The 276,075-nt window shown below is 53.6% G+C and overlaps 15 protein-coding genes and 1 long non-coding RNA gene across 32 annotated transcripts in view; 8 read left to right on the top strand and 8 right to left on the bottom strand.

The window, feature by feature from the left end:
• Positions 1 to 355: 355 nt before the first annotated feature.
• IER2 (immediate early response 2) lies at positions 356 to 2,338 on the bottom strand. Its single transcript, XM_012436304.2, has one exon. The coding sequence runs from the start codon at positions 1,025 to 1,027 to the stop codon at positions 356 to 358; it is 672 nt and encodes a 223-aa protein (XP_012291727.2). The 5' UTR covers positions 1,028 to 2,338.
• Positions 2,339 to 3,754: 1,416 nt separating this feature from the next.
• Positions 3,755 to 8,018, top strand: STX10 (syntaxin 10). Of its 2 annotated transcripts, none has more exons than XM_012436305.2 (8): positions 3,755 to 3,991; positions 4,233 to 4,402; positions 4,548 to 4,642; positions 5,017 to 5,079; positions 5,939 to 6,046; positions 7,213 to 7,319; positions 7,412 to 7,506; positions 7,596 to 8,018. In XM_012436305.2, exons 1-8 carry the CDS (start codon positions 3,957 to 3,959, stop codon positions 7,670 to 7,672), a joined length of 750 nt encoding a protein of 249 aa, XP_012291728.1. In that variant the 5' UTR covers positions 3,755 to 3,956; the 3' UTR covers positions 7,673 to 8,018. The 2 variants fall into 2 exon arrangements, with proteins under 2 accessions (XP_012291728.1, XP_012291729.1); XM_012436306.2 differs by having other exon boundaries at positions 7,213 to 7,315.
• Positions 8,019 to 9,713: 1,695 nt separating this feature from the next.
• NACC1 (nucleus accumbens associated 1) lies at positions 9,714 to 36,465 on the bottom strand. Of its 4 annotated transcripts, none has more exons than XM_012436038.2 (7): positions 36,322 to 36,465; positions 34,730 to 34,863; positions 14,695 to 15,648; positions 14,445 to 14,618; positions 13,503 to 13,608; positions 13,304 to 13,401; positions 9,714 to 12,730 (listed from the first exon to the last, which is right to left on the bottom strand). In XM_012436038.2, the coding sequence occupies exons 3-7, from the start codon at positions 15,638 to 15,640 to the stop codon at positions 12,471 to 12,473; spliced, it is 1,584 nt and encodes a 527-aa protein (XP_012291461.2). In that variant the 5' UTR covers positions 15,641 to 15,648; positions 34,730 to 34,863; positions 36,322 to 36,465; the 3' UTR covers positions 9,714 to 12,470. The 4 variants fall into 4 exon arrangements, with proteins under 4 accessions (XP_012291461.2, XP_012291460.2, XP_021532390.2 ...); XM_012436037.3 differs by lacking the exon at positions 36,322 to 36,465 and adding an exon at positions 35,899 to 36,031; XM_021676715.2 differs by lacking the exons at positions 34,730 to 34,863; positions 36,322 to 36,465 and adding an exon at positions 34,403 to 34,593.
• Positions 36,094 to 50,022, top strand: TRMT1 (tRNA methyltransferase 1). Of its 3 annotated transcripts, none has more exons than XM_012436034.3 (17): positions 36,094 to 36,181; positions 36,405 to 36,690; positions 36,784 to 36,839; positions 37,051 to 37,193; positions 37,352 to 37,539; positions 39,683 to 39,798; positions 39,879 to 39,991; positions 42,310 to 42,458; positions 42,919 to 43,005; positions 43,093 to 43,162; positions 43,247 to 43,381; positions 43,465 to 43,550; positions 47,480 to 47,588; positions 47,688 to 47,764; positions 49,314 to 49,433; positions 49,524 to 49,653; positions 49,840 to 50,022. In XM_012436034.3, exons 2-17 carry the CDS (start codon positions 36,545 to 36,547, stop codon positions 49,984 to 49,986), a joined length of 1,872 nt encoding a protein of 623 aa, XP_012291457.2. In that variant the 5' UTR covers positions 36,094 to 36,181; positions 36,405 to 36,544; the 3' UTR covers positions 49,987 to 50,022. The 3 variants fall into 3 exon arrangements, with proteins under 3 accessions (XP_012291457.2, XP_012291458.2, XP_021532388.2); XM_012436035.2 differs by having other exon boundaries at positions 36,103 to 36,181; positions 36,487 to 36,690; XM_021676713.2 differs by lacking the exons at positions 36,094 to 36,181; positions 36,405 to 36,690; positions 36,784 to 36,839; positions 37,352 to 37,539 and having other exon boundaries at positions 37,107 to 37,193.
• Positions 50,023 to 52,376: 2,354 nt separating this feature from the next.
• On the top strand, positions 52,377 to 56,455 carry LYL1 (LYL1 basic helix-loop-helix family member). 2 transcript variants are annotated; one of them, XM_012436048.2, is made up of 4 exons: positions 52,377 to 52,703; positions 54,348 to 54,706; positions 54,796 to 54,887; positions 55,755 to 56,455. In XM_012436048.2, exons 2-4 carry the CDS (start codon positions 54,372 to 54,374, stop codon positions 56,168 to 56,170), a joined length of 843 nt encoding a protein of 280 aa, XP_012291471.1. In that variant the 5' UTR covers positions 52,377 to 52,703; positions 54,348 to 54,371; the 3' UTR covers positions 56,171 to 56,455. The 2 variants fall into 2 exon arrangements, with proteins under 2 accessions (XP_012291471.1, XP_012291472.1); XM_012436049.3 differs by having other exon boundaries at positions 52,610 to 54,120.
• A 241-nt stretch (positions 56,456 to 56,696) lies between these two features.
• Positions 56,697 to 160,201, bottom strand: NFIX (nuclear factor I X). Of its 9 annotated transcripts, none has more exons than XM_021676705.2 (11): positions 159,815 to 160,201; positions 129,837 to 130,368; positions 82,396 to 82,458; positions 81,939 to 82,013; positions 81,409 to 81,529; positions 80,092 to 80,228; positions 77,047 to 77,169; positions 73,647 to 73,822; positions 67,789 to 67,936; positions 65,568 to 65,659; positions 56,697 to 60,852 (listed from the first exon to the last, which is right to left on the bottom strand). In XM_021676705.2, the coding sequence occupies exons 1-11, from the start codon at positions 159,839 to 159,841 to the stop codon at positions 60,838 to 60,840; spliced, it is 1,509 nt and encodes a 502-aa protein (XP_021532380.1). In that variant the 5' UTR covers positions 159,842 to 160,201; the 3' UTR covers positions 56,697 to 60,837. The 9 variants fall into 9 exon arrangements, with proteins under 9 accessions (XP_021532380.1, XP_012291465.1, XP_012291462.1 ...); XM_012436042.3 differs by lacking the exon at positions 159,815 to 160,201 and adding an exon at positions 131,352 to 131,829; XM_012436039.3 differs by lacking the exon at positions 159,815 to 160,201 and adding an exon at positions 130,670 to 130,810.
• Positions 160,202 to 181,593: 21,392 nt separating this feature from the next.
• Positions 181,594 to 186,716, bottom strand: DAND5 (DAN domain BMP antagonist family member 5). Its single transcript, XM_012435863.2, has 2 exons — positions 186,393 to 186,716; positions 181,594 to 182,866 (listed from the first exon to the last, which is right to left on the bottom strand). Exons 1-2 carry the CDS (start codon positions 186,714 to 186,716, stop codon positions 182,621 to 182,623), a joined length of 570 nt encoding a protein of 189 aa, XP_012291286.2. The 3' UTR covers positions 181,594 to 182,620.
• Positions 186,717 to 198,452: 11,736 nt separating this feature from the next.
• Positions 198,453 to 201,513, top strand: GADD45GIP1 (GADD45G interacting protein 1). The gene is made up of 2 exons (XM_012435866.2): positions 198,453 to 198,813; positions 201,150 to 201,513. Exons 1-2 carry the CDS (start codon positions 198,464 to 198,466, stop codon positions 201,466 to 201,468), a joined length of 669 nt encoding a protein of 222 aa, XP_012291289.1. The 5' UTR covers positions 198,453 to 198,463; the 3' UTR covers positions 201,469 to 201,513.
• A 522-nt stretch (positions 201,514 to 202,035) lies between these two features.
• RAD23A (RAD23 homolog A, nucleotide excision repair protein) lies at positions 202,036 to 209,609 on the bottom strand. Of its 2 annotated transcripts, none has more exons than XM_012435865.2 (9): positions 209,440 to 209,609; positions 207,492 to 207,653; positions 207,143 to 207,324; positions 206,949 to 207,004; positions 206,688 to 206,815; positions 206,343 to 206,421; positions 206,094 to 206,224; positions 202,847 to 203,011; positions 202,036 to 202,765 (listed from the first exon to the last, which is right to left on the bottom strand). In XM_012435865.2, exons 1-9 carry the CDS (start codon positions 209,509 to 209,511, stop codon positions 202,652 to 202,654), a joined length of 1,089 nt encoding a protein of 362 aa, XP_012291288.1. In that variant the 5' UTR covers positions 209,512 to 209,609; the 3' UTR covers positions 202,036 to 202,651. The 2 variants fall into 2 exon arrangements, with proteins under 2 accessions (XP_012291288.1, XP_012291287.1); XM_012435864.2 differs by having other exon boundaries at positions 206,094 to 206,227.
• A 1,410-nt stretch (positions 209,610 to 211,019) lies between these two features.
• Positions 211,020 to 215,518, bottom strand: CALR (calreticulin). Its single transcript, XM_012435867.2, has 9 exons — positions 215,357 to 215,518; positions 214,902 to 215,003; positions 214,512 to 214,715; positions 213,961 to 214,055; positions 213,654 to 213,863; positions 213,455 to 213,568; positions 213,215 to 213,358; positions 211,900 to 211,992; positions 211,020 to 211,816 (listed from the first exon to the last, which is right to left on the bottom strand). Exons 1-9 carry the CDS (start codon positions 215,445 to 215,447, stop codon positions 211,616 to 211,618), a joined length of 1,254 nt encoding a protein of 417 aa, XP_012291290.1. The 5' UTR covers positions 215,448 to 215,518; the 3' UTR covers positions 211,020 to 211,615.
• Positions 215,519 to 220,256: 4,738 nt separating this feature from the next.
• Positions 220,257 to 231,714, top strand: FARSA (phenylalanyl-tRNA synthetase subunit alpha). Its single transcript, XM_012435869.2, has 13 exons — positions 220,257 to 220,418; positions 223,235 to 223,372; positions 223,457 to 223,555; positions 223,632 to 223,750; positions 225,393 to 225,485; positions 225,573 to 225,701; positions 225,779 to 225,894; positions 228,348 to 228,432; positions 228,519 to 228,618; positions 228,715 to 228,883; positions 228,995 to 229,072; positions 229,257 to 229,371; positions 231,302 to 231,714. Exons 1-13 carry the CDS (start codon positions 220,272 to 220,274, stop codon positions 231,438 to 231,440), a joined length of 1,527 nt encoding a protein of 508 aa, XP_012291292.1. The 5' UTR covers positions 220,257 to 220,271; the 3' UTR covers positions 231,441 to 231,714.
• Positions 222,692 to 239,240, bottom strand: LOC105705929 (uncharacterized). Its single transcript, XR_002479574.2, has 4 exons — positions 239,088 to 239,240; positions 238,606 to 238,703; positions 238,165 to 238,413; positions 222,692 to 223,697 (listed from the first exon to the last, which is right to left on the bottom strand). It is a non-coding gene; the product is annotated as an uncharacterized LOC105705929 (long non-coding RNA).
• SYCE2 (synaptonemal complex central element protein 2) lies at positions 234,708 to 248,917 on the top strand. The gene is made up of 5 exons (XM_012435874.3): positions 234,708 to 234,758; positions 236,234 to 236,349; positions 245,032 to 245,206; positions 248,051 to 248,239; positions 248,592 to 248,917. The coding sequence occupies exons 1-5, from the start codon at positions 234,744 to 234,746 to the stop codon at positions 248,727 to 248,729; spliced, it is 633 nt and encodes a 210-aa protein (XP_012291297.2). The 5' UTR covers positions 234,708 to 234,743; the 3' UTR covers positions 248,730 to 248,917.
• On the bottom strand, positions 248,740 to 271,764 carry GCDH (glutaryl-CoA dehydrogenase). Its single transcript, XM_012435870.3, has 12 exons — positions 271,750 to 271,764; positions 257,497 to 257,625; positions 257,369 to 257,404; positions 256,902 to 257,045; positions 256,695 to 256,757; positions 255,495 to 255,665; positions 253,534 to 253,663; positions 253,241 to 253,457; positions 252,652 to 252,755; positions 252,239 to 252,364; positions 251,805 to 251,965; positions 248,740 to 249,242 (listed from the first exon to the last, which is right to left on the bottom strand). The coding sequence occupies exons 2-12, from the start codon at positions 257,585 to 257,587 to the stop codon at positions 249,169 to 249,171; spliced, it is 1,317 nt and encodes a 438-aa protein (XP_012291293.1). The 5' UTR covers positions 257,588 to 257,625; positions 271,750 to 271,764; the 3' UTR covers positions 248,740 to 249,168.
• KLF1 (KLF transcription factor 1) lies at positions 265,577 to 270,393 on the top strand. The gene is made up of 3 exons (XM_012435872.3): positions 265,577 to 265,746; positions 266,649 to 267,474; positions 269,790 to 270,393. Exons 1-3 carry the CDS (start codon positions 265,660 to 265,662, stop codon positions 269,963 to 269,965), a joined length of 1,089 nt encoding a protein of 362 aa, XP_012291295.2. The 5' UTR covers positions 265,577 to 265,659; the 3' UTR covers positions 269,966 to 270,393.
• Positions 271,459 to 276,075, top strand: part of DNASE2 (deoxyribonuclease 2, lysosomal) — a 5,279-nt gene continuing 662 nt past the window's right edge. The window contains exons 1-6 of the mRNA XM_012435873.3: positions 271,459 to 271,725; positions 271,862 to 272,042; positions 272,135 to 272,213; positions 274,068 to 274,223; positions 274,314 to 274,511; positions 275,900 to 276,075. The exon at positions 275,900 to 276,075 is cut by the window's right edge and continues 662 nt beyond it. Of these exons, the coding sequence (XP_012291296.1) occupies positions 271,637 to 271,725; positions 271,862 to 272,042; positions 272,135 to 272,213; positions 274,068 to 274,223; positions 274,314 to 274,511; positions 275,900 to 276,075 (879 nt within the window). The 5' untranslated portion in view covers positions 271,459 to 271,636. The remainder of the gene's footprint in view (positions 271,726 to 271,861; positions 272,043 to 272,134; positions 272,214 to 274,067; positions 274,224 to 274,313; positions 274,512 to 275,899) is intronic.

Below are 276,075 nucleotides of genomic sequence, written 5' to 3' on the forward strand. Positions count from 1 at the left end.
ACCCTGAGATCTTAAAAAACAAAAAAAACCCAAGCCTCCCTTCTCCCAGTCCAGGAGAGTGAAAGGTCCACGTCCCAGTCCACTAAGACAGCACCTGTGGGCGCAGCAGGTCTCTGCGGAAGGCGCCCGCGCCCCCGGCTCAGACTCCTCGTTGCCGTCGCTGCACACTGAAGGCGACGGCTCCCTGGGGACAGAGTCCCTCTCCGGGCCTCTCAGCAGCCCGGGCGGCGGCTTCTCTCCACGGTTTTCGCAGGCGCTCCCCCCGGGAAGGAGGAAGTGACCTCGCCTCGGGTCTGCGCCCTGGGGCCGACGGTTCGACGCGCGCTCTGGGCTCCGGCAGCGCTGCTCAGGGTCCTCAAAAGGCCACCACCGCCCGCACCAGCACGTTGAGCATGCTGTCCGGGGGGCGGCAGGCGGGCTTTGCCTCGCACGTGGGCGGCGCCGTCGGAGGGGCTACGGGGCTGCAGTTCAGGAGGCCCGAGAAGCGCTTCTGCAGGACGCGGGCCAGGTTGGGAAAGGCGCCCTCCGCTTGCGCCGGAGGGGGCTGCAGGCGATCAGCGACCTCAGATGACACCCCCTCCTCTTCCTCCTTTTCTTCCAGACGGGCTTTCTTGCTCGGGACCAGTCCGGCGTCCCCGCCGTCGCTCAGGCTGCTGCTGCGTCGTTTGCGGCTGACTTTGGCGGGGCGCGGGGCACAGCAGGCGGGGATCTCCTCGGCCGTCGGCGCCTCCTGCGTGTCCATGGGCTCCGGAGACGGCTGCTCGCCGTCGGCGGTCGCTGTCTCGACCGTGGACTCGAATTCCCGCGGCGGGTGCAGGCGAGGGTCAGAGGGGCGGGCGGGCGGCAAGGACACCTCGGGTTCGAGGGCCTCCACCTTAGCCGAGAGGTAGAGTTCCCGGGCGCTGCGCATGACCAGCGACAGCTGCAGACTCCGGTGCAGCCGCAGGCCACCGCGCTGCATGCGGGAGTGATACATCTTCCACACCGACAGGGTCATGATGCGCTGTGCCTCCTTCTGCACTTCCATGGCGACTCGACGGCGACGGCAGCGGGGGCTCCCGGGACAGATAGGACAGGCGGCAGGTGCACTCCGGACAAGGGGTTCGCTAACGCCTCTCCCCACGAACCAACCCACGCAGTGACACTGCTAGGACGCTCTGCCCGGGCGCCCGCCACCCGGGCCTTTTTATACCCCCAGTGACGTCACTGAGACGCCCCGCCCAATCCGAGGGACGCATCCGGGCTTTCCAACTCAACGCAGCCAAACATTCCTTAAAGCGACAGAATGCGATTTACCCAGCAGGGAAAGGGAACTGGAACCTTGGCGAGGAGGAGCGTCCCCCTACTCCACTCTGAGCTCTCCGGTGAGCTCCTTTTTTTGAGCCCCGCCTGGGCGCGTTGGCCCAGAGGAGGGGGTCCGGGGATGGGGCTCAGGGCCCACCCATATGCTCGCCGTCTGGAGGTCCTAGTGGCTCTTGGGCGGCAAGTTTCCCTTCACACAGGGGAAGACCCGGCTTCCAGCCTGAACATCCCCTGTAGGCACTGTTCCTAGCATTTACCAGATGTGTCTAATGAGTGTTTTCTGCACCAATAATCATGCTAACAGCTCTTACTACTTACCAGGCGCGGTTAAGAGCGCTCCTTTTATCAGTAACTCACCGATCCCTCACCTCCACTCCGCGGAGGACACTGTCCTATCTGCTTCCTTCCAGTGGGGAAACCAAGGCAGAGTCACTGGGCCAGTATATGCTAAACAAACAATATTTGCTACCGCAGTGAAAGGAGACCACTGGGGCCTCCAGCTCTTCCGTCTCTAGCGTACGCCAGCTCTTGTTTGTAAGCGGTGAGCCGCCCCGGGCTGCGGGTTTCCGTGATTCCTACCGAACCATCCCCCCGCAGTTTCCTGCGACAGGAGCTCCACGGGTGGGTTTGGAGGAACCCGGCGCGCAGGACAGCCCCCGTCAACACGTGGCTGCAGCCCCCCCCAGACAAGGGGACCGAGTTCCGCCTCTGCGCCCCGGGAGGCGGGGTTCGGTTGGGAGCTGGAAACCTAGCAATGCAGAGACAAAGCAGGTACAAAACCTCCCCCTACCCTCCGCTACGCGCCGTCTCTCCAAGAAATCCTAATTCCAATTCCTCCAAAAAAGGATGAAAAATTGTTCGAATGGCTCCATTCATTCCCGATACGGGCCCTTTAAGGAGTGGCGCGGCCCCCACTTTCCGCCCGCACTGGCTCGCAGCGCCTTCCCGCCACCGGCGCCCGCTTACTTCCACAACTAAATTTGGACGGAGTGACGTAGGACAGTCGCGCGGTCCGCTTCCGGTTGCCCATATTAGTACAGGGCCTGTGATCGCCGTAGCCGGCGGCAGCGGGGCTTCCGGGCGGGCGGGAGGGGCGGGGCTTTGCACTCCGGCCACGCCCCTCCCCTCCCTCGCCCGGGCAGCGCGAGCAGGCTGGAGCCCCAGGCTTCCTGACCCGCATCCAGTCGGGTGGGTGGGAAGGAGAGTTTCACTTCCTTCCCTCCGGGGGCCAGGAAGGCGTGACGCCAGGGGGCGACCTCAAGGGCTTCCACGGAAGCCATCTCACAGAGGCACTACAGAACGACCCTGCATACACAAGAGACTATCCGCTGAGGCCCCCTCATCCCTTCTTTCCCCTTCCCAATTATTTCCCCCATACAAAGCCCCTTCCCAGTTATCCCTGTCCCCCGCCCCACAGTGATCTGTCTTGGGACACTCTCCCGTCTCGCCCTCCCCCCGCAGGTGGGGACTCGAATTATTCCCCCCTAAAAGACCCTTCCCAAACTTGTCCCCATTCAACGAAGCTGCCACACTGCAGCCACCTGCGGAAGATGCCCCCGTCCCTGCCCCCCTAACCTTACCACGGAGACCCCCACAATGACTTCCTCAGCCCAGGCACTATCTCTGAGAACCCACGCAGCAACTCTGACGAGCAAGGGGGCGACCGTCCGAGGACTCCCTCAGACAACCTGCCCACCCTCCAGGGGAGACCAGGCCCCCCACTACTCAAAACGTGCTTTCCCGAGACTCCCCTCACCACCCAACACAAAGAGCTCCACTGTCACACATAGGGTGACACTATGAGTCCCTTCGCTGATACTCTTGGCCCCTACCCAGAGGAAGACCATCCTCCAAGCCACCATCACACCTCCCGCGACCCCCAGGCTCGAACCCAGAAAGATTCCGCGCTTCCACCACGCACGCTCTTGAGGATGACCTTCCCCCGCCCCTGGCATCTCTGAGACCCCCACTCAAGACCACCTCGCCCCAAGGCGCCCTCGAAGTGCCCTCAACTCCCTCACTTCTCAGGAACGAGAGACTGGGAGAATGCAGCAGAACTCCCCGCAGAAGCAGGCCCGCTCCTCACTCCGCCCCCGCGGGGAGAGTACCACCTCTCCCCTACACCATGCCCAAACCTGAAACTCGGGACCCTGGAATGGGACGATCTCCGAAGTGCCAGCTCAGGGAGTCCATGAAAAGATTCAACGAATCGAATGAACCCCTTCCCCAGCCATAATCCCCAGCCGTCAGAAATAAGGGAGGCTATCATTATTTACATTGCCCGTGCCCGGAAGGGAAACTGAGGTTGCGCAGCAACAATCCGAGGAGCTGGGTCCTGAACCGAGATTCCGAACTCGGACCCAAACTGGCCCAACCAGAACTCGGACACCGCCCCCTACGGGGCGGCACAAGAGGGCCAAGGGGCGGAGCATGTGGACCGGAAGCTGCCTCTGCCCACAACCAAGATGGCTGCGGAGAGGGCGGAAGTGTCCGCACGTCGGGCCTCCGAGGCCTCTCTTTCTCCCCTGGCGGCCCCGCTCTCGATGGTGAAGTGACGGGGGCGGGGGTGGCGGCGCGATCTCCTCAGCTGCGAGGGAACCAGCCCGCGAACCCAGGCTGGGAGGGGGTTCGGCCTGGGGACGAGGGGGACTGACATGTCTCTCGAAGACCCCTTTTTTGTAGTCCGAGGGTGAGTGACAGCGACGGGGGAGGGCGGAGGGTGCTCCGTCCCCAAGCCAGCCAGTGCCCGGGTGCTGGCCCCAGCATGCCAGGCGGGCTGGGCAGGGCAGTCGGGGTGCAGAGTGGGAGGCACACGCAGGGGAATATTGGGGTCTCCGGAGTCCCCCATGCGTTTGGGTTTGCAGTCGGGAGCAGAGGTGGGCGGGAGGACCGCCTGCCCCCAGCCGCGCCCGCCGTGCCCCTGCCCGCAGCGAGGTGCAGAAGGCGGTGAATACGGCCCGCGGGCTGTACCAGCGCTGGTGCGAGCTCCTGCAGGAGAGCGCGGCGGTCGGACGCGAGGAGCTGGACTGGACGACCAACGAGCTGCGGAATGGCCTGCGCAGCATCGAGTGGGACCTCGAGGACCTGGAAGAGACCATTGATATCCTGGGGCTTTGGGACGGGGGGTGACTTGGGGGAGCCCCCTGCGGTGGTAGGGGCCTGGGAGCTCGCCCTCGGGGAGGGCTGGACCCCTAGGGAGGGAGATGATGTCTGGCTCTGGCCTTGACCCTTGACTCTCAGCCCACGCATAGTGGAAGCCAACCCAGGCAAGTTCAAGCTCCCGGCCGGGGACCTGCAGGAGAGAAAGGTGTTCGTGGAGCGGATGCGAGAGGCCGTACAGGTGAGTAGAGGGCCTGCAGGCGTGGAGGTGTATGTCTTTTCTTTCTTTTTTTTTTTGAGATTGAGTCTCACTCTGTCGCCCAGGCTGGAGTCCAGTGGTGCAATCTCAGCTCACTGCAACTTCCACCTACCGGATTCAAGAGATTCTTGTGTCTCAGTCTCCTGAGTAGCTGAGACTACAGGTGCCCGCCACCATATCCAGCTATTTTTTGTGTTTTTAGTTAGAGACGGGGTTTCACCGTGTTGGCCAGGCTGGTCTTGAACTCTCGACCTCAGGTGATCCACCCAACTTGGCCCCTCAAAGTGCCGGGATTACAGGCCTGAGCCATGCCCAGCATGAGTGTCTTTCCTCCCTAATGCTGTCTTCACCTCCAGGAAATGAAGGACCATATGGTCAGCCCAACAGCCGTAGCCTTTCTGGAGAGGAATAGCAGAGAGGTAAGCCTTCCTGACCCACCCTTCCCACCTGAGCACCTGGGGGTGACCACACTGTTGAGTACAAGCCAGATCCCTCTGCGTGTGTTCACCTGTCCCTTCTGTGACAGTGCCCATCCTGTGTGCAGTTGTCCTCTTGCTGTCTACCTGCCTGCACTTTCTGGGTGTGTGCACCTGAACCTCTCTGTGTGTATGTGTCCGTGGGTTCCTCTCTACTGTCTCTATACTCTGGCTCTATGCTGGTTTCCTATTGCAAAGGAGGGTTGGAGGCCTGTGTACCTATCTCCTTTATGCTTCCATGCTATTTGTCCTGTATGCAGCTGTTTCCAGGACGCATGCCTGCCTTTCTCTCTCTCTCTTTTTTTTTTTTTGAGATGGAGTCTTGCTCTGTTGCCCAGGCTGTAGTACAGTGGCTCGATCTTGGCTCACTACAACCACCGCCTCCCGGGTGCAAGTGATTCTCCTGCCTCAGCCTCCTGAGTAGCTGGGATTATAGGCGTGCACCACCACACCCGGCTAAGTTTTTGTATTTTTAGTAGAGACAGGGTTTCACGTTGGCCAGGCTGGTCTTGGACTCCTGACCTCAGGTGATCCGCCCAATTTCACCTGTCAAAATTCTGGGATTACAAGCATGAGCCACCATACTTGGCCTACTTTCTGCATTTTACAAATGAAGAAACTGAGGCACAGAGAGGTCAAATGATGGGGTCCCTAGGTCACCTTGTTAGTAAGTGGTGAGTGAGGATTGCAGGCTGTCCCACGCCAGAGTCTGCCTCCCTGACTCACCACCATGGGGACTTGCCTCACATGCCCCACTATGAGTTGGTGTCCCTCCCCGAGTCTATATTCTGTGCTCCTGCAGATGCTGGCGGGCAAACCAGCTGCCCAGAAGTCACCCAGCGACCTGCTGGATGCCAGCGCCGTCTCGGCCACATCTCGCTACATCGAGGAACAGCAGGCCACACAGCAGGTTTCAGGGCAGGATGGGTAGATCCTGAGAGGGAGGAGCCTTGCAGACCCATCTGAGGTCTGAGGTCCCTTTCTTTCTTCTTCTTCCTTCTTTTTCTTCTTCTCCCCTCCCCCCATCTTTCTCCCCATTTTCCTTCTCCTTTCTCTCCCCTCCTCCTTCTCCTCCTCCTACTCCCTTCCTCCTCCTCCTCTCCATCTAACTCCTGCTCCTTCCCCTCCCCACTCCTTTCCTTTATTTTTTTGAGATGGAGTCTTGCTCTGTGGCCCACCCAGAAGTGCAGTGGTGTGATCTCAGTTCACTGCAACCTCTGCCTCCCAGGTTCAAGTGATTCTCCTGCCTCAGCCTCCCGAGTAGCTGGGGTTACAGGCACCCACCACAATGCCTGGCTAATTTTTTTTTTTTTTTCTGAGACGGAGTCTTGCTGTGTTGCCCAGGCTGGAGTGCAGTGGCACGATCTCAGCTCACTGCGATTCTCCTGCCTCAGCCTCCCAAGTCGCTGCGACTACAGGTGTGCTCCACCATGCCCAGCTATTTTTTATATTTTTAATAGAGACAGGGTTTCACCACTTTGGCCAGGAAGGTCTCAATCTCTTGACCTCGTGATCTACCTGCCTTGATACTCGGATTACAGGGATGAGTGACCCGACCGTGCCCAGCCACTTTTTGTTTTTGTTGTTGTTTTTATGTTTTCTGTTGTTTTTTTTGAGACGGAGTCTCACTCTGTTGCTCTGGCTGGAGTGCAATGGTGCGCTCTCGGCTCACTGCAACCTCCACCTCCCGGGTTCAAGCAATTCTCCTGCTTCAGCCTCCCAAGTAGCTGGGATTACAGGTGCACACCACCACACCTGGCTAATTTTTGTATTTTTAAGTAGAGACGGGATTTCACCATGTTGGTCAGGCTAGTCTCGAACCCCTGACTCATGATCCACCTGCCTCAGCCTCCCAAAGTGCTGGGAATACAGGCGTGAGCCACTGCACCCAGCTCAATTTTTGTATTTTTAATAGAGATGGGGTTTCACCATGTTGTCCAGGCTGGTCTCAAACTCCTGACCTCAAGCGATCTACATGCCTCCACCTCTCAAAGTGCTGGGATTATAGGCATGAGCCACCGCGCCCGGCTTTCTGGGGTCCCTTTCAGCAGCACCTCCCACCCCTTCGCTCTGCAGCTAATCATGGATCAACAGGATCAACAGCTGGAGATGGTGTCTGGGAGCATCCGGGTCCTGAAGCACATGTCCGGCCGTGTTGGGGAAGAGCTGGACGAGCAGGGCATGTGAGGCCAGGACCCCGGGGGTGGGCCAGGGGCTCTCGGCCACCCTGATGTGTCTGGGCCATCTGGGGGCTGACGCCATCTGGTCTTGGCAGCATGCTGGATGCCTTTGCCCAAGAAATGGACCACACTCAGTCCCGCATGGACAGAGTCCTCAGGAAGATGGCCAAAGTATCCCACATGACGAGTGGTGAGTCCCCTTGGGAGAGGGGTCAGTCCTGGTGGGGCAGGTTATAGGTGGTACCCTCTCCCCATGACCTCTGACCTTCTCATCCCCAGACCGCCGACAGTGGTGTGCCATCGCCGTGTTGGTGGGGGTGCTTCTCCTCGTTCTCATCCTGCTTTTCTCTCTCTGACCCTAGCCCTCCCTGGCGGGCTGGTTCCTTAAGCCTGAGGAGCCACCCAATACTTTGGAGCTTGCCTAGCCTCCTAGGAGAGGGTCCCTTCTGGGTAGCTGAAGAGTAGAGGGTCCCACCTGGGGAGCTGTCCCCACGGCTCTCCCCGAGAGCCAGTAGGATCCTTCAGGGCCTTGAGCCGAAGCCACCACCACTGGTTCTGTTCAAGTGCACTTAGAGGGTGGTGGAAGCAGGGAGGCCTCAAACACACCCCTCTCCATTTCCAGTTACGGGACCCCAAAGCCACTCACCCCTGTGCCTTACACAAGTGCCAACCTGGAAATAAAATCCCAGACTTTTTTATACATATTTGTGTCATGCGGTGTGTTGACTGCAAACAAGTGCCTGAGCCCTGACTGGGACTCCCATTCTAAGCCACTGCCTGAACAAGTGCCCCAGTGTGTGTGTGCACGTGTGTGTGTTCTGAACTTTTTTAAAGAGTTTTGCTCTTGTTACCCAGGCTGGAGTGTAATGTCGCAGTCTCTGCTCACTGCAACATCTGCCTCCCAGGTTCCAGTGGTTCTCCTGCCTTCGTCTCCTGAGTAGCTGGGACTACAGGTGTGCACCACCACACCTGGCTAATTTTTGTATTTTTAGTAGAAATGGGGTTTCACCATGTTGGCCAGGCTGGTCTCAAAACTCCTGACCTCAAGTGATTTGCCTGCCTCGGCCTCCCAAAGTCCTGGAATCACAGGCATGAGCCACTGGGCCTGGGCCAGTCTTTTTTATTTTATTTTTTTTAATGGTTTAGGTTCTCTTAGTCCTTTTTTTTTGAGACAGAGTTTCGCTCTTCTCACCCAGGCTAGAGTGCAATGGCGCATCTCGGCTCACTGCAACCTCCGCCTTCTGGGTTCAGGCAATTCTCCTGCCTCAGCCTCCTGAGTAGCTGGGATTACAGGCAAGCACCACCATGCCCAGCTAATTTTTGTATTTTTAGTAGAGATGGGGTTTCACCTTATTGACCAAGATGGTCTCGATCTCTGGACCTTGTGATCCGCCTGCCTCGGCCTTCCAAAGTGCTGGGATTATAGCCGTGAGCCACCGCGCCCGGCTGCCTTAGACCTTTTTTAAAAATTTTTATTTATTTTTTTCTGGAGACAGAGTCTCACTCTGTTGCCCAGGCTGGAGTGCAATGGCATGCAACCTCCGCCTCCCAGGTTCAAGCAATTCTCCTGCCTCAGCCTCCCGAGTAGCTGGGATTACAGGCATAAGCCACCATGCCTGGCTAATTTTTGTATTTAGTAGATGGGGTTTCACCATCTTGGCCAGGCTGGTTTGAAACTCCTGATGTTGTGATCCACCTACCTTGGCCTCCCAAAGTGCTGGGATTACAGGTGTGAGCCACTGCACCTGGCCTTTTTTTTTTTTTTTGAGACAAAGTCTAGCTCTGTCACCCAGGCTGGAGTGCAATGGTGTGATCTCTGCTCACTGCAACAACTTCCACCTCCCAGGTTCAAGTGATTCTCCTGCCTCAGCCTCCCAAGTAGCTGGGATTACAGGCACTCGCCACCATGCCCAGCTAAATTAAAAAAACAAACAAACGGGGTTTCACCATGTTGGTCAGGCTGGTCTTGAACTCCCGACCTCAGGTGATCCACCTGCCTTGGCCTCCAAAGTGCTTGGATTACAGGTGTGAGCCACCACGCACGGCCAATTTTTTTGTATTTTTAGTAGAGACGGGGCTTCACTGTGTTGGCCAGGCTGGTCTTGAACTCCTGACCTCGTGATCTGCCCGCCTCAGCCTCCTAAAGTGCCAGGATTACAAGCGTGAGCCACCAAACCCGGCCTCTCCAAGGTTTTAAGGAGCTCACTGAAGCAGGACTGGGGGCTCACGTCTGCAAGCCCAGCTCATGTGTTGCATTATCTGTATCTGTTGTGGTAACTTGCATGCATGTTGCCATTGGAGGCTGTCAATTTGCAGTCAGAGTGATCTGGGTTGGCTGGGCACAACTCGGGTCTGTGTTCCTCCCCGGGCCCCCGAGTAACAAGCATGCGGCAAGGCTGTTACAAAGGCGTTTAGTTTATTCTCATCAGTATCACTGATATTCTCATGGTTCACATTTGCCAACGCGGCTCCTCTCCTTACAGTAGTTAAATGTGCAATCTCACTTGGGGGCCCAGGGAGGGGTGGGGACTCGGCCCAGGGTGGGGAAGGCGTTGGCACTTCACGTGGACAGGGTGGGCAGCCTGTCCAGCGTGAAAGAGTGGGTGAGTGGGCGGCCAGGGAAGGGAGTTGGCAAGGGAGGGCCCCACAGTCTTTTTTTCTCTGGTGGTCGGTGATTCTCCATTCAGATTCCTTCCTGGCTGCCCAGGGTGGGGGAACCATGCAGCTCAGGGCAGGGCAGGGGAGGAAGAGAAGGAAAAAGCAGCAGGCCGCCCAGGGGGAGGGGTGGGATGAAAGGCAGGGCAAGGCGGGCACAGGGGTGGCTCCTGGGGTAAGGCACAACCCTGTCTTTGGCTCTCCTGGTGAGGAGTTTCCTCCCCTGCACCCCCTGCCCGGCCCTTCTTCCCCTCCCAACCCCCCAGACCCACACATACAGTCCTGGGAGCCAGGGGGCACCTCCTGGGGTCCCTGAAACAAGTGGGTTCTGCCACCCACGCCAGTGCCACAGGGGCTCAAGGAGGGACACCCGAGGAGAAGGCAGACGGGCAGGCAGGGGTCTACCCAGGATAAGGGGGTGGGGGTGGGAAGACCCCAGGCCCAGGAGCTGGCCCCCTCACCCCAACTAAGGCCTGGAAGTTGGGGAGCACTGCTTCCTTTTGGGCTCTGGCTGGATCCCCAGCCCACCCCTCAGCCTCCATTGGGCCCAGCCGCTTGCCAAGTGACCAGGGCATTGTGCTTTGGGGTCAACGCTGGGGTGGGGTGGCAGGCTAGGAGGCAGGGGGAGAGGAGGGGCGACTAAGGTGCTTGTGCTTTAGTTGGGGGTGTCAACATCCCCCACTCAGGCTGGCTGGGGACTACGGTGCCAGGTCCCGGCCAGGAAGGCAGTGCCAAGACCCCAGCCAGACCCTGACACTCATGACTGACCCCCGCAACAAGCAGATGTTAAGAGGGACCCCCAGCAGGCCGGCAGAGCTGCTGGTCCCATCAGAGGGATGATCTCCAAATCAGATTACAAGGGTCCAGTCGGAGCTGGCCCCCACCTCATCTCCTGAAATCCCCCTGCCCCTGGAGAGACCCCAGGGAGCAGTGGGTAGGCGGGGGTTAGGGAGGCAGAGGAGAGGCAGGGAGGACGAGGGCCAGAAGCAAACAAGGATGTGGATGGTGAAAGGACATCCATGGAGGGGGATGGGGAGTTAAAAAAGAAAAAAAAAGCTCTGCGTTCACATGAAAATCTGAAACAACAACAAAAAAAACCCACCCGCTCTGGGTGAGAACAAAAAGAGGAATGGTAAAAGAGAAAATTCTGCAAACAACTGCTAACAATGGAAGTGGGCCCGGCCCAGCCCCGCGCTGCGCTGCCCAGCCCAGCCCCCAGGAGCTGGGCCCAGCCAACAAACCAAGCCTGGGACACTCTTCAACTGTAGCCCTGTTGGGGAAGGTAGACAGGGGAGGGGGAACCCAGGAGGACCCACAGGAGCCCAGGCAGCAGCTGGGACTGGAGTCCTACCATGGAAACACACCCACACTCCACACCCCCACACCCACACACACACACACACACTCACTCTCAGCCTGCCCCCCAGACACCCCCACCATCCAAGCTTCCATGGCCCCCCTACCCCTGGGGACCGAGGGGGACAACAGACACAGCCCCATTGGTTTGAAAAATAAAAGGAATCTTATACTTCAATATTTCATTCGCTAAAAAAATGTTTTAAAAATTATGTACAGGGGGTGGGGGCCAGGAGCCCTGCCTTGGGGCGGGGTGGGGGTGGGGAGATGGAGGGAGGGGCAGCAGCCCCCCAGCCTGTTCCCCTGGGTTCCAACCCAGGTCCTACTGCCTCTTGTATCTTCATTTGTTTGAAAGCAAAACTTCCGCACACGCACACGCACACACTCTGCCAGCCCTGGAAACCTCTCATTCCTCCGAGACCCTCGGTCTGCCCCCAAGAGCCCCCATTCCTTTAGGACCTGCCTCTCTCAGGCCCTAGAGGACCAATGGGGGCAGCAGAGGCGGAAAAGAGAAAGGGCACCAGGCACGCCACCACCGGCCACCTTAGGTCGGTTGTGCAATTTCTCGGAGCCTCAGTTTCCCCAGCTGTAAAATGGGCAGTCCCCACGGCCTCGCCTACCCCAGCCCCCAGGTGCAGGGACAGACGAGGGTGACAGGAAGGCGCTTTTGGAGACGTGGAAGCACTGGGAGGTGGTGGGAGGGGTCCTGAGAACCCCTGGGGCCCCCCTCGAGTCCCAAGGGGCTGCAGTGAGAGGCGGAGGCTGAGGAACGCTTCCGCGAGGTGGCCCAGGACTTGGGGAGGGGGCCTTCCCAAGCTCCCCAGGCCAGCCCCCTCCCCTGGCGGGCCTGGTGAGTGGGGAGATGACAGCTAGGGGTTAGGATGGGGAGCCAGAACTCCCCCGATGCACAAGTGTGTGTTAAAGAAGGCAACACAGACCTCGTGCCACCTACCCTGTGGTCCTCTCCTGGCCCGGCTCTCGGTGGGGGAAGGGGGTGGGACAGGAGGGGCAGAGGGCGAGGAACATGCAGCACCCACCGAGGGTCCTGGGGAGGGACAGACAGTAGCTCGTGACCAAGATGTCGGGGGTGTGTGTCGGGAGGGGGAGTGTGCGGCCCCACAGGGAGCCTCCCAGGCGGGCGGGTTACTGCAGGGCCTCAGCCGAGGGGCCCGCCTCGCCCTCATGGCTGGCGGTCTCGAAGCCATGCTCCACGCCCATCATGTCCGGCTCGATCTTGCCCGTTTCACTGATGAAGGTGGTGTAGGCATCATCCTCAGCCTTGAGCACCTTGACCTTGGGCATCCAGCTCTTGCGCACGACACGGCGGGCATTGGTGCACATGTCAGCCGCAATGGCATTCATCTCGCTCTCCTTGAAGTTGGGGGCGAAGTTCTGGCAGTAGTCTGTGGAGCAGGGGGGTGCGGCCTTAGCATGGGGGCCAGGTGACTCCCACAAGGCCTACTCACCAGTCCCCCAACAGCATCTGTGACTGATTCTCTCTCAAAGGGGAGATGAGTGAGGCCGCACAGCCAGGATGCCACACCACATGCATCCGCCCCTACACCAGACTGAGTTCAACCATGTGTGGAAATGTGTGGGTTTTGATGGAATGGCCTCGTGTTCTTGAAAAATTCAGATCATTTGCCAGAATTTAGTAACTGGGAGAGGCCACCTGAAAATCTAGACGCCCCCACATGACAAGTGGCTAGTACCATCTGGCTGCCTTATCCCTCCCAGACTGCCCTGAGTTCAAGAGCCTCCTGCCTGACAGGCTCCCTGGCTTCCCTTCAGCACCTGCGTCCACCAGTCATGAAGAAATCTCGAAGCAATCACAGCGGCTTCCCAGCAAGGCTAGACTGAGCCCCAGAATGCTTCTCAACATTGAACTCTAGCCCTCTGTCAGCACCAAGGCTTCAGAGGAAACGTCAACCTCTGTGCCCTGGGCCCATGCCCCATCCAGCCAGGCGGACACTCACACTTGACGGCGTGGAGCACACGGCTGTCCAGGGGCTTCCGGCGGGGATCGTTGGTAGAAGAGCGGATGCCAGTGCCGCAGCTGTTGGCCAGCGTGTTCCTGGGGGCAGGGAGCATGGAGGGAGTCAGTGCTCAGGGTGGTGGTGGCGAGGCCTGGGGCAACCCAGCTCCCCCTCCCCGGGGCTCTGGTCAGGGCCTCACCGGTCAAAGAAGGAGGCCAGGAGCCGCCGCAGCAGGACCTTGTGCCGCGTGCCTGCGCTGACATGGCAGTTCATCAGCTGCGCCCTCGTGATGTACACGTTGGTGCCTGGTGAGGGGAAGCTGGAGGATGGCCTGGTGCACCCCCACACCGCACAGCCCACATGATGCCAGGCCTCATTTCAGAACACCCCAGGCGTTCCCTGCTGGGCTCTAGCTCCCGAGAACTCACCCAGGAACCTTCTACCCCCACCTCTACCCCAAGGGCAGTCAGGGGAGGCTCCTTGGGACTCCCCTCCTCATCAGTGCTCAGGAAAGGACAGAAAGGGTGGCTTCACCATCCTCAGGGTGCCTGCTGTATGGTCGTGCCGCAAGCCTGTGAGGTAGGCACGCTGGCTGTCACCAGATACAGAAGGGCCCAGGCTCAGCAGGACCAACAGGAAGAGGAGGCTCACACCTGGGCACTCTGACCCGAGGGCCAAAGACATTCTTCTTGTTATTTTAGAGATGAAGTCTCACTCTATCATCCAGGCTGGAGTGCAGTGGCCACCACGGCTCACTGCAGCCTTGACCTCGTGGGCTCAAGGGATCCTCCCACCTTGGCCTCCTGAGATAGGCATTTGCACCCATGCGTGCCCAAATTCTTAACCTAGGTGGTAGCTGGCCCTCACATGAACCCAGGAAGTAGCTAATCTACCCATGTGGCCAAACAGTAACAGCCAACGCTCATACCAACCCCTTAAGCCAGAAACCTACAGACCAGGCCTTGCTCTATCAGCAACTCGAATCTCACCAACACCCCTGCCCTGAGGGTGGCTGTTATCAACACTGCAGCACAGATGGGGAAACTGAGGTCTGGGGGCGCCTAACCAGCTGCCCAGCCCGGCCCAGCCCAGCTGGCTCCGAGGCTGTGGAGGAGAGAGATCTGGGGCAAGGCCGGCCCACCTGTCACCAGCTCCAGCTTCTCGGAGGGGTCGCCCTCATCATAGAGCTTGGGGTGGCAGCGGTTCCCAATCTGGTTGATGAGCTCAGCCGGGAGAGATGCCAGGTCTTGCCGAACCCGGATGCGATTCCGGGACTCGGGGGCCACCTGCTCCGGGAGGGCCTCCACCTTCTCGGCTGCAGGGAGAGAGCAGCACGTGAGTGGCGGGAGGGGCCAGGGCAGCCCTCGGGGCAGGGCCAGGCGGCGCCTCACCTGTCTGGCCGACGTTCATCATGCTATACATGGTGTACATGTTGCAGATCTGCCGGTACTGCTCATCCATGCCCTCCTCGCCGCCATCCTCCTCCTCATCCTCTTCATTGTGGTAGGAGCCAGGGCTGTCGCTGGTGTAGGCGCTGGAGGTGCCGGGGCTGGTCCGCTCCGACGTGCTGGGCCCACTCACCACACCCCCTGCTGCCGCCACCCCACCGGCCGGCTGCCCTGCTCCCGTGGCCACAGCAGGCTGGGCTGCTGCCACCACTGGGGCCTGCTGGGGCGGTGGGGGCTGGTGAGGCCGGTTGGCAGCCAGGTCTGGCGTGGAGAACTTGGCCATCTTGCGGCTGCCGTTGCCACCGCCCCCGGCCTCCTTCTGGCCACTGTCCCACAGCCGCTTGGCCACGGGCATGCACTGCACGGAGTCCGACTCCTGCTGCTCCGTCTTGACCCGAGACACGAGGGGCAGCGGGGTGCCACAGGCCGGCCAGCTCGATGTCTGCGCCACGGGGCTCTGGGGCTCTGATGACGGGGCCTCCTCTGCGTGCAGGCCCTGGGAGTCGCAGCTCGGGGAGCTCACCTTGAGGAAGAACTCTGTGCCCTTCTCCATGATCTCCTGGATCTGCAGGAAGCCAGCCGTGTACATGAGCAGGAACTGGTCGCCCACGTTCATGCTCAGCCGGCCCGTGTAGCAGAAGCTGAGGATCTGCTGGAAAGACTGGGGCTGCACGGCCGCCGGCAGCTCCACCACGGCGCTGCGGCTGCTGTTGAACAGGTCCCGGAAGTAGGAGCTGCTGGCAGCCAGCACGGCGCGGTGGGCCTTGAAGGCATGGCCCTTGACCACCACCGACACGTCACAGTACAGACCCTGCAGCCGCTGCTCGTTGAGGCACTCCAGGATGCTGTTGCCGAAGTTTGGGATCTCCATCTGCAGTGTCTGGGCCATGGCGGCGGCTGCATGGGGGACAGGGAGGAATGGAGAGAAAGAGACAGAGGGACGGGGTCAGGCGGCATATGTGGGTGCTGGCCTGGTCCCGAAGACCTCCGCTGCTGGGGGAACATCCACTCGATGGAATATGACATGGCGCTAAGTCGCACAGAACCCTCCTATCTGTCCCAGTACAGACTCGTTTTTACAAAATGTGGTCAAATCTGCTAAGCCAGCTGCAGACTGGGGTGGCACATGCTGTCCCTTGCAAAGAGGAGGGGGCACAGGCATACTTGAAGAGTATGTACTTGAAGAGTAACTGAATTTGTTTAAGTGCTCGGAAGAGTGGCTAGGACACAGTGAGCCACCTCTGAGTGCCAGCTATTGCTAGCACCAGGTACCTATGTGGTATCTCTGCAGGGCACTGGCATGGAAATGCCAGAAAGGCAGGGTCATCTGATTGTGCACCAGACTCTGGAGTGCTGGGCACAGGCCCCTCAATCACTGTTTGTTGAATGACTAAATGACCACTCGAGAAGTTACATGAGGTCAGGCAAGGTGGGTCACTTGGGTAATCCCAGCACGTTGGGAGGCTGAGGCAGGTGGATCACTTGAGGCCAGGAGTTCAGGACCAGCCTGGCCAACATGGCAAAACCCTGTCTCTACCAAAAATAGAAAACTTAGCCAAGTGAGGTAGCGTGGGTCTGTAGTCCCACAGACTGAGGAGGCTAGGCTGGAGAACTGCTTGAACCCAGGAGGCAGAGGCTGCAGTAGCTGAGATCATGGCACTGCACTCCAGCCTGGGAGATAGAGTAAGACTGTCTCAAAAACAAAACAAAAAAAAAGGGAAAAAGAAATTACATGAGGCTGGGTACAGTGGTTCACGCCTATAATCCCAGCACTTTGGGAGGGTGAGGCAGGTGGATCACTTGAGCCTAGGAGATAGAGACCAGCCTGGGCAACATGGCGAAACCCTGCCTCTTACAAAAAACACAAAAATTGGGCCGGGCACGGTGGCTCATGCCTATAATCCCAGCACTTTGGGAGGCCGAGGCGGGTGGATCACGAGGTCAAGAGATCAAGACCATCCTGGTCAACATGGTGAAACCCCATCCCTAGTAAAAACACAAAAAATTTAGCTGGGCATGGTGGTATGCGCCTGTAGTCCCAGCTACTTGGGAGGCTGAGGCAGGAGAATTGCTTGAACCCAGGAGGCAGAGGTTGCGGTGAGCCGAGATCGTGCCATTGCACTCCAGCCTGGGTAACGAGAGTGAAACTCCGACTCAAAAAAAACAAAAAACAAAAAAAACAAAAATTAGCCCAGCGTGGTGGAGCACGCCTGTGGTCCCAGCTACTAGGGAGGCTGTGGGGGTGGATCTGTTGAGCCCAGAAGGTCAAGGCTGCGCTGAGCTGTGATTGCACTGCTAGACTCCAGCCTGGGCGACAGAGACCCTGTCTCAAAAAAAAAAAAAAAAAGAGTTACATGAAAACATCTCTAGTCATCAGGGAAATTACAAGAAAACATCAGTAGTCACCAGGGAAATGCAAATCCTAACCACAACGAGACACCATCTCACACCCACTAGGCTGGCTAGAATAAAAAAAGTTGGCGAGGAGGAGAAATCCGGAACCCTCTTCCACTGCTGTGGGAATGTAAAATGGCACAGCCACCGCAGAAAACAGTCTGACAGTTCCTCAAACAGTTAAAGAGAGTTACCATATGACCCAGCGATTCCACTCCTGGAATTCATGCCCAGGAAAAAACGAAAAAGTTTGCCCGCATTGAAAACCTGTACACAAATGTTCACAGCAGCATTGTTCACAATAGCCCAAAGGTGGAAACGATCCAAACGTCCATCTGCCGATGGATGGGCCAACAAAACACGGTCAATCCATACAATAGGATATTATTCAGCTAGAAAAAGGAAGGAAATTCTGACACACGCTACAACATGGATGTCCCTAGAAAATATTATTCCAAGTGAAAGAAGCCAAACAAAAGGACCACAGATTGTATGATCCCATTTATAGGAAATGTCCAGAATAGGCAAATCCACGCAGACCGGAGGCAGATTAGTGGTTGCCAGGGGCTGGGAGGCAGGGAGAATAGGGGTGTGGTGAGGGAAAGCAAAGGTGTGTGGGGTTTATTCTTTGTGTGTGTGAGATGGAGTTTTGCTCTGTTGCCCAGGCTGGAGTGCAGTGGCGTGATCTCAGCTTACTGCAACCTCCACCTCCCAGGATTCTCCTCTGAGCCTCCCGGAGTAGCTGGGCTTACAGGTATACACCACCACGCCCAGCTAATTTTTTTTTGTATTTTTGGTAGAGACGGGGTTTCACCATGTTGGCCAGGATGGTCTCAAACTCCTGACCTCAGGTGATCCATCTGCCTCAGCCACCCAGAGTGCTGGGATTACAGGCGTGAGCCATTACGCCCAGCAGGGGTTTATTCTTGATGTAATGAAAAATCTAAAACTGACTGTGGTGATGGTTGCATAACTCTGTGAACATACTAAAGATTGACTGTATACTTAAATGGGGGAATTGCATGGTGTGTGCATCTCAAAAAAGTTGTTTAAAAAAGAAAGAGGTTGGCGAAGTGGCTCTTGCCTATAACCCCAGCACTTTGTGAGGCCGAGGCAGGTGGATCATAAGGTCAGGAGATCAAGACCATCCTGGTCATGGAAACCCCATCTCTACTAAAATACAAAACATCAGCTGGGCATGGTGGCACGTGCCTGTGGTCCCAGCTACTGAGGAGGCTGAGGCAGGGGAATTGCTTGAACCCAGGAGACAGAGGTTGCAGTGAGCTGAGATCACACCACTGGCATTCCAGCCTGGCGACAGAGCGAGACTCTCTCTCTCTCTCTCTCTCTCTCTCTCTCTCTCTCTCTCTCACACACACACACACACACACACACACACACACCCCGACAAAAACTAAGAAAGAAAGGAGGAAACAGTGAGACTGATTTCCTCTGGGCAGAAGTGAGGAGGAGACTTGCAAAGTATACTTTCAGGTCTTTTGAATTTTAAACTTGGTGAATTAAATGCCTATTTGCAAAAGTCAATAATATTTTAAAACAAATAAAATCTGTGAAATCATGCCATACATATTTAATTTAAGCAAATTAACTCAAAAGTGCTTGAGGGCAGGGAGGGGAGGAAGAAATGGGAATTTTTTTTTTTTTTTTTTTAAAGAGATAGGGTCGCATTCTGCCATCCAGGCTGGAATGTTGTGGCAAGATCATAGCTCACTACGACAGGGCAAGGTGGCTCTTGCGTCTAATCTCAGCACTTTGGGAGGCCAAGGTGGGTGGATCATTTGAGTTCAAGACCAGCCTGACCAACATGGTGAAACCCTATTTCTACTAAAAATACAAAAAAAAAAAAAATCAGCTGGGTGTGATGGTGCATGCCTGTAATCCCAGCTACTTGGGAGGCTGAGGCAGGAGAATTGCTTGAACCCAGGAGGCGGAGGTTGCAGTAAGCCGAGATGGTGTCACTACACTCCAGGCTAGGTGACAGAACGAGACTCTGTCTCAAAAAAAAAAAAGATCATAGCTCACTACAGGTCTTGAAGTCTTGGGCTCACGGGATCCTCTTGCCTCAGCCTCCTGAGTAGTTCAGACTACAGGTGTGCACCACCATGCCCAGCTAATTTTTAAACTTTTTTAAGAGACAGGGTCTTGCCATGTTGCCCAGGTTGGTGCATGAACTCCTGGCCTCAAGTGATCCTCCCACTTCAGCCTCCAGAAATGGGAATTGATACTGGTCAGGTAGCCCACCCCCTGCACTGACCTGTGAGAGGAACAGCTTGGGGAGGTGGCGGAAGTGGGGATCTCAATGTGTGAACTTCTGCATCAGACCCTGTACTGCCTCTTCCAGGAAGAACTGGCTGCGTGGGAAGATGAGAAGGCTGTGTCCCACACTCTGGGGCAGTCATCAAAAGGCTTCGGGCCGGGCGCAGTGGCTCACGCCTGTAATCCCAGCACTTTGGGAGGCCGAGGCGGGTGGATCACAAGGTCAAGACATCAAGACCATCCTGGTCAACATGGTGAAACCCCGTCTCTACTAAAAATACAAAAAATTAGCCGGGCACGGTGGTGCGTGCCTGTAATCCCAGCTACTCAGGAGGCTGAGGCAGGAGAATTGCCTGAACCCAGGAGGCGGAGGTTGCGGTGAGCCGAGATCGCGCCATTGCACTCCAGCCTGGGTAACAAGAGCGAAACTCTGTCTCAAAAAAAAAAAAAAAAAAAAAAAAAAGCTTCAAAGGAAGGTGGTGCCTTTCTACCTGACTCTACTGGTAAAAGTGAGAATTTTTTTTGAGATGGAGTCTCGCTCTGTTGCCAAGCTGGAGTGCAGTGGCACGATCTCAGCTCACTGCCACCTCCGTCTCCTGGGTTCAAGCGATCCTCCTGCCTCAGCCTCCCAAGTAGCTGGGACAGGCGTGTGCCACCATGGCCAGCTAATTTTTTTTTTTCGTATTTTTAGTAGTGACGGGGTTTCACCATGTTGACCGGGATGGTCTCCATCTCTTGACCTTGTGATCCTCCTGCCTCAGCCTCCCAAAGTGCTGGGATTACAGGCTTTTTTTTTTTTTTCTCAACTGCAACGGAGTCTCACTCTGTTGCCCAGGCTGAAGTGCTGGGATTCCAGGCGTGAGCCATTGCGTCTGGCCTCCTCTGTAATTCTACAGGGTCTCTAGAGGGCAATGGGTGCTAACTGGGCATGGTGAGGGTGAGAAGCCTTCCCTAAGTAAGACAGGCCTTCACAGAGACTCCAGCTGGCCAGTAGGAGAAAGTACCAAGTACGCACAAAGGCCCTGACGCAGGAATGCACATCTCCCCTCACCCCCAGTTAGCTCCCACGCGCCTTTCATGTTTCCTCATCCATTAGCTCAGATCTGCCTCCCTGGGCTGGGAACTGAGAATACAGTGGCTACTCTGCTTCCATCTGGTAACACCAGTTCAGTCTGAAAGGGCTGCTGTGAAGAACAGAAGGCTTGGAGGTGCAACCTAAGTTGAATCCTGGCTCCAGCACCTGCTCCTCTGACCAGGAGCTCCAAATCTCTGCTCTCTCCATTTGGCAATCAAGGCTGATGAGGCCAACCAGATTCTGCAAACTCAACCTACACTTATTGTTATTGAATGACCATTCAAGAAATTACATGGAAACATCACTAGTCATCAGGGAAATGACACAAAAACATCACTCATCACCAGGGAAATGTGAATTCTAACCACAGTGAGATACCATCTCACTTACTGAGCTGCTACCCTGGCAGGCCACAAGCAAGATGCGGGCCCTGCCCCTTGCAACACCCAGGCGAATGGAGGAACTGACACACAACTTTGGTGAGCTCCCCGAATCCTCTTAGCAAGACTTCAGGGGTGGTTTCATACTCCCCTTGCACAGTTGGGAAAACTGAGGTCATGTGAAAATTAAGGACTCTCCTGAAGTCATTTAAAGTCATTCACCAGGTTCAAAATTCAAAAGATATGTCCCGAAGGTGTGGTAGTTCACACCTGTAATCTCAGCACTTTTTGGAGACAGAGTCTTGCTCTGTTGCCCAGGCTGGAGTGCAGTGGCATGATCTCGACTCATAGCAACCTATACCTCCCCGGTTTAAGTGATTCTCAGGCTCCTGAGTAGCTGGGATTACAGATGTGTGCCACCACGACCAGCTAATTTTTGTATTTTTAGTAGAAATAGGGTTTCACCATATAGGCCAGGCTGGTTTTGAACTCCTGACCTCAAATGGTTCACCTGCCTCAGCCTCCCAAAGTACTAGGATTACAGGCATGAGCCTCCTCGCCCAGCCAATCCCAGCACTTTGGAAGGCTACGTCAGGCGGATCACCTCAGGTTGAGAGACCAGCCTGGCAAACACCGTGAAACCCCATCTCTATTAAAAATACAAAAATTAGCTGGGCATGGTGGTGGGTGCCTGTAATCCCAGCTACTCCAGAGGCTGAGGTTGCAGTGAGCCAAGATCACTCCAGCCTGGGCAACAGGGCGAGATTATGTCTCAAAACAAAAACAAACAAAACAAAAAGACAAAAGATATGTTCTGAGGTCATCTGCTGCCCCTATCACTTACATGCCAGAAAGTGGTAAGGCTGAGATTCAAACAGGGTCTGTCTAGGTACCACAGCCTGCAACACTTGCCCGTATCCTCCTCCCTCTTCCCCTCCTCAACATCACTGCCACCATCCTAATAAAAACACAAACAAAAGAAAACCCCAAAACACCCTGAGGGCAATCAGAGGGTAGAGCCTGCATCTAGGAATCCCAGTTATAAGGCAGCAAAAATATCCACCCACGAGCTCAGACTCAGAGCTGAGTGGGCCAGAAGCTGGCTCCTCTGCATGAAGACGCAGGAGAAGCAGGCATCACGTCAGGGAGCCCAAAGAGCCCACTTCGGGGGTCCTGGCAGCCCTGAACCACCTCCCTGGGCGGCCAAATTAAAGCCACTCCTAGTACTGGGGCCCAAATGACAAGGACCAAGATGGTCTAGGGAAGAGGCTGGCCCTCCAGTTCCTAGCAGGGTGCTCCAGGCTCACTCCCCAGGGATGAGGAGGATAGGACAGGTATGCAGTGCAGCCAAAGCCCCTCACCTCCCTGTGCCTCAGTTTGTTCATCTATAAAATGGGCTGTTCATCCAACCCATCCTGATGAACTGCATCTTCCTCTGTGGGAGGTGCCAGGGACACAGCCCTAAAAGGACTAGCTGTGCTCATCCGGACCTGTATACTGAGGAGACATGGGGGATGATTTAATTACAGTTGGGGTGGGTATGTCAACCGAGCACATGGCCTTGGTGGTAGGGACCATCAAAAAGGTTGAGCAAGCCAGGACGGAGATAACACTCATGTGTGGGAAGGTATCGCGTGTGGTCCAGGGACCCAAAGAAAGCTGGTGTAGCTGGAGGGCGATGCAGCAGGAACAGGGCTGCCAGGAAGAGTGTGGGACAGGTGGGGTCCTGGCCTAGGGAACGTGGACATCTTTGAAAGTGAGTCCCAGGGTCAGGGCAGCATTTTAAGAGTTATATGTACAGGCTGGTTGCAGTGGCTCACGCCTGTAATCTCAGCACTTTGGGAGGCCAAGGTGGGTGGATCATGAGGTCAGGAGTTCGAGACCAGCCTAGCTAATATAGTGAAACCCCGATTCTACTAAAAAAAATACAAAAATTAGCCGGGTGGTGGCACACACCTGTAGTCCCAGATACTCAGGAAGCTGAGGAAGGAGAATCTCTTGAAACCAAAAGGCGGAGGTTGCAGTGAGCCAAGATCGCGCCACTGCACTCCAACCTGGGTGACAGAGTGACTTCATCTCAAAAAATAATAATAATAAAAAGTTATATGTACAGGAACGGTGGCTCACGCCTGTCATCACAGCAATTTGGAAGGCTGAGGCAGGCAGATCACCTGAGGTCAGGAGTTCAAGAGCAGCCTGGCCAACATGGTGAAACCCCCGTCTCTACTAAAAATATAAATATTAGCCGGGTGTGGTAGTGTACATCTGTAGTTCCAGCTATTCAGGAGGCTGAGGCACAAGAATCACCTGAACCTGGGAGGTGGAGGTTGTAGTGAGCCAAGATGGAGCCACTGCACTCCAGCTCTGGGCAACAAATGGGTTGATGGAGCAAGACTCCATCTCAAAAAAAAAAAAAAAAAGCTGCGTGCAGTGGCTCACACCTGTAATCCCAGCACTTTAGGAGGCTGAGGTGGGCAGGTCACCTGAGATCGGGAGCTCGAGACCAACCTGACCAACATGGAAAAACCCCATCTCTACTAAAAATGCAAAATTAGCTGGGCATGGTGGCATGCCTATAATCCCAGCTACTCTGAAGCAGGAGAATCACTTGAACCCAGGAGACAGAGGTTGCGGTTGCCATGAGCCAAGATCACACCACTGCACTCCGTCTTAAAAAAGAAAAAAAAAAGGAGTTGTATGTACAGTTAATCCCTCCAAGGGGACTGTTACTCAATGAAGGCAGGCATCCTTGGCTAGTGTTATTCAAGATTACTTCTTCAGAATGAAGTAGATACTCAGTAAATACTTGTAAATGTGTTAAAGAGCAGCGCAGAGAGGCTGGGCACGGTGGCTCACACCTGTAATCCCAACACTCTGGGAGACAGAGGTGGGAGGATCCCTTGAAGCCAGGGGTTCAAGACCAGCCTGGGCAACATAGTGAGACCCCTATCCCTGCAAAAAAATTAAAAATTAGTGGGGCTTTGTGGCTTGCACCTGTAGGCCCAGCTACTTGGGAGGATCACTTGAGTCAAAGAGAGGCTGCAGTGAGTGATGACTGCACCACTATATTTCAGCCTGGGTCACAGAGTGAAAGCCTGTCTCTAAAAAACAAAAAAACAAAAAAAGCAGGGCCAGGCGCAGTGGCTCACATCTATAATCCCAGCACTTTGGGAGGCCGAGGCAGACAAATCACAATGTCAGGAGGTCAAGATCAGCCTGACCAACATGGTGAAACCCCATCTCTATTAAAAATACAAAAACTAGCTGGGCATGGTGGCACGTGCCTGTAATCCCAGCTACTCAGGAGGCTAAGGCAGGACAATCACTTGAACTCGGGAGGCAAGGTGGCAGCGAGCCAATATCGCGCCACTGCACTCCAGCCTGGGCGACAGAGGGAGACTCCATCTCAAAAGAAATAAAAGAAAAATAAAATAGAAAAAAAAAAAAAAAAAAAAACACACACCTCTCCCACCACCCCACCAAAACAAAACAAAATTTAAAAAAGTAGTGCAGATCAGGCATAGGACTGCTTCAAAGTGACCTCACCACGCGCCAGGCATCGGCCACATCTAATTTTTTTTTTAAAGACAGGGTCTCACTATGTTGTCCAGGCTGGTCTTGAACTCCCCCATTCAGCAACAGAGACTGTACGGTTTCAGGGATAACAAGAGGCGACAGAGATGTGGGGGCTGGGGGTGGCCCAGGTCCCCGCCTGAAAATGAGAGCCAACCTGACGCTCAGGCTGGGGTCCCCCATACCTTGTGAACCCCAGCTTCAGAGCCCAGCGCCCCAGCACCCAGGGTTTTGGAGCCTTTGATTAGCAATTGGTCCAAACACTCAGCCAATTAGCACACAGGAACCCTCCCTCCATGCTGCTGGGGACTAGGGGAGTGGGGCGGCGGGACTGTGAGCCGCAGTGACCTCAATGCTGTTCCGTCCAGTTCCCCAGAGGCCCCTGCACAGAGTGGACAGGGGTGAGCTGCAGTGCCAGAGCAGACCCATCCCTGGGAACCCCTCCATCCCTCTGTGATTGGCCCAATCCTGCCCAATAGACTCAGAAGGAAAACTACCTGGGCCCCTGCAAGAAGCCCCTCATCCACACTAGCCCCAGGAAGGGAGCAGCCATGATTGGACTCTCAGAGGAAACGGGTCTCTCACTAGCAGGTCCCTGGCAGGGTCACCTGCTGGCTGAGCAGGAATGGGATCGAGTCAGGGGTTGAGGCCTCTAAACCAACCTAATAGTTCTGGTCCCCACCAAACCCCCACCTACCTCAGGCTCGAACACACTGCCCAGTCCCCTCTACTGCGGCGAGGCCTTTGCCCAAGCTGTGCACCCTGCCCAGAATACTCTCTTCCTCCACCCTCAGCTACCCACTCCTCCGGGCTAGAGAAGATGCCCCTCTCCTGCCCCACCCAGCCACAGTGCCCTGAAGCTTACCTCTGAGGAAACTAAATCCCATTTGACTATAAACTCCCCAAGGGCAGAAAACCGTATCCGAATCATCTCTTGTTAAAACTCAGCAGAGCAGCACCCCTGAGAGTGTGGGGGACAAGGACAAGAGCCATGGGGCAGCTGGGACCTTCCCGGGCGTGAGCAGATCTTCTGCTGAGATCCAAGGGCACAGCATGCGGTTTCCATGACTTCCCAACAACTACTCAACAAATATTTGCCAGGTCCCTGCCTGGGTAGGCCACAATGGTGACAAAGTAGCCCTGCCTCTGGAGCTCACGGTCCGGTAGGAGACAGAGCCATTCATCCTTAGTCACATGGATCAATGTGCTGCACACAGGGGTGCGTGACCTTGCCTGGAAAGGGTGACACTGGAGCTGAGATCTAGGAAGGGCAGTAATTGACTGGGAGTGTGGCCCTTCCAGAAAGCGTTTTCACCTCCAGGGGACTGGGCTCAGTCTCAGGGCTCTGCTATGGACTGAGTATGTCCCTCCAAATTCATAGGTTGAAATCAGAAGCCCCCAATGTGCCTGTATCTGTAGATAAGACCTCTGGGATCTAATTAAGGTTGACTGAGGTCGTAGGAGTGGTATCAACAAGGAGGCTGTCTGCAAGCCACGCAGAGAGCCCTCTCCAGAACCTGACCACATTGACACTCATCTCAGACTGCCAGCCGCCAGCACTCTGAAATATAAGTGTCTGTTGTTTAAGCCACCCAGTCTGTGATATTTTGTTGTGTAGCAGCTTGAGCTAAGACAGGCCTGAAGCACTATCTATTCACTGATGCCTCCCCCTCCGGAGTCTTTGGCCTGGACCTCCCTGTGAATGCCAGACTCACACACACCCCAGACACCTCCACTCAACACTTCCAGGACCCAGCTCCAGTCCTTTCCCAAACCTGTAAATGCCGTAGCTTCGCCAGCTCCGGCCCTCCATGCTCAGATCCTTGGACTCATCTTCAACTCCTTCAAAACCACTTTGCACCACCTTGGCCCCAAGTGACACAGCTTGGGCCCCCTGGCAGGCTGGCCCTGCTTGCTCTCAGACCTCCTAGAATGGGAATGCTGTCCCCAGGACAACCATGGCTCTTCATTTTCTCTCTGGTCATACAAAGCCCTTTCTCTACCTTTTTTTTTTTTTTTTTGAGACAGGGTCTTGCTGTTACCCAGGTTGGAGTACAGGGGGACCATCATAGCTCACTACAGCCTCAAACTCCTGGGCTCAAGCAATCCTCCTGCCTTGGCCTCCCAAAGTGCTAGGATTATAGGTGCGAGCCACTGCCCCCCGCAAACTAGGCATTGTTTTGGCTTCACGTCAGCTGGGGCAGGGAGTTTGCCTGTGTAGTCCTCTGTTGTGTCCACGACTCCTAGGACCAGGCCAGGTACCCAGTGGGTGCTCAGAGTTCTTTGTGGAAACAATGAACAAAAAATTATTTCCATTCCTCCCAATCTAACTCCCTTTTTTGTTCCACATTAACGCAGCTAAAACAGGAATAGGGCTCAGAGGCACTCTCTGTGGCTAGGCAGACAGAGGACCTCCTCTGACAGTCACCAAGGTGGGTGGCTAGCAGTCAGAGGCCTGCTGAGAGCTCAATGTTACCTGAGGAACTGCTCACACTGCTGGCAGATTCTGCCATCTGTGGGAAGGGGGCTGGCGGCATGATTCCTGGGAGTAGTAACTGCCAGCTCTTGGGGAAAGAGAGAAGCAGAATTCCCCAGCCAGCAGGGGCCTGGGAGAGACCGTCAAAAGCACAGTCCTTTCCTGATGACTTCCAGGGAAGCTGTGACATGGCCGTTGACAGACGCTATGGTCTGAATGTTTGCATCTCCCCGGAATTCACAAGCTGAGGCCTATCTCCAAAGCAGTGGCATTAAGTGGGGCCTTCAGCTGGGCGCAATGGCTGACGCCTGTAATACCAGCACTTTGGGAGGCTGAAGCAGGAGAATTGTTTGAACCTAAGAGGCGGAAGTTGCAGTAAGCTGAGATCTTGTCACTGCACTCTAGCCTGGGCCAACAGAGCAAGACTCCATCTCAAAAAAAAAAAAAAAAGTTGTTGATCAAAAACTTAAAAAGAAAAAAAGTGGAGCCTTTGGGAGGTGATTCAGTCAGGAGGGCTCTGTCCTCATGAATAGGAACTGTGCCTGTGTAAAAGAGGGGAGCTTGTTTGTCCTTGCCACCCTGTGCAGACACCTAAAAGGTGCTACCAACGAGGAACAGGCCCTCATCAGATACGGAATCTGCTGGCTCCGGGATCTGGGACTTCCCACCCTCCACAACTATGAGCAACTCATCTCTGTTGTTTATCGATGGCCCAGTCTGTTTTGTTTTGTTTTTGAGACGGGGTCTTGCTCTGTCACCCAGGCTGAAGTGCAGTGGTGCAATCTCGGCTCACTATAGACTCAACCTCCTGGACTCAAGTTAGCCTCTCGCCTCAGCCTCCTGAGTAGCTGGGACTAGAGAGTCATGCCACCATGCCCAGCTAATTGGCTCTCCTGAGGGCTGTGTCACGGGTGAAAAAGAAATTAAAATTAGGAGAGGGGAGGAGAAAAAAAATAAAAGAATTAAAATTAAAATTAATTTTTTGAAAGATGAGGTCTCACTATGTTGCCCAGGCTGGTCTTGAACTCCTGGGCTCAGGCAATCCTGCCATCTCAGCTTCCTAAATGCTGAGGTTAGAGGCATGAGCAATGCGCCTGGCTTCCAGTCTAAGGTATTTTATTACAGCAGCCCAGATGGGCTAAGACCTATAAGCCAGTTAAAGGAGACCAGCAACTCCAAGTGTAACAAGAAAGAAAGGCCCTAGAGAGTCCTACACTCCTTCATGCAGCTCAGCAGGATATGGCCGAATCCTGGCAGCTATTCAGGTTGCCTGCCTGACCCAGAACCATACACACATACCTCTGTAGGGGCTGAATGTGAAGGCAGTCCAGGAAAACGGTTAGTGAAGGACAAAGTGTTCAGCTGGGGGCAGCGACTCACACCTGTAATCCCAGAACTTTGGGAGGCTGAGGCAGGAAGACACTTGAAGCCAGGAATTTGAGAACAGCCTGGGCAACAAGACCCCATCTTAAAAAAATATATATGTATATAAATGCTATCTGATTGTATGGATCCTACTATTGGCATCAGTATTTTTTTTCTTTTTTTTTTTTTCTTTTTTGAGACAGTCTTCCTCTGCCACCAAGGCTGGAATGCAATGGTACCATCTTGGCTCACTGTAAACTCAGCCTCCTGGGTTCCAGCAATTCTCCTGTCTCTGCCTCCTGAGTAGCTGGGATTACAGGCGCTCACCACCAAGCCTGACTAATTTTTGTATTTTTAGTAGAGATGGGGTTTTGCCATGTTGGCCAAGCTGGTCTCGAACTCCTGGCCTCAAGTGATCCGCCCGCCTCAGCCTCCATGAGCCACTGCGCCCGGCCTGTATTTTTTTTCTTATACACACATAGATGTGATTCATTTTCTTTTCCCCCCAAAGACTGTCATTAAATCCATAGTGGCAATAGGATTAACCACAGTGTCCTCTACTTAAGTCTCATTGACTGTGTGCCCATAGTTGTCCAGGGCTCAGTCGAGGCTCATTTCACTTACTCCTCTTCACGGTTTCTGAGGAAGAAATGAGCCTTCCTGCCATTTCATGGATAGAAACGAGGTCCAGAGAGGCAAAGCCAGAGGCCGGGACCATGTAGCAGGTAGGTACAGGTTCATACCCAGGCCATCTGGCTCCCTAATCAGGCAAAGATGTGAGGCAGCTGTGACTAAACCCCTTTCACAGACGGGAAAACTGGCGTTCAGAGAAACAAGGCAGAGACCAGACCGGAGGACAGGCCAAGTCCAGAGCTGGGGATCTTTACCTGCGCTACTGGATGTGTCCCCTCCAGAAACAGGGTCTTCTGCCTAAGAACCCCCACCTCAGGGTCTGGGGCGCCCTCTCTCTAATCCCCAAGGAAGGCCTTCTTCATTCCTCCTTTCCCAATCCTCCCATCTGCAGCTATTCTTCAGCCCTTCCTCCCTGCAACCACCATCTCCGGGAATGAGCAGTCTCTGCGTGCTGCCTCTCCCTTCTCCCTCCTCCCACTCGCTCCTCCTCGCAGCCCTCAGCAATCTGGCCTCCCTTTGCAGGCAGCAGCTCCAGCTCCTTGGAGAGCCTGGCAGAAGAGCTCCCTCCATCCTCATGGAGTTCGCAGTCTGCCTGCTCCCTCCCCCCCTCAACTCCAACCATAAGCCCACCCTTCGGAGTTACATCTCAGTCCCTGTGAGCAATCAGATCACACCCAAGACAGAGCAGCAGCAGCAATGAAGGGTGGGGGGAACAACAGTAAGTGCAAAGGCCCTGAGGTGACACCGTTGCAGCTAACACAAAGGAGGCTGGTGGGGCTGGAGGGGTGGGGATCATCCTGGGAGTGGGGCCTGCTGGGCTCGGGTAGAGAACCACGCAGGGCCTGAGATTCTGAATCCTACTATAGTCCTAGGCTCAAACCCCTTATAGAGCCTGTCACTCAGCATTACCCTCAACAGTGCTCGCCCTCAATATCAGTCTCCCATCTAGAAAACGGGCTGACAGCAGCAGCCATCTCATAAGGTTGTTTCAAGGATTAAACAACCAAAGAACACAGGCCAATTGGCGCTCACCCCGTAGCTGGTGCCCATGAATGCCAGCTGCGGTTAGTTGTATCCCCTGGCCCTTGCTGGGCCGCAAACTCCCTGAGAGTAGGAGACATTTCATGCATCTCACCATCTCCCAAAACCTTGCACATTTCATGAGACTACCAGGCAGTACCCGCTGGGGGTTTCCCCAGAGCCTTCACAGCATTGTCCAATCACACCCCAGATGCTAACCTCTCCCATAAACCTCACGACAACCAGACAGTTGAGATTGTCCACCTGGCCACTGCATTTGCATCAATCATTCTTTGTGGTGGGGGCTGCCCCATTCTCTGATGTTGAGCCACATCCCTGGCCTGTAGCCCGGCTAGATGCCAGCAGCAACCCCACCCTCGGCAGGGATAGCCAGAAATGTCCCCAGACATTCCCCAAGTGTCCCCAGAGGAGGCAGGCTTGCCCCAGTTGCTAAACACAGCAGTATAGGGTGCCTGCTTGTCACCACTTATCAGAGGAGGAGACTGAAGCTCAGAGGTCAAGACCTATGCCCAGAGTCTCAATGGCTGAGACAGGGGTAGTGCTAAGTGTGAAATTTCACTCTCCACTATACTGTGTCTGTCACCCTTACCTACCCTCTCCCTTTGCTCGATTTAGAAAACACGACCTGGACACAGTCAAAGCCCTCAGAGAAGACGCACAGGTCTCTACAGAGTGAGACCTTCGCCAAGGAGGCAGTAGTGAGAGGCTGGAAGGACAATACCATGACTACACACGGATCACAACCTCAGACACACCACCTCTGCTGGGTCGCCTGGTCCTTACCACTACCTAATGTGCAGGCAGGCCCAGTGCCACCTCCCAGCCTCTGTGGCCCAGAGAGTTCTCTAGGGGAAGGGATTAGCGGCCGAGGGGACTGAGGAACAAATGCAGGGAGCTGAGGGACATGAAAGTGGCTGGAAGGTGGCACAGGGGTGGTAGCCAGACCATATCAGAGCTTGTTTGAAGGAAAGACTCAGGTGCCTCAGTTTCCTTGTGTGTCAAATGATGACAAAGGCAGGACCCACTAGTCATGGGCTTAAATGAGTTCAAGTGCATACAAGTGCGGAGGGCAACCCAGGAGAAATGAGAGGGAGGGAGGACCTGAGGGAGGACGCAGACTGGCATGAATACTGCCTCGTGTTTTCCAGCCCCGGCAGCTCACCACCATCCCAAAAGCAGTGTGTCCCACTAAGCCTGGTGGGATCCCTCTCCACACAGGCTCTGGCAATGACACTGATGAAATCTAGGGTCAGACAATGTTGGGCCAACCACCAACTCTCTCCAAACCCCTCATCCTCCAGGCAGACTCCTTCAGTAGATCCTGTAAGGCTGACCAAAACTCACATCTCAAAGCCCAGCTCAAGAACCTGCTGGGGCTCCCTGCTGCCCGGCCAGGAGGCCAGATTTTTAAATACCCCGGATGCAGGCCAAAGGGTTCTGAACTTCCATCTGGGGGTGATGGGCAGATCCAGGAGACCCAGAGACAGGGCTTCTCTTTCTTGTGAGTGGCACTAAGAGTCTCTGTCTCCACGGCAGGATCATCCCCCTACTCCTTCCCTCATGAAGACAAAATGTTTAGAGCACTTAGGAGACTGGAACAGACTCAATAAAAGCTGCAAATGTGCTGTCCCCTGAGCCCGGAACACCGACCCCTCCCGCACCCCAGAGCCACCCACCCTCTAGCTATTATTATTCAAATCCTAGCTTTCTGGGAGGACTTCTGGCCACCCAGGGAAGCCTCTCCATCCCCCCATCGCGCAATTACAACTTCACTTTGCTACACCATCTTTGTAAACACAGAGGTATATGAAATTATCTTGATGCTTTGCTTGTGGAAGTTTGGTCACTTTCACTGGAATGTAAGTCGATTGAGAGCTAGCTGCTCCCGGATCTGTTACTCCGGGATACTTCCCCAGCCCCCAGCGGGGAGTCAGCGCCCAGCAGTGAAATCAAACTGTCTCAATGGCTGCCTACTTGTTGCACTTGCCCCCACAGAGTCTGTGCATGTTAAGTTCTCACTGAAAAGCAGTTATTGCTGGTGCCTTCTCCTCCAGCTCCAGGCACAAACCTGAGCTGCCTGAGGTGCCGCCGGTCCCCCACTCACCAGGGCCAACTCCCATTTCAGCTGAGTGACTGGATGGTACCCCCAAACCCCCATCCCTGGTATCTGACCCAGCTTAGGTCCAGAGGATCCAGTCTGTGCTGAAGCAGACCCTGCAGCAGATCCTGGGATCCTGGCCCAATCAGGCAGGGAGGATTGTTCGTGCTCTTTATGCGCAGCTGCCGGCCCAATTCCTGCTCATCCCAGAACCAAGTGGCTAGCCAGACAGGGAAGAAGGGCAAGGCCCAGTTGGAGGGTGTCCTGGGAACTATAGGGAGACTGGGGAGAATTAGGGTGACAACCTATCATTAAACCCAGAAGAACTAGCTGACACCACTTGACCCAGCAGTTTGTGGCTCCTGCCTCAGGTGCTGAGGATCCCAAATGAAAGTCCTGAGGACACCTGGTAACAGCCTTGCAATCAGCCCAGAAAGGAACAAAAGCTGCTGCCATCCAACTGGGGGCCAAGTGGGGCAAAAACAGTCCAGGCAAGCAAAGTCCAGCCGCGGTGGTGCCAGGCCTCCTCAGCTTCCCACGGCCAGCCCACAGCTCCATGACCCCTGACCTCTTGTCTCCCAGGAGGGGAATAGGGAAGAAGGGGTGACCAGGACTCTGAGAAAGACACCTCCACTGTTCCAGTCCCCAGGGACACCATGGAAACTCAGTCTGTCCCAAAGGGGATTGACCCATCCCTCAGGGTGGGCAGGAGGAAAGGCCTGGGCCGAGGAGAATGCCCCCCAGGAAATCCAGAACAAGGAGCTCCTCCAGTCACCCTCCTGGAAGGCCACTTGAGTGACTATGGGTTTGGGCTGAGGGTCAGACAATCCCAGTTCAGCCACTGTCTGCTCATATGACCAGAGACAAACCACACCACCCTGAGCCTCAGCTTCCTCGTCTGGACCACAGAGAAGGCCTAAGCTGACCCGGTGGTGGTGAGCCATCAATGAGCTCATCTGACCAGCAAGCTCGGCACAGGGCCTGGCCCAGGACCAGCGTCCCAGAGGTCGATCCCTGGGCCAGGGTGTGAGTGCCGGATTTGATCCCCTTCACCTTTTCTCTGTGCCCTGCTTTCACCCATCACCATCAACAGTCTTACATGCTCACTCCCTCTAATTCTTCACCCCCAGGGAGTCTGCACACACAACTCAGCCGCAAGGAGCTGGTGCCTGGGAGACCATGGTACTAATATATACGATGGTGGCTGAGTTCCCATCCACTAGGCTTGAACGGCCAGCCTCTGGCCACAAAAAGTAGCGAAAGCAAGCAGGATCCTAAAATATTCAGGTAATGTCTGCTGGGCTGCCTCCCTGTAGATATATAAGGTGGGGGTGGGCGCGGGCCACCTTGTGATAAACAAGATGCCTAAGCTAGGTGTTCCAGACTGTCTCCAGCGGCCCACACAAAAACACCCACTGGCCAGCGCCTTTAAACAGTTGGCAGAGGCTTGCCCAAGGGTAGGGTCGGGACTCTAGAGGCTTCAGGGATGAGGTGTGGGAAAGAGGGAACCCCTTAGATGTGACCCTGAACTAACACTGGAGTTGGGGGCGGTGGGGGACGCATCTCGATATATACCTTCTGGTCACACTAGTTCTTCCTGACCTGCCCCCACATCCCCTCTAGCCTAGCCCAAAGGCTTCGCTCTCCGCACTCCCAAAGCTCAGACAGCAGTCCCTCACCTTACCTGATCGACCCCTGATCTAGCCTCCCCGTCCCCACTACTCTTCCAGTCCCGACCTCAAGTGACCCCCGGCAAACACCTCTGGGATCGCCTATCCGCCCCCACCCGAACTAACTCCGCCCACACCCACCGTGCCCCACTTCCTGGGCTTCTCCTCAGCCGCCCCCAGGCCTGTAACTTGACCCACCCACCTCCTCCAGCGCCCAGGCGGTACCTGCAGGCCCGGCCCCTCCCCGCCCCCCTCCGGCCGCGCCGCTCTCCTCTCCTCCCCCACTCGGCCGGCCCAGAGCCCGACTCTTCCTCCCCCTCCCCCTCCCCCTCTGGCATCCCCGGGAGCTTCCCCACTTTTCTGCCTCGGACCCTCCAACTTCCCCGGACCCCCCGGTACCTGTCCCGGTCCGACCTGGCCCCCTCCCTCGCTGGGAGCTCGGGGAGCGGTTTGGGTACGATCCTGACGCCCCCAAGCCCCGAGGCCCGGGCTGGACGCTCAGGCCGCCCGCGGTAGCCGGGCCTCCACACACTCGCCCGCCCGGGCACAGTGCAGGCTGCGGGCCCGGATCCTCTTCGGTCAGAGAAAGCACCCAGGCCCTCCCCCCTCAGTCCTCCGGCCGCCCCGCGGGGAGGAGGCCGGAACCAGGCCTGGGGCGGGCCGCCTCACCTGCGCCGTGGCCGCGCTCCGGGGGCTCCCGGCGAGCTCCGCAGCGGCGGCTGGGGCCGGGCCTGGGCCCGGGGCGCGCCCCCCTGCGCCGGGGCCTCGGCCTCCGCCTCCGCGGCCTCCGCGGCCTCCGCCTCAGCTGCAGCGGCAGCCGCGGCGGCCATTCATTGTGGGCCAGGCCGCCCCAGCCGAGCGCCGAGCGAGCGCAAGCCGCGCCGCCGCCGCAGCCGGGCCAAGGAGAAGCGGCCCCGGCCCCGCCCGCGCACCGCCCTCAGGCCCCGCCCCCTAGGCCAGGCCAGCCGAGCTCCGAGCGCGCCCCTTCTAACCGACCTCGTCTCCTCTCTATGCCCCTGGGGGATCTTCGCCAGTACGTCAGTTTAGCTCAGTGGTTCGATTCCCGATCCCACCACCTTCTGGTTTCGCGACGTTGGGCAAGTCGCTCTACCTTTCCGAACTTTAGTTTCCTGTAAAACAAAACAATAATGACAGCTGTTTATTGTGGCAGCCACTGTGTTAGGCTCTTTACGGGAATTAGCTCGTTTAAACTTCACAGTAACATTTTTAGTGGGAACTGTCACAGACACACTATAGAAAATAAAGGCGGCCGGGCGCGGTGGCTCACGCCTGTAATCCCAGCACTTTGGGAGACCGAGGTGGGTGGATCGCCTGAGGTCAGTAGTTCGAAACTAGCCTGGCCAACCTGGTGAAACCCCGTCTCTACTAAAAATACAAAAATTAGCCTGGCGTGGTGGTGGACGCCTATAATCCCAGCTACTCAGGAGCGTGAAGCAAGAGAATCGCTCGCACCCGGGAGGTGGAGGTTGCAGTGAGCCGAGATTGTGCCACTGCACTCCAGCCTGGGCAAGACTCCGTCTCAAAAGAAAAAAAAAAAAAAAGGCAGAGAAATGAAGAAAGCTGGTCAAGATTATCACACAGTAAAGAAGTGATGGCGAGTGCCAGGATTTAAACCCAAGCTCAAAAGCGACAATAAGAGCTAAGACTTTTATGATGCATACCTGATGCTAGGTTCTGTTAGCATTTTACCTGCACTAACTCGTTTACTTCTCACTACAACCCAGTAACAAACGTTAAAAACTTCTGCCCACTTTGCAAAAGCGGTAACTTAAGTTCAGAATTAAGAACAAGTCGCAGGGTGAGCTGAGACTGGAACCCAGGCAGTGGGAACATTTCGCTGTCTTGCCTTTATACACTGGGTTAGAACGTTACCGAGCCCTTACAATGTTAGAGTAGCTCTTTGCATACTTTCCAGGTATCATTTACTCTTTGTTCTACCTTAGAAACTACGATTCTTATGTAATAGGTAAGAAAAGTGGAGCCCCGAGAGTAACCTGCCTAGAGCATGTGGTGGAACTGAGATTCAAACCCAGTAAATCCAACTCCAAGAGCCTGGGTTATCCCTGCAGGGTGCTCTGAAATAATGTGTATATGGCACCCAGAAAACAGATTAGGACCACTAGGTGCTGGGTTTCTCCGCTTACCGCCCCTTTTCTGAGCCACAACTTCCTCATCTGTGAAATGGGACTAGTGACGTGTCCTTTCCCAGGGGATCCGCTGTGATTAAAACCCCCGGAACAGCACGATCAGCGCGCTTCCTTTATGTCTTACATTTTGATCCCGGCCGTCCACCGTATGTGGCATAATTGATTGGCTAACCACTATCATGTGATTCGCCCACCCACAGTGCCAACATGGCGGCGCCCAGGTCCTAATTCGGGAAACGTGCACCTTGACTTATTCGATTTTCTGTGGCTACAAGAGAAGGTGAAGAGGGGCTGGGTAGCACGGGGAGGGATCCGAACTCGGGTCAGGCCTGCACAAGGGCATCGGCTCCGCAGGGACCAGTCATCCCCGAAACGAGGGGTATCAGCTTACCGAGGCCGCAGGGTCTTCCTCGTTCCTACCTTTTATGTACATGTAGGACACCCCCGGGCCAAGAATGCAGCTCTCTGACCCTCTCTATGCCCTTCCCCGCCCCCCGAACCAGGCTTAGCGGGCAGAGGCTCCAGCGGATGTCTCATGCGACGATCGTTCTGTGGTTAAGGCTCACACTGCGCTCACACCCGCAGTGTCTGCAGAGCCCGGTTTATCAAGGGGCAGTCCCCAGGGTTGCCGAATCCAACAGCAATGGAGAACGCCACAGGACCCTGTGGAGAAGAGCGCCCACGTGAAGTCCAGGAGACGACAGTCACGGAGGGGGCTGCCAAAATCGCCTTTCCCAGCGCCAACGAGGTCTTTTATAACCCGGTGCAGGAATTCAATCGGGACCTGACGTGAGCAGGGGTCAGAGGTCAGCCTGGCAGCGGCGAGTGGGTCAATGTGGATGGCAGGGGCGGGGTATGAGTTGATCCTCTGTCTCCCACCAGATGTGCTGTGATCACCGAGTTTGCTCGCATTCAGCTTGGGGCCAAAGGAATCCAGAGTGAGTGGAGGTCCAGGCTCCTGATGGGTGGGGGTCACAAAAGGCTATCTCCCCTGCCTGGGCCCTTCTGTCCTCCAAATCCAGAGAGGCTTCATAGCAGGCCCAGAGTTCTACTTCAGTCTTTCCCCAGGGACTTCAGGGAAGATATTTTGGGGAGGTTTCTCAGAGGGGACCTTTTTACCCTCTGACTTGTGCCTCTGGGTGGCTGCAGTCAAGGTGCCAGGAGAGAAGGACACGCAAAAGGTGATCGTGGACTTGTCAGACCAAGAGGAGGAGAAGGTTGAACTGAAAGAGAGTGAAAACCTGGCCTCGGGAGACCAACATCGCACAGCCGCCGTAGGGGAGATCTGTGAGGTAGGGCCTGAGCATAGGATCTAGCAGCCCTGGAATTTAGTGGCAGACAGAGGGATCCTGGATGGGGAGAGCTATAGAAGGTGGGTGGTAGGGGCTCCTTAGGTCAGAAGAGGATGGAGATGGAGATGTGAGGGAGGTTCCCTGCTTACTCCCAACAGGAAGGCTTGCATGTGCTGGAAGGCCTGGCGGCTTCCGGCCTACGTTCCATTCGATTTGCCCTAGAGGTGCCTGGGCTCAGATCTGTGGTTGCAAACGATGCCTCTGCCCCGGCTGTGGATCTCATACGCCAGAATGTGCAGCTCAATGGCGTGGCCCACTTGGTACAGCCCAGCCAAGCAGATGCCCGGTAGGTTCTGGGCTCTGGAACAAGCCTGCCTGGGGTTAAATTCTGGCTCTGTCTTGTTCTCACTCTATGACCTTGAGTGAGTGACTTAGCCTCTTTGAGCTCCAGTTTACTTGTCTGGCAACTGCGAAAACTAGTTTTACAGGGGTTGCTGTGACGAGTAAGTAATAGATAATTATTGTATGATCCATACTCTGTGACAGAAATAGATAGCATTCTGGTCTCTGTTTTAACTTCTTCTTTTATTTTATTTTATTTTTTTGAGATGGAGTCTTGCTCTGTTGCCCAGGCTGAAGTGCAGTGGCATGATCACAGCTCACTGCAACCTCCGCCTCCAGGGTTCAAGCTATTCTCCTGCCTCAGCCTCCCAAGTAGCTGGGATTACAGGCACCTGCCACCATCCCCAGCTAATGTTTTAATTTCTTATACTCCTTTTATTCATTTAGATGAACCATAGTATATCCAGTGTCTGCTATGTGCCAGGCACCATTTTCAGAGTGGGAATGCATCAGGAAACAGCCAAAATTGGTGACCTTTGCAAGAGTTGGCAAACTATAGTCTGTGGGACTCACAGCCTATTTTTAATTTTTTTTTTTTTTTTTTTTTTTGAGATAGAGTCTTGCTCTTGTTGCCCACGCTGGAGTGCAGTAGCGCGATCTCAGGTCACTGCAACCTCCACCTCCTGGGTTTAAGCGATTCCCCTTCCTTAGCCTTCCAAGTAGCTGGGATTACAGGTGTGCACCACCATGCTCAGCTAATTTTATGTATCTTTAGTAGATACAAGGTTTCACCATGTTGCTGAGACTGGTCTCAAACTCCTGATCTTAGGTGATTCACCCGCCTTGGCCTCCCAAAGTGCTGGGATTACAGGTGTGAGCTGCTGTGCCCAGCCTAGCCTAGCCTGGTTTTTTAATGGCCTACAAGCCAAGAATTTTTTAAGTTTTTTTTTTTTTAAGTGATGGGGTTTCACCATGTTGGCCAAGATGGTCTCGATATCTTGACCCTGTGATCCACCCACCTCAGCCTTGCAAAGTGCTGGGATTACAGGCGTGAGCCCCCGTGCCTGGCGAGAAAAAAGTTTTTACTTTTCTGACCCTACTAGAATCCAAATAGTAATCATAGACAATGAAAAGTAATTAGTTGGGCATGGTGACTCGTGCCTGTAATCTGAGCATTTTGAGAGGCCAAGGCAGGAGGATTGCTTGAGAGGAGTTCAAGACCAACCTAGGCAACCTAGTGAAACTCCTGTTTCTAGAAAAATTTTAAAATGAGGCCAGACGCAGTGGCTCACGCCTATAATCCCAGCACTTTGGGAGGCTGAGGCCAGTGGATCACCTGCAGTCAGAAGTTTGAGACCAGCTTGGCCAACATGGTGAGACCCTGTCTGTACTAAAAATAGAAACATTAGCTGGGAGTGGTGGCACGAGCCTGTAATCCCAGCTACTTGGGAGGCTGAGGTAGGAGAAGTGCTTGAACCCAGGAGGTAGAAGTTGCAGTGAGCCGAGATTGTGCCATTGCACTCCAGCCTGGGTGACAGAGCAATACTCTGTCTCCAAAAAAAAAAAAAAAAAAGTGTTAATGCGTCTATAAACTGCTTGAAATGGTGTTAGGCAGACACATCTTGTATTGTTTTAGATGTGTAGACTGAGGTCCACGAGGCGCTTTTCCTAAGGAGGAAAATTGTGCAGTTTAATAAATGACCAAGGCTGGGCGCAGTGGTTCACAGCTGTAATCCCAGCACTTTGGAAGGCCGAGGCGGATGGGTCACTTGAGGGCAGGAGTTTGAGACCAGCCTGGCCAACATGGTGAATCCCCGTCTCTACTACAAATACAAAAATTAGTCTGGCGTGGTGGCTCACGCCTGGAGTCCCAGCTACTTGGGAGGCTGAGGCACGAGAATTACTTGAACTGGGGAGGTGGAGGTTGCAGAGAGCGAGATCACACCACTGCACTCCAGCCTGGGCGACAGAGCAGGACTCCAACTCAAAAATAAAATAAATAAATAAACAACCAAGGCAGGATTTGAACTTGAGAATCTGGCCCCGGGGTTCAGCCCCAAACCACTGCACCGTAGGGGTTAATATGTGCAGGGGACAGAGAAGGTACCTGGTGCAGGAGGCTGACGACCTGGCTCTCTTGCGCCCAGGATGCTGATGTACCAACACCAGAAGGTGTCGGAGAGGTTCGATGTCATCGATCTGGACCCCTACGGCAGCCCTGCCCGCTTCCTGGATGCAGCTGTGCAGGCTGTGAGTGAAGGAGGTGAGGCCCGGATGGTGCTGGGGTCCGGAGAAGGGCTTGGGGTGTTTGGAGGGTTCTCACTGCCCAGCCCCTCTCCACAGGGTTGCTGTGCGTGACCTGCACGGACATGGCGGTGCTGGCGGGGAAGAGCAGAGAGACGTGCTATAGCAAGTACGGGGCCATAGCCCTCAAGAGCCGGGCCTGCCACGAGATGGTGAGGGGCTGTCTGCCAGCCGACCAGGGAGATCTGGGGGACCAGGGAGATCCAGGGACAGGTGGTTGTCTGAGTGCCTTCCCAGTACACTCAGCATCCTCCAGGCAGCCAGGGCCAGATGAATCCCAGGCCGATAATGACAGGCATGTCTGCAACGCACGTAGTTCCTAAGAGCTTGGGCCAATACCAGAGTCATTGGGGACAGTGGCTTTGGCCAGGATAGGAGTGCGTGGTTACATTATTTTAATTTTCTGTATTAAAACAACTTTTTGGCCAGGCAAGATGGTTCACGGCTATAATCCTAGCACTTTGGGAGACCGAGATGGGTGAATCATGAGGTCGGGAGTTTGAGACCACCCTGAACCAACATGGTGAAACCCTGTCTCTACTAAAAGTACAAAAATTAGCTGAGTGTGGTGGCACACGCCTGTAATTCCAGCTACTCAGAAGGCTGAGGCAGGAGAATCACTTGAACCCAGGAGGCGGAGGCGGCAGTGTGCAAGATCGCACCACTGCACTCCGGCCTGGGATATAGAGCGAGACTCTGTCTCCAAATAAATAAAAAAATAAAACTTTTCCAAAAAAATTTTTTTTATTTTTTTTTGAGACAGAGATTCACTCTTGTTGCCCAGGCTGGAGTGCAGTGGCACAATCTTGGCTCACCACAACCTCTGCCTCCCGGGTTCAAGTGATTCTCCTGCCTCAGCCTCCTGAGTAGCTGGAATTACAGGCATGCACCACCACGCCCAGCTAATTTTATATTTTTAGTAGAGACGGGATTTCTCCATGTTGGTCAGACTGGTCTCAAATTCCCAACCTCAGGTGATCTGTCTGCCTCAGCCTCCCAAAGTGCTGGGATTACAGGCGTGAGCTACGACCTCTGGCCAAAAAAAAGTAAAATTTTTTAAAGGTGGTTTTTCCAGGACTGGATTCAAATGTTAGCTTCGCTGGTGGCTCTGGGCAAGTGACTTCACCTTTCCGGTCCTCGGTTTTTTCATCTGTAAAATGGGCACAATGATGGTCTGAAGGTTGGGCGTGGTGGCTCACACCTGTAATCCCAGCACTTTGGGAGGCCAAAGCAGTCAGATCACCTGAGGTCAGGAGTTTGAGACCAGCCTGGCCAACATGGCGAAACCCCGTCTCTACTAAAAATACAAAAATTAGCTGGGCATGGTTGTAGGCACCTGTAATCCTGGCTACTCAGGAGGCTGAGGCAGGAGAATCACTTGGACCCAGGAGGCGGAGGTTGCAATGAGCTGAGATCACACCACTGTACTCCAGCCTGAGCAACAGAAGGAAACCCTGTCTCAAAAAATAAATAATGGTCTGACCCTGTTGAGTGGTCTGATCAGGATTCAAGAAGGCTAGAGGCCAGGTGCAGAAGCTCATGCCTGTAATCCTAGCGCTTTAGGAGGCCAAGATGGGAGGCTCACTGGAGGTTAGGAGCCTGGGCAATGCAGTGAGGATCTCATCTCTACAAAAAAAATCCCTAAAAATTAGCTAGGTGTGGTGGTGCATGCCTGTGGTCCCAGCTACTCAGGAGGCTGAGGCAGGAGAATCACTTGAGCCCAGGCGTTCAAGGTTATCGTGAGCTTTGATAGTGCTACTGCACTCCAGCCTGGGCCACAGAGGGCTCTTGTCCTCGTTTCTAAAGGGTCCTGTCATCAGGTCAGCCTGGGAAATGCTGTCTCCTTTCCCATATCAGAGTCTCACACTAGCAGGAAGGCCCTGGCGGGATTTTTTTTTTTTTTTTTTTTTTTTTAGACAGAGTTTTGCTCTTGTTGCCCAGGCTGTAGCACAATGGCGTGATCTTTGTATTTTTAGTAGAGACAGGTTTCTCCATGTTGGTCAGGCTGGTTGCGAACTCCTGACCTCAGGTGATCCATCCACCTCAGCCTCCCAAAGTGCTGGGATTACAGGCGTGAGCCACCACGCCAGCCCAGGCCCCAGCAGTTCTACAGCACCCAGTATCCCCACTTCCTGCCCACAGAGCCCTGGGGGGCAGGAACGTGGGTCCTTAGCCCACAGTACGTGCCACAGGGCACACCGATGATGCCGATCAGAACAGGTTGGCTCTGTGCTTTCCTCAGTGCCCCCAGCAGTGCCACAGAGAGACAGTGATTGTTGTGATTTTGCAGAGGAAACTGAGGCACAGGGGGGTGGTACTTACGTGTTGAGAGTCCCACAGCCAGGACTTTCGGGGGTAGGCTTGGAGCCCAGGGAGCTGACCTTGACCCTGTACTTTTGAGTACCACACAGGGCTCCTGGTGGGGTGGGTGAACAGTGAGGGGAGGCTGACACCCACCCCCTGCCCCCAGGCCCTGAGAATCGTCCTGCACAGCCTGGATCTCCATGCCAACTGCTACCAGCGCTTCGTGGTGCCACTGCTCAGCGTCAGTGCTGACTTCTATGTGCGTGTTTTTGTCCGTGTCTTCACCAGCCCAGCCAAGGTCAAGGCCTCAGCCAGGTCAGCTGGGGGTGGGAAGGGGTGGTGGATTGAGAGAGGAGACAGGCCAGGCGCGTTGGCTTACTCCTGTAATTCCAGCACTTTGGGAGGCTGAGGTGGGCAGATCATGAGATCAAGTGATCAAGACCATCCTGGCCAACATGGTGAAACCCCGTCTCTACTGAAAAAAAAAAAATACAAAAAATTAGCTGGGCATGGTGGTGTGCGCCTGTAGTCCCAGCTACTCGGGAGGCTGAGGCAGGAGAATCATTTGAACCTGGAAAGTGCAGGTTGCCAAGATCGTGCCACTGCACTCCAGCCTGGCAACAGACCTAGACTCTGTCTCAAAAAAAACAAAAAGAGGAGGTGGGACCTTGGCCTGGAGGATCTGGGGCTTCTAAAGGGGACAGAGCCAGTCTGAGGGAGGAGTTTGGGTGCGGTGGTCATACTGGGAACTCGTGGTCACTGGTACCCCCCACAGCAAGCAGGCGCTGGTGTTTCAGTGTGTGGGCTGCGGGGCCTTTCACCTTCAGCACCTCGGCAAAGCGTCAGGAGTCCCCGGCGACCGGTGAGCAGGGCATTGCTGGGGAGGAAGGAGGAAAAGGGGAGTCCCAGGGTTTTCTTCCTTCCCCACCAGCCACCCCTCTCTGTTCAGGGTCAAGTTCTCTGCAGCCTGTGGTCCCCCCGTGACTCCTGAGTGTGAACACTGTGGGCAGCAACACCAGGTAGGGCTAGGCCGGGGGAGGCCGAGGAGCGAGAGGGCCTCAGAAGTCGTGGTCCCTGCTCACCTGTCCCTGGTGCATCCCCAGCTTGGTGGCCCCATGTGGGCAGAGCCCATCCATGACCTGGATTTCGTGGGCCGGGTCCTGGAGGCTGTGAGCACTAACCCCGGCCGCTTCTACACCTCTGAGCGGATCCGAGGGGTTCTGAGCGTCATCACTGAGGTGAGGGACGGGCTGTGACGAGGGAGGGGGCTCCGCCTCTGCCCACCCATCTCCACTCATGCCCATCCTGTCCCCCATCGCAGGAGCTCCCAGACGTGCCTCTGTACTACACACTGGACCAGCTGAGCAGCACCATCCACTGCAACACGCCCAGCCTCCTGCAGTTTCGGTACGGGCCTCTGGGACCCGGGAGGAGCCTGTCCCTGACCACAGGGTGGCTTGGGGCAAGTCCAAGGATTCTCATGCATAGAACTTGTGGTGGGGTGGGGAGCACCCCACGGTGGCTCATGCCTGTAATTCCAGTACTTTGGGAGGCTGAGGCAGAAAGATCCCTTGAGGCCAGGTGTTCAAGACCAACTTGGGCATGATAGTAAGGCCCTATCTCTAAAAAATAAAATAAATAAATACACAGTCACATATACATATATATACATACATACACACACAAACACACACACACACACACACACACACACACACATATATTAGCCTGGCATGGTGGTACATGCCTATAGTCCTAGCTACTCAGGAGGCTGAGGTGGGAGGATCATTTGGGCCAGGAGTTTGATGCTAAAGTGAGCTATGATCTTGCCACTCCAGCTTGCTGGGTGAGAGAATGAGAACCTGTCTCTAAAAAAAAAGGCCAAGTGTGGTGGCTCACACCTGTAATTGCAGCACTTTGGGAGGATGAGGTGGGTAGATCACAAAGTCAAGAGATCGAGACCATCCTGGCCAACATGGTGAAACTCCGTTCTCTACTAAAAATACAAAAATTAGCTGGGTGTGGTGGCATGCACCTGTGGTCCCAGCTACTTGGGAGGCTGAGACAGAAGAATCACTTGAACCCAGGAGGCAGAGGTTGCAGCAAGCCGAGACTGTGCCACTGCACTCCAGCCTGGCAACAGAGCAAGACTCCGTCTCCAAAAAAAAAAAAAAAAAAAAAAATTAGGCCAGGCTTAGTGGCTCATGCCTATAATCCCAGCATTTAGGAGGCTGAGGTGGACAGATCACTTAAGGTCAGGAGTTCAAGACCAGCCTGGCTAACATGGTGAAACTCTGTCTCTACTAAAAATACAAAAATTAGCTGGGTGTCATAGCACTTGCCTGTAGTCCCAACTACTTGGGAGGCTGAGGCACAAGAATCTCTTGAACCCAGGAGGAGGTGGCTGCGGTGAGTCAAGATTGTGCCACTGCACACCAGCCTGGGTGACAGAGCGAGACTCCATTTAAAAAATAATAATAGAGAGAGATCCAAGATGGCTGATCACTAGCAGATCGGGATTGTAGCTCTCAGTGAAAGTGCAGAGAACGAGGACGCCACACTTTGAAATGAATTTTTGTTGCTCACGGACCAGGAGATTCCCAGCGGAGGAGCCCCACGGGTCGCCAGCACGACTCTTGTGGCCGGCGCCTCGGCGCAGCAGTTCTTGGTGCAGAGTGAGCAGGACTGGGTCCCCTTTTGGCCGACGTTTGGAGCTCCGGGAAGACAGAGTCACCTATTCAGCTGATTGAAGGACGGACTCAAGAAGGGAGCTAGACTGGAGATTCCTGGGCAGAAAAGCACCATCAATCTTAACACCACTGTTTTGGCCGGCGCAGTGGATTGCTCAGATTTCGGTGATGGGAATCAACAAGTTGGACGTCCACTCAGAGACCTAATTTGAAAGTCGGTAATCACAAAGACGACAGGTGGATAAACTTACAACGATGGGAAGAAAGCAGCATAAAAGGCTGAGAATACCCAAAATCAGAATGCCTCTCCCTCTACAGGGGATCACAGTTTCTCATCAGCAATGGAACAAGGCCTGATGGAGAACGAGTGCGTTCCATTAACAGAAGTAGGCTTCAGAAGGTGGATGATAAGAAACTTCTGTGAATTAAAAGAAATTGTTCTAACCCAATGCAAAGAAACTAAGAACTTTGAAAAAAGGTTTGACGAAATGCTAATGAGAATTGACAATTTAGAGAGGAATATAAGTGAATTAATGGAACTGAAAAACACAACATGAGAACTTCGCAAAGTATGCACAGGTTTTAACAGTCGAAGTGATCAAGCAGAGGAAAGGATATCAGAGGTCGAAGACCAACTTAATGAAATAAAACGAGAAGTCAAGATTGGAGAAAAAAGGATAAAAAGGAATGAGCAAAGTCTCCAAGAAATATCGGACTATGTGAAAAGACCTAATTTACGTTTGATAGGTGTACCTGAATGTGACGAAGAGAATGAATCCAAGTTGGAAAATACTCTTCAGGATATTATTCAGGAAAACTTTCCCAACCTAGTAAGACAGGACAATATTCAACTCCAGGTAATACAGAGAACACCACAAAGATATTCAAGAAGACCAACCCCAAGGCACATAATTGCCAGATTTATTAGGGTTGAAATGAAGGAGAAAATAGAGCAGCCAGAGAGAAAGGTCAGGTTACCCACAAACAGAAACCTATCAGACTTACAGCAGCAGATCTCTCAGCAGAAACCCTACAAGCCAGAAAAGAGTGAGGGCCAATATTCAACATCCTTAAAGAAAAGAACTTTCAATCCAGAATCTCATATCCAGCCAAACTAAGCTTCACAAGCGAAGGAAAAATAAAATCTTTTGCGAACAAGCAAGTACTTAGAGAGTTCACCACCACCAGGCCTGCTTTACAAGAGCTTCTGAAAGAAGCACTGCACATATAAAGGAACAACCAGTATCAGCCTTTCCAAAAATATACCAAAAAGTAAGCAGCATTAACATAATGAAGAACTTACATCAACTAATGGGCAAAACAGCCAGTTAGCATCAAATGGCAGTATTAAACTCATATATATTATTAACTGGATAAAAAGCCAAAACCCATCGGTGTGCTGTATCCAGACCCATCTCACATGCAACGATACACAAAGACTCAAAACAAAGGGACGGAGGAAGATTCACCAACCAAACGGAGAGCAAAAATAAATAAATAAATAAAAAGCAGGAGTTGCAATTCTCACCTCTGATAAAATAGACTTTAAAGCAACAAAGATCAAAAGAGGCAAAGAAGGACATTACATAATGGTAAAGGATCAATGCAACAAGAAGAGCTAACGATCCTAAATATACATGCACCCAATACAGGAGCACCCAGATACATAAGACAAGTTCTTAATGACTTATAAAGAGACTTAGCCTCCCACACAATAATAGTGGGAGACTGTAACATCACATTGTCAATATTAGACTGATCAACAAGATAGAAAATTAATAAGGATATCCAGGACTTGAACTCAGACCCAGAACAAGTAAACTTAATGAACATTCATAGAACTCTCCACTTCAAATACACAAAACACACATTCTCATCAGTACCATATCACATCTATTCCAAAAGTGACTACATAATTGGAAGTAAGTCACTCCTCAGTAATTGCATAGCATTTCACAGGTTTAAATGAAATATTGGTTGGCTGCTTGTTTGTTATTTTCTTCCTTATTCCTTCCTGTCTCCATTGTTAAGCACAATTATTGGCATAAAAGAAGTTTTCAATTCCCATTTTTAGACTGCATTCTAGCCTGGGCAATAAAGCAGTACTCCTGTTCTCTCTCCCTCTTTCTCTTCCTTTTTCTTCCTCTTCATTCTTTTTTTTTTTTCTTCCTTTTTTTTTTTATTCTTTAAAATAATAATAATAATAATAATTAGAAAAAGGAAAAGAGGTCAGGCGTGGTGGCTCACGCCTGTAATCCCGGCACTTTGGGAGGCTGTGGCGTGTGAATCACTTGAGGCCAGAAGTTCAAGACCAGCCTGACCAACTGAAACCCCATCTCTACTAAAAATACAAAATATTATCTGGGTGTGGTGGCAGGTACCTGTAATCTCAGCTACTCGGGAGGCTGAGGCAGGAGAATTGCTTGAACCTGGGAGGTGGAGGCTGCAGTGAGCCAAGACTGCACCACTGCACTCCAGCCTGGGGAACGGAGCAAGGCTTCATCTCAAAAAGAAAAAAAAGAAAGAAAAAAAGAAAAACTCTGTAGCCACGAGCCCTTGCTAAAGGTAGCCTGACCTACTCTGGGCATCTCGGGCTTTGAGGTCCAGGGTTCCAGCTTCTCCCTCACGATCCCTGCCATTCCCCAGGTCAGCCCTCCTCCACGCTGACTTTCGGGTCTCGCTCTCCCACACCTGTAAGAACGCTGTGAAGACAGATGCCCCTGCTTCTGCCCTGTGGGACATCATGCGCTGCTGGGTAAGGGCAGGGCTGACCGCATCCAGGTGGGAGGGCAGGTGGTGGTCACCTGGAGTCCCTCGGGCCCAGTATTCCCTAACCTCTGGCATGTGCCCCAAGGAGAAGGAACATCCAGTGAAACGGGAGCGACTATCAGAGACCAGCCCAGCGTTCCGTATTCTCAGTGTGGAGCCCAGGTAGGGACAAGCGCATGCGTGAGGGGATGGGGCTGCCCACAGGCACAGGAAGCACACATGCTTGCAGACAGCATAAACGCTGCCCCACACAGACTAGTGCCCATTCTGCAAGTGAGATTCAAAATCTGCTGACTGAGGCCGGGCGCGGTGACTCACGCCTGTAATCACAGCACTTTGGGAGGCTGAGGTGGGTGAATCACCTGAGGTCAGGAGTTCGAGACCAGCCAGCCAACATGGTGAAGCCCCATCTCTATTAAAAATACAAAAATTAGCCAGGCATGGTGGCGCGTGCCTGTAATCCCAGCTACTCAGGAAGCTGAAACAGGAGAATCCCTCGAACCCTGGAGGTGGAGGTTTCAGGGAGTCGAGATCATGCCACTGCACTCCAGCCTGGGCAACAGAGCGAGACTCCCTCTCAGAAATAATAAAAAAAAAAAAAAAATAAAATTAACAAAATCTGCTGACTGGGTTGGGTGCAGTGGCTAACGCCTGTAATACCAGCACTTTGGGAGGCCGAGGTGGGCAGGTCACCTGAGGCCAGGAGTTCAAGACCAACCTGGCCAACATGGCGAAACCCTATCTCTACTAAAAATACACACACAAAAAAAATTACCCAGGCAAGGTGGCATGTGCCTGTAGTTCCAGCTACTTGGTAGGCTGAGACAGGTGAATCACTTGAACTGGAAGGCGGAGTTTGCAGTGAGGCAAGATCGCACCATTGCACTCCAACCTGGGCAACAGAGTGAGACCTTCGTTATTATTATTTTAGATGGAGGCTCACGCCAGGCGCGGTGGCGCGAGCCTATAGTCCCAGATACTCGGGAGGCTGAGGTGGGAAGATCCCTTGAGCCCAGGAGTTCTGGGCTGTAGTGCGCTATGCCGATCGGGTGTTCGCACTAAGTTTGGCATCAATATGGTGACCTCCTGGGAGCAGGGGACCACCAGGTTGTCTAAGGAGGGGTGAACCGGCCCAGGTCGGAAACGGAGCAGGTCAAAACTCCCGTGCTGATCAGTAGTGGGATCGCGCCTGTGAATAGCCAAATGTAACATAGCAAGACCCCGTCTCTGAAAAAAATTATTTAAAAATATTAAAAAAAAAAATGGAGGCTCACTCTCTTGCCCAAGCTGGAGTGTAGGGGTGCAGTTTCAGCTCACTGCAACCTCTGTCTCCTGGGTTCAAGCAAGTCTCGTCCCTCAGCCTCCGGAGTAGCTGGCACTACAGGCTCCCACCACCATGCCAACCTAATTTTTGTATTTTTATTGGAGATAGGGTTTCACCATGTTGGCCAGGCTGGTCTTGAACTCCTGAACTCAGGTGATCTGCCTGTCTCGACCTCCCAAAGTGCTGGGATTATAGGCATAAGCCACTGAGCCCAGTCAAGACCCTACCTCTTTAAAAAGATCAAAATGTTTGTTAGATGAATGAGAGTCCTGATGTGAGCAGACACCTCAGTGCTGTGTGGTGGAGGTGGACAGGCCCCGTGGGCATTCGGTACACACTCGTGTGGCAGCTGCCTCCAGCCCCAACCCTCTACCCCTGCTTCCCCAGGCTGCAGGCCAACTTCACCATCCGGGAAGATGCCAACCCCAGTTCCCGCCAGCGAAGGCTCAAGCGCTTTCAGGCCAACCCAGAGGCCAACTGGGGTCCCCGGCGTCGTGCCCGGCCTGGGTGAGTGGTGGTAGGGTGGGGGTGGATCTTAGCCAGGGAAAAGGAAGGGCAAAGGACAGATGGGGTCCCATCTACTCACCACTGGCACAGGGGCAAGGCAGCCAATGAAGCTATGGAGGAGAGACACATGGTGCTTCGGAACAAGAGGAAGGTGCCACCCGAAAACGCGGCCCAGCGGGCTGCCCGGCTCAAGACATTTCCTTGCAAGAGGTTTAAGGAGGTGAGATCCCTCCTCCCTTTTCCCGCTGCAGGACACATGAGTCTCTCCTCTTTGGGCAACTGTGAGAGAACTGGGGGAACTGGGACCAGGCAGGTGCTTGGGAGTGGTTTTTCGATTCCAGGAAAGGAACCCATCAGGGGTCACTGAGCTCCGGGGTGGGGTTCACACCCACCATCTTCCCACCAGGGTACCTGTCAACGCGGGGACCAGTGTTGCTATTCCCATAGCCCCCTGGCACCCGGGGTCTCTGCTGATGCTGATGCTGTCCCTGACTGTCCAGAGACTTCTAACCAGAGCCCCCTGGGCCTCGGGCTGCCACTGAGCCAGGCATAGACTGAACCAATAAAGAGATGTCACATCACCTCCGGATTGTCTGTGGTTTGTGTATCGGTCCATACAGCTGCGTGACTGGGGGCTGTTCCTCTGGGGTCGTTCGCCCCTGCCTGACTGGAGCGTTGAGTCTGTATGGGAGGTAGGAGCTGACCATCTGCACAGTGGTCGGCCCAGCCCCTCTCCATCAAAGGTCACTGAGCCACCCCAGAGCCGGCGCCTGCGGTTCCCAAGGCGGCCACGGGGCGGCAGCCGTGTGCTCGCTCCCGCGGGGGTGCTGCCCCTCTTCCCCCTCCTACCTTCAGTGTGCTCTCGGCGACCGCGGGCACGCACGCAGGCCAGCGCTCCTGCCCGGGAGCCCCCACTTACCCTCGCGCCGCTGCCTCCTCGCCGCCTGGTTTCTTCGGCCCAGCTCTCCAGGGGCCGCAGTGGCGGAAGCTGGACCGGAACCAGGCGCCCTGTGCATCCGCTCCAGACCAGGTGCTTCCTGCCCTGAGGCCCCAGGGGGGCGTGCACACAGTGAGGGCCCTCGCCTGCTGCTGCCCAGACACCCAGTGAGGGGGAGCTGCACCCCTCCCTGTCCCCCAGAGCGGGGTTTAGTAAAGTTAACGAAGAGGCCTGGGGCAGGGGTCCTGCCCAGGATCCTCTCTGGCTTCTGCTCCCTTCATCCCCATCTGTAATGAGGCTAATCTTAGGACCCTCCTTGTAGGGATATTGGAATTAGTTTCAGTGTTTAAACTTTTTTTTTTTTTTTTTTTTTTGGAGACAAGATCTAGGCGTATGGCCCAGACTGGTGTGCAGTGGCACCATCTTGGTTCACTGCAATCACCACCTCCCAGGCTCAGGCCATCCTTCTACCTCAGCCTCCAGAGTAGCCGGGACTACAGGCATGCACCACCACAACCAGCTACTTTTTGTATTTTTTGTAAAGAAGGGGTTTCACCATGTTGCCCAGGCTGGTCTCAAACTCATGAGCCCGCATTGATCTGCCAACCTCAGCCTCCCAAAGTGCTGGGATGACAGGTATGAGCCATCACACCCAGCCTTTATTGCATAAAACTTTAGTTTTTGCTTTTTTTTTTTTTAAGACTCAGTCTTACTCTTGTCTGCAATGCTGGAGTGCAGTGGCGCAATCTTGGCTCACTGCAGCCTCCGCCTCCCAGGTTCAAGTGATTCTCCTGCCTTAGCCTCCTGAGTAGCTGTGATTACAGGCACCTGCCACCACGCCCAGCCAATTTTTGTATTTTTAGTAGAGACAGGGTTTCACCATGTTGGCCAGGCTGGTCTTGAACTCCTGACCTCAGGTGATCCGCCCACCTCGACCTCCCAAAGTGCTGGGATTACAGGCATGAGCCACCGCGCCCGGCCAGTTCCTGCTTCTTTGGAGGGAGGCAATGGAAGTGTCGATTGTGGGGTCCTGGGCTCCCCCCCATTCCTGGGAGGGTGGTGGTAGCCCTGGTGCTGGGTGCCTGTCTGGGGGCTTCTCCAGTCACCCAGATACACACACGGGCCAAAGCATGAGTGACAAGTGTGTGGCGGCAGTCCCGTGGCTGCTGCAGCCTGGCTGTGCCCAGAGCCTCTCCCTTTCGAAGGCTCCAGCAGGATCTTGAGGTTTACACCAAGTCAGGATACCTGCCCCCTATGAAGTGGCCAGGTGCTGTGGGGTGAGGGTCAGGGACTACCAAGTTAGAGTTACATGATTCTGTGGCCAAGAGGCCTAGAATTGTGGGGACCTGTCTGGTATCTACTGGGTCACACTAGCCCTGGCATCCCAGGAAATCCAACTTCCCCATCCCAGCCCTGACAGTGTGGCACTTCCTCTTACCCTTCTGGGGTTGGAAATGTGTGGATACTGTGCTGAGGGCTGAGAACACCTGCCCGGGCTGGACACCCAAGGCCAGACTGTTAGAACTGTCTCCCTTTGGGTGCCTCACTCCTGGGTAGGGGTGGTGGAGAGGCAGGAAGGGCCTCTGTAAAAAGAGGAACCAGGCTGGGTGAGGAGAGGAGAAGGTGGGGCCCCAGGGTCACGCGGCCCCAACGGGCGGAAAGGGCTCTCCCTCACCCCCATCAGCACAGACACCCAGGCAGGGGGTGTTCCAAACCAGAGAGCAGACTCAGACGACATAAGAGGCAGCTTACCTGCCTCAGTTTACCCCCCTGCGTGCATCCAGGCACCTTCCTCCCCGGCTGCCTTCGGGCCGGGGTCCCCAGAGGCTCAGGGTCCCTCCAGTGCCTGGGGGAGTGCAAAGCAAGGGGTCTTGAGGGGTGGCGGGCCGAGTCCTGACAGCGCCAGCTGGGGGCGGGGCCGGGAGGCCCGAGCTTCGAGGTCCCCGCCTGCTGGTTTCCTCCGGGGTCAGCCCGGCTCCTTATCAGGCGCGGCCAGGCAGCCAGGCCCTTATCTGCACTGGGCCAGCATCCTCCGGCCGCTGCGCCGCCAGGGGTGAGAGGGAGGAAACCGGGCCGCCAGGGGGCGGGGAGAGGGCGGTCCGGCCGGGAGCTGCTCACTTTCCCTGGGGGGACCTACGCGGAGACCTCAGCCATCCTGGCCCTCCGAGGCCCACGAGGAGGCGCGGCCCAACGCCCGGGCCTGGAGCGTTGAGGCCGGACCCGAGCAGGACAGCAGAGACTGGCCTCACGCTGGAAACCACATCCTGGCCCAGACTGCCAGCCCTGACGGGACAGAGCCAGGGTGCTCACCAGGCTGCGGAAACAGTGCTGGGGTAAGAGGGGAGCGGGCCTGAAGGTGGAGGATCCTGGGCCTGGGACCCAGCCTGCATTCCTTTGTTCATTCATTCATTCATCAGCAGGGACCCACTAGTGAGGGGCCAGGCCTGCTTCTGCAGGGCCTAGCTCAGGAAGACAGGGCAGAGGGGCCAAGAGTCTCACACCTTGCTGGGACATCCTGGACTCTGGAACCAAGAGCCAACAGGGATGTCAAAACAGCATGCAAAAGTGAATGGTAGGGCATGGTGGTGCATGCCTGTAATCTCAGCACTTTCGGAGGCTGAGGTGGGAGGATCACTTGAGTCCAAGAGTTCCAGACCACCCTGGACAAGAATGAGAACTTGTCTCTACAAAAAAATAAAATAACAATTTTTTTTTTAATTAGCTGGGCATGGTGGCACATGCCTGTACTCTCAGCACTCAGAAGGCTGAGACAGGAGGATAGCTTGAGCCCAGGAATTTGAGGCTGCAGTGAACTATGATTGCACCACTGAACTCCAGCCTGGGCAACAGAGGGAGATCCTGTCTCTAAAAAATAAACAAAAGGCCAGGTGCAGTGCCTCATGCCTGTAATTCCAGCACTTTGGGAGGCTGAAGCAGACAAATCACCTGAGGTTGGGAGTTCAGGACCAGCTTGGCCAACATGGAGAAACCCCATCTGTACTAAAAATACAAAATTAGCTGGATCTGATGGCGCATGTCTGTAATCGCAGCTACTTGGGAGGCTGAGGCAGGAGAATCGCTTGAACCCGGGAGGTGTAGTTTGCGGTGAGCCAAGATCGCGCCATTGCACTCCAGCCTGGGCAATAAGAGTGAAACTCCGTCTCAAAAAAACAAAAAAACAACAAAAAAAGTGTGGATGCTGATGGGGGTGGGGGCTTCCAAGCCAGAGAGAGGGTTGGGGTGTGACTGAACTGGACTGGGCAGTGGAGTCAGTGTTTGGGGGTCTAGGGTCAGCATTTGAGGTCGTAGTGTCAGTAGTGAGGTCACAGGGCTGCTATGAGGGACATTTGTGGTGGAAGTGGGGGGTCACTAGAGCAATTATTGAGTACTTTTAGGAACAGCAATGGGAAGAACCGCATGGTCATTCCTGAGGTGCAGAAGTCAGCCTGGGTGGGGGCTAGGGGGGTATCTGTGAAGGGTCAGAGCCCATCTTGGAGAGATTCCAAGGTCACATGGCATCAATGAGTCAATGAGGAGTCTCTGGATCAGATCTTTAAATCTGAGGGTAACAGGGTTAATCTTGGGGTTTCTGGGGATCCCAGGATCAGTTAGAGGCTCCCTGTCTTGTTCCCTCTCTAGGCTGCAGAGGTGAGGGAACTGTGGAAGAAGGAATATTTGCTCAGAAGCTGGGCAACAGCACCCCTCCTGGGTCACAAAGAGCCCAGGGACAGTGCCCTGCCTACTACCTCGGTGGGCACCTCCTACTCTAACGCAGGACTCCTTCCCACGTCCTGGAAGTTTCCGGGCCTGCCCCCCACCCCCCACCCCCACCACCATCTGCCTTTGCCTACTGAAACTCCTCTCATCCTCCTTTCACCCTCCCCCTCCCCCCTTCCCATTTGAGGGCTTTCTTGGGCTAAGCAGGTGGGAGCGGGGCACCTGGTCCTCCTCCCCACTGGCTGCCTTCTTTCCTACAGGCAAGTACCCCCACGTCGGGGTCCATGTGCCCGCCTCAGGCACAGGCAGAGGTGGGCCCCACCATGACTGAGAAGGCAGAGATGGTGTGTGCCCCCAGCCCAGCGCCCGCCCCACCCCCTAAGCCTGCCTCACCTGGGTCCCCGCAGGCAGAGGAGGTGGGCCACCGAGGAAGCTCCTCCCCACCCAGGCTGCCACCTGGTGTGCCAGTGATCAGCCTGGGTCACAGCAGGCCCCTGGGGGCAGCCATGCCCACCACAGAGCTGGGCACCCTGCGGCCCCCGCTGCTGCAACTCTCCACCCTGGGACCTGCCCCCCCCACTTTGGCCCTGCACTACCACCCTCACCCCTTCCTCAACAGGTCAGTGGGGAGCTGGGGCGGGGGTGGGGTGAGAACTGGGGACGAGGGTCCTTGCCCACAAGGCATTAGTGACCCACGACCCCTTACAGTGTCTACATTGGGCCAGCAGGACCTTTTAGCATCTTCCCTAGCAGCCGGCTGAAGCGAAGACCAAGCCACTGTGAGCTGGACCTGGCTGAGGGTGAGTGTGGGTTTGTGTGCATGTGTGCACTTCTGGGTGCACAGAAGGCTGGCCGTCTCTCTGTGGGGCTCATGTCTGTCCTCTACTCCACCTCAGGGAGAGATGCTTTCAGCACACACAGAGAACAGCCCACACAGGTTCTACCCATGTGCAAAACCGCAGTCCAATAGCCAGCCCCACACAACTACCGCCACCCAACAGGCCAAGCCTCGTAGCTGCAGTCATGGTAAAACAGCATGCCACACCAGGGCATGGGAGCCACAAAATGACAGCTCCACTGGAATGCACAGCCACGCAAAAGACAGCCACAAGACCATAGCCATGCAAGACCCAGCCTCAGGACCACAACCACTTAGGATCATGGCCACACAAGAGTCAGCCACACAACCACAGCCACTCATGAAACAGCCACCTGGCAACATCACACATAACCTCAGCCATAACAAGAGTTGCACACAAGCCACATGAGACACAGGACAGAGACAGTCACAATGAGAGAACCTCTCAGACCCATGAGTACACCCAGCCAGCCACATGTGGCCACACTCAGAATGAGGGCCACAGGGACAGCGTCCCAGAACAAACAGCCACAAGGAAATCTTTCCTTAGGGAATCTCAGCCATTGACATAAAGTTGCCCACAGTCACAGATGGAGCAGGCCCCTGTTGTCCGTAGCCTGGGTCTGTCATGATCCTTGTCTAGGTTGCGCTTGGGAGAGCTACCCGTGGACTCCTTGGGTGGAGAAAGCCCAGCCCATGGCCCCATGGCCCGGGTTTAAGTTCCCACGAGGGTGCTAATTGCCTGGCGGGAGGGCAGGAGGGGCCGCCCTTTGGGCCTTGGCGCCAACCCGGCCCTCCTTGTCCACAGGGCACCAGCCCCAGAAGGTGGCCCGACGCGTGTTCACCAATAGCCGGGAGCGCTGGCGGCAGCAGAACGTTAACGGCGCCTTTGCCGAGCTGAGGAAGCTGCTGCCGACGCACCCACCCGACCGGAAGCTGAGCAAGAACGAGGTGCTCCGCCTCGCCATGAAGTACATCGGCTTCCTGGTGCGGCTGCTGCGCGACCAAGCAGCAGCTCTGGCCGCAGGCCCCACCCCGCCAGGGCCCCGCAAACGGCCGGTGCACCGGGTCCCAGACGACGGCGCCCGCCGAGGATCTGGACGCAGGGCCGAGGCGGCAGCACGCTCTCAGCCCGCGCCCCCAGCCGGCCCCGACGGCAGCCCCGGTGGGGCGGCACGGCCCATCAAGATGGAGCAAGCCGCTTTGAGCCCAGAGGTGCGGTGACCCCACGCGGCTGCGCCTCTGAGCCGGAGGGCACCAGGGACTCGGCCCAGGGCCGTCGAGGAAAGAGCAGAGGATGTGCTGCGCGTGCTCGGGAGCGAACTCCCCCGGAGAAGGACCAGTGAAGACGTCAGGGGCAAGGTCTGGGGGTCCGGAAGGGTGATCATGCCCCCCCAGGGGATCCGCAGACCCTTAAAAAATTACCCACCACCCTCTGGAAGTGGCCTTGCCCGGGTCCCCTTCCCAGGGGCGAGGTCGGCAAACCAACATGGCAGAGCAGTCATAGGATCCAAGTGGTGCCTCATTTTTTTCCGGGCTGGGGTTCGGGTCGGGGGAGGCCAGGAGGGGCTGGGGAGCTTTCGCTTTTCTCACTGTCGGTCCCTCCTGGAGACCCAGGGACAGACGCTCGTCGACGGTGTCTGCTGAGCTCCCGGCGCTAGTAGGGAGGCACAGAATCCACGTCGGGGACGCACCCTACCGACCCCGACCCGGTCCCCGCACGGTCGCGTTAGCGAAGGGTCAGGCGCTCTTACGTTTGTTTTTCTTTATTTCTTTATTTCACATACACATTAGCCATTCAATGGAGAAGCCGGAGAGAGTCAGGCAAAGATGGTATAACAGAAGCGCAGTGACGGGGGCGGGGCAGGGCGGGGCGGGGCGGAGAGGGAACAGACGGGCTGGCTGCCTACTTGCATTCCGCTAGGACACTGAAAACCCAGAAAACAAAACAGACAGTAAACTACCCTTGTTTCTTATGTATCTCAGTGCAGAGACGGGGGTGGAGGGCAGAGAAGAGGGGAGACCAGGCTGAAGGAGGAGGAGCAGAGGGAGGGGGACGCTAAGGGGGAAGCACACCAAATCCATTAGTACTATATATAGAGATACTCGTATATACTGCGTTTCTTAGCCTAAGAAGAAACTTGTTTGACGGGACGGGCGGCCTTTGCGGTCCGCGATGCTGGTGCTGGTCGGGCGCACGGATCTCCCGGGAGGGGCCGAAGCGGGGCTGGCCCAGGCTGGCTTGCAGGGGAGGAGGGGCGCCCCAGGGTGGGTGGGATGGGGGGAGCAGAGGCGGGGCTGGGGTGCCCCTCGGGCTCTCGATTGGGGGACGAAAGTTCTCGTGACTTTATTGCTCCTTTATTTTCTCTCGTGTGGGGGGGTCTGTTCAGCACGGTCGGGGTTGGGGAGTGGTGGGTCGTCTGAGCCACCCGGCCCCTCTGGGACCCAGAGCGCGGCGTCCGCTCCGCCAGCACGGGGGTGAGAACAAGGCACTAGGTCGGCCGGCCAGCGCGGGGGCGGGTGTGTAAGGCAGTCGACAGGGCTGGTTGCGGGATGGGGCAGGGCTGTGTGCGGGGCCGTGTGCGTGCGTGCGTGCGGGCGCGGGCCTGGGCAAATCGACCTGTCAGCGTGGCTGGTCCTGTCCTGGAGCGTCGAGCCTTCCCGGTGTTCCCCGGACGGGGTCGGGGATAGGAGGAGAGATGTTGAATGGGTGGGGGGCGCCGGGAAAGAGGGGAGGAAACTACCAACTTGCTGAGCGCGCTCCTGATAATGCTGGTGAGGGTCAAGTTGGCGTCTGGCTCAAAGAAGGGCGCTCCGGGCGGAGAGGGAGGGAGGGAGGGGACGTTTGTTCGTTGGCATTGACCTCTGCGGGGGAGGGGCCAGGGACCCCTGCCGCGCCCCTGTGCCCGGACGGGGATGGGGCGAGGAGGGGGTGCTGGGCCCCAGGGAGGGGCGCCCGGGGAGACCCGCGGCCGGAGCAGTCCAGCCGCTGGGCGCACGCCGCTGTCCCGTTCCGTTAAACTCAACAAAGAAGGGATATGCGTATTCCTAACAAGTGCAGGATATTTAATTGATTCATAAACTTATGTATAATAGTTTGTGGGTTCTTTAAAACGTATTTTATAATGTAAGAAGCACCAGGGTTTTTATGTTTAATTATCTTAAAAATAATTTTTCTCTCGTCCTTTTCCTTTTTGATCTTGTGTTGGTTGATTTTTCAAATGTCGAGGTGTTTTTTTTTAAACTCTAAAATGTGAACGTTGCCTTCAGCCCTCCCACCGAAACTGAGAACGAACGACGAAACAAATAAAAACCCCAGATCATCCTCGTCAACGCAGGAAAACGACTTGAAAAAAAAAAAAAAAAAAAAAAAAACTAAAAACGAACAAAAAAAAAAAAAGGGAAAAACACTCAGCTTTCGTTATCCCCACACAGGGCGGGGCAGGCCCGGTTCTTTTAGCGTCCCCAGAGCCGCGAGGACATTACAACAAAAATAGAATTTTTTTTCTTAACAATCTCTTAACATACAAAGATAGGAAAACTCTCTGATGCATTGCACTTGATTCAATGAAAAAAAAAGTTCATTTCCCCCATATATATTTTTGTTTTTTTTTTTTCCTCTCCTAACACGTCCCCACATCTCCTGTCGCCCCCATTGCCCCTCACAACAACACTTGGGAAAGGAGCAGCCCCCACCCCCTGCCCGCCGGGCAGCCCCGCCGGGCACGCTCCGGCCCGGGCCCAGCTGGCCTGCAGCTTCCGACCTTGCCCGGGCAGGCACCCCGCAGACCCTGGCTCCCACAGGCCCACAGCGCCCAAGGCCCCGACTGTCGTCGAGGGAAAGGGCATGTGCGGCTGGACAGGGAGCCCCTTCCGCTTCTCAGCTCTGACCCTGTAGTCAACCGAACTGAAAAATCATTGCACTTTGACCGCGCGTCATGCTCGGCCCACCCGGCCCCCCACCCCCGGGGCCTTATTCCCATGCCCCGGGGGACTCCCGCAGGATCCACTGCCCTTCAGCCCTCAGGTTCTCTAGAGCTGCACACTGAGGATAGGGGAGGGCTTCATTTAACTTCCAACAAAAGCCACTCCAGGGGCCAGCCACCTTGTGGCTTCCAGCTGGGTAGCAGGCACCAAACGCCTGCCCCTTCGGCCCCAGGTGGCTGGCCTCCTCCCCTCCCCAGACACTCCCTCCTCTCTTCCCTCCCTCCGCCTGCTCGGGGCCACAGCTTCACAAACTAGATTCACAATAAATACAGCCCATAACCCACCCCTACGTGGTGCAATGTTGGATTGATTTTCTTTCAGAGGATCCTGACCTGTGCTTTGTGTTTTCATACAATTAAGAAAGAGAGAGAAAGAGAGAGGCACAAGGACTCGAGAAGGGGCCAGGGATGGGAGACGCAGGAGGAGTAAGGCACAGAAAGACAAGCCAGAGGGGCCAAGTCACACCCTGGAGGGGAGCTGGGCGTACTCATCCTCCCCTCCCTCCCAGGGGGGCTTCTGAAGACCCTCTGGACAGGCCCCCCAACCCTCCCTAGAGGGAGGAGGGGGCTAGGAGGGAGAGCTACTTCCTGTGGTGTGTTACCAAATTGTTCCCAAGTTGCTCAAATGGAGGAGGAGTTCCCAATTCCAACAGCAAAAGACCCAAACAACAAATGCCCCACCCCTAAATAAAGAGTAAAGACATTAACAGCTAAAATCCAGAGAGAAGTGGCCACGGGGGGGCAGGGGGAAAGTGGGGGGCACAGAAAGCTCCAAAACACTTTTGAAAAGGACGACACCCAACACCCTCCCAAGGAACTCAAAGTCGGCGAGCAGGACGCCTACCTAAGCGCAGGTGGTGGCTTAGCAGCGGCAGCGGCGACTGCCTGGTCCTCCTTGCTCGGCTCCGGGGTCCCCTTTCTGCTCCACCCTCCGGCCCGGCCCCAGCAGGGCAGTCTGCGTGAGAGGCAGGGGCAGGGACTGATGGGGCGGAGCGAGGGCACCTGCATGCAGGGCTGGGGGTGGGGGTGACCTGGGGCCCGACTCCCCTCCCTTGTGGCTGGAAGGAGGCCCTCCTGGCCTGCAGAGAGGGGAAAGGGGGCTTGTCCCAGGCTGGGACGAGGTCATCGAGAGCATTCCGACTTTTCCTACGGACTGTACAGAGGGGTCCAGGGCCCCGGGAACTGCTCCTGCGGCTCAGGGTGGGGTGGCAGAACACCCTCCATTCTGGGACACGCAACTAGCTCCAGGGGCCACCCCCCTGCCCGCCTGGAGGCTTTTAGCCCGAGGGTGGGCTGGGGTAAATGGAGGCTGCTCTCCCTCTACCAGTCCAGAGCAGCTGGGGGAAGAAGCTGAAGCCTTGGCAGAGAGGGAGGGAGGGAGGGGAGGAGTCTGGAGGAGAGAGCCCGTGGGATCTACACCCCATCATCTTTACAAGCTGGTCCTCCGGGCTCCCTAGGGCAGCTCCTGCCATGTGGAGGGTGGGTCCCTAGGAAGGGGTGAGGGTGGAGGCCAGGCCCCTTCAGAACTGTGCTGGCTGCTTTGTTTGGGGACTTCGTTCCTTCCCCAGAAGGCCGGGCAGGGCGGAGGGAGGAAGGCAGTTCTGCATCCTTTCTTGCTTTCTGTCCTCTACTTGACAGAGTCCGTGTCGCGTGTTTCTTTCTGCTTGGCTGCTGGTGCACAGCTCCACTGAGACCCCTTCCAAGGGCTCTCCGAGAACTGGGCTGCTTCTGGGGCCCGCAGGGGTCCCCGGGCTGGAGGAGAGAAGGGCTGAGTGGCTGACGACGTCTAATTTTTGCTTTTCAGTGGGGCTGGGCTGGGCTGGGGGATTTTTCCATGTCTCAAAATTTCTTCTCCCCCCTTTCAAGGAACCTCTTCTTTTCATTTTGTTTCTTTTGTCGATCTTATCAGAGGAACCAGGACTGAAATGGGATGAAAAAGAGGCAATACTGAGAACAGCTGGGGCAGGCCCCATCTCACTCCTACCTGGCTGGGTGAACTGGCCCCTCAAGGGACAGCTCCCAAAGGGCCAGGGTGCAGACAGCCACCACCCCCCTCGTTCCTGTGGGGGAGAAAGGGCATCCCCATTCTCTCCCTCCCTCCTATGAGAACCCCACCCCCTCAGACTCTGCCCCTAGTACTGGAGTCCAGCTGGCCTTCCCGTGGGCACTGTGCCCAGCGGGTGGGACCCCCATGGCTGGTGCTGGCACAAGCCTGAGATCTGGCCATGTTTCCAATTGTTTAGGTTTTTGTGTGGGTCCTGGAGGGTGGGGAAGATGCCAGGCTGGGGCTTTTGTACCCAGAGGGGTTTTGGGAATGGGGTGGGGGTGGCCCAGCTTCTTGCTGAGTTTTCTTTCTGTCTCTTTGGATTAAAAGCAGAAATTCCCATCTATACACCCCAGCCAAGGTCCCACAGGCTGAAAGGCTGGGGGCGGGGGAACCACATGGCTGCAGTCCCTAGTAGCGCCAGGCCTAGAGGAGGGGCCATGTAGCCCGGATCCTCTACCCTCAGGGCACTAGACACTGAGGAAGGACCTGAGGCTCCCTGGGGTGAGCATCACTTCCTTCATAATGCCAGCAGGGGGCGCTGCCTTCCCACAGACAGGGCCTTTTCTGCCTGTGTCTGGTGGCTCAGCTCAGAGCCCACCCAGGGTGGACCCCAAGGGACTGGGCTGCTTGGCTATGCCTTCCATCAAAGGCTCCAGCCCCACCTCCTAGCAAAATGGTGGGTCAGGGTCTACTGTGGTCTATTGGGCCTGGGTGCACCTGGTAGTACCCTTGGGGCAAAATGAGGGTCTCTGAAAATACATCTTGGGGTCCATGAAAATGCATCTTGGGGCCCCTGAAAATGCATCTTGGGGCCTCTCCCAGGCTGTCACAAACACTGGTCTGCAGGGACCAGGCAGAGCCAACTACAGAGTGAACACCAGGTCCTGGTTTACTCCACGCTGACCTGACCCCACAGGGAAACCAGGCACAGAGAGGGTGGGTGACCTGCTTGAGGCCACACAGCCCTTGGACAACAAAGTCAGGGTTCAACTGTAAGGGGCAGTGCGGCCGGGCGCGATGGCTCACACCTGTAATCCCAGCACTTTGAGAGGCCGAGACAGGTGGATCACCTGAGGTCAGGAGTTCGAGACCAACCTGGCCAACGTGGTGAAACCCCGTCTCTAAAAAAAAATTTATATGTTAAAAAAAAAAAAAAAGGGGGCCGGGTGCGGTGGCTCACGCCTGTAATCCCAGCACTTTGGGAGGCCGAGGTGGGTGGATCACGAGGTCAAGAGATCGAGACCAAACTGGTCAACATGGTGAAACCCCATCTCTACTAAAGATACAAAAAATTAGCTGGGCATGGTGGCGCGTGCCTGTAATCCCAGCTACTCAGGAGGCTGAGGCAGGAGAATTGCCTAAACCCAGGAGGCGGAGGTTGCGGTGAGCCGAGATCACGCCATTGCACTCCAGCCTGGGTAACGAGAGCAAAACTCAATCTCAAAAAAAAAAAAAAAAAAAAAAAAGGGCAGTGCAGGCAGTACTCCTAACTGCTGCCTGTGCTGTGAGCATGTGGAAGCAGGGTGTGTGGTACTAGAATGCCTGTGCCCTCCCTAGGGTCAGGGTGAGAGCCCAGGGCAGCTAATCTGCCAATTTTACAAAAGAAGCCAGAAGTCCAGACAAAATTTCATGTGAAACTTTCCAATATTTAAAACATTGCTTTGATCAAACATTTTGCCTGCAGGCCAGACCTGCTCTCAGGCTCTGGTTTGGGACTGAGGATGGGGACACTGAGTTTTAGAAAGGGCCTTAGAGATCATCTAGCACTTTCTGTGACAATGGAAATGTTCTCTATCTACCCTGCCCAATGCAGTAGCCACTAGCCACAAGTGGTTTCTAAGCACTTGAAATGTGGCTACTGTAACTGAGGAACTAAATTTTTCTTTAGTTAATAAGTTAATTTAAATGTAAACAGCCAAACGTGGCCCGTCGCTACCACAATGGACGGTGCAGATCAAAAGCATCTGGAAATGTGGGGGTTTGGGATTGCCACAATAATCAGGCGCTGCTGGGTGGGCAGAGATGCTGAACTTCCTTCGTGTGCTGGTCAGTACACACACACAGACCTGCCCTCCCTCAGTGGGGCTCCTCAAGCACCTGCCCCAAATCCAACCCATCGTCAGTTGACTACAGGCCAAACAGAGGCTCACTGGGGCCTGGTGAGGCTGAGGCGGAAACCCAGCCCTGCGGCATCCCCAGAGTGAGTGGGGAAGAAGTGGTCTGAAGCTAGCCCCTGGGCTTCTGGCCCAGACCCGGGGGCTGGAACTGCCTGGGTTGGATGACACCCTACCCGCTGCAGGCTCAGGCCTGCTCCCTGGGTCCCCCTTCCTGAGAGGAGACTATACAGGAACCCTGTGCCATTGCCCCAAGGTTGAGGGGAAGCTGGCTCTGGTGGTGACCCCACCCCTCTCCCCACCAGGCAAATGAGGCCTTGGACAATTGGGGCAGGGAGGGCCCCACCTGCCCTATCTGCCCCTGGCAGACCATGCCAGGGCCCCACAGCTGCCAATGCTTAGACTGGGGGGGGGTCCTCCTCAGGGGAGGAAGACTCTGGTTCCAGGCCTGGAGTTAGAGACAAAGGCTGCCCCAAGGGGGCTCCCCGGAGCCTCCCCACAGGTCCCAGGAATGAGGGATCTGCTGCCAAGCACAGAGCGGCTTTCTCTGCTCCCCTCTCCCTACTTCCTGAGCCAGGTCCAAAATTGATTAAAACTAAGTAAAAAGCGCTGCCCAGGGAATCACAAAATTGCTAAAATTCTCTTTTCTTCCCTCATTCTATTGTTCTCTCTCCATCTGGTGCTCCAGAGATCAGCTAAAGTCACTGGTTACTGTGGAAACCACCCCCGGCTGTACCCCCTGCGCCCGTAGCAGCCGCCTGCCTGCCCCCAGGCCCAAGGGCTCCAGCTCTGCTTGTCCAGCTCCAGCTCCCCCAACCACTCCCAGACACACCTGCCTGCTCAGGGGCCCTGAACCTCCACTGGGACTCCTTCCTCCTACCTCCTGGAGCACAAGACAGGGAACATGAGGGGAGACAAACTTTCCCAAACTTGCCTCAAACTCTGACTTGGCCCTCAAATGTCCCAGCAAAGTGAGCAAAGAAAGTAAAGGAGGCAGCGGAAACAGGGTGAGTAGAGAGGGCTGTGGCAGTGGTCCCTGGAGCGCAGGACTGCAGAGCTTCGAGCAGCCCAGGCAGGCAGCAGGAGGGAGGGAGCGATGGAGCCCTGCCGCCTGGTGCCAGCCCAGAGCTGGGAGGGGAGGCCCGCCTGCTGTCTCTTCCTCTGGCACCCCCTCCCGCCTTTGCCAGCAGGGCTCTCTTGGCCTCCCTGGCACAGAGCAGAGGGGGCTGGCTCCAGCCCCTGCTCAGAGCCATTGTTTTTCTTCTCAACACCCCCAAGTTCAAGTTCATCTGGGTGTTACATCATGTCTGGTTGCTCCTGGAAACCAGACGGGTCAGACGTGACTCTGGGGAAAGGGGGTGGGAAGCTGGAGGGGGTTGAAGTTCTCTTCCCCTCCCTTCCTTGCCACTAGGGAGCTCTGAAGTTTGAAGTTTGACAAAGTTTTTGGCTTTTTTTTTTTTTTTTTTTTTTTGAGGGAAGGAAAGGAAAAGAAAAAAAAAAACACCAACAACCTCAAACTACACACAAAACTTCCATCCACCAACTTTCTCTGGACTCAGGCCCCAGAGCAGAGGCCGAGCAGGAGATGAGAGGTGGCCCCAGGGGCTCTTGACAGAGGTGGATTTCCCAGGGCTGAGGACACCTCCAAGGAAGTGTTTTTGTAAAATGCACGAAAGAAACATCTTTGAATGTTTTTAAAAACTCTGGGCTGTAAAAGCCTCAGGCCCCCTAAAGCTGCCTCTGACCTCCTCCTGAGATGGGTCTTCCCTGCGCCCCCAAGGGCACTGGGCTCTGTGGGCTCTGGGCTCTGGGATCTCCATCTGGAGGGCTAAGAGTTGTCTTATCTCCTGCTTGTGACAGGGACTTGTCTCTTTGTGAAAGCTGGGGGTGGTTTCAGCAGGGGATGGGAGCAGGATGGGTTTTCCAGCATGCTGGCCTTCTCCCTAACAGGACTCCTGGAGACTAGGGGGAGGAGCCTCTAGGGCGGTGGCCTGCCCTGCCCTCAGTGTGCCAGTCTCTGGGCACAGAGCCCACCAGGCCCTCTGTCCCTCCTCCACCCATCACCCAGCCCACCCAAAGCCAGGGGAAAGGTGAGGGCTGGGGGCCAGGGCTTCCAGCCTGGGCGGGTGAAAGCAATGAGGCAGACTATTCTCCTCCTGATGAGTCTCAGGCTTCCATCTTTGCTTCCACCAAGCCTGGCCCAGAGGGCCTCTAGCCTTGGGTCCTTGGCTGCCTTCCTCAGGGCCAGGGCTGTCAGAGCTAATTATCCAATTAGCTGATTAGCCAGGGAGCCTGGGGGCTGCCTGGGGAGGCAGGCTCAGCTGGGCGTGCAAAAGCCTGGGCCCTCTAGCCCCGCCTTAGACCTCTCTCCCTGTTAGCCCCAAAGAATCCAGGCTCTTCCCTAACACCAAGATGCCCCCAACCCTGCCTGCTCCCCTGGTCCCTGCCTCCAGGTGGTGGGCAGGGTTTCCTACCTGAGACTGCTGTGGGATGTTCAGAAAGTTGCCGTCCCGGGGTCCGATGCTGACAAACCGGTTGGCAGAGGAGGCGCCTGTCGTTGCGAATGCTGTGGGGAGCAGGGGAGAGAGGGAGAGACCCTGTCAGGCCTTGGGGCCAACCTGGGCACTGCCCCTCAGGGCTGCTGAGAGAGGGAGAGACTGAGTTAGACCATGCTGCCCGGGTTTAGGCTGGCAGAGGGAAGGATGGGCCAGAGGGGCATCCGAGCTGGAGGCCAGGCTCTGAGCCTGCCCCCCACTACAGAGGGACACCCTCATCCTCTCAATGACCAGGAACACAAACTACACCCCCGACACACCCCCACTCCGAAGCCACAGTCTCAGCCAGGCATCCTTTTTCATGGCTGGGGTGAGGGAGGGGCACTGGAGGCTGAGACAAAAGTCTCTTAGACCCGGTTCCGCCCCCTAGTGAGGCACTGGGCAGGGCTGTGGATAGCCCTGGTCCCCAAGCATCCTCAGTGGGTACCCCTGCTTTCCCACTGGTTTCTCTCAGGTACTGAAGAGACGGGGCCACGGGAGGGTGGAAGCTTTGGAAGCAGGCCCCACCATGCTTCGGGAAGGCCTTCCCAGCCAGACTACCTCTCCAACCTGGGTAGCCTAGCTAAATGCTACACCTCTTACCACCCTGGGCAGGAGGGCTTGGGGAACCCAAAGGGTGTCCAACAGAGGGTGGAGCTGGCTAGGGCAGGGTCAGAGAGGGGCCTAGGAGCTGGCTGCCTGGCTTGGGGCTAGGGGTGGCAAGGCTCAGGCCCATGGCATTCCCTCCTCTGACTGATGCACCAGGTCCAACAGGCCTGTGGTTTCAGGACCAAGGCAACAGAGGGGGAGGAGGCTGGAGGGCCTGGCAGAGCCCCAGAGCTCAGATGCCTGGGGGCAGCCATCCTGGGGCCTGAAGACAAATGATCCCAACAGCCCTGAGTTCCTCTCAGGTTGTCCAGCTGGATCCCTGCTGGAGGGAACAGGCCCTGTAGCCCCAGGAGGGAAGATGCCCCCAGAGGAGGCAAGGAGTATCACAGGTTACCTGGGAGGCCCACCACTGCCCTGCACCAGACACACCCAGGGACTCCGTGCTCACCAGATTCTGCCCATCTCTCTCCAGAAGTGCCCCCAAACCCTGTAGCCCAGCTCCCATCCCCCGCCCTGCCCACCTCCAATGACTGTGACTTCATGTCTTATGGCGGATGCAGATGGGAAGATGGCATGAAGAGGATGGAGAAGGGAAAAGAACTCAAACCACAAGAAAGAAGAGACAGAGCGAGCGGAGAATAGTGTGAGATGGGCCACCCCTCCCGCCGCCACCGAACTGCCCTGGCCTGTGGCCTGCCCGCCCCTCAAGCTGCCCACCCCAGCCCACAGACAGCACCCTCCCCTCCTCCTGTCCTTCACGCCGGGTCTACCTGGGACCTCTTGACTGATTTTTCTTCTTTTCCCTTTGACAAAATTTGTCATTGGTTTAAAAGGAAAAAAAAAAAGAAAAGAAAAGAGACAGAGAGAGATGAAGTAAGCCAAAGCCCACAGCCCTCCCTTGTCCTTGGAACATCTAACCTGGGAAAGGAATTGAGGAGAAGGGAGGGGAAAGGGATGGGAGGGGGAAAAAAAAAGAGGAACAACGAGAAACCAAATGTGAGACTGAGGGGAAAGGGGACAGGAGCTGGCCTGCTGCATCTTTGAGGCCCAAGGGCCCGGGGATGGAGGTGAGGGGCAAGGCAAAAAGGGGATGGTGGTGGCGTCGCCTTGTGGTTACATTTGATTTTCTTGGTGTGGGGGGAACAACGAAACAACAAAAAAAATTAAAAAACAAAAACAAAAAACAAAAAAAGAAAAAAACAGCAATCAGGCATGAAGATGGCATGGCTGTGCCTCCCCGCCCCCTCCCACCCCCGCCAGCACCTCTAGCCTGCGTGCCCCCGCTGTGCTCTCCCTCCCGCCCCCCAGAGGGGCCTGGGCCAGGGGCCCCGGCTGGGAGCAGCGGGCAGGGGGCTCGTGGGGTGCTGGCTGGTGCGACTGAGGCCCGGGAGGGAGGCTGTGGTTGGGGGGCTCGGATCTGCTCTTGTCCGTGGTGCTCTGGGTTGGGGGGCTTTGGTGGTGGGAAGGGGAGGGCTTTTCTTTTTGCAGTGAAGACTGTTTGGACGGGCCGGGGACGCTGGGCGTTGTGGTTTCGGTTTCATCGTCCACTTACAAGGTGATGGAGGAGTCAAGGCGGCGCCGTCTGGGGCAGTGCTGGTGGATTTGGAATCAGGCATAGGAAGGGGCACAGGTCTGGCCACTGGAGGCGGCGGCGGTAGCAAAAATGACCCCGGGACTTTGCCCTGGCCGCTACCGTTGGGCTGCGAACAACATAAATAGAGTGACGCATGAAGGCACATCACACACAGACACACGCTCCCCTGCGCGGCCGCGCCAGCTCGCTCCTGAGAGCGGGCGCTCCCAGTGGAAGATGCAGGATTGGGTCCTCTCCTCCAGGGCACGGGATGGGTGAGGGTGTAAGGCCTCTATTTGGTCTCTCAGGTGTTTCTCTTTTTTTTTTTTTTTTTTTTTTTGGTCCTCTTTTGAAGTTGTGGGAGGGAGGGAGGGGTATTCGACGGGGTGGTTTGTTACTTCTCAGGCAAAATGTTTTAGGTACCAAAATGTGCCACTTGGCAAATACGTGCAGCTACACCTAGAACTCTCATGCTCCTGTAGACCGTCTCCTATAGCAGGAAAGATGAGCGCGATCGTGCTGCTCCCCTGGCCCCCACAAAGCACATGCCTGCCTGCCTCCCTCTGAGGGCCATTGGGCTGAGCTGATTCACCCAACCAATGACAGCAGGCCTGCCAGCACCCACCCACAACACGTCCTCAGGAGGCCACCAGAAGTTGGGGAGCTCGCCCTCAGCTTCAGAAGCCTGGGTCCTCACTGTCTGTGGGCAGTAGGGTGCTGATCTGTTCTCTCAAGAACGGCCAGGGAAGAAAATCCATCGCTGCCAGGTCTAGTGGCCGTGAGGTTCTTCAGGAGGACTTCCCTGTATGACAGCCGCCCTCAGCCGCCATGGATTCTCAGCCACCAGGACGCATTCCTTGTCCTTTATGCCCTCATTTGCTTCTAACTGGATTTCCTCCTCTAGGACCATGCATAGCCTTTTGACTTCAGGGCATGTAGGTGCCAAAGGACAGACAGAGGCGCCCCCGCCTCTCCCAGGTAGTTCCTTGGAGGGACCTCCCTGGAGGTTTGGGTACACATCTCCTGCCGCTCTCAACAGGACTCTGGCGACCACTGCAGCGTAACTCAGGAAGGCCTGGCTTGCGTTCTTCGTTCTAAACTGGCACCTTTCCTATGGGACAGAGTTCTGCCCTTCCGGGCATCCAGATGCAAGACCCAGAGAGGATCCTGTGTGCTCCTCCTCCTGTTGGTGAGCAAGCCCCAAGGAGCCCATCTCCTTGATGTCTCCAGCCAGTGCCTCATTCTTTCCTCATTGATTTCAGCTGGACAATGACAATGAGCTGGTGTGGGGGGCTCCCCTGTGCTGAGACTGTGCTCATCAGCTCAGGACCCTCAGTGTCCAGCCCTGGACCAGGTGCTTTAGTTCTATTGTGTAACCACCCACCCACCCCAGAAAGCATCAGTTCTCACCTAGGGGTGATTCTGCCCCCCTCGAGGAGACACTGGCAATGTCTGGAGACATTTTCAGTTGTCACAACAGAGGGGCTGGAAGGGCTGGGTGGATGCCAGGATGCTGCTCGACATTCTGTGGTGCACAAGACAGGCCCCCTCAACAAAGGACCATCAGTCCAAGCAGTAACAGGGCTGCCCTGGGAAGCCTTGCCACAAAGGAAGCTCTATTCTCCCTATTTCACAACTGAGGAAACTGAGGCTCTGGGCCATTAAATGGGTTATCCTAAGTCACCCAGCTGCAACTGGCCAGGCCTGGAATTCACAGCCATGTCTCATGTCTGTCTGACTCCAGGGATGCTAGGATTCTTTCCAGCAGGCTCATCAATCCTCTCCCCCAAATCCACATCAGCTCAGGTTTCTCCAGTCTCTGAAACCTTCCCCAACTACACCCAACATGAAGTCCAATCTCCTCAGTTGGGCATTCAAGGCCCCCATGGGGGATGCCTCTACTGGTCCACCCCTACCACCCCTCTGCACTTCCCATTCCAAACTGACTAGGGTTTCCAGAACACAGGCTGAGTAGGCAGGACTGCACGCTGGCTCACTGCAGAGCTCTCTGTCTGAAAGACTATTTCCCACACCCTTCAAGGCCTGCTCAAAAAACGCTGTTCCCTCTGTGCTTTCCTCTCTGAATCACAACCTATCTTTCTCTGCCCTGTTCCTCCAGAACATTCTTGGTCTCACTGGAGCCTTCAAAACAGGCCACCCCCCATCCCTGCCGGCTCCCCAACAAGCCAGCAGAAGCATGGAGCACTCAAGTACCACTGAGCACATGGGATTGACTTGTCCCTCCTGCTGCACTTTAAAGTCACAGAAGCCCAGGCTGGCCTGTGCGGCTGCACCCTTCTGAACTCTGGCTTCTCTGCCCACTGTTCTTTACTGCTATGACCAGCATCTAGGTCTGACCCATTGTCCCTCTAAATGGTTCCTTTGACCCATTCCTGCCCACTCTGAGGGTGACAACTCTCAGTGGTCCTGGACAAAAGCAAGCAGTGGCTGTGTACTGGGCTGAGAACTTTTGTGTGAGTGTTGTTTTGGAAAAGGACCCTTAGGTTCCAGGTAAACGTGCAGGGGTTTGGAACTCTGCAGACAAAGATGATGCAATGCCTCCCCTCATCTCCATGCCTGCCTAGAAGGAGGAAGTGGGACCGTCTGATCACAGCTTCACTCCTCCTCTCCAGGGGTCCTGAGCTCAGGCTCCCAGGGGGCTAGGACATGGAGGCCTTCCAAGCAACCATAGGGCAGCCTCTGCCTTCCTCCAGCTTCAGAGCCTATCTCCCCCAGGATTATCTAAATCGATAATCCCACCCAATAACACTAATCCCCGCCCGAAATGGCTGGACATTGAAACCTGCTGATTTACAACATTCAGTTTCTAGGAGTAACTTCCAATCAGGCTGGCATATCTCAGCTCTGATTGGGGTACAGTTGAAGTTTTAAAAACCTCAAGGTCTTGTGACTGTGTAGTGCCTTAAAACCTCATGAGTTAGGAGCTAGAAGCCTAGAAGCTGGTATAGCTCCTCACTTTCATCTACAGATGAAGACACACGCCTGGCTGTTCTGACATTGGTAGTCAAGGTTGAGCCAGGACCAGGCATCCTGCCTCCCAGACTCACGCTCTCCGCTCTCCCAATAGCCCTGTGACTTCATCGCATTCACTTGGCAGTCTCTTCCTTCTCCCTAAAACACAGCTAACCAGGCATCCTCTGCATCTCCTCCACATAGTGTCTCCATTTGGCCTTGGCTGTTACTACTCTAGGGTCCAAGGCCAGCCTATAGACATGCCATAAAAATTCTTTTTTTTTTTTTTTGGAGACGGAGTCTCACTCCATTGCCCAGACTGGAGTACAAGTGGTACGATATTGGCTCATTGCAACCTCCATCTCCCGGGTTCAAGCGAGTCTTCTGCCTCAGCCTCCCAAGTAGCTGGGACTACAGGCGCATACAGCCATGTCCAGCTAACTTTTTGTATTTTAGTAGAGATGGGGTTTCACCGTGTTGCCCAGGCTGGTCTCAAACTCCTGAGCTCAGGCAACCCATCCGCCTTGGCCTCCCGAAGTGCTAGATTATAGGCGTGAGCCACTTCTGCCTGGCCTAAAATTATTCTATGTAGATATTTTCCTGCAAAACTGATCTGTGACTTCAGATTCTCAAGGAGGTTAAAAACAGCATCCGCATCACCTAGGAAGTTGGGAAAAATCCTAATTCTCAGGCCACACCCCAGACCTGCTGAATCAGATGCTCTGGGGGTGAGGCATAGCCATCTGTGCGTTAGCCAGAGCTCTAGGTGACTCTTGCGCATGCCAAGTCTGAGAAGCGCTGCTTAATAGTGGTTGTAGTGCAAGTACAGCTGGGCACTGCCACTCCCTGCCTACCAGATCAGTGGCAGAGCCGGACCCCTGACTCTCTACAGCTGTACATCAGCCTCTTGCATAGCACAGCGCTGTCTCTAGCCTCCCCCCAGAAGCTGGGGGTGGGTCCCCATCAAGCAGTCTCCCCATTGAGCCCTCTCTCCCTCTCTTCAGTATGACCAGTCACACAAGGAAGAGAGGTTGCTCCCTAGCTGGGCCACACTCCCTGCTTAATCAAGGTGCCTGTTTGCAGTTCCTGTCTGCACTGTTTTGTCCATGGTCTCCTTGGAGCAAGTGCCTGCCTCAAGAAGAGAAGCTTCGAGGCAAAAGGAGTCCTCTTTGAAAAAAACAAAACAAAAAAATTATGGCTCTATGTCAGAGTCCTTAATCTTGAACAGTTAAATATCAAGGGAGAGGTTCGGGACCCAGCCCGCAGGACCAGAGGCTCAGAATGGCCAGGGGACTAAATGACTCACTTTCTCAAGGGTTCTGTGGTTAGGTTTGGCTCCTTGGGGTAACCTGGTCTCTAGGCCAGCCTCAATTTGACTCAAAATCCCAGCTGCCTCAGTAGTTGAGAAAGCAGCCAAGGTAATGTTCCAGACCTTTCTGCCCCATATCCCAAACCCCAGGCCCCTTGGCGGCTGGGCATAGACTGGTAGCTCCCCATGAACTCTGCTGTCATCTCTGATGGAAACACAGCAGCTATCAGAGATCTGCTCTCCCCTCCATGACCCTAAAAGTGGACAGAGCTTGTCCAGAGAGGTGGGTAAAGCTATGAGTATACTAAGAGTCAGCCAACAGAAACCCTCGCAGGGCAAAGGGAGAAAGGAGACAGAGGAAAGCAACAGAAGGGGAGCAGGAGGGAGGGAAGAAACTGGCTTCCTTTATGGACAGAGCGAGGAGGCACAGCCACTGCCCCACCACAAATCAATACACCAGCACTTAGCAAATGCTCACTGTGCCAGAACACACCAAGGCAGCACAGGGCTGGTGGCAGCAGACAGCCTCTGGTGTGGGCTTCCAGGATGCCTTTTCCCACCACAGCCCTTTCAGCATCCTCCCTGCCTGACCTCTCACAGCAGGCTTTCAGGCTGGGAGAGCTGGCTGCAGAGGAGCTGGGGCTTCTCCTAGCACAGCATGCTGCTGAGGCTCCAGACTTTTCCCAGAGGTCTAGAAACCTCCACATTCCAACCAGGGACCACTGTCCCACTGAAGAGTCATCTCTGGCCCACCACCTCCTGGCATAATTCTTTCGTTGAGCAACCCTGAGTTTCTGCTCCTCAGTGATAGAGAAGAGCTCCAGCAGGGAAGCAGTGTGTTTCCAAGGGCTAAGGAGCAGCAGGGTTTCACTTTAGAACCGGACTGTCCTGAGAATCCTTTGTTAAAAAGTCCTGCCAACAGGAGTCTCCGTGGCAGCTCTGTGGATCAGGGCTTTCCCTTAACATAGTGCTCCTCACCAGGGATGGTCTTGCCCTCCTGAGCACACTGAAATCTGAAGACATTCTTTACTATCAAGACTGGGGAGAAGGAGGTGCTCCTGGTATCTAGCAGGTGGAAGCCAGAGATATTGCTCAATACCCTACAGTGCACAGAATGGTCTCACATAATAGTGAATAAACAGCCCTAAATTTCAACAGTGCTGAGATTGGGAAACCCTGGTCTACAATCTAGCAAATTCCTTGCAGCCCCGAGGTTTAAGAGGAGTGCTGGGAAGTCGGGGCCCAGGCCCAGGTTGGATCATCATGAGTTCACTCCTGCTGGGGGAACAAGGACCGTGGGAAGGGCAAGAAGCCCGAGCAAGGGGGCCCAGATGCTGCCCCCACCTCTCTGGACCATGATAGACAGGCCCTGGCATAATATACAGACCCCCGCCCCCAGACCCAGAAAATCGAGGCGTTTGGTACTAGTGGCTCCCTGCTGCTCCAGCCCTACGTGGGCTTCTGGCTTTCCGGCCCGCTCCCTGTGAGCCCTGAGACAGACAGACAGACGTGGAGATGAGGCTGTAGCTGGGCTCCTGGGGCCCTCTGGACTCACCTGTCCGGTGGCCTGGCCCGAGCCATCCGAGCACACAAACTGCACAAACTCCTTCAGTGAGTCCTGCCCGTGGTGGTGGTGGTAGCGGATGGTTGGGTGCGTGAAATACGGGCTCGACTGCTGGATGATAGACGTGGAGGGGAAGTGCAGGGCTGACGCTGTGGCCCGGGGACTCCCTGCATGCATGTGGGCAGGGAAAAAAGGGCGTCAGGGCCAACGAGGCAGCCAGTGGGAGGGACAAGAGAGGAGGGGAGCTGCCGGTGAAAGAGCTGAGGGTCCTGGGCAGGCAAGGCAGCCAAAAGTTAAGGCAACAAAAAAAAGTCAGTCATCAGGATCCATGATGTTTTACTGCAGTATAAAAAATAATAATAATCAAATCGGCAAATGGGGGTCCAAAGGCCAGCCATTTGTTCTTGTAAATAAAGTCTGATCACAACCAGTGCTGGGAGATTAGAATGAAGCAGATGAGGCAGGGTAGGATCTGGTCTTTATTTTATTGGAATTTTAAAAATTATATTTATTATTATTTGAGACAGGGTCTCACTCTGTTATCCAGGCTGGAATACAGTGGCACAAACATGAATCACTGCAAGTGATCCTCCTGGTCTCATGTGATCCTCCTGCCTGAGCCCCTCAAGTAGCTGGCACTACAGGTGCATGCCACCACGCCTGGCTGAGTTTTGTATTTTTTTTCTAGAGATGAGATTTTGCCATATTGACGGGCTGATCTCAAACTCCTAGGCTCAAGTGATCTGTCTGCCTTGGCCTCCCAAAGTGCTGGAATTACAGGCGTGAGCCACTGCCCCCAGCCTAAAAATTTCTTTTATAAAGACGAGATCTTGCCCTGTCACCCAGGCTGGAGTGCAGTGGTGTGATCACTGCTCACTGCAGCCTTGAACTCCTGGCCTCAAGCAGTCTTCCTGTCTTGGCCTCCTGAAGCACAGGGATTACAAGCATGAGCCACAGTGCCCAACCTCAACATTTTAAACAATTTTAAACAAAGACATAGCCGGGCACTGTGGCTCGTGCCTGTAATCCCAGTGCTTTGGGAGGCTAAGGTGGGAGGATCACTTGATCCAAGAGTTGGAGGTCAGCCTGGGAAACATAGCAAGACCCCGTCTTTACAACAAACATTTAAAATAATTAGCCAGGATGACACACAGGAGGGGTCACTTGAGCCTGGGAGTTCTAGGCTGCAGTGAGCTATGATCATACCACTGCATCAGCCTAAATGATAGAGCAGGAAACTCTCTAAAGAAAAAAAAGGCCAGGCGCAGTAGCTGACACCTGTAATTCCAGGGCTTTGGGAGACTGAGGCGGGCAGATCAGGAGGTCAAGAGATTGAGACCATCCTCCCGGCCAACATAGTGAAATCCCGTCTCTACTAAATATAAAAATTAGCTGGGCTCGTGTCACACACCTGTAGTCTGGCTACTCAGGAGGCTGAGGCAGGAGAATTGCTTGAACCCGGGAGATGGAGGTTGCAGTGAGCCAAGATCGTGCCACTGCACTCCAGCCTGGCACCTGGCGAAAGAGCAAGACTCAGTCTCAAAAAAAAAAAAAAAAAAAAATGGCTGGTCGAGGTGGTTCATGCCTGTAATCCCAGCACTTTGGGAGGCTTAGGTGGGCAGATCACAAGGTCAAGAGATTGAGACCATTCTGGCCAACATGGTAAAACCTCGTCTCTACTAAAAATACAAAATTTAGCTGGGTGTGGTGGTATGTGCCTATAGTCCCAGCTACTCGGGAGGCTGAGGCAGAAGAATCACTTGAATTCGGGAGGCGAAGGTTGCAGTGAACAAAAATTGCACCCAGCCTGGGCAACAAAGTGAGACTCTGTCTCAAAAAAAAAAAAAAAAAATTGGTATTTACTCATCATACCCCCCACTTTTTTTTTTTTTTACAAAAGTTTGGATTTAAAAAACATATTCTATAAAAATATTATTTATCTTGATGACTGAGTTTTTGATACTTAATGACATTCTGCATCTGAACTAGGTGCCTCACTAGCCCTGCCCTAATCCAGGCCCTGGTAGGAGACTGAGAGACAAGAGGAGGCAGAGGGTTTCCTGGGGCTGTGGATGAAGACACAGCCAGCATCTGCTCAGGATGGCCATCTGACATATGCACAAACATCTCCTGAGCGAGAGCTGGTGTGCACCCAGCCGCCGCCACCCAGGCGGTGTTCTCATGTGCTCGCCCCCATCACTCTCACACACGTGTCCTCACACACGCGTCCTCACACATGCAATTCCAAACCCAGAGTAGGCCCCAGCTCTTCCCCCTCCTGTCTGTTTCCAATCAGCTCACTCTTGCTCTCGGTTTCATTAGGGGGCTGAGGAAACTTGGCTTCTCTCTGGAGTTCATAAAAGCTGAGTTGGAGCCGGAGGAGCCAGGCCTGCGCCCTCCTGCTGCCTGTGCAGAGGGCCTGGGCTCCCCACCCCCACCTCGCAGCCACCACACCCTGCCCCAGCACTGGCTGCCTCTGGGCTCCCAGCCAGGAGGCCCTAAGGAGGAAGCCAGGAGGTAAACCTCCTCGTTTTCTGTGTCCTACATATGAGCCCAGGAGATGGCGGGCGGACATAGGGCCATGTCCAGAAAAAGTCCAGGCCTCTTGCTGCCAGGTGGGTGCCCAGAGAGGGAAGAATAAAGTAAACGAGTGACAGGGCTGAGGTCTCAGCTCCCACAACCTCCTGCCTGATCCCATCTCCTCAGGACAATCTAGGTGTTCTTATCCCAAGCACCTTCTCAGCTGGAGACACTGAAATCAGACAGCAGCTCCCACCGTGGTGGGCCAGTTCCTTTTCCTGGAGAGGAGTCCAGGCACCACCTGTCCCCTAGGCCCAGCCCTTCCTTTCCAGAAAGGGGCAGGGAGGCCCAGACAAGGGAGCTACTTCCCCCAGGACACAACGTAGGAGCCTGGGCTCCTTGGGAGTGCTCTTCTCCATCCAGGCCCCACACCAACCTGGGAGCATGCTGGGAAAAAACCAGAGCCTGGGGTCAGGCAGGAGCTGGGAGAAAGGAGCCGACAGGAGGGCAGGGGAGAAGGCTGTGCCTTCCCGCCCACAGCTGGCAGGACAAAAGGAGAACTGGGCCAGAGCTGGGGAGGCCTCAGGACCGGCCTGCGTTGTACCCAGCACCCACACACACAAGGAGTGAGAAGAAGTGGGAGGGTATTCAGGAGCTAGGTGGGCAGCCCAGAGGCCCGGCCTGGTCCTCCACGAGGTGCTGCATGAAGCAGAGACTGGCTTCCATGCCTACCCGCTGCTGCACCACGGCCCACTCATGAGAGCTTGGGGCTGTCACTCAGGGTCAGCCCTGGCCCCTTCACCTGGCCAGCTGCCCCTAGATGCTCAGCCACCTCCCCCACTGCCCCCCTCCGGGGCCCCCCATTTCTCACCTGGTCTGACTCCAGCAAGCACAGGCAGCGGGTGGTGGGTGAAAGCCATGCGCGGGGAGCTGCCCTGAGAGGAGAGGGCACTGCAGAAGTCCAGCTTTCCTGACTTCTTTAGAGAAGCCGGGCCTGGGGGGAGGAAGCAGCAACACAGGGCAGGTTTAGCTGGGCTGGGGTGGGCGCGGGGAAGGCGGGAAGCCAGCAGCTTGCTCCTTCTCTCCTCAGCCCCTCCCCACCGCCCCTTCCTCCACCACCATGCTCCCTCCTGCTGCTCCTTGCCCAGTCTTAGGCCTTGTTCTAGGCCTGGTTCTGAGGCCCTGTGTGTAGGCCAGCCAGGGGGTACTTCTGACCAGAGAGGAAAACGAGGCCCCTGGGTAATGTGGGGTGGTGTGCACCAGGCAGGGGGTGAGCAAGGGGCCCAACCTATGCCCTGGCAAGCAGGTAACGGAGAGAAAGGTGGGATGCAGAACCAACATCTGGAAAGGAGTGTAGGAGGAACCCTAGGGCACCAGCTTGAGAGCCGGGAAGGGGTGAATTTGGGAGGGACAGGCTGGTGTCTATGCCATGGTACCCTGAGCCACTGGAGGTTCTGGTGGGAAGAAGCCAGGGCTCCATTTAGGGAAGGGAACACACAGCCATGGACCCTCAGGAGGGACACAATGCCCAACGAGAGCAGGGACAGGGACCAGAGGACCTGGAGAGTCCTCAGGCTGCTCAGGCCTAGCTGGGCCCTGGAGACAGAGCCAGAGGGGAGAGGATGTCCCCAGCCAGGGGACCCAGAAGCTCAGCTACCATAGGATGGGTAATTTCAGGGATCTGTCCTGCTCCTGGTGCCAGAGGTGTGGGTGGCATTCAGCATGAAACAAGGGCACAGAGAACACCTTGTTTGAGATCTGTCTTTAGAAAGTCATCTCTACCCAGTGGCCATGGCATCCAAATGACAAAGCAGGGCCCTGGTGGGCCAGGTTCTTCTGGAAAGATCATCTCCCATCTTGGGCTGATAAGGTTGTGCCCAGGCTGGGAGGGATAAGATAGAGTCAGGGCAAATCTCTAGAGCTGCCATCCTCCCAGGACAAATCGCATCAGTTTGGATGAGGGGTGGAGGGGCTGCAGAACAGAGAAATAAGAGCTATCTTAACTGCGGAGGGAAGGGGCGGGGGAAGGGCAAACTCCCAGCCGCCAGCAGAGGTGTTATCTGGTGGCAGCTGTGTGCCACCTGATAGCTGGCATGGTGGGGAGGGGGAGCATCCTACCAGCTGTGCACAGCTGTCCCTACGGCCACACAGTGCCTCCCCAGCTGTTCCCTGTCCTGCAGCTGGGATGCTTAATTGGCAATTTGTCGCAGCCTAGGGAAACAACACACAGAGGGGTGAGGGGAAAAGGGAGCCAGGGGGTGCTGCAGGAGGATGTTGGGGGGCCGTGCATGGCAGGACTGCTGGAAGGAGCAGAAATGCAGAAATGGCAGGCACAAATACAGACAGCCAAGAAAGGAGAGAGCAGGAGCCAGGAAGAGGGGGGCTCCTCAGAAACTAGGTCTAGGCAGAGAAGCCCAGGAGCCCTTGCCTCAGGAGCCAGCTAAAGACACAGCCCTCTATGTACCACATGAGCAGTCCTTGAAGAAGGGGTCACCTACTAAGGCCCTGGCCAGGGACCCAGGATGTAGCCCAAGAGTCTCCCGGGCCTTCTCAACTCCTCTCTCCGCCTCTCAAGACTCCCCAGGGAAGCATGTGGCACATGCTGGCCCAAGTCCCTGCCTGCCACGAGGAGACCCTGGGAGAGACCTGAGAATCACGTGAAGAAGCCTGCTCACAGAGGCCAGCCTCCGCTGGTGGTCTAGAGGGTCTCCGGCCCACTCCCTCAGCCGGAGGCTGAGGTCTCCTCCCAGGAGGAGGAGAAGCTGCCGGAGTTTGCATTCATTCTGGGGCAGCAGAAAAGCAGGAGCACCTCCCAGCCCCACCCTGCTCCATCCCAGCCTCTGCCTGCCCACTTGGCCCTTCTCAGTAGGGGCATATCTGGAAAACATCAGACTCAGTGCCATCAGGTCAGACCCTCATCTTCTAGAGGAGGAGAATGAAGCCCAGGGCCCAGGCCTGTCCAGAACAGATGTGCCCTGTGCACAGCCCACACTCATGGGTCTGCACTCCCAGGCTCTGTCACACCCACAGTGAGGATACATACAGACTGTACCACTGGCACATCTGCGGGGGGCTCCTGAAGCCAGCCTCCTCACACACATGTGCTTATGCACATGCACACACACATGCACGTGTTACTCTCTTCCAGAGCCCTCTCCAGGTCTATTCGCACTTTTAGTCAAGAATGGAGGTGAAGAGGGGTGGGTTCAACAGGAAGAGGATCCCTAGAAGGGACTGGGAAGAGTTGAGCTGGCATCCTCCATATTCTCTCCCTTTTGCTAGCTTCACTGTCTGGTCTCAAAAGGACTGTGCTCATTCTTCACTAGACTCTGAGTCTCTCTCTGTAAAGCTGGGCCCTGAGTGGTTCTCATCTGGGAGGATGCTGTCTCACTAGGGGACGTTTGACAATGTCTGGAGGTATTTTGGGTCATCAAAACTGCGGCTGGGTGTTTTGCTGCTGGCATCTTATGTGTGGAGGCCAGGGATGCTGCTAAACTTCCTGCCATGCATAGAATAATCCCCACTACACAGAACGATGAGCCCCCAAATGTCATTAGTGCCTAGGGTGAGAAACTGCTTTAAACCATGAGGCCCACAGGGTGGGGCAACCTCTCTAGAGAAATACCAGGAGGGGCTGCGGCCACCCCACCATGGGGCACCAGAGACTTGACAGCCCCTCTGCTTCCCACTGCCACACCTATGGGCTCTGCTGCTGACTCTGACAGCACCCTTCCTTGCCTCCACTCCCTTCCTTCAGCCTGCTCTGCCCTCCCTGGAAGATCAGGAGGCAGGAAAATAGGTGGGTAATGTCTCCCGACGTAGGGAGAACTGGTGGGATGCTCACCAGGTAAACTGAGAGGGGGACAAAAAGTCTCTGGGTTGCTCTTGCTCTGGATCAGGACCCCTGCACCCATACCTGCATCCACATCGTTGGGCCACCCGCTGGACTGGCTGCTACCAGCTGCTGGGGAACGGCCTGTCCCAGGATAGAACACATCATCGACGGGGCTCTCCATCTCGCTGTCATCAATGGACTTGGGGCGCTTGGTGGTGCTGGGGAAGGAAGAAAGGGTCAGATGGGCCAAGGATGGTCTGAGGCTCCAGGGAGTGATCAAGTGTCGAGGTCAACAAACTGTGCACAGATGGCCCTCTGGGTGGGGAGTGATGCCAGCCGATAGCAGCACTTCTGGGCACTCAAAGCATGCTCAACCCCAGGATCAGCCCTAGGCCCTCAAGCCACCAGCTCCAAAACTGCTCCTCTTCCTCAAGCCCCTTCCTGATCTGTGATGCCACGGTCCTCCAAGCTGCCCACATCAGCGAAGTGAGCAAAACCCTCAGCTGCCTCCTGTATACCACCCATGGTTTCCCAGCAGCCCCCAGGGCCATGGTGAGGTGAATGGAGGTACTTGAAGGGACAAAAATGTCAGGGGGACAAAAACACCACAAAACTCAGTCATCAATACAAAGAATATAGTCCAATATTTAAAAAATATCAAAATGAATTCCGAAAATCTCACAATTAATATAAGCACCCATGTTTTAAAAAAAGACAGTGTGGACCCTGCCCAGCATGACTTGCCCTGGCCAGAACCCACATCTCCACCTCCCAAGCATCTCCCTCCCTCTCCATGCCACCCGTACCCCTCTAGGCCCTCCCCCACTCCAGCCTTTCCAATGGCTTCCTAACTGGCGATCAGTCCTGCCCACACACACTGCTGCTGGAGAGAGCTTTCTGGAACACACACCCTCAGCATCCCCTGCGTAAAACCCCTCAGGGGTCCCCACTACCCAAGGATGAAGTCTAAATGCTATCTTCTGGCCTCCAAAGTCCTCTGCAGGGTGGTCCCGCCAGTCTATGCAGGCTGGACTGGGACAGAGGCTGCCCTCTTCTCCTGAAACATTTTCCCCATATCCCCAACCTGCCCCCTGTGTGTCTGGGCTCAAATGTCACCTCCCCAAGACAGAGACTTTCTCAGACTCCCACTTCCAGGCAGAGCCATGCCTTGTGTGAATTTGTATCCCCAGAGCTAGGTGCTGCATGACAGCACGAAGCAGGAGCTCAGTGGGTGACTGCCACTGGTGGACTCTAAAGTGTTAGAGTCAGTACCCTCAATGAGAGGTGATATTCTGAAGCACCCCAGCCTCAGTGACACAGCTGCCTATAGCCACCTGGGACAGCCCTGGCCCTAGGGGGAGTGGAGAGAAGGTGGGAAGGCGGGGCCACTGGGCTCACCTGGTGGAAGGAGGGGAGGTGATGGACCGCCGTCCCAGGGTCACCTGGTTGATGTTGTAGTAGCTGGGACTCTCCAGGTCCGCCAGCGAGAAGTTGGGCCCTGATGCTGTCGCAACAGGAGCTAGGAAGAATGAGAGGATGATGAGGTTTGGAGATCGGGGGAGGCCTGATGGGGTCTGTTTCATTGTCATGAATGGTTTCCCAGAAGCCCAGGGTGAGTTTACTATTGGGCCAGGAGATGGGAGAAAGTGGGCCATCTGGGCTGCTGAGGAACCTCCTCCCAGCTAGGGGCCACAGGAGAAGAGACTTTGGTTGTGACTTTTTTTTTCCTCCAAAGCAATGGAGATTGGAGACAGGGCTCTCTGGAAGACTCTACTATACCCAGCCCAGCACCAACAGGGCCAATAGTATCCCAGAAACCGTCTGTCCCCATCCACCTCCCCTAAGGCCCCATTAGGAGGACATTCCATGAGGTCCCACTTCCTCAATTTCAATCCCCATTCCTGGCCTGGAAGGAAGGACTCACTTACTCTGTGATACTCTCACCAGCTCCGTCACATTCCAGACCCCGGAAGTCACAAAACAGTCCTGGAAACTTAAGTGCCCTAAAGAGGGGAAAGGATGACTGAGTCAAGACAAGGCCAGAAGGGGGCTGCCTGCCTGTTTGCAAAGGCCTTCCCCACTGCTGACTCCCCCTCCCAAGTCCCGTTTCCAGATCCAGGCTGGCCCTCAGGTCTACACCAAAGAGGGAGCATGCTCTAGGTATGCCCCTGTCCCCTCAGGACAGCAAGCTAAGCTCAGTCAAGGGACAGCTGAGCCAGTGCCCTCAATGAGAGGTGACATTCTGAAGCACCCCAGCCTCAATGGCACAGCTGCCTATAGCCACCTGTGAGGAAGAAATGATGGTGGCCAGGGCAGCCAGGGTGGGGGAAGGAAGTAGAGGGGCATGGAAGACAAGGGTGGTTGGGCAGGTGGGGGGGCACTGACCGTTGGGCAGTGGTTTGATGTCCGCATCTCCTTGCTGGTTTGAACTATCTGATTGTCCGGATTCTGCAGGAGACACAAAGGGGAGGATGTATCAAGAGCAAAGTTCCCCATAAGCACCAGCCAAGCAGCGACCCTCCAGCCTGGTGTAAGAGCAGGGAGGGCCCACCCCGACCACAAAAACCTTCACTCCACCCTCTCCCCAAACCAGCCCCAGGAGGCTCAGGGAGACCCAAAGCGGGGAAAGAAAGACAGGCTCATGCTCAGTCAGGTTTCTCAGCCTTGTCACTGCTGACATTTGGGCCGGATTGCTCTCTGTAGTGGGGACCATCCTGTGCACTGTAGGGTATCTAAGCAGCATCCCTGGCCTCCACCCACTAGATAACAGCAGCATCCCAGCTGTGACAACCCAAACTGTCTCAAGACATCGTCCACTGCCCTGAGGGGTAAAGTCACCCTCGGGCAAGAAGCACTGGCCAAGAGTCAAGAGCAAGGAGGGGTCCCAGGAGAGAAGCCAGAGACCATCTCTCTCCACATTGGGGATGAACCCAAGGGTGAACCCCCATCCCCCATCAGCCTCATCTCCCAGAGGAGCATCCCTTTCCCTTACTTGGTTAATTGAAGCCATTCCTGTCTGCCTGCGCCTCCCCCACCTCACCTTTATGCTCACAGGCAGTGCCTGGCAACCCAGAAGGGGGAGGTTTGCCCTGACGCTGTCGCCCGCTCTGTGCCAGCCTGTCTGGGCTGTCTCATGCCCCGGTGCCACAGCTGCTCAGAGGGAGCCCCGAGACAAGGGCTCATTGTACAGTGGGAGCTCACAGAGGGCTGGGGGCAGGGTGGAGTGTGTGTGTGAATATTTTGCTGAGCTTGGGAAAGCCCCCAACCCCCATCCCCATGGTCCTCAAAGCTTTGTGTGCCAGGGGCACAACGGGGACCTCCAGAATGCCTGCCTGGGCACGACAGCTGGCGAGAGGGTGGTGGAGGGGAGCCAGGCAGGTTGTGGGGCAGGAAGAAGGCAGGCATTTGGTGAAGAATCAGCTGCTCACAGGGGGACCACATGGGGGTGGCATCTGAAAAACGTGCCTTGGTATTGGCCAGGGCTTTGCCCGACTTTACAGAGCATTCCTGCCTCCTGAGTCTTGCTACCACCCTGATTCAACTTGCTGGTCCTTACCATATAGGAGGTTCCCAAAAGGTGACATCAGCCCAAGGATTGGGATAAGGGATCCCAGAACAGAGCTGGGTGCTGGGGCTGCAAGATAGGATGCAGCCCACCCAGGTGGCACCCCTGCTTACAGCGTGAGGGCCTCACCATGTCTTGGGCTGAAAGCACTGGCCACACTCCGGGCTGCTGCCTTCGCGTAATGTGTAAAAAAGGGTGACTGTTTCAGGCCCCACTCCCCCTCCACCCTATCCCCACTTAACTTTGATTTTTTTTTAATTCCAAAAAATAAATCCTATTGTAGTGAGTCAAGAAAAAGGAATTCTTTTTAATAGTGCTAAAAAGTGCTTTTAATATGGAAGGATACACTTCACCACCTCTGGTTTGGGGTGTAGCCTTCCATACCTCCCCTTTCGCTCCCCCCAGTAGTGTGTTTGGCAAAAGAGGTTCCCGCTCTGGGCCATCTCTTTGTTAGCGGCACCCTCTACTTTGGAGGAAGTCCACCCATGTTCTCTAGGAGGGCAACCTCTCTGTGCCAGAGCATGGTGTGAATGTGGACTTTCTTGACACTATCTCACTCTCTCACCTTGGCCCATGGCTGGCTTTCTGGGACTGATTTGAGCCCCAGCCAGTCCAGGAGTGGCAGCCAAGGGGCCTATGAAGCAGACAGTCCACCCCAGGGCCTCCTCAGACCCTGGTCCGGTGGCTGTTCTAAATCATGGCTTGAGAAGGGCACAGCCTCAGGACCCACTTGCAGAGCTCAGAGAGGGGCACATGGTCCCCACTCTGCAAACCAGGGGTCTCTGCTATGAACCCCACCCATCCTAGGGCCAACCTGGTCCCCACCAAGCCCTCCAGACCTGGATCAGTGGAGTCAAGGGAATAAGGAGAAAGCCTCAGTATCCACCCCATGGGAGCAGCCCCAACCCACTGCGAAAGGCCAAGTAGGGATGGCAAGCCATGTGCCCATGCACATGCACATGCATATGTGGATGCGCACGCGCATACCCAGCCCAGGGACAGCCGAGAGGGAACCCGACAAAGAGATGGAGGTGGGCCAGCGACTGAGGCAGAGACAAATGGGGCTCCAGGAGAGCACGACAGACAGGAAATCCTTCTAAACCAGGACGCATCCCTAAAACATTATTGCTGTTATTACTATTAGCTCTGTGTAAAGGAGCAAGTGGGAGCGAGGATCCGGTGTGAGCGAGGCCCCTGCCACGCGCCTCCGGGCGCTGCTCCGGGCGCTGCTGGCAGCCATTTTAAACCTTGGCAGCCATCTTACGGCTGGCGGCCCCAGCCGGAGGCCCACAATGCCGCCACCGCCGGCCCTTAACATGCTCAGCTCAGCTTCAGGACAAAAGGCAGAGACACGGGAAATCTGGACCCAGGCTCAGAGGCACAGGAGCCAGCCCTGCAGCAGGGGCAGCTGCAGCCAGGGCCCCACTGATCTGTTCAAGTGGTGTTCCTCTTCTCCCCTCTGACCAGCATAGTGAAAGGAGCAAGGAAGGCTGAGGCCAGGGGTGGGGGACACCGCAGCTCTACTCAAAGGAGGCTGAAGCCCTCACAGGCCATCTCTAGGCCCAGGGCCTTAACTAGTTCAGCAAGAGTAGACCCCTTCCCCGATAGGGCAGCAGGCACCTCAGGACACCAGGGACATGACGGGGGAAGGGCTCTGAGCACCCTGTCAGCTCAGGGATGCACCTTGGATAGATGGAGGAAGGAAGCTGGCAGGAACCAGCCAGTGGCTGCACAGCCCAGACAGGCCACTGGGTCCATGGTGGAAAGCCTCCTGGGGAGGCAAGGAGACATCCCACACCACACTAGATGTCCCATAGCACTACACGATATGGCCCAGCTTTCTTATGCGGTGGGCTCTTTGGGGAGCCTTGCCTTGAGGTCTGGGCCTGCTGTGGACAGCCCCCGGGCGACAGGAGCTACAGAGCATCCCCATGTCGTGACAGCCTTCCCTGTCTGGGCTCCCCAGGGGAGGAGGTAACCCTGGGATTCTGGACAGAGAGGAGGAAGACTCCATTAGGACGCCCCCTCCACAGGCCCTGCCTCGTGGCTGCTCTGCTTTTATCTGGCAGAATGGGGCTTATCAGAGCCACCAGCTGAACAAATACACAAATCCACGGTTAGTGAGAAAAACACTGCCTGAACTCTTTATCTCCTGTTCGCAGGCCCCGCACACTGCCCACTGCCAACAGCACAGGAGGGGACCTGACTGCAGCATGGCAGGGCTCTGTTCTCCACTCCGAAGGTGGAAGCCGGCCTCCCAGACTCTGGCTGGGCCTCCCACTCAGTCTCCACGCTCTGTCTCTCCGCCACCCCCCTTCTTCCCTCCTCGCCCCCGAGCCTGGGGTGGCTCGCCCCTGGCAGTCCCTGCCAGGCAGGCGTGCATGAGTGAGCCCCTGCCCACACAGGAGCCCCCTCCAGTGTCTGCTCTCTCACTGGGGACAATGGGCCAGCTGGTGGCTTGTGGGCCAGTGGCAGGGCAGGGACAGTGTTGGCTGACACAACTCGGGCAGGTGCCGGGCTCCATCTTTTATCTTTTATCCTCTCTCGCCGGCCCACGCCCCTAAGGACTGTCTCTCTGATTTCTCCAGTCTTCTGGGGCCATGTCCCCTGCAGCTTTTCCGGCCTCAGGCTTCTCTCCAGACTGCCTTCCAGCCAGTGGGGACATTAACTGCATACCCCCAAGTTCAGGGCCACCTAACCACCCTCCCAGTCTCTTCAGGGACTGTGGCTCCCAGCACTTCCTGGACAGACTGGTCGGAGATGGGATAGAGTGGGTGCTGTTGCCTCCCTTCGCCCACACCAACTCAGAGTTTCCCTCTATGCTGGTGCAGGGAGCCGGAGAGTTCTTTCTGTGTTCTCAGCTACTTCCCACTAGGCCCATCAAATGTAGCTGCCTAAAACCTGGGCCCAGCCACTATGTCTGACAGGTGCCCTGGTCAGGCTGACATTCGAGGTCCCGGGTTTCTGGGCCAGGCTAGGGGAAGGTGAGTATCTCAGAGCCCACAGCTCATTCTCGATGCTGTTTGGGGCTGTCAGGCTGGCTTGTGTCACACAAACACCCAGTTCTGCTGGCCATCCTTCTCTGGGGACCTGGGTTACTCATGAGATCCATGTCTCTGAGGGAGAGACTTCCCCTGCCCATGGTTCTGGTTACTTTGCAGGCTTCCAGAAGGGAGGGCTATGAAGGAATAGGCGCTAAGACTAGACTCTATCTCCATATGGGCCCAAGTAGGCTCTGCTGAATAAGCCTCCAAAACGGGATTTGGCTCCAGGTTCTGGGGCCACTCTCTATTCATTTGCACACCATGAGTTACTCCCCAGCATCAATGGCTTGTGGGCTGGAAGCCTCTGGCAGTGCCCAGACCAGAGCCAGGCTCAGCCAAGTGACCACTCTGGGCCCCTCTCTTCCTTGGGGGCCCCTCAGTATCCCCTGGAACAGCCACAAAGTTCCCTGCAAAATTGCCCTTCTCACACCAGCACCAGCTCCCCTTCTCAGCCCGTGGAACAAGCCTCCACCTTACTTCTTTTATTCAGCTCTTTGCCTTTCCCCTTGGATCCCCATTTCCGGTTTTACTTCCCTGTCTTCCTTGGCTTCCCTCTCTCTGTCCCTCCTTTGCCTTCCCTCACCTCTTCAGCGCGCCTCACTCTTGCTTCTTCTGCTGTTTGCAGGCATATGTGCATGTGTGTGCTTCCAAGAGAATTCTGCCTCTTCAGTAGAGCTCTGGAGGGGAAGCTCCAGCAGCCAGGGGAGCCCAGGGTTGCACATAAACTCTGATTGATAGCATGTTTTTAATATATATATTTTTCCAGTTACAGATGGGGAGATAGTTATGGTTCCCACTAGGGTGAGGGAGGAATTCCTGCTCACTATAGCCAACACTGGCCTCAGCTCCCACTCGAAACAAACTTGTGCTGTGAAAGGGGCCATGTATAATATGCTGGCCAGTTGCCCCATGGACTTTGTCTAACAAATTTTATGGAGGCTGAGGGGAGTACACAGATTCAGCCTTAGCCGAATCCACATATGCATACCCAGGCACGTGCATACACTTGGGTGCATACACTCATATGCTCAGATACACACACACGTGGACGTGCACACACACACACACACACACACACACACACGTGGAGGTGCCACCAGCTACTTCTCACTGTCAAGAATGGGTAGAGTGAGATGGTACATCTGGAGCCACCAGAGAGGAGCCCCCTTCAACTTTGCAGGAACCACTGGCCTTTGGAAACTGGGGAGAACAGCCCTTGGGGTATGCCTGCTCATCCCCTGGCCCTCCCAGGACTGACATCCCAGAAGCAGGTGGGGTTATATTCTGTTCTGCCCCTGGGCTGCTGCAACACCCCATCCTCTGAAGGCCTGATGTGATTCTGGGGCCAATCAATGGCCCTCCCGGCACTGCACCGGCCTCCTACTTCTCTCCCCCTTCCTCTGAGATTCCGGAGCATCCAGGGTACGGGAAACCCAATCTCAAGGGGAGCCAGAGGCCCCACCTGGAGCAATCAGAGCTGGAGAATGTAACTATTGTGCCTCCTGAAACCCAAGTCTGAGAATCTGAGACACCCTGAGGAGGGGAACAGTGGACAGATGGGGGGCTAGAGTAACGGGTCACAGAGGAGTTCTCCCTGTCTGAGCAAACAGGAGACTCAGGAGACCAAGGAAGTCCTTGAGAATGCAGGGCAGCCAGAGGGCAGATGGGGGGTGAGGCTTGGCCAGGGCCTGGGTTTGTGGGGCTTCTAGGATCTTCCTCTCCTTCTCTCCATTCCTCACCCTGCCCCACCAGCCAGCATGCATATGCACACACACATGCACACAAACATCCTGGGGTCATCCTGAGTTGGCGCATTTTTCCCTCCTGTCATCCCTAGAGTCTCACATGATTTAAAGCAGGAGCCTGAATAAGAAGCATAGCCCTCAAGCTGTGGGTGAGGGCAGGGATAAGGACAGGGAATCATGTTGCCCCTGTTATCATCCTCTCCCCTTTCCTCATTCCCTCCCTGCTCATAGGTCCAAAGGGGCTTCTGCCTTTGACCTCAGTGACCTGCTGGGGATGGGGGAAGAGGACATGGCAGAAGGGATAAGTGACAGGGAAGAGGAAGAAACTGAGTCACACCCACATGTGGTCTAGGCCTGCCCTGGATGCCCCTAGGGCCTAGGCTCAAGGTAAGCCATTGTGGGGGGTAGGGAAGGCAAGAGATTAGGTCACAGGAACCTGGCAGATGAAGGGCCAGCATCTGGATGGGACATTCCCCTCTCCATCCCCTGACCCCAGGAAGAACTATTTTCTCCATTCCAATGCATCCTGGCCTCTCTGGGTGCCCCTGCAGCAACGGCCAGGTCTGGCTACTGCAGGGCTCACAGCTCAGCAGTGAGGTTTTGGGAAGCAAGGAAAAAGCAAGTCTATCAGCTCATCTTGTACCCAGGAGACCAGCAGAGCAGGCTCACATTTCATTTGAAAGCCTAGGCCCCACACGGTGTTGAGGTGAAGAAGGCCTATCTCCTACAGTCCTTGGTTGCCTCCACTCCCCAGGTGGAGAGGGACTCCTAGCCAGAAGTCTTTCAGCCACACAGCCCATCACTGCCTCCCTCACTTAATGAGAAAGGTATTCCTAAACTTACAGTTCTCCTCCAAGAAAACAAATAGAACTCCCACCTCCCTTCCATCCCCAGGAAGTGGCCCCAGAGCCCTCCAGGGAGTTCTCTTGGTGTAAGCTGCTCAGCATTCTCTGCCCATCTCTGGTTCATTAGCAGCCATCCCCAGCCCAGGGAGAACACCTGGAGATGGGCCCAGGCATGGAGCGGTGGGAGAAGCCAGGAGGCACTGGGGAACTAATGCTCAGTTGCTCTTTCCCAAGGGATGACAGGCAGTGGCCAGCAAAGGAGAGAGGGGATATGCCCTTGGTGCAGAGCTGAGCACCTAGTAGGTAGACAAAGGCCCACCTGCCAATGGCCACTCCAGGCCCAGCCCAGCAGTAAATAAATAAGACCCCCAGCCACAGTAGCAATGGGACATGCGAGTGGGCCTGCATGCTCCTCCTGTATCTGCCCATGGTAAGGTGATCCAGCACCAAACCCAGTGCCTCAGACACCTGTCTATAGAGAGAACAAGTGGACCCAGGGCATGCAGGCAACACTGTCTGAGATGTTTCAGAGATACCTGGGGTAGGAATTCCATCAAAGCAGAAGAAGTTAAAGACAACAGGCAAAGAAAAGGCAAAGAAAAAGGCAAAGAAAAGGCAAAGAAGAAGGCAAAGAAAAGCATCTTGGGGAGATGAAGAAAGGCAGGAGCCATTGGCCTGGGTCTGCTTCACCTGTCCGCTGAGCTTACCCTTGGCCTACCCAGGGAAGTGCCCTTGGTCTGGAGCCTATGTGCACTGAGGGGGTACAATGTGGTGTTCTACCACTGTGGGTATCCAATCCTGGATAAGCTGGCCTTGCCCCAGCACAGAGGGGCCAAAGAGGGCACACTGAAGTGGAGGGTAGAAGGAAGAAGGAGGTGGGTGGCCAGCAATGGTGTACCAGGGCTTCCCCTGAATTCACATCCGTGCTCCAGAACCTACTAGCCTGTTACTTTGGCCAAATTATGAACCGTTTCCTCATCTGTAAAAGGGTGATAACACCTACCATTAGCATTCCTGCGTGAAAAATAAATGAGAAAATATGTATAATGAGGTGCTTAGCTCAGGGCCTGGCTTATAGTTGGGGCTACATAAATGTTGGCTGTCCTTCTGCCTGGATTACTATTTCCCTTCGTCTCCATTTGCTGAAAGCTTATTCTTCCTTCTCAGCTCTGTTCAAATGCCACCTCCCACCCTGGTGGGGAAGCTGTGGCTGACCCTCAGCACCCCTCCCCAGGAGCTCATGCTCTTGATGACATGGTCAGTATGTCCTAGATTGCAGTTTTTGGTGTCTTGCCCCAGAGACCACTGCCAGTGAGCAGAGGGGCTCCCTCGGGGCCTGGCCCAATATCATCTTCAAAAAGCCACAGTGAGGTTTCTCTGCAAATATAATGGCAGAACCTGGGCAGACACCTGTACAGGCATATCCCTCGCCACATCGTTGTGCAGTGGCCATCCAGTGGTCTCAAGATGGTCACCATACTAGAAATGGGGGTGGGGAAGAGAGGGCTAACAGGGAATAGGGAAGACAGAGCTTGTCCCCCCAGACTCTGGGAGTGCTAGGCCCAAGGCCTATCCAGCCCAGCCCAGCCTTGGAATACAGAAAGCTGAGAAAACCAGGAGCATGGGCGCAGGCCCATGAGCAGCCAGGCCAGGCGCCTCTCCTGGCAGTGCTGGCTAGTGCCACGACTCAGCCGGCAGCTGGAGCCAGCATTTCTGAGAGGGCCTGGGGCCAAGAGTCATGTGATGGTGGGGTCCAGGCAAGCGTCCCCCAGCCCCTGAAGCTTTGTCCCCTCCCCAACCTGATGAAGAAAAACTGACAGTGGAAAATGCCCTCAATACCCTGTATGCCAAGAAAAGACAGGGGCCCTGGGAGGGGGTGTCCCATCCCAGGGAGGAGCCTGCAGAGCCGCTCTTCCACCTCCACCCGCTTTCTCTATTTCCAGCACTGCCCTTTCTGGCCCTTTGAGCTGCCCAGGACAGGACAGGCTGGCCAGGCAATCAACCCCACCCCCAGCTGCTCTTAGGGCTATTAATAGTGTCCCCACCTCCCAGGGCTGGGCATCACCCTCCCGCTACCCCCAAATACACTTGCCCTTGGTCTAATTATTCATAAAGGGACAGAGTCCTCCAGACTCTAATGCCACCCTGGTATGAGAAGCAGGAGGCAGAGGCTCTGTAGGCCACTCGAGGGATGTGCCTGGGACAAGCAGGAGTCTGGAGAAGGAATGAGAGAAGGCAGGAAGCCCCAGAGCCAGAGAGCAACCAAAAGACAAAACTAAAACTAAAAGAGAGAGAGGGAAAAAAGGAGGAGCCACAAATAGAGAATCAGGGCCAAAGTGAAGAAAGAAGACTGTGGCAAAAAGAATCAAGAGAAGTACAGTACAAGGTTCTGAGAGAAGCAGGGAAAGAGAGCAAAGACAAAAAGAGAGAGCGGAGAGGAAATGATTCCTTTAGGAGAAGAAAAACAGAAAGAGAAAAACTTTCCTAGAAATCCTCATGAGTGGCTTTGCATGCACAACTGCTGGGCTGCATGCAGCTCCCAGCATCTGTCTGGTAGGCACTCAGCAGAGTGAGGAGCTGGGGAGACCCCAGGACAAGGAGCCACTATTCACCCACCTATGAATGCTTCTGAGCAAAGGAGGGAAGGGAGATGGAGAGGAGGCTCAGAGAAGAAACAACTGGCCAAGAAAAGGAAAGTGGAAGAAGACTGAATTCCTACAGAGCAGGAAATTCACTTTAGCCCAGGGCAGGGGAAGGTCCCTAAGCTCTTTGCCTATTTGCCTGAGGAAATCAGAAGGGACAGAGGATCGGCAGGGATGGGGGAGCGTTAGCCTCCCCCACCACCGCTCTCTGCACCCTGCTCTCTTTCTGGCCTTGTTCTTGCCTCTCTCCACTGTTCCCTTTCCTTGGAAGAATTCATCCAGGAAACCTCAGGGTATGGTATTAGAACCCACCTACTTTGGCTGGGCTCGGTGGCTCACACCTGTAATCCCAGCACTTTGGGAGGCCAAGGCGGGTGGATCATGAGGTCAAGAGATCGAGACCATCTTGGCCAACATGGTGAAACCCCGTCTTGCTAAAAATACAAAAATTAGGCCAGGCGCGGTGGCTCACACCTGTAATCCCAGCACTTTGGGAGGCCGAGGCGGGTGGATCACGAGGTCAAGAGATCGAGACCATCCTGATCAACATGGTGAAACCCCGTCTCTACTAAAAATACAAAAAAAATTAGCTGGGCATGGTGGTGCATGCCTGTAATCCCAGCTACTCAGGAGGCTGAGGCAGGAGAATTGCCTGAACCCAGGAGGCGGAGGTTGCGGTGAGCCGAGATAGCGCCATTGCACTCCAGCCTGGGTAACAAGAGCAAAACTCCGTCTCAAAAAAAAAAAAAAAAAAACAATTAGCCAGGTATGGTGGGCACCTGTAGTCCCAGCTACTCAGGAGGCTGACACAGGAGAATTGCTTGAACCCGGGAGGCGGAGGTTGCAGTGAGCCGAGACTGCACCACTGCACTGCACTCCAGCCTGGCGACAGAGTGAGACTCCAACCAAAAAAAAAAAAGAACCCACCTACTTCAGTTCACCCTGTGGGGAAGCGGGAGTTAAGCCCTAGCCACCTGCCTCCCCTCCTCAGGTGCTAACTTCCTCAACCCCTAAGGGAAAGCACTCAATACCCAGGCTGGTGACTCCAAAGGAGCCTCCTCCACCTAGGGATTTGCTTTGGTGCAGTGGAGACTGACCCTGGCTCACAGACAAGCAACAAACACAAATGCCCACCATAATCAGATATTTAAGTGGAGCCCTTCTCCCACCTGGAGGCTGGAAGCTAAATAGCCTCAACAGCCTTCCTCCAAATCTCACCTACACAGGGAACCTCTGGCTGGTCCACGGCTGGGGAAGTGGGAGACTCTAACTCTGGAGAGCATGAGAGCCCCAGAAACCTGGCCACCAGGCCACCAAGGCCAGGAGGTCCTGACCAGGAGCACCCCACTAGACCATGAGCCCCTTGAGGACAAAGCCTCTCTACTGGTTTTGTCGGCTGCTACATCCCCCACATCTCAAAGCACAGCTGCAGTGGATAAGGCTTTGAAGAGACCCTTCTAGATTCTTCCAACCATTGCTACACTGATCACTGGAACAGAGGCACCTTCTGCCTCCTGAAGAAAGAACAGCTTTCTTGCAGCCCAACCACTGACACTCATGTCCAGCAAATTAATGTGGAAACCCTGATACCACTAATCCTCCTGCAAAGCTGAGCTGGTTCCAGACACAGGACTGGAAACACTTGTGCCATACTCAAGGGCTGGAATGACCAGAGGAAGGAACTGGAGCCTCACTGAGAACAGCACAGCAGGGGAAGGCAGTGGAGCACTCTCTCGCAGGCCTGCTCCTCTCCTTGCCCTGGAGACCCTAAGGCAGCCACTGCCCAGAGCTGTCCAAAGGAAGCATGAAGAATCTAGACATTTGACTACAAATTTCTAACTTGGAGCCCTGAGAGCCTGGGCAGGGCTGGGTTGAATGGAAGGCACCGAGTGCTGGATGGAACCCTGGGCTTGGAATCAGAAGCCTAGGCTCCAAATCCTAGACTTGCTATTAGAACTTCAGCGTGTCTCTCCTGCTTCTTGGTGCAACACAACTATGACCTGCTCAGCACTATGAGATGTGAATGGGGATTTTTACAGAATTCTTTTTTCTTTTAACAGATTTTCACTTTTAGTTTTACATACCATAAAGTACCAAGCTTGCATGAGGACAGCAAAGGCTACTGAAGGGACAAAGTGACATTGATCCTCGAGCTGACAGGTGCCAAATTCCTCATTCATAACTCCCTGAAGGACCAAAAACGGACTTTCTCCAGGCTGCCAGGCCGGAGGGATCAGGGAGCAGCGTGGCTCAGGGAGTGAAGTGCTGCACACCCGGATGCCGTAGCTAGGTGGCGCAGCGAGTTAACATTAGCTGCCCTCGGAGGGCTGTGGCGGGGCACGGCCTGCGACTGGCCCAGAGCTCTAGGGGATGTGGTTCCCTCTGCATATCCAGGGGGCCCAAGAGGAAGCAGAAGAACCCACTTAGGCCCAGGCCACTCGAACCCTGGGCTATACACCAAGGAAGGAGCTACTGGTGGCAGCAGCTCCTGTTGCTGTCACTGCCAAGCACATCCCGTGATGTGATGTGAGGACTGAGTTTCCCGTTCGCATTGATTAGGAACAGCTTGCAGTGCGGGGGCTGGATGGAAAGGGACCGTGAAATGGGTGGGCGAACAGGAGGTGGGGGATCTGCCAGGTGCATAGCCTGGTTGAGGGGTATCCAGTGAGCCCAGTCCCACCCTGTGTGGCTGCCGCTCTGAGTCCTGCCTGCTTCCTTCAGGACCGAGCTGCCCTCTATTTGGGGGAATCTGAGGCCATGTGACCCCAGGAGTATCCTTTTTTTTTTTTTTTGGCGGAGTTTCACTCTATATCCAGGCTGGAGTGCACTGGCACGATCTTGGCTCACTGCAACCTTTGCCTCTCAGGTTCAAGCAATTCTCCTGCCTCAGCCTCTCGAGTAGCTGGGACTACAGGCACACACCACTGCAGCCAGCTAATTTTTGTATTTTTAGTAGAGATGGGGTTTCACCATGTTGGCAAGGATGATCTCAATCTCTTGACCTCGTGATCCACCCGCCTTGCCCTCCCAAAGTGCTGGGAGTACATGCGTGAGCCACTGCACCCGGCAGCCCCAGGAGTATTCCTAACGCACCCAGGATGCCCTCACCTTTGGGCAGTGCAGACTTGTCTATGCACTTGGTAAACACTTGAGAAGGAAGATCTCTACCCCACCCCCATAAAAAGTAAAAAAATGAAGACTAAAAGTCAGAGATCAGGAACCAGAGAGAAATGGAGAAAAGTCAGGAAGAAAAAAAAAACAACAGCGCTCTCTGCAGTGGCGGCAGCAGCCGGGCAGGCACACCCTCCCGGGCGGGCGTGGAGAAAGGCCCCTTTGTTCCACTGGGAGGTTAGCCGAGGTGAGGCCTACCCCCCCACCCCCCTGACCCTGGGCAGTACAGATTGCTTCACAGGGCCCCGGGCTAGTCCTGGTTGCTTCCCTGGCCCCCCAATCCTCAGGCCCTAGAGCAAAACAGTCTAGCTGGCTGTGGGAGGGCTGCTCCCTACCCCCAAGCCTTGCCAAGCACCAAGGGTCACACATGTAGGGCTGGACTGGGCTCCTCCAACAGGTTCTTGGACACCTATACCATTAGCAACTTGTCCAGGCTTCTCCTAAGCTATGGGTTTCAGGATAGATTCTGCACACAGCAGGCGCCCCACAAAGTCATAGTCAAAGAGTGCAGCACAAGCTGGGAGCTGATGCCCCAGGAGGCAAGGCTGGCTGGCCACGCCCCTCCCACCCACAGAGAGGCTCCCGGGCTCTCTCCTTCACCCATTCCGGATACAAGTCCTTTCCAATGGCCTCAGGCTCTGAGCCAGGAATGGCCCATCTAGGACTTCCTCAGAGTGGCTGGGCTCTGTAGTGGGTCCCTTGGAGAGGTGGGGCCTGAGCTCACCCTCTCTGTTCTCCAAGGAGCCGGCCAGAGAGGAATCACCTGTCCCCAGTAAAGGGGAGCTGAGAACAGGCCCACCCCCACCCCCAGAGCCTGCCAAAGCAGAGGCTGAAGTGGAGGGAGGAAACAGAGGTTAAAAGCATCCCTCTTGGCAGGGTGTGGTGGCTCACACCTGTAATCCCAGCACTCTGGGAGGCCCAGGTGGGTGGATCATCTGAGGTCGGGAGTTCGAGACCACCTTGGCCAACATGGTAAAACCCCGTTTCTACTAAAAATACAAAATTAGCCAGGCGTAGTGGCTAATTTTTGTATTTTTAGTAGAGATGGGGTTTCACCATATTCCCAGACACTTGGGAGGCTGAGGCAGGAGAATCACTTGAACCCAGGAGGCAGAGGTTTTAGGAGCCAAGATCCCGCCACTGTACTCCAGCCTGGGCAACAGAGTAAGACTCTGTCCCGCCCCCACCCCCCAAAAAAGCATCCCCTTGCCCTGCAGCATCCCCATCCACTGGTACCACTTCCCCAACCATTAGGGCTCCTGGCCACTTCAGTAGGGTTCCCCGAACCCCTCAGACCAGACTATTTCCACCTTTTAGTCAAAGCAGAGTGGCTTACACTTGGCCAAGAAGTGTGTCCACTTTCCAACCAGTGGCAGGCAGCCTCCAGCTCCCACCCCAAGCATGGACAGCAGAAAACCTAGAAGGAGGGATTTGCCTGGACTGTTCAGTTCCGAGAGTCCCCTGGCCTCACACTGGGGGGATACCTCCTCCTCAGGAGCCGGCCTCCCACTAGCTTCCAGAATGCAAGTGAGAGAAGGGAGGAGGAATACATTGGGTGTCCCCAGCCTCCCCAGGCTGTGTGCCAGAGGCTCTGGCCTGGGAAGTGAAAGAAGAGAGAAGAGGAAGGGGAGAGGGGACAGGAGCAGACCCAGCCACCTGCCCACAGGGAGCAGCAGCAGCTGGAATTACAGGGAGCCTGAACCATCAGCCCTTGAAATGGCTGCAAGAGGCATCAGCTCAGATACACAATGTCCTGCCAAACCTCAGTCCTTTAATTCAATTAAGTACGGGACAGACTTCCCAGATTTGTCTATGTGTAAGTGCATGTGAAAATCTCGATGTGCTCCAACCCCGGGATCTGTGCTCTTGTGTGCATGTTGTGCATGTGGATGTGTGAATCCTAATGGTGGAGAAGTAAGATGAGAGAAGGCAAATGGGGATGGGGGATGGAGACAGAAGAAAGGTCAGACGGTGGCTCAGGGGAAGAGTGGGGACCTCAATCTTCCCAGAGGGACGAACTCCAGACCATGGTTCTCAACCCCTACACCCTGGGCATTGGGCTGTTTCATTTTCTTCAGGTCTAACTTTTTGCTCAGACCTACCCCTTCCCACCTTGCCCGTACAGCCCCCAGAAGGAGGCTCAGCAGTGGTTTCATAAAGCTGGGTACATTTCATGTGCTCTGCACTTCTCTCCCTGCAATTATCTGGGTCCTGAACTTTTCTTTTTTTCTTTTCATTTTTTTTTTTGAGACAGGGTCTTGCTCCGTCACCCAGGCTGGAATGCAGTGGTGCTGTCATAGTTCACTGCAGCCTCAAACTCCTGAGCTCAAGGATCCTCCCAGTTCTCCTAAAAAATTAGCCGGGGGTGGTAGCATGCACCTGTGGTCCCAGCTACTTGGGAGGCTGAGTAGCAGGGACCACAGGTGCATGCTGCCACCCTGGCTAATTATTTTTTTTTTACTTTTACTAGAGGCAAGTGCTCCCTATGTTGCCCAGGCTGGTCTCGAACTCTTGGTCTCAAACACCCTCCGGCCTCAGCCTCCTAAAGTGCTGGCATTGATTACAGGTGTGAGCTCTTGTGCCCAGTGCAGGTCCTGAGCTTTGAAAGTCATGAGCCTCAGGTCATGCCTACTGAGGTCCAGATGGAAGCCTGTGCTCTACATCATTGCAGGCAGGACCTACAGAAGAGGTGAGGACTTGCCTGGGGACAGGTCCCTGGAAAGGTGTCCTGCTCTGCCCCTGGAGCCTGGCAGACACCCCTGCAAAACCCCTCTTGCCATCCAACCACCCCTCCTGCTTGAAGGCTCCAGAGAAGCAGGAGCTGGGAGGGTCCCCACCTCACCCCAACTTAGGGCAACCCCTTCACCTGTTCCAAGGGTCACTTGTAGCTATGCTGTCCTGGTTCCAGCTGCCTTTCTCCCCTTAGGCCCCAAGGAGCTTGCCTCTCTTCCCGGCCCTCCAGGATCCCTGAACAGCCCCCTTCTGGGAGCAGAGCCAAAAAGATGGGAGAAGGATGTTTATAAGCTGCTAAAAGGGAAAAGGAAAAAGTGGGAGGTGGGGCAGAGAGGCCCAGGCTTCCAGGTAGTATAGACTGGGGCCCTGGTGGGGAGGGAGAGAGGGAGAGCGAGAGAGCGGGAGGGAGGGAGGCTGCCTTTCCCAAGGAGTCCAACATCTGGTTGACTGGACAAAGAAGTGCCCCCTGCCCTGCCTAGCCCACCACAAGCAGACCTCAGTGTGCACACTCAGGGGTCTCTAGGCCCCGTGCTGGCCTGCCAAATGACAGTTTCTTGACATTCTTATCCTGACCCACAGGACTCTGAGAACTACTGGGTTTTCTTTTTACGTATTTATTTTTAATAGCTTGTTTCCCTCTCCTCACCCTGAGGAGTACAGGAGCAGAGAACCTGGGGAGCCAAGGCTGGGGGTGTGCCATCAGGAGCCGGCTTGGTGGGAGTGAAAGCGGAGTCTACAGCTCACAGGGCTCCCAGCACACAGCTAATGGGAGGCTGGCAGCGGCAAATTGTTGTTTACTTTTAATTAAGTAAACAATGTCGGCTTTCCGCCTCCTCCCCTGCCATCCCAGCCAGTAATTTGGGGGATGACAATGGGGTTGTTTCCTTCCTCCTGCTTTCTTCCCTCCCTCCAAGCACTCCTGCTTGCTCCCTGCTCTGCACAGGCATAGCCCTCAGAACTTGTCTTTGGTCGGGGAGGCTCCACCCTGGAGGAGGGGAAGGTCCCACTGACCTGCTACGGGCTGGGCTCAGCAGGCTGTAGGTTCTACCTCACTAGGGATACCTCAGGTGAACTGTCAGGTTCACCTGAAGGTGATAAGTGCAGCCTTGTCCAGAGACTCTCTAAGCACTGAAGGTGTGAGCCATTCTCGTTTTTTTTGCTCCCTCCCCTCATATCCCTCCTCCCTAACCAACATCTCTAAAATCCAGAAAGTAACAGTCTGAGGGATGCAGCAGCAGGGAGACCACAGTCCCAGGTTGGGAAGGGATTCCCCAGGATCCAGAAAACAGCAGGTGGAACCTCCTGTTTCAGGTCAGGGCAAAGGCCACAGCCCCTGAGCCAGTGGGCTGCTGGGGCAGTACCAGCTTTCCTTGGAAGCAGGGCTGGCTTCATAACCTTGGCTTCCACCATTGCTGTCTTGAAATTCTTAATTTTTGAACAAGGCACCCTGAGTTTGCATTTTGCACTGGGCCCCACAAATTCTGGTGACCAGCTGGTTCTGCTCAGAGACCCAAGTAAGTGAGGAACAGAAAGAAGAATGTTAAGCTAAGACAGCTTTTCACCCCTGGATCCCCTGGATCCCCTGGCCTCAGGTATAGGCACTGGGCTCCCCTGAGTGGTGGAAGGGCAGGCAAAAGGGGCCCACCCCACCCCCGGGAGGCTGAATTTCAAATGAAGTATCCTGAAGGGCAGGACTCCACCCAGGATCTTTGTGAAAACAACGTGCTTCTAACACCCTTTAACAGTAAGAGTAAATGTCACTGGGTAGGTAGGCCTACCCTATGCAAGCCCACCCCCCAAGCCCTCTGCAGGCAGTGAGTACCTTATAAGTGCGGCACAACTGAGCAAAAGAGAGAAAGGGAATCCCTCCCCTCTCCCTCCTCTGCCTCCCGAGGATCAAACGGTGGGGTCCGGAGCAAAGCCAAGCCCTCATGCTCCCCGGTGCCCTCCTCCCCTTAAGGCCGAAGAGACTCTCCCAGGTGTGTGTACGTTTGAGGTGGTGGCGGGGTGAGGGATCAGGGAGCCTGAGTCATGTGCGAAGCCAGCTCCTCCCACTGCCCGCCTGCTTCCCCAACTCCTTCCAAAGGGCGGGTACTGTGGCGGCAAAGTTGGCTGGGGCTGGATGCAATTTCAGCCGCAGAGCAGGGCTCCCTGGCTGGAAGCAATTTTCTCATTAGGACCCCAAGCCTGCTTGCTCGTTGCTTTTCAGCCCTTGCTCCTGCTCCCCTTCTGCGAAACCGCACCCCACAGGCCTCCCCACAGACCACTCACACGCACAGGGAACCACACGTGTATTGAGAGGCGACTGTGGGGTGGCCCCTGGGGGGCTGGGTGCAAGTAGAAAGGTGCTGGCACAAAGACCCCAGCCACAGAGGCTCGAGGTGAGATGAGGACTCCTTACCCACGCTCCCACACCCAGAAGCTGACCCCTCCTGGGCTGCCCTACACAGAGAGAGGATCCTAGACTCCAGGACCCAGAGGAGAGGCTGGGGAGCCTGGAGCCAGCCGAGCCTGAGGGCTGGCCTACGTGACACTCCCAAAAGAGACCCCCAAGCACTCAACCCGTCCCCTTCTTCCTCAGCTGAGCCTGGGGTGAGCACATAGGTCTCAGGACACAGACCCCCTCCCCCAGCCCTGAGGCAGCTCCAAGTGGAGGGTGGTCTTGGCTGAGGGAGGAGGAGAGCCGAGGCCCCGTGAGGGGCGGCTCCTCACTCCGCAGGCACATGTGGTTGGACTTAAAAAGCTATTAGGGAGCAAGGCACTGGCGGGAGTGCGGCCGGCCCTCGCACCAGAGGCAGGGGGAGGGCAGATGCCGACGCAGTGAGCTCAGCACTGCCCTCCCTGGCGGGGCCCCTGGATGCAAGAAGGACTCGGGGGACCCTTACCCCACAGGAGAGTGGGGCAGGCCCTCGGGGAAGGGCAGGCAGGCTGCCAGGCCTGGGTCCAGGCACAGATTCTGGGAAGCTCAGCTATCTGAAGACTCTAGGCCTGTGATGGGGCCAACCTCTCAGTGGGAGGGAGAAGTAGGGGAGGGGAGGGTTGTGCCCGGGGCTTGGATGGGGCCCAGGAGGGCACAGACAGGTCCTGGGCTTTCCTCCAGCCTTCTTGGGGTGACAGCTGGCTGGAGGTCTCCTAAAGGGTGTGTGTGTTTGGTGAGGCTGGAAAGGGGGGATTATTAGAAGATGGGGGCAGAGAGAGAAGGGAAAAGTGGGCCCCACCCATCACGAGGCCAGAAAGAACCGACGGAAAGTTCCCTAGAGCCGCCAGCTTGTAAAAAACTCCTTTCTTTCCAAATTATGAACATTTTTTAACAAGGGGGGAAGCCCCCCCAGAGCAGTGAGCTAGGACTTCATTAGGACCATGTCTGTCACTGTGGCTGGTGACTGAGGGGTGTGCATCTGCTGACATGAAAGTGTTCCCCAAAACCTGGGCCATCCCTCCTTGGACTCCCTACCCCAACCCTCCTCAGGTCTGCTATTTTCAGGGCTCTAGGCACCACCCTGCTGTGCCTAACCCAGGGAGGACCCACTGCTGTTACAGAGTGACATGGGTGCCAGGAGGGGCTGGGGGTACACAGAGCAGGACCCTAGGACAGGCCACTTGCTAAGGACTCAGCTCCAACTCTTGGTGGAGCAGGACTCCCTGGGGTACTGGCCTCAGCACTCCCAGAAGTGGGCCATAGGTTTGGGGTCCCCCACAAGAGTGCAGGGAAACATCCCACCCAAGACTCTGGAGACTCTTCTGAGCTCCTCAGCTGCTGCCCACCAAGCTCACCTCCAGCCCCCTAGGAACGCAGAGAGCAGTGAATAAATGGGGAGCTCAGGTTACACACTGCCTCTTCCACTCTGTGGCAAGCAGGAGCTCTGTGTTTTGGAGACATTTAATCTGCCTGACAGCCCCAAGGGGTAGTTATTTTCCCCATCTTTACAGAACATAGAGGCTCAGCGAAACCCACGAAGGTCAGCTGGAGCTGGGATGGAGTTGAACCTCCTCCACTTGTCCTCCAACCCCCACTGAAGGCCCAATGGCCAAGCTCCTGGGACTCTCCCTTCTCTGTCCAAATCTGTCCACAGTAGAGATGGGAACTGGGGGAGGACCCTGGGCAGGGCAGGAAAGGGAACTGCTCTGAGCCACCAGGAGTCAGGCTGGGAAACAGGCTGGGTGGGGGAGGAGCTGACCACGAAGCTGGGATCCGTGCTCAGGAAACACGCAAAGAATGCGGTTGGCAGCAGGCCAGTGGGCCAGGACCACAAAGAGGCCTTTGTTTTAGGAGGTGTCCAGGGAGTGGATGGACAGAATGGTAGAGGTGGGGGCAGCACCCCTTGAGGGTGGGACTAGGGGAGGGCAGTGATCCCTGCACTGTCCTCACACACCTCCCTCCTGTCTGTCCCCTGACACCTCAACCCCAGTAGTGGCAGGTTCTTCTATCAGGCTCTGGAATCCACGGGAGGGCGCCCTTGGGGACAGGTTCTCCCTCTCCTCAGCTCCTGACCTCCCTCAGCTGGTGAGGGAATATGTCCCAAATCCACCCTCCTGAACCCCAAGAGTTCCTAGGTGCCCCACTGACATCCTTCTCTGCCTGTCTCTACATGCTGGCTCCAGACTTTGGGAATGAGGATGGAGGATGGGCTGGGGGGTAACAGGAGTGGGATGGTTAGGGGGTCTCTCTGACTTCCAGGTGGACTGTCTGAGAACACCAGAGTCAACCTGCTCCCCTAGTTATCCTTGCCTCCAAGCGCAAGGGAGGGAAGGCCTTAGATTTCCCCTCCCCTTCCCCCCTCTGCAGTTGCAGTTTCCCTGGCCCCTTCTTGGCATCTGGAAAAGTTTGGGAAACTTAAAAAAAATTTTTTGGAGAGTTTATCTATTGCTCCCCAGCCCTGTGAGAGAGCTACAGCCAAGAGGAAGAAGAAAAAGGGGTGGGTTGGGGTGAGTAGGGGACAAAGTCAAAGAGAAGCAAAGCACTCAGAGGGCAGCACCCAAGGGTGCTCTCTCAGCCAGGGTGACCCCCATCTAGGTTTCCTGGACCTACAAGAAAGACCCCCACAAAACACTGTTAAACCTATTCAGCACACCAGTCCTTGCTGGAGCTCCACTCCCAATTCTGCTTAGCACCTTCTTGGGCCATCACCTGCCAGACATGTGTGCACTCTGCAGGAGGGGCAGTCTGTGACTATGGGGCCCCATGGAAGGAAGGGACGTCTTAAGGCTGGATGGTCAGAGGCATTACCAGCAGCTTCAAGTGGGGATGGAGGAGAAGGCAGGTTTCTGTCTGGATTTCCACCTCCCTGTGAGCAGGATGACGGGAACATGGGAATACACAGATTCGTGGGGACTGGGGCTGCAATGCCCCGGCAGGACAGAAACTGTGATTAACGTTCCTGTCTCCATCATTCTCGCTCTTCTGGTTTGTGTGTGTAGATGGGTGCAGGGGGTGGCAACCTCATGCCCCTAGAGCAGTCCCAAGAAGCACAGAAGTGCAGCCTCAGCTGGGTTGAGACGAGCAGTATGTAAAATGGGCAGGGTTAAGGCCATGCTACAAATAACTCTAGGTTCATCCCAAGAAAGGGCACATGTCTGACATGAATCTGGATCATCTTATCTGAGCCAGGAGCATGCCCCCTTCACCCTGACATGGCCCTCAGCAGAGCCAGGGCCAGTAGTGCAGGAAGCTCACTGGCTTGACCCCCAGTGACTCATGGTGGCCCTGCCTGACAGCTCCTGCATCATCACCAGGACATCCTCAGGTGATCCATTTGTGTTCTGAGAACAGGGGGATAACTCAGGTGGTTCATGCCATCCAGGTGGGCTCCCATCTGGGCTCTACCCCCAGTTTAGACGGCCAGCAGAGTGCCCCTGCCTTCTAAGGATGGCTCCATCCCTGGAGACAAAGGAGCACACCTCAGAGGTGGGCAGCCTGGAGGACCATCAGCACCTGCGTACTAGGTGGAAATGCAGATTCACCAGCCCTGCCCAGACCTACCCACTTAGACAAGCCCCAGGATCTGTGTTTTAACAAGCCCCCGGAAGTGCAAGGGCAGGCAGCTGTGTATCAACCCAGGCACGACCTGGATGCCTGAGGGCTTTTGGTCCCAAATCCTGCAAGGAGAGTGGAGAGCAAAGGAAAGAAAGAAGGGAAGTGGTGGCACAGAGGAGTGGGTAACCGGCAGGATGGAGGTCTGCAAAGAAGAGGAGAAACCAGGAGAGCACGAAGCAGAAGCGGAGAAGGCGGGTGCAGTGAGGAGGAGGCGGCGCCTAAGAAGTGCCTTCCCGCCGCCGCCTGGCTGCTCCCGGGAGCCGCTCCGCCCCCTCCAGGCACCTGCTAAGGCGGCAGCAGCGGGTTGTGTTTCTTTAACCCCTGGGGCCTGTTGACACAGATTAGTATCGCTGGTCAGGGGTCAATAGGGAAGGCTCTTGAGGTCAAGACCTGAACAACTGGAGTTGTAATGAGCCACGTGGGGAAGAGGCCCAGGGAGAGGAGAGGGCTGAGGAGGGAGGAGGAGGAGGGCTGGGCTGCTCTGAGGAAGGGCCTCTGGAGCTCACTTGCCTGAGCAGCTGTCTCCTTCCCGAACCTGCCTGACTTGAGGCTTGGAAAAAAATTCAGCTCACTGGCCCGGGTGCGGGGGAGATGTCACTGGCTGACTAGAGCTGGAATCCCAGCTAGAGAAGGACAGGGGAGAACCAGAGCAAAGAGCCGCCTTGCAGAACGGCTGACTTGTGCAATGCTATCAGGTGCAGACAGCATTCCCCTCCTCTTCCCCTCCATCCCTAGTAACCTGAGTGAGCCCTGGGTAGCGCCCAGACACACCCCTGTTCCTCCCTGAGTCTGGCAGCACCATGATGTGCCCACCTGAGGTGCCACCTACCCTGGGCCACCTGGCAAAGCCAGAGCTGAGTGACTTATTTAGAGTCCTCTGGCTCTGAGTGGGGCTGGTATAGGGTCCAGGCAGAATCCCAAACACCTGGTAGGACAGCCTTAGCCACACCTTCAGCGATAATATCTGCGGAACAGTACCCAAGCCATGGGACAGCTGCTCTGTGGCTCCTCTGCTCCTATCCTCTGGTAGCAACCATGCTTTTCTTTCTTTCTTTTCTTTTTTTTTTTTTGTCAGATGCAGTCTCACTCTGTTGCTAGAGTGCAGTGGCGTGATCTCAGCTCATGGCAACCTCCGCCTCCCAGGTTCAAGGATTATCCTGCCTCAGCTACTCACAGGCACTCGCCACCACAACCGGCTAAGTTTTGTATTTTTAGTAGAGATGGGTTTCACCATGTTGGCCAAGATGGTCTCGATCTCTTGACCTCATGATCCTCCGACCTCAGCCTCCCAAAGTGCTGGGATTACACATATAAGCCACTGCACCCGGCCTAACCATGCTTTTCTCCCAGGACGTGGAGGCTGCTTTGGGGCCTGCCCTCTCCCTGCCCAGGGCCATCTCCAAGGGGGCTGGTCTAGATGGATGAAAAGGACAGGCTCTCTATCTGTAGGCTACTCAGCCACACACTTAGAGAGTAAAAGAGAAGAGCCAGAAAACAGATCGTGTGTCCCGTGACCAGAGCTTTCCCAGCTGTCTGGAACAGCAGGTCACCTGTTTGGGTTAAAGGGGACTGGGTTTCCTCAGAATCACTCTGGAACTCCCCAAGTCCTGTCTGGGTCACAGAGAAGCAAATGTGAGGCCACCAAAACCCAGGGGTCCAGAGAGTGATGGGAAGTACACCTTGATTCTATATTCATTTGTGTGTCTGCAGGGGCGGACATACAAATCTGTGTGGATCACACACAGATCTGCGACATGCACACTCGGAAAAGCACATACAGTGCCTTAAAGTTAATTCCGTATGTGTTTGTTAAGCACCAATTACCTGCTAGATGCCAGGTACACACAGATACAGAGCCAGAGAAGCTGCCTGGGTGACACCTCTCTGCAGCTGAAAGCTGGGTGTGTAATGGACAAAAGGGAGGCCTCCTCAGAGGAAGGGATTGGCCTCAGAGGATGCGAACTGATGTGGGAGAAGCCTGCACCAAGGAGATGACAGCCAGACTGGGGGTAAAAAGATAGAGGCCTTCAGGCAAAAGGGGAAGGGGCTAGGCCAGATAGAGACATGTCAGCAGAAGCCCAGAGGCAGGAACAGCACAGCACACTCAGGCTATCAAGAGCTCCGAATGCTAGAATACGCAGTACAGTGGAAATGAAGGAATGCAATGATGGAAGGGTGAGCAGGGGCCCGACCCAGAGAGACCCTGGGTGCCCACTGAGGAGACAGCACCGCTGGGTAGACAGGATGGACAAGGAAGGCAGTTATAAAACTCTAGGACAGGGCAATTCCTCTCTAAGTATATATACCCCAGAGAATCTAAAACATACATCCACATAAATGTTTGTACATGCATGTTCACTGCAACATTATTCACAATCACCACAAAGTGAAAAGAGCCCAAATGTCCATAAATGTATGAATGGATAAACAAAATGTGGCACAGACATACATGAAATATTATTTGGCCTTAAAGAAGGAAGCACTGACACATGCTACAACATATATGAACCTTGAAAACATTATGCTCCATGAAAGCAGCCAGACACAAAGACCACCTAGTGTATGATCTCATTTATACAAAACATCCAAAACCAGGCAAATCCACAGAAACAAAGCAGATCAGTGGTTGCCAGGGGCTAGGAGGAATGGGGAGTTGGGACTAACTACTAATAGGTATGGGGTTTCTTTTGGGGGCGATGGAATTTGTTATGGAATTAGATGGTGGTGATAGTTACACAATATCATGAAGGTACTAAATGGCATTGAATTGTATGCTTAATTTTTGTTTGTTTTTATTTTTTTATTTTTATTTTTTAGAGGCAGTCTTACTCTGTTGCACAGGCTGGAGTGCAGTAGCATGATCATAGCTTGCTGCAACCTCAAACTCTTGGGCTCAAGCAACCCTCCTGCCTCAGCCTCCCGAGTAGCTAGGACTACAAATGCACACCACCACCCTGCATGGCTAATTTTTGTTTTGTTTTGTTTTTTAGACAGAGTCTTGCTCTGTCGTCCAGGCTGGAGTGCAGTGACGTAATCTCATCTCACTGCAACCTCTGCCTCCTGAGCTCGAGCAATTCTCCTGCCTCAGCCTCCCGAGTAGCTGGGATTATAGGCTGCACCAGCACACCTAGCTAATTTTTTTTTTTTTTGTATTTTTAGTTGAGACGGGGTTTCACCATGTTGGCCAGGCTGGCCTCGAACTCCTGACCTCAAGTGATCCACCTGCCTTGGCCTCCCAAAGTGCTGGGATTACAGGGGTGAGCCATTGCTCCTGGCTGCTAATTTTTTTTATTTTTCATTTTTTGCAGAGATGAGGCCTCCTTGTGTTGCCCAGGATGGCCTTGAACTCCTAGTCTCAAGCAATCCTCCTCCTTTGGCTTCCAAAAATGCTGGGATTACAGGTATAAGCCACCATGCCTGGCCCTGTACACTTTTAAAATAGTGAATTTTATTATGTGAATTACATCTTAATAAAATACAAATCCAACCTGGGGAGATGGGGAATTTTAAAAAAATACAAAAGAGAGGAGAAGATGCTGAGTTCAGAAAACACAGTGGTGGTGAAAAGGCAGGGAGGCTTCGGGCCTCTCATGGGCCTGTGACTAGTTTGGTTGTGAGGGCTCAAGTGCTTGGCTAGGTGGTGATGCCCACAGCCAAGACAAGGAATGGAGCAGGGAGCAGAGGGCAGCTGGGAGTACAGGGAGGTCCCTTGTCGATATGGGGGCAAGCTGTCAACAAGGCATCTGCCTGGTAGCTGGAAAGAAGGGTTTAGAGTTCACAAGGAGAAATCAGACCCTGAGATAAGCCAGGGTGATCAGCAGTGAGGGGCAGATGTGCAGGGCGGGACAGGCCCCAGGACTGCTGCTCGCTAGCGGGTGGCCTTGAGCAAGGTTCTTCCATCTGCCAGCTTCCAGGCATAACACGAGGATTATAAAAGTGCCGAGTTCACTGGACTGTCATGAGCTTAAATGAGATAGGGTTCAGTGACACTGACAAGTGGCACTGCTGATTACAGGTGAAAACACAGGTCGAGAAGCAAAGCATGGGCAGACCCTAGGGAAACGAGCCTTTACCTTCGCTGAGCAGACCGAACAAGAGGACCTGGGAAGGGTTTATGCAATTAACAGGGCCGGGATGCTGCCACCATTGAACAAAGAGACAAGCCTGCCTTCCCCAAGTCCACAGATCGGCCATACCATGGGTAACTGCATATGGAAAGCCAGGAGGGAGAGAGCAGGAGACATGGCAAGTCCTCAGGTTCTTTGACCCAAGGTACGTGGAGATGTCCAGGAAGGAAGAGCCTCTTCCCCACAGCCTCCTTATCCCATGCTTCCACGCTTCTCACCCTGAGCAGTAACCCTGCCCACGGTTCTGGGGCCTGGAGCTCAACACATGGCACCACTCAATGGTTTCTGGCACCAAAGAGGAATTTATTTCCTGGATGAAGCAGCCAAAATCATTCTGCACCTTTGTTCACAAGCATGGTGTAGTCAGCGCCGACATTTTCTAATGGGGCCAGAGAAGAGCAACTCAAAATGGATTCAGGGAGGGTGTCAGCTGAGGAGCAGCTCAAAAGCAGAGCATTCTATGGCCTGGAAAGCTGATGGTGGGAAAATGGATGTGGCCAAGTTTTTCAAATCAAATAGACCAATGTTTTTAGTGAGTTTGCTGTAAATCAAATCCTAAGATAGGTAAGCCACCTGAAGCTTAATAAAGGAGCCCATCTAAAGAAACAGAGTGTCTCACTTGAAAGAAAAAGAAAGACAGAAAGACAGAAAGAAAGAAAGAGAGAGAGAAAGAAAGAAAGAAAAGAAAAGAAAAGAAAAAGAGAAAAGACAAAGAATCAGGGAGTGATCTTGCAGAGGAACCTGTCTCCAGGGAGAAATGGGTTTCCCATTCATAGTGGAAGACTGATAATTGATCCCAAGAATCCAAGGCTCATCGTTGATGCTGGGCAGGAGAAACAGTCTCCATTAGGGTCTACCCTCAGGGCCTTAAGAGTCCTGAATAACTAGACTTCAAGGTCAAGTTCCATATCTGGCAGCCCTAGTGGGGAGGACAGCCCCATCACCCTATTCCAGCCCTCTGTGAAAAGCCAACCCAAAGCCACCTCAGATAGTGCCTCACTTATGTTCTTCTTGACTCTTCAAGAGTCTGGAATTCTGACCCTCTCCTGATCAGGCTCTGTGATTTAGGCCAAGAAGGAAGGAAGAGAGCCATCCCTATGCCCCCAAACACCATCCCTCTTCTCTCTCCTCCCTTCTTCTTCCCTTCCCTTTCTCTCTGCTCCTGACATTCACATGCTTGGAGATATGCTCAGACACAAAAAGATGCTGGCGTACACAGGGATCCATGTAGAATCACTGCCTCTCAGCCTATTTACAGAAATTTTACCAAACAAAACATCAACTCCCAATGTTTGACAGGAAGCCCCTCCCCTCTTGTCAAGAGCAATCCCTCCTAAAGGGGGTCCCCAGCGATGAGCAGCAAAAGTCCCAGGAACAGGAAAGGGAAGAAAAAGAGCATATGCAAGGAAAAAGAAGGTAAAATTATAAGGTTGGAGCTGTCAAGGCAAAAAAAGTGGGGGAGAAGGCAATATGACTCCACTATTAGGGACTCGGTATGAAACACAGAATTCACAACAGCTGAAAATCTCCATGCTTTGTCTGCAGAAAACACAAGACACAGTGGCCTGAGGGCTGGGAGGGCATCAGAAGCCACCCTGCCCACAGCAAGCAGGCAGCACACATACCCTTAAACACAAGGCTGCATTCCCACACCCATCTCACCCAGCCCCACAGATTACCCTCCATGGTGCCCTCCTAACCCACAGGCCTACCCTCTTTCCCAAGAACTCCTTAGTAGCGGGAATCAAAGTTGAAAACAAAAGTACAAAAGGGGGCAGGAGTGCCTGCAAGGGTGCCCCTTTGGTCAACAGGAATGAATGGTGGAAGGAGGCTTCCTGCGCTCTATTCAGAAAACAGCAAACTTGGGTTTACTGGCCAGGCCTCTGTCCCACCCAGCTCCATTTCTCAGAGCAGAAACCAGGCCAGATGTGTGTTAGGGAAAAGCCAGCGTGGGGCCTGTGTCCTTGCAGGATGGAAGCTGGAGAGTGTCAGCCCTTCCCATTCCTGCATACCCTCCTCCAGACTCCTCTCACCCGGAGGAGTCCACGGGGCTCAGGCTAAGGAAAAAGGTCCAAGCCTCTCACTCCTAGGTGCCTCAGTCGGCAACAAGGACATAGATAGGTGGGCAAGAGCAAGTTCTCCAATCCTAGGTCCAGCTCTTGCCACTGGAAGAGGAAGAAACCTGTGAGAAAGGTAGGGAGAACAGGCGCAACCACAGCCTGTTGTCCCCTGATGCCCACCATGGGGTCAACACAGTGGATGTCAACCCCAGCGTGCCTGCTGCCCCCTCTCCTACTTCCCTGGCAACAGACTGCTGAGCGCCATGGGCCAGGGAGTTCTTAGAGCCCTCTTTGGGCCCTGCTGCTGTTCCTTTCCTTGGCTATAGTCAGGGTTTCTCAACCTCAAAACTCCTCATGCTGGGGCTAGATACTATCTTCTGTGGGGGGTTGTCCTGTGCAGTGTAGGAAAGCTAGCAGCATCCCAGCCTCCACCCAAGAAATGCCAGTAGCAACCCCAGCCCAAGTAGTGACAACCAAAACTTTTCAGCCACTACCAAATGTATCCTGGAGGCAGAACCACCCTCACTGAGAACCCCTGTGCTGTCAGGAGCACATGTATCACACACAGCTCTGGGGCCCATGCTAAGCACAGACCAGGATACCTCTGTTTGTCCATCTAAATCAGGGATGGCTGTGGAGCTACCTCAGAAGAAAGCCACTGTCTCACCCTGACAAGTGCCACGAGTTCTCTTCCATTCTATGCAAGCGAAGGCCTGTCCAGAAGTAGAGCAGCCTTCAGCGTTGGAGCCCATGTGGTCAGGGTGAGCCCTGTGCTGCTCCCAGGTATCTGAGCTGCCTGGGGGCCACCACTGTTCTCACCATCCTAAGTCCTGCAGTCATCCCGTGTCATCCCACAGACTACAGTGGGACCTTAGTCCACTCCTCACCCCTGGGACCTAATCTGCCTCTTGTCCCAGGTCTCCTTAGCCCCCGGGAAGGGCTGTTGTCCCTGTGCCATATCCAAATACAGGGCTTTTAATAACAGCTTCCTGTGGGGCTGGGTTCCCCCCACCCCTTGCCTCTCATTCAGCTCAGTCCTGATGGTGGAGATGCAGCGCCCTGTAATTACAGCAATTGTAATCTCTTTTACTAACAGGTAGATTAATAGCGAGGCAGGTTCACAAAGAACCCCAGAAAGAAACTGCTCAGCTGCTGAGTGAACGGGAAAGGCCTGACACTTCTCAGCAACCACGCAGCCCTCTGACTCAGAAGCTACGGGCCACAGGGGCCATGTTGGAGTTGGGCACAGGGCGTACATACCTGCCTAGTCACTGCACTCCTACTACAGGTCCTCATAGGAGCAACAAGAACTTGAACCTCATGACTGAGAAGTTTCCTCTTACGTTCTTCGGGTTTGAATTAAGCTGACATTTATACACACACACCCGAACCCATACCGGTACACAGACACCCACCTCCTGACACTCAGACACCCACGCAGACACCCGCAGGTTAGCACATCCTGAACACCCTACAGAGGAAAGAACAGAGCAAACCTCATGAACATATGCATCCTGCCCACGACTGCATGGCCACAGCCCTCTAGGCACTAGATGGCCCACACTGCCATGCCACAGTCACTGCCAAAGGAAGAAACGGGAGACGGGAGAGACAATACTGTCGACTTCTTCTGTCCTACACAACTACCCCCCTCCACTGCTGCAATTCAGTAGCTTCTTGTGGGGCCTCAGGGATCTCAAGGTAGCTCCCACCACCTGGGGCCTGAGGACAGTAAGGTTCTGGGTAAGATGGAGCATCACAGAGAAAGGGTGGGGGACAAGGGTCAACAGAGGCTGAAGACACTTAAGTTTCCACGGGCTGAAAAGGATGTAGAAAATGATATAAGGCCCGATTTTCTTTCTCCTTTTTCTTTTTGTTTTATTTTATAGAGATGAGGGTCTTGCGATGTGGCCCAGGCTTGAACTCTTGGGCTCAAATGATCCTCCCACCTCAGCCTCCCAAACTGCTAGAATTATAGGTATGAGCCACCACACCTGGCCCTAAGGCCCAGTTTTTGGGGTGAATAAACATGCATGTTTGGACAAACAGATAAGAGTGTCATGGCAGTGGGGACCAAGCCTGATAAGAGCATGCTCACTTACACACAGGGACTTGGGGCAGGGCACAAGGGTGTCCCTGCCTGCATGGTCCTGGGGGACACTGTCCGGGATGCAAGGGTAGGAGTAGGGGTTCCTATGAATGATATTAGAGTCCACAGTCCAGAGCAAGAGCTTGCCCTCCCCTAGTCCCCCTTCAAGTCCTGGGAGGACATGTGCCACACTGGCAGCCCCAGGGGCTTGGTGGCAGACTGCTCAGCTGGCCTCAGGTGTCGGCAGGCAGCTGCTTCCTCAGGAGCTCTCTGGCACGTGCTGGCAGCCAGCATGGGATTGCACCTCAGAAGTGGGCCTGGGGGCTGCTGCCATTAAGACACCATGGCCAGCACCTGCTCACCACCATACAGCCTCAAGAGGTACTTCTGTAGTCCCAGGGCCAGGAGCTGGCAGAGAACTGCCATGCCATGGGGACCCCCAAAGGTCCCTCCCCTTCTAGTAGTGCTAACAGGAAGTGGCTGCAGAGGCCTGGAAGGGGGCACTTCAGACTCATAAAAACATGGATTGGAGGGTGTGAGAGTGTGAGCTGATGTCCATGATTAGCTTTCACAGTGGGCGACAGCATGTGTCCATCAGGGAATGTGTGAGCTGATGCAGAGAATAAATATGGGAATGGGACATACACCTATGACAGGAATGGGAGACTTGACTCATAAAAGTGCATCCTGACATGACATGTACATGAAATGTACATGATATGTACAGTGATGGCAACATGTTTCTAAGGCTCTGGGGAACAGGAACAGGGTACAGGGACAGAGTGAGATGGATACTTGTGTGCTGCCTGAGAGTGTCAAGTTTCTGGATGGCAATTTAACAAGACAGACAAAGAGCCTTCAAGAGAGTCCATACCTTTTGCCCAGTAATTCAACTGCTAGGAAGCATTCTCTAAAAGTAATAATTAGAGCTACAAAGCTGGGTGCAATAGGATGTCCATCCCAGCAGAATTTATAATGGGAATGAACTCAACACAACTCAAAGGCCTCAGTGGGGGTGGGGGTGGGGTTTACATCAACTGTGGCATGATAAAATCTCATGAAGCTGTTTAAAAGCATGTTTTTTCTTTTTCAGGCCAGGCATGGTGGCTCACACCTGTAATATCAGCACTTTGGGAGGCTGAGGTGGGCAAATCACTTGAGGCAAGGAGTTCGAGACCGGCCTGGCCAACATGGTGAAACCCATCTCTACTAAAAATACAAATAAATTAGCCAGGAATGGTGGTGCACACCTGTAAACCCAGCTTCTCCAGAAGCTGAGGCATGAGAACTGCTTGAACTCTGGAGGTGAAGGTTGTAATGAGCTGAGATCGCACCACAGCACAACAGCGACTCTATCGCCAAAAAAAAAAAAAAGCATATTTTTATTTTTCAGTAAGCACCTATTACATTTATAATAAGAGATAATTTCTCATTTTCTTTTTTTCTTTTTCTTTTTCCTGTAATGAATGATTGAACCAAATAATTTCTCATTTTCATAAAGGAATAGGGAACAGAAGTCATTAGAAATGTTGACAATTTAGGGGTAATGCGGCTAATAAGATGCTAAACCACTAAAAATTAGATTTTGAAAACCAGTGACATGGTAGAATACACAATCGTATTAAATTTTAAAAGTAGCATCCCAAAGTGTCTATACCATAAGTCCAATAAAAAATAAAATATGAGGCCAGGCGTGGTGGCTCACGCCCGCAATCCCAGTACTTTGGGAGGCCGAGGTAGTCAGATCATAAGGTCAGGACTTCGAGACTAGCTTGGCCAACATAGTGAAACCCCGTCTCTACTAAAAATACAAAAATTAGGAGGGCATGTGGCACACACTTGTATTCCCAGCTACTTGGGAGGCTGAGGCAGGAAAATCACTTGAACCCGGGAGGTGGAGGTTGTGGTGAGCCAAGATCATGCCACTACACTCCAGCCTGGGCAACAAAGCAAGACTCTATCTCAAAAAATAAATAAAATAAAATAAAATATGTACATGAATAAGTATGGGAAAGTGCAAAAGAAGTTAATGGTAGTTATTTAAGTGGCAGAATTGTAATAATTTTTATTTCCACCCCGACTTCATGCTAATTTTGTATTTTTATTATGAATGTGCAGTAGTCTTATAATCAGAAAAAAAAAACCTTTTTAAAACTGCGGACAGATGAGGAACTGTAAGTATGATGCACACTCTCCATATTATAGAACAACATAATAAGGTGATCGCGAAACTAAGCCCCTGTGTGTCCAGAGTTTGTGAGAGGCAGGCTTGGCCTCCTGAACTTTCATGCTCAGGTGGACTCCAGCCCAAAGAGTGGTGCTAAGGAGGGAGATGTCCTCCTGTCACTGTCATGCTGCGGCATGCGACACTACCAAGACTGGGTGCCTGGTGGGCCTCTAGCTGCCCCTCCACTGAACAAGGAGGACTTCAGAGGGGAAAACTGGTCTCAGAGAAAGTCAAGAACTGGCACATGGGGCCAGAGGAAAGAAGTTTAGGACCAGGTGAGAGGGGAGGAAGGAGTTATCTGGAGAGTCTTAGGTAGAAAGTGGAGAGCTGGGAATTCACTCAAAAACTACTGGAAACAGTTCTAAGAGCTGAGGCGAGCAAAGGTACGGTGGCGGCGGCAGATCAACTTTAAGATCTGCTTCGAGAAGTGGCTGTGTGTATGTGTGAGTGTGTGAGAGACAAACCTCCCTCCCTGTTCACATTCCTTTAATAATTCATTGTTAATAACCAAACCCAGCCACCAGAGCAGCGATCACATGTACCAGCTGGGGGATGGCAGTCATCTCTGACCCGAGAGGCCCAGATCAGAGGGGTCCCCAGGAGAGGAGGGGCAGAAAGAGCAGCCATGAGTCTGTCCATACAAGGAGCCTGGAGGTCAGGGCTCCTGAGGAGGGAGGGAGGTGAGGAGGAGCCTCAGAGCAAAAGGCAAGCAGTCCCAGTGGGCCCAGGACAGATCCCTGCCAACCCCCTGCTGCAGGGCATCCACCTGGCTAGTGTGGCAGGGAAGATCTGGCACGGGAAGAGACCCTGTCACGAGTGAGTTTAGCCACTCCACAGACTGAGTCTGAAGCAGACATGACCTCTGGGGCTATGTGCTTTGTGGCCAAAAGGGAGGATGCCCCCAAAGATGACTATCTAGCAGGGACAGCCAAGGAGACAGAGGAAAGGCCTTTGAGTGGGTGGGGTGGGTTGAGCTGGGCCCACCAAGTAGTAGCCCCTGTAACAAGGTACCCAGCAGGGGGCAGGCGTGAAGGAAGGGGCCAATAAGAGAGCTGCTCCTTCCTCATTTTCCTGACAGCTCATGTGCGTAAAGAAAAACAAGCATTTTGAGAAACCAAGTCCTTTTGAGCCCATTAACCCACAGCTTCTCACGTGCCTGCCACACTCCTTCCCAGTATTCTGGAAGCTGCCACTACCCCTCCTCTGTCAGGATTCTCCCCTCATAATGCCCACTCAGAGAGCACACCTGCCACTCTCTCCATCTTGGCTCTTTTCCTTCATCGGCCCCCTTTCTGATTTTTATACCATCATGAGCTTTTACATCATCTCAAGGATGGTCTATGGGCTGCTTCCCATCTGAAGGTAATTCAATATTCGAAATGGATTATGGAGCCTATAAAACTATATGCTGGGCGAGAGGCAGATGCAACAGCAGATAAAACACAGTCCCAGCTCCGAGATTCCAGTCTGCTAAGAAAAACTACAAAGCTGGTAGGAAAAAAAAAAGAGAAACTATAAAACTGCATGCTAAGTATCACAGGGGAGCAAAATAAACTGGCCCCCAGCTGAGCCCAGGGCCAACGTGCATTAAAAACGGGGCCTTGCCTAGCAGATTGTTCCCTTCTGCAGCAGACTCTCTAAGGTCCCTGTTTTCATGACAAGACACATAAAGGCAAGACTTGCCACCATGGGGATGCACTGCCTCTACCAGGGTGCACTGAGGAGGCCAACACATGCCTTCTGCCCCATTCACGGCCAAGGTAGCAGAGCTCAGGCTCACCAGGGGCATCTCTGCAGCCGGAGTGCTTTGTTGAAGAGGAACACAATTCAAGAGGCCTTGCCAAGCCAGGCTGGCATCTGAGTAATTATATTAATGAATCTCTGAGTTACAAAATCTAATATTAGACAGTGGCTTCGGTACCATCATCCTGAGTTACTGTCCCACGTGGATGGGAATACTCTTGGGCAGCAGCACGCCTTGAACAGACACTTGCACATGTGTGCACGCGCACCTGAGTGTGTCTATGTGTGTATCTGTGTGGTGTTTAATTTAAAATAAATGCATGTATTTGAAACTATGCCCAGAGATCTGTGTGCGGGGCCCACTTTGTAAACCATGATACCATAAATGAGAGAAATCTGGCCATTGTCCTTGGGGCAGGGGCCTCTCTCGGCTATATCTTTTGGACTGGCAATAACCTGAGGATTATTGCTCCATGGAGCAACGGCCTTTGTATTTGGAGCCAGCGCCGTTCCCCACAGAGTCCCCTTTGGCACAGCAGGCAGGGCCTTGCATGCAGACCCTTGGGCCCTTCCTCCCCATCCACGCTTACTAGCTGCCTCAATCTCAAGTCCAAAATCAAAAGCTGGGCCTGAGACACATAAGGAGTAGCCCACAGCCCAGCTTATCCCCTCTCTCTGGCCAAATCTCTGGTGCAGACCAGACCACTGCGCCACCACCACCATCCTGGCCTTCATCTGTGGACCCTGTCCGAGGCCAACAGAAATGATGACCCAGTTGGCCATGCTATGCATGTGGTCAAGGCCAGAGGGCACCAAGTCAACTGCAGCCAGGTAGTAAACCAAACAGGCACTAAAGGCAGGTAAAAAACAGTGTCTGCTATGCTTTCATGATTACATTTCACATATGCCAGGCTAAATGGAAACTTCTATAAATGACATGAGAACACTTAGAACCTAGATTTCTGTAAACTCCCTGTGCCAGAATAGGATTTGGCTCTCTTCTGTTCCTGTCTCATTTGTTTCATGTGGGAAGCCTCTCTGGGTGGCAGAGTCCAGCCCTGGTCACTGGGTCTGGGAAACTGGCTTTTATGGAAGTGAGTTCTCGCCCTGGGACTGATACACTCAGGAGGCCCCAGGAGCCACAGTAGCATATTCAGGTCTATATGGGAAGAGTTGGCCTGAAAGGCAGGGAAAACAGGCAGGTTTTGCCTTTTGGAAACTCTTTGATAGGCAATAAGAGATGGGTATTTGATGATTTTACCATTCTTTTTTAAATAACAGATGAAGAATCTACACCAATACCATACTGCCTAACAGGGCTTGCTCTCAGCACTGTCTCACCTGCACAGGATCGCTGAACTTTGAGATGGGAAAGACCCTCTCAGAAGCCACACGATTTCCTAGAAAAGGTTTCCAGGCTGCAGAACCCTAAATACAACCAATCAAAGTACAGAAAACAAGAGCTGCAAGAAATTCAGGAAGGCAGCCAGGCAGCCCACTCTGCTAGCAGAGGCAAGAGGCCACCTAAGGAGAGGCCATGCACAGCAGGGTCTGCTTATTCTCCCTCTAAGACTGGGTTTCTCCACCTCTACACTTGTGACGTTTGGGGGTGAGATGATTCTTTGTTCCTGGGGGACTGTCATATGCACTAGACTCTTCCCACTAGATTCCAGTAGCAGCCTCCCCCCACAACTGTGACAACCAAAAGTGTTTACAGACATTGCCAAATGTTCCCTGTGGGACAAAATTGCCCTTAGTTGAAAACCACTGTTCAAGGGTGACTAACAATCCCAGTTTGCCAGAGACTGAGGGGTTTCCTGGAGACTGAGGGGTTTCCCAAGGTGAGGGACTGGGAAACTCTGAGCAAACTAGGACGAGTTGGTCATCCAGCTTTCCTCCAATCCCATCTGCCAAAGGCAAATTTCCTCCTCTATGCTCAGGACTATGAAGACTAGCTCTTTTCCACCCTAAATGAAGTAATCTCCCATACATCTAAAAAGATCATATCCCACCTCATAGTTTCTTCTGGAGCCAGAATACTATCCTTGTGTCATCTTTCTTTCCCAGGTGCCATCTCTCAGCGCCATTACTTCCACGAAGCTCTCTGAGACCCGCATCAAATTGCTCACATATTTCTTACATTACTAAGGCTGAAACTGGCCTAATACATCTGGTAGGGGAAGCAGCCATACCCTGGGGAGGACATGACCAGGTGCAGAAGTCGGGTTTCCCTTCAGCAAGTAGCCCCAGAGCCCTGTAGAGGTCATCTGGGAGAGAGAAGGACACGGAAGACCCTGTAGCTTCCCTCTTCTCTCTGACACAGCCAAGGCTGGCAGGATCTGCTACACACAGGAAAGGGGACCTGAAACCCCCTAAAGATGAAAGGAAACGGAGTCTACTGCCTTGCTTCCAGTTGGGTCAAATACTCAAAGGCAGATGGCCTGTCTCACTGATTAAGGACTCTGCTCAGGAGACCCCACCCTGTTCAGCCCCAGGTTTAGCACTCACCCCCCAACTCAAGCTTCCTATCCATTTGCCTCCTCCCTTCAAAGGCCTTTCTTCACTTGGTCCCCCGGGAGCATTCCTGTTACTAAGGAAACAATGATGTCATGTGTCCGGGTGGGGCCGCAGGTCCCTCCTACCACCCCCTAACTAGGTACCATGCCTGCTGACGTCACTGCTCAGAAATTTATAGCCCAGCATGGGTATTTATAAGGTGGCTCTGGTGTGACCACATATTTGGTGTGGGGCTGGTGGCTATTTATAGCCAGAGGATATACACTTATTACACCCCCTGTCTGTATTCTGGGCCACCTGTTATATAACTGCCATTACGCAATAACATCCATTATATAATAATTATGCGCTAATGGGGATATAATCTGCAGGCATAATAAGGACACACTCCCCAAGGGTTGCACTCGGCTGGCCTCCTGCAGGTTGCCTCCAGGGATCTCCTGATCATTCCACACAGCTCCACCCAGTCCAGAAGAGTCACCAGGTGTCACCCTACTCCCAGCTGCCTGGAGAGCAGCCTTCTCCAGACTGGCAGACCCAGCCGCAAAGCCCTCTCTGGATTCCTTCTCCATCTTGTCTGGTTTCTCATTTCCACAGCCCCACCCCTGGCCTGGAGGGGACGCTCTTCTTCCTCTGCCACTCTTCTCCCTCTGCCACTCTTCTCTGCTGTATCATTAAGCCCAAAACAAACAATTATGATGAAATAAATCCTGGATGGCATGGCTGAGCTTCATCCCCCCAGTTTAAGAAAGAAAGCCTCCCGGAAACCGGGCCAGTTGGCGAAGGGTCTGCTCCACACGAAGGAATGTCCTTGTCCTCTTGGAAGACTTGGGAAGCCGGCTCCAGATGCCAAGCCAAGTGTGGCCAAGCAGAACACTTCCCAGGGGCCCCTCCCTCCAGCTGCAGCCCCTTCGGAGGGGGTCTCAGGGCAGGCTGAGGCTCAGGCCCTGACTTCCGTGGTCGGGGTTACACAACCAGCAGGAATCCCCCAGAGTAGGATTCTAACTGCTCAGACACCAGTACATGCCCTACTGGTCACTCCTCCCAGCAAGGACATGCTGAAATTGTCACCTCAGGGAAAGGAAGACAGGGACTTTGGCTCTGCACTTTGGATGATGCGGGCGAGGGTACAAAAGACAGTGGGTGGGAAGAGTTAAGACCACAATGGCACTTGACAGAGCCAATTCAATTAGCCCAAACATACCATCTGCTCTTAAAATAGATACCTCTATATTTAAAAGTTACTTGATATAGGAATTGATGAAAAAAAATTGAAGAACTGACATGGATCTGTGAAGTGGTCTCAGGCACAGAAGGGTAGTTTGGGGAGTTTGTCTGTCTCTCACATTCTCTATTGTTCAAATTTTTACAAAGAGTGTGTTTTACTACTATAATTTAAAAAAAAATCGAATACATCATTTAAAAAGAGTAGTATTAAGACCCAGACAGCAGTTCTGGTCTCCGTGTCTCACTCTGCAGAAACAAACGTTTGTGTTCTTTGGGGTGTGATATGTGCCTAGCAGGACCACTGGTTGATGCACAGGCCTGGGCCAGCCCAGTAGCAGATCCCCTGTCCTGTTCCCCAGATCAGCAGCCCCAGCATACAGAAACCACGATGCAAAAAATCAGAGACGCATAACTCAGTAGGGGACTTGGAGACAGGCTTACAGCTCCAACCAGGGGGAGGTAAAGTGAGAAAGCCCCCAAATTGCTTCAGCCTAGACTCTGCTATCTGGAAAAGGAAAAACAATACAGGACACATGGGAACAGATGGTGCTCAGAAGTTCAGTCGACATTCAACACAAGGTAAATGAGGACCTAAACTGGCGGTAAGGCAAGAGGTGAGTGCAGGTGATACTCTGATTCTGTCTGAATCCCTGTTTCTTCCAGGCCAGAGGTTCTCAACCATGCATGATTCTGTTCCCAGAAATGCCTGAAGATATTTTTGGTTGTCACACCTGAGGGAAGGAGGTGCAACTGATTTCTAGTGGGTCAAGGCCAGAGATCCTGATAAAACCCTACGATGTCCAGGACAGTTCCCCACGACACCGAATGATCTCACACAAATGTCAACAGTGCTGCAGTTAGGAAACCCTGCTAGAGGGGAGCTGATATCAACGGTGAGAGATAAGCCTCTGTCTAATTAGCAATGGACACAGAGGAAAATCTAGAGTGGTGAGCCAGCCTCTCCCTGAACCCAGCCCTAGTCATGCTGGGAGAGTTTTTATATACACAGCCCGAGAGTTTTCTAACTTTAAGAAAGGGGTAAAGGTGACAGTCGATGTGAAGGAGCAAAAAAGGCAATGAATAGCAGATTATTGCAAAACTTCCATCAATCACCTGGTTAATTAGGATAATTAAATTTATTTTTATTTCAAACTGTGATTCCAAGCACACTCCCAGGAAAAGGGTGTGACTGAGCAAGGATCAGGAATCCCAAGGTCTAGCAGAACCTGCCTGGCTTCACACCTAGACTTCCTGCCCCCTCTACCTGAGAAGGTCAGGTTGGACCCCTCCCAGCTGCTCCAGGGAAGTATGAAAAGAAGCAGAGCTGGCAGCAGCAGGGTGAGAGTATCCAGCCAGTCTGGCCCCTGTCTATGCTAGGCTCAGCCTGTCTATGCTAGCATGCTGCCTCTCGAAGTCGGCGGCAGGGAGCCAGGGAGCCATGGCCTGTCAGGAGGGAGGGAGACCAGTGTCAGGACAGGGCCAGGTGCCCTCTCTCTGTTTCCACCCCACGTGCTCAGCCACTGGGGGAGCCCTTGAGCTGAGCCACAAGCTGGTCTCTCTGCTAGAGAGCGACAGAGACCACAGTGATGAAACTGGCTCCAGTGGGGACCCATGAGGTTTTCTCCTCTGAGACTCTGCCAAAGCCAGTAATCCTGATGAAGTTCAAGGAGCAGCAACGCCTGCAGAATGAGCCCGAGGTACTCAGTGACCATAAACCTGGAGTCCAGGCCCCTTCTGCCAGAAACTCATCATGTGATCAGAGTCCCCCGACATCTCTGTACTTCAGGTCCCTCCTCTGTATAGTGGATATAATAATACCTGCCCTGTCTATATCACTCAACCATTGTGAGGAGGAGATCAGCTCCAGGCACACTGAAAAGCCTCAGTCAGCTGACAAAAACAAGCTAATTCCTCACTGTCTTTCAAGGTGCAGGTCAAGCAGGTCGTCTTCTAGGAAGCCTCCCTGGTCCCCAGGTCTGGTTTGCTGATTCCTCACTACACAGAGAGACCCTTATGCACGTCACCTGAGTGCACACACACCCAGCTAGGAGCACAGGTTTAAAACTAGAATCGGGGTGAGAATTCAGGGAATTAATACATAGAGAGAACTCAGCCTGGTGCTAAAGCCATAGCAGGCCTTCAACGGCAAAATGGAATTAAAATAGAGACCAAGGGCATGCCCCTTCCTCAGTCCACAGAGAACAAGAAGTTGTTGGGAGCCTGGACAAACAGGTGCCCCTTAATTTATTGGGTGTCCCCAAATAATAGCAAATAAGTGCCCTGTACTGGGATGGTGGTGGCATGCCTTACTGAATGTCATCAGTAAGGCATCAGAAGTGAGAGAAGAGCCAAGATGCCCCCTACTGATAGACCATAGCAGCTGGTGGTGGAACAAGTCACTTGGGGGACAGACCCATAAAGGGCAGCCCCAGAATATTTTCTAAATCCCCAAAGGGCTAGGAAATAAGGTATGAGATATCCATACAGACAAATTAAGGAACCCAGGCACCTAGGAGGGTAAGGTCCAGTCCAGCCAAACTTCCCCTCCCCAGGCCCTGAGCCTCCTGGGACCCTATTCTAACGCCAATAACCCTTAAACTCAAACATGCTTAAAATGGCGATGGCGGCCTGCAGGGCCGGGCGTTTGTCGTGCTGTTTTCCACGGTGCCCTCAGTGCCAAGAAAAACCTATCATCAGAAATGCCATCAGCTATATTTATCTATCTCTCAGCCCCCCAGCCTCCTCCTCCCGTCTGCCAACCAGGCCCTCAGAGCCCCCCCTCACCCAGTGGGCACACTTCCCTGTTGCTGATGCCCGTGACCACCTGCCCAAGCCTCGGTTGTGGCGCTCTCTTCCCAAGCCTGACAATTAGGCCACCACATGGGCTTGTAAACCAGCAGGCTGCACCTCTTCTTACTGGGATATAGGGGTGTGCCCACATGTGTTAAGGTACATACCCCAACAGGCACTGGTTTGGGTGTCTCTTGTTCCAAACCTTGGACAAGCATGGCCTTCATCTCTTTTCAGCCTCAACTGCCTACTCACCAGGGTCTCAGCAGCACTGACCTGCCCTCAAAGTCCAAAACAAGCTGTGGGCTCAGTCCTCTGCACACCATTCCTGGGAAGACCACCTTGCTGCTCTATAAACCTCTCACTCCCTCTCCCTCATTCTCTGATGTAAAGTGGGACGCCCCAACCTGTATTCTGAGGTACTGAGTCTCCAAGAAGTGTGTATGCTAGTAGAACCCCCTTCAAAGGCGGAATCTGGGACAAAAAAAGAAAAAATAACAAACTCAAAGTTCACAACTGTGCAAATCCACAGCTGTAAGGAGTCCTCCTCAAAGGATGCAACATACAGGGGAATGGCATGTGGCAGACACCTCAGACCTTTCCTCTACCCAAGAGGCAGGGCTCCAACCTGACCCTTACTACCCTCAGGGTTAGCATGTAAGAGCTGCCCAAAGCGTTTGTAGGGTGAATCAATAACTATAAACCCCTCCACCTCCTCCTATCATCCTGGGAGCCCCACCCAGCCCCCCACTCCTACACTAGCCCTCTCTTCAGAAGGCCGCCGCTCAACTCCAAGCCCCCAACTCAGAAAAGAGTTCCAGGGAGCCAACTCCTCTGAGAATGAAGCAACCCAAATAAAAATTTTAAAACCCAGAAGCTCTTTCTCTCCTGCCCCCTCCCCCTCCACTGGCAAATGAAAACAAACAAGAAATCAAAGAGGCCTTTTGTGCAAGCACCGCGCTGACACGGCTGGGGCCTTTGAAAAGACTTCTGAATCGGACACTGAAGGATAAAATAACTGAAGCGTGGCAGCTCCTGAGACAGAGGGGCGGTGTGGCCGGGGAGGTGGGGGGGCGGGACGGACAGGGCAAAGAGAAAAACGGGTGGGAAAGGAGCCACCTTCTTCCCTAGGCAGAAAGGGGGACACTCAGCTGTCCCCTCTGCCCAGCTGCTACAGGGCGCCAGAACAGAGAGAGAACGTGGCACTGGCCTCATTACCCCTTCTAACCCACTCTTCCTCTGGCATCCCAGGTTTCTATAACACTAGAAGGTGGCCAAGAAGGTTCTTGCTTCACCCTTCACAGCCCACTGTGAGCTATCCCCCAAAAAAGGCCCTTTGGGCCTTCCCTCCCCTCTAGCATGGGTCATTCCAGGTTCACGCCTATGCCTATGGGAGGGAGCCTTCAAGACATCTTCTAGAAGACATTTACCCAAAGCCTGCCGGGCACATGTAAGACTCTTATTCTTAGAGATCTAGGAACCCCTAGGCCAGGGCCTTGCTCACGGCAAGTTCACTGAGTGTGTATTTCATGGATAAAGGAAATTCTACCATGCTTTGGAAGCACCAAAAAGTAAACCAAGTTCTCAGGAAGTCCTTCTGCGCCTCTGGACCCCAGCCCTCCTGCTGCAGAGTAGCCCTGTTTCCTCTGGGTCAGCAATGGGACACAGCTGGTCACCATGCCCGTAATTATGGGATCAGGCCTCTAGGTCCCCTCTGGCTCATTCACAGTTGGTGCTTTGCCAGCTCAAGCTCCGACAAGGGTGACTCTTTTTCCCCTCATGCCACAGCCTCCAATTCAGCCAGCAGAGCAAGTGCTCTACCGAGGCACCCCTACGTATCGTAGGCAATGGGGGCTCTCAGCTGGTTGGGTGGACAGCGCTATAAACAAAAGGGACAAGAGCAGGTGGTCAAAGGAGCCTGAGAATAAGACCAAGCCCAAGGGCAAGGATTGTGTTTGGGCATTTCTGTTCTCCTCTTTGGGGTCATGCCCCACTCTGAGGCCAGCCTGAGCCCCATCATTGTTTCACACCACCCAGACCCAGCACCCCAAGTTGTATTAACAGTCACAGAATGTTCAAAGCAAAGGCGGCCTGGGCTGGTTTCACAGGTGTGCAACCTGCGTGCCACCCACGCTTGGTTAAATGCTCTGATGTTGTGCTGTCATTCCTAAAAATTCTGAAAAAGGAGACCCACATTTTCATTTTGCACTGAGCTCTGTACAGTATGTAGCTGGAAGGCACTAAAGATTATGTATCCACCATGCTTGGCTAGGATCTGATCATGCTTGGAGTTTCTGTGTTCAATTCTCAACACTCCAGTTTCAGAAATTTTACAAATCAGAGGGACTAAAACAAACCAGAGGGCCTCCAGGAGGTGGTAACTAAAATGGTAAGGGCACTAGGAGCCATGTGAAATGTGGGAGGCATTAGGGACTGGTGATATTCAGGCTGGAGAGGAGACGGCTTCCTGGGGAGAAGGGTGGAAGGGAGACATAAGAGCTGCCTTTGGCATTTCAAATGCTGTCCTATTACAGAAAAATCAGCTTTCACCTGGGTCATCCCTTAAGAGAAAAACAAGACCAACAACTAAAGGGACAGAGGGTCAGCCATGAGCCCCCTAAATCATAAGAATTGTTCCTAATCACAGCAGCTGCCATCCTGTTATGTGCCAGTATCTTTAGGTATTAGCCGGTTTAATCCCTGGAACCATCCTATGAGCTAGACATAGAAGAATGGAAGAATTTTACACAACCAAAGTTGACTTTTGAATGACAGTGATACCTCTTCCAGAATGTTCTAAAGGGGACCCTACATTGGGTTAAAAGATAATCTGTAGATCCTGCTAATTTTAGGCATCAGTTCCAAGACCCTGCAGTCTTTGTCAGCCCTGGCACCAGATGGCGCTGCCTCAAAGATGCAGACCAGTGGCATTTCTAGGCCTTGAAAAAAGAGGCAATGAATGAGGCAGCAGAGGGTACATGGTGGGGGTGGACCCAGAGAAAGTGGTGGGTACTCTTGTGGACCCTCCCACATACTCGTCCCAGAGCCAACAGTGGGTTGGGCATCCAGCGAAGGCTTGGGGAACTTCACTGGCACCAGCCCCGTCTTTGCAGTATGGACACAGCTGAACAATGCTCTCCACGGCCAAGGAAGGACATGGATGGGCAGCCCTCCTTAGACCTGAAAACTAGTGCTTGCTACAAAGCACCAAGCCCTAAACTAGAGTGCCAAAACCAGGAAGCTCTCATACCTGAGAAGGCAACCCCACAGGTGAAAAAGTTCACTTAGACAAATCCTTGGGTGCTAACCCGTTTCCTATGACAGGTAAGGCCAAGCTTGGCTGTCCCCGAACCTGAAGGCAGGGAGGGAGGCCGAATATCTGCTCTCAGAGCAGCACACGCGGGGCAGCGCAGCCTGCAGAGTCCAGCTGAAGAAACCCCATAGGACAAACAACCTGGTTCCTTCAACGACAACTGCCAGAAAAGAAATCAAGACTAAGGAAGAGGAAGAGAACCACCTAGAGATTATGATGAGTCTTTAGAGACTGATCAACCCATTGTAATGCAGGGCCGACCCTATATGACTCCTGATTCAAACAAACTATAAACAAAAAATTAACATTAACCAGGTAGCTGATAATACTAAAAAAAAGTGCTGATTTTTTAATGTGTATGATAGTGGTATTGTGGTTGAGTTTTTCAAGAGTCCTTATCTTTAGAGATGTGCACAAAAACATTTATAGATGAAAAGCTATAATGCCTGGATCTTCTAAATAACTCAGCGTGGGTGGGCAGTTGGGAGGATGGTTGAATTGAGACTGGCCATGATCTGGTGATTGCTGGCACTGGTGGTGGGTGCACAGGGGTTCCTTCTATGTGGGAAGCTCTCCATCAGGAAAGAGTTTAGATAAAGAAAAGAGCCACCACCCAAATACCTGGACTTTGTGAGGATTCCACTGCAGGCCCACTGGAGGGATCTGACAGAGAGACGCTGACAAAATTCGCTCAAGTATTTTATCAGTTTTGGATTAATTTTTTTCTTTCCTAGGACCAAGGCTTAGGTGTCAAGGAAGGTCTGAAAGCACTAGGTCACCCTCAGGGTGCTGTAGAAACTTTGGAGATAGTCTAGCAGTGCTTCTGGGCCAGCTCAGCTGTCCTTCCTCACACAAGCAAAGGTCTCTCTCCTGGCCCTCCCCAGTCACCCCATCCCCAGCCACCTGTTCTGGGACACCCCCTTTGGATGGAAGGATATCACCAGGAAATGGACACCCTGCTCCCCATGGCAGTGCTCTCTGACCCTGCCCTGCCTCAACCTCCCTTCCTAAACACAGAAAGACACACGGAGAGACTCCTTCCCAACCAGAATGCCAGCCTAATGGCGGCCTTTTGGACCCAGTATTCTGTATTTGGACCCAGTATTCTGGGAGTGGAGCTTCGATTCCAAACACACGTCCTTTCTTCTCTCTCAAATGTGTCATCTCTTAAAGCTTCATCTGGAACATAACAAGGATCCAGGAAGGCCATGGGTGATGATGGTACCTGGGAGCAAAGCCACACCCCCACATTTACCACCACATCAACGTTACTGTCATCAAACCCAAGACCACCAGCCCAGCCAAAATCTGGCTCTTCAGCCACATCTTAAGGGAAGGAGAAACAATTCTTTCAGGGTCCAAAGCAAGTCTTGTCTAAGCCTGTGCCATTCCAGCCCTGTTCCCAGTTTATCACCCTGGGAGGAAGGAGCATGTGACAGCTCTGCTGAGTGTGTCTGGTAAGCATGGGCATGTGGAAGGTGGTGCCCATGGATTGATGCTATTTGGTGGCTCGGCCGCAGAAGACATTTTCTAGCAAAGTGGGGCAGCTCAAGGAGGAAGCCATGCCTGCTCTGTGCCATCTCAAGACCACCCGACACAACTCCAAAGAGGAACAAGCAATGCGGCCCAGTGATAGCCCAAGCCGCAACAACTCACCCCAACTCACTTCAGGAAGGCACGCTCAAACTAAAGCAATTCCAGTGAGAAAAACCCAACTTCACTGAAATTATCTGGAGTCTCAGTCCTGAGTAATAGAAAATACATCCTTAGTTCCCTACTCTGCTTTTGTAGAGGAGACTCGGCCTCAGCCCCAGCCCACAGAAGTGGCCTTGGCTGCATGGGATGGGGTATGAATTCACTAATATTCCTGGGCAAATGATCTCATAAGCTGGCGGGGAGACATTGGGGGGGCCTTTCATCTGGCCAGGAAACGGTCACCTTCTCACACACTTTTCATCCTACCTTCAAGCCCCTGGTTCTAAAATTGGAAGGTGCAGAATCTGCTTGCACAGGAGCTATCTGATGGCCACACTGGTAAGCTCAAAGCTCCAAGTCTTCGGCAAGCCACCAGCCACCTCCAACACCACCAGGCACACACCCTCCCCACTCTGGCTTGCTGTATAGACAGAGAATGAGGGGATACCTTTTTTCCCCCCTCTCAGTCTCTTTTCTAAAAAGAAAAAAGACGAAAGAAAAAATTTAAGCTGAAGGAAGGGGGAATGACTGGCACCTGGCCCTTCTGCGTGAGGGGTCGAGATGGCCACACAGGGCCAGGTGCAGGCCTAGAAAGATCCACAGAAGTAGGTAGGGATGGCGGCGGGGGGTGGTGAGAGTGGCGTCCCCTGCTTCTAACCAGTTACCAGAACAATCTCTCAGGACAAGAATTCCAATAGCACCTTCTGCTCTTCACAGTCCTCCAACATATAAACTCAGGGCGTACTCTAGTCTAGATTACATTCCTGATGCAGTGCTGAAAGCACCCCCAAACCCAAATTTTATTTCTGGATCCAGTTATATTATTCCTCCCAACTTCCCAAACAGGCAAGGGGGTGACCACAGTCATTGTGAGTTGCTTTTCTTTTTTGTGAATGAACAGGAAGGAAGACACAGAGACACACACTCACGGGAAACAACCTTTACGAGAGTTGAAGTTAAGCCACATTCTCTCACATTCGCATAAAGAGAGGAAGAAGGGAAATGAAGGGGAAAAAATACTGGAATGGTAGAAAGGAAACACACACACACACACACACACACACACACACACACAGAGAGAGAAAGGTTTGGTAGCCCTCTCATTACAAGTTGGTTGGGCATAATGTAAACACACTTCTGCCTTGCTTAATCACAGAGTGCCGCCCGTTTAGGTTTCAAAGGCGGCAGTAAATTGGGCGTAGCTGAGTGGAGGCTAAAAATTAACCAGCCATCTCTGTTTCAATTTGTAAGAAAACAAAAGCGGAAAGAAATTATAAAAAGGGAAAGGGTAAAGGCAAAAAAAGGAACAGAGGAGGAGAACTAAACCACCCTGACCCAAAATGCAGGGTGAAACTGGAAAAGCGAAGAAGAGAAGCAGAACTACTTGGAACAAAAAAGGAAAAGGAGATTTTACAGAGTTTTTTGTTTGTTTGTTTGCTTGTTTAAGACCTCTTCCACAGCAACACTGCTCCCTGCCATGCCTGTGCTCTGAGAAAGCCGCTCTGCCCCCCAGCAGAGTGTCAGGGCTGCAGGCATCCATCCTGAGGCCTTGCCACTTTAGCTGCAATAAGGAGAAGGGAAAGAGCTCAAGGAATCTCGTGCTTGTTTTCACTCTGTATGAAATCAAATTACTTTCATACTCTCTGACAGTCAAATCCCAGCCAAAACAGCTCCCGCCTGAGCATCTAGGCCGCAGAATCTGCCCACTACCGTCTTCTCTCCTCTTTTCTATTCATTCAGTCTCATATCCCAGGGTTTCACATGCCTCTTCTCTCCATCAAACTGCTGCCCATCCCGCTTATAGCAAACCTGGTTTTTCCTGGGACTTGAGGTGAAGCTGCAGGAAAACTAACACCTACCCCTCAATACTTCTGACTTATTTTAATAAGAGCAATGATTGGTTTGCTGTTGTTGATCTTCTTCTCAAACTCTCACCATCATGGATAATTCTGGGGGCATCATGTCCCCAATCGTAAGACCTGCAGCATCTTTCTGATCAGATGAGTCCTCCAAAGATGGAGATGCACAAAGTCAGTAACACGGCCAGGGGGCAGAGGAGGAAGAATAGAGCAGGTCGAGGGAGACAGAAGATGGAAAAAAGGAAAAGGGCACATAGAACGTGTTGCAGGCCCAGCAGGATGGGCATATACCAGTTAGGCCCGTGGCAAGTTATCGCTTGGAAATAAGAGGAACAATAAACAGAACAAATGCCAGCAAGTAAAACAAAATGAGGGGGAAAAAAGGTTGAGAACGACCTACCGGGAGTGTGGACAAAGTAAGCCAGATAAAGATCCAGTTCTTTGATTGTGACTCCAATGTGATGTGGCTGGACGCACAGGCCGGGGTTCGAGCACTGAGGCGACTTGTAGAGCCGCTCCCCATCAGTACTTTCCAGGGGGATCCCCTTAAACAAAATCACCATGACCAGGTCCAGTCGCCACACCTTGTCGGCCTGGCGCAGGCAGTCAATCCGCCGGATCTTGCCCTTCTGGTCGGGGTTAGAGAGCACACAGCAGGGGGGCTTCTTGCCCGTGATGGTCAGCACAAAGTCCTCGCGGAACTCGGGCCGGATGTCTTTGCGCAGCTTGGCCAGCAGCCGGGATGCCCACTTCTGCTTGATCTCGGGCTTCTCGCCCAGCAGCTCGTCCTTCACCGCCCGCTCCTCGTCCTTCGACATCCGCTTCTCGTGCTTCTTGAAGTACTTGCGCTTCCGCGCCTGCAGGTTGAACCAGGTGTAGGAGAAAGCACGGACGTGAGGCAGCAGTGCCTCGATGAACGGGTGGAACTCATCCTGCAGGCGGCAAGCCGGGAGCATGCGGGGCGAGGGAGGACGGGAGGAGGGGAAGACGGGATGAGGGGGAAAGAGAGAAGGAGAAAAGCAGCGTTAGAAGGGGGGGCACAAGGAAAACCGCCTTCTCCTCCTCCTCCCTCCCCCCAACAATTTTCTCTTGCGATTGTTCTACAAAAGTGTGGTTTGAAGCCACCACCAGCTTCGCCAGTCACTTGCTCCCATCTCAGCCTCAGCAGCCAGACAGAGGCACCGGGAGCCTGTACACACACCTATTCTCTCTCTCTCTCCCTCACTCACTCACACACACGCGCACAGACAACGTTGCCGTCCACACACACACGCTGCTGGTATCCCCGCCAGGCTCTGTCGCGCCCATGACATCTCCATGTTCTATCGCAGCCGTGAACTCCTGTCAGCTCGCCCCGGTGCGATGTCCGTCTGTACAGACGTCCGTGGACGCACATGCGGGGGCGTGCGGGGCCGCCTCTGGTCCCCGACACCGGTCGGTTTTTGGCCACCCCCAAGAAGAGAGAAAATGACATCCACGAGCAAGCAAGTGAGGAAACAGATCAGGCTTCCCTCTCCCCAGGCTGTTTTCATTTTCTTTTCTCCTGATCCAGTTGGAACATCCACCCCAGCATTTTTTAATCAGACCTAAATCCTAAATATGTGATTTCAGCTTTGTTATCGACACCAGTACTAATGTTAATCACAGTAATAATGAACAAAACACTTCTTGTTAGCACAAATAAGGTGCTTGTCTCGGCCACATTAGGGTTAAAAGCTACATGGGTCTTCTTGCGACCCCTTCCCCAGCCTCCCACAACCCCTTCACCCTCTTTCCCACTCAGTCAGGTGACAGAGGGATGGGCTCTCTCGGTTTTGTTTGTTTTTTTTTTTTTTTGGTTGTTTGGTTGTTTGAAGTTTAAATAATAATTGATTTCTGTTTACAAAAATAAAACTGGAAAAAATTAAATAATTACCATTGATCTGAAGCACCCGGCAAAGCCCAACGCCCGATTCTGAGATTCTGGACTCAACAGAGTTGTGAGTTGGGGGCGGGTGGGGGGAGGGGGGAGGAGGAGGAGCAGGGGAGGAAGGTAAATGTTTTAAAGGGGGTTATTATTGGTGTTCTGGGGAATAGGGGCCGGGCTTGGGTGGATTCTCAAACCCTTCCCCCTCCTCTCCCCCCCATGCTCCATTGCACAGAAGGGGGAAATTAATATTTTTTTTTTGAAAAGGAGCAAAAAGAAAGAAAGGTCAGGGATAGCAAGCAGAGAGAGGGAGCAAGCCGGTTGCCACACACGCCAGGTAAACAAAAGCCAACAAAAAAAATTTTTTTTTTCAATTTCTTCCCCTGTGCATCCTCTTCTAGTTTAAAAAAAAAAAAAAGAAAAAAATGCAAAATTTAAAAATCAAAACCAGCCTCCCACCATCTCCCTGCAACCAACAACGCACCCCACCCCACCCCGTGCAAAACAAAAACAAAAACAAAACCCAGGAGGGAAAAAGCGGCAGCTGAAGAAAAAGGCTTTCGGCTTTGGCAGCGGCACAGGGGTGTAAACTTCGAGCTGCCTCCCTCCGCCTGATCGGAGGAAAAGGGGGAGCTCGCAGATTCCCGGGGAAGAGGACGAGTTCTGACCGGCTGCAGACCGTTGCTGGCAGACGCGTGCAAAAGAGAGAGAGGGAGCGAGGGAGGGAGGAAAGGAAGAAGGGGGGAGGGAGAGATCGAGGATCGAGGGAGGACGTGGATGGGATGGGGCGTGTGTGTGAGTGTGCGCGTGTGTGTGCGCGCTGGTTGGATTTTGGGGGTTTTTTTGCTCCTTTTCTCTCTCTCAAACTCCCTCTTTCTCTCCTTTCAGGCTCAATCCCCATCCATTTGCTTGTGCCAAGCCAGTAAAAAAAGGGGGGGGGAGGAGGGAGGGAGAGGGAGGGAGGGGGGAGAAAGAGAGAGAGAGAGGGAGAAAGAGAGAGAGAGAGAGAGAGAGAGAGAGAGAAGGATCCACCTATTTGGCAAAGAGACATCCGCGAGCAGCCAATGGCTGCACCCAAGGGGAGGAGGGAACAGGGCGAGCCGGGAGGGTGGGGAGAGCCCCCGGCAGTTGGAGACCAAAAACAATTTGCCCAATCGACAAGTTCACGTCTAATGAACAAGCAAAGTCCAGCAGTTATGAATTTTTCATTCCAGGCTCCCACTCGGGTCCATTTGGCAGCAGCCACCCAGCAAATCTGGGGGTGGGGTGGGGCAGTGGTTGGGGGGACTGAGATTGTGGAAGACTCTAAATTTTTTTTTAAGCCTGAAAAATAAATAAATAAAGGCCTGACTCCGGGCGGGCTGGCGGGCAGGAGCCCCAGAAGGCCTTGGGGAAGCAGCTGCGCCTTCTCTCTGTGTTTTGGTTTCAGTCTTTCTTCTGGGCCTGCACACTCTCTCTTTTTCTATTTCTTTTCTTTTTTTTTTTTTCCTATGGAGCACACAGGGGCGAGTGGAAGTTTTCCTCCCCGGCCACATACACATGAGCCTGTAGTGCTATGAATAGAAATAAGAAGAAAGAGAGCTCCGAAAGTGTCCATGCCAACAGTATTTCCCGGGCAGGGACCTGGCGCCCTGGGTACTGCCACCCCATGATGCCCCCAGGTCTGCCTGCTGAAAAAGCACTCTCAGACAAGGGGGAGGCCAGCACCCTACACATTCCCCTCTTTCCCCCAGCCCCCAGCAAGCTCAGCCTCCTCCTTCGGCCCACACCCAGCCACGCACGCTCCATTAGCGGTGACGAGGGATGCCAACGCAACACAGCTCGGCTCGAGAAACTGCAACAGTTTATTAAAATAGCCTCCTGTCACAGCACTCCGCCTGACAAGCTCTACACGCAGCCACAAACAACAGCCAGACCCGGGGAGTAGTGACAAAGGCAAAAAGATGGACACTACCTCTGAGCAGAGGCAATGAATCTGACCAACTCCCCCACCACTGCCCAGACATTTAATTCATTGCTTCCTCCAGATTTGCCCTCTCCAATTGACCTGAGATTAATTTTCTTACCTGTCTCCCAAATCAATTCAGACTAAAGGGCCCAAACCCTAGCAGTACAAAGTACAAAAGTATAAGATGAGAAACCCAAATGAAAAGAAGAGAGCTAAGAAAAGACACAACAAAAATCAAAGCAAAGGGCTCTATGAAAAGCAGGCCACCTGGGGGAAATCAAGTCACAGAGAAGAGACCCATGGAGAGCCCCTGCTCTGGTCCCCCACTTGGGACCTTCCTCACAGCAGGAAGAAAGGGTGAGCACTGGGGAGGGGAGTCCCACCCCTAAGGGGGTCTTTCCAGTAAGAGCTATGGCACAGTTATGCTTGAGGCCTTCGAAAAGCAGTAAGAAGGAAATAGATGTGATATGAAAGGAAAAGTAGAGGAGAAAGGATGTGGATGCAGACAGGAGAAAGGGATCCAAATCTATTCAAAACCCGATCCCTACAGCCGCCCTCTCCCCCAGCGAGGCTCAGTCCTCAGCTGGCAATGGAAAAAAGGTCACTGCTCACTCATGCCCCTTTCTTCCACAACTGAAACCCTGTGCTTTGTGGCCTTTATGTTGGCAGAAAGGTTCCCAGAAGAGCACCTGGGGCGTGCCAAAATAAAACATCCAGCCCTGGGCTGGCACTGAACCCTGACAATGGGAAAGGGGCTGCCCAACACCTGGGACCCCAGTCTGTGTCCTGAACGATCCATTTCAAGTGAACTGAGCTCATGGCTGACCCCTGAGAGAAACAGTTAGAGGTGAGCGTGAAGAAGGCAGGTGTTATCAGAAACAGGCCTCTTAGGGTAGTGTCCGATAATTTCACATCATGTTAATAACCAGCTTCAAAAGATGTTAGCTTAAGCAACATGACATAAGGTACCAAATCCTGCCTCTCCTCCTTGCAGAAACAATTTTACTCTCTAAAGTCAAGATGAGGCCATTAAAAACTACAAATGAATTTATATCTGGCATAGGGGCATTTTTCTTGTATTCTGATTTATATCAAGTATTAGATACCAAACAGAAAATGGCCAACACGAGCCTCCTGGAGAATCCTGGTATGTTCTGCTTCACAGACCACAGTGCCACAGTAGAAGAGACGCGCGTGACATGGGTTGAATCTGAATCTGATGGTACAACTGGGTCAGGGATAGAGGTAGGGGCAGTAACAGTGCCACAGCTGGGAGATGACAGATGGAAAAATCCATGCAGAAGTCAGGAAAACAGGACAAGATGCACGATTCGCTTCTGAGGAAAAGCAGCAGAAGAGTGTCTCAATAGAGCCTCCAGGACCCACAAAGAGCCCCAAGCACCCCCTCAAGGCTCTCGTAACAGAAGGAGCAACAGGCCTTTCCCAGGGCAGAAAGTAGGAGGGAGAACAATTGTCAATTGTCCTTCTCTTGCCAGTGGCTATAACCTTGCAGGTGGGCAGAAGATTCTCAAGCAAATACTTTCCCCTCACCCCATTCTCTCTACAGGCTGCTGGCTCCCAGTGGGGAAGGCCTTTCTGGAGGAGTGGCCAGGATATTCTGATGCTTAGGGAGATGAGAAGGTCGCTCTCTATTTCTCTCTCCCTCCCTTCCTCCCTCCCTCCCTCCTTCCCCTCCTACTGTGGGCGCACACAGAGGAATTGCTCAGGTTCCATTAGAAACATTTCAAGCATCCTCCACTGTGGGCCCCCTCTTCTTGCATGCCACTGGTGGCGGCCATCAGCCCAGACACGCCCCTCATGAGCCCCAGACAAAAGGAAACTGTCCCCCTTTTGTTAAGAGAGTGGAGGCTCCTGTTGGAAGATTACCTGTCCCGGGCCCAGCCTCCTTCCCTTCTCCTCTCCAGCCCCAGGCATGAGATCAGACCGCTTTACATCCCACACCAAAGACCAGAATCAAGACAAAAAATCCCTCAGAGGATTCAAGGCTTTTCCAGGTCTGAGTCACTGGCAAGTATAAGAGTTCAGGTGATGGAAAGAGCGAGGGGACATGCAGGCGACAGAGTAGAAGGACTTGGGAAATGGAGAAAGGAAGCCAGTGATGCTGGTAAGAGGGAGGGTTAAAAAAAAAAAAAAGTACGGGGAGAAAAGGAAAAGGAGGAAACATTGTGGAGAAAGGTATTTCTCCCATTGGAGAGAAAAGTCATCAAGAAGCCATAAGACTTTTAAAAATTCACATAGGCTTTTGGTTTGTGGAAAGGGATTTTGCTGCCGTTGTGGAAGAAAAGCCTCTCTCTTTTATTGCTGAGTACATAGTATTTGGTTAAAAAAAAAGCAACAGTTTTCACTGAAACATTTCTAAAATACATACCCATGCCAGTTTCAGCCATCACTGGGAGAAATGTACCCCCAACAGAAAAAGACTGAAAAGGCCACAGAGAAAGAGAAATAGACAGGAGAACGAAAAAGAGAAAAAAAGCCAAACCTGGAGAAAGAGTGCCAAACTGAGTCCACAACTGCAAAGAAAGAAGGACAAAGAGGGAGAGAAACAGAACTGCAGAGAAGGAAAAATAAAAAGAAAAGGACTCTGCGCCGCGGCAGAAAAAGAAAACCCAGTTAAGAAAAATGACCACTTCTCTATGAGAAGAAATGCATGCTTATAAAAACTCCACACAACAGTCCTGTCCACTGATGCCTTATGGATTATTTGAGGAAAACTAGGAAAACATGTACAGCATCTCAGTCACATATACAGTGTTAAAAATTCTTCGAGGAAACAAAATAATCTTCCCAGACTGAGACAGGTTTTGCAACCTGCCCGCACCTACCTATAGTGCAACATCTAGACACATAAACATCTAGAAGCATATATTTTAAGACAGAGCCACTTTTAGGAGGCTTCTTTATCTTAAAAAAAAAAATCCTTTTTGTCCACATCCTGCTGGCTTTAAGGCCCAGATTTATTCTTTCAGATCCAGGACACTTGGGCCCATGTTGATCTGGGTAACTACAAGCAATTAGAGCAAATAACTGACAAAACTTCACAGAAATGACCAGATATTCCAGCATCCATTCTACTACAGCATATCTGCAGCCTGGATGAGAAAGGTTACGGGAAATTAAAAAGGCCACAAACGGAGCCCCAATTAGTTTGCCCAATTGTTGGAATTTTATAATTCAGCCTTGGTCTGAACCAAAAGAAGCCGACTTCATAACTCTGAGATCTCCTATCATGTCCCAAGATTATCGCTGCTTCATGGAAGGCCACAAGAAGAGAAGACAGTGGCCAAGCAGCCAGAGATGGGAAGGGAACTGTAGACAGGAGCGGCGGCAGCACCCAGCAGCCCGGGAAGGGGCCCTGCTGCTTATCCTAGAGGAGGGTGGGGCCTCCCCTCAGCTGGGGGACGGCGGGAAGGGGCTCTGCAGTCAGAGCAGAATCACCAAGAGTCTGGAAACTCCAGGAATGGAAACCGGAAAATGCACTTTGCGAGGGAGCTTGGATAATTTGGACAAAGCGGGTTTTTGGCTGACTTGGGCCTGTTTTCCTCCGCTCAGGAAAGGCGACTTTGCGTAGTTTCTTTCTAGTGTCCTCATGCTAGCTGAATGGATTCACCCCACACTCCGGTGATGGGTCTAGGACAGGGTCTGCCTCACAGCCAGGCTGCACACTTCTCTCCTGTAAACCGCCCCCCCCCCCCTTCCTTTTCTCCTCCAGACTACAAACCGGGAGCGGTGGCCTGGGATCGGGCCAACATGCAGCCTCGTTCTGGCTCCAAATGATCCTCTGCTCCAGGCACATCTCCCTTACCCTCTTGGCACCGAATAAAATAGGGTAGAAATGGGGATATTGGGGGAGAGAATCTATTCTCTCTAGGGCAACTGGAAATTGTTTACTTTCATCTCATCCTCTACGAGGAATGGGAAACAAAAACCCTAGTCTTTAATTCATTATTTAGCTTGAAACTTCCTTGTGTCACCAAATAGAAGTAAAAGCCAGGAAGGCCAAAGCCATCTTCTCCAGTCAGTGGGCTGCACAGGGATGAAACCCTCCGAAGTGCGTGCAGGACAGACTACAGCAAAGTTGCTTCTGGGGGCAAGGGAAGTGCAGAGCCTCACACACCTAACCAGCTTGGGAAGTGTTACTTTATGGTGGCCAAGGGCCTGGGAAGAGGGAAGAACCACACAGGCCAGCTTCACAACTTTTTCTGAAGAAGAACTGAAAAAGTGACAAAAGACAAAGCAAAGAGAGACCAGCGCATGAAAATGAGGTCTGCGCCCAGCACACTGTGAAAATATCTGGAAGGCCAGCGAGAAGGCCAGAGCAAACAGGCAAAATGTTGAAAACTTGCCCCAGGCACCGCAGCAAATCCCCTTCTGGGTTGGGGGGCTCAGGGCAAGGTGACAAAACCCAAAAGGCAGCAGCCTTCCCAGCCCCTCTGCAAGAGCTCCATCAGGATCAGTTCAGATATTCCCCCTCCCCATTTTACCAGTTCTGTTTCCCCTGCCACAGGAGAGACAAGGAGCAAGGAAGCATTTCTCCTCACCCCCTGCCCTCAGATTAGCCTGGCACCCTCGCCCCTGAGGGAACCTCTTTCTGGCAGTTGCTTCAGCCACAGGTAGTGGCCAGAACCCCAAAATGTAAAATTTTAGGAGCTCGAAAGAGGTCATTTTTCAATTCCTCAAATTGTATTGTTCCCCCAATTATTTTATTATCAGGATCATTGCCCAAGAAACCCAAGAATCCTCACTTCCCTGGTGTCTAGCCCCTATAGAGCCTGGCACGGGGGTGCCTGGAGGAGCTCGGACCATGCCCACCCCTCGGCCACGCTCCGTCCCTCCCCGGCTCCCTTTCTTTCTCACCCTCTCTCCCCCTCTGCGTCCTCCAGCTCCAACACAAACTGTTTGCACGGGAAGTCTCCCTCTATGACCCGATTCAGCACACACAAGAGAAAACTGTGGGCGACAGACCCAACGTCCTAACGAACTTGAGTTAATTAATGCTAAGGAAGAAAAGAGGCGCCCTCGCTCTGTTGAATCACGGTTCACTAGCCCTTTCAGTTTGCTGTGGGTGGAGGAAAAAAAAAAGAGGCATTTTGGTTCAAATATTTTTGGGGGGCGAAGAGAAAACAAAAACACCGCAGAAGGTCCATGGAGGGCGAAGCTGTCAGTACCTGCCCGGAGAAGCAGAGGCGAAAGGAAGGAGCCGGGCAAGGGCTGCCGAGCGTCCTCCCCCTCACTGCTGGCCTGAACAGTTCTGGAAAGAAAGAGAGGGTGAAAGAAAAGGGAGGGGATTATCAATGGCTCCTGGGCCTGTTCAAATAAATCCCTCCAAAAATTATACTGTCAGACTATAAGATATATTTTTTTTTAAAAAAAAGCTCAAACCCAACAACCCAAATTGAACAGAGACATGGAAATGTTTTAACAGTGCAGAAAACCAAAGTATGGATGGCAAGAGTACAAAAAATTTAAGTGTGCAGAAAAAAAAGAAGAGGTGGCAATGGGGGGTGGGGCAGAGAGAACAGCTGCAATTTTGCTTTCCAGATGTTGACAGCAAAATGTAATTGGCAAGTAACTTCCTCCTTACCATTTCTTATCCTTTAGTCCTGAGATGTTAAAGTCCTACCTCTCTACCTGTCTGTAGGTGGTTTTCAGGCACTCCACACATATGGACGGGTCAGGATGCCTCGTGGACCACACGCCTGCTAGCTTTTATATCAGCCTGCTGTTTTTTACAAGCCCTCCCACCATTCCTACCAGGCAGGACTGAGCAAAGCAAGCGGGAGGAAATTTTTATTTAAATTTTTATTATTATTTTATAATGCATAGGATTTTCTTTAGCTCTGAGACTGGGACTTCTTTTTTTTTTTTAAGTAAACTTTTTAACTGAAGCAAGGAATGTATAAAAAGTGCACACATTGTAAGTTATGCCGCTTGATACACTTTCACAAAGTGAATACACCCATGTAACCCCACCCAGATTAAGAAATAAACATTTTCAGCACTGCTGAATAGGCCTTAAATTTTTAAGCTATACAGTTCTCATAATTTATATGGCTTAGAAATACCTCCTGGTTACAACAGTAGCGTTAAACACCTATGTGCATATGTGTGTTATAGAGCAAAGTGTGTATTCATGTGACCACAAAAATATGTGGCAAACAGAAGCCCCTCTCATCCTGACTGCTGCAGGGTGCTTGTGTGTGTGTGTGTGTGTGTGTGTGTGTGTGTGTGTGTGTGTGTGTCTCTTCTCTCTATGCCTGCCCAACTCTGATCCCATCAACAGGGCAACCAACTGTGCAGCGGGTGTAGCAGACTAGCAGGGCATGTATGGGGGGACAAACAGGACCCACCAAGCTGAAAGCCAAACAGCCTTAGTGTCTGAGGGGAGCAAGGGCCCCTCCTCTCGCCCTGCTTGCCTGGCAGGTGGGGAATGGGGGGTCTCAGTATGTAGGTCATGAGGAAAAGTGACTCTGCAGAGCCAGGGGTTCCCAAAGGGAGAATGGGCACCCATTGGGACACACTCTCCCCATCCCTGTCCATGAGAGCCCTGCAGGGAAGTGAGGGGAGCAGAATGGCATCAAGAGAAGGGAGCAGAGAGAATGAGCAAGTGGCACTAGGCTGGGCCTGGGGTCCTGGGGCGGGGCTGCCTCGGGAAGGGAGGCAGAACCCTGCCTCTGCCTACCCCTTCCCTGGCTCCAGCCCCAGCTGGTTCCCCCCTCACTTTCACTAGCACTAAATTTACTTTATAATTTTAAAATTAAATTTTAAAAAAAGCAGGAAAGAGAAAGCACTGAAGGCAAAATACCTCCCACAGTATCTCTCTAAGGAGGAAAAAAAAGTTTCTGCTTATGTAAAAAGACGAATGAATACAAGGGATCGCTGAAAAGTCTAAAGACCAAATAACAAGGAAAATAAAAGAGAAACACATTTAATGAAAAATACCTGAAGCAAATAAATAAAAAGCTCCCTCTGCAACTCAAAGGCACTTCACAGTCACTGGTGTCTGTGGGCACAAGCCCCTATGCCCATTTCTTGCCCATTTTTCCCATTCCTTTCTCACAGGAAGCGTTTCTTCCCCAGGCACTTCAGGATCCCCTTTCCTTTCTAAGTGGTCTACCCCACACCTGGGGGAAGGGCTACCGCAGCCACCTCGCCTACCACCAGCCCCCTACCACCAGCCCAGAGCGAACTTCTGCAGCCCTGATAAAAAGTCCTTTCCCCAACTCCCACATCTCTCCCGGCCATGCCCAGCCACTGGCCCTGGACCCTGTTCTTCCTTCCCAAATCCAGGCCCTGTGGCCAGTGGCAAGAGCACTCCTCTGGGGCTAGATGCCAGGCCCAGCCCAAGTGGGCAGCCCTCTCCTCTATCAAGGGTACAGGGTTGCCAAGACGGGCTCTCCAGGACCGAATTTTCTTTTCCTATTGCATATGGGGCTGGAAAGAAAGAACTGTTCAGTTTAATTTAAAATATGACAAGGGATCTGAGCCCTCTGGGCAGGCGATCTGTAGAAATATTTGATCCTTTTTACGGGAGAGGATGCAGAGTAGGCAGTGAGGCTGCTTCCCCACACCCGGGTTTGACTCTCCCACTAGCCCGCCGCCTGGGAAACGCGCCCTCGGCTGGCATCGGGTACCAGAGCCCGGCTCCTTTCTTCCTTTCTTTCTTTTTTAAACGGCTCTAGCGCAAACCAGGCAGTGGGTCAGGGCCCAGAGGCGGGGGAGTGAAGAGGAGAGGGCTGTTTCCAACTCGGGGAGAAGAACGGCCGGCCGCAAGTTTCCCGGTTTGTGCCAGTTTGGGGATTTGCGAATCAGACCGGAGCGGAGGGAACGGCGGGTGAGAAAAAAAGCCGGCATTAAAAACTAACCAGCTCTGCCGAAAAGCGCGCTTTCCGCCCTGAAATAAGACAATGCCGAATGGAGAGGAGAGAGGAAAGATGAGTTATTTCTCACTCTTTAATTATTCCAATCCTTAGCATTATTTAAAAAGAAAACCACACACATTAGCCAATGATATATTCTAACCCTCAACAAAGCTGGTATTTTTCTCTGATTACAGACTTTGCCGTGGCAAACCCGGGCTCCGACGACAGAGGCAGCGCAGAAGCTCGCTCCTAAATGAGACAATTTTATTAAAATCATAATAATTCCTTGCATTTCTATAGTGCCTTTTCAGTGGCGGACATCCCAGGTGCCCCACGCCCGGGTCTACTAGAGAATCGGGGCGACCGCAAGCTCAGTCGCGGGGCAGGCGAGGCTCGCCAGCTCCACGAAGCGTCACCGGCATGTATTTTTCTTTTTTTAACAGCTTGTTTCTACCATTCAGCCTCTGTCTCACATGCTTTTAAAAAAAAAAAAGTAATAAAACTCCTTTAAATTTAAAAAAAAAAATGTTTTTAGAGAAGAGGGAAAAGACTTGAAGAGTAAGGGGGGAAAAAAGCTAAGTGTGGTCTGGCAGCTTGGGGCGGAGGATGCTGCTGGGATGGCCCGCGTCTGGGTCCAGGGTGCAGAGCGCAGCAGGGTCAGCCGCTGCCCCAGGGTCACCTCCCCCGGCGCAGCTGCAGCGGGCTGAGTCATCCGCACGTGGAAAAGGACCCAACACCATCAAAGCGCATTTAAGTAATTCCGGTGATGAGAAGTCGGGTTTATGACCGGCTTCCGAGGGGACTGGGGACGGGCGGCTTTCTCTGAATGCCCAGGGGCTGCTCTGGCCCCCGGGGTAGCTCGGGGGACTTCAGTCCGACACCAGCTTCCTCCTCCAACAGGTTAAGTCGGGTCCTCTGGGCGCACACGTTCTTCTTCTACTTTTCTATCCTCTCCCCTGGCCTGCCAGGGAAGTGCTGCAAAAGGGCTGTTAGCAATGGGTGGAGAGGCCTTAACGCCCCAAATTCAAGAAATCAGCCCAGAGAGGGAAGGTGGCGAAGATCGAAAGGGACCTGGAGGGCAGGTTTGGGGTTTTTAAGGTTTTTTTAGAGGCTGCGCAACTCCCGCGGCCTGAAGGCAGAAGAGATAGAGAAAGCGCGTTTTCTGCCACTTAGTCACATTTCTTCCCCGCGCTCGCTGGAGGCCAAACGCCCCCAAACCCAGCCAACCCTGGAAACAAACAAAAATCTCCCCTGGTAAATTTCCCCGCCTTTACTCCCCAAAAAGAGAAGGCTCAGGGATTGAAGGGGAGGCTCCTTGGAGACCAGGGCTCTAGAGGTGGCAACGCTCTCCATGCGACGCGGAGGAGAGACCCTCTCCGAATAGATGCCCCCAAGCTGCCCTCCGATTTGGGGGCAGTTAAACCCCAAACGCTCCCAAGCAGCCAAAGAATCACGACAATCATCAACATCCCATTCATAGCCAAAGCCCTCGAACGCGCATTATCCTCCGTCGGATGTCAGGATGGGCGCAGGAGGAGAGAAACTGAGGCACAGGCGGCCCTGAGCCCCCAACCTCCAGCGTGCCTGGGGGACAAAATCAGCCTTAAGGCAAAAATGCCGACATCTGAGCCCCTTTTGGCGGCTGCCTTTGACGCAGCGAATGGTGAACCGGGGTAGTCCTCCATGCCCACCAGCGCGGGGGTCACTTTTTGGGGGGTAGGTAGAGGGTCACTGTGAGGGGCAGGCGGCGCCCGGCAACTGGGAGCCGCGCCTGCGCAGTGAGGGGCCTGGAGGACGCCACTGGGACCCACTAGAGGGCCTACGGTGGCTGGGGGAGATCATTTAGAAGTCTGGCGGCGCAAACGGTTGAAAGCCTGACCTACACTCCCTGCTTCCCCTCACCTGCACGCGGGGTCTGTGGTTCGCACTCTCCACTCAGCACCCAAGGCGGCTCCGTCGTCGGAGTCACCCTTGTACGTGCCACAGGGCGCGTCTCACATCCGGGGCCTGGAAGCGCCGCTTCCCGCCTTTTCGTCGTCGCGCACGCGCACGCGCACGCCTGACTCTGCGCACGACCCGCTCGTGGCCCGCGGCCCCTTCGCGCCCCAGGACTGGGCCTGCTGCAGGGTCTAAGCATGTGCTGTCCTCTTCCACCCCGCGGTGTGCGGTGCAACTGACGGTGACCATCCGCACCCATTTTCCCCGCGACGTGGAAAGCACACGATCTTCCCTTCTCCTGCCTGGGACCTGGGGAGGCCTCCCCACCACCTCTACCTCCATGATCCCCCAACCCCAGTCTCGAGTCAGTTGCAGCGGGTCCAGGAAATGCCACGTGCCTTGAGAACCTCCCGGGAGGGTACAATGAAAGCCCGTGGGCAACGGGCACCTGTCGAGGGGCACACTTGGCGGGGGAGCTGTCTCGCTTAGGGTACGTACAGGCACGTGACCTAATGCACAAAGGCAATGGGGAGGGGGTGTTCGTGTCAACTCGGGGTGCAGCCCAGCTTCTCTCTTCTGGGGACCCGGAGGAGACGCTGGAGGACCATCTAACTGTCTCCAGCCGGGCTGGGGCATCGAAGAGCTATGAAGGGGCAGTGGAACGTCTGGAGAGTCCCAGCACAACCCGCTACCTCCACTCCCACCCCTCCAAAACCGGGACAGTCCTCCATGCCCACCAGCGGCTTTCTCTGAATGCCTGGCTCACTCCTGAAGTCCATGGCGCGCGCAGGGAACTCGTCTCCACCGCCGGTGCGGACCTGAAGCGAAGGCCTGGAGCGCGCGTAGCGTGCAGCCGGTGCTGGACTCAGGGGGGCAAGTGGAAATTTCTCCCGAGGTGGGGTTGGGGGGGCATTAAATGGCCTCTTTGTGGCGAACTGCAGGCCGTCACTCAGGATTAATTTAAGCGGTAACAGCAAACACACACCAAAAAGCAACGTCTCGCCGCCAGCACCCACCCCCGCGATTGTGTTTCTGGGGCTGCGGGATTCAGCACTGCAGTCCGGCCCTTGGGGGAGGTGGGTCCCCGGTCTTTAAGAACGTGGGACAACCGCAGTGGAGAGGGGGAGGGCTGCTCCCGCCTCCCCCGACATCCCTGCCTGGCGAAATGGTTTTTGCAGGTTTGGGTCGAAGCCTAGTGGGGGTGGTAAAATCCAAGTACAAACGTGGAGCGCCAAGAGGGGGGACCGGTTCTTACATATAAAAAGTATATATAAAGGTACACATTTCAAATATAAATATAGCACATGCAGGGGCGCCACTGGGCAGCGGCAGTTCTGGGATGTCTCACCTGTGCCCCCAGGGACGTATGGGGAGGCGGGTGTTCCGAGAGGGATGGGGGAGGTGGGAATTAGGCCTCCCTTCCCTGCTGGCTCCCCCAACAACCTGAATGCCGCTTTGAAGCCACATGCCCTGGGCGGCCTGGCAGGTGTGTGACTCATGTGAAACACGCGTGTGCAGGCTGGGGAAGTGTGTACCCGCGTGGGCCTGGAGCCACGTGTGTGGGTACTGGAGCGGGCTCACGGACCCACTTAGCAACCCCCATGGGGGCTGGGGCGCGAGTACCTGTGCTCGGAAGCCCCATCTGAGGGAAAGCAGGGGAGTGAATGCTTGTGTTCGGGACCGCCATGTGGTGCCCGACAGGGACGTGTTTACGGGTGTGAGTGCGCCAGCCAGGGTCGTTGGGTCAGGCCTGGGTACGTTTATAAGCTTTCGGTGCCTGATATCTTGATGGGGGCTCCGGGCAAGGGCGTGCTGCGGACCCGGGTGGGAGCGACTGTATGGGATCGTGCTTAAGTGCGTGCGCAAGTCCGAGTGCCGGGATGGGGTGTCGGACAGGGGCATGCGTGTGCGCGCCTAGGTCCCCTACGGAGCTGCAGGGCAGGGGGTGTGCGAGTGCTTGGACGCGCCTTGGGAGTGGCCACGTGCGCCGGGGCCGCCGTCTGGACCCAGCCGAGCCCGGATCTGGCCCCTGAGCGGGCCATGGGGCAGGGCCAGCCGCCCGGCAGGCCAAGGCGGGATGTCGTTGGAGCCCTGTTGGTTTTGGCCGAGGCAACTCCAATGGGGGAAGCCCCAGGAGCAGGCGGGGGAGGAACAAAGAAGAGGAAAGCAAGGGAAAAGCGGGTTGCAAAGGAGGAAGCACCCTGGACCCCCAAGGGCCCCAGGGGCGGTAGAGGCTGGGGTCTGCCTGGGCCAGGGGGCTCCTGGAGGCCCCTGGGCCCAAGATGGCCACTCCACCTGTGTGGACAGGGCCAGGCTGTTGGTTTGAAGTCCTGAGACTTTTTTTCTCTGCCTTTGAAGACCCCCGGCCCCATTCTACCTACCAAATCCCCCAAAGGACCACAGGCTGTCACCACTGCGGACTACCTCCAGCCGCCACATGGCCACTCACACACTCAAGCCTGGTGCCACTGTACTGTGGCTGCCCGTCTGATAGCCCCCGCACTGCCCAGCAGTTTTTCATTGCCCACCAGTACCCCACTTGGAGCCAAGTAGCATTGATGGGGAGGGCATGGCCCAGTTTTCCCAGCCAAGGACAGACGGTTTGAACACCCTTACGCAGGGAACCAGGAGGCCTCTTCCTCCTGTTTCTTGCTCTGGGCTTCTTAGAACCAGGGAATAGGAAGGGAATTTCCTTGGGAAGGCCAGAAGGTGGAGCCTCAGGTGGCCAGAAGGGGGTTGAAAAGCTGGAGTGAACCTGTTTAAGTCTTGCTCACTCCTAGGAATCTGGCTGGGTAATCCCTGCCACCCAGCTTCTAGCCCCATGACCTTGGCACTTGACCTTGCGGCCTCTGTTTCCTCATCTGTAAAACAGATTACTCATACCTGCCTCGTGTTGGGAGGGTCACAGGAGGTCACATATGCCCGCCTTCCCCCCACCCACCCACCCGCTGCCCAGGCATAATTGCTCTGGAGTCGGTAGCTGTTATTTTTATTGTGAGGAATCTATGGCTGTGACAAGCTGTGACGCTTGGTGTGATCGCGTGAGGCTGGCTGTGTGTGCGACTGTGCCGCTGTGTGTGTGTGTGTGCGTGTGTGTGACAGGTTGTGTGTGAGACTGTGCGTGGACGACAGATTGTGCCGGTGTGCGGCGGTGCTTGTGACAGGCTGTCACTGCGCGACAGACTGCGGGTGGCGGGGTGTTGCGGGCGTTGACTGTGAGTGGGGATGAGGCAGTGTGTGGGACTGGGATTGGGGGACCCCCGCAAATCTAACTCGCTAAGGACCTGGCTAGTGAGGGTGAGGAGGCTCTCTGCAACTGCAGGAGGAACTCACTTGGCTTTTCCATTGCATTCAGTGGGGCTCCACCTGTTTGTAAACCTTGGAGGTGACAGGTCTCAGAGGACCCTGTGACAGAGCCTCTCCTTCGCCTACTGTGTCAACTCAAGTGCCCAGTTTCCAGCTTCTTGCTGGGGCTTGGGGGGTCCCAGGAGGGTTGTCAGGGGGTTCAGAGGGTGGAGGGCCGCAGGCCTGGCTGGCTTCAGAGAGGGATGCATACCCTGTGCCTGTTTCCCATGTTTTCCCTGAGCTCCAGGCCTAGGCAGGGCCAGCGGAGACCTGGAGAAGGAAGACGAGGGTTTTGGGGAAAGATCAAGAAAAGCTAGGGGAGAAAGGAACAAAGTGAGGAAATCAGAGAGATGGAAGATTGGAGCGAGCAGGTAACATCAGCGTGGGCTCCTCCCAGGAGAACCCCGAAGAACCCGAGCTGCTGGTCAGGGCCACCAATCAGGGTGAAAACATCTCATGTTTATGGGGCCAGGACTGGCAGAAATGCCTGCCGACACTGGAGCACTGCTTGTGTACCAGGCCCTGTGCTCAGAGCCCACTTGTAGGGACTCAGCTCTAGGGATGCAACCCTGCCAGGGGAATGAAAACACCCAGGCTTGGCTGAAAAGCATCTGGTATGCTCATAACCATCCAAGCCCATAGCATCCCTTTTTGGATGGGGAAACTGAGGCTGGGGGCCTCATCCAAGCTCCCCCTCAAGCCCTGGAGTCATGAGAATACAGGACCCCAAAAATTGGAGCCATGCGTTTTTCCCAGCGTGGCCAAACCCCACCAGCTGGAAGCATCCCAGGACTCCGTGGGCTGGGGGCAGTGCCGTGTCACCCCTCCTGCCTCCTTAGTGTGTCAGCATGTGTGTTTGTTGCATGTGTTATGTGTGTCATGCTCCAGGGCTGTCCTGCAGCTGTCCCTGGTGTACAGGCCACAGGGTGCCATGTGCGTCTCTCAGTAGGCAAGGCCTATGTGTGTCTGCTCAGTGTGTCTGTGTGTGTGTCTGTGTGTCCGTTCAGGGCCAGCCCCTGCCAAAGAGGGGGGAGCAGCATTGGAGCACCCCAACCCCACCCCCCCCGAAAGTGTGTCTTTGATACTTGCAGCCTCGGCAGCGAAAAACAAGTTTCCACAGGGCCGCCTTGGGTTGAGGCCAGGCCGTCCTCAAATAACATTTGAAGTTACTTAGCAAACTTTGTTTAGTGCCGAGAGAGGCGCGGGCAGCGGGTGTGGGGTGGGGGGGAGGGCAATAAACCGGTTCCTCCGAAGTCCCTTGCCCCATCTGGGGGCACAAGTGCCCGAGGCTCGGTTCCCTCATCCCTGCTCTGGGGAGTGGAAACAGGAATCTTGGAACCTTGGGGAGAAATTAGGGAAGGAGAGAGGTCGGGGCACCCCACAGATGAAGCCTTGCCCTTGCCATGCCAGGGCCTGGGCTTGGGAAGAGATGCCCACCCTGGCCTTCTGGTGGCCCAGATGCCAACACCAAGTACGGGGCAATCAGAAATGGGAGGGTCCCCACTTTTGCTGCAGTCCTGCTCTGCCAACCTTGAGGCTAAATGAAGGGGTAGATGGAGCGAGCTGGCTAGAACATGCGTCCCAACCCCAGACATGCACACGAGCGCTCAGAAACACCCTGATGTCCACGTGCCCAACCCGCACCCCCAAATCCCCATTTCCAGGTCCCAGCCCCAGGCAGCAGAGAAGGCCCGAGAGCCAGCGATGGCGGCGGATTTGGAAGTGAGGTTGGCGCCTATGGGAGGGGGAGGGGGAAGAGATGCCAAAAATGGTGAGCCATTACAGGCGAGCAGGCAGAGAGGGAGAAAGGGAGGGAGCAAGCGGGGAAGATGGAAGCCAGGCGGGCATCCTCTCCTAGCTGCAAAGGGGCAGCGGAAGAGGCAGCCCAGCCCTTCCAGGGAACAGGCATGGGGATGATCCCCAGGTGGCACGGGACAGGCAGGGGCCTGGAGGCGCCCAGCACTTCCCCACCCCCACCTCAAGCTTCGAAATGGAGACTGGCAGCAGCAGCCGCTCGGCTCTGCCCGGGCATGGGGTGGGGGTGGCAGGCAGGCAGGGCGCCAAACCAAATGCCACCAGGCTGGGCACGGTGGTTGCCAGCCTGCAGTGCCGACCCCGCCGGGCCCCAGCCCAGAGCTCTAGAGCCCGAAGCTTTGCGGGTGGAGAGAGTCTGGGGCCCCGGTGGGAGTTGAGGGACCCAATAGGCAAAGCCAGATACCCCCAAGAGGAGGGAAGATCCCCAAGACCCTGCAAAGATGGCGCAGCCTGGTACTGCCAGGGTGACAGGCTGGGGTAAAAATAAACCCGGCCCGCCCCGGGGGAGCTAAATTGAGGGGCCCAGGTGGAAGTGCCACTCTGGGCCACCAGCTGCCCCCGCCCCATCCCCCAGCTCAGAGCAGCAGGGTTGCGAATACCCAGTGCCCATCAAGCCCCAGTTTCTGTACAGGAAAGGCCTCGGCCATCTTGTCCCCAGATCTTGGGCGGGCACAGTACAGCGTTTCCACAAATATCGATAATAGATGACCTCAGATTGAAGAAAAGACAGGCAACATGGTCTGGGCAAATGGTGGGCATGCCATGCTGAGCCACCCACCCCGACCTTCAGTCTGCCGCTTGGAGAGAGAAAAGGCCCCGGGGGGCAGTACTTGAGCTGTAGCAGGGTAATGTTCAAAATCAGCGCCTCACCACGAGGCCTCCCTGCCCATCTCTGCTAAAACCACAACTGCCCAGCACTCCCGAGGGCCCGGCCGGCTCTGTTCTCCCCACAGCACCTAGCGCTGTCTCAAGGACTGGACACTCCCTTGCTTATCAGGTTCACGGTCTACCCTCCCACCGGGGCTGGCATCGTTGCAGATTTTGCTCCCTGACGAACCCCCAGGGCCTAAAACAGAGCATGGCACCCAGGAGGTGCTTGGTAAATATTTGTGGAAGGAATGCACAGGCCCCCGGCTGCACCCCCAGCATGTGGGCTCCGGCTAGGTGCCCGGCAACATGTGGGAAAGGACGTTTGGCCCTTCGGGGGTGCGGGCCAGCCTGGCCAGCAGGAGTGCAAAGGGGGTAAGACCACCATCCACCTTTATTCTGAGCTCTGGTTGGAAGAAGATCTGAAAGTCAGAGTGGTAAGGAAGGTTCAAGGGCCAACCACCGGGGCATACTTCAAATGGGGATGTGAGGGCGTGCAGGCCCATTCTGAAATTTGGGAAAGGCCAGAAAACAAGCTGTAATTCTGTCCCATCGGCAGGATTTAGGGTGGTGACGATCTTGGAGAAGGAGATCCCCACTCTTGACCCTAGCACTGGATATCTCTACTCTGAGTCTCGGTTTTTCATCATAAAATCAGAGCAGTTATTTCACATGAAGCACAGTTTTAAAGCATGTGCTGTGAACCAATTTCTCAGATCCTTACCACAACCCTGCTTCCTAGATACAGAAATTGAGACCCAGAGAGGTTAAGCACCTTGCCTGAAGTCACACAGCTAGTGAGTGGCAGAGCCGGAAGTCAAACACAGGAATCTGGCTCTGCAGGCCCCACGCTCCTAATGACAGTACCTGCTGAATGCAGAATTCGAGAAGACAAGCTAGGAAGGCACTTAGCAAGGGCGCAACGCAGCAAGCACACAGTTCACATTAGCTGTTGCTATGATTTTTAGGACAAACTTTATTTTGCTATTATCCTATTTTCTTCTATCATTCTGCCAACTGCTCGCTGTCTCTTCTGTCTTTCTCTGGGGTCAGAACTGGGGAGTCAAAGGCCAAAGGATTACTGAGACAGCCCCACGAAGGACAGGAGTCTCAGAACTTAGCTTTATTGGCTGGGCTCAGTGGCTCACGCTTGTAATCTCAGCACTTTGGGAGGCCAACAAGGGCGGATCACTTGAGGCCAGGAGTTTGAGACCAGCCTGACCAACATGGAGAAACCCCATCTCTACTAAAAATACAAAAATTAGCCAGGCGTGGTAGTGCACGTCTGTAATTCTAGCTACTCGGGAGGCTGAGGCAAAAGAATTGCTTAAACCCAGGAAGCGGAGGCTGCAGTGAGCCAAGATTGCACCACTGCACTCCAGCCTGGATGACAGAATGAGACCCTGTCTCTAAAAAAAAAAAAAAAAAAAAAAAAAGGGGCCAGGCACGGTGGGTCATGCCTGTAATCTCAGCACCAGAGGCTGAGGCAGACAGATCTCCTGAGGTCAGGAGTTCAAGATCAGCCTGACCAACACGGACAAACCCCGTCTCTACCAAAAAGACAAAATTAGCTGGGTATGGTGGTACATGCCTGTAATGCCAGCTACTCGGGAGTCTGAGGCAGGAGAATTGCTTGAACCTGGGAGGTGGAGGTTGTGGTGAGCCAAGATCGCACCATTGCACTCCAGCCTGGGCAACAAGATCGAAACTCCGTCTCAGAAAAGAAAAAAAAAGAGAGCTTAGCTTTGCCCCCATCCCTTCTCTTGGTGGCTGCCAGGAGCAAGGAGGTGAGGGTGGAGTCCTCAGCCACTGAGTCTAGAAGACTCTGGGTGTCCTGGGCGGGGGTGGGCATGTGGCTGTCCAGGCTTGGTCTCGCCCCAGCCTTCTACAAACCATGGCAGGGATTCGGGGCTTTCAATTCTATCCGGAGAAGTCAGGGTGGCCGTAGCTGCTGCGCAAAGACAGCTGGTTGTGGCTGACAAGCAGAGGGGAGGTGCCACTCAGGGCAAGTCTCATCTCTCAGGTGCCATTTACAACCACTGCCAGGTGTGGCCCAGGTGCGAATGCGTGTGGGGGGGTGACTCTTGTCCCCGTGTGCTGGAGTAACACCGGACTGTATACATGCCACGCCAACTGTGCCGGGGTTTGGCAGGGGAAGGGGTATATACGTGACAATGCCCGGGTCCTGGTGAGGGAGAGTGTGTATGTGTGACACTGTGTCAGCTGGCTTCTTGTTTGGGTGTGACTGTGTATGGTGGTGCATGTGTAATGGGTGTCAAGGGTAAGCTGTGCCTGTGTGTGTTATTGTGTGTCTGGGGATGCATGGCAAGGTTTCCAACCTTGGCACTACTGACATTTGGGGCCGGATCATTCTTTATGATCGGTGGGGTTTGTGGGGGATGCATTGTAGGGGACCGAGCAGTGTCCCGGGTCTCCACTCAGTAAATGCCAATAGCACACCCTCCACAAGGGTGACACCAAAAATAATTCCAGGCCGGACACGGTGGCTCGTGGCTGTAATCCCGGCACCTTGAGAGGCTGAGGCCAGAGGATCACCTGAGCCCAGGAGTTCAAAACCAGCCTGGGAAACATAGCCAGACTTCATCTTTACTAAAAATAAAAAAATTAGCTGGGTATGGTGGTGCTCGCCTGTAGTCCCAGCTACTTGGGAGGGTGAAGCGTGAGAATTGCTTGAGCCCGGGAGTTCAAGACCAGCCTGGGCAACATAATGAGACTCTGTCTCTACAAAAAAATTAAAAATTAGCCAGGCATGGTGGCAAGTACCTGTCATCCCTGCTACTCAGGAGGCTGAAATGGGTAGATCTCTTAAGCTCGGGAGGTCAAGAGCTGCAGTGAACCGAGATCGCACCACTATGCTCCAGCCTGGGCTACAAGAGAGAGTCTGTCTCTAAAAAAATAACAATGTTTCCAGACATTTCCCAATTGGCAAAATCACTCCTGGTGACACTGGGTTAGGGAGTGTGTGGGGTGTCTGTGTGTCTGACAGCGTGTTATGCATGTGCATGTGCCTGTGTGTTTCGTGGTGTGTGCGGGTGTATTTGTTCCCGTGTGTGTCTTTCGGGCGCCTGACATTATGACTGAGTGCATGTGCTGTGTGTTTCTAGCTGTGCCTGTGGGTCTGAGCGTTTGTGAACATTTGACAGTGGCAAAGCCTGTGTCTGTGCTGTGTGCTTCACAGCACATGTGATCGTGTGACTGCGCGTGTCCCGTGTGTCTGCACCCACGTGCACGTCCCTGCGCATGTAATGCCGCATCGATGTGTTCGGGTGTGGCCAGGTGCCTGTAGGTGTCTATCAGTGAGGGGAAGCTTCTTTGTATGGGGACGCCTGTGTCTGTCTGATTCAGGGAGGTACAGCATGCCAGTGTGTGGCAGTGTGATTCTTTGTGCCCGAATGTGCCAGTGAGAGTGTATGACTTTGAGATGGACCCGGAATAAACTCCCCCACTCCCCGAGATGATTTGACCGAAGCTGATATTTGGACGGAACCACCTGGATAATTTGGCCCCCATCCCTAGCTCCTGCCTGCCGTGGACTAAAAGGCCCAGGGGGGTCGGGTGTACCTCCACACCGTCCCTTCCTCCAGCCTGGCTCACACAGATTCAGGTGGGGACAGACAAATCCCCGCTTTTGCCCAATCTGTGCCAGGAAGGTTGGCACCGAGCTTCAGCTGAGGGGGCAGGGTCCTCAGTGATGGTGGTGGGCACTGCCCCCTGCCCACTGCTGGCCACCACCCCCGGTTCCCCTCAGGGTGGGGCCCAGTGGGGGGAGAGCTCCCCAGTGCAACCCCGGCTTCCGATTGGCTGCAGAGCGCCGCAGTGCCCGCTACCCGCCTCCCCTCCCTGGCTGGCGCAGCCACATCGGTAGTGGTGGCAAACGCAACTTGGAGTTCTGGGCACAGCTGCGCCTCACAGAGGCCTGCCAGCCCCACCAGAAGCCAGACACCCCAGCTCCATGCCCCCGACCCCTCCCTGCCCACCCGCCCCACCAGGCAGCTCAGTCACCCTGCCCGTTGCCTCCCTCTGGCTGCCAGGCCCTGTCCACCCTGCTCCCTCACCCGCCAGGCCTGTGCCCCCCTGGCCAAGCCCACTCAGGGGGCCCAGGCCCCTGCACGAGGCCACTCCCGCCCTCAGAGGGGCTCCTCAGGAGGGGGGAGGCGGTGAGGAAGGGGGGGTTGGGGAGCTAGCCCTTCTTCCTTTAGTGAACGCGCCCAGAGCTGGAGCCAAAAATCGAGGAGGAGAGATATTCAGACGGAGCCAAGACGCGTTTGGCAGGAGGAGAGAGAGAGGGAGAGAGGGAGCGGGAGGAGGGGAGGAGGGGAGGAAAGAGGGAGGAAAGAGAGAGAGAGAAAGGGGGAAAGAAGGGGGGACCTCAGTTTCCAAATCCGCACCCTCAGAGCCTCGGAGGGATGGCAGGTGGCCCAGGGGTGTGGAACCCATGACCCGCCTGGCTGTGGGGGCAGCAGGGATGGTGGGCTCAGGCCCACGGAGACAGCCGGACACCCAGCTGGCCAGGCTAGAACGGACACAGGCAGAAGCCAAGATCAATGTGCGCTGGGCAGACAGAGGGAGGCCTGTGGGCGGCCCGAACACACACCCGCACCTCACCACCGCACAACAGGCTTCTGTCCACGCCAGGCCAGGGGCACGGGCGGGGCCCCCAGCAAGGCCACCGTGGCCTCGAGACCTCATGGGAAGGGACTGAGCTGCCAGCCCACTCCCAGCCACTCGCCCAGCCAGCCATATCAGGCATCTCACATGGTGCTCAGAGGCCAAGGGAATGCTTGGGAGAGGGGCCCGTGGGGTGAGACCCACAGTGATCATCACGGGACAAGCTCAGGAGGCACAGTGATCTGAGGGTGGTGACACCGGAGACATGTGCATTGACACGTATGTGAACACAGGTTGACACGGACAGGCCAACACATGTGTGAGATACACGGATACACTCTTTGCCGTGACGCACAGACACCCAGAAAAACACTACTGTAGATGTGACGCATGTCGCCGGGACACTGTCACCCCAGATACAAAGCACAGATATAAAGATGGCGACCGGCACACTGATACCCATTGACGTGCACGTCGCCACCGAGACACCAAAATGACATCCGGCATGCCAACATGCACGGTGGCACGCTCCCCGACCCCCGCCACCAAATACACAAGAGACAGGGTGTGCGATGATCCGTGGAGTCACGTGCATGTAGCACCCAGTGATGGACACTTGGAGATCTGGAGACGCATGAGGAGGGACCGGGGCAGACACAGACATCCGAGGGAAAATGGTGGCTCTGAGGCCTGATATGCCGATTAACGGGCACGCTGATCTGGGAGAACCCAGATAGTTGCACACAGCTGTCCCCCTGGCCCACTCGCCCTCACATATAGGGCTTTGGGGGCAGGAAGATGAAGACATCCCCCTCCTTTCCCCTACCCCAGCTGGGAGGGAGGAGACAAAATGCCCATCCTCAGCACTGTGTTGGAGAAAGTGCCCAGCCTCCCCTATCTCTCTTGGTCCAGCAAGTCCCCAGATTCCAGCTTCACGGGGGTGGGGGAAACAATACCTGAGCAGATGAAAAAGGCCAGGCTCCCTGTGGGTTAGATGGGGAGGCCAGCCCTCCCTGTGCCGGCCCTCCCCGTGGGTTAGATGGGGAGGTCGGTGGACCACGTGGGCATTTTGCCCACAGCCACGGCGCCACGGCCAAATGCCCAGCATTGCTCCCACCCACAATGCACCCTGATCCAGCCAAGTGCCCACATAGGGTCCCACACACTTGTCCTGTCTTCACGGCGGGTCCAGGTTATAACACCCAGGTGCAGATGCAGAAATAGTTCTGGAACTTTGGGGCCGGCCCTGAAGTCATCATCTAGACGCACCAGGTCTCTTTGTCTCATGTATATTTGGATGAACACATACTTTTTTTTTTGAGACAGAGTCTCGCTCTGCCGCCCAGGCTGGAGTGCAGTGGTGCTCTCTCGGCTCATGGCAACCTCCGCCTCCAGGATTCAAGCGATTCTCCGGCCTCAGCCTCTGTGTAGCTGGGATTAAAGACTCGCACCACCACGCCCGGCTAATTTTCGTATTTTTAGTAGAGACAGGGTTTCACCACGTTAGTCAGGCTGCTCTCGAACTCCTGACCTCGTGATCCACCTGCCTCAGCCTCCCAAAGTGCTGGGATTACAGGCGTGAGCCACTGCGCCCGGCCCACACACATACTCTTATACCAGGACTCGGGTCTCCCAATGAGGGCATCTGGTCCTCATGGAACAGAACAGGTCTCAGTTCTCCCCTCCTGCCCCCCACCCTCCCCCACCATCTCTTCCCTATCTTGAAGCCCTGCCACCCTCTGCTTAGCCTATAGGCCCCCATCCAAAGGTAAAAGAGCTGGGCCATGAGCAAGCACCCATCCTTCAAAACTCTCCTCGTGCCTCCTCCTCCTCCAGGCCGTCCACTTGGATATGTATGGTTGGGAGGTGCTCAACCCTGTCTTCTACCCCTCAGAGGCATCCCTCTCAGCTGGGAGGGTCCAGGAGGTTACAACCAACAATTGGCAGCAATTCCCATTTCTGGAGCACACACTATGTGCCAGGCACCACGCTGAGCCTAAGCACAGCCCAGGAGATAGACACTGGTTTTGCCTATTTTACAGGCCAGGAGAATCCTGTGCTTTAGGTCGCAAGATTAGAAGATGCGGAGCTGGAGCTTGAAGCGGTTGCTGTCTGACCACAAAACCTAGCCCTTGACCTCTGCTCCCGCAGCCTCCGTCTGGAAGGTCTTGAGGCTACACAAGACATTCCGGGCCCTAGGGAGACTGGAGCACCCCATTCCCTGCAGAGTCCTCTGCGCCGAGCTCAGCCCAACATCCAAACATCTCAGGACGCCCCCGCTTATCTCATGAGCTACCCCATCCCAGCCCACACCTGGGCACACCTCCCACCCCAGCAGTGGGCATGAATCGGCAGGGCCAGGGCCGGAGAGAAAATGCCAAGTGCCATGGAAACAGGGCACCAGGCTGGAGCCGGGACAGAGAGCGATAGCTTCACAGGGACAAAGCGGTGGCCAGAGTGACCCAGAGAGAAAGCTGGGGGAAGGGGGCATCAGGGAGGCCCCAGCCATCCCCCTCCCACGGAAAGAGTGTGTGGGGAGCTATTCAGACACAAAAATACAGGAACATTCACTGCTTGTGTGGCTAGGAATATGGGCGGAGGTCGCTGCGTGTCTCACAGCGGGTGTATCCGTGTGTGCGCCCATGTATGTCTTTGTGTGTGTCAGCAAACGTCGGCATGTTTGCGTGTGTATCCCTGTGGCAAGGAGGGGTAAGCACGCATTGGTGCCTGTCTCCGTGTGTGTGTGAAATACCTTTGAAAAGGTATTTGTGTACACACCTGGGTGAGCCAACTGCATTGTGTCTCTGTGTGAAGATGTGAATCCATCCATCCATCTGTCCGTCCTAGGGTCCATGCAAGCTTGTGTGAGGATGAACACACATTTGCATCTGCCTATATCCAAGCGTGTGCTGAGGGCTTCATGAGTCTGGGAGGTGTCACGGTCTCCATGTGCCTATATCGCTGTGTCGTCTTGAGGGGTTTGTATTTATGTGTGCACTGGGGGTGGTTGTGAACACAAATCCACGGTCTCCTGTGTTCATACACGCGTTAAAGAGGCACTGCTGTGTCTCTAAGCCTATGCCGATACACATGTCCCGTTTCAAGGGGTGCATGTGTGTTAATGTTTGTGTGTGTGACAGTGTGGACACAAGTCCCCAGTTTCCTGCATCTGTAGGCCTGTAGGTTTGTCGGCGGCCGTGTGTCTGGACATCGGTGTGAACAGGACGCTTATGTCCCCATCTTGGCGGTGATGGTGGTGTACGTGAGTCCACAGCCTGGTTGTGTCTCTATTTCTTGGTGGGGTCAGGGTGGGGAGGGGGGTCCATCCATTCACTATCCCCACTCCTCCCTCCGCCTGAGACTCAGGCCTGTGGCTGCGATGGACTCCAGCAACTCCAGCAACTGCCCCGCCCGGCCGCCCTGGATTTCTATGCTTTTTCTAGAAGGAGATTTTCCCCCGCCCTTCCCCCTCGCCCACAGCACCTTTCCCCGCCAGGGCCCCGCTGCTCCAAGCTCATTCCTGCTCAATCATTTATTGACTTTAAAATCGAAGCCAATTCTGGTTTGAAAAAAAGAAAAGGGAGAGAGAGAGGGAATGGGAAAGAGAGAGGCAGGCCAGAGAGACAGAGAGAGTCCGAGACGCCAATGGAGCGGGGAGCAGAGATGGGGCCAAAACTGGAGTCAGAGACAGAGACACAGACAGTCAGAGATATACAAAAGGACAGAGATGGAGAAAGAGAGATGGAAAAGGGCAGAGTATGCCAGAGACCGAGAAAAACAGACCGAGAAAAAGACAGCAAACGAAAGAGGTTGTCAGAAAAACAGAGACCAGCAGGGCAAACTATGGAAGCAGAAAGATTTGTGAAAACAAGAGATGCGGTTGTCAGGGAGGGGCAGGCCAGACTCCACTGACCAGCCGGCAGCAGCCACCCGCCCAGAGCTGAAGGGTTTCCCTGCCCACCATGCAGGGCTGGCAGCCTGGCGACACTGTGCCCACTCCCCTCTCCAGCCATCCTGGCACACTGGAGCTGCTGTAACCTGGGCCTACAGTCACACAGAGCCAGGCACCGGCCATCGCCGTGGGTCTAGTGGCCGCCCCAGCCCCTTCCTAGCCGTGTCACTGGCGTTATCTGCGGGCATTTTCTCTCCCAGCGTGCTGTGAAATCTGAGGGGCGGGTGTCTCACCCAAGCCACGGGGGAGCAGGCTCAGATGTCTGGCGTGCTTGGCATGGGAGCCAGGCTGGCAGCCTGGTGGGCAAGGGGCTGCTCGAGCGTGGGGTCTTGGTCCTGCTAGGCCCCAAATGTCGGCCACACAGCCCAGCCAAGCATAGCACCAAAGACAGCCACGGCTCAGACACCGTTGGGTAGGCAGTTGTCGTGAGGGGCGTCCAACATGGCGTGGCTGTGGAACTGGGGGTGCAGATGTGGGGTTCCCCACAGTGCTCAGCATGCTTGGTGGCACCTGCGTGCACACTGCGATATGTATGCATGCCCGTGCGCCCTCACCCACATGTACTTGGGCCCACTTTCTACAGGAAAACCCACTCCCTGGGCCGTACACTCGGCCATGCCACGCAGGCCTGCCCATGGCCAGCCCACAGGGCCACACACAGCCTCTAGATTGATTCACACACGCATACACTTGCACCTGTGCATACAGGAGCATGGTGTGGACACAGCTGACACACACCGTGACAGACCCCTTGCCCCTTGACACCACTGCATGTTCCCGGCAGGACCCAGATGAAGTACCAACCATACCCATGTGGACTGCCACTGTAAGCTGTGGACACACTTGGCACATGGCTGACAGGGATCAGGCTGGGCAGAGGCGACAATTAGGACCTGAACTAGAGAACCCCCACATGCAGGCCTGGCTGGCACGCCGGGCTAAGCAGCCCCCAGATGTCCCCTCTGCGGACACTGTTACCAGCTGTGGCCTGGCCCTGCAGGCAATGCTGTCAGGGCCACTGTGGGATACTGGGCAGCTCCTGTGCCCTTTTAGAGCCTCAGTCCACAGCCCGGGGACAGTGGGGTGGCCCGACAGGCATCCTCGCAGCTTTTGCCGCCGCCGTATGCCGCGCAGGGAACTTCGCTGGAGGCGGGACGGGCTCTAGCAACGCGCCAAGGTCGGCGCTGTTGTGCCCGAGGCTGACCCGACGGTGTGGCCGTAGCACGGTCCGCTGTGTCCGCGGCTGCCTCCCGCCCCTCCCGCCTCCAGGCAACAGGACGGGATTCCCCAGGCCTGCCGAGTCCATTCCGCAGCAGCCCGGGTCGCTGGGGCCAAAAAGTTTGAGCCGAGGAAAGTTTGGGGGTGGGGGGTGCTGAGGCTGCAACGTCCAGGGTCGGAGAGGCGCGGCCACTGCTGGCAGCGCGCCCGCCCCTCTCTCCCCTCCCCTGCCCCTCCGAAATTTGGGAGCCCCGCCATTTTCTTAGCCCCGCTCCCATGTGAGGCCTGAACAAAGACTTTGGGGAGACGCCCGGGCCGCTCGGCCCGCCCCAGGCACCCCAACCGCACGCAAGGGCCGCCGCCACGCACGCCGGTCACTGCCACCCTCGGGAACCGCTGCGCCAGCCCCGGAAGCGCCGCGGGACCCAGTGTCCCCTCTGCGCCCTCGGGACCACCTTCTTGCCACTCTGTCACCCCCGAAAACACTGCCAGCAGTCACGCTGCTGGGTGAGCGCTACAGTAGCCCACAGGTCGGCCGGAGTCCCGCTGCCCCTCACACTCCAGTCCAGTGCACACACACACACACACACGCACGCACACGCACTCCCGCCTGCGCTCCAGGGGCAGCGCCACGACGCAGCTGGCCACCCCCGGAGCCCCCAAGAGGAGTCCGCCTGGTGGCCAGGGTCGCACGCGCACGGCGACGCCCGCACGCGTGCCCAGGCTCCCCGCGGCACAGCCTGCACCCCTCGGCTGCCCGCGGGCTCTCGGCCCCCCCCTCCCCGGCCGCCGCGCGCCCCCTCCGCCCGCCCGCGCCGCCGGCCGGCCTCCCGCGCCCGCTCCCCTCCCCCGGTCGCGCGGGGGCGGCGGCCGGTACCTGGGTGAGGCAGTACGGGGAGTACATAGCTGGGCGCCCGGGCGGGAGCGCGGCGGCCGGCCGCGGCGAGGGGAGGCCCGGCAGGCGGCGGCCGCGCTCGGGCTCGGGCTCCGGCTCGGCTCCTCCGGCCTCCGCCGCGCTGCGCCCGCCCGGCCCGCGGCCCCGCGCTCGGCCCGGCGCCGCTCCGCGCTCGCCGCTCGCAGGCTCGGCCCCGCCGGCTCCGGGGCCGCCGCTGCCGCCGCCGCCGCCGCGCTCGCCGCTGCCTCTCGCGTCCGCCGCCGCCGCCGCTGCCGCCGCGCGTCTACTCCATGCCGCCGCCGCTCGGCCGGTCACCCTCGCCCGCCGCCGCCGCCGCAGCCGCCGCGCTGTGAAAGTGAAAGTTTAGACAAAGTTTGGAAGCGGCGCACTCCGGGGAGAGGGAGCGGGCGGGCGGCGCGGGCGGGAGGAGGGGCGCGGGGAGGGGCGGGCAGGGCGGGGGAGCGGCGGCCGGCGCACACACACACGCACACACATGCACACACACGAGAACACACGCACACGCGCGCGCGGGGGCGCACACCGACGCGGCCGCCCCGACACGTGCTGGCCCGCGTTCCAGCGCAGACACACGCTGACACGCAGCGGGACTCGGACCCCGCCACACATGTCACGTCCAGAACGCCTGGCCACACGTTCCGCGTTCGAACAACAAAGCACACTCGGACACCAATGCACACAAGGCACGGACACACAACCCCTACACACAGGCACTAACACACACCCCAGTCTGGGAAAACACCCACGACTCACTCATTGACATGCACTGTGCCACCATGGTACCCAGGCACACAACAAGGAACCGCGTGTAGACATACACCAACACAGGCGTCACATAGTCACACACTGATATATACGAAGACACACCGGTGCATGACACATAGAGAGGCACACTGATGCACACACACTGACGCATGTTCCTGCAGAACACAGACACTTGCAGGATCACACAGCCACATGCTGACACCTTCCAGACACACAATTCCTACACGCACACACACACACAACACACATCACCGTGCCAGAACACATTGGCAGTTGTGGCAATACACCCGGATGTACAGAATGACACTGATGATTGGGAGGCCGAGGCCGGTGGATCTCTTGAGCTCAGGAGTTCAAGACCAGCCTGGGCAACATGACGAAACCACCTCACTACCAAAAATACAAAAATTAGCTGTGTGTGGTACTGGATGCCGGTGGTCCCAGCTACTTAGGAGGCTGAAGTGGGAGGATCCCTTGAGCCTGGGAAGGTCAAGGCTACAGCGAGTCGTGATCATGCCACTGCACTCCAGCCTGAGTGACAGAGCAAGACCCTGTCTCAAAAAAAAAAAAAAAAAAAAAACCCTAAATAAATAATGACTCTAATGAAGGGAAAATACATAATGTCACATAAATATACACCAAACACCTGGAAGTGAAGGCAAAGGACCCTGATACAAAGAGATACAAAGTGTCACAGATACAAAGCAACATTGGCTGTCACAACACAACACACAGGCCAGGCACCATGGCTCATGTCTGTAATCCCAGCACTTTGGGAGGCCAAAGTGGGCGGATCACAAGGTCAGGAGTTCAAGATCAGCCTGGCCAACATAGTAAAACCTTGTCTCTACTAAAAATACAAAAAATTAGCTGGGCATGGTAGCAGGCACCTGTAATCCCAACTACTCAGGAGGCTGAGGCAGGAGAACCACTTGAACCCGGAAGGCGGAAATACAGTGAGCCGAGATCAAGCCACTGCACTCCAGCCCCAGCAACAGTGTGAGACTCCATCTCAAAAAAAAAAAAAAAAGAAAATTTAAAAAGTCCGGACACGGTGTCTCACACCTGTAATTCCAGCACTTTGGGAGGCCGAAGTGGGTAGATCAGAAAGTCAGGAGTTCAAGACCAGCCTGGCCAACATAGTGAAACCTCATCTCTACTAAAAATACAAAAATTAGGCGGGGCATGGTGGCTCAAGCCTGTAATCCCAGAACTTTGGGAGGCCGAGGAGGGTGGATCATGAGTCAGGAAATCGAGACCATCCTGTCTAACAAGGTGAAACCACATCTCTTACTAAAATACAAAAAACTAGCTGGGCGTGGTGGCGCATGCTGTAGTCCCAGCTACTCGGGCGGCTGAGGCAGGGGAATCACTTGAACCCAGGAGACAGAGGTTGCAGTGAGCCGAGATTGCGCCACTGCACTCCAGCCTGGTGACAGAGCAAGACTCTATCTCTAATTCCAGCTACTCGGGAGGCCGAGGCAGGAGATCGCTTGAACCCAGGAGGCAGAGGTTGCAGTGAGCCGAGATCATGCCACTGCACTCCAGCCTAGGTGACAGAGCAAGACTCCGTCTCAAAAAAACACAACACATAGACACACACACACACCACACTGGGTTGTTCAGATATACCCACAGGCCTTGGACATACTGACCAACTGTCCTGATGCCCAGGCAGCTGACAATCCCCCTCGGAGAATAATCCCGCCATGCACACAGGGTTCACACACACACCCACATCCCTCACATACCCCCACACACACTTGTAATGTGGCCCTGATCACTCACTGAGGCGAATATAGCAGAAGACCCACAGCTCAGCTGTCAGGGACAGAACTGGGCATGAGGGCCTCCGTACGTGTACACACACACTTGGGTGAGGTTCCAGCCCCTCTTCAGGCCCCTGACTCCTCATTTTCGGAACATGAAGGACTTGTGGGGAGAAGTAGTGCTGGGGACCCTGGAGCAAGGGGAGGGGGAGCCCTCGGGTAACCCCCAGGGTGGGTGGGGAGGTGGTGCTGACAGCCCCCAGGCAGCTCCTGCTGAGACAAAACACCCGCCTGCTGCCAGGTGCAACCAGCACCTTCTTGCTCTCCTGGGCCAAAAAGCTGTGGCAATTCTCAGCTATGCATTGTCTGTTAAAGGGGGTGTCAGTGCCCGGGCGGGATGTGCACGCACACAGGCTTGGCTGTGCCCACTGGGCTCTTGCAAGCAGACACAACAGTGTGTATGTGCATGTGAGTATATGTGTGTAAATGTCCCAGAAACTATATGCTCCTGGTCACAATACTGTATTAGGCTGTGTGATAGGCAGTGTGTCTGTGGTGTCTAGATGGGTCTGGTGTCTTCCAGGGACACGGAAGAAATGCAGGTCAGAATACATGCAAGAGTCTGGCTGGGTGCAGTGGCTCACACCTGTAATCCCAGCACCTTGAGAGGCTAAGGCAGGCGGATCACCTGAGGTCGGGAGTTCAAGACCAGCGTGACCAACATGGTGAAACCCCATCTCTACTAAAAATACAAAAATTAACCAAGCATGGTAACAGGTGCCTGTAATCCCAGCTAATCGAGAGGCTGAGACAGATTTGCTTGAACCCAGGAGGTGGAGGCTGCGGTGAGCTGAGATTGAACCACTGCACTCCAGACTGGGCGACAGAGCGAGACTCCATCTCAAAAAAAAAGAAAGAAAAAGAAAACAAACACCATACCCTCGGGGCTGACATCCCAGTGAGTGTCAGGTATAGAGGTCAGGTGATGAGGGTCTGGGTCTGATGGAAAGTGTCAGTGACAGGGTGCCTGGGTGACCATGGGTGTCAATCCCGAGGGTTATTAGAAAGTGTCAGTGTAGGCTGGATGCGGTGGCTTATGCCTGTAATCCCAGCATTTTGGGAGGCTGAGGTGGGCAGATAGCTTGAGGTCAGGAGTTCGAGGCCAGCCTGGGCAACAAGATGAGAGCCCATCTTTACTAAAAGTACAAAAAAAAAAAAAAAAAAGCCAGGCCTGATGGTGCATGCCTGTGGTCTTAGCTACTCCAAAGGCTGAAGTGGGAAGATGGCTTGAGCCCAGGGGGCGAAGGTTGCAGTGAGCCATGATCACGCCACTGCAATCCAACCTGGGCAACAGAGTGCATTGTCAATGTATATGGGTCTCCCTGTGTGTGCATGTGTCCTGGAGTGAGTGTGATCACGTGGGTGAGTGTGCAAGGGTCCCAGTGGGTCTCGGACCTGCTTACAAAAGACCAGTGGTCACATCCATGTTTGTGAGCAGGGTCTGTAGGCTAGAAAATATCAATGGGTGTCACTAAGTGTGTGTTTTGCTATGTAGGTGTAGAGCAGTGATGAGGATCTGTGTGTGCCAGGGTGTGTATACAGGTGATCGGGGGTGGTAGGGATCGGGGCTGTCGGGGGGGGCTCTGTGTGTCAAGAATGTGAGCCTGTGTGTGTCAGACCATTCCAGAGAGTGTATGTGTGTGTGGCCATGCCTGTGTGTGTGTATGTGTAGCCATCTGTGTGTGTGTGTGAGAGAGAAAGAGAGGCCATGTCAATGTGTGTGTCTGTGGATGAGGGAGGAGGTCTCTGTGTGTCCAGATATGTGTGTCTATGTGTGTCAGGTCATCTCAGTGTGTGTGGGTGTCAGGTCGTGTGTGTGTGTGTCTGTGAGGCTATGTTAGTGTATGTGACTAGGGGTGTGTGTGTGTGTGTCAGGCCACATAAGTGTGTGTGTCAAGGAAGGAGGAGTCCCTGTGAACCTGTGTCAGACGTGAGTGTGTCAGGCCATGTCAGTGCGTGTGATTAGGTGTGTGTGTTCATGTGTCAGGGAGGGGCGGTGTCTTGTGTGTCTGCATCAGACCATGTCAATGTGTATGTGTGTGTGTGTGTGTGTGTGTGTGTATCAGGCCATGTCAAATCATGTAACTATGTGTGGGGGTGTGTGGGTCTCAGGCTGTATCAATGTGTCTGTGTGAGGCCATAGCAGTGTGTGTAACTAGGAGTGTGTGTGTGTGTGTGTATCAGTGAGGGGGTCTATGTAAACCTGTGTGAGAGATGTGAGTCTGTGTGCGTCAGGCCATGTCTGTCAGGCCACGTCAGTGTGTGTGACTGTTGTGTGTGTATGTTGGTGTCAGGGAGGGGTCTCTGTGTGTCCTGATATGTTTGTCTGGGTTGGGCCATGTCAGTCTGTGTCTGACCAGCTGTGTGTACGTGTGTGTGTGTGTGTGTGTGTATCAGGCCATGTCAAATCATGTAACTATGTGTGGGGGTGTGTGGGTCTCAGGCTGTATCAATGTGTCTGCGTGAGGCCATAGCAGTGTGTGTAACTAGGAGTGTGTGTGTGTGTGTGTGTGTGTGTCAGTGAGGGGGTCTATGTAAACCTGTGTGAGAGATGTGAGTCTGTGTGCATCAGGCCATGTCAGGCCACGTCAGTGTGTGTGACTGTTGTGTGTGTATGTTGGTGTCAGGGAGGGGTCTCTGTGTGTCCTGATATGTGTGTCTGGGTTGGGCCATGTCAGTCTGTGTCTGACCAGCTGTGTGTACGTGTGTGTGTGTGTGTGTGTGTGTGTGTGTGTGTATCAGGGATTGCATCCCTGTGTGCCTGAGGGTGTGTCTGGGTAGGTGTGTGTCTGTCATTCTGTGCTTGGGGCATCGGACCCCAGGATCCCACGGGTCTGAGTCTCCCCACCGCGCCTGAGGCCGCCACGCCACGGAGGGAGGGCCGTTGAGGAGGGAATCGATACGTCCTTAAAAATTCAAGGGTTTCTCGTAAACAGAAACTTTTAACACCGTTTAAAGTTTCAGACTGCTGCTGCGGCTGCCTCCACAGCATCGCTGCCCCAGAAAGGGGAGGGGGCTCCGAGGGGCAGACGGGGAGGGGTTGGAAGCGGAGCGGGGCCACAGAGGGGAAGGGGCGGGGCCCCAAAGGGGGGCTGGAAGCGGTAGGGGCTAGGGGAAGGGCCAGAAAGGGATTTGGGGATCGAGGGGGCTGGGGCCCTGAATAGATGGTTCTCAGAATGGGGGTCAAGGGGTAGGGAGAGGAGGGGAGCTGGAAGAGGCAGGGGGATGAATGGAAAAGGGTCTGGGGCCTTTGAGGGGCCCTAGAAAGGCTGGGATGTCTGGGAGAAGGAGCTGGGGACACCTGGGCTTTGGAGGAGTGATGGGGGATGGAGGTGCGGCAGGGGCTTGGATGGCTATGGAAAAGAGCAGAGGCAATGTCTGGGGGGTCTGGGGCCCTGGGTGAAGGGGACAGCAGCGCAGTGTGGGTCTGTGGGGGCATGGAGGGGGAAGCTGTGGGAAAGGGCTTGGGGAGGGGTAAACTAGTGGAGGGTTTCAGGGGGTGTGAGACCCTTCATGGAGCTGGGGGCTTGGGGGATCTTGAGAGCCAGGCCGACCCTGTCCACCCCTCTCCAAATGGCTGTGAAGGGGCACAAGGCTCAGAAACCGCCAAATCCGGCTGTCCTACCCCACCTGCCAGCCTGTGCTCCAGCAGGGACCACTAGCCCCAGGCCCCAGGCCCCTGGGCTGATGCTCCCTCATGGCCTTCCTGGCCCAGATGTAGGCTCTGCCCAAACCATCAACCCAGCCCTACTTCACACACCATGCCTATCCTCATCCACACACACACAACACGCAGCCTCATCCACACACACACAACACCCAGGCTTCATCCACACACACAACACCCAGCCTCATCCACACACACACAACACCCAGTCTCATCCACACACACACAACACCCAGCCTTAATCCACACACACACAACACGCAGCCTCATCCACACACACACCACGCAGCCTCATCCACACACACAACACGCAGCCTCATCCACACACACACAACACCCAGCCTTCATCCACACACACAACACCCAGCCTTCATCCACACACACAACACCCAGCCTCATCCACACACACAACACCCAGCCTTCATCCACACACACAACACCCAGCCTTAATCCACACACACACAACACGCAGCCTCATCCACACACACACCACGCAGCCTCATCCACACACACAACACCCAGCCTCATCCACACACACACAACACCCAGCCTCATCCACACACACAACACCCAGCCTCATCCACACACACACAACACCCAGCCTCATCCACACACACAACACCCAGCCTTAATCCACACACACACAACACGCAGCCTCATCCACACACACAACACGCAGCGTCATCCACACACACAACACGCAGCCTCATCCACACACACAACACGCAGCCTCATCCACACACACACAACACCGAACCTCATCCACACACACAACACGCAGCCTCATCCACACACACACAACACCCAGCCTCATCCACACACACACAACACCCAGCCTTAATCCACACACACACAACACGCAGCCTCATCCACACACACACCACGCAGCCTCATCCACACACACAACACCCAGCCTCATCCACACACTCACAACACCCAGCCTCATCCACACACACAACACCCAGCCTCATCCACACACACACAACACCCAGCCTCATCCACACACACAACACCCAGCCTTCATCCACACACACACAACACGCAGCCTCATCCACACACACAACACGCAGCGTCATCCACACACACAACACGCAGCCTCATCCACACACACAACACGCAGCCTCATCCACACACACACAACACCGAACCTCATCCACACACACAACACGCAGCCTCATCCACACACACAACACCCAGTCTCATCCACACACACAACACCCAGCGTCATCCGCACACACACAACACGCAGCCTCATCCACACACACAACGCCCAGCCTCATCCACACACACAACACGCAGCCTCATCTACACACACACAACACCCAGCCTCATCCACACACACAACACGCAGCCTCATCCACACACACAACACGCAGCCTCAGCCACACACACACAACACCCAGCCTCATCCACACACAAACACGCAGCCTCATCCACACACACACAACACCCAGCCTTCATCCACACACACAACACCCAGCCTTCATCCACACACACAACACCCAGCCTTCATCCACACACACACAACACCCAGGCTCATCCACACACACACAACACCCAGCCTTCATCCACACACACAACACCCAGCCTCATCCACACACACAACACGCAGCCTCATCCACACACACACAACACCCAACCTCATCCACACACAAACACGCAGCCTCATCCACACACACACAACACCCAGCCTTCATCCACACACACATCTCTCCATTTTTACACACACCACACACCCTTTATTCACACCCACATAATACTCATCCTTCATTCACACACACACAAACTTATCCTTCCAGTCACACACACGGGACACCAACCTTCCACAGGTGCACACACACAAACATCCTTCACACACACAGTCACAGAATCTCACTATCACACTCAATATCACACTACAACACCTATTTCCTTCATACACACAGCTCATCCCTCCAGTCACACACAGAAACACGCACTTACACACACACTTCCATTTGTACACACACACCCCTCCCACAGCACCCTCCCCATGCGCACCCTACACTCTGTCTTCCTTCTATTCAAACACAACTCTCACACCACATCCACGCTTACACAGACAAACTTATTCTCACACTCACACATCTACATCCACAGAGTTCTCCCCCCACACTCAGCACCCCTCCTCTACACTGACAGCACCCTCCTACACGCACAGCCTCACTTTGCTCCCCTCCACAACTGCAAATGGGAAGAATTTGTGGGAAGACAGAGGAACTGCTGGGGAGGCAGCACTGTCCCTCCCTCTCCCCAACTCCCCACTCTGTCCCCGGATCCCAAGTATTAGGGTACACCTGGCCTTCAAGAAATCTCACGGGAGGAGGGCGCTGCCAGGGGCTGGGCACAGCTGGCATGCCACAGCTGGAATCCCCCACATCCCTCCCTGCCAGGCTGCCCACCTGGCTGTGGCTGGCAGCAGGTGTGTTCTTACCATGCAGGTGTGTGGGGTGGGGAGCAGGAGCCAGGCCCATGGCACTACCCGGCCAGGATGCTGGGGGCAGTGTGGGTGGGGGTGGGGGCAGGCTGAAACATCTGGGCTCTGGCAGCCACATTCCGGGGCACAGAAGGTGGGGCTGGGCAATGCGAGGCTCCAGGGCTGCTTGGCAACGGAGCAGGGCTCTTGGGCGAGGTGGGCAAACATCTGGCACATAGCATAGGCAGGGAGCCAGCCCATGGGTGCTGCCGGGCTGGGAGGAAAGGGTGCTCTAGGCACCTCGGTAGGACCTGGATCCCCACTCCCACCAAGAGGACCTGACGCCCCTGTGCCTAGCGGGGTAGGCACGATCTGTGTCCCAGGCCTGGAGTCCTAGCCTTGAGCTCACTGTCCCCCTCCCAGGGTGATCTAGGAGCCCCTATTAGAGACTCAGTCTGGGGAGTTACAGGTCATTGCTCTTAGGGCACATCTTGAGGGACACCCACAACCACACCACACACGTGGATGCAGACACCAGACTCACTATCACACTCACGGCACCCAAACATACACAGTCACACTCAGACACACAGAAATACAGACCCTTCTCCTTCCCCGTTGCCTCCTCCCCTTTCCTCTCCTCTTCCCTTCTCCTCTGTTCCCACAGATAAAATCCAGAATGACACACAGACACAGGGTCACCCAGATGCCATCACACACCCTTCTAGAATATCACACAGACATACAAACACACACACACACACCAAAAATCCCACACAGGCCTTCCCAGAGCCACCTACAGAGTGATAGCCAGGTCACGTGCACAAAGACCCTCACCATCACATAGACCCCCATAGAGACCCAGCTAATACACCAAGTTTCAAAGACACACACAGACACACACAGTTACATGGACTCCCAGAATTTCATGCTGAGCCCAGTTACACAGGTACACACAGGCCACACAATGTCACACAGGTTCAGAACAATCTCACACAGGACTGCATGGACCGAATGGGTCACACACATAGATATTCACAAAATCATCCACAGATGCAGCATACAAAAAGTCACTCAAAGGCCAGGTACGGTGGCTCCTGTAATCCCAGCACTTTGGGAGGCCAAGGCAGGCAGATTACCTGAGGTCGGGAGTTCAAGACCAACCTGACCAACATGGAGAAACTCCAACTCTACTAAAAATACAAAATTAGCCAGGCCTGGTGGTGCATGCCTGTAATCCCAGCTACTCAGGAGGCTGAGGCAGGAGAATCGCTTGAACCCGGGAGATGGAGGTTGCAGTGAGCTGAGATGGCACCATTGCACTCCAGCCTGGGCAACGAGAGCAAAATTCCGTCAAAAAAAAAAAAAAAGAAAGAGAAAAAGTCACCTGAAGGCCTACAATCCCAGCACTTAGGGAGGCCAAGACAGATGGATCGCTTGAGCCCAGGGCTTCAAAACCAGCCTGGGCAACATAGCAAGACCCTGTCTCTACAAAAAGTTTATACATTTGCCAGGCATGGAGCCTGCATCTGTGGTCCCAGCCAATCAGGTGGGAGGGTCACATGAGCCTGGGAGACTGAGGCTGCAGTGAGCACTCCAGCCTGGGCAACAGAGTGAGATCCTATCTCAAAAAAAGAAACAGGCCAGGCAAGGTGGCTCACACCTGTAATTCCAGCACTTTGGGAGGCTGAGACAGGCAGATCACCTGAGGTCAGGAGTTCGAGACCAGCCTGGCCAACAGGCAAAACCCCATTTTTTTTTGGTACTAAAAATACAAAAATTAGCAGGGCGTGGTGGTGCATGCCTGCAATCCCAGCTACTTGGGAGGCTGAGGCAGGAGAATCACTTGAACCTGGGAGGCGGAGGTTGCAGTGAGCCGAGATCATGCAACTGCACTCCAGCCTGGGCAACAGAATGAGATTCTGTCATGAAAAAAAAAAAAGAAAGAAACAAAAAGTCACACAAAGATATCTAGATCATGCACACACACAGGAAAACACAGACACACGCTCACGCTTGCCCAGCAGCACAGCCCGGCCAGGGCCTCCTGTGGCCGTTGCTCATCTGGAGGCTCATCTGGAGACGAAAGGGAAGGAGTTGGGGAAACGTTTCATTTGCAGCCGGCCAGCCGGAGACCCACCCGCCCTGGAAACCTGGCCCTGACTCCTGAATGGAGCCTCTGTGTGCTGCCGCTGGGGCCGCCAGCAACGCTCAGCCGTCCCAGGGCGTGGGTATCAGAGGAGGTGAGTCGGCCACACTGAGTTCCTGGCCAAGCCACGTATGCTGGGAACCTGGGGCCTTCGGGGCCACCCAGCCAGAAGCCAGAGTCCCCTAGACCAGAGAAGCACATCTCACCCCACCCCCTCCTGATCCCAGCTGTGTCTAGAGGCCACTCCTCCAAACCCAGCCTATGGAGGGGAAGATGGAGGGACGGGTTCTGTGCCCCAGCTGGCGTTGGATCTCCAGGTGTCCCTGTCTCAGGCCGGCGTGCAGCCCCTGGCTAGGCAGCTGCCAATCCCATGCCAGGAGGCCCCTCGCTCCAGCACCTGGCTCCCTGTGCAGCATGGAAGTGGGGATAGGACAGTCGAAGATCCCTCTGGTTCAGATCATCAAACACAACCACTGTCACACCTTCAAACACACAAAGATCCACACAGTCACTGCCACAATGTCACCTGCACAGCAACACCATCACACCCTTGGCCACTCTGTCCCTTGAAGAAATATGATCACCCCCTTGATAATTTGGGTGACACCTTCAGTGGCATAGTCTTACACATTGTCACAGTCACCCCAACACTCTGACCCTCACACCCCATCAGCGCCACACTGGCCAGAAGAGGCACACTGACATACTCAGTCCACATGCCCCTGCAGCTGTGCTAGCCACGTGGCTACACGGAGTCATTGCCCCACCCGGTCACAAGGAGGAAAAGCAGTTCTGACCATTGCATCCCCAGGGTGCAGCCCGCAGCTGTCCCTTGATCAAGGTTTGAACCAATCCAGTTATTTCAATGGCATAATAACACACACTCATTGTCACGGTGTCAGAGCAGGAGCCAGTAGGTAGAGACCACTGGTGACAGTCACTCTAATAGCACACACGGTCTCCCTGTTGTAGGTGACAGGTACACATTTCACTCACACTGCCACACAACACCCACAGTCCGTGGACCAAGGAACTACAATGCAACCGTGGGTGACAGCCTCACCACAATTATAAGGACAACCTGTCACACAACAGTCACTCTCCCAGTGCCTGTCACAACATTGAGACAGCCCCTTAGCCTTCCACACAAGCAGCCAGGCGTGCTGACTCGGCCCCCACGATTGTCCCTAGGACACCCCCACCCCCGAGTCTTGGAAATAGGGACAGATACACGCCGATACCCCCGCTCCCCTCTGCAGTCAGTACAGGCAGAGCAGGGAGGGGGACTAATGGACGCGCAGCTGTTGGCAGTGGGTGCCAGCCCCCCCATCTCATGAATATTCATCAGCTGGGGCTCTCCTGAACCTGTGGGGAGTCGGAGGTCCCAGGCAGCTGGTCACCCCCTTCTGTGCCAGGAGGCCCCCAGGTGGAGGAGGGAGACTCAGCCAGGTCCCTGAAGTCAGAACCCACACCCAGTTCCACACAGAAGCACACATGTGTTTGTGAACACAGACCCCCCCAATACGCAAAAAACATTCACATAAACTCACAATCACACTCAACAACACAGCCATCCATCACAGACACACATATACCCATACACACACACCCCAGGCATGCAAACACAGGCACACACACCACATCCAAACCACAGACACCCACCACACTCACACACACACCAGACATGCAAACATAGTGCACACACAGTCACATGAACTCACAACCACACCCAAACCACAGATACCCACCCCTCCCCCACACATGCAAACATGGGGCTCAGTTACATGAACTCACAACCACACCCAAACCACAGACACCCACTACACGCGCACACACACACCCCAGACAGGCAAACATAGGGTGCACAATAACAGGACTACAAATACACGGTCACACTATCACACACAAACGACACCAGTTGCTACTCATCATCACACACAGGTGTTCAAATACACACACACTTCAAAACACATGGGCCCCCAAGTCACCCTCAAATTCCAACCACTTCTCAACTTCTCCTAAAACACTCACACAAGCACGCAAACATGGACCCACAAATTTGCACACACATATGGATAATCCCACTGACTCATGAGAACTCAGACACACAACCATCCCCACCTTCTTCTCCTTCCCCTTTCTCCCTCCCTCCCTCTCTCTCTTACACTCCGATCTCGCTCTGCCTATCGCCCCCGTTTTACAGATGGGGAAACTGAGACACTAAGCTGCTGAAGGCCACTTGAAGCGGTAAGGACCGCCCCCCGACTCTGGAAAGGCTACTGTCGGGCGCCCCCTGCCGGCCTGGCCCCTCCTTGCAAGAGCGCTCGGGGCGGCGGCGCGCTGATCGTGCACGCGCCTGACGTAACCATGGCATCCTCTTGGCACGCGCGGCCCGCGCGCGGGGAGGGCGGGGAGGGCGGGGCGGGCGCGTTGCCATGGCGCCAGCGGCCCGCGTGAATGGGGCATTGTTCGCCGCGGCGGCCTGGCCGGGCCGTCCCGGACCCACCCGGACCCACCCGGACCCACCCGGACCGACAGAGACGGGGAGACCGGGATAGGGAGAGACAGGGAAATGGGGAGAGAAGACAAGAGACAGGGAGAGACCAGAAATGAGAGAGACAGAGACGGGGAGAGAAAAAAGAGAGACAGGGAAAGAAAGACCAGAGATGGGAGGACCAGAGATGGGAGAACCAGAGACGGATTCGGAGAGATGGGAAGAGATACGGAGACCTGGTGGGGAGATACAGGGATAGGGAGAGATGAAGAGACAGTGAGAGAGCCGGAGAAAGCTGGACAGAGAGACAGGGAGATGGGAAAAGAAACAGATGAGAGAGATGGGGAGAGAGAAGAGATGGGGAGACAGGGAGATGGGGAGACAGGGAGATGGAGAGACAGGGAGATGGGAAGACAGGGAGATGGGGAGACAGAGATGGGGAGACGGGGGGATGGGGAGACGGGGGGATGGGGAGACGGGGAGATGGAGAGACGGGGAGATGGGGAGACGGGGAGATGGAGAGACGGGGAGATGGGGAGAGGGGGATAGAGAGACGGGGCATGAAGAGACGGAGATGGAGAGACAGGGAGATGGAGAGAGGGGGATGGAGAGACAAGGGGATGGAGAGACAGGGAGATGGGGAGACGGGGGATGGGGAGATGGGGAGAAGGGGAGGTGGAGACACAGGGAGATGAGGAGACAGGGAGATGGGGATGGAGAGACAGGGGGAAGGAGAGACAGGGGGATGGAGAGACAGGGAGATGGAGAGACGGGGGAAGGAGAGACAGGGGAAGGAGAGACAGGGGGATGGAGAGACGGGGGGATGGAGAGACAGGGAGATGGAGAGACAGGGAGATGGAGAGACAGGGAGATGGAGAGACGGGGGAAGGAGAGACGGGGGGATGGAGAGACAGGGGGAAGGAGAGACAGGGGCATGGAGAGACTTGGGGACTGGCCAGGGAGAGACAGAGATGGGGAAAGACAAAAATGGGGAGAGATGGAGAGATGGAGAGAGAAAAAGACAGGAGAGATGGGAGAGACAGAGACACAGGGAAAGCTGGAGAGACAGAGAGATGGGTAAAAAGATGGGAAAGACAGGATGAGAGAAGAGATGGGGGGGACAGAGAGACAGGGAGACTGGCCAGGGAGAGGCAGATAAGGAGAGACAAGAGACAGGAAGAGACAGAGATAAAGGGAGCGGGGAGGCCAAGCGTGGGGGCTCACGCCTGTAATCCCAGCACTTTGGGAGGCCAAGGCAGGTGGACTGAGGTCAGGAGATTGAGACCAGCCTGGCCAACATGGAGAAACCCTGTCTCTATTTAAAATATAGAAATTAGCTGGGTGTGGTGGTACGTGCCTGTAATTCCAGCTACTCAGGAGGCTGGGGCAGGAGAATCGCTTGAACCCAGGAGGTAGAGGCTGCAGTGAGCTGAGATCACACCACTGCACTCCAGCCTGGGTGACAGAGTGAGACTGTGTCAAAAAAAAAAAGAAAGAAAGGGGCCGGGCGCGGTGGCTCACGCCTGTAATCCCAGCACTTTGGGAAGCCGAGGCGGGTGGATCACGAGGTCAAGAGATCGAGACCATCCTGGTCAACATGGTGAAACCCCGTCTCTACTAAAAATACAAAAAATTAGCCGGGCATGGTGGCGCATGCCTGTAATCCCAGCTACTCAGGAGGCTGAGGTAGGAGAATTGCCTGAACCCAGGAGGCGGCGGTTGCGGTGAGCCCAGATCGCGCCATTGCACTCCAGCCTGGGTAACAAGAGCGAAACTCCGTCTCAAAAAAAAAAAAAAAAAGAAAGAAAGAAAAAGAAAAATGAGGAGAAAAGGAGAGAGATGGAAAAAGACATGAACGGGACAAGATTTAGGGCTGGGAAGACATGGACAAGAGGAGACGAAGTGGGAGAAATGAGACACAAAAGGGCAAAGAGACAGACGAGAGACAGACAGAGACAGAGACAGATGGGAAAAGACATGGGAGAAACACAGATAGGAGAGGCCTGAAAGCTGGAGAGAAACACACCGACAAGGAAGGACGGGTGGAGGGAGAAGCCCATGGAGAGGCAGAGCCTGGGAGCAAGATGGGAGAGGAAGGGCTGGGGTGGGAGATGGGACAGGACCAGTCAGCCAATACCCATGGAACCTCCTCGCCTGGTGTGCTGTGCCTGGCAATGGGAAAAGTCAGGGGATGGGGGTCGGGTGCAGTGGCTCACGCCTGTGATCCCAGCACTTTGGGAGGCCAAGGCGAGTGGATCATTTGAGGTCAAGAATTCAAGACTAGCCTGGCCAACATGGTGAAACCCCGTCTCTACTAAAAATACAAAAATTAGCCAAGTGTGGTGGTGGGCGCCTGTAATCTCAGCCACTTAGGAGGCTGAGGCAGGAGAATCGCTTGAGCCTGGGAGACAGAGGTTACAGTGAGCTGAGATTGTGCCACTGCACTCCAGTGTGGGCGACAGAGTGAGACACTGTCTCAAAAAAAAAAAGTCAGGGGACAGGGACCCCCAGACAAAATCAGAGGTGCTGAGAGGTGGGAGGACACCTGGCCATAGAAAGACATAGTGGCCAGGTGCAATGGCTCACACCTGTAATCCCAGCACTCTGAAAGGTCAAGGTATGTGGAATGCTTGAGGTTAGGAGTTTGAGACCAGCCTGGACAACGTGGTGAGATCTTATCTCTACCAAAAAAAATTTTTTTTTTTGAGATGGAGTTTTGCTCTTGTTGCCCAGGCTGCAGTGCAATGAGGCGATCTCAGCTCACTGCAACCTCTGCCTCTCAGGTTCAAGCAATTCTCCTCCCTCAGCCTCCAGAATAGCTGGGATTGCAGGTGAGTGCCACCACATCCAGCTAATTTTTGCATTTTTGATAGAGACCAGGTTTTGCCATGTTGGTCAGGCTGGTCTCCAACTCCTGACCTCAGGTGATCCACCTGCCTCAGCCTCCCAGAGTGTTGGGATTACAGGCATGAGCCACTGTGTCCAGCCCTATTTATTTATTTATTTATTTTTGGAATAAGGTCTTGCTCTGGCACCCAGCCTGGAGTACAGTGACACAATCATGGCTCACTGCAGCCTCGAACTCCTGGGCTCAAGTGATCCTCCCGCCTCAGCCTCCTGAGTAGCTGGGACTACAGGTGCATGCCACTATGTCCAGCTAACTTAAAAAAATTTTTCGTAGACAGGGTTTTGCTATGTTGCCGAAGCTGGTCTCCATCTCCTAGGCTCAAACTATCCTCCCACCTCAGCCTCCCAAAGTGCTGGAACATTGCTTCTTTTTCTTTTTTTGACAAGAGTCTCGCTCTGTTACCCAGACTGGAGTGCAATGGCACAATCTCAGCACACTGCAACCTCTGCCTCCCGGGTTCAAGCGATTCTCCTGACTCAGCCTCCTGAGTAGCTGGGATTATAGGCACATGCCACAACATACGGCTAATTTTTGTTTTATTTTGTTTTGCTTTGTTTTGAGATGGAGTTTCACTCTTGTTGCCCAGGCTGGAGTGCAATGGTGTAATCCCGGCTCACTGCAACCTCTGTCTCCCGGGTTCAAGTAATTCTCCTGCCTCAGCCTCCCGAGTAGCTGGAATTACAGGCATGTGCCACGACACCCAGCTAATTTTTTATTTTTAGTAGAGACGGGGTTTCTCCATGTTGGTCAGGCTGGTCTCAAACTCTGGACCTCAGGTGATCTGCCTGCCTTGGCCTCCCAAAGTGCTGGGATTAGAGGTGTGAGCCACCACGCCAAGCCAGGACACTGCTTCTGACACTCCAGGACACCCTCATCCAGTGACACCTCCCCCAGATGGTCCCAGTCATACCTATGGATACCTATAGTTGCCTAGTGACACAATCATAGATGCGACACAAGAATATGACATGGACTCATACGGGGACTTCTAGTGACATCTCCCAGTTATAGACACGACCATGTAGGTACACTGTCTCATGAGGGAGGACCTTGTCAGACATGTGAATATAGTTGTGGCCACACACCATCCATCACACAGTTTCACGCCTTTTTTTTTCTTTCTTTGTTACATAGATGAGGGTTTCCTATGTTACCCAGGCTGGTCTCAAACTCCTGGCCTCACTCTCTTAGACGTGCCAGGACAATAGGTGTGAGTCAGCATGCCTCCCAGGCTCACATTTCTTAGCAATGCTGTCATATGTGGCCACTCCCGATGCACGGTGACCCTCCCCTTCACACCTGGACACGTTTTCAGACACTCATTGTCACCCTCATGGACACACGTGCCTTCAACCCTGCGTCTGACCTACTAACTGGGGAGGTACCTTGTCCCATGGTCCCGTTCGGAACGCTGTGGGGTGCTCAGTCCAGTTCTCCACGTTTGAGTCAGTGGGGGCTGACAGGTTTCAGGTCCCAGCGGAGATTGGGATGGAAAGGGAGGGAGGTGAATTCAAGCCTCTGGTCCCCCTGAAAGGGCTTAGTCCAACGGGGCCAGTGTTCTCCCAGACTCCTCCTCCAGTCGGGCAACTTGGACCAACTGTAGATCAAGGGTGTCCCCTGGTGGCCATAAATGGTCTCTGCACCCATCCATGGATGACAGGCAGCCCAGTTGCCGACTTTGACGCTGCGGACAGAGAGGACACAGAGCACACAGGCCCACGGACTGAAGTCCAGAAGCAGAAACCCAGATGCAGAACTCAGAGCCTGTAATCCAGATCTCAGGACCCAGAATCAGCATCTAGAGTCTAATCATTCCGGGCTGGGCGCGGTGGCTCACGCCTGTAATCCCAGCACTTTGGGAGGCCAAGGCAGGCAGATCACCTTAGGTCAGGAGTTTGAGACCAGCCTGTCCAACATGGTGAAACCCTATCTCTACTGAAAATATAAAAATTGCCAGTTGTGGTAGCGGGCATCTGTAATCCCAGATTCTCGGGAGGCTGAGGCAGGAGAATTGCTTGAACTCGGGAGGCAGAGGTTGCAGTGAACCAAGATCACACCATTACACTTCAGCCTGGGCAACAAGAGTGAAACTCTATCTCAAAAAAAGAAAACAACAAAAAAAGATTCTAATCATACTAAAATCTACAGTCCAGATCCATGAACTCTGCCAGACACGGGGGCTCACACTTATAATCTCAGCATTTTGGGAGCCCAAGGTGTGAGAATCGCTTGAGGCCTGGAGTTTGGGACACTCTGGGCAACATAGCAAGACTCTGTCTCTACAAAAAACTTAAAAGTTAGCTGGGCGTAGTGGCACGTCTCTGAGGCTGCAGTGAACTACGATGGTGCCACTGAAACCATACTCCAGAATTCAGATTCCAAAAATCTAGATCTTATTATTGAAAACTAGACTCTAGAATCCACACCACACCCAGAATCCAGCTTTTAAGAATTTAGAATCCAAAGGCCATCTTACAAAATCGAGTTTCTGTTTTTTTGCTTTTTTTCAAGATGGAGTCTTGCTCTGTTGCCCAGGCTGGAGTGTAGTGGTGCGATCCTGGCTCACAGCAACCTCCGCCTCCCAGGTTCATTCAATTCTCCTGTCTCAGTCTCCTGAGTAGCTGGGACTACAGGTGCATGCCATCACGCCCAGCTGACTTGTTGTATTTTCAATAGAGATGGGGTTTCACTGTGTTAGTCAGGATGATCTCAAACTCCTGACCTCGTGATCTGCCTGCCTCGGCCTCCCAAAATGCTAGAATTACAGGTGTGAGTCACTGAGCCCGGACTTTTTTTTTTTTTTGAGACAAGGTCTGGCTCTATCACCCAGGCTGGAATGCAGCGGCGTGACTGTGGCTCACTGCAACCTCTGCCTCCCAGGCTCAAGCCATTCTCCCACCTCAGCCTCCCCAGTAGCTGGGATTACAGGTACACACCACTATGCCCAGCTAATCTTTTTTTTTTTTTTTTTTCTGAGACAGAGTCTTGCACTGTCGCACAGGCTGGAGTGCAATGTTGCCATCTTGGCTCACTGCAACCGCCGCCTCCCAGGTTCAAGCAATTCTCTTGCCCCATCCTCCCCAGTAGCTGGGATTACAGGCGCCCACCACCATATCCGGCTAATTTTTTGTACTTTTAATAGAGAAGGGGTTTCGCTATATTGGTAAGGCTGGTCTCGAACTCCTGAACTGGAGATCTACCCACCTCGGTTTCCCAAGGTGCTGGGATTACAGGCGTGAGCCACGGCACCTGACCTGATTTTTTTATATATTTCTTTGGAGACAGGGTTTCTCCATTTTGGTCAGGCTGGTCACAAACTTGTGAGCTCAGTCAATCCACCTGTCTTGGCTTCTCAAAGTGCTGAGATTACAGGCATGAGACTCCTCACCCAGCCAAAATCCAGACACTATGCCGTCCTCAGAACCCTCGAAATCACAGCTGGGTAGCAGGAGTTGGTGAAGACAGAAACAAAGGGATAGGTGAGGAGCTCAGCAGTACAGCACATAGCCTCTCCCAGCTGAAAGTCCCTCCCAACCTACTCCTGTGCATTTACACACACACACACCATCAGGCTGGGCGTGGTAGCTCACACCTATAATCCAGCACTTTGGGAGGTCAAGCCAGGAGGATGGGGTGAGCCCAGGAGTTCGAGACCATCCTGGGCAACATGGTGAAACCCCGTCTCTACTAAAAATACAAAAAATAGCCGGGCATGGTGGCACATGCCTGTGGTCCCAGCTACTCGAGAGACTGAGGTGGAAGAATCACTTGAATCCAGGAGGCAGAGGTTGCAGTGAGCCGAGATTGCTCCACTGCACTCCAGCCTGGTGATAGAGCAAGACTCCATCTCAAAAAAATAATAATAATAATAATAAAAGAAGCCGGACACAGTGGCTCATGCCTTTAATCCCAGCACTTTGGGAGACCGAGGCAGGTGGATCATGAGGTCAGGAGTTCGAGACCAGCCTGACCAACATGCTGAAACCCCGTCTCTACTAAAAATACAAAAAAATTAGCTGGGTGTGGTGATGCGCACCTGAAATCCCAGCAACTCAGGTGGCTGAGACAGGAGACTCACTTGAATCCAGGAGGCGGAGGTGGCAGTGAGTCGAGATCACACCACTGAACTCCAGCCTTTCCAGCCTGGGAGACACAGCAAGACTCTGTCTAAAAAACAACAATAATAATAAAAGAAAAATAAAAAGACAAACCATTACCCAAAGACACACCTCCCTCTGTACGCTCTTGTCCCGGTATGCAGACACACGCACATCTGTGCATCCACATAATCTCAGTGCTCTGCCCCCAACCATCCCACCAAACTCCTAGACACACAACCGCCACACAGAGACACACACAAACCCATGCTTTCCAGCCCTGCACCCGGACACACATGAAAAATTGTAGAGACTGGGATGGGTGTGCACATGTGCACACGCACACACACACACACTCTCTCTCTCTCTCCCCTAAGAAGCTCCACTCCTTGGCAGTCACAGAGCCCCTGGGAATGGGACCCCAGGGATGGGGCTCGCCTCACACCCCCATGCCCACGCCAGCCCTCCCCTGCCTGGCCGGCTGGCGGGCTTTAATACAGATGCCAAACTCATAATTGTAACTGAGGGTGACAGGGTCACCTTGAGCCCCAGATGCTCGTGCGGTGACAGATGGCGTTGGCAAACCTGATTAGCAGCCCCCGTGCCAGCGCCTGTGGCACCTGCATCCCCCACCCCTCCCCCGCTCTCCCAGCACTCATTACCCACCCATTACTGGGCCTGGGGGGTGGGGTGGGGGCCGGCTGGCACTGCCCGGGAGGGGGCAGGGACTCTGGGGGCCCCCCGGCACCAAGGTTCCCAGCTGGCTCCCCTGGCTGGCAGGAGGTGGGCACAGAGGAGGGAGGGAAGGCAGACGCCTCATGCCTACCAGAGGGCGAGTTGCCTATGGTGCCAGGGCTGAGCTGCCCACTCGGACACTGCCTGGGGTTTGGCACAGAACTCTGGAGGGAACAGGGAAGGGGCGGCCCCCTAGAACCCTTCATGACCCTCCCCTCCAGGGCCCTTTGAGCAAGGGGCCTTGGGAGCTGCCTGCCTGGCCCATTCCCATCTCTCTGTGAGGCCTGCAAGGTCAGGGGTCTCTGGCTCCCACGGCCCGCTGGCCCATCTGTTTCCTCGGGTCCCCTCCTGCTCCCCTCACCTGAGGCCTTCCTTCCTGAGGCAGGAAGAGGGCTGAGAAGGGCCCGGCCGGCTCCCGCCCCGCGCTCCGGGGGGCATTTGGAGGCAACGCTCACAACGCCACATGTCCCTGCGTCTGTGCCAGACAGGCCCATCTGCCAGGGCCCTGGTTCCAGCCGCCCAAAGCCAGGCTGCCCTCACCGGCTGAAGACCCTGCGCCCCAGCTGGGGAGGGAGTGCTCAGATGCCCACACCCCATCATGGGGCCACCCACTCCCAGGGAACCCCAGTTGGAGGGAAAAAACAGATGCACATATAGACAGCTGGACTCAGCCAACCTTTATGGTTTCTGTGGAATGCCATGCCAGCCATGGGGCTGTGTGGAGACTCAGGTGGGGGGTCTGGGAGGGGCACAGCAGCCACTATCAAGGCAAGAGGCAGCTGGGAACACGAGGGTCCTGCCTCTGTCTCAGGGACCCCAGGATTTCCCCCAGCAGCTGTCTGCCTGACTGCTTTGGTTTTCGTTTTTGGGTTTTTTTTTTTTCAGTGTCCCTAAGATGAGGTCATCGCTGTGTCTCTCGGTCTGGGTGGGGCCATCTGCCCTCCCTGCAGCTGAGAGTGTCTTTGACCTTATTCTATAAGAGATAGTTTGGCCTACTGATTAACAGTGGATTAATTCCAGCACTTTGGGAGGCCAAGGTGGGCAGATCACCTGAGATCAGGAGATCAAGACCAGCCTGGCCAACATGGTGAAACCCCATCTCTATTAAAAATACAAAATTAGCCAGGTATGGTGGTAGGTGCCTGTAGTCTCAGCTACTGAGGAGGCTGAGACAGGAGACTCACTTGAACCCGGGAAGTGGAGGTTGCAGTGAGCCGAGATTGTGCCACCGCACTCCAGCCTGGGCAACAGAGAGAGACTCTGTCCCAACAAAAAACAGAGTGGATCTGAATCCTGGCTGTGCCGCTTACTGTGGTGTGACTCTGGATGAGTGGCTTTGCCACTCGGGGCCTTGGTTTTCTCATCTGTAAAATGGGGTGATGTTAGCAGCTATCCCATTGAGCTGCTGTAAGGATTACATGAGTTAGTACCTGTCAAATGCCTAACGTGGGTCCTGGTAAGCAGTGAGTGGTCAATCAGTGTGTGCTATCACTATCAGTGGTGCAACTCCAGGACTGGCGCTGTGTCTAGTGTCTCCAGGAGCAGGGTGAGGATTCTGGGGACCTGTCTGCCTAACCTTGCATCCCTTGTCTCTTGACCCAGAGTTCGTCGTCCAGGTCTGCGTCTTTCTTGGTCCATCTCCCCTCATCTCTCCAAGGTGCATGTCCCGTGCACCCATCCACGCTGCTCAGTTCAAGCCTTCGGGCTGCAATGACACTCCTCGATCAGCTCGGTGGACATCTTCACCCGTCGACGGGAGGCTGAGCTGCCAGCGTGACACCACAGGACCACGGGTGCCCAGCGCTTGCGAGCGGGCATGCAGCTGTTACACAGGACTAGTGGAGTGGGGTCCGAGTCAGGGACGTAGAGAGAGGAGCAATGACCAAAGCAGAGGTGATTTTGGAGGCGTGCGGCTGAGCAGCCGGGCCGAGAGAGCACCTGGGGCCAGAGGCATGGAGACAGTCAGGGTGGTGGAGTCTGGGGCCAGAGTAGCGTGGATAATCACCTCTCCACTTCCACCTCATCTTGAGAGGCATGGATGCTGCAGCCAGGCTGCCTGGCTTCAAATCCTGACTCTGCCATTTCTTGGCTGTGACATGGGAGCAAATTAGCCTCTCTGACCTCCTGTTTCCTCACCTGTAAATTCACTGTAATTTAACAAAGACGGCCGGGCACGGTGGCTCACGTCTGTAATCCCAGCATTTTGGGAGGCTGAGGTGGGTGGATCACTTCAGGCCAGGAGTTTGAGACCAGCCTGGCCAATATGGCGAAACCCCGTCTCTACTGAAAATACAAACCTTAGCCAGGCACGGGAGTGCACACCTGTAGTCCCAGTTACTTGGGAGGCTGAGGCAGGAGAATTGCTTGAGCCTGGGAGGCGCAGGTTGCAGTGAGCCAAGATCATGACTGCACTCTAGCCTGGGTGACAGACCAAGAATCTGTCTCAAAAAAAAAAAAAAAAAAAGCAAATAAGTTAATTAAACAAGGAAAAGAAGAAATCACTCTAGGCCCATCAATGAAGGGGATTCATTTAGGGAACTGATTACCCAGGAAATAGAGGGGTTGAAAGCCAAGGGCTGGACGTGGTGGCTTGAGACCAGCCTGGACAATATAGTGAGATCTCATCTCTACAAAGAAATTTTTTTAAAAAATTAGCTGGGCTAATGTTGTGCATCTGTAGTCCTAGCTACTCAGAAGGCTGAGGCAGGAAGATTGCTTCATCCTAAGAGTTCAAGTCTGCAGTGAGCTATGATCCCAGCTCACGCCTGTAATCTCAGCACTTTGGGAGGCCGAGGCAGGTGGATCACCTGAGGTCAGGAGTTCTACCAGCCTGGCCAACATGGTGAAACCCCGTCTCTACCAAAAATGCAAAAATTAGCTGGGGTGTGATGGTGCGTGCCTGTAATCCCAGCTACTCAGGAGGCTGAGGCAGGAGAATGGGAGGCAGAGGTTGCAGTGAGCCAAGATTGCTCCACTGCACTCCAGCCTGGGTGACAGAGTGAGACTCTGTCCCAAAAACGAGAGAGAGAGAGAGATGGGGTCTCACTCTGTCAACCAGGCTGTAATGCAGTGGTGCGATCATAGCTCACTGCAGCCTCCAGCCTCTGGTCTCAGTCTCCTGAGTAGCTGGGACTACAGGTATGCGCCACCACATTTTGCCTTGATTATTATTAACTGATTTTGCAGAGGTGAGAATTGAGGCTTAAAGAAGGGAAGCTACTCACCATGGGTCACCCAAAAATCAGCAATTAGAGAATGTGAATGCAGATACTCCTGACTCCAAAGATTGAGTCTTTGGTAGCACACTGCATGAATTCCCAAGGCCCTTATGGAGGACTGACTGAATGCAGCTGTTGACAGTCCTCCTCCAATCTGTCTCATTCAGGCTACCCAAGAGTCCCATGAGGCAGGTACTACTTTTTTTTTTTTTTTTTTGAGATGGAGTCTCACTCTGTCACCAGACTGGAGTGCAGTGATGTGATCTCAGCTCACTGCAACCTCCACCTCCCAGGCTCAAGTGATTCTCCTGCCTCAGCCTCCCAAGTAGCTGGGACTACAGGAACCACCACCACACCCAGCCAATTTTTGTATTTTTTAGTAGAGATGGGGTTTTACTATGTTGGTCAGGATGGTCTTGATCTCTTGACCTCATGATCTGCCCGCCTGGTCCTCCCAAAGTGATGAGATTACAGGCGTTTGAGCCACCAGGCCTGACCAGCAGGTACTATACTACTATGCATTCATTCATTCATTCAACAAACACTTACTAGCGGCTGGGCACGGTGGCTCATGCCTGTAATCCCAGCACTTTGGGAGGCTGAGGACAGTAGGTCACATGAGGCCAGGAGCTCGAGACCAACCTAGCCAACATGGCAAAACTCCGTCTCTACTAAAAATACAAAAATTAGCTGAGCATGGAAGTGCACATCTGTAATCCCAGCTACTCAGGAGGCTGAGGCACCAGAATCACTTGAGCCCGGGAGGCGGAGGTTGCAGCGAGCCGAGATTGCACTGCTGCACTCCAGTCTGGGTGACAGAGTAAGACTGTCGCAAAAAAAGAAAAAAAAAAAAAAAGAAAAAGAAAAAAGAAAGAAAGTTGGTATATGAAGCAGGGGAGGAGGGCTCACACCTGAAATCCCAGGAACTCAGGAGGCTGAGGTGGGATGACTGCTTGAGCCCGGAAGCTCAAGACTAGCTTGGGCAACATAGGGAGACTCCTCTGTCTGAAAAAAACAAAAACACCAGAAAGAAAGGGCCAGGCATGGTGGCTCACGCCTGTAATCCCAGCACTTTGGGAGGCTGAGGCAGGCGGATCACAGGATCAAGAGATCAAGACCATCCTGGCCAACACAGTGAAACCCCATCTCTACTAAAAATACAAAAATTAGCCAGGTGCAGTGGCTCACACCTGTAATCCCAGAACTTTGGGAGGCCAATGTGGGCAGATCACCTGGGGTCAGGAGTTCAAAACCAGCCTGACCAACATGGAGAAACCCCATCTCTACTAAAAAATATATAAAAATTAGCCAGGTGTGGTGGCGCTTACCTGTAATACCAACTACTTGGGAGGCTGAGGCAGGAGAATTGTTTGAACCCGGGAGGCGAGATTGCAGTAAGCTGAGATGGCACCACTGCACTCCAGCCTGGCAACAGAGCGATACTCTGTCTCAAAAAACAATAGGCTGGGCGCGGCAGCTCACACCTGTAATCCCAGCACTTTGGGAGGCTGAGAGGGGGCGGATCATGAAGTCAAGAGTTCAAGACCGGCCTAGCCAACATGGTGAAACCCCGTCTCTACTAAAAAATACAAAAAAATTAGCTGGATGTGGTGGTGCATGCCTATAATCCCAGCTACTTCGGAGGCTGAGGCAGGAGAATTGCTTGAACTGGGACCAAGAGGCAGAGGTGGCAGTGAGCCGAGAATGCGCCACTGCACTCCAGGGTGGGCTACAGAGCAAGACTCCGTGTCGAAAAAAGAAAAGAAAAAACGAAAGTTGGTGTCTGAGGAAAAGGAGGCTGGTGTGGTAGAAGCAAAGTAAGTGAGGGGGAGACAGGGAGGAGGTGAAACCAGGGAGGTAACAGGATCAGAGAGTACAGAAACTTGTGGGCTGCGGGGAGGACTTGGGCTTTTGTTCTGAGTAAAATGGGAGCCATGCAGGGTTCCAGGGGGAGGAGGAACCAGATCTGACTCTGGTGCTCACAGGCGTTCTTTGGCTGACGAATGGAAAAATAGACTTGGAAGTGAAGAGGGCCATGATAGTGGAATCAAGGAGACCAGGATAGAGGCAACTGCATCGGCCAGGTGGGAGGCACTTAGGTCCTATTTTACAAGGGGGGAAACTGAGGCACGGAGACATTCAGGCGGAGGATACAGGACTTGTACCCAAATCTGTCTGGGGCCATAGCCTGTGCCTTCTGCCAATGCTGAGACCCAGCCCTCTCCTCCCCACATCCACCCACTCACCTGAACAAAGGGCACAGCCTTACACATCCCCCGGGTCACTTCCTGAGGGTTCAGCGGCAGAGTCACAGCAGCCGCCTTGTCCTGCCCACGCTGCAGCCTGCCCATATCCAGCTGCCTAGCTTTCTGCAGGCCCAAGAAGGCCTTCCAGCTCCCAAGGGCTGGGGCTGGCACCAGTGGGGGCGGGGCCCCTGGGCCCAGAGCCCAAGTCTGATTGGCTGCAGCCCAGGACTGAGGCTGGGGAGCCTGGGGTCCAGGCCTCGCTGAGCCTGTGGACAAGGCCCCGCTAAGCAGGCACAGAAGAGTGGACAGCCGGCCAAGGAGCATCTGCTTGTCCATGCGTCTGTCCGTCTGTTCGTCCAGGACCGGGCTCAGGGTCTCTAGCAGTTGACCCTGCTGTCTGGTGAGTGGCATCTGAGCCCTCTGGACCCGTTTTAATCTCTTGACCCCTCCTGGATAGCCTGGGAGGCATTTCTGTAGACCCACAGCAGGGGAGGTGAGTAAACTCAGACCTGCTGGGTTCCCACACCTCCTCCCAACCTGCTGGGTGACATGGGGGCTGGGCCTGCAGTGTGCAAGCTGTGGGGACCAGGAAAGACAGGTTTGGGGCCAGGGGCTGAGACACACAATGCCTGAAGCCCCTAGGCAGCTGCTTTTCCAGTCCTGGGATCCCGGTTCATCCAATTAGCAAAAGCACACTTTGGGCCTGGCTCAGTGACTCACACCTGTGATTCCAGCACTTTGGGAGGCTGAGACTCGTAGATCACTTGAGGTGATCTACGAATTCAAAACCAGCCTGGATAGCATGGTGAGGGTCATGTCTACTTTAAAACTACAAAAATTGGGCTGGGTGCGGTGGCTCACACCTGTGATCCCAGCACTTTGGGAGGCCAAGACGGGCGGATCACCTGAGGTCAGGAGTTTGAGACCAGCCTGGCCAACATGGTGAAACCCCATCTCTACTAAAAATACAAAAAATTAGGTATGGTGGCGGGCACCTGTAATCCCAGCTACTCAGGAGGCTGAAGCAGGAGAATCACTTGAACCTGGGAGGCAGAAGTTACAGTGAGCCAAGATGGTGCCACAGCACTCCAGCCTGGGCAACAAGAGATACTGTCTCAAAAAAAAATGATAAAAAAAAAAAAATGGCTGGGCGCGATGGCTCACATCTGTAATCCTAGAACTCCGGAAGGCCAAGATGGGCAGATCATCTGAGGTCAGGAGTTTAAGACCAGCCTGGCCAACATGGTGGAACCCCATCTCTACTAAAAATGCAAAAATTAACTGGTTGTGGTGGTATGTGCCTGTAATCCCAGCTACTCGGGAGGCTAAGGCAGGAGAATCACTTGAATCTGGGAGGTGGAGGTTGTGGTGAGCCAAGATCACACCACTACACTCCAGCCTGGGCGACAGAGCAAGACTCCATCTCAAAAAAAAAACAAAAACAAAAACAAAACAGCTTACCTTGCCGCCAGGTTTCTTGGGTTCAGCCCAGGCATTGCAATTTCCTGGCCGTGCAACCCTGAGCAAGTCCCTTAACCATTCTGAGCCTTACCTGCTTTTTCTGTAATATGAGGATAAAATAGTTCCTACATCATTGGCCTGTTCTGAGGACCTAAGGAGGTAATTTATGTAAGGAGCTTAAAACAGAGATTCCTACACAGTAACACCATGAATCAGCTATGATTAACATTATTGCTGCTGGGTTTTTTGTTCTGGTTTTTTTTTTTGGTGGGGGTGGATGGAGTCTTGCTCTGTCACCCAGGCTGGAGGGCAGTGGCGTGATCTTGGCTCACTGCAACCTCCACCTCCCAGTTCAAGGGATTCTCCTGCCTCAGCCTCCTGAGTAGCTGGGATTACAGATGTGAACAAGCACACCCGGCTAATTTTTGTATTTGTAATAGAGACAGGTTTCACTATATTGGCCAGGCTGGTCTCAAACTCCTGACCTCAAGCGATCCACTCACTTCAGCCTACCAAAGTGCTGGGATTACAGGCATGAGCCACCACACCCAGCCAGTTCTTTTTATATATATTTTCTCTTTTATTTGGCACAGAGTCTCACTATGTCGCCCAGGCTGGTCTCAAAGTGCTAGTCTCAAAATGCTGGGATTATAGGCACTGGAGGCTATCTTGTCTGACTTTTGTTTTCCTTTTTTTCTTTCTTTTCCTTCCTTTCTTCCGTCCTTCCTTCTTTCCTTTCTGACAGAGTCTTGCTCTGTCTCCAAGCTGGAGTGCAGTGGCGTGACCTTAGCTCACCGCAACCTCTGCCGCCTGGGTTCAAGCGATTCCCCTACCTCAGCCTCCCGAGTAGCTGGGACTACAGCACGCACCATCACGCCTGGCTAATTTTTTGTATTTTAGTAGAGACAGCGTCTCACCATGTTGGCCGGGATGGTCTTGATCTCCCGATCTAGTGATCCACAAGCCTCAGGCTCCCCAAGTGCCGGGATTACAGACGTAAGCCAACGAGCCCAGCCCTCTTTTTCTTCTTCTTTTGTGTGTATGTGTGTTTGGAGACAGTCTCCCTCTGTCACTCAGGCTAGAGTGCAGTGGCATGATCTCAGCTCACTGCAACCTCCCCTTCTGAGTTCAAGTGATTCTCCTGCCTCAGCCTCCGGAGTAGTTGGGACTACAGGCCCCTGCCATCCACCGTGCCTGGCTAATTTTTTTTTTTTTTTTTGGTATTTTAGTAGAGATGGGGTTTCACCATGTTGCCCAGGGTGGTCTTGAACTCCTGAGTTCAGGCAATCCGCCAGTCTTGGCCTCCCAAAGTGCTGGGATTACAGGCATAAGCCACGGCACCTGGCCTTTTTTGTTTATTTTTTTGGTTTTTGTTGTTATTGTTGACATGGGGTCTTGTTCTGTCACCCAGGCTGGAGTGCAGTGGCACAATCACAGTTCACTGCAGCCTCGACCTCCCAGGCTCAAGGAATCCTCCTGCCTCAACCACACTGAATAGCTGACACTACAGGTGCATGACACCATGCCTGGCTGATTTTTAAATTTTTTCTAGAGGGCCAGGCGCGGTGGCTCAAGCCTGTAATCCCAGCACTTTGGGAGGCTGAGGTGGGTGGATCACGAGGTCAAGAGATCGAGACCATCCTGGTCAACATGGTGAAACCCCGTCTCTACTAATACAAAAAATTAGCTGGGCATGGTGGCGCGTGCCTGTAATCCCAGCTACTCAGGAGGCTGAGGCAGGAGAACTGCCTGAACCCAGGAGGCGGAGGTTGCGGTGAGCCGAGATCGTGCCATTGCACTCCAGCCTGGGTAACAAGAGCAAAACTCCGTCTCAAAAAAAAAAAAAAAAATTTTTTTTTCTAGAGACGGGGTCTTACTATGTTACCAGGTTTGTCTCAAAACTGCTGGCCTCAGGTGATCCTCCTGCCTCAGCCTCCCAAAGTGCTGGGATTAAAGACACACACCACCATGCCCACCTGTTTTATTTTCTTTAACACTCAGTATAGGCCAGACTTAATTCTGAGCCCTGAGGATACAGAAGAACAAAACAGAAAATGGGTCCTCACTGCCATGGATTTTATACTGTGCAGAAAACAGACAATAAAAGATAACAATAACTTGATGGCTCATGCCTGTAATCCCAGCACTTTGGGAGGTTGAGGTGGGCAGATAACTTGAGGTCAGGAGTTCGAGACCAGCCTGGACAACATGGTGAAACCCTGTCTCTACTAAAAAATACAAAAATTAGCTGGGCGAGGTTGGGCCCGGTGACTCATGTCTGTAATTCTAGCACTTTGGGAAGCCGAGGTGAGCAGATCACCTGAGGTCAGGAGTTCAAGACCAGCCTGACCAACATGGAGAAACCCCATCTCTACTAAAAATACAAAATTAGCTGGGCATGGTGGCGCATGCCTGTAATCCCAGCCACTCTGGAGGCTGAGGCAGGAGAATCGCTTGAACCCAGGAGTCGGAGGTTGCAGTGAGCCAAAATCGCGTCATTGCACTCCAACCTGGGCAACAAGAGCAAAACTCCATCTCAAAAAATGAAAAAGAAAAAATTGCTGGGCGTGGTGGCGCGCTGTAATCCCAGCTACCTTGGGATGTTAAGGCACTAGAATTGCTTGAACCCAGGAGGCGGAGGTTGCAGTGAGCCAGATCATGCCACTGCACTCCAGCCTGGGTGACAGAGTGAGACCCTCTCAAAAATAATGCTAATAATAATAATTAGTAATAAAGATTATTTCAGAGTCTTGATTAAGAAGCTATTAATATGGGATGTTCCTTAGAGAGGTCAGGGCGAGGGCTTCTGTCTCCGGGGTGATCAGGGAAGTCCTCCCCGAGTAGGTGACATTTTTACAGACACCTGAGATGGCTCTGGAGGCAGTGGGAACAGCCTGGTAGTGGGGGGTGGAGGTTAGGAGTGTTAGAAGCAGATAAAGAGGGTGAGAGTCGCATCCCAGGCTTTGGGGCCCCGGAGGTGCCTGGTAGGGGGGGAATCCTGGCACTTCTATCTCGCACCCAAGTGAGGAGCTAGAAGGCCACCGGGGCCGTGGGAAGATGTGAGGCCGGACCTTCCCGCGCCCTGCCCTCCACGGAGCAGCGAGTGCGATGCGGCGTGCTCGCCCTCTGGCGGCGGCTCCCGGGACTGCGTGGCGGCCGTACCCAGGACACCCGCCTCCCAGACACCCAGCCTGGAGTAGCAGGCGTGCTTCCCACCCAGCCCCCTACATCCAGCTCCTGCATGTCCCCCAACCTGCCCTTCTGCTGTCCTCTAGACCCAGATAACCACAGCTCTGTCCTGCCAGGTGCTAAGGCTACAAACTTTGGAGCACCCTTGACCGATCTCTTTCTCTAACACTAATCCCCGCTCCCAATCTTATATGACAGTAACTCCGGTCAGCTCCAGAATCTACCCAGAATCCGCCTGCTTCTCACCCACTCCTTGTCCCCCTATCTGGATCAGTGCAGTCACTTCCTTCCAGGTCTCCCAGCTCCCGCCCTGGCCACCCATCCCCCACAGTCTAATCCCCCCACAGCGGCCAGAGGGCCCCTGTGAGCACCTGAGTCAAGTCTCGTCCCTCTGATCAGAATCCTCCATGGCTCCCATCTGCCTCAGAAAAAAACCTCAGGAGGAGGCCATGAGGTCCAGCAGGATGTGCCCCCATCACCTCCCCACTCTCGTGTCCCCACAACCCCTCCTTTTTTCCCTCCTGCCACCCTTGCTCATTCCATTTTTCCAAACGTACCAGGCACATTCCCTAATACTATGCTGCTACACAAGACTGCAGAAGCTCTTCAAATTTTAGCATGGAAAGATATCCCCAGCCGGGCGCGGTGGCTCACGCCTGTAATCCCAGCACTTTGGGAGGCTGAGGTGGGCGGATCATCTGAGGTCAGGAGTTCAAGACCAGCATGGCCAACATAGTGAAACCCCATCTCTATAAAAATACAAAAAAGTAGCTGAGTGTGGCGGCACATGCCTGTAATCCCAGCTACTCAGGAGGCTGAGGTAGGAGAGTCGCTTGAACCCAGGAGAAGGAGGTTGCAGCAAGCCAAGATCACACCATTGCACTCCAGCCTGGGCGGCAAGAGCGAAACTCCATCTCAAAAAAAAAAAAAAAAAAAAGACATCCCCCCCCCAAAAAAAAGAAAACGAATAGGCTATCATTCCAACCTTTTGGGGAAAGAGAGAAAATTTACAGCTATTGTTTACTTGTATTTGCATGTTGCAAAAAGCAGCCAGGTTTTCCTACTGAGGAGGGGCACGGAAATGTGCAGATAGTATGAGGGAGCCTTACTCTAGACTTTAAAAATTATGGCCGGGCACAGTGGCTCACGCCTGTAATCACAGCACTTTCAGAGGCCAAGGCAGGCGGATCATGAGGTCAAGAGATCAAGACAAGCCTGGCCAACATGGTGAAATCCTGTCTCTACTAAATATACAAAAATTAGCTGGGTATGATGGCACGCACCTATAGTCCCAGCTACTGAGGCAGGAGAATCGCTTGAACCGGGAGGCGGAGGTTGCAGTGAGCTGAGATTGCACCACTGCACTCCAGCCTGGTGACAGAGCTAGACTCCATCTCAAAAAAAAGAAAAAAAGAAAAAAGAAAGAAAATTTGCTTTAATCAGGCCAGGCACAGTGTCTTAAGCCTGTAATCCCAGCACTTTGGGAGGCCAAAGCAGGCAGATCACCTGAGGTCAGAAGTTGGAGACCAGCATGGCTATCATGGTGAAAACCGGTCTCTACCTAAAATACAAAAAAATTAGCCGGGTGCAATTTCAGCTAGTTGAGAGGGTGAGGCAGGAGGATCTCTTGAACACGGGAGGTGGAGGTTGTAGTGAGCTGAGATCATGCTGCTGCACTCCAGCCTGGGCAACAGAACGATTTTTTTTTTAAAAAAAAAATTGCTATGCTGCACTTGAGTCCTGTTTTCTTGAGACTCAGCCGCCATTCTGTGAGGAAGCCTAAACTGGCCCATGCAGAGAGACTTCTGTGTAGATACACCAGCTGACAGTCCCGCTGAGGCCTGAGCCAGCATCAATCCTTAGACATGAATGAATCATGTTTCCTGATACTTCTGGCTGCCAGGTATCATGTTGCCTCAACCTTCAATTCTTCCCAGCTGCAGGAAGATAGCAGTGAGTAGAGACAAGCTATCTCCACTGGGCCCTACCAAAAGTCCGGATCCATAGAATTCATGGGTTTAATAAAATGGGTAAAGGTTGTTCACAGCAACTGTAGCTAAAACACCAGAACATACATACACATATATGTGCCGGAAATGAAAGTTCTGTAAAACAATACTTATGCTTACTACAGTGTGATAGTCATTACTAGATACAATCTGGTAACTGTATTCTATGCTACTTTATTTCATTAAGAATAAAAGCCTTGGGCCGGGCGCAGTGGCTTACACCTGTAATCCCAGCACTTTGGGAGGCTGAGGCAGGCAGATCACAAGGTCAGGAGATTAAGATCATCCTGACTAACACGGTGAAAACCTCTCTACTAAAAACACAAAAAATTAGCCAGGCATGGTGGTACATGCCTGTAGTCCCAGCTACTCTCGAGTCTGAGGCAGGAGAATTGCTTGAACCTGGGAGGCAGAAGTTGCAGTGAGCCGAGATCGCGCCACTACACTCCAACCTGGGCAACAGAGTGAGTCTCCACCTCAAAAAATAAAATTACATTAAAAAATTAAAACCTCAGTACTTTGGGAGGTAGACGCGGGCAGATAGGCCAGGAGTTTGAGACCAGCCTGGCCAGCAAGATGAAATCCTATCTCTACCAAAAACAGAAAAAAATTAGCTGGGCATGGTGGCAGGGGCCTAGAATCCCAGCTCCTTTTTCCTTTTTCCTTTTGATTTTTTTGAGACAGAGTCTCACTCTATCCACCCAGACTTGAGTGAAATGGCACAATCTCAGCTCACTGCAACCTCCACCTCCCGGGTTCAAGCAATTCTCGTGCCTCCCCAGTAGCTGGGATTACAGGCACCCGCCACAGCACCAGGCTAATTTTGTATTTTCAGTAGAGACGGGTTTTCACCATCTTGGCCAGGCTGGTCTTGAACTCCTGACCTCAGGTGATCCACCCACCTTGGCCTCCCAAAGTGCTGGGATTATAGGCATGAGCCACCATGCCCAGTCAGAATCCCAGCTACTTGGGAAGCTGAGGCAGGAGAATCGTTTGAACCCAGCAGAGGTTGCTGTAAACCAAGATCTCATGCCACTGCACTCCAGCCTAGGCGACACAGTGAGATTCTGTCTCAAAAAAAGAAAAAAGAATAAGGCCGGGCATGGTGGCCACACCTGTAATACCAGCACTTGGGGAGGCTGAGGCGGGCAGATCATAAGGTCAGGAGATTGAGACCATCCTAACACGGTGAAACCCTGTCTCTAATAAAAATACAAAAAAAAATTAGCTGGCATGGTGGCACACGCCCGTAGTGGAGGCTGAGGCAGGAGAATCGCTTGAACCCAGGAGGCAGAGGTTGCAGTGAGCCAAGATCATGCCACTGCACTCTAGCCTGGGCAACAGAGTGAGACTCTGTCTAAAAAAAAAAAAATGCCAAGCAAGGTGGCTCACACCTATAATCCCAGCACTTTGGGAGGCCAAGATGGGTGGATCGACTGAGGTCGGGAGTTGGAGATCAGCCTGACCAACATGGAGAAACCCCATCTCTACTAAAAACACAAAAAATTAGCCAGGCATGGTGGCGCATACCTGTAATCCCAGCTACTTGGGAGGCTGAGGCAGGAGAATCACTTGAACCTGGGAGGCAGAGGTTGCGGTGAGCTGAGATCCTGCCATTGCACTCCAGCCTGAGCAACAAGAGTGAAACTCTGTCTCAAAAAAAAAAAAAGGCCTGGCGCAGGGGCTCACACCTGTAATCCTAGCACTTCGGGAGGCCAAGGCGGGTGGATCATGAGGTCAAGAGATTGAGACCGTCCTGACCATCCTGACCAATATGGTGAAAACCCATCTCTACTAAAAATACAAAAAATTAGCTGGGTATGGTCGCACACACCTGTAGTCCCAGCTACTTGGGAGGCCAGGGCGGAAGAATTGCTTGAACCTGGGAGGTGGAGGATGCAGTGAGCCGAGATCAAGCCACTGCACTCCAGCCTGGCAACAGAGTGAGACTCTGTCTAAAAAGAAAAAAAATGCTGTATACCCATGTTCATAAGAGCATTATTCACAACAGGCAAAAACTGGAGGCTGCCCAAATGTCCATGTGTATAGATGAATGAATAAACAAAATGTGATCCATGTTATTCATCCTTTCAGCATGACATCTGCTGTTGGAAGAAAAAAAAAATGTGGTCCATCCATACAATGGAATACCATTCAGCCTTAAAAAGGAAAGAAAAAAATTTGAGATAGTCTCGCTCCGTCACCCAGGTTGGAGTGCAGTGACATGCCCACAGCTCACTGGAGCCTCCACCTCCCAGGTTCAAAAGATCCTCCTGCCTCAGCCTCCAAAGTAGGTGGGACTACAGGCATGCGCCACCACGCCTGGCTAAATTTTGTATTTTTTGTAGGGACAGGGTTTCACAATGTTGCCCAGGCTAGGAAAGAGATTCTGACATGTGCTGCAACATAGATGAAACTTTAGGATATGCTGGACGTGGTGACTCACACCTGTAATCCCAGCACTTTTCGAGGCCAAGGCAGGCAGATCACTTGAGGTCAGGAGTTTGAAACCAGCCTGGCCAACATGGTGAAACCCCGTCTCTACTAAAAATACAAAAATTAGCCAGGTGTGGTGGCAGGTGCCTGTAATCCCAGCTACTGGGGAGGCTGAGGCACAAGAATTGCTTGAACCCAGGAGGTGGAGGTTGCAGTGAGCCAAGATCGAGCCACTGCACTCCAGCCTGGGCGACAGAGTGAGACTCAGTCTCAAAAAGGAAAAAGAAAAAGTTTTAGGATATTATGGTAACTAAACTGAGTCAGCCCCAGGTGCAGTGGCTTACACCTATAATCCCAACACTTTAGGAGACAGAGTCTGCAGGATTGCTTGAGCTTAGGAGTTCGATTCTGCAACGAGTTATGATCATGTCACTGCACTTCAGCCTGGGGAACAGAGCAAGACCCTGTCTCAAAATAAAAAATAAACCAGTGGCTGGGCGCGGTGGCTCACGCCTGTAATCCAAGCACTTTGGAGGCCAAGGCGGGTGGATCACCTGAGGTCGGGAGTTCAAGACCAGCCTGACCAACGTGGTGAAACCCCGTCTTAAAAAAAATAATAATAAACCAGTTACAAAAAGACAAGTACGTATAATTCCACTTATATGAGGTACCGAGAGTAGTCCAAATTCATAGAAACAGAAAGTAGTGGCTGCCAAGGACTGGGTGGGCGGAAGGGAAACTGGGGAGTGAGTGTTTCATGGGTACAGACTTACGGGTTTCCAAGATGAAAACATTCTCAGGTCAGGCACTGTGGCTCATACCTGTAATCTCAACACTTTGGGAGGCCAAGGCAGGAGGAAAACTTGAGCTCTGAAATTCAAGACCACCCTGGGCAACATATTGAGACTCTATTACTACAAAGAATACAAAAATCAGCCAGTCTTGATGGTGAGTGCCTGCAGTTCTAGCTACTCAGGAGGCTGAGGTGGGAGGATCACTTGAGGCCAGGAGGTTGAGGATGCACTGATCATGCCAGTGTATTCCAGCCTGGGTGATAGAGTGGGATCCTGTCAAGAGGGAAGGGGAGGGAAGGCGGGGGAAGAGAAGGGGAGAGTAGGGAAGGGAAGGGGAAGGGGAAGGGGAGGGGGCAGAGGAGGGGGAGGGGGAGCCCAGCAGTTCAAGATCAGCCTGGATAACATAGAGAAACCCTGTCTCTACAAAAAAATTTAAAATTTAGGTGGAAGTAGTGGTTCATTCCTGTAGTCTACCTACTTGAAAGACTGAGGCGGGAGGATCCCTTGAGCCCAGGAATTCAAGACTGCAGTGAGCTATGATCAAGCCAGTGCACTCTAGCCTGGGCAACAGAGCAAGACCCTGTGCCAAAAAAATTTTTAATTTAATTTAAAAAGCAACCATATAAGTCCTGCTTCCTTTGTTGCACATTATGCTCATAAGAATCATCCATCTTGCTGTAAGCAGATGTAATATCTGCTCTTTCATTCCTGTGTAGTAGTCCATTAGCTGAAACAGCATAATTTAGGTGTCCATTCTACTTGAGGTGGACATTGGGTGTGAACTAGTTCCAGCTTGGGAATGACATACATACGTGATGTTCCTATGAACATTCATGTCTTGAGAAAAATTACAATTCTTTTTTGCGGGGTCAGAGAAGGTGTGCATGTGTGTGATTAAAAACAACATGAGGCCAGGCGCGGTGGCTCATGCCTGTAATCCTAGCACTTTGGGAGGCCGAGGTGGGTAGATCACCTGAGGTCAGGAGTTCAAGACCAGCCTGGCCATCACAGTGAAACCCCATCTTTAAAAAAAAAAAAATTGGCTGGGTGGTGGCTCACACCTATAATCCCAGCACTTTGGGAGGCCGAGGTGGGCGGATCACTTAAGGTCAGGAGTTTGATATCAGTCTGGACAACATGGTAAAACCCCATCTCTATTAAAATGCAAAAATTAGCCAGGCGTGGTGGCTAGAGCTTGTGGTCCCAGCTACTCAGAAGGCAGAAGCTCGAAAATCCCTTGAACCCGGGAGGCGGAGGTTGCAGTGAGCAGAGATTGCGCCACCGTACTCTAGCCTGGGAGACAGAGCGAGACTCTGACTCAAAAACAAAACAAAACAAAACACAAATTCTTTTTCTTTATTGTGTATATTTTACAATATGAAACATACTATATTCTACATTATAAGCAGTATCTCCCACTCCTCCACCCCAGCCCCTGGTAACACCTAATCTACTTTCTGTCTCTATGAATTTGACTACTCTAGTTACCTCATATAACTGAATACAATTTTTATCCTTTTGTGACTGCCTTATTTCACTTAGCCTAATGTCCTCAGGGTTCATCCATATCACAGCATGTGACAGAATTTTATTTTTTTTCTCCCAGGCTGGAGAGCAGTGGGGCAACCTCGCCTCCCAGTTTCAAGCGATTTTCCTGCCTCAGCCTCCCCAGTAGCTAGGATTACAGGCGTGCGCTACCACGTCCGACTACTTTTTGTATTTTTAGTAGAGACGGGGTTTCACCATGTTGGCCATGCCGGTCTCAAACTTTAACCTCAGGTGATGCCCATCTCGGCCTCCCAGAGTGCTGGGATTACAGCAGTGAACCACAGCGCCCGGCCACATTTAAATTTTAAAAAGTAATAAATGTTAGTTTAAATGCATAAAATTAAAAATATTTTTTACCCAAAGAACACTGAACGCTTAAAAACACATTTTTTTAAAGTGTTAGTGTGCAGAGGAAAAAAAGTGAAAATTAAAAATGACTTTAATAAGTAACTGTTTAACTAAAACTTAAAGCTATACTTGGAAATGTATAAAATCTATACTAACTCCTTCGCCTCATTCCCCCTAACTGAGGCAGCAGGGACGTCCCTTGCCCTGCCCTGGCCCCCACCGGGCCTCGCGCTCAGGCAGCGCCTTGAACAGCCCGGCCGGCGTGCGAGGACCCCGCACGGCCAAGATGGCGGCGTCCGTGCGACAGGCACGTAGCCTGCTAGGGCTCGCGGCGACCCTGGGCCCGGGTTCCCGTGGCTACCGGGCGCCCCCGCCCCCGCGCCGCAGGTCAGGACCCCGGTGGCCAGACCCCGAGGACCTCCTGACCCCGCGATGGCAGCTGAGGCCGCGCTACGCAGCTAAGCAGTTCGCGCGTTACGGCGCTGCCTCCGGGGTGGACCCCGGTTCGCTATGGCCGTCGCCGGAGCAGCTGCGGGAGCTGGAGGCCAAGGAGCGCGAATGGTACCCAAGCCTGGCAACCATGCAGGAGTCGCTGCGGGTGAAGCAGCTGGCCGAAGAGCAGAAGCGTCAGGAGAGGTGCGTGCGTGCAGGAAGACGCGGGGCTGCCCTCTGTGTCCCGTGGGCGAACTGGGCCCGAAACCGTGCCTACCCCATTGGGGGCACCTCACAGCATCTACTGTTGTAGATTTATGTATACGCTCACCTGGCCGCAAAACAAAGTCAGTAACAGTCTATTTAGTCATTCATCAGCAAGTCGTTTTTTTTTTTTTTTTAAGAGAGTCTTACTCTGTTGCCCAGGCTGGGGTGCAGTGGCGCGACCTCCGCCTCCAGGGTTGAAGCGATTCTCCTGCCACAACCTCCCGAGTAGCTCGGATTACAGGCGTGAGCCACCGCGATCGGCCATCATCAGCAAGAATTTACTGAGCGCATACCGTGTGCAAGAACCCGTCCCAGGCTGGACGCGGTGGCTCACGCCTGTAATCCTAGCATTTTGGGAGGCCGAGGCAGGCCCCAAAGGGCTCCTGAGGCCAGGAGTTCGAGACCAGCTTGACTAACATGACGAAACCCTGTCTCTACTACATACAAAAATTAGCCAGGCGTGGTGACGCACGCCTGTGATCCCAGCTACTCGGGAGGCTAAGACAGGAGAATAGCTTGAACCCTGGAGGCAGAGGTTGCAGTGAGCTGAGATCGGGCCACTGCACTCCAGCCTGGGCAAGAGAGGAAAACTCCGTCTAAAACAAAACAAAACAAAATCCTGTCCCAGCAGGAAACGGGCAAGATAATATCAGATGGCCACAGTGGACTGCCTATTAGGAAGGTAAAAGAGTGAAGACTGCCTGCCTGAGGGCAGCTTTGGTTCAGTACTCTCTGAGAAGATGATATTTAAGCAAAGACCTGAATAACCAGACTTAGCCATGGGGAGATTTCTTGGGTAAAGAGTTCCTGGTAGAAGGAACAGCTGAGGCAAATGCCCTGAGATAGATAGGATATGCCTTAAAGAAGAGCCAAGTGGCCAGTGTAGCTGGGGAAAAGTGAGGGCAGGAAGGTGATGGGTCCTGGAATCAAGGGCAGAGGTCGGGTACGGAGGCAAGTCTGAAGGACCACAGGCATCTTTTTTTTTTTTTTTTTTTTGAGGTGGAGTTTCACTCTGGTTCCCCAGGCTGGAGTGCCATGGTGAGATCTCAGCTCGCTGCAACCTCCGCCTCCCAGGTTCAAGCAATTCTCCTGCCTCGGCCTCTTCTGGGATTAGAGGCATGCACCACCACACCTGGCTAATTTTTTGTATTTTTAGTACAGACAGGGTTTCGCCATATTGGCCAGCCTGGTCTCAAACTCCTGACCTCAGGTGATCCACCTGCCTCAGCCTCCCAAAGTGCTGGGATCACAGGCGTGAGCCACTGTGCCTGGCTGGACCAGGACTATCTGTTACAGATAATGCCACATCCCGGATGGCAGAGGGGGTAGGTCAAGGGTGTTCCTGGTATTTACCCTTCTGGTTTTCCCAGTAGCCTTAAGAGGAAGAAGGGATTGCCCTAATTTTAGAGATGAGGAAACTGAGGCTTGGCAAAGTGAAGTCATGTGTCGGATCACCCAGACAGGGAATGTTGGAGCAGGGACTCCTGTTTCTGCCCTTCCTCAGCCAGATGACCCTGTTATAGGGCGGCTTAATTCTTCACTTTTCTAATCCGTAAATGAGGCTGTCATAAAAAAGAACGAGATCATGTTCTTCGAAGGGACAAGAAGGGAGCTGGAGGTTATCATCCTTAGCAAACTAACACAGGAACAGAAAACCAAATACAACATATTCTCACTTCTAAGTGGGAGCTAAATGATAAGAACACATGGACACACAGAGGGGAACAACACACATTGGGGCCTTTTGGAGGGTGGAGGGAAAGGATCAGGAAAGATAACTACTGGGTACTAGGTTTAATATCTGGGTGAAGTAAATCTGTACAAAAAGTTAAAGAAAAAAATGGGACTGTGACTGGTGGCTACAAACTCAAGTATTGGTGGGAAATGTCTTTCTTGCTTTCATTCCTGTGCCTAGAATTGGGCCTGGCCTACAGTAGGTACTCAGCAATGTCTGTGGAATAAACGTGTGAAATTGTCCATGGGAGTGGCACTTGGTGGCTCACTAGGCAGCTCAGTGAAATGTTGATTTGGCTTTGGCACATGGGGTTTACTGGGGCTTGACACACTCTTGTGATCAAATTCATGCACAAGTAACTCTCTCTCTCTTCATCTCTTCCTGTTTCTTCACTTGTCAAGGGCTTCTCCTGACAGACAGTTAACCTACGGGGGGAGTTGAGGAGGCTAGTGCGCAAAGGCCTATGGGTGGGATATGGGTGGGTGAGCTTTGCCCTGGCTCACTGCCAGAGTCACGGCCCACTCTCCCTCCCCTGCAGGGAGCAGCACATCGCAGAGTGCATGGCCAAGATGCCAAAGATGATTGAGAAATGGCGGCAGCAGCAGCGGGAGCGCAGGGAGAAGGCAGAGGCTGACAAGGAGAGGAGGGCCCGACTGCAGGCTGAGGCCCAGGAGCGCCTGGGCTATCAAGTGGACCCAAGGAGCGCCCGCTTCCAGGAGCTGCTCCAGGACCTAGAGAAGAAGGAGCGCAAGCGCCTCAAGGAGGAAAAACAAAGACAGAAGAAGGAGGCACGAGCTGCTGCAATGGCTGCGATGGCAGCCCAGGACCCAGCAGCCTCTGGGGCACCCAGCTCCTGAGCCTTTGTCCTTTCCCAATAAAAGCCTGCTCCCTGGCAGTCCCCCTGAAGAGATCTGTGTCCTCTCAAGGTGTGCCTCTCTGGGTCCCCTGGTTCCTCCCGCAACACCTAGGTGTGGGCTGGGGAATCTCCCACTTGGCTCTACTCAAAAGGGGGACAGGGACTGTAGGCCCTGCTGACTGAGGCTTCAGGACGAGAAAAAGGGGGGATGCAATGGGCAAATAATAGAGAAGCAGATGGCAGAAGAGAAGAAGGCTTCTGTTTACCAACATTCATCTCCAGTAATTAGCCAATTATGGGGGAGGGGAGGAGGGGGGAAGTATAGCCAAAACAGACTGTGGTGACGACGGTGGGGGCCAGGGAGAGGCAGTCCTTGTAAGGCTGGGCTGGGGTCCATTGCCTGGAAATGACACACTGGGGGAGGAGACACTGGGAGCCCCAATCTGCAAGGACTCACAGACTCCTCTCCCTGTTCCCGGCACCCATCACCACGCCTGCCTGTGCCCAGACAGCCCCCAGACTCAGACAGGCGGGCATGGGGAGCCCCAGCAGGCACGGACCATAGGGCTGGTTTTTTAAACTTTATTCACTTCAAAACCTTTATTAGAGACACGGTTCTGTTCTGGGGTGGGGGTAGCCTTAACATTGAGCTGATGTTAGCCCTTTTCTAGGCTGGAGGCCAAGGCCAGACTGGGGAGGGGGCCTTGAACCTTTCAGGGCTCACCCCAGATGGAAAGATTTGGGCTGCTCCAATGGAGGATCAAATTGTGGGGTTCCAGCTTCCCCTCATCCTAGAAAAGGATGGGGTGGAGGGACCTCAGGGATTCTTCGGAAGATGGAGAAGCAAGCAGCCGCCTTTCCATCTGGCTGCAGGGAGCTGGGACAGAGGCCAAGAGGGGCCCATCTGTCGCCTCCTAGTCCTGCCAGCTTCTCTGAGCAGGCTGGGCTTGGGAGGAGGATGGGGGGACAGCTGTCTGACCTGGGTCTTCTCAGAGCAAGATGGGAACAGGGGCCACTTTAGGAGGACAGGAAGCTGGGCTTTTTGCTCATTTTTTTTTTTAAAGGTTTTTGATTTTTTTTCCCACTTCTTAAATAAACATGAATATATATATATATTTTTTCTTTTATAAAACTTTCATGGAGTAGGGGTAGGGTGGGGGTTTGGGTGGCCTGGCCTCCTGGCATCACTCGTCATCAAAGTTCTGACTCAAGAGGAAGTTGGCAGCCAAGTTCTCGTTTTTTTCACACGCGAAATAGGCCTGGATAACCAGGCTCTCTGGGAACCCCAGGGCCTTCAACTGTGGGAAGATGGGTAAGTGTGAGCAGTAGAGGGTAGGGGTCCTGCCCACCTGCAGTTCCCCCACATCCAGACCTCTTACCCTCTCTATAGCTTCTTTCTCCTGCGGCGTCACCTGGATATAGTTCATCTGTGGGGCCTCCTCTCCTATGGCACCCACCTCCGCCTCCACATCTGAGATGTCCGCCAGCTCCCCAGGGGGTTCGTTCAGCATCTGGATGAATTGCTCCTGGTGCCGGCTAATTTGCTGCAGGAGAGGGTGGGGAAGGGAAGGTAATTCACAGCCCTTGTCCCCTCCTCTCCCCAGGTCTTCACAGCCCTTGCTTTTTCATTCAGTCAGGCAAATCTCCAGAGGAGCCTATTCTGGCCAAACACAGCAGACAACACAAGCCCTCCTCTGGTGGAGCTGATCATGGGCTTTAAGTGAGCCAAGAAATGGTCCAGGCATGGTGACTCATGCCTATAATCCAAGCATTTTGGGAGGCCCAGGCAGGCGGATCACTTGAGGCCAGGAGTTCGAGACCAGCCTGGCCAACATGGCAAAACCCCACCTCTACTAAAAATACAAAAATTAGCAGGGTGTGATGGCACGTGCCTGTAATCCCAGCTACTCAGAAGGCTAAGGTAGGAGAATCCCTTGAACCCGGGAGGTGGAGGTTGCAGGGTGCTGAGACTGCACCACCACACTCCAGCCTGGGTGACAGACTCTCAAAAATATAAATAAATAAATAAACGAGCCAATAAATGAACCAGACAACTGCAAGTGTCCGGCTAGAAAGGAACTGCAGATGAGGGCTGGAGGAGAGGTCTGCAGTATGGGGGATGCAGAGGGTTTCCTCCAGGTAAAGCAAACAGCAAGTGCAAAGGTCCAGGGTGCATGCATCTGGGAAATCTCAGAAGCAAGAACAGAGTGAACACAGAAGGGAAGAGGGAGGAGGCAGATAATAAGACCAGAGAGGAAGGTCCAAGTCAGACACATTTTCTAGAGCAGTGGGAAACCACGGTGGTGACAGTTATTCAGGAAAAGACATGGTCTGAATCTTTTAGAAAGGTGAACTTGGCCAGGTGTGGTGGCTCATGCCTGTAACCCCAACTTGGGAGGAAAGGCAGGAGGGACTGCTTGGGCCCAGGAGTTCAAGACCAGCCTGGGCAATATAGACCCTGTCTCTATTCCCCTACTCCACTGCCCCAAACCAAAAAATGTGAACTCATCTGGGTGCTGGGTTTGGGTACGTGGAGATTCATTTGTTTGTTTTCGTTTCCGTTCTTTTTAAGACAGAGTCTCACTCTGTCACTCAGGCTGGACTGCAGTGGGGCAATCTCAGTTCACTGCAATTTCTGTCTCCCGGGTTCAAGCAATTCTCGTGCCTCAGCCTCCCAAACAGCTGGGACTACAGTGGCCCGCTACCATGCTCAGCTACTTTTTGTAGTTTTAGTAGAGACAGGGTTTCGCCATGTTGGCCAGGCTGGTCTCAAACTCCTGACCTCAACTGGTCTGCCCACTGGTCTCCCAAAGTGCTGGGATTACAGGTGTGGGCCACTGTGCCCGGCCTGGGTAGCTGGAAGCTCTGATACAACTCTCTCTACTCTTGTCTACATCTGACCATTTTCACATTAAAGAAAGTGTTTTTCAGTCAATGGACTGTGATACTGTGCAGTGGCAGAGGCCCTGGAGAAGGCTGTCAGGGAGCTGGAGTGCAGGGAAGGGCTGGATGGGGAGAAGAGACAGGACAGGGGAGAGACCCAAGCTGGCCCCCAAGGCCTGAGGCTGAAGCAACCCCAGGCTGGTCCTTGCAGAGATGGGGGAGAACTGGGGAAGTCTGTTCAAAGTCTTAGAAGTCTAGTCTAGAGAACACTTTGGGCTGGGCGTCGTGGCTCACGCCTGTAATCCCAGCACTTTGGGAGGCTGAGGCGGGCAGATTGTGAGGTCAGGAGATGAAGATCATCCTGGCCGACATGATGAAATCTCTTCTCTACTCAAATACAAAAAAATTAGCCAGGTGTGGTAGCACACACCTGTAGTCCCAGCTGCTCAGGAGGCTGAGGCAGGGGAATCACTTGAATCAGGTGGCAGAGGATGTCATGAGCCAAGATCGTGCCACCGCAACAGAGCAAGACTCCATCTCAAAAATAAGTAAATAAATAAAAGCACTTTGATGGACAGATTAAGCCAGCCATGGAGTATGGCATTCAGAGAGGCTTGGGCTGGTTACACAGATTTGGGGGTCCTCGGGCCGGGCGTGGTGGCTCACTTTGGAGGCCAAGGCAGGCGGATCACCTGAGGTTGGGAGTTCAAGACCAGCCTGACCAATATGGTGAAACCCTGTCTTTATAAACATATATATATATATATAAAATAAAAATATTAAAAAAAATACATAAATAAAAAAATAAAAATAAAACAGCCAAAAAAAAAAAAAAAAAAAAAGAAATGTTGGCAGTCTCTAAAAGCTGGACAAGGTTTCCATATTCTCTCTTGCAGAATCGAGAAGAAAGCAGCCCTGTCGACACTTTGATTTCAGTCCCTAAAGACTCATTTCAGACTTTTAACCTCCAGAAATGTGTAAGAATATATTTGTATTGTTATAAGCTACTAACTTTGTTTTAACTTGTTATAACAGCAATAGGAAACTAATAAATCAAATAACTACTTTGCAAAAATAAATAAATAAAAATAAAAAAAGATTTGGGGGTCCCCATACAGACTGAAGGCCCCAGGACACTATGAGGGAGGACTGAGTGCAGATGAAGAACAGGACTGGGCAGGAGAAGCTGGCAAGGGACTAAGAAATGAGAGAAGGGGCAGACGGCAGGGTCCTGAGTCAAGACAGGTGGGCACTTCACAGAGGTCACAGAGGACCCAGAGGCCCACCCCCCTACTCATCCTGTGAACATTCAGAGGCCAAGGTGGAGCCTCACTGAGCACAGCGGTCCCAGAGCCAACTGGGACACAGCTGTCCTGGGTGATGTCATGCCACCTTACAGACATTTACATAGTGCCATCTGTATGTGGAGCCAGAGCCAGAGCCCCAGCCCAGGGCCCTGAGGCAGCAGGCAGACACACACTCTACCAGCTGTGTGGCCCTGGAAATGACAGGCTGCTCTAAGCTTCTAGTGTCTTATTCTGCAGGAGGTGATGTTGACAGCACCCATACCTCACAAGGTAGTTGGGAAGACTGAGAAACTGTGGGGGTCGACAGGTCACAGGAAGCATGGGGGTGTGGGGGAAGAATGTGCATAGTCCTGCTTTCCAGGATTAGAACGACTCCGGTGCCCGCAGGGAAGGGAAATGGTGGCTGCCCTGGCTCCCTATGCCCCTGGGACCACACCTGCAAAAGCTGAGGGTTCTCCTGGCCCAGCTGTTGGAGCAGAGCAGGCAGCAGTGCAGGGTTCTGCTGAATCACCTGCCGCATGTTCTGGAACTGGGGCTGGTCCCGCAGGAACTCCAGGGGGTTCTCTCCTGCTGGTAGTAGGAAGAGGTGCAGTCAGACACTGCACGGGGCTCCCAGGAGCACTGTGGGGTGGGGTGTGGTGTGAGTCAGGTACCTGGAGGGCAGATGCCACACGTGCACACCCACCTGCTTCCGTGGCCGGCTGCTCGGATACCTGGCTCTCCTGGACAGAACCGTGCTCCGGCTCGGGGCTCCCAGGAATTCCCTGTCAGGGGTCCTGTTTAGTTCTAATGCACAGACCTCCTGTTGCCACCCTCCTCCATGCCCTGGCAGGACACAGATGAGGCCTTGGCCCTGCCTCCGGAGGCCCACCCATCACTCACATCCAGCCTCCTATGGGACACCTTTAGTGGCTGGAATCACTACCCAAAGGATTTTTTGGGCAGATTTTGCCTCCCCAACTGCCCATGAGGGCAGTGAAGCCTATGGACTCCCTCAAGGCCTCCCCGGGAGGCGGCAGCCCCACCTCACCGTGAGCAGATACTCCACGGCTCGGTGGGGGTTGTTGTAGCTGGCTCTCAGGGCGGCCACGACCCGCTCCCGCTCATAGCCCATGGACATGATCTCCGTGAGCATCGTCTCATACTCAGAGCCCGTCACTGTGGAGGAAGCAGCAAAGCCTGGGTTACCAGGAAGAGGAAAGGGCAGCTCCCAGGCCCTCCCGCACCCAGACAAGGCCCAGGTGATGGCTGGGGCACCCAGTCGCCTCTGCCCTGGGGACCACCCACCCACCTAGCGTGGAGGCTGCGTCTTCTTCTCGCCCGCTGCTACCTGAAGAGGGAACAGAGCTGCAAATTCAAGAAAGAGAAATCGGATCCTGCCTTCTGGCGGTCTGCCCTCCCTCCAGGTGTGTGGGATCACATATGTGGGCGCTGGAATGTGCTGGAAGGACAGGGCCCAAGCTGGGGCTGCTGCCCACGTCTTACCCTGACACGGACTCTGGGGACGTCGTGGGGGCGGATTCCTCCGACGGGCTCTTGTCCTCTCTGGCGGCAGGTGGGGGATGGGACATGCCTGAGGTAGGGGCGGGCGGGAAGGATGTAGAGGACTCTGGGGCAGCTGTGGGTGAGGCCTCTGGGGGTGCTGAGGTACCCTGGCCAGCTTTGGTCTGCAATAGCAAGAAAAAGAGAGCTGGCATCAGCAACCCTATCAGACCTAACAACCCGCTCTGCTGTGGCCCCACCCTGTTCATAGCTAATCTCTCCTGGGCACACAGGCTCTTTGCCAGCTCCCCAGCTCATCCACCCACCCTTCCAGCCAGCACACGTCACCCACCTTGGTCACCATGACGACTACAAAATTCTTCTCATCAATGCGATAGTCCCTGATGGGGACATCATCGCTCAAGATCTTGCCGGCATAAATAAGTTTCTGTCCAGCCACAGGGAAAGCATCACGACCTTTCTCAGCTTCTATCTTCTCCTTTAGTACCTTCACCTAGAGGGAGGGGTACAGACAGTCACTGGAGAACCCAAGATTCTCTCTTCCCTTCTAGTTTAGGACGGAGAGGCTGCAAGCCCTGACGGCAGAGGCAAGCAAGATTTTTAAAGCTTTCTCAGCATCTAAAGCATGCTAGACTTGAATTCATTCAATCATCATGCTATTCAATACAGTATTTATTAATATTAAGCACCTATTAGGTGCCAGGTGCTGTTTTAGACATGGAGGCCACAGTCCAGCAACAAAAAACACAAGTCCCTGCTCTTACAGAGACACTAATGTGAAAAAAATGTAATTTCAGGTGGTATAAAGTATGAGAACAAAACAGAATAAAGGGGACAGCCCCCCGCCCCACACTCTACCTTGAACAATAACAGTGACTAGTAATAGTGCTTTTTTTTTTTTTTTAATTTTAAGAGACAGGAACTCACTGCTGCCACACTGAATTGCAGTGGTGCAATCATAGCTGACTGCAGCCTCAAACTCCTGGGTTCAAGTGGTACTCTCACCCAGCCTCGGGGGTAGCTGGGACTAAAGGTGCACACCACCACTCCAAGCTAATTAAAATTTTTTTCTTTTTTGTAAATAGAGTATCCCTATGTTAGGCTGGCTGGTCTCAAACTCCTGGCCTCGAGCAATCCTCCTGCCTCTGCCTCCCAATCATTAGGATTACAGAGGCATGAGCCACCGTGCTTGGCCAAGAGTGCTACTGTAAATGTGTATGTATCATACTTTTTAAGCTTCCTAACTAACAAATACGTATCACTGGCCTCATTTTATTTATTCCTTTTTATTTCTTCTTTTTGTGGACAACAAGTTCTCGCTGTGTTGCCAGGATTGCCTCTGCCTCCCTAAGTGCTGCAATTACAGGCAGAAGCCAGCAGGCGACCGGCTCATTTTATATTTGAGAAAACAGAGGCAGAGAGGTTAACTTGTCCAAAGCCAAACAGGTGAGCTGATTGAAAAATGTGAGTGTTTCCTTTTCTACAAAAAGTGGACTTCAATGCCTCCCTCACTGTGCAAAAAGTGCCAAGTACCCAACAGACATTCAGTATGCTTGAATTAGGTCCTAATTCTACTTTCGGCTAAAAGGGCATCATAATGTTTATATCGTGGACGCTCACACAAGGCAGAACCTAATTTGAATCCCAGCTCTGCCATTACCTGTGTGTGACTTTGGCAAAGTTCCTTAAGCCCTAGGTTTCTACATCGGTAAAATGGTCAGAGGTCCCCAATGACAAGCCCGTTTTGCAGAGCAGTAAAATAACACTAAAACGATCGGTGACTGATAAAAGTAAACGGTCAACAAACACGAACCACCAAAATTATAAAGACTGAGACCCGTTTATTATCATTAACATCGTTGTTGTCGTCACTACTTGGTATCTCCTGGTCATTACTCCTAGATTCGACCATCAGTGTCCCAAGGAGACGCCTGCAAAGCTGGGAACGTGGAGCCCCAGTACTGGAGAGCCTGGCCTGCCCACGAATCCGAGCCAATAGCTCCCGCGCCCCGCGAGAGCGCTGACATTGGAGCCGGGGCCTGGCCAGCGCCCCGGGGGTGGGGCCTTGTCCGGAGACCGGCCCAGGAGCGCCGTGCGATCCGCTGAGGGCTGGGCCAAAGACCACCGTGGGGGGGGGTCCAGAAAAGTCCGTTGGGGGTCTGGGCAGGGCCCGGCCCGCGCCGTCCTCCCAGCCCCTCCCGTTGGGATCCCAGCCTCCCCGCCACCCCACCCCCCCAGCACCCGTCGCTCCCGCCCCCGGGCTCCGGCCCGGCCCGCACCGTCTCGTCGGGCTCCATGCGGATCTTGAAGGTCTGCTGCTGCAGCGTTTTGAGCGTGATGGTGACGGCCATGGCGGGGCCCGAGCAAACGCGGCGGCCCCGGGATCCTCACACAACATGCAACTCACGCCGCCGCCATCTTAGCACCCAGCCGCGCCGCGCGCCGACCACTTCCGGAGCAGGCAATGCGCGCGGTGACCACCAGCGCACGTGACCTGCGCTCACCTCCCCACCCTTGGCCTTTGTGGGCATGCGCACAAGCGCGTTCTCGAGCGGGGCATGCGCAGACTAAACTTTGCGTTGTGTAAGGGAGGGGCTTCTCGCTCTGCCAGCACACATGATCTCATGAAGCACACATGGTCTCATGAGAGTGACGCCATGCCCATTAGCGGTGACGTCATGGGGCTACAAATGACTCTGGTGTCCCCACTTACACGCTCAAATGAGTTATCTTTCTTGATATTTAACACAAATTTTCATGTACTTGCACTTGTTATAGACATATGTATTTCTTCTGTAAAAATATTTTCTGCCTCTTCCAAATGAGGTGTTTTGAGTCTGTCTCCGTCACCCAAGCGGGAGTGCAGTATTGAGATCTTGGCTCACTGCCCTCTGCCTCCCGGGTTCATGCAATTCTCCTGCCTCAGCCTCCCGAGTAGGTGGGATTACAGGGGCCCCCAACCACGAAGAGACACTTTTTTTGTATTTTTAGTAGAGATGAGGTTTCACCATGTTGACCAGGCTGGTCTCGACCTCCTGACCTCAGGTGATCCACCCCCCTGGGCCTCCCAAAGTGCTAGGATTACAGGCCTTGAGCCACTGTGCCTGGCCCCCAAATGAGTTTTATTCTGGTGTGGCCATCCTGGCAGGAACCCTGTAGAGCAAAGTGTAAGTTACTGAAAACTAGAAATACCTGAAAGGCCACCAAGCAGCAGAGAAAAAAAAACCTTAAGTTGGAAGTGGGGGCAAGGGGCCATTTTGTACCCTCATTCTTGAGGCATTTGGATTTTTGAAATGAACCTATTAGTTTCTGGGTCTCCTGCCAGTACTTTTAATCTGACCCCAAAAAGTATTTAAAGATGTTAACTTTCAAAGCCTTGCTATATTAAATATAGAATTATTTCCATAAATCCCTTGGATGTAACAATCATGGAGGCTTCCCAGAGGAGTTGGGCTGAGCCACAGGACACCAAAAGGAATTGAAGCATGAAGGAGGCCAGTTTAAGGGGCAGGGTGAACCAGATTGTGCCACTGCACTCCAGCCTGGGCAACAGAGCAAGACTGTCTTAAAAATAAACAGAACTAGAAAATAAAATACAAAATAAACAGAACTAAAACTTACCAGTTAGGTTCAAGAATTCATTGAGTCGATACGTATTTACAGCAGCAAGAGCCATTCCCTCATTGGTTTTGAGGGTTATGGGATAAGTAAGGGACCCTGGAATCTTGTGGAACACTCAGCAACCTCCCTAGCAACAGCTGAAAAAGGAGATATACTGGAGAAGCACCCCACCACCACCACTCCAAAAAGACCACTGCTGGCTTTCCTGAAGTCTTTCCCCAGAAGGAGACGCAGGAGGGAGACACAAAACTTAATTTAATAGAAATTTTGTTTGTAGTTCTTACATTCTCAGTGTGAGCCAATCTGGGACCCACTGCCCCACCCAGAAGTGGCCCAGTCCTGGGGGCAGGGGAGAAAGGGAGGGGTGAAATGAGAAGAGCCCCATTCTTCCTCAGTGCTAGGGGGCTGGAGATGCCACCCCCTTCTTCTGCCCCCCTCTGGGCTCCAGGAAGGAGAGCAGATGGAATCTTAGGCCTGCGGCTTCTCCACATCACTGCCCCCGCCTCCCCCTGGTTGGAGGGGAGTTAAGAGATACGGTGAGAGAAGGGGACAGAAGCAAGAAAAGATGTTGATCAAGAAAGATGAAAACCGTGGGTGAGGGCTGAAGGAGAATCAAAGATAAAACACCAGTTAAAAAAAAAAAAAAAAGAAAAGAAAAGAAAAAAGAAGGCACAGGGGTAGGAGTGGGAGAGGGGAACAAAACCAAAATCCACCCCAAATCCGAACCAGCCTGGAAAAAAATGAAAGTTCTCGAGTCTCATAGAGACATTATTTGGCGCAGCCGGCTCTGCGGCGGGAGCGCTCAGGCCTCAGTCCAGCCCTGGAGGCAAGCCTCTACAGCTCGTCCTTGGCCTGGCCGGGGACATCTTCCTCCTCATCTTCTTCCTTGTCCTCCTCATCCTCTTCATCCTCATCTTTATCCTCGTCGTCCTCCTTGTCCTCTGCCTCCTCCTCCTCTTTGCGCTTCTTGTCTTCTTCCTCCTCCTTAAGCCTCTGCTCCTCGTCCTGTTTGTCCTTCATTTGCTTCTCTGCTGCCTGCAGGCAGAGCACATACCTCAGGGCCTAGCCCCCGCCAGCCCTGCCTGCCCTCCACCATCAGGACTGGGAACAGGCCTCACCTTTGTTACACCCCACGTCTCATTGCCAAACTCCTCGGCGTATGCCTCATCGTTGGTGATGAGGAAGTTGTCAAAGATGGTGCCAGACTTGACCTGGGGATGAACGGGAAGGATAGTCAGAGGCGACACCCAACAGTCCTTGCTTTGGACAGGGTTTCCACCTGTGGTCCTATAACCACTATACCCTGCTGCCTCCATCTGCAGAGAACACCAGGAACACTGATGACACTGCAGTTAAAAAGATGGAGAGACGGCCAGACACGGTGGCTCATGCCTGTAATCCCAGCACTTTGGGAGGCTGAGGCAGGCAAATCACTTGATACCAGGAGTTCAAGACCAACCTGGACAACATGGTGAAACCCTGTCTTTACTAAAAAATATATATATATATAAATTAGCCTGGCATCATGGCACATGCCTGTAATTCCAGCCACTCAAGAGGCTGAGGCATGAGAATTGCTTGAACCTGGGAGGCAGAGTGAGCTAAGATCATACCACTGTGCTCCAGCCTGAGTGACAGAGTAAGACTCAAAAAAAAAAGATGGAGAGACTCAGGTGCTGGATGCCAGAATGCCCGGTTCAAACACCGGCTTTGCAGTTTCCTGCCCCCATGACCTTGGGTCACTGACTTCACGTCTCTGCACCAGTTTCTGTTTCTCTCTCTCTTGTTCAGGTACCTACTACATGCCAGGTACTGTCCTGGGCACAGAAGGTATTTCAGTGACCAAAAAATTCAGTGCCAGCTTTTTTTTGAAACAGGGTCTCACTCCATCACTCAGGCTGGAGTGCAGTGACACAATCATGGCTTACTGGAGCCTCAATGCCCCAGGCTCGTGATCCTCTTTCTTCCTAGGTAGCTGGGACTACAGGTATGCACCACATCTGGCTTATTTTAAAATTTGTGTAGAGATGAGGTCTCACTATGTTGCCAAGCAAGGTTTAGTTGTCAAACTCCTAGCCTGAAGCAATCCTCCTGCCTCAGCCTCCCTAAAGTACTGTGATTATAAGGGTGAGCCACTGCGCCCAGCCTCAGCTAACTTTCTGTGTTACCTGACCACCTTCTAGCTTTTTAGGGGTATTTAAAGAAGTTGATTTGCATAAAAGTACTTGGGGAAGTACCTGGTGCACAAAAAGTACAACCTCAAAGGGGCTGCTGTGAGGACTCCATAGGGACAGACCAGGAAGTACTGTTTAGAGAAGTACCATTTTTGAGTCAGACCTTCCTGGGGTGTGATCCTACCCTGTCCCTTTCCTCTTGGGTGATGGTAAGCACTTGAGGTACCCCACGGATCCTCCTTTTCCCTCCAAGTCTCACCTGCCAGAGGTCCAGGCCCAGTACACCGAAGTTATCATAGGCATAGATGTTGGGATCAGGGGAATACTCGGGATTGTCAATTTCTGGGTGGATCCAAGTGCCCTTGTAATCTGGGTTGTCTATCTGTCGGGGCTTCCACTCGCCCTGTAGAAGGCATAAGGGAGAAAAGAACCAGAGGGAGAGTGAGGTTGGTGGACTCCCCACTGTGAGCTCTAGCCCTGCTTAGAACCCCAAACTCACCTTGTACTCAGGGTTCTGAATCACTGGGGGTTCCCACTCTCCATCCATCTCTTCATCCCAGTCCTCAGGCTTCTTAGCATCAGGGTCAGGAATATGCTCAGGCTTGTCCCAGTCCTCGTGGGTAGAAGAGGTCAGAGTTGGCCCAGCTGTCCTACACACCCTCCAGTGTGGAAAGCAGAGCCCCTCCCCAAACACCAACCTCAGGCTTGGAGTCGGTGGGATCATCAATCTTGGCCCGCTCATCCCAGTCTTCCGGTTTTGAAGCAGCAGGATCCTTTATCTTCTTGGGTGGCAGGAAGTCCCAATCATCCTCCAAGGACCCCGACTCCACCTGGCTATTGTCAATCTTCACCTCGTAGGTGTTGTCCGGTCGCACAATCAGTGTGTACAGGTGTGTAAACTCATCATCCTGAAGAAGGAAGGAGGTGAGTGGGCGCCCCCCCCCAGTCAGGCCGACCTCTGAACCTCCCATGACAGCCATTTGCCACCACCACCCTCAGGCACACCTTGCAACGGATGTCCTTATTGATCAGCACGTTCTTGCCCTTGTAGTTAAAGATGACATGAACTTTCTTGGTGCCAGGGCCACAGATGTCAGGACCTAGGTGGGAAGCAGACCCAGTTAAGAGTCAGAGACCACCCACCATTTCCAGGCCCTCTCCCCTCTACAAAAGGAAAACTTGGTTCTTAAACTTGGTCTGTCAAGGCTGAAAAGAGGGACTCAGACCTTGATGCTGTCTTGAATGAACTGTGGCTGGAGCCTTAAGTTTAAAGAAAAAAAATCAGCGTTCTAGAACTCAACATCCTCATTTGTAAGATTGGGAAATAACTATATACAATCATAAAAATTAAATTAACAGCCTAGATCTGTGATAAGGCAATAAATTGTTGCTAACTGTGACCTATTCTTTTAGCTCCCCTTCCAAAGAAAATCATGAATATTAAATGCTTTCCATCCTCTCAAAAATCACTTTTCTGAGATGTAAGGAACTCAATGGGATCTGAGTCTCCCTCCAACTAATGGGACAGAGGTCAGCACCAGAAAGCAGCCTCTCACCGAACATGATGTTGTATTCCGAGTCTCCGTGCATGTCCGTCTGGTCCAAACTACTAGGAAACAGCTTCACATAGCCGCCCCCACAGTCGATGTTCTGCTCATGCTTCACCGTGAACTGCACCACTAGTGTCTGTCCTTTGTTGCTGAAGGGCTCAAAACTGGCCGACAGAGCATAAAAGCGTGCATCCTGGCTTGTCTGCAAACCTGAAACGGGATAGCAGTGAGGTCACCGTTGGGCCCTGACCCCCGAGGACCCAAGACCTAGAGAATACAAACGACTCCCCTTTCCTCCACCTGCTCTCCTCCTAGGGAACTGTCCCGGCTGTGTGCAGACAAGAACTTCTGCCAGGAAGTCCTCCCTGATCTGAGCACCCACTCCTAGGCTCTTACCTTTATCTTTCTCCTGGTCACCGTAGAACTTGCCGGAACTGAGGGAGAATTTGCCAAAATCTGACTTGTGTTTGGATTCGATCCAGCGGGAAGTCCACCCATCTAAGCGGGAGGTTAGAGGGGTAGGTCAGCGCGGCTGTGCTGATCCCCCCCCACCAAACATCTGCAGAGAGCCACAAGCTGTTGGGGACAGGGAAAAAGATCCCCGACTCTCCCCACCTCAACCTCTAGTTTGACACCTCAGGTGCCTTAAGAGATCATCAGGCGAACCCTAACTCCCGCTGCGGGAGGCCGCTGAGCCCTCCGCGCTCCCCAGGGACGCAGAAGAGGGATCACCCTCGGCTCTAGGCCCCGGGGGCCACCATGTTGGCCCGAAAGCAATAATTACGGGCAACAACGCAGATCCGGGATGGGGGCCTGCCGCGGGGCGGCCTCGAGGCGAAATCAGGCGTTACCTCCGTCCAGAAACTGCTCCTTGAAGTAGACGGCGGGCTCGGCGGCAGCCAGGCCGAAGAGGCCGAGCAGCAGCGGCACGGATAGCAGCATGGCGGGCCGAGGGGGCGGCGGCGCGCTGGCCCTTTAAAATGATTCTGGGGCAGCGGCTCTGCAGTACGGACAGCCGCCGCCGCCCGCCTTGCACTTTTATACCCATCCGCCTCTCAACCCAACCTGACCCAGCCCTTGGGCCCGCCCCTGACACTTTATAATTGGTCTGCGCTCACGGTTGTCTCTTTCCATTGGATCTTTATCGGTTCACTATGTTAGGCTGCGCCTCGGAACGCTGGGTTCCCAGATGGCCGATTTCTATTGGCCTCACCGCTGACCAATGAGAGTCGACCACGCGTTGTGGGTGACGCCCACTGGTGGGGTGGGGGCCGCGAGCCCCTCAAGCCAGGTCATGTGACCAGACCTAAACACAACCCCGCCCTCGCCCGCGTGCGTCTTTCCTCATCTGGGCGTTTAAAGCACCGGCGCGAGCGCAGGTGTCTCCACGCGGGACTGGAACACTGTCCCAGCTTCTCTGCCTCTCATTCCCTCTATCTGGAGAGGCTGGGCAAGGCTTTTCTAGCCATTCTTATCTTGCATTTGGGAACCAGCATCCTACCGCCGCTCCCTCATCCGCGCCCGGGATGGGACAGAGCTCAGGGGTTGGGACCCTGGGGCTTCGCTGCACCCCAGTGCTACAGCCACGCGGGCCAATGGGAAAAATGCCAGCTCTCTCCTTCTGTCCCTAGTGCCCTGGCAGCCTATCGGACTGCTGCTGTGTGTCCTGGGGCAAGTCACTTAATCTCTCTGAAGTGACAGACGCCCCTGAGCAGCCAGAGGGGACGACCCTGGCCAGATGCTACCCAGCCGAAAGGCTTTAACGTTTTTAAAGCTGTCCTGGGACAAGAGGGAAGGAAGGCTTAAGGATGTGACTCCTGGGGTGGGGACAGGGTTATTACCCAGGTTGCAGCAGCCCCTTTACTCTCTTCTCAACCGGTAAATGAAGGGGGTCGCTGTCTTGTGGTCTCCCACAAACGGCCTGGCTTTTGCAATTAAACGGCTATGGGCGAGAGGGCGGGGGGTTCCGTTTGGGGAGGGAAAAAAGACACAGACGGTAGGGACGATAAGGTGCTAGGGAGATGGGCAGGACTCCCCCACCTCGACCTCGACTGAGTCTAGAGTCTTCTGAAGCTAGAGACACGTTACTGGCACCAGCACCCTGCCCCCACGCTGCAAAAAGGAGGAAGGAGAGCTGGGGAGTTTCCAAAGTCTAGGCAAATAAGCCCTGGCCCTGGGAACCCGGGAGTGGACTGTGGAAGGAATGAAGGGGATCCAGGAAAGAGGGTGGGGAGGGGGTGCTTCCTAGCTAAAGGTAGTGACTCAGAAAAGGGAGGAAGGAAAAATTTTTTAAAAAGGGAAAACAAAGTTAGGGGGGAGGAATAACCTGGCAAGTGTTTTTGGTTAAAAAAAGAAAAAGAAATGGTGGCCGGGCGCGCAAATGGTGGCCGGGCGCTCAAAGCCTGTAAAGCCAGCACTTGGGGAGGTCGAGGAGGGCAGATCACCTGAGGTCGGGAGTTCGAGACCAGCCTGACCAACATGGAAAAACCCCATCTCTACTAAAAATACAAAAATTAGCTGGGCGTCATGGTGCACGCCTGTAATCCCAGCTATTCAGGAGGCTGAGGCAGGAGAATCACTTGAACCCAGGAGGTTGAGGTTGCAGTGAGCCGAGATTGCACCATTGCACTCCAGCCTGGACAACAAGAGCAAAACTGCATCTCAAAAAGAAAAAAAAAAGAAAGAAAAAGAAACGGTGGCCGGGCGTGCCGTGTTTAGTGGTGGGTACGTGTACTCCCAGTACTCAGGAGGCTGAGGCAGGAGAATCGCTTGAACCTGGGAGGCGGAGGTTGCAGTGAGCCAAGATTGCCCCACTGTACTCCAGCCCACCAGTCCAAGTGATAGAGTGAGACTTCGTTTCAAAAAAAGAAAAAAGCAGGGGGAGAATGAACTGGGGAAGTTGGGATTCTACCCCTTCCTCTAGGTAGTATTCAGTATTGCCTAATCTGGCCCCCTCATGAGGATGCCAGGGACCATCCCAGGCCTTCTGCTGAGCCTTCCTTCTGTTCCTGCATCAGGCACCTGTGGGCTTTGCGCTTCCTACCTGAGGTTAGACACTGCCTGTTTTGTTCACTTTGCATCCTCCAGTGTCACCTGCAGCACCTGGCACAGAACAGGCTTAAAAACTACTTGCTGCATAACAGAAAAGAGGAAGGAAGGACTCCTGTGGAAATTAACTAAAACCAGGCTGAGCACAGTGGCTCACACCTGTAATCCCAGCACTTTGGTAGGCCAAGATGGGAGGATTGCTTGAGGCCAGGAGTTCAAGACCAGCCTGGGCAACATAGCAGGATGCCGTCTTTACAAAAAAATTTTTTTAAAGACTCAGGCATGGTGGTGCCAGCCTGTGGTCACAGCTACTTAGAGGCTGAGGCAGGAGGATCAGGATCACTTGAGCCCAGGAGGTTGAGGCTGCAGTGAGATGTGTTCCTACCACTACACACTCTAGCCTGGGTGACAGAGTAAGACCGTCTCAAAAATAAATAAAAATAAGCCGAGCATGGTAGTTCACACCTGTAATCCTAGCACCTTGGATGCTAGATTCACACCTGTAATCCTAGCGGAGGCAGGCAGATTGCTCAAGCCCAGCAGTTCAAGACCAGCCTGGGCAATGTGGTGAAACCTTATTCTTACCAAATACATACATATATATATATATATATATATATATATATATATATATGCTATATATATATATATATATATATATATATATATATATGCTATATATATGCTGGGCAAGGCCAGGCACTGCGGCTCATGCCTGTAATCCCAGTACTTTGGGAGGCCGAGGTGGGTAGATCATGAGGTCAGGAGTTCGAGACCAGCCTGGCCAACGTGGTGAAACCCCGTCACTCCTAAAGATACAAAAAATTACCCAGGCACAAGCCACTGCACCCAGCCAGCAGATCTAGGATTCTAATCTACTTGTATTGACATAGTCACTACTGCCTACATGTGACTCCTGACCATTTGAAATGTGGTTGGTCTCAACTGAGATGTGCTGTAAGTGTAAAATACACATCAGATTTTGAAGATTTAGTATGAAAAAAATGTAAAATATTTTATTAGTCAACCTTTTTTTTTTTTTTTTGGTAAGAGTCAGGGTCTGGCTGGCTGCGTGAGGTGGGTCACACCTGTAAAGCCAGCATTTTGGGAGATGGAGGCAGGAGAATAACTTGAGCCTAGGAGTTTGAGACCAGCCTGGGAAACGGGGTGAAAACCCATCCTTACAAACAACAACAACAAACAAACAAACAAACAAAGATTAGCTGGGTGTGGTGGCTCACACCTGTAATTCCATCTACTCAGGAGCCCAAGGTTGGAGGATCCCTAGAGCCTGGGAAGTCAAGGCTACAGTAAGCAGTAATTGCACCACTGCACTCTAGCGTGAGTGACAGAGCAAGACCCTGTCTCAAAAAAGAAACATGTTTTGCACTATATATATAAATTTTTTTTTTTTGAGACGGAGTCTCACCCTGTTGCCAGGCTGGAGTGCAATGGCAAAATCTTGGCTCACTCCAACCTCCACCTCCGCCTCTTGGGTTCAAGTGACTCACCTGCCTCAGCCTCCGGAGTAGCTGGGACTACAGGTGTGCACCACCACACCCAGCTAATTTTTGTATTTTTAGTAGAGACAGGGTTTCACCATCTTGGCCAGGCTGGTTTCAAACACCTGACCTCGTGATCCACCTGCCTCAGCCTCCCAAAGTGCTGGGATCACAGGCATGAGCCACCTCACCTGGCCTTTTTTTTTTTTTTTTGAGATGCAGTTTTGCTGTGTCCCCTTTGGCTGGAGTGCTGTGGCTTGCTCTCGGCTCACTGCAACCTCCACCTCCCAAGTTCAAGCGATTCTTTTGCCTCAGCCTCCTGAGTAGCTAACATTACAAGCACATGCCACCATGCCCAGCTAATTTTTGTATTTTTAGTAGAGATGGGGGTTTCATGATGTTGGTCAGGCTGGTCTCGAACTTCTAACCACGTGATCTGCCCACCTCGGCCTCCCAAAGTGCTGGCATTACAGGCATGAGCCACCGTGCCCAGTTGGAAGGTTTATACTTTATAATTTCATTTCCACCAACTCTCTGCAGAACCTTGGGCAAGTCATACCACCCTCTGGGCCTCAGTTTTCTCACCTGTGTAATGGGGTTATATCACTATCTACATCGTAAAGTTTTGGAGAGAAAATGAAATAATGCCCAGATTTGAAATTAGTACTTAGCCCATAACTAAGTACTACCACACGGGAGGTAGTCCACACAGATTAGCTGCCACCTTGACTTACTAGGTGCATCCCTTTCCCCTCTATAAAAAGGGATGATGGTCCCTACTCAGCCTACTTTTGAAATTTTAAAACTAGCTGACATCGCCAAAATGACCATCTCTGGAGCCCACCACCCACCGCCTCTCCGAGGGCAAGAGAGAATACCAGAAGGGCAGAAGGTTCTGTACCCAGAGAGGGTGAAGTCCGAGGTCACACAGCCCGCTCGAAGTGAGGCTAAATAAAATCCAAACAGGGTGGTGCTTCTGACCTTGAGATAATAAATTTTACCTCTCTGGTCAGCCAGACACCACTGATGGAGCCAGGGCGGAGGTGGGAACCAAGTCCCGAGCACCTTTTGATTGCTCAGGCGCCACTCTCAAGATGACGACACATTAAGCCCTGCTCTGCCGTTGGACACATTCAAGATGGCGGTGCACGCTCCGGGTTCCGGTTCCGGTGGCTCAGGCCCCGGTCGGGACACGCTGAATACACTGGAAACAGCCATGGCGGATGGTCCAGTGGCAGAACTGCTGCTCCGGCGGCTGGAGGCGTCCGATGGCGGCCTGGACAGTGCGGAGCTGGCGACCGAGCTAGGCGTGGAGCATCAGGCGGTGGTGGGCGCCGTGAAGAGCCTTCAGGCCCTGGGCGAGGTGAGCTGGGTTGCTTTGCCCTTGCACCTACAGCCCCCTTGCCACGAGGGCCCTACGTCCAGGCCAAACTCCCTCAGGCCTAGTTGAGGGTAGCTGTATACATGTCCACCCCGGGACGAGTAAGGGCCCAGACGCACGCATGCCATAAAGGTTTATTAACCTCAGCGTGGGTAGGGGGTACGACGATGGACAAAGAAGACGCAGTTGCTGCCCTCACGCAGGTTGCGACCTAATAGGAAGGTGCTTCAGTAACCAGAGTGATGGGGGGAACACAGGGGAACCAGCGGTGACAGCTGACTCAGCCTTGGGGGTTAGGGAAAGCGGACTGGTGCAGGTGACGGCTGAGTCGTGTCTCTGCACTGTGGCAGAAAGTGATAGCGCTTTAGAGATCAGTGGCCGGGAGTTTGGGAGGTGGCAGGCGGCGAGGGAGACCAGGACAGCTGTAATTGCAAGGCCTCTTAGGTCTTTACCTCATGGGGGAACTGAGGAGCCATAGCAGGAACCAGAGCCAGTCAGATGAGTGTGCTAGCTGCATCACCTTTGGGGAGAATTGGCAGGGACAGGACTAGAGGTGAAGGGATGAAAGCAGAGGCTGGTACTTGCTCAAGCTGGAGGGCATGATGTCTGGCTCTGGGAAGGCAGCTTGGGGGAGGTGGGGAAGGCCTGGGATTCAGGACAAGGCAAGGGGAGCACAGATGAAGTCCCACCTTCTGACTTGGGCAAGTGGACAGTGACAGAGTCACAGGAGGAGGATGCTGGGGGGCCCGTGGGCCACCCAGGAGGCTGGATCCATGAAGCCAGGATCTGGGCCCTTTATCCACAAAGATCATGTTCTGTGCCCCACTGTAGTCTCAGCTTGTTTGTCCAATCCCTTCCATAATCCTAGGCTGTTGACCATGTTATTCCCATTTTGCAGATGTGACAGCTGATGGTCAGTAACATAATCAGTGTGAATAGAAGGGGCTGAGGAGCCCAGATTTGAAATTAGGCACTCAGGCTGCAGAGCCCATAGTCCTCAAAGCAGAGGAGAGATAGCAGCTATGTTGTGTGGGGTGACAGTGCCTTCATCAATATGATCTGACATTTGTATATGTCACAGAGGGTTAAATAATGTAAGAAATGAGGTTCAATCTAATGACAGTAATAGCCATAATAATAATAATTATAGTAGTTAGAATTTATGCCAAATTTATCACATGGTAGGCACTATATATTCTTTCTGAGTATTAATTTACCTACTCCTTGAAATCATCTGAGGTAGAACCCATCACACCTTTCTTTTATGGATGAGAAGAGTCACTCAGAAGTTAAGCAACTTTCCTGAGGTCACAAAATAAGTGAAGGGCAGAGCTGGGATTGAAACGAAGTGAGAGCTAGGCCCTGTACACCCTACTTATCCTTGTTATCCTTGTCTGCATGGCTCTGGACCTGGAACCTCAGTTTTTGTTTGTAATGTGGGCCTCCGGAGCCCTTCTCTGACATTCTGGGGACTGACGTGAACATTTTTTGTTTTGTTTTTTGAGATGGAGTCTCGCACTGTTGCCTGGGCTGGAGTGTAATGTCGTGATCTCGGCTCCCTGCAACCTCTGCTTCCCCAGTTCAAGCAATTCTCCTGACTCAGCCTCTCGGGTAGCTGGGATTACAGTTGCCCACCACCATGCCCCGCTAATTTTTTGTATTTTTTAGTAGAGATGGGGTTTCACTATGTTGGTCAGGCTGGTCTCAAACTCCTGACTTGTGATCTGCCCACCTTGGCTTCCCAAAGTGCTGGGATTACAGGCATGAGCCACTGTACCCAGTGACATGTGAACATTTAGACATGGAGACAGGCTGGGGATGGTGGCTCATGCCCGTAATGCCAGCACTTTGGGAGGCTGAGGCAGGAGAATCACTTGAGGCCAGGAGTTTGAGACCAGCCTGGACAATATAACAACACCATATCTTTTTTTCTTTTTTTGGAGATGGAGTCTCACTCTGTTGCCCAGGCTGGAGTGCAATGGCGCAATCTCGGCTCACTGCAACCTCTGTGTTCCAGGTTCAAGCCATTCTCCTGCCTCAGCCTCCCGAGTAGTTGGGATTACAGGCACATGCCACCACACCTGGCTAATTTTGTATTTTCAGTAGAGAGTGGGTTTCACCATGTTGGCCAGGCTGGTCTCAAACTCCTGACCTCAGGTGATCCACCTGCCTTGGCCTCCCAAAGTGTGAGCCACTGCGGTCGGCCCACTCTGTCTTTAAAAAGTAATTTAAAAATTAGCCAGGTGTGGTGGCAAGTGCTTGTAGTCCCAGCTACTTGGGAGACTGAGGCAGAAAGATCGCTTGAGCCCAGGAAGTCAAGTCTGCAGTGAGCTGTGATCACACCACTGCACTCCAGACTAGCGACATGGTGAGGCCCACTCTCAAAGAAAACAAAAACAAAAAAAGGTGGAGACAAATCACTTCACCTAATTTTTCACATTAAAATCAGTCATGGCGCTGGGCGCAGTGGCTCACGCCTGTAATCCTAGCACTTTGGGAGGCCAAGGTGGGTGGATCACCTGAGGACAGGAGTTCAAGACCGACCTGGCCATCATGGTGAAACCCCATCTTAAAAAATAAATAAATAAATAAAATCAGTCATGGGTTCAAAACTGACAATAAGAATTTGTCCTCTGCCAGGTAACATCCTTAGTGATCTACTTTATCCTAGGAGTTGTATAGCTGGGATGCGAAGCCAGCTTCAAGGGCTGTGCTTTGAACCTGGGACCCAGTGCTGCAGAAAGGAGGTGCCTGGATCTGAGCCTCACCCCTGCCCGGACCCCCTCATTTTCCTGCAGGTCATCGAGGCTGAACTTCGCTCCACCAAGCGCTGGGAGCTTACTTCGGAGGGCGAGGAGATTGCCCGGGAGGGCAGCCATGAGGCCCGTGTGTTTCGAAGCATCCCCCCCGAGGGCCTGGCCCAGAGCGAGCTTATGGTAGGATCTGCGGGGTGAATGGGGAGTGGGTGATGGGGTGAAGGCGGCCCTTGTGCCCCACTCACTGCAGCCTCTCTTTTCCAGCGACTGCCCAGTGGCAAAGTGGGGTTCAGCAAGGCCATGTCCAACAAGTGGATCCGGGTAGACAAGAGCATGGCCGACGGGCCCCGGGTGTTCCGAGTGGTGAGTTCCTACCGGCTGGCCAGCGGGCATATGGACGGGCACACGGGCCCCTGGCTCACACCCCTCATCCCGGCAGGTGGACAGCATGGAGGACGAGGTGCAGCGGCGGCTTCAGATGGTCCAACGGGGACAGGCTGAGAAGCTGGGGGAAAAGGAGAGGAGCGAGCTGAGGAAGAGGAAGCTGCTGGCTGAAGTGTGAGTGGGTGCCTCGCCAGGCTCAGGCTCCCACCACCTGTGTGGCATGGTGGAGGCATGATAGGAGGGAGACACCTGGCCCACTCCAGACACAGGTGTGGCCAGTTTCCTCCCAGCCCACTTAATGCCATAGCTGTCAAGCCCACGCACCTTGGGGTCTTTCCCCATGAGGACCCTTCTGCTGAGAACTGTTTTCTTGCTGATCTTCAAAGCAGGCTCCTCATCAAGTCTCACTCCTGTGTCCCCTTAAAGAGGCCACCCTGACACCCCTCCTCTCCCCTTGAGTTCCATGAAGCCCATCACTCCTAGTCTTCATTCTTTGGTGCTTGTTCCTATCTTTCACTGTCCTTAGCATGATGTAAAGTTTAATGAATGCACACCAGACGGGCTCCTGGAACCTGGACTGGCTGGGAGCTGTCCTCTCACAGGACACATGTCCCCTTTGAGCAGACACAGAGTGGCAGAGAGAACAGACGAGAGCTGGGATGCCTAATTGAAGTCCAGGTTCTGCCACTTAACTAGTTGTGTGACTTGGGCTTTGCTGGTCTCAGTTTCCTTATCTATAAAACAGCGTGGGCCAAGTGTGGTGACTCAAGTGTATAATCCCAGTTACTCAGGAGGCTGAAGTGTTAGGATCACTTGAATCCAGGAATTCAAGGCCAGCCTGGGCAACATAGAGAGACCCCATCTCAAAAAAAGAAAAAGGGGCCAGGCACAATGGCTCATGCCTGTAATCCCAGCACTTTGTGAGGCCGAGGCGGGTGAATCACCTGAGGTCAGGAGTTTGAGATCAGCCTGGCCAACATGATGAAACCCCATCTCTACTAAAATTACAAAAATTAGCTGGGCATGGTGGTGGGTGCCTGTAATTCTAGCGACTCGGGAGGCTGAGGCAGGAGAATTGCTCAAACCTGGGAGGCAGAGGTTGCAGTGAGCTGAGACTGCACCATTACACTCCAGCCTGGGTGACAAGAGCAAAACTCTGTCTTAAAAAGAAAAAAGGAAAAGAAAAAGGAAGGCCTGGCACAGTGGCTCATGCCTGTAATCCCAGAACTTTGGGAGGCTGAGTCGGGCGGATCACCTGAGGTCAGGAGTTCAAGATTAGCCTGACCAACCTGGAGAAACCCGTCTCTACTAAAATAGAAAATTAACCGGGGGTATGATGGCGCATACCTGTAATTCCAGCTACTCAGGAGGCTGAGGCAGGACAGTCACTTGATTCCGGGAGGCAGAGGTTGCAGTGAGCTGAGACTGTGCCATTGCACTCCAGCCTGGACAACGAGTGAAACTCCTCAAAAAAATATAAAAACAAAAAACTGTGCTCTTTCAGGAGCTTGTGGGGAGACTTTAGCAGAACAGAGCATGGCACGAATAAATCTGGTAGACTTTCCCTAATACCATCACTCAGTTGTGTACTTACCACCTGGCATACATTAGGTTCTCAATTAGTGTTGAATGAATAAGTGAGTGAATACAAGGAGATAGAATGTGGCCATGTAGGATTTCAGGTAGTGACAAATGTCAGGATGGAAATAAAGCAGAGTGACTTGGTAGGTGGCATGGGGATCCTCATCAGATGGGAGATCAAGGAAAACCTCTAGGGGAGATGGCAGTGGCATCCCCTTCCTTTCCCTCGCTGCAGGACCCTGAAGACCTACTGGGTGAGCAAAGGCAGTGCCTTTAGTACCAGCATCTCCAAGCAGGAGACAGAGCTGAGCCCAGAGATGATCTCCAGGTAGGGGGCAACCCCAGGTCAGGGAAGGTGGGAGCTGGGGCAGGGGGCGGGGGCAGGTCCTTACCAGGACCTTGGATTCTCCCCCAGTGGCTCCTGGCAGGACCGGCCCTTCAAGCCCTACAACTTCTTGGCCCAAGGCGTCCTCCCTGACAGCGGCCATCTTCACCCCCTGCTCAAGGTCCGCTCCCAGTTCCGACAGATCTTCCTGGAGATGGGGTGAGCATGGGGCTGGGGGTGGGGCCTGGTGCTGCCACTGGACACAGGCAGGTCAGTCAGGCCGTGTCTCCCACCAGGTTCACCGAGATGCCGACCGATAACTTCATTGAGAGCTCCTTCTGGAACTTTGACGCCCTCTTCCAGCCCCAGCAGCACCCAGCCCGTGACCAGCACGACACCTTCTTCATTCGAGGTGGGTCAGCCCCTAGGGCCTCCCTGAGACATGAAAGATGCCAGGCCAGAGCCGAGCCTTTACAGAATGGGCATTCCATTTTATCAAATTAAGTCTAGAACTGGGCATGGTGATGTGCACCTATAGTCCCGGCTACTTTGGAGGCCAAGGCAAGAGGATTGTTTAAGCCCAGGAGTTCAAATCCAGCTCAGGCAACATAGGGAAGAGTCTACTTCTAAAAAAAAGAAAAAGTTACAGTCCATCCTTGTGGCCAAGAAGGCCCAAGGGAGCTGATGTGTCAAGCTCTGTTCTCATTCCCTGACCTCCAGTCTTTTTTGAGACAGGGTCTAACTCTGTCATCCAAGTTGGAGTGCAGTGGCATGATCTTGGCTCACTAAAACCTCCACTTCCTGGGTTCAAGCAAATTCTCCTGCCTCACCCTCCTGTGTAGCTGGGATTACAGACACCTGCCACCATGCCTGGCTTAATATATATATATATATATATATATTTTTTTTTTTTTGCATTTTTAGTAGAGACAGGGTTTCTCCATGTTGGTCAGACTGGTCTTGAACTCCTGACTGTGTGACCCGCCCACCTCGGCCTCCCAAAGTGCTGGGATTACAGGCATGAGCCCCCACATCATGCCTGACCCCCAGTCTTCTTTGGGCATGCCAGGCTGTGCCCACCTCAGGGCCTTTGCTTATGTTCTGTCTTTCACTGAGAACTGTTTTCTCCCAGATCTTCAATGGAGGCTGCAGCATCAAACCTCTACTTACGGGTCACCAGAGACAGGCCAGCCTAACACTCCCAGCCCCACCCCCAGTTCTACAGAAACCCTTCACCCCTAGTGTTCATTCATCTGTCTCATTTCTTTCTTTTTTTGTGTGAGACAGAGTTTTGCTCTTGTTCCCCAAGCTGGAGTGCAATGACGCGATCTCGGCTCACCAAGCTCCGCTTCCCTGGTTCAAGCAATTCTCTTGCCTCAGCCTCACCTCCTGAGTAGCTAGGATTAGAAGCATATGCCACCACACCTGGCTAATTTTGTATTTTTAGTAGAGATGAGGTTTCTCTATGTTGGCCAGGATAGTCTTAATCTCCTGACCTTGTGATTCGCCCGCCTCAGCCTCCCAAAGTATTGGGATTACAGGCGTGAGCCACCGCACCCGGCCCCATCTTTTTCTTCTATTGCCCTTAGCACTGTCTGAAATGGAATGACTTTCCACAGTGGGTGGCCTTCCTGACCAAGAGGGCAGTTGAGGTCACTGGGTGCCTGCCATCTGGCCAGGAGAAGCAACATCATTCTCATCATCACTGTCATAGCACCCAAAACTTACTAAGCAGTTGTCACATGCTAGCCACTGTTCTAATCTTTCTGCCAACTACTGGAAGCATACTGGTACCCCTTTTTACAAAGAAGGAAACTTGCCCAGGCTCAGTGGGTATAATCCCACTGTTTGGGAGGCCAAGGCGAGGATCACTTGAGGCCAGAAGTTTGAGCAACGTAGAAAGACCCCATCTGTACAAAAGAAAAAAAATTAGCTGGGCATGGTGGTGCACGCCTGTAGTTCTGGCTACTCAGGAGGCTGAGGTGAAGGATTGCTTGAGCCTGGGAGTTTGAGGCTACAGTGAGCTATGATTGTATCGCTGTATTGCAACCCAAGCAACAGAGCAAGACTCTGTCCTTTTAAAAAAAAAAAAAAAAAGGCCAGACGCTGTGGCTCACGCTTGTAATCCCAGGACTTTAGGAGGCTGAGGCAGGCAGATCACCTGAGGTCGGGAGTTAGAGACCAGCCTGACCAACAGGGAGAAACCCTGTTTCTACTAAAAATATAAAATTAGCCAGGTGTGGTACATGCCTGTAATCTCAGCTACTTGGGAGACTGAGGCAGGAGAATCACTTGAACCCGGGAGGTGAAGGTTGCGGTAAGCCAAAATTGTGCCATTGCACCCCAGCCTGGGCAACAAGAGCGAAATTCTGTCTCAAAAAAAAAAACGGGCCAGGTACGGTGGCTCGCGCCTGTAATCCCAACACTCTGGGAAGCCGAGGTGGGTGGATCACCCGAGGTCAGGAGTTCGAGGCCAGCCTGACCAACATGGCAAAACTCCATCTCAGCTAAAAATACAAAAATTACCTAGCCACCTGTAATCCCAGCTACTCGGGAGGCTGAGTCAGGAGAACTGCTTGAACCTGGGAGGTGGAGGTTGCAGCAAGGCAAGATTGAGCCATTGCACTCCAGCCTGGGTGACTGAGCAAGACTCTGTCTCAAAACACACACACACACACACACACACACACACACACACACACACACACACACGTGAAAACTGAGGCATGAGAATCGCTAGAGGTTGTAGTGAGCCCAGATTGCACCACTGCACTCCAGCCTGGACAACAGAGCAAGACCCTGTCTGAAAAACAACAAAAAAAAGAGAAATGCTCATTGACTGACCTGATGCTCTGCCCTCCCCAGATCCAGCTGAGGCCCTGCAGCTCCCAATGGACTACGTCCAGCGGGTCAAGCGGACCCACTCTCAGGGCGGCTATGGCTCACAGGGGTGAGGCAGGACTCACCTGGTGTGGAGGGGAAGGAGGCTGGGGACCCCTAGGCTATTGCATGGACTTCCCACCTTTCCTTCTGAAGGTACAAGTATAACTGGAAGCTGGATGAGGCCCGGAAAAACCTACTGCGCACCCACACCACATCAGCCAGTGCCCGTGCGCTGTACCGCCTTGCTCAGAAGGTGCGGTTGGCCCAGATGGGGGCCAGAGTGGGGAGAGGGTTCTGTCAAAGCGACCTTCTGACCCATGCCCGGGCCTGGCTCGACTGTCACCCCTAGAAACCCTTCACGCCAGCCAAGTACTTCTCCATTGACCGAGTATTCCGGAACGAGACCCTGGACGCCACGCACCTGGCTGAGTTCCACCAGATCGAGGGCGTGGTGGCAGATCACGGCCTCACCCTGGGCCACCTCATGGGCGTTCTGCGGGAGTTCTTCACCAAGCTGGGTGAGCAGGTGGGCAGGGGTGGGCAGTGGTGGTGCGGTAGCGGGCGGGCACATTGGTCACCAGCATTATCCTCCAAACCCCTGCTCGCCTGCCCGCCCCCACTCCCTGCAGGTATCACCCAACTCCGCTTCAAGCCAGCCTACAACCCATACACGGAGCCCAGCATGGAGGTGTTCAGCTACCACCCAGGTCAGGGTGGGCCCTGGTACTGAGGTGGGGAGGGAACTCTCAGGCTACCATGGTTCAGCCCAGGTCCCCCCACTGCCAAGCCTGTAACCCACCTTCCAAGCTCACCACCAGACCCAGAACCTCTACCAGCAGTGCCCAGAAACTCACAAGCACTGGCCCTGCCTTCCCTATCCCACCCCTGCAGGCCTGAAGAAGTGGGTGGAGGTTGGAAACTCAGGGGTGTTCCGTCCAGAAATGCTGCTGCCCATGGGGCTTCCCGAGAATGTGTCAGTCATTGCATGGGGCCTCTCCCTGGAGCGGTAAGTGCCCAGGCGGGAACTCGGGGTGTCCAGCTGCCTCAGATCACTCTCTAGGCATACAGATCTGCGTGGTTTCAGCACCACTGAACTTTTTTTTTTTTTTTTTTAGACAGAGTCTTGCTCTGTCACCCAGGCTGGAGTGCAGTGGCACGAGCTCTATTCACTGCAGCCTCCGCCTCCTGGGTTCAAGCAATTCTCCTGCTTAAACCTCCCAAGTAGCTGGGATTACAGGTGCCCGCCACTGCGCCCAGCTAATTTTTGTATTTTTTTTTGAGACGGAGTTTTGCTCTCGTTACCCAGGCTGGAGTGCAATGGCGCGATCTCGGCTCACCGCACCTCCGCCTCCTGGGTTCAGGCAATTCTCCTGCCTCAGCCTCCTGAGTAGCTGGGATTACAGGCACACACCACCATGCCCAGCTAATTTTTTGTATTTTTAGTAGAGACGGGGTTTCACCGTGTTGACCAGGATGGTCTCGATCTCTTGACCTCGTGATCCACCTGCCTCGGCCTCCCAAAGTGCTGGGATTACAGGCTTGAGCCACCGCGCCCGGCCTAATTTTTGTATTTTTAGTAGAGACAGCGTTTCACCATGTTGGCCAGGCTGATCTCAAACTCCTGACCTCATGATCTGCCCACCTTGGCCTCCCAAAGTGCTGGGATTACAGGTGTGAGCCACCATTCCGGGCCACAAAACTTTCACAGTAAGCACAAACTGAATGCCTGGCCCTGTGCTGTGAACATGACAGCTCACATCGCTGCCTGTGTGAATTGGGGGTCCCAGTGGAGCGAGAATGGTAACTAGCGAGACCAGTAAGTACATCAGGCCAGGCATGGTAGCTCACACCTGTCATCCCAGTGCTGTGGGAGGCCAAGGCAGGAGGATCACCTGAGCCAGGAGTTCAAGACCAGCCTGGGTAATAGAGCAAGTCTCTGTCTCTACAAAAAATAAAAACAGCCAGGCATGGTGGCACATGCCTGTAATCCCAGCACTTTGGGTGTCCGTGGCAGGTGCATCACCTGAGATCAGGAGTTCGAGACCAGCCTGGCCAACATGGTGAAACCCTGTCTCTACTAAAAGTACAAAAAATTAGCCGGGTACAGTGGCAGGCACCTGTAATCCCAGCTACTTTGGAGGCTGAGACAGGAGAATTGCTTGAACCCAGGACCACTGCACTCCAGCCTGGGCAACAGAGCAAGACTGTGTCTCAAAAAAAAAAAAAAAAAGACCAAGCACAGTGGCCCATGACTGTATTTCTAGCACTTTGGGAGGCCGAGGTGGGCAGATCACCTGATGTCAGGAGTTTGAGACCAGTCTGCCCAACATGGCAAAATCCCATCTCTACTAATAATACAAAAAAATAGCTGGGCATGGTGGTAGGTGCCTGTAATCCCAGCTACTCAGGAGACTGAGGCAGGAGAATTGCTTGAATCAGGAGGTGGAGGTCGCGGTGAGCCGAGATCGTGCCACTGTACTCCAGCCTGTGAGACTCCGTCTCAAAAAAAAAACAAAAAACAAATGCACTCAACAAATAAAGACAAAAATGTGTACCGGGGCAGTAAGTGATAATATGGAGGTCTAGGGCAACTACGTGGTCAGGGAAGGCATCAGGGAAGAAGTGTCATCATAGCAAAACCTGAAGGTGGATGAAGGGGTAAAGCGTGAGCGTATCTGGGGAAGGGTGTTCCAGGTAGCAGTCACAGCCAGTGCAAAGGCCCCGAGGTGGGAATGTGCCTTGTGTATTAGAAGAGGGAGGAGGCCAGTGTGGCTGGAGGTGGAGAGTGAGAGGAGGTGACAGGGGAGATGGCACAGGGCCCTGTAGGTCACGGAGAGAACTTGAGCTTTCCTCTGAAGAAGATGGGAACCATGGAAAACTAAGCAGAAGAGCACATGTGCTGACCTCATGGTAAACTCTGTTCCCTCCCTCATAAGCCCAACGATGATCAAATATGGCATCAACAACATCCGGGAGCTGGTGGGCCACAAGGTGAACCTGCAGATGGTGTACGACAGTCCCCTATGCCGCCTGGATGCCAAGCCGAAGCCCCCTCCCACACAGGAGGCTGCGTGACATGGACCACTCCAGGACAGCTTGCCCTCCCCGAGTCCCTGCTGCCCCACTCCTTTGCATCCCTGGGCCAGTGACCTTGTATTTATGAGGCCTCTGTGAGGCCAGCCCCCCCTTCCTCTTTCCCACCCGTCCCAGGGCCAGAATCCCAGGGACAAGAGGACCGGGTAGCAGGTTCCTTTTGTTGTCCTGTATGGTGTGTCCACTGTGAGGGTGGGCCCTGGGGAGACTTGTGGGCCACCTACCGTCTAATAAAGTGGGCAGTTGCCCCCATCTGGTGCCTTTCCTTAGGGGTGAGGGGTCTTGTTGGGTCTTCCTAGCTCAGTGTGCCACTTGATGGTCAAAACTCTGGGTACTGGGCTGGGCGCAGTGGCTTATGCTTCTAATCACAGAGCTGTGGGAGGCCAAGGTGGGTGGATCACTTGAGGTCAGAAGTTCCAGACCAGCCTGGCCAACCATGGTGAAACCCTGTCTCGACTAAAAATACAAATGTTAACCAGGCATGGTAGTGGGCGCCTGCAGCCCCAGCTACTTGGGAGGCTGAGGTGGGAGAATCGCTTGAACCCAGAGGCAGAGGTTGCAGGGAGTTGAGATTGCGCCATTGCTCTCCAGCCTGGGCCACAGAGCGAGACCTGTCTCAAAAAAACAAAACTTAGCTTAGCATGGTGGCTTATGTAATTCTAAGTACTCCAGAGATTGAAGTGGATCACTTGCACCTGGGAGGTTGAGGCTGCAATGAACGGTGATCACACCACTGCACTCCAGCCTGGGCAACAGAGTGAGACCCTGTCGTTAAATACATACTTATGTGTCTACATAAACACAAGTACCCTGGAATCTGTTACTATGTCTATCAAACCTGAACCTTGGCTGTGTAGAGATGAAGAGCAAGCTTCCTTATTGCCCTCTGAAGTTTCACTGAAAATCACTGACAAAAGGCAGATTAATAAAGAGAAAAGGTATACAAGTTTATTTGATCATAGTATCACCTGACAAGACCCAGAGATATAAGGAAAACTTTTATTGTTTTTTTTTTTTTTTTTTTTGAGATGGAGTAAGGCTGTTGCCTGGGCTGGAGTGCAGGGGCGACCTCAGCTCACTGCAACCCCTGGGTTCAAGGCATTCTCCTGCCTCAGCTTCCCAAGTAGCTGGGATCATAGGTGCACAGCACCACATCTGATTAATGAAAAGTGATTAATTATGCTTAGGTTCAACAAAGTTTGAACACCCAGGTAGAAAACTGATTGGACAAAAAAGGGTTTGTCACGGTTCATGCCTGTAATCTCAACACTTTGGGAGGCCGAGTCAGGTGGATCACTTGAAGCCAAGAGTTTGAGACCAGCCTGGGCAGCATGGAAAAACCTCATCTCTACTAAAGATACAAAAATTAGGTGGGGATGTGGTCCATCTGTAATCCCAGCTACTCGATTGGCTGAGAATCACTTGAACCTGGGAGGGCAAGGTTGCGGTGAGTCAAGATCTTACTACTGCACTCCACTGTTGCCTGGACAACAGAGAAAGATTTAAAAGAGTAGGGGGTGGTTGTCTAATACCAATAGGCTGAGTAGAGAAACCCAGCAAGGCCTGCGTGTCTAGATTCTTCTTGGAATATAAGGAATGCATGCTCAGAGAAGCCAAGAATCTAGATAGATAGGCCTTGTGTGGGGCAGAAACTTTTTTGACACAGGGGTCTTAGAACCTAGAGTCAATAGGGTAGGTCAGATAATTTCTTTTTTTTTGAGACAGTACTTTGGGAAGCCAAGGCAGGAAGATTGCTTGCGCCTGGTAGTTTGGGATCAGCCTGGCCTGAACACAGAAAGAGCTCATTTCTACAGAAAATATATATATATATTTTTTGAGACAGAGGAGTCTTGCTCTGTCACCCAGGCTGGAGTGCAGTGGCGTGATCTCAGCTCACTGCAACCTCCGCCTCCCAGGTTCAAGTGATTCTCCTGGCTCAGCCTCCTAAGTAGTTGGGACTACAGATGTGTGCTACCACACCCAGCTAATTTTTGTAATTTTTTTTTTTTTTTTGAGACGGAGTTTCGTTCTTGTTACCCAGGCTGGAGTGCAATGGCGCGATCTCGGCTCACCGCAACCTCCGCCTCCTGGGTTCAGGTAATTCTCCTGCCTCAGCCTCCTGAGTAGCTGGGATTACAGGCACGCACCACCATGCCCAGCTAATTTTTTGTATTTTTAGGAGAGACGGGGTTTCACCATGTTGACCAGGATGGTCTCGATCTCTTGACCTCGTGATCCACTCGCCTCGGCCTCCCAAAGTGCTGGGATTACAGGTGTGAGTCACCGCGCCTGGCCCTTAATTTTTGTATTTTTAGTAGAGACAGGTTTTGCCATGTTGGCCAGGCTGGTCTCGAACTCCTCACCTCAGGTGATCCACCCACCTCAGCCTCCCAAAGTGATGGGATTACAGGTGCGAGCCACTGCACGCACCAGAAAAATATTTTTAAATTAGAAAGGCATGGTGGATGACACTGGTAGTCCCAACTACTCAGGAGGCTGAGGCAGGGGGGTCGCTTGAACCTGGGAGGTAGAGGCTGCAGTGAGCTTAATCGCACCACTGCACTCAAGCCTGAGCGACGGGCAAGAGCTTGTCTCAAAAAAAAAAAAAGAATTTGCCGGGCGCGGTGGCTCATGCCTGCAATCCCAGCACTTTGGGAGGCCGAGGTGGGCAAATCACGAGGTCAAGAGATCGAGACCATCCTGGCCAACATGGTGAAACCCCGTCTCTACTAAAAATACAAAAATTAGCCAGGGGTGGCGGCACGCGCCTCTGGTCCCAGCTACTCGGGAGGCTGAGGCGGAAGAATCGCTTGAACCCAGGAGGAGGAGGTTGCAGTGAGCCGAGATTGCCCCACTGCACTCCAGCCTGGCGACAGAGCAAGACTCCGTTTAAAAAAAAAAAAAGAATTTGTTACTGAGAATATTTCCCAAGGCAGAGCGCATAAAGTTAAACAGAGCGGATAAAGTACAGAATAAATACAGGACTCTCTGAGATCCCTATAACCCGGGCGCTGCATGGGACCCTGAAGCCTCCCACAGCCACACACGGGTGGCCAAACACGCGCACGCGGAGCCTACCTTCCTGTTCCCCGGCAGCGCCTGCGCGCGCAGTCCCTGGACCGCCAAACCGCCCGCTAACGGTCGGCCCCGCCCGGCTGGTCGCCGAGTTCTCAAGGGGGCGGGGCTAGGAGTACACGCCAGGACACAAGCGCGCAAGCAGAGCTCGCCAGGGGCGGGGCCGGCGCATGCGCAAAGGGTGCGAGTTAGAAGGCGGGAAAAGACAGAATGGAGCGACAGGGAGTACGCTACGTTTGTTTCCTTCGCGCGCGTGGGGCGGGCGGACAAGTGGGCAGAGAACGGCTGCGATCCCAGCCTTCTCCAGCGGACCCGAACCCGGCCACTTGTCTTTTGCCATCGAGGCTGCCTCTCATCAGGCCTGGCCCCAAATTTTCTGACTGACTGAACCTGGCCCTGACTGACGCCCTGACAGTCTGATTTCCACACATGGCGCGTGGCCTGAGCGGAGTAGAGAAAGGCACAGACACCCACGCACCGTGCCCGGCTTTCTTTCTTTTTTTTTTTTTTGAGACGGAGTTTCGCTCTTTCGTCCAGGAAGGAGTGTAGTGGTGGGATCTTGGCTTACTGCAACCTCCGCCTCCTGGGTTCAAGCAATTCTCCTGCCTCAGCCTCCCGAGTAGCTGCGATTACAGGTGCCCGCCACCACACCAAGCTAATTTTTGTATTTTTAGTGGGAACGGGGTTTTACCATGTTGGCCAGGCTGGTCTTGCTCCTGACCTCGTGATCTGCCTGCCTCGGCCTCCCAAAGTGTTGGGATTACAGGCATGAGCCACCGCGCCGGCCTCATGTCTTCTGTTTGATTCAGAATCTTGCTCTGTCACCCAGGCTGGAGTGCAGTGGCCTGATCTCTGCTCACTGCAACTTCTGTCTCCTGGGTTCAAGCGGTTCTCTTGCCTCAGCCTCCCGAATAACTGGACTTACAGGCATGTGCCACCATGCCCGGCTAATTTTTTTTTTTTTTTGAGACGGAGTTTCGCTCGTTACCCAGGCTGGAGTGCAATGACACGATCTCGGCTCACCGCAACCTCCGCCTCCTGGGTTCAGGCAATTCTCCTGCCTCAGCCTCCTGAGTAGCTGGGATTACAGGCAAGTGCCACCATGCCCAGCTAATTTTTTGTATTAGTAGAGACGGGGTTTCACCATGTTGACCAGGATGGTCTCGATCTCTTGACCTCGTGACCCACCTGCCTCGGCCTCCCAAAGTGCTGGGATTACAGGCTTGAGCCACCGCGCCCAGCCTCTGGCTAATTTTTATATTTAGTAGAGACGGGGTTTGAACATGTTGGTCAGGCTGATCTCGAATTCCTGACCTCACAATCTGCCTGCCTCAGCCTCTCAACGTGCTGGGATTACAGCATAAGCCACCTTGCCCTGCCCCGACTTCATTTCTTTTCTGCCACCTCTTTCTCAAAGGACTCCAGCCGACACACATACCAGTTAGAAGCGCAGGCCCCCCAGTTCTGCTCCCACAGCCCTGCCCGCACCCAGTCCCTCCAGGTCTGGTGTCCAGGCGCTCCCCAGGGACAGAGGGTCCTTTCACCCCACGCCCCTATCCTCGTGGCACCACCCCAGCCCTGCCCATCTCTCCTTTGGGTCCCCACCGTCCCGCAGTGGCACATCAAGGTGCCCAGGGTTGAAGAGTCGGCAGGAGGGCGACCTGTTCACTCCTCATGCCCTCTCCTGACTGTGCTCACAGGTGGACATGCCCCATGTAAAGTGCAAAGACCAGGAGCCGCAGCCCTTGGGGGAGAGCAAGGCACATCAGCAGTTCGAGGAAAACCATGAGGAGGAAGCTGGTGGAGGGCCAGATAGGTGAGGAAGATCCTGTCCCTACGTGTCCACATGGGCCCCTGGGTCCTTCTCGTTCACCCTTTTCTTCCCCAAGGTTCTGCCAGTGTTTACTTTTTTTTTCTCTTCCTGACACAGCATCTTGCTTTGTCACCATGCAGTGGTGCGATCATGGCTCACTGCAGCTTCCACCTCCCAGACTCAAGTGATCCTCCCACCTTAGCCTCCCAAATAGCTGGGACTACAGGTATGCCAGAACATCCAGCTAATTTCTTAAAAAATATTTAGGCCAGGCGTGGTGGCTCATGCCTGTAATCACAGCACTTTGGGAGGCCAAAGTGAGTGGATCACTTGAGGCCAAGAGTTCAAGACCAGCCTGGCCAACATGGCCATCTCTACTGAAAATACAAAAAATTAGCCGGGTGTGGGGGGAGGCGCCTGTAATCCCAGCTACTTGGGAGACTGAGGCAGGAGAATTGCTTGAACCCAGGAGGCAGAGGTTGCAGTGAGCTAAGATTGTATCATTGCACTCCAAGCTGGGCAACAGAGTGAGACTGTGTCTCAAAAAAAAAAAAAAATTCTGTAGCCTGGGCACGGTAGCTCACTCCTGTAATTCCAGCACTTTGGGAGGCTGAGATGGGTGGATCACAAGGTCAGGAGTTTGAGAATAGTCTGGTTAATACAGTGAAATCCCAAAATCCCATCTCTACTGAAAATACAAAAATTAGCTGGGCATGGTGCTAATGTAATCCTGTAATCCCAGATACTTGGGAGGCTGAGGCAGGAGAATTGCTTTAACCTGGGAGGTGGAGCTTGCAGTAAGCCGAGATTGTGCCACCGCACTCCAGCCTGGCAACGAAGCAAGACTCTGTCTCAAAAAATATATACATATTTAGTAGAGGACGGGTGTGGTAGCTCACGACTGTAATCCCAGCACTTTGGGAGGCCGAGGTGAATGGATCACTTGAGGTCGGGAGTTCAAGACCAGACTGGCCAACATGGCAAAACTTCATCTCTACTAAAAATACAAAATTAGCCAGGTGTGGTGGTACATGCCTGTAATCCCAGCTACTTGGGAGGCTGAGGTGGGAGAATCACTTGAACCCGGGAGGTGGAGGTTGCATTGAGCCAAGATTGCACCATTGCACTCCAGGCTGGGCAACGAGAGTGAAACTTCCATCTCAAAAAATAATAAGGCCAGGCACAGTAGCTCATGCCTGTAATCCCAGCACTTTGGGAGGCCAAGGCCACCAGGTGGATCAAAAGGTCAGCAGTTCAAGACCAGTCTGGCCAACATAGTCAAATCCCATCTCTACTAAAAATATAAAAAATTAACCAGGTGTGGTGGTGTGCGCCTGTAATCCCAGCTACTTGGGAGGCTGAGGCAGGAGAACCACATGAACCCTGGAGGTGGAGGTTGCAGTGAACAGAAATCACGCCATTGTACTCCAGCACAGGCGACAGTGTGAGAATCCATCTCAAAATAATAAATAATGAATAATAGAGAATGGTTGGGAGGGAGAATGAGTGGATGTAGGGAGGTCCAGTGGGAGGCTTCTTCAGGGGGTGGCCTTTAGCAGGGCAGATGGAGGAAGTGCCTTGTGCCATGAGGCACAGGAAGGGGTTGAGGGAGGATGTCTCCTGGCCGTGGTGTGCTGGAGCTAGCTCCTACCACCTTGCAAGAGATGATTCTACACATCTCTTCTCAACTTGGCATATAGCATCTTCATGTTGGTAGCTTGAAGCTGCCTATGGTGGGAGTCTTTGTACCATGAAAATTGGCAAACGCACCAAAACAGGGCTTTCCCCCCATCACAAAGCCAGTTGCTAAATGCTTACCAGCACATCACTGCTGCCTGCTTTCCAGCTTGTGGTAGTTTCCAGTAGGTGGTGGCTTTTTTGGCAGACACAAGAACACAAGTTCTGTGTTGTCCTTGTTTTTCTGAGCCATTTTAGGTGGCCAGGGACATCCATATGTCCAGGATACAGTTGGACTTTCTGACCCGGAACTCGGGGTGGGGTGAGGGGCTGGAGATGGTGCCTTGGGAGTCACTGTTTCATCAGCAGCTGTGGAATGAATGAGATCACCTGGGGAAAGAGTGAGAGGAGGCTCAAGACAGGGCCCTGAGGACCCCAGCAGAAATAAAGCCAGCTTCCCTGGCCCCCCACATTCCTCGGTTGTAAAGCAGGCCATGGGGTGCAATTGGTTTCTAGGTGTGTGCTATCAATTGGAGACCAAAAAAAGGGAAGCAATGGCTGAAGTCGTTCGTTTGATAATACCTTACTTCGGAATAGCAGGTTTCGACCAGGATCTGTGTGGTGAAGAGACACAGACCACTGCAAATCATTTAGAGACTTCAAGGAGCTCCACAGGAACTCTGGGCCAAAAAAACAGATAGATTAAAACCAGTGCAGGGGCCAGTTAATAGATCCAGCAGCAGATACTCAGTAACATGATTAAAATGTTAACACGTTTCCAGAGAGAAAAGGAGAGGTTGAGGAACTGGCTCATCAGCTTCGATTCAAGCGTTCCCCCCTTCCTGGCTGTACTTCATCAAAACATTGTTTTGCCCAAGCGCCAGAGATTCTGTTGTGTTCCCCCCTTGAATGTTTGATTAGCTTGCCTGCTCTCCTGGGACTGCCGCCCGCGGTGGTCATAAGTGGCTGGCGGATTGTTTACTTGTATATCTGTTAGAGGCCACGGAGGGAGGGCCCCACCAGCGGGTGGCTCTGGCTCAGTCGCCTGCCAATCACAGCTTTACCTGGAGCGAACAGATGGTCTCTTCGCTTAGACCCATTTCCTCCGCAGCTCCTGGGCCCCCTGCCAGCGTGGGCCCTGCTTGGGAACTATGTCCTAATCCTTGCAGCCAAATTAGGGACTTCTTAGAAGGACAGACCATAATAGACGAACGCAGCGATGTGTTCACAGCCCCCAGCCCATTGCCCAATCCCTGCGCAGGCCAGGCACACGCGACGTGCTGTGTTGGGCTGACTTGCATTCTCTGGCCTCAGTCCAGGGTTCGGCAACAGAAGCCGGCCTAGGAACCGGGAAAGCCAGCAGCGAGGACACCGCGCATTTTGTTTATTAAAGTTAATTGGTAAATGCAGGCCCAGGGAAGCCTATGATTCATTAGCATCCTCATTAATATGCAGCTGCTGAGTATTAAGAAAAATGAAATCGAAAGGAATAAATCCACAAAGGAGAGGTTGGAAAAATAAAGAAGCTCTCAGCAGACATCTGATGCAGGTCTTTATCCTACCATTAAACTTGAATTAGCTGAATTCAAGTGCTTTTTTTTTTTTTTTTTTACTGTTTGCTTAGCTGCGATGAAAACCGGTTCCAGCTTCATCCCTTGAGCCTTAGAAAGAAGCCGCTCTGAACCATTAGCAGCAGCTCAAAGCAGGTTGTGAACAATCACACAAAAAGAAACACCTGGTGCTCTCATTGATTTTAATTTTAGGGTCTGAAACTGCTGAGAGCATCCAGGAGAGGTTCAGACAGCAAGGCGAACTGTGGGTACGAGGAGGTGTGGGAGCCCCAGTGTCAGTGCTGCATTCATTTAGATATTCAGCAAACTGATGTTTTTGGGGTGTTGAAAAACAGATGAATAGGGTGTAGTCTGCACCCTCAAGATGGTGTGTGCTGGAGGGCACTGATATTCATAAATTGTGGCAGCTTTGTGACCAGCAAGACCACAGTGTTGTGTGAGTAGAGAAGAAAAGTTCCAAATGTTCCATTACGAAGGAGGCAGGAAAGGAAAGTCATTCCAGGCAAAGGCTGACACGTTTGGCGAAATTGTGGAAGGTCCCTGATTGCTGCAGGTGGAAGGGCTGTAGAAATCAGTAAGGCTGGGCTCAGTGGCTCACGCCTGTAATCCCAGCACTTTGGGAGGCCGAGACCAGTGGATTACAAGGTCAGGAGTTCAAGACCAGCCTGGCCAACATGGTGAAACCCTGTCTCTACTAAAAATATAAAAATTAGCAGGGTGTGTTGGTGGGTGCCTGTAATCCCAGCTACTCGGGAGGCTGAGGCAGGACAATTGCTTGAACCTGGGAGGCAGAGGTTGCAGTGAGCTGAGATCACACCACGGTGCTCCAGCCTGGGCGAGAGATCAAGACTCTGTCTCAAAAAAAAAAAAAAGAAAAGAGTAAGGCAGCACTGGGTGTGGTGGCTCATGCCTGTAATCCCAGCAATTTGGGAGGCTGAGCTGGGTGGATCACCTGAGGTCAGGAGTCCAAGATCAGCCTAGCCAACATGGTGAAATCCCTTCCCTACTAAAAATACAAAAATTAGTCGAGCATGATAGCAGATGCCTGTAATCCCAGCTACTCAGGAGGCTGAGATGGGAGAATCCCTTGAACCCAGGATACAGTGGTTGCAGTGAGCTGAGATCTGGCCACTGTACTTCAGCCTGGGCAGCTGAGTGAGACTCTGTCTCAAAAAAAAAACACAAAGCAAAAATTAGCTGGGTTGGTAGTGGGTACCTGTACCACCTACTGGGGGAGATTGAGGTAGGAGGATTGCTTGAACCTGGGAGGTGGAGACTGCAGTGAGCCAAGATCACGCCTCTGCACTCCAGCCTGGGCAACAGAGCTAGACCCCATCTCAAAAAAAAAAACAAAACATTAAGGCTGGAAGAGAGGGTGGAGGTCAGGGTCCTGGAAGGCCTTGTATGCTATGTGGAGGAATTTAGACTTGATCTTGTGGCTGGTGGGGGACTGTTTTAGGCTGACCAACAGGAGTAGGAAATCAGATTACAGTGTAGAAGGTCACTAGGGACTGACACTGTGGCTCATGCTTGTAATCTCAGCACTTTGGTGGGCCGAGGCAGGATTGCTTCAGGCCAGGAGTTTGAGACCAGCCTGGGCAATATAACGAGACCTCCATCTACACAGAAAAATTAAACAAAATTTAGCCAGGAGTGGCGGTGCCTGCCTGTAGTCCCAGCTACTCAGGAGGCAGAGGCAGGAGGATCATATGAGCCTGGAGGAGTTCAAACTGGCAGTGATCATGCTGATGCACTCCAGCCTGGGCAATGGAGCAACCCGTCTCTTAAAAAGAGAAAAAAAGGTCAGGTACGGTGCCTCATGCCTATAATCCCAGAACTTTGGGAGGCTGAGGTAGACGGATTAGTTGAGGTCAGGAGTTTGAGACTAACCTGGCCAACATGGTGAGACCCTGTCTCTACTAAAAATACAAAAATTAGCCGGGCGTGGTGGCGTGTACCTGTAGTCCCAGCTACTCAGGAGGCTGAGGCAAGAGAATGACTTGAGCTTGGGAGGCGGAGGTGGCAATGAGCTGATTTTGCACCACTGCATTTCAGCCTGGGCAACAGAGTGAGAATCTATCTCAAAAACAAAATAACAAAAAAAAATTTTTTTTTTTTGAGACGGAGTTTTGCTCTTGTTACCCAGGCTGGAGTGCAATGACGCGATCTCGGCTCACTGCAACCTCCGCCTCCTGGGTTCAGGCAATTCTCCTGCTTCAGCCTCCTGAGTAGCTGGGATTACAGGCACGTGCCACCATGCCCAGCTAATTTTTTGTATTTTTAGTAGAGACGGGGTTTCACCATGTTGACCAGGATAGTTTCGATCTCTTGACCTCGTGATCCACCCACCTTGGCCTCCCAAAGTGCTGGGATTACAGGCTTGAGCCACTGCGCCCAGCCCCAAAAATTTTTTTAAAAAGAAAAATAATGCCAGGCGTGGTGGCTCAGCCTGTAATCCCAGCACTTTGGGAGGCTGAGGCGGGCGGATCATGAGGTCAAGAGATCGAGATCATCCTGGCCAACATGGTGAAACCCCGTCTCTACTAAAAAATACAAAAATTAGCTGGGCGTGGTGGCATGCGCCTGTAGTCCCAGCTACTCGGGAGGCTGAGGCAGGAGAATTGCTTGAACCCAGGAGGCGGAGATTGCAGTGAGCCGAGATTGTGCCACTGTACTCCAGCCTGGCGCCTGGTGACAGAGCAAGACTGTCTCAAAAAAAAAAAAGAAAGAAAAAGAAAGAAGTATATAAAATAAAGGTCACTATGGCCTAGTTGAGAAGTGCAAGTTACAGAGCTGCTAATGATGGTAGATTTAGAGAAATTAAAAAGGTAGATCACGCCTGTAATCTTAGCACTTTGGGAGGCCTAGGCAGGCAGATCACCTGAGGTCAAGAGATTGAGACCAGCCTGATAAACATGGTGAAACACTGTCTCTACTATAAATACAAAAATTAGCTGGCATGGTGGCACGCGCCTGTAATCCCAGCTACTCCGGAGGCTGAGGCAGGAGAATCGCATGAACCCGGGAGGCAGAGGTTGCAGTGATGTGAGATGGCACCACTGTACTCCAGCCTGAGAGACAGAGTGAGACTCCATCTCAAAAAAAAAAAAAAAAAAAAAAGAGAGGATTTTGAGACAGGATGCAGAGGGACAGAGAGAAGCCGGACTCTAGGCTTGCTGCTAAGTTTCAGGCTAGGGAACCAGGTGGCTTTTTATGTCATTCACTAAGGGAAGGGAGGATGAAATTGGGTTGCCAGGGAGATGATGCTGTTGGTTGTGCAAATGTGGAGTTTCAGATGCCTTTGAGACAGCCAAGTGGGGAGGCTGGGAGGTTGCTTAGAATGTTCTTGGGAGCTCAGGAGAGAGGCTCAGGAGAGAGGACTGGGATGACAGAATTCAGGTGATCAAATTCGAGTGTGGATAGTAATGGAAAGTACTTTTGCAAGTTATTTATTTATTAGCAGAACATTTATTGCTTCTCTCATGAGGGGTAGGTACTGAAGATACAAAGATGAATGAATGAGACATGGCCCTGGCCCTCGAGGAGACTAGAAGGGGAGGCCAAGGTGTAGACAGTGACACTATAGGTGCTGTGTGCACCTAACCCAACCAAGGAACACTTTTTTTTTTTTTTTTTTTGGAGATAGAGTGTCGCTCTTGTTGCCCAGGCTGGACTGCAATGGCATGATCTCAGCTCACTACAACCTCCACCTTCTGGGTTCAAGTGATTCTCCTGCCTCAGCCTCCTGAGTAGCTGGGATTACAGGTATGCGCCACCTGTAATCCGTTCTGTTTTTAAAGCAGAGAACAAGGCGTTGGCAGCACAATCTATATGCAGAATTTTTCTAGATTTTTATGATCTTTGTCTCAATTTTAGTTATCTCCTCCATACCCAACTGAAGTTCCATTTTATTACATTGAATATTATGAAGTTATGTAACATTACATGTTACTCAACATTTTTCATTCTGTTTAGCTTTTTAGACAGCTATCTATCAACCAGTGCCACTATTTCACTGGTTAACACAATATTTGAATACATAATTACAGTTACATGTATGGCGTGGGACAACTTTGTGTGTGTGCGCATTTCTTTGAATGCTCTCTTCTTTTTTTTTTGTAGGATGGAGTCTCACTCTGTCACCCAAGCTGGAGTGCAGTGGTGTAATCTCGGCTCACTGCAACCTCCCCCTCCTGGGTTTAAGTGATTCTTCTGCCTCAGCCTCCTGAGTAGCTGGGACTACAGGCATGTGCCACCACAGCCAGACAATTTTTGTATTTTTAGTATAAAGATGGGGGTTTCACCATATTGGCCAGGCTGGTCTCAAACTCCTGACCTTGTGATCCATCTGCCTCGGCCTCCCAAAGTGCTAGGATTACAGGTGTGAGCCACCTCGCCCTGCCTAAATGCTCTTTAAATATAATTCAACAGGTATTTACCTCGCCTGGTGGGGGCAAAGAGGTGCAGATACACTATAGCCCCAGGCGGTCAACATCACCCAGTAGGTTGGGAAAGGGATGCAGCAGGTTAGTGACAGGAAAGTCACTTAAGAAAGCATCAGCCTGGGCACAGTGCCTCACGCCTATAATCCCAGCACCATGGGAGGCCAAGGCAGGAGGATCACTTGAGGTCAGGAGTTCTCGACCAGCCTGGCCAACATGGTGAAACCCCATCTCTACTAAGAATATGAAAATTATGTGGACGTAGTGATGTGTGCCTGTAACCTAGCTACTCAGGAGGCTGAGGCAGAATGGCTTGAACTTGGAAGGTGGAGGCTGCAGGAGATTGCTGATTGTTCAGTCAGGCGCAATGGCTCATGCCTGTAATCCCAACACTTTGGGAAGCCAGAAGATTGAGAGCAGCCTGGACAACATAGGGAAATCTAGTATCTACTTAAAATTTTTAAAAATTAGCCGCGCATGGTATCCTGTGCTTCTAGTCCTACCTACTCAGGAGGCTGAGGTGGGAGGATCACTGGAGCCCAGGAGGTTGACACTGCAGTGAGCTATGATTGTGCTACTGTACTTCAGCCTGGGCAACAAAGCAAGACCTTGTCTCTATTTAAAAAAAAAAGTAAGAAATAAAGCATTGATACTATTATTGGTATTCCAAAGAAGTGAGTTGGTGTCATAAAACAACAGTGGGCTTTGGGGACAGATAGCTCTCCTTCGTCTAGAACTTTGGACATATTCAGTTGTGCCTCTTGGTCTGTTTTCTCAGCTGTAAAATGGGGGTGCCATTCTCATTGTTGAGGGTGTGTGTGTGAATGGAATAACCTAGGAAGCATGCCTCATATCACCCATGGGAGGCAACAACACCGGTCCCCTTCTACCACATAGCTCTTTCAGATCAGCCGCTCTTGGGAGAGTTTGGTGCTGATCTCAGCATCCTTTACGTTGAGAAGTCAGGTTTCTTGCCCTTGTCTCGCCACCTCCAGTGCCAGTCGCCAGCTGACAGTGCTGGAAGGGAAGTCGGGACTCTACTTCTCCTCTCTCGACTCGAGCATCGACATCCTGCAGAAGAGAGCCCAGGAGCTGATCGAAAACATCAATGAGAGCAGGCAAAAGGACCACGCACTCATGACCAACTTCAGGAACAGCCTGAAGACCAAGGTGACAGGCTCCACCCAGTGTGGGGGGATTCCTTATGCAAAAGGAGAGGGAATGAACTGCTGATGAATGTCTGTTGTACCAGGCACAGTGCTAGGCTATTCATACACAGCACAGGCGCTCCTCCACTTACGATGGGGTTACATCCCAACAAACCCATTCCAAGTTGAAAATGCTGTAAGTTGGCCAGGAATGGTGACTTACGCCTGTAATCCCAGCACTTTGGGAGGCCAAGGTGGGCAGATCATGAGGTCAGGAGTTCAAGACCAGCCTGGCCAATATGGTGAAACCCCGTTTCTACTAACAACACAAAAATTAGCTGGGCATAGTGGTGTACACCTGTAGTCCCAGCTACTGAGGAGGCTGAGGCAGGAAAATAGCTTGAACCCAGGAGGTGGAGGTTGCAGTGAGCTGAGATAGTGCCTCTGCACTCCAGCCTGGGCAACAGAGCAAGACTCTGTCTCAAAAAAAAGAAAGAAAGAAAAAGAAAGAAAGAAAATGCTGTAAGTCAAAAATAAGTTGAACCATAGTAAGTTGCGGATCATCTATATCTCAGTTTACCCTTAGAATAGTCCTACAGAGAAGCTACTGGACCCATCTTATAGATAAGGCTTGGAAATGAATGATTTGCATGACAAGAGAGCTAGGCTGTGGGAGCAGGCGTTGGATGTCCTCCTGCCTCCAATACCCAGCCCTCTTACTTCACACAAGGTTGAGCAGCTATGGGAGTAGGGGGTCGAGGCACAACTTGCATTGTCACATCCGTATGTCCTGCAGAAGTGAGGTTCTTCAACACACCCGGGGCTTATGTCTTGCGAAAGCTGGTGTTATGTTCAGGTCTTCCATGAATGGTTGTGCCTGATGCCTCTTGAGAATATAGAATGGGGGGACAGGCACAGTGGCTGACACCTGTAATCCCAGCACTTTGGGAGGCCACGGCAGGTGGATCACTTGAGGCCAGGAGTTAGCACCTGGCCAACATGGTGAAACAAAAATTAATCAGGTGTGGTACCACATGCCTATAGTTAGGGTAAAAAGTTAAAAAAAAAAAGAATATATAATGGATCATGTGAGTGGCACAGCTTGCTGATTCCAGTTGTCTCGATGACAGATTGACTTTATGATTTTATTTTCCTTTCTCTCTCTTTTTTTTTTTTAAATAGAGATGGGGTTTCACCATGTTGGCCAGGATGGTCTCGATCTCTTGACCTCGTGATCCACCCACCTTGGCCTCCCAAAGTCCTGGGATTACAGGCGTGAGCCACCACGCCTGGCCTTTCTTTTTTCTTTTTTTTGCTTGGCAGGCTCAAAACAATTTTTTTTTTCCTTTTTCTATTTTTTTTTTTTTTTTTTCTGAGACAGAGTCTGCTCTGTTGCCCAGGCTGGAGTGCAGTGGCGTGATCTCAGTTCACTGTAACCTCCACCTCCCAGGTTCAAGCGATTCTCTTGCCTCAGCCTCCTGAGTAGCTGGGATTATAGGCAAGCACCATCATGTCGGGCTAATTTTTGTGTTTTTAGTAGACATGGGATTTCACCATGTTGGCCAGCCTGGTCTCGAACTCCTGACCTCGTGATCCACCCACCTTGGCCTCCCAAAGTGCTGGGATTATAGGCGTGAGTCACTGTGCCGGGCTTATTATTATTTTTTTTTGATACACTACCCAGAAGCCACTTTGTTGGCTGCCTCTTCTAGTCCCTGTTCTGTGTACTTCCATCCTAACTTGGCTGAGCTTGTACTGCACAGTTCTGTGACATGTGTCCCTAGGTGACTTTGTCATCATTTGAACATCATAGAATGAATTTACACAAACCTAGATGGTATAGTCTACTACACACCTAGGCTATGTGGAAGAGACTCTTGCTCCTAAGCTGCAAACCTGCACAGCATGTTACTATACTGAATACTATAGGCACTTGTAACACAATGGTAAGCATTTGTGTATCTCAATATATCTAAACATAGAAAAGGTACAGTAAAAATATGCTATTATACTCTTATGGGCCATCATTGTATATATAGTCTGACATTGGCCAAAACGTCATTAAGCAGCACACAACTGTATATACTTTTGCCTCTTAAAAAAAAATGTTACATATAGGCAGTCTTGACCCCCAGTCACTGCACTGGGTTTTGGTGGTGTTTTTTTTTCTTTTCTTTTGAGGTAGGGTCACTCAGGCTGGAGTGCAGTGGTGCAATCATGGCTCACTGTAGCCTCCAACTCCTGGGCTCGAGCAATTTGAGGCTGGCTTCAGCCTTCCCAGTAGCTGAGACTGCAGGTGCACATCACCATGCCTTGCTAATTTGTTTTTGTTTTTGTTTGAGACAGAGTTTTGCTCTTGTTGCCCAGGCTGGAGTGCAACGGCACGATCTCAGTTCACCACAACCTCTGCCTCCTGGGTTCAAGCGATTTTCCTGCCTCAGCCTCCCAAGTAGCTGGGATCACAGGCATGTGCCACCAAGCCTGGCTAATTTTGTATTTTTAGTAGAGACAAGGTTTCTCCATTTTGGTCAGGCTGGTCTCAAACTCCCGACTTCAGGTGATCCACCTGCCTTAGCCTCCCAAAGTGCTGGAATTACAGGTGTGAGCCACCACGCCGCCTTGCTGATTTTTAAATTCTTCTTTTTTTTTTTTTGGAGGCAGGGTTTCTCCATGTTGGCCAGGCTGGTCTCGAACTCCTGACCTCAAGTGATCCAAAGTGCTGGGATTACAGGCGTGAGCCACTGCACCCGACCTATTTTGCCATTTTCATAAGAAAATTTTTAGAAATCTAAAAAAACCACTTAATATTGATGTCTGGTGATGCCTCTTGTTTGATTTTCCAAAAATAAATCTTATTCTTTAAAAGGTTTCAGATCTGACAGAGAAATTAGAGGAGAGGATCTATCAGATTTATAATGACCACAACAAGATCATCCAGGAAAAGCTCCAGGAGTTCACCCAGAAAATGGAAAAGATCAGCCATTTGGAAACAGAGCTCAAACAAGTCTGCCACAGTGTGGAGACTGTGTACAAAGATCTGTGTCTCCAGCCTGAGGTATGACCAAACTCACCCCGGGGGTGCTGCCTGAGGAAGAGGGCAGGGATGGCCCAGCCAAGAGCAAATGTGAGCAGAAACCAGGCACCCACCCCTGAGCCCACCAGGCCACAGTCCCTGCAAAGCCCTTGGTGCACTCGCCATCTTGTTTGTGGTCCCCTATGTTAGGTGTGTCTGAGCTGAGAAGCCAAACTGTTGTCATGTCGCACTGTTGTATGAGCAGCTCTGTGGTGACAGAAAGGACAAAGTCCCCTGCACCCTGCCACTCAGAAATCATCCCCTCTGCCCACAGCCCTGAGCCCTGCAGCCCTGGCACAGCCCAGCACTGCTAACCTGGGTTTCTTTTTTACAGCAGAGCCTAAGACTCAGACGGCCAGACCACTCTAGAGGAAAGTCCCCAGCACGTCCCAGCGACTCACAGCCCCCAGACGTGTTCGTTTCTTCTGTGGCTGAAACTACTTCTCAGGTGGTTACCAGTAAACCGGCCTGACACCTTGGGGTCAGACGTGTAGCTCTTTATTTTCCTCTCCCTCACTCTGCTCCAACATCCAGCATAAGGCACTACCCCCGGGCAGGAGGCTGGGAGGGCACACTGTGAACTCGGTGTGAGGGGGTCTGCTGGAGCAGACGGAGTTGCTTCAATGTCACTCTCCTTTCAAGAGAAGCTGCTATTTCAGGGTAAATGGAGTTAGTTTTCATCCATGGTTAAAAGTGGATTGAGACACTCTACAGAGAATTCCATCTTCTTTTTAAGGAACACAGCTGAACGACTTCAGAAGGGAAATTTTGATATTTAAAAATCAGTGTCTCTCACTTCCCACTCCATCCGCCACCTCCCTTTCTAAGCTCAGAGCACAGCGTTTCTGCAATCCAACCAGGCGTCTCCCCAGGAAGGGGCTTCAGAGTTTTGGGCCCCTGATGGAGTGGGCTCACTTGCTGGCCGTGAACGCCTGGATTCCTGTGATAGCTCTCCCAAGGATCAGGGCATGAATGTCATGTGTACCTGGACAAGATTAATATAGAGTCAGTTTGGAGTCTTCACAGCTCACAATTTCCCTTTAAAATCAACTTTTGCCGGGCGCGGTGGCTCAAGCCTGTAATCCCAGCACTTTGGGAGGCCGAGGCGGGTGGATCACGAGGTCAAGAGATCGAGACCATCCTGGTCAACATGGTGAAACCCCGTCTCTACTAATACAAAAAAAAATTAGCTGGGCATGGTGGCGCGTGCCTGTAGTCCCAGCTACTCAGGAGGCTGAGGCAGGAGAATTGCCTGAACCCAGGAGGCGGAGATTGCGGTGAGCCGAGATCGCGCCATTGCGCTCCAGCCTGGGTATCAAGAGCGAAACTCCGTCTCAAAAAAAAAAAAAAATAAAAAATAAAAAATAAAAAAAATAAAAAAAATAAAATCAACTTTTATGTCCCCCCAGGCCACTGTTTTAGAAGAACAGACCCACAGAGATGGTGAATGCCGCCAGCTGCCAGGAGACCCACGCCTTAGTGACAGCCTCCAGGAGAAGGCTGAGAGGCCACCATTTGGGCCACACTGAAATTGTTTTTGAATTTTCTATAATGCATCTTGGCAGGAAAAAAACCAAAAACCCAAAGCTCCTTGTGCTGAACTCCCAAAATGCAGCAAGTCTAGCCCCTGCCATGGGCCCAGCCTTCATGCTCCCCACACTTGGCAAGTTCACCGCCACCCCTACCTCAGTTGATTAAATGTTTGATTTTCAACCCGGCCATGCTTCCTTGCACAGAGGATGAAAATACCCCTGAGCTCCAGGGCAACACGACAGGCCCTTTCTTACTCTCGGGAAGGACGGGAGGGACAGCACATCAGAAATTCAGTCAGTTGCTTCTGCTGACTTAATGCCGCCCCTCCCAGAGAGTCCCCCACCCCACGACCTCAGGTCTCATTCTTTGCTCCTCCCTGGCTCCTTGGGGCAGAAGGCAGATTGTAGCCTCCCTTTTAGAGCCAATTCTGTTTAATTCCCAAAGCACAAATCTTTTTTTTTTAAGATAGGGTTTCACTCTGTCACCCAGGCTGGAGTGCAGTGGGGTGATCATAGCTCATTGTAACCTCAAACTCCTGCGCTCAAGCAATCTTCCCACCTCAGCCTCCCAAAGTGCTGGGATTACCGGTGTGAACCACTACGCCCAGCCCCTATAGCACCAAATCTGACCTATCCCCCCTCTGCATAAAACCGTCTCACAGCCCCCCTCAGGGTCATTCTCACACTTGTACGATCCCCCCAACTCCTAGCTGCCTAATAGATCTGGGGCTGTGGGGGTGCATGGGGAAGGTACCATGCCTGCATGTGCTGTCCTGTCTGGAAGCCTCTCTGCCCAGGGGTCCTCATACCTCCCTTTTTTTTTTTTTTTTTTTTTTGAGACAGAGTCTTGCTCTGTCGCCAGGCACCAGGCTGGAGTGCAGTGGCATGATCTTGGCTCACTGCAACCTCCACCTCCTGGGTTCAAGCAATTCTTCTGCCTCAGCCTCCTGAGTAGCTGGGACTACGGGCACGGGCCACCACACCCAGCTAATTTTTATACTTTTTAGTGGAGACAGGTTTCACCATGTTGACCAAGATGGTCTCAATCTCTTGACCTCGTGATCCACCTGCCTCGGCCTCCCAAAGAGCTGGGGTTACAGGCATAAGCCACCGCACCCAGCCACCTTCCTCTTTTTCTGCATAGCTCACGCTGGATTTGCACTTTTATTTATTTGTTTTCTCTTTTTCTTTCCACACTATGAAGCAATGTGATATTGATTGATTGATTGATTGATTGAGACTGAGTCTTGCTCTTGTTACTCAAGCTGGAGTGCAGTGGCACAATCTCAGCTAACTGCAACCTCCACCTCCTGGGTTCAGGTGATTCTCCTGCCTCAGCCTTCCGAGTAGCTGGGATTACAGGTGCCTGCCACCACACCTGGCTAATTTTTATATTTCTAGTAGAGACGGATGCGGTTTTCACCATGTTGACCAGGCTAGTTTCAAACTCCTGACCTTGTGATCTGCCTCGGCCTCCCAAAGTGCTGGAATTACAGGCGGAAGCCACTGCACCTGGCCACAGTTTTTTGTTTTTAAGTTTCTTTCTCCACATCTGTCTTCCCACCAAGCAAGGGGTTCTGGGCCCCCATGAAAATCACTATCAGTTGCAAGGTGCAAACACCATAGTCTGAAGATGACTTTTCTTTTTCTCTTAAAATGGAGCGGTGAGTCCTGCGTGTAACTTCCCTCACTCCCTCACATCCACCAGCCTGCTAGGAGTCGGGTCTCATCCCTGGGCTGCCCTAGGAGCTTACTTGTCTCAGGAACATTCCTCCTCCCAAGTATGTGGGAGAAAGAGCTGGGAGCCCCTCGCAAGGCCTGATGGGGCCTCCGTGTGGTGCATGAAGCACTTCACTTCCACAATCCCCGCGTGAGCAACTCCAGATGAGGGACAGAGGGTGTACCTCGCCCTGGGTCACACTGTCACTTGGTGATAGATGGAGTTGGACTCAGGCCTGTGCCCGTCCCACCCAGCCACTGAGGCTGCAGTGGGCCCTCTGAGGTTCAGCTCCCACCTTCATAGGTGTTGACGGCCTCCAGGTTCATGGCATGCCGGATCACGTGATACTCATCAGAAATACCATTTCCTCCTAGCATGTCTCGGGCCTGGCGGGCGATGTCCAGGGCTTTCCCACAGTTATTCCTCTTCAGTAGAGAGACCATCTCCGGGGTGGCCCTGGGAGAGGCACATACAGGTAACAAACATTGGGGATCCTAGCTCCCGGTGCCCCAGGCAAACCTAGCCCCAGGTGGCGATTCCCCAATGCAGCCAAGCTCCCAGTGAGGGACCCATGGGGCTGTCCCCAGCCCAGCCCACCAAGGACAAGAGGGAGAGCAGAAGGTTCGGGTCTCTGATGCAACCAGGCAGGAAGGACTTTTCTCTCTAGGAAGGACACAAGGTCCTCCACCCACAGCTGTAGGCTCCCAGCCCCTACCACACAGCCCCTACTTGTCCTGGTCCTTCAAGCGGCCGAGCTGCAGGCAGGCGTGAAGGCCCAGGGTGATTTCAGTGAGCATGTCTGCCAGCTTCTTCTGAATCAGCTGGTTCCTGGCCAGCGGAACACCAAACTGAATCCTAGATGGGCAACAGCAGGGTAAGGGCAAGGGGAGGCCCACTCTCCCAACTCCATCCCTGTCCTGGGGCCCCCTGCTCCAGGAAGCCTTCCCAGGCTGCCTCGGTGCCCCCGAGCCCACCCTAGCCCTGCCATTGACTCAGCCCATGGCTGCTCAGAAGGACATCACTGGTCATTCCAGAGAAGGAACTCAGGCCTGGTGGGTGGGGGCTGGGGAGTCACCCATAGGGTAGAGAATGAAACCCAAGCTGCCCACACTCCCGGGGATCTCATTGTGACCCCCACACACCTGTCCAGGGCATACTGCCGGGCTGTGTGAAAGCAGAACTCTGAAGCTCCAAGCACGCCCCACGTGATGCCGTACCGGGCGTTGTTCAGGCAGCCGAAGGGACCCTGTAGGGTTGAGAGGATGCCTCAGTGCCACCCAAGAGACACCAAAAGGCCCTATGCAGAACCAACTTAAGCAGGGAAAGCTCCCTCCCCAGCCACCCACGCAGGCGGACTCAGGTTGGCATTCAAATCACAGATGGCCCTGGCACTGAAGCTTGGTGCCTGCTTACTGGGTTTGCACACAGTCCCACCCAGCCTGGGATTGGGGTTCCATGCTCAGAGCTAGGAGGCTGATGGACGCCAGAAGACGCACTGTGAGTCAAACGACTGAGCTGGTTCAGGCCCAGGTGTCCCGGGCAGAGCCAGGATGAGCAAGTCAGTCATCAAACAGGGGCAGTTTTCAGTACATCAGTGAGTCTGGCTGAGTAAGAATCACCACCGTGTGGGCTCCACAGTGCACAGGGAGCTGGGTCCCCAGCACAGAGCCTGCCTGACAAAGGTGTACTGGCAGGTGACCCACACCCATTCCCAAAGTGGCTGCCACTCACCCCAAGGCTGGACGCACCAGGGAGCATGTTCTCTTCTGGTACCTCCACGCTGTCCATAATGATCATGCCTGTGGCCGAGGCCCGCAGTGAGAACTTGCCCTGGATCTTGGGGGCCGAGAGACCCCGCATCCCCTTCTCCAGCAGGAAGCCGCGAATGCAGCCATCTTCACATCGAGCCCACACTACAAACAGGTCAGCCATAGGCGAGTTGGTGATCCTGGGGATGGAACAGTCGGTGAGGGGTCTGGCCCTGTGCCCCTGTCCACCACCTGCCCACTGTCCAGACCCCTTACCAGGTCTTGGTCCCATCGAGGGTGTAGCTCTTGTTGGATGAGTTGTAGCGGGCTCTGGTCTCCATGCTGCTGGGGTCACTTCCGCAGTTGGGCTCTGTGAGCCCAAAGCAGCCCAAGAGTTCCCCCTTGGCTGCAGGCACAAGACAAGGTCACAAGGCTGCGTGATCCCTCATTTACTCCCCCATGCAGAAATATCCTCAAGGTGGGGCGCAGTGGCTCATGCCTGTAATCCCAGCACTTTGTGAGGCTGAGGCGGGTGGATCACAAGGTCAGGAGTTCAAGACCAGCCTGGCCAAGATGGTGAAACCCCGTCTCTACTAAAAGTACAAAAAAAAAAAATTAGTTGGGCACGGCGGCACATGCCTGTAATCTCAGCTACTCGGGAGGCTGAGGCAGGGAATTGCCTGAACCTGGGAGGTGGAGATTGCAGTGAGCTGAGACCATGCCACTGCACTCCAGCCTGGGCGACAGAGCAAGACTCTGTCTCAAAAAATAAACATAAAAAAAAAAGCAAGGTGTGGCGGCAGGCGCCTGTAATTCCAACTACTCAGGAGGCTGAGGCAGGAGAATCACTTGAACCTGGGCAGGAGAGGTTGCAGTGAGCCAAAATCATGCACTGTACTCCAGCCTGGGCAACACAGCAAGACTCCATCTCAAAAAAAAAAAAACAAAAAAAAAACAGCCTAACCAACATGATGAAACCCCATCTCTACTAAAAATACAAAAAATTAGACTAGGCAGGTTGGCTCACGCCTGTAATCTCAGCACTTTGGGAATCCGAGGTGGGCGAATCACTTGAGGTCACTGGAGTTTGAAACCAGCCTGGCCAACATGGTGAAACCCCATCTCTACTAAAAATAGAAAAATTAGTCGGGTGTGGTGGTGTGTGCCTGTAGTCCCAGTTACGTGGGTGGCTGAGGCAGGAAAATTGCTTGAACCCAGGAGGGAAAGACTGCAGTCAGCCAAATCAGGCCACTGTATTCCAGCCTTGGTGACAAATGAAGACTCCATCTCAAAAAAAAAATAAATAAATAAAATTAAAATACCAAAATTAGCCAGACATGGTAGCAAGCACCTATAATCCCAGCTATTCGGCAGGCTGAGGCACAGAATCACTTGAACCCGGGAGGCTGAGGCTGCAGTGAGCTGAGATTGCACCACTGCACTCCAGCCTGGGGGACAGAGTGAGACTCTATCTCAAAAAAAAAAAAAAATTACCCTTGCCCCTGAGCCAGGCCTCATAACCAAGGTGGATCTGGCTCTGATTTCAGGGCATTCCCAGGTGGTGGAGACAGGTTACCCCAAAGCCATAATCACAATGCTAACATGGGGAGGAGGCCTCAGGGAGTTGGGAAGGAGTCAGGCAAACTGGAAGGGCATGAGGAGTTCAGCAGGAGGAGGTTGTGGGAAGAGCAGTCCTGGGAGAGGGAACAGGATATACAAAGGCCTGGTGGTACTTCTGGAGAATTTGAAATAGCTGAGTATGGCTGGGAGGAGCACTTTAGTGGCTAGAGATGATGTGGGAAGGTCGGTCAGCAGAGACCTGGTCACACAGGGTCTTGTGGGTTTGTTTTTAGGAGACACGGGGTCTCCCTATGTTGCCCAGGCTGGTTTCGAACTCTTGGGCTCAAGGGAGCATCTCACCTCACTCTCTCAAAGTGCTGGGATTATAGGTGTGAGCCACTGCACATGGCCAGCAGAGACCTGGTGGACTTTACACTTTGGGCTGGGCTAGGGAACACAGAAAGTATAGGGAGATGACAGTGGTCACAGAGGGGGACAATCAGGCTGGCCAGGGATCAGATGTCTAGGTGAAGCCCAGGTTCTAGCAGAAGGTCCAGGTGGCCACTTATGCTACCTTTGAGATAGGGACAGCGTAGGCATAGGGGACAGCCCCACCCTTGAGTTCCAGACCTCAGGGACTGTCTTCCTTCCACCAGGCCCCATGGGTAGCCACTCACCCAGCTGGGGCAAGTACTTTTGCCGCTGTTCCTCGCTGCCGTAGGCATAGATGGGGTACATGACGAGGGAGGACTGGACACTCATCGCCGACCTGTAGCCACTGTCTACGCGCTCCAGCTCTCGGGCCAGGAGCCCATAGGCCACAGACGAAACCCCAGCACAGCCATATCCTGGTGGCAGTAAGAGGGGAAAGCAGGACAACAGAGAACACGGCCCTGCCCAGCTGGGACCCAAGAGGCAGGGCAGGATAGGGATGCATGGGAGACAGGCATCAAGCCAGCCCTAGCTGAGGCTTATTCATCTCATCTCCACAGCCACTTTCAGAGGGTGGGACAACAGCCCCACTTTACAGACTGGGAAACTGTGGATTAGGGAAAGAAGGGGGTTTCAGACAGGCAGGAGAATCACTTGAGACCAGTCTGGGCAACATAGCAAGACCCTGTCTCTAAAAAAAAACCAAAGGGGCCAGGTGCAGTGGCTCACACCTGTAATCTCACCACTCTGGGGGGCTGAGACAAGTGGATCACCTGAGGTCAGGAGTTCGAGACCAGCCTGGCCAACATGGTGAAACCCCATCTCTACTAACACACAAAAATTAGCCAGGTGTGGTGGTAGACACCTGTAACCCCAGCTACCTGGGAGCCTGAGGAAGGAGAATCACTTAAACCGGGGAGGCAGAGGTTGCAGTGAGCCAAGATGGTGCCACTGCACTCCAGCCTGGGCAACAAGAGTGAAACACTGTCTCAGAAAAAAAAAAAAAAGGGTGCAGTGGCTGACACCTGTAATCTCCCAGCACTTTGGGAGCCCAAGGTGGGTGGATCACTTGAGGTCAGGAGTTCGAGACCAGCCTGGACAACATAGCAAAACCCCATCCCTACTAAAAATACAAAAATTAGCCAGGCCTGGTGGCATGTGCCTGTAATCCCAGCTACTGGCAGGGGCTGAGGCAGAAGGTTCGTTTGCACCCAGTAGGCAGAGTTTGCAGTGAGCCCAGATTGTGCCACTGCACTCCAGCCTGGGCAACAGAGCAAGACTCCGTCTCAAAAAAAAAAAAAAAAAGAAGGAAGAAGAAAAGAAAAGGAAAGGAAAAGAAAGAGAAGGAAGGAAAGAAAAAAGAAAGAGAGGGAGGAAGGGAGGGAAGGAAGAGGCTTTCAGAATACACTGGGGTCTGCAGTATGTGGAGAGACACTTGTTCCTACCTTTGATGGTGGGGCCCAGCACACCCAACTCCCCCATCTCCGAAATGATCTCCCGATGAAAAACTGCAAAGGGACAAGTGCCCAAATTCAGGCCCAGCCCTAGGCCACTGGAGGCCCCAGCCCCAAACACAGAGGGGCCTTGAGGTGGGGTGGGTGTGGCTCCAGGATAAGGAGTAGCCTCAGAGCACCACCCGCCTGCTCGCACACCTTCGTTGCGATTGGCCAACAGGATGCGAGGCATAAGTCTCTCCTGGCAGTAGGTGCGGAAGGTGTCCCTGATGAGGATCTCATCTGTCGTCAGCTGCTCCTCGAGCACCAGCGGGTCCTGCCAGTCGAACTTGGGACGCGAGGCTGTGGAGGGGAGCAGGATTTCGCCTCGGTCCAGTCCGCCCGACCACTGCGCCCTCCCTTATCGAACCCTCAGCTCTACCCCTCCACACCCATGTCGCCACCCCACCCAGGCTACTGCCAGTTGCAAACGAGACTGACCAGGTGACCTTTCTCCAGCCCCGCAGGCACAGCGCACTCACGGCCTCAGTGCCTCTGACCCTGGCCACGACCCTGCCACCCCGCTCGGGCAGCCCTCGGATTCTGGGACAGAGTCCACCTGGGGCAGACTGACAGCTTGTCCAGGACAGGGGCAGCAGACACACGGCGCGACCAGGGGTCCTTACACTTGGCCGGTCGGCTCTGTGTCCTCCCGCCTTTCTCTGCAAACACAGAACGGGACAGTCACTCCCGGAAAGTCCCTAAACCCCCAGTTCCTCCCTCCTTCCCTCCACACTCCCGACCTCGCACTGACCGGTCTGCGCCGCCGTCGAGACCCACGTGCGAAGGACGCGCAGGCCGGGTCCGCGGCTCAACAGCCGCGCGGAGACGCCTCTCAGGGCCATGTTCTTTCGAGGGGAGCTAGCGGAGCAACGATGGCGACCTACAGGAGCGGGGGCGTCAGAGCAGAGCTCCTCTCAACCACCGCTCTGGTCACCGCACCTTCCTCACCCGGTACCTCCCGGCTCACTGACGAGGCCACGGTGAAACTGACCAAAGCCTTTGACCTCAGCAAGAGATGGGAGGAGCGGAGGCCGAATGAGCCTTCTCATTGGTTCCTCCTAGAATCCGGCCCCTCCTCAGCTCTGTGTTTTAAATGGGCTACCGCAGCCTTGACTGTGGAGACAGGGGCTCCCCAGACAGAGGAATGTTAGCCCCTTTAAGAAGCGGCCGGGGAAGGGGAGGAAGACGAGTGCGGGAAACCGATTGGCCAGCTGGGTTTCTACCTCTTATTGGTCGTATGGTAGTGTTTGACCCACTCCTGGTTGGTCAGTTGCAGGGGGTGTGTGCGGAGGAACCAGGAACTAAACAAGAAATTCAGGCACGAGGACTAGGAGTCCTCCCGAACCCAGGAGGCCAGACTCAAGTTCTCTGATTAGACACTGATTGTGGGGAAGATGAGCGCCGAGTGGGCGATCTTAGCAAACCTGCCTGCCAGTCTGTTCCAGGAAGCACATAAAGATACTTGAGACTCGTGTGTGTGTGTGTGTGTGTGTGTGTGTGTGTGTGTGTGTGTGAACTTGTGTGATTCTGTGAGTCTATGTGGGTTGTTTTGTTTTGGTTTTGGTTTGTTTTTTCTTTAGACCGAGTCTCTGCCGCCCAGGCTGGAGTGCAATGCAATGGCGCCATCTCGCCTCACTGCAACCTCCGCCTCGCGGGTTCAAGTAATTCTCCTGCCTCAGTCTCCCAAGTAGCTGGGATTACAGGCGCACACCACCACGCCTAGCTAATTTTTGTATTTTTAGTAGAGACGGGGTTGGGGGGGTCACCATGTTGGCCAGGCTGGTCTCGAACTCCTGACCTCAGGTGATCCGGTCCCCTCGGCCTCCCAAAGTGCAGGGATTATAGACGTGAGTCACCGCACCTAGCCTTGTTTTTTTTTTTTTTTTTTAGACAGGGACTCGTTCTGTCGTCCAGACTGGAGTGCAGTGGCGCGATCATAGCTCACTGCAGCTTCCACCTACTGGGCTTAAGCGATCCTGCCACCTCAACCTCTAAGTAGCTGGGACCACTAAAGCATGCATCCTGCCTGGCTAATTTTTTTTTTCTTTTTTTCTGAGATGGAGTCTCATTCTATTGCCCAGGCTGGAGTGCAGTGATGCAATCTTGGCTCACTACAACCTCCATAGGCAGAGCAGCCCCAAGGGCTGCTGGTTGCCTATTTTTATGGTTATTTGTTTATTTATTTGAGACGGAGTCTTGCTCAGTCGCCCAGGCTAGAGTGCAGTGGCGAGATCTCGGCTCACTGCAACCTCCGCGTCCCTGGTTCAAGCGATTCTCCTGACTCAGCCTCCTTAGTAGCTAGGACTACAGGCACGTGTCACCACGCCAGGCTAATTTTTTGTATTTTTAGTAGAGACAGGGTTTCACCGTGTTAGCCAGGAAGGTCTCGATCTCCTGACCCCATGAAGCACCCGCCTCAGCCTCCCAATGTGCTGGGATTAAAGCGTGAGCCACCGCACCCATCCCCATTTCTTTTTTATTTAATTAAATAAATAGAATTTTTTTTTTTTTTTTTTTTTAGACAGAGGCTTGCTCTGTCATCTGGGCTGGAGTGCAATGGCGCCATCTCAGCTCACTGCAACTTCCACCTCCCGGGCTCGTGATTCTCGTGCCTCAGCCACCCCAGTAGCTGGGATTACAACTCTTTAGTAGAGATGAGGTTTCCCCGTGTTGCCCAGGCTGGTCTTGGACTCCTGACCTCAGGTGATCCACCTGCCTTGACCTCGAAAAGTGCTAGGATTACAGGTGTGAGCCACCACACTTGGCCCTATTTTTATGGTTATTTCTTGATGATATGCTTGTAGGGTTAAGCCCTACAGGATGATAGGATGTCCCCTATCGCTGTGCTGAGGCACAGGATCCGAGAAATAAAGAGACAAGACACAGAAGGATAAAGGAAGCACAGCTGGGCTCTGGGGGGCCACGCCACCTATAAGCAGAGACAGGCGAGGCCCCAAACATCCAGGAGCGTCTGTATTTATTGGGTATAGGTTAGGGGGCAGAGTAGTGAGTGAGATCATCTTTAAGGATAGTGATAGGGTCAAGACATTCACATGAGCGATAAACAATGGGTCCACCCCCATTAGGTCATCTAGGCTAGGAGGTGGGCAGTGCACAGCAAGGGGTCCACCCCCATTAGGTCACCGAGGCAAGGAGGTGAGCTGTGCACAGTGAAGAAGATGCAGTGTGCAATATCTCTTATTAGGGGGAAGCTACTTCTAAGGAATTCTATAGGAGGATGCTTTGAGTCAGCACAGTAGCTAGAGAGCTGACAGGTTATACAGCCACCAAGGTGAGATTATACCAAAGGGGTTTTAAGCCCTCGGACACTCTCAGGATTGCCAGCCTGAGGCCAGCTTTCACAAGAACTGGACGCAAGGTACTGCAACTCCTTTTCAGGAGGACTGACTCTTGCTCCAAGCCTGCCATACAGCAGGTATCTTTACGATACTGAACGCTGCCGCCTGGGCCAGCCTGCCATGTAGAGCGTGCCCTTTCAGGCAGAGGCACTACTGCTTGGGCCATAGATTCTTGTCCTGGTATAACTGTTTTTCCCTTAAATCATGCTCTGCACCGTGTCAGCTCTAGACATTCCTCCGACTATAATATGATTATATGTATATATGGCTGTTCATTCTTTTTTTTTTTTTTTTTTTTTTTTGAGACAGAGTCTCGCTCTTGTTACCCAGGCTGGAGTGCAATGGCGTGATCTCGGCTCACCGCAACCTCCGCCTCCTGGGTTCAGGCAATTCTCCTGCCTCAGCCTCCTGAGTAGCTGGGATTACAGGCACGCGCCACCGTGCCCAGCTAATTTTTTTGTATTAGTAGAGACGGGGTTTCACAATGTTGACCAGGATGGTCTCGATCTCTCGACCTCGTGATCCACCCGCCTCGGCCTCCCAAAGTGCTGGGATTACAGGCTTGAGCCACCGCGCCCGGCCCGGCTGTTCATTCTTTAATTCATGCTCTATACCATGTCTGCTCTAGACATTCCTCCTATAAAATTATATATATATATATATAAAGGAAATAACTGTTCCAACTATAAACGAATACATGATTATATATAAAGGATTATATAAAGGAAAGAACTGAGTAGTAACACTACAAACTAAGATATTCTTCAGGCACTAATTGTGCCGGGGGTCTGCTTAGCTCTCCTTCCTTGGTACCCAGAAGGGGGGTTACCCACAATGCTACTAAACAAGGGGTAGATTATTCATGTGTCCCCTTTTTAGACCATATAGGGTAACTTCCTGACATTGCTATGGCATTCGTAAACTGTCAAGGTGCTGATGGGAGTGCAGCAGTGAGGATGATCTGAGGTCACTGCCATTGCCATTTTGCTTTTGGTAGGTTTTGGCCAGCCTCTTTGCTGCAAACTGTTTTATCAGCACGGTCTTTATGACCTGTATCTTGTGACCTAGTTTATAATTTCTGGATCACTTGAGCCCAGGAGTTCCAGACCAGCCTGGGCAACATGGCAATATTATGTATCTATAAAAAGTACAAAAATTAGCCTGGCAGGGTGGCATGGGTCTGTACTCCCAGCTGCTGGGAAGGCCACGTGTCCTCAGCCACAGGGAGCCAGCCACACAGAGACGTCCAAACTGTCATGCAGACCCAGGGAGGCAGACCACCAAATAACCAGACTCAGTGGAGACTCACACGAGCTCCCTGGTGGCCCTGGACAGTAGGAAAGGGTGTGGGGTGAGGCTTCCCAGGGACCCCAGTCTAGAAAGAAAGGGGCTTCCTACCATGACTTCTCCTGAAGCACTGCATGGTGACTGGCATCAACCGTTGATGGTTATGGGTCATATAAAAATACCTCTCCTGGGCTGGGCGCAGTGGCTGACACCTGTAATCCCAGCACTTTGGGAGGCTGAGGCAGGTGGATCACTTGAGGCCAGGAGTTCAAGACCAACCTGGACAACATGGTGAAACCCTGTCTCTACTAAAAATACAAAAATTAGCCCGGTGTCATGGTATGTGCCTGTAATTCCAGCTGCTCAAGAGGCTGAGGGAGGAGAATTGCTTGAACTTGGGAGGCGAAGGTTGCAGTGAGCCAAGATCGCTCCACTGCACTCCAGCCTGGGCAATAGAACAAGACTTTATCTCCAAAAAAAACTCCCAGCCTGGGTGTGGTAACTCACACCTGTAATCCCAGCAATTTGGGATGTTGAGGTGGGTGAATCACTTGAGTCCAGGAGTTTGAGACCAGCATGGGTAACATGGCAAAACCTCATCTCTACAAATAATTAGCTGGATATGGTGATATGCACCTGTAGTCTCACCTTCTTAGGAGGCTAAGGTGGGAGGTTTGCTTGAGCCCAGGAAGCAGAGGTTGCAGTGAGCTGAGATTACACTACTGAACTCCAGCCTACATAACAGAGTGAGACCCTGTCTCAAAAAAAAGGAAGGAAGGAAGAAGGAAAAATATCCCTTCCTGACCTCCCAGATAAAGCTTAAGCATGGGCCTGAATTTTTGGGTTTTGGGGGCTGTGAGATGGCAGGAGGCTGTAACAATAGAGGTCATATTAGAAGGCCTTACACACCCTCATCTCCTAAACTTCAGTGACACCCCTCACCTCCAACAAGCCCCCCGGGCACTGCAGGCCTTGCTGTCCTCTCTTCTTTCGACCAGGTCAGGCTATACCATCCTTGTCATCTGCCTCAAGCCCCGGGGACATTGACAGCAAACATCTCCCTGCATTTAGGAGTCCATAGTCTATGACTGCTCAGGGGGTTCATCTTGCCCCCTGCCCAGATAGAGCCAATATATCCAGACAGGGGGATTGCAATAGAGAAAGAGTTTAATCCACATACATCCAGCTAAATGGGAGATTATTATTTGAATCAGCCTCCCTGAAAATTCAGGGGCTAGCGTTTGTCAAGAACAGTTTGGTGGGCAGGAGGGCTAGGGAATGAATGTCTTGGATTGCAGTCATAGGGGTGTGGAAAACAGTTGCTGGATCGGCTTCTTGGTGGGGACCATAGAGTAGCTGCTAGTCCTGGTGGGGTCACCCAGCTGTCAGATATGCAAAAAGCCTAAAAAGACATCTCAAAGGGCCAATCTTAGGTTCTGCAATAGTCAAGTTATTTACAGGAATAATTGGGGAAGTTGCAAGTCTTGTGACCTCCAGAATAATGGCTGGTCATCACTTAACTATAACTACATCTTAGCAGAATTCAGGCCCCTCCCATCCTCCTAACCTAGTGCCTTTCCATTAGTTCCACAAAGTCAGTTTAGTTTTGGAAAGGGCTATTATCACTTATTTATTTTATTTTGTTTTATTATTTATTTATTTATTTTGAGATGGAGTCTCACTCTGTCACCAGGCTGAAGTGCAGCGGCGTGATCTCGGCTCACTGCAACCTCCGCCTCCTGGTTCAAGCAATTCTCCTGCCTCAGCCTCCCAAGTAGCTGGGACTACAGGTGCCCGCCACCACATCCAGCTAGTTTTTGTATTTTTAGTAGAGATGGGGTTTTACCATGTTGGCCAGGATGATCTAAATCTTCTGACCTCATGATCCGCCCACCTCGGCCTCCCAAATTTGCCCTCAGCTGGAATTACAGGTATGAGCCACTGCGCTGGCTATTTTTTATTTTGTATTTATTTATTTTTGCAATGGAGTCTTGTTCTGTCACCCAGGCTGGAGTGCAGTGGCACGATCTCCACTCACTGCAATCTCCGCCTCCCGGGTTCAAGCGATTCTCCTGCCTCAGCCTCCCGAGTAGCTGGGATTACAGGCATGCACCACCATGCCTGGCTAATTTTGTATTTTTAGTAGAGACAGGGTTTCTCTATGTTGGTCAGGCTGGTCCTGAAGTCCCGACCTCGGGTGATCCACCTGCCTAAGCCACCCAAAGTGCTGGGATTACAGGCATGAGCCACCACACCCAGCCATAACTGTGTTTTTTTTTTTTTTTTTAGAGATGGGGTCTTGCTATGTTGCCCAAGCTGTTCTTGAACTCCTGGGCTCAAGCATTCCTCCTACCTTGGCCTCCCAAAGTGCTGGGACTGCAGGCATGAGCCACTGCTCCTAGCCTGTTTTGTTTTTGTTTTTTAGAGACAGAGTCTTGCTCTGTATCCCAGGCTGGCATGCAGTGGCATGATCTTGGCTCACTGCAACCTCTGCCTCCTAGGTTCAAGTGATTCTCGTGCCTCAGCCTCTCAAGTAGCTGAAATTAGAGGCATGTGCCACCATGCCCAGCCTATTTTTATATTTTTAGTAGAGACAGGGTTTCACCATGTTGGCCAGGCTGGTCTCCAACTCCTGGCCTCCAGTGATCTGCCCTACTTGGCCTCTCAAAGTGTTGTGATTACAGGCGTGAGCCACTGCACCTGGCCCCCTGCCTCCCAGTTTCAAGCAATTCTCCAGCCTTAGCCTCCTAAGTAGCTGGGATTACAAGCATGTGCCACCACACCCAGATAATTTTTGTATTTTTAGCAGAGACAGGGCTTCACCATGTTGGCTAGTCTGGTCTCAAACTCCTGGTCTCAAGTGATCTACCTACCTTGGCTTCCCATAGTGCTGGGATTACAGGTGTGAGCCATAGTGCTGGGATTACAGGGTGAGCCACCGCACCTGGCCTTGTTTTTGTTTCTGTCACCAAGGCTGACCTGCCAGAAATAAAGATGGCCACTCAACTCTTAAAATTTTTTTTCCAGTGACGGACCCCCAGGCTGGACTGCAGTGGTGTGATCATAGCTCAGTGCAGCCCCGACCTCTTGGGCTCAGGCGATCCTCCCACCTCAGCCTCCTGAGTAGCTGGGACTATGGGCATTCACCCCCCAACCCCGCACCCCCCCACCCCCACTTTGTTTTGGACAAACAAGTTCTATGTTGCCCAGGCTGGTCTTGAAATCCTGATGTCAAGTGATCCTCCCACCTCAGTCTCCCAATGAGTGACCATGAATTATATGTCTGTAATATATATCCATGTCCCCTTCTCAGGCTCCCGGGGCACCAGTGTGGAGGTCCCTGTTGCAGAAACTCAGATCTGCTCCTCACATTGGGCAGAATGAAGGAGCAGCCAGGCTCAGAGCCAGGATACTGGTCTCCTGCAGGTCAGGTAGTTCCTGTGGCTTGGTCCAACGCTCCTATCCCACCCGGGAGGAGAGAGGGTCACTTTCCCCTCGGCTGCCCCCGTCACACTGGAGCAGCTGACACTGAACCAGTCTCCGTGCAGATCCAGACAGTGCCACCCGAGGGTCCCCTGTAGACAATGGTGGGCCACTTGGCAGGGGCTCCCTCCTGCCTCAGGGCTCAGACCCTGGGAGGTCCCAACCCAGGCAAATTGAAAGCCAGGCTAATTTAAAGACCCAACCCCCAGGCCTCCCACTCACCGGAGGACAGTGCTCTGGCTGGCCTGGGCCGCCCAGATAGCAGCCTCCAGCATCTGGGGTGTCTGATAATGCTTGGCAGGGAGTTTGTGCCAAGTCCCGCCATCAGTACAGTTGTTGTTGTTTAGTGGGGAGGGGGAGGGCTGTGGAGCCTCAATCGGGGGGACAGGGGGTCCCACAGCTTCTCCCCAGAATACACTTTCTGCCTGTCACCCCTTTTCCAGGAAAGTAAACTGAGGGCAGGCCCCCAAGTCTCTCCTTCTTTGGAGACCCAATGTCACTTTTTACCTAGCACCCGGACCCTCAAACCCTGAACCCCTCAACCACTGATATTGCCTTGACTGTGGATACAGGGTTACTCTTTAAGCCCCAGCCCCAAACAGGCCAACGTGAGGTTTGTACCCCAGAAACAGTGACCCCCGCCTTGCCTTGCCTCCCCTTATCAGAGTCTGCAGCCAATCAGCTAAGTGCAGAGAGGAGCCCTCGAAGGGGCTATCACAGCCTCAGAGTTCACGAGGCAGCTGAGGAAGAGGAGGCCTGACACCCAGAGTGGGCACCAGCCAGCCATGGCCATAGCTGAGACCGCTTTGCCCTCCATCAGCACACTGACCGCCCTGGGCCCCTTCCCGGACACGCAGGATGACTTCCTCAAGGTGGGGCCTAGAAGGTGGGGTCTAGGTAGGCTGGCTGGGATCCAGGGTCACAGTCACAGATCTTGGGGTCCAGGCCTGCATCTTGCCCTGAAATCAAGAGACCTAACCAGGACTGAGGTACTCTCAGTCCAGGTGAGGGGGTCTCAGCTTAGTCTGGCAGGCGGTGGGGGTGGTCTAGGGGTTTGAGGTTCTAGGTGTGATCTATTTCTGTAATAGAAAACAAAGGTAGCCTGGGCAACATGGTGAAACCCCATCGCTACAAAAAAATATCAAAAGAATTAGCCAGGCATGGTGGCATGTGCCTGTAATCCCAGGTACTTGGTAGGTTGATGCGGGAGGATCATTAGAGCTCAGAAGTTTAAGGATACAGTGAGCCACACTACTGCACTCCAGCCTGGGTGGAGTGAGACCCTATCTCAAGAAAAAAATAATAATAATAAGGAAAGAGATCTAGGCTCAGAGACAATCTTCCAGATATCATCGGGAAATGGTGAATGAGTCTGGGGGACATCCAAAATTTCGGAATTAATTTTGTCAGGAGTCAGGGAAGGAGAGGGATGTTCTGGGGGAAACTGAGTCATGGCTGGCACCCCTCCCCCATCCCCCACCAGCTTTCCATCTCCAGCGGCTCTGCTACCCCTTCCCCCATTCCCAAGTGTGGTACCAGATAATGGAAGTCTTATCTCCTGTCTCCAGCCAGACCTGATCGACTCCTGTCCCTAGAGCTGAGGAGGGACGGGGGTTAGAGGGGAAGTGTTGGTGGGGCGGGACAGACAGGCAAACAAGACCTCTTTCTAAGGTCTCTGGCCAGCCTGTCCCTGTCAGAGTGCCCAGCCCGCGATGTCCATGGGCAGAACAACCCAGGGTCCACCAAACCTGAAGCTGCCTGCTCCCTTCCGCAGTGGTGGCGCTCCGAAGAGGCGCAGGACATGGGCCCGGGTCCTCCGGACCCCACGGGGCCGCCTCTCCACGTGAAGTCTGAGGACCAGCCCGGGGAAGAGGAGGACGATGAGAGGGACGCGGACGCCACCTGGGACCTGGATCTCCTCCTCACCAACTTCTCGGGCCCGGAGCCGGGTGGCGTGCCCCGGACCTACGCTCAGGCGCCCAGCGAGGCCACCGGGGCGCAATACCCGCCGCCTTCCGAGACTCTGGGCACCTATGCGGGCCGCCCGGGGCTGGTGGCTGGGCTCTTGGGTTCGGAGGATCACTCGGGTTGGGTGCGCCCTGCCCCGCGAGCCCCGGTACCCGACGCCTTCGTGGGCCCAGCCCTGGCTCCAGCCCCGGCCCCCGAGCCCAAGGCACTGCAGCTGCAGCCGGTGTACCCGGGGCCCGGCGCGGGCTCCTCCGGCGGCTACTTCCCGCGGACTGGGCTTTCCATGCCTGCGGCGTCGGGCGCCCCCTACGGGCTGCTGTCCGGGTACCCTGCGGTGTACCAGGCGCCGCAGTACCAAGGGCACTTCCAGCTCTTCCGCGGGCTCCAGGCACCCGCTCCCGGTCCCGCCACTCCCTCTTCCTTCCTGAGTTGTCTGGCACCCGGGATCGTGGGCACTGGACTCGGGGGGACTTCAGGGGATCCAGGTGCGATAGCCGAATCCGCGCCATCCAAGCGCGGCCGACGTTCGTGGGCGCGCAAGAGGCAGGCAGCGCACACGTGCGCGCACCCGGGATGTGGCAAGAGTTACACCAAGAGCTCCCACCTGAAGGCGCATCTGCGCACACACACAGGTGAGGGGACGGGACCCGGGCGCAGAGGCGGGGCTGGAGGTGGGGCCCGGGGGGAGCGGAGCCGGGAGCAAGGGGAGGGGCCAGAGTCAAAGACCAGATTCAGGGGGTAGACCTGTAACTCCAGAGGCGGGGCTAAAAGCAGTGTCTCAGAGCAAGGGGCGGGACAGAGGCTGCAGCTAGCGGGTCGGGCACCTCCTGGCCAGGGCCAGAGGACAGGACCTGGGTAGGGAAGGCAGATGGGCAGAGACAGGATCTGGGAAACCTGGGGAGCATTTCAAGGCTGGGGACTGACGAGTAAGACCTGGGCCGTGGATGGGTAGAGGAGCAGAAAGGACAAATGGCCCAAGGGGCGGGCTCGAGGAGGGACTGCAGGAAGCGAGCAAGTGAAATGCCAGGAGCTGTGGAGCCATAACCCGGGGTATTCCCAGGCACGAGGTTGCTGCTTCTTCTTTTCTTTCTTTCTTTCTTTTTTTTCGAGACGGAGTCTCCTTTTGTTGCCTAGGCTGGAGTGCAGTGGCGATCTCGGCTCACTGCAACCTCCGCCTCCCAGGTTCAAGCGGTTCTCCTGCCTTAGCCTCCCGAGTAGCTGGGATTACAGGCACGCGCCACCATGCCCTGCTAACTTTTTTTTTTTGGGGGTATTTTTAGTAGAGACGGGGTTTCACCATGTTGGCCAGGATGGTTTCCATCTCCTGACCTCGTGATCCGCCTGCCTCTGCCTCCCAAGATGCTGGGATTACAGCCTTAAGCCACTGCGCCCTGCAGAGGTTGCCTCTTATATAGGCGGATCCAGACGTGGCAGGGGCACATCGGGGTGAAACCTAAGGGCAGAATCAGTGTCAGGAGCCACTCAAAGAGGAAGGGGACCAGATTAGGCACAGGGGCTTAAGCCTGCACTTTGAGAGTCACTCCCAGCTCTTTGAGAGGCCGAGGCGGAAGGACTGTTTGAGCCCAGGAGTTTGAGACCAGCCTCGGCACCATGGTGAGACCCTGTTTCTACAAAAGAAAAAAAAAGGTTAGGGACCCAGATGTAAACGGCTGGTTTGGGAAGGCAGGAGGAAGAGCTGGGAAACAGCAGAGGGGTGTGGCATTGAAGGAGAAGCCCAATGAACAGAAGATGAGGTGGGGCTAAGGAATGGAGGAGGGATGAGGACTATGCCTAAAAGGGTCAGGACAGAGGATGGGGCCAGGTGTATAGACTCCTCTGGGGAGAGGAGGGGAAAGGGCCAGGCACAGCAGAGGAAGAGAGTGTAATCACTGGGGACAGGATCTGGGGGACTGGAGTGAATTTCCAGGCTCAGAAACCAAGGTCACGGGCAAAATTGAGCACTAACTGGGGAGACCCTTGGAACAAGGAATGGGCTGGAACACAGGGAGCAGAACCAAAAAATAAGGGAGGGATGGCATTAAGATTCAAAGCTGGGGCTGTGTGAGGTGGCTCACACCCGTAATCCCCGTACTTTGGGAAGCTGAGGTGGGTGGATCACCTGAGGTCAGAAGTTCAAGACCAGCTTGGCCAATATGGTGAAATCCCATCTCTACTAAAAATACAAAAATTAGCCAGGTATGGTGGCAGACACCTGTAATCCCAGCTACTCAGGAGGCTGAGGCATGAGAATCACTGGTACCCAGAAGGTGGAGGTTGCAGTGAGTCAAGATCATGCCATTGTACTCCAGCCTGGATGACAAGAGCGAGACTCCATCTCAAACAAACAAAAAAAAAAAAGCCAGGTGCAGTGGCTCACACCTGTAATCCCAGCAGTTTCGGAGGCTGAGGCAGGTGAATCACCTGAGGTTAGTAGTTCGAGACCAGCCTGGGCAACATGGTGAAACTCTGTCTCTACTAAAAATACAAAAATTAGCCAGGCATGGTGGCATGAGCCTGTAATCCCAGCTACTCAGGAGGCTGAGGCAGAAGAATCGCTTTAACCCAAGAGGTGGAGGTTGCAGTGAGCCAAGATGAAGCCACTGCACTCCCTCGTGGGCGATAGAGCGAGACTCCGTATCAAAAAATAAAACAAAAACAGATTCAAAGCTGGGTTATCAGGACACAGAAAATGGGGCCAGTAGTGTAGGGAACTGGCTTGGGCCCAGGACGTGAGAAAGGGCATGACACCCAATGCAGTTACAGAAGAAGGGCTGCAGAGGGCGGGACTTGGCTTTGGCCTCTGAGAGTGAGTGCCTCCTTAAAGTCTGTGCCCTGGGGGCCTCGCTTTGCTCATCCTAGTCCCAGCCCAGGCTGAGTGAAAGGGTGTTGCCTGATGCAGGGGACCTCGGGACAGGACTGGGCTGACAATGGCTTCCTCATCTCCTAGGGGAGAAGCCATACGCCTGCACGTGGGAAGGCTGCGGCTGGAGGTTTGCGCGCTCGGACGAGCTGACCCGCCACTACCGGAAGCACACGGGGCAACGCCCCTTCCGCTGCCAGCTCTGCCCACGTGCTTTTTCGCGCTCTGACCACCTGGCCTTGCACATGAAGCGTCACCTTTGAGCCCTACCCTGGCACTTGGACCCTCCTGGGGACTGGAGATGGGACAAGAGTGGATCAATGCCAGGTGGTTTTCCCAAGGACGGACCCTCATCTGGACTCCCGGTCCCACAGATCCACCAAATATCAAACACGGACCCATAGACAGCTCTCAGGGAGCCTCCTACAGAAACTCTGACAAGTCCTCAGTCACAGGAAGCCACGCAGAGATGTCCAAACTGTCATGCAGACCCAGCGAGACAGACTGACAAATAAACTGACTCAGTGGACACTCAGACCAGCTCCCAGATGGCCCTGGACAGCAGGAGGGGGTGTGGGGTGAGGCTCCCCAGAGACGCTGGTCTAGAAAGGGGCTCCCGAAGGCCCCTTATGGTGGCTGACATTAACCGTCAATGGTTATGGGTCCTATAAAAATGCCCCTCCCAGATAAAGCTTCAGCGTGGGCCTGAGTTTTTCGGTTTTGGGGGCTGAAAAATGGCAGGAGGCTATAAACCTAGAGATCATATTAGAGGGCCTTACACATCCTAAACTACAGTGACACCGCCTCACCTCCAACAAGCCCCCTTGGGCACCTCAGGCCTTGCTGTCCACTCTTTTCCTGCCCAGTTCAGGCTACACCATGCTTGTCTACTGCCTTGAACCCTTGAACCCTACGGACATTGACAGCAAACATCATCCTGCATTTAACAGTCCACATCCTGTGGCCGGGCGGGGTGGCTCACACCTGCAATCCCAGCACTTTAAGGGGCCAAGGCAGGCAGATCACAAGGTCAGGAGATCAAGGCCATCCTGGCTAACATGGTGAAATTAGCTGGGCGTGGTGGCATGCGACTGTAATCCCAGCTCCTTGGGAGGCTGGGGCAGGAGAATCACTTGAACCCAGGAAGCAAAGGTTGCAGTGAGCCGAGATCAGGCCACTGCACTCCAGCCTGGACCACAGAGCGAGACTTAGCCTCAAAAAAAAAAAAAAAAAAAAAAAAAAAAAGGGCTGAGTGAGGTGGCTCATGCCTGTAATCCCAGCACTTTGGAAGGCTGAGGCAGGCAGATCAGGAGGTCACGTTATGGAGACCAGTCTGACCAACATGGTGAAACCCCATCTCTACTAAAAATATAAAAATTAGCTGGGTGTGGTGGTGCACACCTGTAGTCCCAGCTACTCAGGAGGCTGAGGCAGGAGAATCGCTTGAACCCAGGAGGTGGTTGCAGTGAGCCGAGATCGCGCCACTGCACTCCAACCTGGCGACAGAACAAGACTCTGTCTCAAAAAATAATAAATAAATAAATAAAGAACAAATATCACAAGAGTTGGACCCAGGTTATAGGGCTAGGAAAAAATTCAAACTTGTACCTGGTCCAGAAACCGGGGCAGGAGTGGGTCGGAGAGAAGAGCATGGACTGGGATTAGCTACAACGAAAAGGAACGGTGGCCAGGTTGGAGGAGACGCTGGAGCGCCTGGCCCGTCGTGGGCGTGGTCTGAGCAGACCCGGGGATGCCTGTCCAAAGCGCAGAGTCGCGTCTCGGGGGTGGAGTCTCTGCCCTCGTGACGTCCCCGCTGTGGTTCCTGGGCAAGTTTTGGGGAAATGAAAGCCGCTAGGGGCCAGGCCTGGCCTCTTTCGTAACCCAGCGCCCCGCAGTCCCGACACAGATTCCTGGATCTCATCCCCATAGCAGCGATGATCCCGCTGCTGCTGCTGGCCGCGCTGCTGTGCGTCCCCGCCGGGGCCTTAACCTGCTACGGGGACTCCGGGCAGCCTGTGGACTGGTGAGTGCGCAGGGGGGCGCCTACCATTGTCCCGGGGTCCGGCGGGGGTCACTCGACCGGATGGCTGCCTCCTCGAGGAAGCTTGGGGTGTCTTCTCTTCCCTCTCCCCCATTTCTGTGCATTCTCCGGCCGCCAGGTTCGTGGTCTACAAGCTGCCCGCTGCCAGCCGGTCCGGGGAGTCGCTGCAGAGCGGGCTGCGGTATAAGTATCTGGACGAGAGCTCCGGGGGCTGGCGGGAAGGCAGCGGACTCATCAACAGCTCGGTGGGGGCCGTGGGCCGAAGCCTGCAGCCGCTGTACCGGAGCAACAACAGCCAGGTGAAGGGGCGCCGGGCCAACCAGGGGTGAGACTCTAGGGCGGCCCTGCCTGGGGAGGAATTTCACGTTGCCTCCGTTTATCGGCCCCCCAGCTTGCCTTCCTGCTCTACAATGACCAACCGCCTAAATCCAGCAAGGCTCACATCTCTTCCAACCGTGGGCACACGAAGGGTGAGGCCTGGATTGGTGGGCTGGGGAGAGACTCGGGTTTCTTTCTTTCTTTCTCTCTTACTTTCTCTTTCTTTTCTTTTCCTTTCTTTCTTTCTCTCTCTCTCTTTTTTTTTTTTTGTTAAGAAGGAGTCTCGCTCTGTCCCCAGGCTGGAGTGCTGGAGTGCTGGAGTGCAGTGGCAACGATCTCTGCTCACTGCAACCTACACCTCCTGGGTTCAAGCGATTCTCTTGCCTCAGCCTCCCGAGTAGCTGGGACTACAGGCGGACACTCGGGTTTCTTTACATTTTCCCAGGCTAAGCCCCGACCTGCATGGGGTGAGGCGGGGAGATCTGTGCTATCAGACCCTGGGCATCCATTCCTCACCAACTTTTTTTTTTTTTTGAGATGGAGGAGTCTCCCTTTGTCACCCAAGCTGGAGTGCAGTGGCATAATCTTGGCTCACTGCAATTTCTGCCTCTGGGGTTCAAGCAATTCTCCTGTCTCAGCCTCCTGAGTAGCTAGGATTACAGGCGCCTTCACACCTGGCTTTTTGTATTTTTAGTATAAGACGAGGTTTCACCGTGTTGGCCAGGCTGGTCTCAAACTCCTAACCTTGTGATCTACCCGCCTCGGCCTCCCAAAGTGCTGGGATTACAGGGATGAGCCACCCTGCCCAGCCAGGTTTCTATACGTTTCTCCAAGCTAACCCCTGACCTCCATAGTGGGTTGAGAGATCTGTCTTGTCAGACCATGGGCATCTATTTCCCCTCTTTTCTTTTCTTCTTCTTCTTCTTCTTTTTTTTTTTTTTTAGTCAGAGTCTCGCTCTGTTGCCAGACTGGAGTGCAGTGGCACGATCTCAGCTCACAGCAGCCGCCCCCTCCTGGGTTCAAGCGATTCTCCTGCCTCAGCCTCCTATGTAGCTGGGACTACAGGTGTGCACCACCATGCCCAGCTAATTTTTTGTACTTTTAGTCGAGATGGAGTTTCACTATGTTGACCAGGATCGTCTTGATCCCTTGATCTCAAGATCCGCTCGCCTTGGCCTCCCAAAGTGCTGGGATTACAGGCATGAGCTACTGCACCTGGCTCCTCTTTTATTTTCTTTGAGACAAGGTCTCACCCAGGGTCACCTAAGCTGGAGAGCAGTATCACAGCTCACTGCAGCCTTGATCTCCCAGGGCTCAGGTGATCCTCCTACCTCAGCCTCCAAAGTAGCTGGGTCTGCAGGTGCCTGCCACCACGTCTGGCTTTTTTTTTTTTTTTTTTTTTTTGCTACAGTCTCGCTCTATCACCCAGGCTGGAGTGCAGTGGCACAGTCTCAGCTCACTGCAACCTCTGTCTCCTGGGTTGAAGCAATTCTTCTGCCTCAACCTCTGGAGTAGCTGGGATTATAGATGCATACCACCACACCCGGCTAATTTTTGTATTTTTTAGTAGAACTGGGTTTCACTGTGTTGGCCAGGCTGGTCTTGAACTCCTGACTTCAGGTGTTCCACCCACCTCGGCCTCCCAAAGTGCTGGGATTACAGGCGTGAGCCACCTCGCCTGGCCTCCTTTTTTTTTTTTTTTTCCTGAGATGGAGTCTTGCTTTTGTTGCCCAGGCTGGAGTGCAATCTCAGCTCACTACAACCTCTGCTTCCCAGGTTCAAGCAATTCTCCTGCCTCACCCTCCTGAGTAGCTGGGATTACAGGTGCCCACCACCATGCCTGGCTAATTTTTGTATTTTTAGTAGAGCCGAGGTTTCACCATATAGGCCAGGCTGGTCTTGAACTCCTAACTTCATGATCCACCCGCCTCAGCTTCCCAAAGTGCTGGCATTACAGGTGTGAGCCACCTCACCCAGCCTCCTCTAATTGCCTTCTTTTGGTCCAGGTGTCCTAATTCTCGACCACGATGGGGGCTTCTGGCTGGTCCACAGTGTGCCCCAATTCCCTCCACCTGATGCATACAGCTGGCCTCAAAGTGCCCATACCTACGGGCAGACCCTGCTCTGTGTGTCTTTTCCCTTCAGCCAATTCTCGAAGATTGGTGAGTGGAGTCAGGGACACGGGGTGAGTCATGGGTTTCCTGACTAGAACCTGGAATGATCTCACATTTCCTCCTCCCCTTGTCCTCCAGGCAAGCAGCTGACCTACACCTACCCCTGGGTCTATAGCTACCAGCTGGAAGGGGTCTTTGCCCAGGAATTCCCCGACTTGGAGAATGCGATCAAGGGCCACCACATTGGCCAAGAACCGTGGAACAGCAGCATCACACTCACATCCCAGGCTGGGGCTGTTTTCCAGAGCTTTGCCAAGTTCTGGAAATTTGGAGATGGTGAGCCCTGAGGTTGAGGGGTAGAGAGCTTCTTCTCTGTAGAGTGGGCATCTGGTGTGGCCATGGCTGAGTGCAAGTCAAGGGTAGAGACTGGGTCTGTTTAGGAGCCATGATCACATGAGAGTTGAACAGACCTGGGTTCAGACTCTGGGTTCTGGCTGTGTGATATAAATTTCACCTGAGCCTCAGTCTCCTCATCTGAAAAATGGGGATACTGACATGTACTTAAAGGATTGTTGTGAATGAAGTGGTGCATATAAGGCATTTGGGTACCAGGGGCGGTGCCTCACTCCTGTAATCCCAGTTACCTGGGAGGCTGAGGCAGGAGGATTATTTGAGGACAGGAGTTCAAGACAAGCCTGGGCAACATAGCAAGACCCCATCTCCACAAAATTAAAAATTAGCCAGCCAATTTGGGAGGCTGAGGCAGGAGGATAAATTGAACCCAGAGTTTCAGGCTGCGGTGAGCTATGATGACTCCACCGCAATCCAGCCTGGGTGACAGAGGAAGACCCTGTCTTTATTTAAAAATAAATAGGTCGGACGCAGTGGCTCATGCGTGTAATGCCAGCACTTTGGGAGGCTAAGGCCGGAGGATCACTTGAGCTCAGGAGTTTGAGAGCATCCTGGGCTACACAGTGGGACTTCATCTCTACAAAAAAAAAATTTAATTAGCAGGTCATGGTGGCATGGTGGTGGGACGTATAGTCTCCACTACTTAGGATGCTGAGGTGGAAGAATAGCTTGAGCCCAGGAGGTGGAGGCTGTAGTGGGTCATGATGGTGCCACTGCACTCCAGCTAGGGCATCAGAATGAGACCCAATCTCAAAATAAATAAGTTAATTAATTAATTAAAAACATTTGGGACCGGATGTGGTGGCTCATGCCTGTAATCCCAGCATTCTGGGTGGATCACTTAAGCCCAGGAGTTCAAGACCAGCCTGGCCAACATGGTGAAACCCTGTCTCGGGCCAGACGTGGTGGCTCATGCCTGTAATCCAAGCACTTTGGAGGCAAAGGCAGGCGAATCACCTGAGGTTGGGAGTTCAAGACCAGCCTGACCAACATGGTGAAACCCCGTCTTTAACAAAAAAAAAAGAAAAGAAACCCTGTCTCTAGTAAAAATACAAAAATTAGCTGGGCATGGTGGTGGGTGCCTGTAACTCCAGCTACTCAAGAGAAGGCTTGAGGCAGGAGAATTACTTGAACCCAGGAGGTGGACATTACAGTGAGCCAAGATTGCACTACTGCACTCCAGGCCTGAGAGACAGAGCAAGACTCCATCTCAAAAGAGAAATTTGGAAATTGAGTTGAGAGAGGGGAAGTGGTCTAGGGACTCCCTAGCTGTGGCCCTGACCCTATCTGTGCCTTCTCTCCATCCTTTGCAGACCTATACTCTGGCTGGTTGGCAGCAGCTCTTGGTACCAACCTGCAGGTCCAGTTCTGGCAAAAGGGTACAGGTATCCTGCCCTCCAACTGCTCAGGGACCTGGCAGGTTCTGAATGTGAACCAGATAGCCTTCCCTGGACCAGCCAGCCCAAGCTTCAGCAGCACAGAGGACCAC

Source organism: Aotus nancymaae, unplaced genomic scaffold (assembly GCF_030222135.1).
Source record: "Aotus nancymaae isolate 86718 unplaced genomic scaffold, 86718_ANA_hifiasm-v0.15.2.pri h1tg000028l, whole genome shotgun sequence".
Classification (NCBI taxonomy): domain Eukaryota; kingdom Metazoa; phylum Chordata; class Mammalia; order Primates; family Aotidae; genus Aotus; species Aotus nancymaae.

Coding starts and splice junctions, on each gene's coding strand:
- IER2 (XM_012436304.2), bottom strand. CDS start 1,027: ATGGAAGTGCAGAAGGAGGCACAGCGCATCATGACCCTGTCGGTGTGG.
- DAND5 (XM_012435863.2), bottom strand. CDS start 186,716: ATGCTCCTTGGCCGGCTGTCCACTCTTCTGTGCCTGCTTAGCGGGGCC. Junction 182,867..186,392: donor AGGCTGTGCCCTTTGTTCAG/GTGAGTGGGTGG, acceptor CTCTGGCCCCAG/GTGCTCTCTCGGCCCGGCTG.
- RAD23A (XM_012435864.2), bottom strand. CDS start 209,511: ATGGCCGTCACCATCACGCTCAAAACGCTGCAGCAGCAGACCTTCAAG. Junction 207,005..207,142: donor TCCCCAGAGTCCGTGTCAGG/GTAAGACGTGGG, acceptor TTGAATTTGCAG/CTCTGTTCCCTCTTCAGGTA. Junction 206,816..206,948: donor AGACGCAGCCTCCACGCTAG/GTGGGTGGGTGG, acceptor CTTCCTCCACAG/TGACGGGCTCTGAGTATGAG.
- STX10 (XM_012436305.2), top strand. CDS start 3,957: ATGTCTCTCGAAGACCCCTTTTTTGTAGTCCGAGG. Junction 5,080..5,938: donor TGGAGAGGAATAGCAGAGAG/GTAAGCCTTCCT, acceptor GTGCTCCTGCAG/ATGCTGGCGGGCAAACCAGC. Junction 7,507..7,595: donor AGTATCCCACATGACGAGTG/GTGAGTCCCCTT, acceptor TCTCATCCCCAG/ACCGCCGACAGTGGTGTGCC.
- NFIX (XM_012436039.3), bottom strand. CDS start 130,744: ATGGGCGCGACAGAGCCTGGCGGGGATACCAGCAGCGTGTGTGTGTGG. Junction 77,170..80,091: donor GCCCAACGATGTGGATGCAG/GTATGGGTGCAG, acceptor TCCTCCCCCCAG/GCCCGGCTTCTCTAAAGAAG. Junction 65,660..67,788: donor CTTGACTCCTCCATCACCTT/GTAAGTGGACGA, acceptor TGCTCCCCACAG/CATTCGCAACGACAGGCGCC.
- GCDH (XM_012435870.3), bottom strand. CDS start 257,587: ATGGCCCTGAGAGGCGTCTCCGCGCGGCTGTTGAGCCGCGGACCCGGC. Junction 253,664..255,494: donor AAAGTACTTGCCCCAGCTGG/GTGAGTGGCTAC, acceptor TTGTGCCTGCAG/CCAAGGGGGAACTCTTGGGC. Junction 251,966..252,238: donor CGCTTGAAGGACCAGGACAA/GTAGGGGCTGTG, acceptor TGCCTCTCCCAG/GGCCACCCCGGAGATGGTCT.
- SYCE2 (XM_012435874.3), top strand. Junction 236,350..245,031: donor GCTGGTGGAGGGCCAGATAG/GTGAGGAAGATC, acceptor CGCCACCTCCAG/TGCCAGTCGCCAGCTGACAG. Junction 245,207..248,050: donor GGAACAGCCTGAAGACCAAG/GTGACAGGCTCC, acceptor ATTCTTTAAAAG/GTTTCAGATCTGACAGAGAA.
- NACC1 (XM_021676714.2), bottom strand. CDS start 19,565: ATGACTGCCCCAGAGTGTGGGACACAGCCTTCTCATCTTCCCACGCAG. Junction 14,619..14,694: donor GATGAACGTCGGCCAGACAG/GTGAGGCGCCGC, acceptor CTCTCCCTGCAG/CCGAGAAGGTGGAGGCCCTC. Junction 13,609..14,444: donor GAAGCTGGAGCTGGTGACAG/GTGGGCCGGCCT, acceptor TCCCCTCACCAG/GCACCAACGTGTACATCACG.
- CALR (XM_012435867.2), bottom strand. CDS start 215,447: ATGCTGCTATCCGTGCCGCTGCTGCTCGGCCTCTTCGGCCTGGCTGCC. Junction 214,056..214,511: donor GGAATACAACATCATGTTCG/GTGAGAGGCTGC, acceptor CTTCCCACCTAG/GTCCTGACATCTGTGGCCCT. Junction 213,864..213,960: donor ATAAGGACATCCGTTGCAAG/GTGTGCCTGAGG, acceptor TTCCTTCTTCAG/GATGATGAGTTTACACACCT.
- KLF1 (XM_012435872.3), top strand. CDS start 265,660: ATGGCCATAGCTGAGACCGCTTTGCCCTCCATCAGCACACTGACCGCC. Junction 265,747..266,648: donor CGCAGGATGACTTCCTCAAG/GTGGGGCCTAGA, acceptor TCCCTTCCGCAG/TGGTGGCGCTCCGAAGAGGC. Junction 267,475..269,789: donor GCATCTGCGCACACACACAG/GTGAGGGGACGG, acceptor CTCATCTCCTAG/GGGAGAAGCCATACGCCTGC.
- LYL1 (XM_012436048.2), top strand. CDS start 54,372: ATGTGCCCGCCTCAGGCACAGGCAGAGGTGGGCCCCACCATGACTGAG. Junction 54,707..54,795: donor CCTCACCCCTTCCTCAACAG/GTCAGTGGGGAG, acceptor GACCCCTTACAG/TGTCTACATTGGGCCAGCAG. Junction 54,888..55,754: donor TGAGCTGGACCTGGCTGAGG/GTGAGTGTGGGT, acceptor CCTTGTCCACAG/GGCACCAGCCCCAGAAGGTG.
- TRMT1 (XM_012436034.3), top strand. CDS start 36,545: ATGGAGAACGCCACAGGACCCTGTGGAGAAGAGCGCCCACGTGAAGTC. Junction 37,540..39,682: donor CCCAGCCAAGCAGATGCCCG/GTAGGTTCTGGG, acceptor TCTTGCGCCCAG/GATGCTGATGTACCAACACC. Junction 42,459..42,918: donor AAGGTCAAGGCCTCAGCCAG/GTCAGCTGGGGG, acceptor TACCCCCCACAG/CAAGCAGGCGCTGGTGTTTC.
- GADD45GIP1 (XM_012435866.2), top strand. CDS start 198,464: ATGGCGGCGTCCGTGCGACAGGCACGTAGCCTGCTAGGGCTCGCGGCG. Junction 198,814..201,149: donor GAGCAGAAGCGTCAGGAGAG/GTGCGTGCGTGC, acceptor CCTCCCCTGCAG/GGAGCAGCACATCGCAGAGT.
- FARSA (XM_012435869.2), top strand. CDS start 220,272: ATGGCGGATGGTCCAGTGGCAGAACTGCTGCTCCGGCGGCTGGAGGCG. Junction 225,895..228,347: donor CGACACCTTCTTCATTCGAG/GTGGGTCAGCCC, acceptor TGCCCTCCCCAG/ATCCAGCTGAGGCCCTGCAG. Junction 228,884..228,994: donor GGAGTTCTTCACCAAGCTGG/GTGAGCAGGTGG, acceptor CACTCCCTGCAG/GTATCACCCAACTCCGCTTC.